Here is a 288358-nt window from a genome sequence, read left to right as displayed (position 1 = left end):
GGCAAATCTAGTCGATGATTACCTTCATAGCCACCAGAATTTCAAGGCGTTTACCGTAAGAAATATTAAAACCAAACGGTTCCATATCACATCGAAAGCGCGTGCTCCGAGTCGGTGCTCTGTGGGGAGAATGACAGTCTCCACGTGAATCAAGTCAGTTTTCACGGCTCAGGGACGGCAAACGACCGACGATGAGGTACACTCTACGGAGCTGAAGGAAGATCCCTGCAATGTACCACCGACCCCAACCTCGAGCGGTGAAAATGACGCGCCACATGGTCGAACTCTGAACGTGACTCTATACGATAGGAATACAGTATATCATGCATCCTTTGATTGTCTGTAGCTCTTTATCTTTGCATGTATAAACTCGAAATGCATCCAACAGTTGGGCAAGTGGTTTCTGTTTGCCTATCTGTCTGGCTGTTTCCTTATGTGCACCCTATAGGCCTATTATTGTATAGATGGATCCCCTTCCCTCTGTTTCCCGCAGGGTTAATTTTTGCAAGTTCGCAAGTCCATGATACAGAAATACATAAGTTCATTTATTTATTGCATTTGTTTTCGCTGATGCTCATATCCCCAATGGACAGACAAAACTCCAAAAGATGTTGGACCGAGGCTAATACAGTCATAAAACAGCAACAGATCAGTCATGCGCACCCCTTACCCCGCGGTCGGGTGTACAATACATTCTTCATGTAATCCTTCCTTTTCCCTGATGGGAAAAGCATGAAATGCAACCATCAATATTCCATGAAGTGATGGTCTCGTTCTTGATCAACATCATTTGAAGTCATTCTGTTGGAACTGTTCATGGTGATATTTGTAATTATCTTGGTCATATCTGGATGAACTTACTCTGAAGGCAACACATATACGTACAGACGTACAAACAACTTTGCCACCAAGTCTGCATAGGAGCGCTGATGCCGTATGCTTGTCGCAATTGCGTGTCATTTCGACGACATCGGGATACTTGGGTGCATATATATATATATATATATATATATATATATATATATATATATATATATATATATATATATATATATATATATATATATACACGCACGCCGACCGACACACATAAAGAATATACACGTACATCATGTGACGCCCGTGGCACACATATACAAGCATTAAAACATATAAGCACAGAGACATATGTACTGCCATGATATATTAATTGTAGAGTTTGAAACATTGATGACTTGAGAGGAAAGGCAAAACAGGGACCCTGTTGTCAGAACTCCATTCAAAGGATATACAACAATCACAAGACCATTTACAGATAATAAAAATGGATAATATTAGACAGCAACTGTTGTAAGTTTTATATCAGCTATTTATTTCATTCTTTAATAAGACATCCAAAATTACTCTCTAAATTTAATGCTGTCTGCATTTTACAGGGCAACCGACGATGGAAATTCCCTTTTCACACGTTCACCATAGGTTATTGAATCTAATCACAATGCGAGCAAATACCCTCAAAAATAAAACACTATCCAATTACACCTAATTCATGACCCTATAATAACTTCTATTAGATCTTCCTAGGGTCGTAAAATCGAGCTCACGTGACGCACAGCCGGGTCAGTGAGGACACATAAAGAAGATCAGTTGTCAGTGCATGTATGTAGCGATTCACCAGAGGAATGTGAGCGGTCTCTCTCATTCGTTCATCAGATCCATTTCAAAGACTACCTTAGGGTACCTGAAGTTCTGTGTTCGTCGAAATTGCTGCCTTGCGACCGATTATATCCAGCTGTGTTGGAGACCTCATTAAATTTTAATATTCATCGGTTGCCGACTGCGTCAAACGATTCAAGCTTTATTGATGAAAATATCTGAATCGATATAGTTTAACTAAACTTAGTGGCTTCCGTGCATTTGCCAGTGCTATATCTATAGCTTATGGGCCATGTGTCCTACGTTACGAAACAATGTGCTGTTCATGTAACGCCATAATATGTAAGGTCTCGCAAAGTCTCGTGAATCACAACAAACGGTGTGTTAAGTACTGCTACATTAATATTGATGATTTTTTTACTTTATTAATTTTCTTGGCTCGGGGAAAATATCGGACTAAACTCAATAAAATGGCCGCCGCAAAATTATTGATCATAGTGTTTTAATCATTAGCATTAGGTTCCTTTATTAACTTCCGGTTGCTTGACAACCAAGAGTTGATATATGGCAGATGAATTACTCGTGGCATATCTAGGTGATAGAAAGTTCACTTAAACGCGACGGGCATTTAATCAGCACGGTTGCATTGCATACCCTCAGAGCTTCATATCTTCAGGCGGTGTGTATCAACAATGCGTGACCTTCCTTGTCGATGAGTAAACCAAAATAAATTGGATTTCGTTCCACGTAAACGGAACTGTGCCAGGCTCGCTGCGTGATGATGATCGCATCGGGCGTCACGAAATAGAATGTTTGAGCACAGTCCGGGTGAAAGCAGCTGGGATTGTAGGCTGAACAAACGGGTAAATGCGCCTTTTCCAGTGTCAATATACTTTATACAGGTGCTTTGAGATCCGTCTTTCTCATCTTTGTAATCGATGTCGTCGTAGTCATCATCATCACCATTATCATCATCATCATCATCATCATCCCTTTATGTCTTATTATATGCTCCTCTGTGTATGTCGTGTGTCTTTCTTTCTTTCTTTATGTGTATGTCTGCACATGATCTCTCCCTCTCGTTTATTCGATTGCTCGAGCAGTAAACGTATACTGTGCACAAGTAATGTTTAATGCGATAATTAAATGTAATTGGCTTTGAGGTACTTAACTTTGAAAGTACGTACAGCAATTAATGAAATTCAACGTGGGATATATTCCAAAAGGGCAGTATTTCATCAGATTTTATTAGTCCTGAAATGTGATGTTAATACTCAGTTTTGCCAGTATTATAGGTGAAAAAAAATGATATTTTAGACCGCGTTTTTTCCCCCGAACCGCAAAATTCACCTAGATAGGCCTACCCGAGCTGCAACAATCACCTATACAACATCAGTATGCATATTCTCTACAACACACAACTCTGTTTTGGCAATTTGTTTTGTATGTATTGGATATATCAGATCAGTGTATCCACAAAGACATTGATGTATTTTGACGTGGGAATAATTTACAACCCCGAGGTTTGAACTTGGTCAGCTTCGTCGTTGCGTGCAGCCATCACTCACGATCAATGCCACTTCTGTCACGCCGGGTCGTTAATCTCACAGACCACCTGGGAAATCTAAGGGGGAATACATGGAAATCGAGGGAATTCAGAATCGGAGAAGGAAAGCTTACCGAGAATAAATAACCACAGGGTAAAATATTACACTGCTTCGGTAGCTGCGCTCCTGTAATTTAATTCCTTCTCAAGATGACTTACAAGAGTTTATTAGATTTTTGTTACACGTCTCGGTTCTTTGTAGATCTTCTGCAGTTGAATATTATGCTTCGCCGCAAATATACTGACAATATGTGGGCGTTCAGAAAGGAGTTCCTACAAATTCAAGTTTTACACCAAGACTAGCTATTGTCAACGGTCGCTTAATTTGTCTTCTATAATAGACACGCCAATAATAAACAGTCGTACAGGCTTGTCGACGTCTGGCAATACAAAGATAAGGAGTCGGTTTCGCCAAGTATAAATGTAACCGTATCGGAAAAAGGAATTTGTTTCTCGAGTGTATGATCACAAAGAGGAAAGAGTCCCTGACCTTAAGTGTCATACAGAATTTATGAATTATTACATATATCTAAAAAAGATTAGGAGATAAATATGTAATTTACAAATACTGTTATTCAACTTTGATATCATAAGATCATGTAGAAATAGTAAATGAATATTAATGGATGCACTTTTTACACAGTATCTAATCTGTGCATTTTTACGCATCCCGTCAAAGATTCTATCTGTAAGGTCAAATATGCAGACGATAAAAGAGTCAACCCTTCGCTCACAATGACACTGAGAAATTCTTCGTTGTTTTTCTTGTATCCGGCCTTTTCCTCAAATTTCTGACTGACATTAATCCTCGTAACGATATCACAATGTTGCCTTGATATCGCGCTATCTCATAAGGAGTCGCGTTTGATAAATGCGATTGTTGGCTTAGCGAAATACGAGTTCCCAGTTCCCGTTGTTACCGGTTAAGGTGAACGTACCAACCTGTGCGTATCGGGGAAGTCTAATGCCTTACATGATAAGGCAGCGAAGGGAATAAAATTGGTCCTGTGTAACGTAATCCGCCTTCTTTATCAAAGGACGTATACATTTTGTATCCTTTAGATAAGCTGGCTAAGATAGTTTCGTTGGCGTCTAATAGGAAAACCTAAGCGCTGGCCGGTTGTCTGACTGTGCATATCCTATATACAATGGACGGATTTACTTTTATATGCTGGGTCGACTCAGTTGAAAGTGCCGCGCTCTGAAAACGAAGGCCAGGCACTGTAGGAGGTAAAAACTGACAACCATTAAAACCCTCGAAAATCCCCATTACCTGCTACTGTTGTGTCTTTTTTTATCAATTTTTTGCTTTGCTTGTAACGTACATTTTCTTGTACGTGTTCTACTCCGAAAGTCATGCTGAAATACAAAATATTCAGCTTGTCTATACAGTCTCTGCGTGCATAACCTGTGAGAGAATTTAGTCCGAAGGAAAATTCAAGAACATCGCAAAATTTACGTCATGCGCCGTGTTTTTAAAGTTAATACTTTGAATTACAGTATTCTTCTTGAAGGAAGAGTAGGGAAGCATATTTTTATAATGGAACTAAAATTATGAAAATATTATCAAAAGTTACAATCCTTGTCCCTTGAAGGTTTAAGTGTTACTTAAAAATAACATGTGTTAGCTTCTGGTCTTACGAGTGTGTATTTGCTATTAGAAGATAAACAGAATTTATCATTGCAAGCTGTCAATGCTTTGGAGAGAAGATTACTGAAGGAATTAACTTTTTTTAATGGAAATAAAATAATTGAAATATTATAAAATGGCACTGTTATTGTCTCTCGAACAGCTGGTCGTAATGCATACGTTTGTGTTTCTTGTCGCACGTACACTGTAAAGTTAAGTGTTAAAGGATAGAACACCATTTAAACGCTTTTTGTAACACTTTTTGAACGCGTCTAGACGTTCAGAAATTTAACACTAGGTGTTCAACCAACGTTCAATTTTTTAACACACGTGTGCAGATTTTGAACGCTACGTGTTCATCAGACATTATATTGAACACCATGGTGTTCCATATCTGAACACACGTTGCACATGAAATGTATCAAAAAATTGAACGCATTTACGCGTTCAAAGGGCTGTAACACTTTTTTGAACGCATGGACGCCGTTCAACGATAAGTGTGTTAAAGGCTAGAACACATAATGCGCGCTTGTTGAACACCTTTAATTTTGGGCGTTCAGGGGGTGTTCAAGCCTTGAAATAACATTACAGACCACTGATATACAGTAAATTGATTTTATTCTAAAAATACACAAAACATTTCTAGAGTAAATACAATAATTTACTGTAAAGTGGGCAAATAAACATTGCCAATTTGTATGTAAAGTTTGTCATAGGAAACTACCAACGGTGTTAACACCCTCCTATCAAAAGCATAAGCAATAAAAATCCCCATGAACACTGTAGATCGTTTTAAAAAATATGAACAATGTAATGACAAATCAGGTTTTACTTAAATATTGTGGATTACGTTTTTAGGTTCATACTTGTCTGAAAAAGCTCAAAATTTGGCTTACTTATTGTGTTGAAAACACATATATGTATGGAATGCATACTTCATTGTTGTAAGATGGTTTCTTAAAGACATTTCCTCTTGTATAGACAATTGTAAATTTTGAAGAAAAAAAGTCAGTCAAGGCTTCTCTAGTGCACATGGTATATAGTTGTCCACATTAAAGTAAACACAACATGTCAAGTTGTCAAAGTATCACAGTAAGGCACAACATGCAGAAAGTGGGGAAAATTGGTCCTTGGCAGGGTAAAACCTTTTTCCTTGTCCAACAAAGTCCTTCATAAACAAAAAGGTTTGTTTGTTTGCAATATCTTTAAATAAACAATGAAATAAATCGTCATTTCAAAAATCTACTTCTCAGAAATTAAAAACATATTCGTAAAGACCTTTCAAATTCTGATGTACCTTGCTATTAATTTTTATACAAATGTTTTTATCAAAAATTGTAAATTCACCCTTAAAATAAAAAAATGTAGATTTCATCATAACGTATATATATATCACATCCTGGTAATCCCTCATATCTTAAAAATGTCTGAAATGTCTTTAAATTCTCAAAATACAAAGTTCCAAATTTCTGCATAATTTGAACAATCTGAAAAAGGCTATCAGTAGAGATCTATGTCTCAAATATCAAAGCTGTTCAATTAGTAGTTTTGAAGAAGATTTTTAAAGATTCTTAGACCAAAAATGACGAAAATTGCCATGAAATATACAAATTTGAATATTTCATCACAACTAGCAAAAATTTGACTAGGGTCATTCTTAGGGACATGTTTACCAAATATTGAAGACGTCAGTAAAAGAGAAGAAGATTTTTGCCAAAAATAGCAAAATTAGCATCAAAAATATAAATTTGCATAGTTCATCATAATTTGAACATATGTGATTAGGGTAATCCCTGGGGACCTGTAATCCAAATATTAAAGAATTCGTACAGGCTGTTTTGAAGAAAAACCTTGGGCTGTACAAATTTGAGGACAATGCTACACATCCACCTATTTAGCTGACGGCAAATCTAAAAACCAGTTGCCAAGAACAAGAGACGTGTTGAGCTACAGTACAAAATTCTCTAAGGTTTGGTAGCAGGCTATGATCAACTAAATTTTAGAAGGGCATAAGCTTCCAAAGACGTGAAGGCTCCTTTATCAGATGCAAGGGGCAATGAAAAATTGAACAAGAAAGTGACAGAAAATTCAGAGTGAAAATTTCAGAAAAATCAGTAATTCTGTCAGAGTGGACATTTTATTACTCTGAATTTTCTGTCGCTTTCAGCTATATTTTTCATTCCACCCTTGCATCTGATAAAGGAGACTACACGTCTGTAAAAGCTTATTCTCCGGCAACATTTAGTTGATCATAGCATGCTACCAAAGATTAGATTAATTCAGAAAAAATTCAGAAACTTATCAAAATTCAGTTACTGACCCTCGGAAGTTTAAATCTACATTAGAGATGAACTGAGGTTCTCAAGCTTGTTTCTAGACAGCTACCTGTACACTAAGCTTCTTCATTATCTGTGCCGCCAGCTTCTGTAACAACTCTTCGATTTTCATTATATCCAACTTTTTACATCCTGAAAAAATGCAACATATGGCGAGATGAGACTTTAAATGAAAGACAAGGAGCTGATTAGGTTAAGGAAAAGGGATACTTTCATATACAGTGCCTCTTTTCAATACTGTTACAAAATATTGGCTTCTTCTTGTCATCAATTGATTAAAATAAAAAGCCAATCTCTCCTATGCTGAAACAATACATTGTCTACTCTACAATGTTTAATTGATTTTTTACATGCGATTGTCTCTACTAAAAGACATGTGTCAGCTGTGATTACGCAGCGGTACTATGCAAGGCGTATCGATCGCGCTCAGGTCAAGGGTTATCGCTACAGTTGTGTTGCAATGACCCTTGACCCGAGTGAGATCGATCGATAGGCCATGGCAAAGTACCACTGCGTATTCACAGCTTGTTGTTGGTATACCAGCCACTAAAAGAAAAAGGTTTCTTCACGTAGTTAAGCCATTTCAAAGTGCAAAACGATTAATTTCGAAGGATATTAATACAGATGCTTCAAAATCTAATACCTTTAACTATTTTGGAGAGAAAACTTACCCTTTCTGATCTTGCTTCAGCACGATCACGACTTCAGGGTGCGCTTACAAGAAAAATGTCGCAACTTCCGTTTTGATGCATCATGGATAGGAAAAAGCACCAAACTTGAACACCAAGTGTTTAGAAATAGAACGCCTCTTGCACGCCGATGTTAAAATTAAAACGTTCATGATGGTTTTCTGATTTTCTTTTCAAATTTTCAAAATTTCAACACGTAATAAACGTATAAAATTATTTTGTATACTTTCTTTTTTAGAAAAAACATGCTTTCAGCATTTTAGACCGGAAATATTTTTTCATTTAGTGAAATTCGTTACACAAAAATCCGTGTACGTTTGCCGGACAGCGAGGCAGTAGTAAATTTAATATAGCCATTGTAAAGTAAAAAACACAAAAGATTGTTAATTGTTTCACAGTATTGTAAAATTTCTGTGATGCTGAGTTTTTGAACACTTGAAGGAGATGGTTGTTAACACTACGTGTTCAGGTTTAGAACACCATTGTTAATAATATGAACACTAGTGTTAACAATATGAACACTAGCCGTTCAAATTTGAACACCGACACGTACATTTTGAACGCGTAAAGACGCATCTAGCGTCCGCTATTTTTACAGTGTATGCTTGTAAAACAGTACTTACTGCACGTACATGAGATGATCTATAGGTGGACCATATATCAATGGTACAATTCTTCTATTACATTTATACTGAGGGTAATTTTTATTCGCAATCTATCTTGGTTCATTTATTGATCCTGCGTGCCAATATTTTTTCTCTGCAGTTTCAGTCGATAAGATTTGAAAATAAATCACATTCTGTCTTTCCACGTGCTTTGAAGTAAAACCCACAGAAATTGAAACGGCTGATTGAAGGTACATAGGCTTATTGAGAAATGCAGCTCGATAGGAGTGTGTAATAAAAGACGATAATAAGCATTTTTGAAGATGGCAGGTCCCGTAAGCTTACTACAGCGGCCGTAAGTCTTAAATGACATTCGATTTTTAGAATTTCCACAGCTCTCGTCATCTGATTGATTAATTTTATTTTACACAAACACAGTATTATTTATAATTTGCAGACAGAGGTTGTTACTATATCTTTTATACAGAAATAGCTGGCCCCAATCTCGTTTTATTGCCATATACTAGATCATAATTCTAGAACGTGAAGCTCATATATTGACGTCGAAATGACGTGGACGACACCAAAACAACATTGAAGAGATCGACTTTCCCTGAGCTCCTCTCAACAACGACATTCAGGCAATAGAGCCATCATGTTCAGCTTATTGTTCGCCGAAGGGTCACCACAATAAGCTGCTTCTACAGACAAAAACTCCATTACAGTTACCATGCATACAGAGAGAGAGAGAGAGAGAGAGAGAGAGAGAGAGAGAGAGAGAGAGAGAGAGGGAGGGAGAGAGAGAGAGAGAGAGAGAGAGAGAGAGAGAGAGAGAGAGAGAGAGACGGACGGACGGACGGACGGACAGACAGACAGACAGACAGACAGGATAGACAGACAGACAGACAGAGACACAGACAGAGACAGAGACAGAGACAGACAGACAGAGACAGACAGACTTGATTTCAAGGTCATCTCATGGGTGGCCTCTATTAAAGCTAGCCAGACTGATTCTGTATTGTTGCTGATGCAGGACGAATCGAACTAATGTCATCTCAAAGTGAAACGCGATGTTTGCTCACAAATACAGAAATATCTCTACATTTCTTTGATATTTGATACTTTCAATGCAATTCGTATATTAAGAAACATCCCCATGTGCAAAGTTCAGGGGAGGGGATATTAAACGATTAAGTATTAAAGAGAAGTGACTTGATACTATAGGTTGCTAGGAAGAAAAGGGCAAATTTTAATGAAATGTAAAGAGATTTTCTATCAATAGCTCAGACAGCCGATGCGAAACTGCGACCTGAAAGTTTGTTTCAATAAGGTTACACGATCTCAGGTGACCGTGTTTCTCCAGCGTAGCAGAATAGGTGGGTTGTTTTTTAATAGAAAAACGAACACCTAAAAAGGTTATGTCGCGGAAAGTGATTACAACACAAGCTCTCGCGAGATTACATCAAACTATATCAAATACCAAATATGTGAGCTTTTTGTTGAGTAAATGTCACTGAATCATTATAACACGTTTAGTAGATAAAATGATGTCACCAGCTTAATAAAACATTTTTGAAGGAGGAAGACATCAGTCGTTTCGTTCAATTTCCGGTTCTGCTTGGGAGAGACTCAATTAAGCTCTACCATCCCTTGGAAGCTCGATTGTTACATTTTAGTGCAGTATTTGCGTCAATGAAACACAACCGCTGACATATCTATCACCTAGGAGCCAGAACTGTACTTAATTAATTTTTGGGAAAAGCGATGCGATTAATTTTCAAAGCTATGTTTGAAGAAAATTGATAATTTTGCTTTCATGGAGGGGGCGGGAATTTGTCAAACATGCACTTTCCATACAGTGCCATATTTTTACTAAAACTGTCCGTTCTCCCGGGATTGCGCGCACATGGGACCCTTCGAAATTATCTCGTGTTGAATCATTTATCAGGTAGGCGAAATACGTTCTTCTTGACTAAAATTAATCGAACCATAATCATTGACCTTCGTAAACAATGTTCTTTCATGACTAGCGGAAGTTGCGCCGCAAGGGAAAGTGTACGCAACGTTACAAATTCAAATTCGAAAGTTCTCGTCAGGGTCACGTGATATTTTGTCCGTGGGCGAGGTAATCAGGTCAATGACATCACTGAACATGAAAGTAGAGGACATGTAGTGTCGACGATTTTTCTTTTCTCGAAAGACTTTCGAGGATAGGGAAGGTTAGTAAAATTTAAAACAGTAATCTTGTCAATTTATCATGTTTTAGTAGTCCCATTTACCCAGACTTCTCCGCTGGGCTCTCATCTGGGCACCCATACACCAACCCAGATTAGAGCCCCGCAGAGCAGTCTGGGTAAACGAGACGAAATGTTTTAGTATAAATCGTTCATATTGCAAATCAAAGTTAAGATTCATATTAATAGTCAAATCATCTTATTTTCCAAGCCACTCATTCTGGCATGTTCATCGCATGTACATCGACAAACACAACTGGAACCTGCATTTGCCACCTAAATTAATACAAATGTGGCCTAAAGAAAGAAAAGCAACATCTCCGGGAATCGCAGTGACTGTAATATTCTGCTTCACTCACGCCTTCAGGCATTTTCCCCTAGTTGTGCTGGCGCCAAGGAAATCTCTCCTCGTTTCGCTTACTCGCGACGATCTTAGTAATTACCGCAGCGTCAGCGATTGCGTGCATGCATCATAGAACAATAGGCGTCACCAACTCTAGCTGTGGAAACGCAGCTATCTGTTGGCGGGGTTGCGTGCGTCGTTATATGGGTCAAAGGTCAACCCCGCCACGGATAGCTGCGGGCCAACTGCCAGCGAAAGTGGGTCTATTACGACGACACAACATGTATCGGAACTTTGAACGGCAAAATAAACCAAAGTGAGCGTAATTCAATAAAATGACCTATACCTGCCTGAATTCTGACTATTGCTCATTCCCTAACTCCATTTGTGAACAAAATTTCTGGTTCGTTTACGTAATTTCGGCTGATTTTCCAAGGAGTACTCAAGATTTTCACTCCAGCAGCGAACTTTGACTTCTATTGATATGCTAATAAGGATCTGACCGAACGAGCGACGTCTTTATTAGCATATCAATAGAAGTCAAAGTTCGCTGCTGGAGTGAAAATCTTGAGTACTCCTTGGAAAATCAGCCGAAATTACGTAAACGAACCAGAAATTTTGTTCACAAAAGGAGTTAGGGAATGAGCAATAATCAGAGTTCAGGCAGGTATAGGTCATTTTATTGAATTACGCTCACTTTGGTTTATTTTGCCGTTCAAAGTTCCGATACATGTTGTGTCGTCGTAATAGACCCACTTTCGCTGGCAGTTGGCCCGCAGCTATCCGTGGCGGGGTTAACCTTTGACCCACATAACGACGCACGCAACCCCGCCAACAGATAGCTGCGTTTCCACAGCTACACCAACTCCATCGAGACAAACACTCAGCGAAATCAAAGGACGGGTGTACTCCGTATAGCGTCCTCTTACAAAACTAACGATACATAAATGTAATTCCTAGCAGACAGAGAATATAAGACAGTTTTGTCACCTTACTTTCATTGAAAACTACATTTCAGGTATTCACGATAAACCAGAACTTAAAGGCAGCGATCGATGCGATAGGCGCCACGCGAAGTAACATCTACCCGACTCATAAATCAAATTTAATGTCGACATTTATTGAGTAAGTATTCAAGAACTTGAGCGATAAATGTTGCTGTATCACGCAAGAAAACAATTTTCATACAATTTCTTTGATAAAACGAAAAACACGAAATTCCCCAAAAAGAGAAGACGGACGTATAACCAAAATATAATATGAATTTTTGGAGAGTCTGTTGACATTGCTATGTGAGCGCTCTTTCTCGATTAAAACAAGAATTGGGGAAGGGTACGATAGGCAAGTACTGGATCAACGTTGTGTCCCCGACGTACTAGTCCGAAAGGCCTCAATTGATGCAAACTGAGGCAAAATCCAAGTGGCGCGGTATCATTAGTAATGTCAGCACATCTATGGCTACAACTGAAAAAGATTCTCACATACTTTAAAACTTAGGGAAATAACCATCCGTACTTTGAACCATTTTCAATATAGAGATATTGAACAAATTCAGTCTCAACGCCACATATGCTGTAAAGATACCTCAGATATAGGAATGAATGAATACGAAGGGAATTGTTTGTTTTGCAATCCCAGCAACTTGTCTATGCAAGGAAGGGGTTACACATAAATTTTACCTATTCGATCTGCAATGGGGTCGCCATCAATTTCCTTCTCTGTTATGATCAGAATAAATATAACAAAACCTTGTTCACCTTGAAGTTCCGTGATTTGACACTAACCTTTGCAGTAAAGCATACATTTTCAGCATTCCGAAAATTTTCCATTTTCTAGTTTGTGGAATTTTCATGCAGCAAACCTTACATTTTTTTCAACAAAGATTCCTTTGCATATTTTCAACACTTTTATCAAGAAAAGTCACAAGATAATAGTCAATCCCAAGTGCGCAGCTACGGCGCGCCAAATGTTTCAAAAATATTTATCGATTCAGTGCAAAAATAAACTGTCTTTCTCAATTGAAATAAAAATTCGGTCTCATTAGGAAGGAAATAAGTAAGAAAAGTATAATTAAAAAACAAAAGACAGAAATGTCATTTAATACTTCATTTTAACTTAAAAAAATCTTTTAAGTGTAATTAGGAAAAAACAATTTTCAACGATTTGAAAAAGTCATACATCCATACTTATCGACATACATACACGTGTAATAGTTGGCGTAAAAGGTGCAATTAGTGCTGATTTTACAAAAAAAAAGAAAAATATGTTATACAGTGGTACGTCCACAAGAAAATCACTAAAAATCACTACTACCACTCGGAAAAAATAGTACAAAAAATAAAAACGTGAACCACATACAGAAAATAATTATAAAGAACCAGACAAAAAAAGCCATGCATACATAAAATTATTTATGTACTTAAGAAAATTAAAAAGCACTACGTCTCATAATAAACGTATTATAGATAATCAAAAATACAATATGAATCACCAGCCGCTTTGACAGTAAAGAGAGAAAATCGGTGAAAAAATTCGGCAGTGATGGCTCTAAACAAAAGTGGATCTCATCTACAATAAAATAAAATAAAATTAAAAAAAACGAAAAAAATAAAAAAATGCCATGAACAGAGATACAAAAAAACGCGTGGGCCTGTGGAAAGAAAAAACAAAGGACTCGCCACAGCAAAAAAAAAAAAGAAAAAAAAACCGAAAAAAAAACGAGCACTCGCCACAAAAAAAACAACAAGCCTGAAATTACAATTATTTTATTCAAAAAACTCATGGTTCATGTTTCCTTCAATCAATGAATCCCCAACAGCGGGGAATCCGATCACCACATACTCCAATGTTTGACGAAATATTAATTGAGCATTTCAGTGATAACCTGACATCTTGAAACCTAGCTCTGTTTGGCTGGGCCGTGCTCTACTTGAACCATACTTGATGAAATGAAGTGGGCAATGTCACCTAAAGAACGTCCAAGTTAACAGTGAATAGTTCCAGAGAGTCAAGTTAACAAAGCCAATTTCAGGCAGTCCACAGGTCAGATCACGAGCGAGACGTACAACCCATGACCCTTCATAGCAACATTGCGAACGCAGTATGCCAGGAGCTCACTGCAGGCCTTCCACCGAGCCGCACTGTCATCGCCTTTTGGCCTACATGATTTCTACACAGTTTTATACGTGTGGTTCGATACATCGGGTTCAAATACCATGATAATAAACCACCTCGTTGTTTGCTAATTCCTCGTCTATCCTCAAAGATCACCCAAATCATGATAAAATGAATAGTTTTGAAGAAATCTGCCGCGTGTTGAGAGAACGTCCATCGTTTCCGTGTTCGATGAGACGAGCGACGCAACTGTAAAAGCCTTACGACTACGAGTATGGCGAGAGTGTCCGGCCTTCGCAACGCCAGACACTCTCACTATACTCGCAGGGCTAGACCGGCACATACAGGACATGTCGATCCCCATTGCAGAAATCTTTATATCCACACAGTCCAAAATATGGAGCTACGATATTTGTGCAGTAGCCTATACATAGCTCTTGGTGGCAGGGCAGGGCTGTGAGTTACCGGCGTTATACGGCCTGGCCGTATAACGCCAGTGTTATATGGCCTGGCCGTATCCGGTAAATCACAGCCCGGCCTTGCTGCGGATCCGTAGCCCTACCACTCCCTTTACTGGTTATGTTGGTAGGGCTACGGATCCGCAGCAAAGCCCGGCCCTGCCACCCAGAGCTACAGTATACAGTGAAATAGCGGCTGCTTGATCAGTGTTTGTCAAGTCGGGCGAGTTCGCGTTCTACATGTAGGCCCTACTAGTGGAAACTAAACGTTGCCTCGAATTTAAACGGAGTGTTTCAGCCCGAGTATTTTTGCCTTTGCCACACTCCGTTCAGAGGCTAAACCCACGGGATACGTGTGTGGTTCGATACATAGCAGCCGCTGCTAGCTCTGCATGGCAAGGCTGTGTGTTACCGGCGTTATACGGGAGGCCGTGTCACGCCGGTAACACACAGCCCTGCCATGCAGAACTAGAGCGCTGCGCGGTATCATGGATGTAAACATCCATGGTGGTATGCAATTTTACTATGCATACCCACACGGCGGCCGCTGTGTATCGAACCACACGTAACCGTGGGCTAGCGGCAAGCCATCGTTTTGTTGGGGTTTGGGCACAGACTGTCTATGGTTTGGGAGAGGCGGCCCTACACTTTACAGCGAGGGGATCGCTGGTTGCCGGCGTGTAGGCCTACTGTACTAGCGGTCCCGCCGGCCGCTGGCTTACCACCTCGAGTGGACATTGGAGCGAGGGGACCGCTGGCAGCCGACGAACCACCACGAGTGTTTTGTCCACTTTTAACCAAAACTGGTAACTGTTTAATATAGAATGGGACGTGTCGGTAACTTGGACGTCCATGAGATGATATTGAAGACTAGAAGCTGAGAGTTATCGCTGAAATACCCCAAATATCTTGTCCAACATCTGAGTGTGATGATCCATAACCCTCTGGCATTAAACTCTAACAATCATGACGTTGACAATTATTCAATTTTCATGTTGTGCTTTTTCTGCGGGGTATCCCACTCTGTTTTCTTTTCTCGAACGGGCCTCTTTTTTTTTCTACTGTTTTTTTTTTTGTTTTTGTTTTTTTTTTTGTTTTTTTGTTTTTTTGGTAACCTTCTTTTTTTTTGTAACCTCGCTTTGTTTTTTTTCCCAAGCTGACCTCGTTTTGGTTTCTTTACAGCCTCAACGCCGGCGCGATCTCGGTCGACTTTTCAATTGTGATTCTCTTTCTTTTTTAGTCTGACCTAATGGTGGTTCGTTTTTTTTTTTGGTAGTAGTACAAGTACTATTTGTGATTTTGTTTTTAATCATTTCAATATTTTTTGTGTGTGTGCTTGATTGTTTTTCTTGTTTTCCCTTATAATCAGCATTCATTGCACCTTTATATCAAATACACGTGTATAAGTATGGGAGTGTGGTATTTCCAAATTTTTGAAAAGTTTATCTTCTCATTACGGTTTAAAGAATATTTTACTATTAAGCATTACATAACATTCTGCCCTTTTTTGCAATAATACTTTTCTCGTTTATTTTCTTCCGTAATTCCATCGAATTTTTATTTCAATCAAGAAAGACGGTTGCACGTCATCTTTATCTGTACAGACACATTCAAATATTGAATGACACGTAGGCTATTTCAAATGAATGCTATTTTTATGAAAAGGTACATTAATAAAATGCAATGATATGGACGAAAGAACTTTTTTCTTTATTATTCATACACGTTTAAGACTTTTTTAGAAAGAAAATTTGACAGTTTATTTTTACTCTATGACGATAAATAATTTTGAAACATTTGGCGCGCCGTAGCGCAGCTCTCGTCTATCTTGCTCTGGCAGTAACTGTGCAGAGAAACCGGCTCAATTGATTGTCCGATGAGTTAGTACAACATAACTTGTCTGAAAATCTGCAGTATATTTCTTAAAGGAGCAAAGGAATGAAAATAGCCATTAAGCTTACAACCTTTGACATGTTTTCAGTTATAAAATCTGCGATCGTGAAGTCTTCAGGTAGAATACGCCACAGGGGCAGATATTCTAACTTTCAAACGTTTACAATGCTGTTTTGCTCTACCACTTGTAGGGGCTCATTTTGAAGCTCTTGGATCACAGAAAGTGTTCACCAGAGCTTTGCGAAATCGAAAAATTAAGTTCAATTTTCTTCCTTACAGTTTACAAAGGAATGGTAGCCATTTTTGAATTTCAAATATCAGTAAATAAATCATAGTTGATTCGTTTCCATAGTGCCAAAATATATAATGGTTCAGAGTTTCCTTAAGGAAAGTTTGAGCAAAAGTTTAAGTCTTTCACTTTCACTTTTAATACTTCCTCAATTTCAAAAGCAGGAATATACATTGCAGTGAGCCAAGAAGACTCTGCCAAATTGTTTGCTGAGAAAGGTACCGTCTTTGATCATTGACTGAGGAATGAGAACTTTAATGCTACCCATGAAGATGTAGGCTAGATTAGCAATCAAGCATAACAACTAGCAGGTTATTTTCTTTATTCTATTGGTGCCGCAGATAATTAAATGATTATCACATTGTGCAGTTTGTCCATTCAGATATAATGTATGACTTTTTATCCCTTATTTTTTTTTCATGGACCCTTAAAGTCATTCTCCGAGCACAACGCTCTTCTGCAAATCCCGATCTACGCGCATTAATTTTGCTACTGGACAGTAAGAATCTTCAGACGTGAAGTTTATGGAATTGTACGTGGACTTTCCATTGTTGAAAAGTGGATGAAAATCAAGCATCTATGCCTGGACTGGAACCCCTAAGAAAAGTGAAATTTTGCTTGCGCTTCACTCGGTATCGTTTGTAATTCTAGGAAATTACAAAAACTGCAGTCGAAACGACGGCACGTCTGTCCCCTGTATGCGAATCTATTTCAAAAGTAATTTCTGAGGTTATCTGAAGCCCGGGGCTGTGCATAAGTTTCTACGGTAATCTGATCCCGGCATCAAATTTATGTGCATCATATCAAGATTGCGGGTTCTCGCATCTCTGAAACAAGAAAGATAAGTGGTTATTTCAGAGCAGACTGAAGTATTTCCCGCGACGTGCCATGCCTGGAATGTTTACAGCAATTTTAACAAAGGGGGTCTAAGGTATCTCTTTAATAACAACAACATTGACCACACTGTGAACTTTCCATTAGCGGAAGACACGTGCCTCCTTAGAATGGTCGCTAAATATCATCGCGATTATTCTTATCGGAAATGACCAGCAGCTAAGAAAATGGAATGGGTGCCTGAGAGTTCTGAGCTATGGCTGGAGATGGTAATGGTTCTATCTGGTCTCGTGATTAATGAACAAATTGTTTTGTAAATTGCAAACCCAAATTAGAAAGTCTTATAGCTATAGTGACATTTACCGTCGATGTAGAGTATAATATCTCCGTCTGTAAATGACACTTTGTAAATTCTTATAACCACAATCGCTTTACAAGTGTACATAATTTAGATGAAAATCCGAAAATATGAGAGATGTAAGAGGAAAAATTGTTGATTTTATGAAAATAAAACAATTTTGCAAACATCTTAGCTATATTATCAGGTACCAGAGTAAAAATGGAGGGCTAGCGGTGGCAGTAAAATGTTGTAAGTGAGTTGAGACTGTAATGACGATCTTACAATTTAAATTTCGGCAAAGATGATCCAGGAGATATAAATGAACCATTTCAATTTGTACAGCCGCTTAGCCATCAACTTCAGCGAGCTCGTTGTCACTTAAGATCGTGCCAAACCCTTGTGAAATATCGTGGGGCGTATTATTGTGCTAAAAAGTGAAGCGAAAAAACGGGAAATAAGAATATCTGATCTGTATTAGAAATTGCAGAGAAAACTTTCCAGAGAACTGTGGTGCAAATATCTTGAACATATCAGCATACCAAAGTATTCTAGTATCTTGCCACTGACATGACTCTGGTGTTATAATGCACAAAGGATTTCTTTATTTTTGTGTTCGTGTTGCCGAGGTTACTAGCGTAAGATTGTTAAGAGTTCACATGTAACATGTAACAGCGAGACTGTTATAAATATGACGTCCAAATTAAGTTACAGCTGAGAAGCATTTGTCCCTCGTTTGAGTTCATGGCCGACAGTAAATTTAAAAGGACATGAAACCAACAGTCTCAATAACGAATAAATATTCAGAGAGTTATTCACAAAGCACCGGGATTAATGCCGGAGTAATGTCCGACACGCGTAGCGCCGACAACATAACAAAGTGTACGATGTTCACGACAAAAGGACAAAACTCCCAGTATTTTGTGAATCAACTTATTATTTTACACCTTTTAAGTCGAATCTTACAAGTAAAGTCGAACAAGTGTTGCGTTTTCAGGACGTACCATACACTGTCTGTGTTGCGCGATCGCTTGCAGACTGGGATCGCGTCACCTTAGCGAGTCTGCTAAAGAACAAATTCAACCCGCGCAGTGCAGTTCGTCTATGATGGAATTCAAATATATGGTTGCAAGTTGTATATTAAATCGTAAAAAATAATAAGAAAATTATATAGGAGGTATAACTAAAACATTATAGCTCCCAAAGGGACAGTGTACCTTCCAACAGCTTGTATGTCACTTTAATGAAGCATTACAGTGATAACTCATCGTGTCTGTGGGGTCACGGTCATTGAACGTGAAGAAATATTCCCCACCATTTGCTCTCAGTTTTGGTGACGAAAAATTTTTCTTCAGTATGCGGGCATTGCAGATGTTGCTGATTTATCAGTTGACAAGAATACTTATTAAAGTTGATGAACAACATACTTTATCAGGGAGGAGGGTGTATTTTAATCAAATACAATAAATGTAAGTCTTAGTATTAATATTTAGTTTGACATGTTCGGGTGACAATTTGTCAAGTATGACCAACTTAGAGGGCGCTTTAACATCAGTTCCTCGGAGCACCACTGCCGATCGCTACTTATCTGGAGCGTGCGCAAAAATTAGGGTAACTGGTGGTATGTTTGTGATGCTAAATCGAATTACCGCATGGCGGACTCGCTCGATTTATCACGATTTGCATTATAACGTGCCGTACTGAGTTATGGCAAAAGACAATCCAATGATCAATTTCAGATCAAAGTGAATCTCAAAATCGAGGGGTTTATTTTCAATTCAAGTTTCATCATTTTAACTTGTTGAGATGGTCTGATGGATTTCTGTTATCATGCTTGTTGTCGCCGGATTTTTGTCCTCCAGGAAGCCGGGATGTCAAAGAAAAACGTTTATTTAGCTTTAGGAAGTTAATTTCCCGTAGACAATTGTTCTTAGAGTATCATACATCTGAAATGTACAAAGTAACACATGTACATGCATTTGGTCACAGAGAAACATAGACAGAGTCGCAACGCTTGCATGCCTTTTGTTCCATGGTCGTCTCGGTAGACTATCGGCTTTTCATATTAAAATGAGCTTCAAAGGTGTTAAACTTTTTGGAGGCTTTGTTTGTGGTTGATAATTACACGAGATTATGCAAAAAATACGACGATGGCATCGTACTGCCAGTCGCGTAGCAACCATAGTTACTTTGTGAGCTCTCAGGCCAGAAACACTGCTTCACGCCAATCAAAACATAACACGCCAGCAGTTTCATAAACATGTCCTTCCTTGACGCACGTGTAAAAGACGGTATGACTGACCGTAAACCATTGAGTAAAACCAGACAGTATCGATAAAAGACTTTCAAATTTGGTTCAAACACACTCATTATATATTCATAAAAGTATGAGAGGAATTTTTAAAACGGTAAAACTCACTTTCCTGAAGCTCAAAACACTCCCGTTTTCGCCAGCACGTCAATTCTGCTCAGCACCACACGACAACAACAACACAAACTTTGCCGAACATACTTTCGCTTAACAATTGGCGAAAATCCGAAAATTACCGAAGGATTCATGGTCGGCACTCTTCGGAAAAGAGAGGCGAGAGCAACCTGAGGCGAGGCGAACATGGATGGGTTACGTAACCGCTTCACGCCTTAAACAATACCCGTTGCCACTCTATCTGTGTTTCTCTATTATTTGGTATAAGTGGATCAGGAAATCTGAGCTGTCACTCAACCTTCCAAACTTTTCGATATACAAAATGAACATCCTCTTCTATATAAGAGATTCCACAGGCCTGCCTGACTCAATGTCTGTGCATTTCTCGCCGATTGTTGGCATGGTTGACTATTTCATATCGCTATTTGGCGATATTTGGTGAATGATATATTGTTTCAATGACACTGGGGATAGTAGTATAGCCCTAGAGAAAACATCACTCGGAAACTACAACTGTCTGCGCAGTTCATGGCAGGTTCATGTTCGGTAGACAGGTTGCTCAGAATAAAGCAAGAGCAATCACAACATCGGGTCGCATTTTAACACTAGGGGGCGCTAACGATGTTTGATCTGATACGGTGAAGTGAAACAACACATGGGGATGGCACTGTAAGATAGCTAGATCTCTCATGTGTAAAGGGTTTGAGGTCGGTGACCGGGAAGATTTCAGGCTATATAACACGCGAACAACTGGTTTAGGAAACAGCAATGTGCTTCCCCGTGGCCGTGATGGTATCCTCACCGACAAAGAGGCATAGTACAAAAGCGACTTCATGAAACAGAAAGACGAGAAAGTTTTAGAGCTAGAATATTTCTGATGAAAAATACGTGGAAAGGTACATTGAATGAGAAATGTGTTACAGCATCGTAATGGGTTTACTTCAACTGCATCTGCCAGGTTATCTTATAGCGTTTGTGTTTGTGTCTATTGCGTTCTTGGGGACCAGACACGAGTCAAAAACAGAATTGTCATGACAGTGGTGGAGGAGCTTTAGCGTTGAATTGCGTTTCTTGAACGGCAGTCGACATTGAATGTGATTGTAGAAGAAGGCTAAAACATAATTATGAAAGATGCCGAGATACAGACACGTACGAAAATAGAGTTGGATATGACCGTCACTGCTTAACTGTACTTGCAGTACTTGCCATCTAGCAGAATTGTTTAAATTAAGGGCACGTAGAACAATACCAAGAGTGGTATAACACACTTTGATATGAGAGCTGTATAATTTGCTCTGCCGAGGAGTGAATACGTCTACCCTAACCCTAACCCTAACCTAACTTAATCCTAACCCTAACCCTAACCTAATCCTAACCCTAACCCTAACTTAACCCTAACCCCATCCCTAACCATCGGAAATACATATCAACAAACAAACAAACAAATAATTAAATAAACTATTCTTTATTGACAAATATTAACAAAACAGCTTTTCGCTGTTATTTTATTGAAAATAACAAATAAACAAACACAAACACATAAACACAAACAAACACAGACACAAATAAATAAGGAGCAAGAGATCCCTGTGGCTGTACTAGCAGTTTTACTTGATAAAAAATACAAATCGAAAACACCTCTTAGATTGCACAAGACTGCACCATTACACACATCAATTTCTCAAAATTGTCCACGCAAGAGAGGGGACAAGGCCCTCTGATGTTTTTCCCTCAGCCTCCAGAGTGTTCTCCCCAGTACTCTCAAATTCTGCCCTGTCAGATACCATAGTGAAAACCTTGTCATGATGCCCATCCAAAGTAAACGATACAATATTGTTGGATACTGGTTATAGCGTTACTGGTTATTAGCAATGTGGTTATTGTAAAGTTTTACCAGTCAGTTCAACTTCAAGACTTATCCATGTCCTTACAAGTCCCGTATGCCGAATTTATCATCTTAGAAAGGAATTTGATAGTGTATTAGGGGAAACTTTAAGTGTGTACAGCTTCGTAACTCGTTCATTGTAATAAATATATTGTCTACATCATATACATTTTGTTGCAGTACGAATAAAACATTTCAAGGCTTAGGCATTTACTTTGTCCGCATGGTGTATGGTGTATGCATGGTACTTCTCTGTCGTGTATTTCCAGTGGTGTAGTCGGATTTTTGTCTCTCATTTATGGCTATATTCGATATAATTCAGTATGTCGATATTAAACCCCGCCAACAAGAAACTTGTTTTGTAGCGGTTAATTCATAAATCATGATGCAGTCGACCAGACCACGTACTCTTCAGGACGACATGAAAGCACCGTACGGGACCGTGAACGATGAAAGGTGCCTCGATGTCGGTCGCAATGCATGCAAATTTTCAACGCGTTCGTTTGCTTGTTTTATCCCACAGCCTCATTACTGGTATACGTTTTTACTCAATTATCAGCATGTAATCCTGACTTTTAAACCATTTATTTACCAAGACTGACAGCAAAATCGCCTCCCTAAACTGGGCAAAAAATTACCTTTAGGTCAAATACTGGGTCAACAAGGCACCCCAAAGCTAGTAGAAACAAAAATCATTAAATATAGCTTACACGTAAAGTTCAGTTAAGGTTAATGCACTATCTTTGAACAAGATTTGGAAGTTAAGCTTTTATAAAAATCAGCTGCCTAAGGTTCGACAAATGTATGCAAGATATCTCCAGCGAATCTGGGACGGTAGAGACTTCAATAAAGGCGGGCATGCTCACCATTGTACTAAGTTTCGACGCCAAGCTTCGTGTAACCTTTGACTAAGCTTTGACCAAGGTACTGCACAATCGCGTGTGTAGAACCTGTTGAGCGCCCGGGTTGAGCAAAGAGACTCTAAAACAGCCTGATTTTCCATTCCAACAGTATAGGAACTTGAAGAGCTCATTGGCTTCATAGATTCAAGTGCAACTTAGAACGTCACGTTATATGCTTAGGAAATTTTGCTTTTTTTGGGAGGAAATTGGCACTACTGTTACCGATATGGAGAATTCACCAAGTTAACTTATTGCAATACATACATATCAAAGTACAGTAAAAAATAAGATATAATAACATTAGCCTAAGGTGTGTTATAGAACACCTGTAATCTGGCATTTCTTCGGGCTACAGCATCCGTTCAATTCCCCTCTTGGCCGTGTCTTTAACTAGAAACCCATCGCTTTACCCCTCAACCCATTTCTGATGACGCATGGCTCCTCATGGCAGGCCTAATAAACATGCCCTTCAGCCCGCATAGGTGTTCATTATAGACTCTATTTCTGAGTCTATACACAAACTGCGTGAATTTGGCATAAATACCGATTACCATTTTGGATTCCAATGCGGTTGGGTACTTTTGTAAGGATACGATAATGACTGAAATATTACATTTTTATCAACAATTTTCATAATCAAAACTTTATGAGTAACATATTTTTTACACTTTTGTCATGACAAATAATACCTTCCTGTCTTGCTTGCAATCTCTGTCTTTGCTCAACTGGTTCGGGAACATATTGAATTTCGGTATTAGAGTTGTATTATTTGAAATTTGACTTCCGCTATCTCCGTCGAGTTCAGTTTCACGACCAGTTACAATTCCACTATCACTGTCTAGGAAAACATGCTCAAGGGCTTGGTCAGTGTTAAACTGTGCCCGCGTCGCCATTTTTAAATACCCCTGACAGAAAAATAACAACTGCACTGATCACACGATCCTTACAAATTACGGCGGAGAAATGACAGAGTATGGTGGCATTTGTTTACAAATTTTGCGCGCATGCTCATTTAGGTTTGACCTCTACCTCGTACGCTACACTTGGCTTGAGGAAATGGTCAACAAACATGATGTAGATCAGACAAAGCCAACGTATATTCAAAGCCGCATCACGTAGTGAAAGTAATCCGCCATATGCAAATTTATAAGGTATAAATAGAAAAGGTGTCATCCGGACTATCTCTCCTCATTGCACACGGGACCAGCGACACAGCATGGCATCGTCTCAACCAGTTGCTAGCGCCAGCCAAGCCTTTGTTGCTGCACACGGAGGCCCGTCTAGGGCGACTGCTGCTTCTCAACCACCCGAGAATGCTGAGAATTCCCGTGCCCGTACTGCTTTGCAAACACCACTGGGAGCCAATGACAAACAACCACGACCAGAAACGCCTAGACCCCAGATAGGGCCACAGGAGAGCCAACCTTCACAGGTGAGCATATCGTATCGTAGAGCTGGTTTGTTAGACTGTTTGATACGTTGCTTGTGTGTATGTCGCCGTCATTTCATTACTAGATAATTGCGAATTATGCAAGGAATAGCACGAGTCAGTTTTCGTTTGGCACGCTACCACCTGTTGGTACGAGTCATTCACCTGGTCTCTCCAGGGGCGCTAGCATGCCGCAAGTTTGTGTGCGCACGTGTCTAGATGCTTTCAAGTTGGAATTTCTTCGCTGATTACGTTTTCCGCTTCCTTTCCCCCTGTTTTTCATTTCTGTCACTTGGCTTGTTTGTTCATGTTCACTGCTCTTTTGCTTGCGCACGTGTAGTATTCACGTTAGCCAGCTGTCTGTGGTTTCCATGTGATACTACAGTCTCATTTCTCTCTCTTTTGTCTTCTTTTGTGTTCATTCTACGTCATACTTGTGTTTAGTTTCTCTTTCTGTACCCTCTTTTCACCGTCCTGTTATCTTCTTTTACTTGAAGTCGCTAAGTCTGGCCAGGTAGTTAACTCGATGAGGAGTTGCTGCGAGGGTGCCGGGAGAATTGGCCAGGCAGATAACTCGATGAGGAGTTACTGCGAGGGTGCCGGGAGAATTGGCCAGGTAGATAACTCGATGAGGAGTTGCTGCGAGGGTGCCGGGAGAATTGGCCAGGTAGATAACTCTATGAGGAGTTACTGCGAGGGTGCCATCAGTGTTTTAGCCTGTAGGGGAATACAAGCCCTTGGTGATCGAGTTCTAGTAACATATAGATGGATGGTATTGTATGTGGGGAATACAGCAATAACAGATGAGAAGTTGCTGTGGGAATAACGTACAGACCTCAAGAGTGGTACTTGAGGACGTTATAGTAAGGCTAGTGCATACATTGTGGAGAAGTGGCATAAATGATAAAAAACGACAAAAAAAAACAAAAACAAAAAAAAAACAAAAAACAAAAAACAAAACAAAAAACGTATATGATAGTGATGCCAGCGGCGGGCATAGTGGGGGGCTGTGATTATGCCAAAGAAATGTGCGAGTATGCAGATGTAGAGGATACGACCATCTCGCTATGTTGTTGCGATAGTAGGGAATGTTGTCTACTATAATATTGAAATGATGTTGACGGCTGGTATTTCTTGGTTGAATTTATAGGCTGACGAGATGAAGAATTTGAAGACTCAAATTTAGAAGGTTCAAGATATGGCGGAAACTGCATCCGTTGAGGACGCCCTGTCGAAAGTCATGGAATTGGCGCACGCACCATTGTTGGCCTCCAGGGTTCAACTCGTCAGCGCATTGAGGGCACTGGTCGACAGAGCGACGGTTGCAGCTCATCCAAAACTGCCTAGGTTTCGGGCGGTATTAGCCCAGTTCGAGTCTAATGATTTTGGGCAGGAAGCCGGCAGGTTGTTGATTCTTCTCCTGGGAAACAAGGAAGAGGAGGAAATAGCGTCCAAGGTGTCAAAATTTATGCGCCATTCTTCAAAGCCTCCCATGTAAAGTAATACCTCCTCCTCATCCCCTTCTACAGGGAGGGTCCATAGCACCCTCGTGTACTTACCTGCACACCTCGCATTTCGAGGTCCTGTCTAGGGGCGCCCTCACAGGTAATTTTGTTTGTTTTTTTTTCATGTTTCGGCCTTGATCTGTTCTGTTGCAGAATACAAATGTACCATATCCATGGGAAAAGTTTATGGTGGAAAAAATTCCGACGCCTAGAACTACCTACTCTTGGGTAACTTTTGAGGGTGCCCCTCGACAGGGCCTGGAGTGTAACCCCACCATCGGGGATGTAACGATGGGAAAGATGAGAGCTTCCCCAACGAATTAGCTTTTCGCTGCCCCGATGAATTCATCGCAGGAGAATTACATCGACACAGATGTAACTGGGAAACTATTATGTCTACTGGTAGTCACGATCCTGTCATGGAATGGATCACTAATGGAGTCGGAGTCTCGGAGTATTTTCAACATTATAAAGGTCCATTTAAAGGAAAACTATGATAGTTCCACCCCACCAGCTCGTATCTTTGCCAATAATCCTGCCTGTGTAAATTTTGTTGAGTTCATTTCTCAGTCAATCTCCTCTAGAATCCAAACTGGCGCTATTTCAGCTGTCGGGCAGGTCGGCATAGACCCCCCCCCCTTTTATTGTCATGCCTATTACTGTAGAACCAAAAAAACCTAGGATGTGTATTGATATGAGATATCTTAATCTATGGATCAGAGACATCCCATTTAAGTTAGACAAGCTGATTGAAGTCTCGCGATATCTTGAACAATATGATTATCACTTTAAGTGTGACGATAAAAGTGGCTATGACCACCTTCTTATTAAGGAAGTAGATCGCAAATATTTTGGTTTTCAATGGGCAGGGCAATGGTATCTTAATAACACGCTACCGTTTGGCTGGAAGCTATCTGCGTATATCTACCATACTGTCGGTACGCTATCACGAGTCACGCGCGTATCCTAGGTGTCCCCTGCCTACAGTACATCGACGATAGACACGGGGGACCACTGAGACCGGCCTATAATAGCGACACGCACAGTGATTGGTCGAATTTCGATCTCGCCGAGGCGGCAGCATACATCCTATTTAAGTTATGTATAGACACTGGCTACTTCATAGCACTAAAAAAGAGTGTACTTAGACCGCAGAAAGCCTTGGTTCTCTTAGGTATGATAGTAGATTCCGAGAGTAAAGCTTTCATCATTCCCCCGCAAAAAAGCTCCGCTTCTTAGAGTTAGTAGAATACGCCATGGGTGAGAGTGTGATACCAATTTCTTTGTTGCAAAAAATCATGGGGAAATGTATTTCTTTCAGTCTGGCAATTCCATGCGCTCGGATCTTTATCAGGCAAATGGCCTTTGCTCTATCGAAAGCGCAAAAATCCGCTAAGAACACTATCAACATTCGTATCGGTACCCCACTCAGGAAAGAACTAGACGAGTGGCGCAATTTGATTAAATGTGTAAGTCCATTTCCCTGGCGTGACGAGAAACATGCAATAATCACGGCATACACAGACGCGAGCTCTTACAAGTGGGGAGCGATTCTACAAACTAGCCCGGTTCAGTCGACGTCAATAGGAGATAGTTGGGAATTAGAATGGAGGAATAGACCAATAGTGGAAAAAGAAGCAGAAGCCCTTGTTAGAGCGCTAGTGGCATTCGGCCAGCAACTGAAAAATGCACGATTGAACGTTTGTTCAGACTCCGCTACCCTCATGTATGCGTGGAATTCTGGTTACCCGGGCTCCAAATCTCAACAACTAAATCAGATACTGAAAGAGATTTTTTACCTGTGCTTAGAACACAATATATCTCTCGATATATCTGGATGTGTGGGGCGAACAATACAAACCTTGAAAACTGCAAAGTCTGCAAAACCAAGACTCCACAGTTTCTTTGCCAAACAACTGACACTTGTGATAGTAGTAATACTGATCCCGGCGTCGAAGCTATAGACCAGCGATTGGAAGAAGTGTTAGGTACTCGTTCCGCTCATGAAATACAAAAAGACCGTTTTGTACAGCAATTTGAACTTTTTTTTTGTTAACCTTTACTGAACCGAAAACGGTTTTAACTGCCTCCCCCCATGATGTTTTGCGATTTCTAGTCTAAGGATGCCAAGTCACAGGTACATATAGTGACCTGCCCATACTTAGGGCGTACGGGTATGCAGCAGTGCTCCTGCCCCAAAAGGTTGCGTGTTAACACCATAAAAACATGGTTTCAAAATTAAAAACATTTTACCAGGCCCTAGCAAGTGGCGTTGACAAACGTACACCCAATCCAGCCGATTCGTACATAATTGATAGATATGTAAAGAAAATAGCCGAAGAGCAAGCAAAAGCCCTGGTCTCGCCAAAACAAGCTACGCCTTTATTTATTAATAAGATGAGACTTGTATTTGAACATATACTTCAAAAGATAATGCTTGCAAAATCGCCCACACAGTTATATATATTAGCCAGAGACATGGCCTTTTTCAAGATGTTGTCTTTTTCTGGAGACAGGGCACACGACCTAGGCCACGTGAAAACCCAAGAAATTTTGAGTTTTCCTGACGATTCTGGTTTACTCTTTAATCATACATTTGGAAAGACGCTAAGAGGCGACTCCACAAATTTATTTGCTATAAAAGATGTTCCGACTTAGTCATGTGCCCTGTCAATTCGTTGGAAGCGTATATCGCTTTAGCCAGCAGCCTGGGCATTAATATTCTCACTGGTTATCTCTTCCGGCCAACCGCCCCACAAGGAACTATAGAAATGAAACCAATGTCTTCCCAATTAATATATTATAGGCTGAAATCATATTTACAGGAGGTTGGTATTAATGCAGGAGAAACACCGCATGGCTGTCGAAGCGCATGCGCCATCTCACTTGCCATGACGGGTACAGACATATACGCCCTCATGGAGCATGTTGGCTGGAAGGCGGAAGAGACAGCTAGGTACCACATGAAGCTTTCAAAAGTTACACAACTCGGCGCACCAGCAGACAAACTCGTAAATTTAGTAGAAACATCAGGCAGTATTACAGACGCATATAAGCATATGGATGAACTTGTCGGTTTCCATAAGGCTTTCGAGTAAAGGGCCTATATTATAATCTATACAGAGGATGTTACTAATGAATATACAGATATTAGTTAGGTTGGTAAAGCGAAGTGTGTACTCCATATCATATAGATGAATAATAAACATCTTGAAACATGCGTATCGGATCTCGCTGTTTTTCTTCCCGGTACGTTGTTAATGATTGGGATTGGGATTCTTTTAAGGTATGGGTATTAACGGGAGCAGAATAATATGATGCGTAGAGCATCAGGGAGCAAACCAGAATTTCGACCCAATCCTAACAATGGCTATATCCCTGAGCGAAGTGATAAGGCTTTAAATATATAGTTATTCAAAGCCGCATCACGTAGTGAAAGTAATCCGCCATATGCAAATTTATAAGGTATAAATAGAAAAGGTGTCATCCGGACTATCTCTCCTCATTGCAAACGGGGAGAAGGCGACACAGAAGTAGGCTAAGACCCGATGGTGTAGAGGAGATACGGAGAGGGGCGGCGGTCTCCCGCCCACCCACCCCATGTATATATTGCTTCGCCACGGATAAGCCCACCAGAATTTCGACCCAATCCTAACAATGGCTATATCCCTGAGCGAAGTGATAAGGCTTTAAATATATAGTTATCGAACGCATATAAACGCGTACGTTCTTGGCGCGTTTACGCGCCTCCCGCAGTCTCGCCGTTGGCGCAGAATGCGCCCTCCCGCGGTGAAAGTGTTAAATACCGGTCATTGTAACGTATGCAACAGGATATAAAATGAAGGCAGCTAAAGATGCTTTTTAGATGTCAAAACAAACAAACAAGACAAATGTCATTGAACGTTTGAACCTGACGCACCCTGAAAGAAACCATCATATATGCCAGTAAGGAACAACCAAAAGTCTTAGAGCACATAGTGATTGCAATTGTTATCTCGATTTCCCAGGATGCTTTTGCTTCCATCGCCCACGTATATTTAAATGAAAATGGACGATTTACTAGTTTTCATTCAACGCGTGAACTATTCAAGGCTCACTATAAAATCTCTGCTCATCCTGACAAACATTCCAGTTCACCTGGTTTCACCACTGTGGCCGGTCAAGTCGAGATTCGTCATTTTGAGGGGTGTTTTTTGCACGAAGATTCAAGCACTACGGACCAGTACTGTCGATTGAGAAAGTTGCCTCCAAAGTAGAAAGGATAATGTTTACACGGTAAGTACGGTGGTGTAGTTTTCATGCAATGAACATCACAGTTTTCGACTTTTGTTACGTTGTCAGGACTTTATTCTCAATCCCTTGTTCTAAACCGTTTGACTGCGGAAAAGATAGACGTTCCTGTAGGTTTTTTTGGAACTAATGTACTCTACTTCAATGAACAACACGTTTGAATGCCTAGGAGTTGAGATAGCGAGGAAACTGCATTTTACTTGGTAAATGAAGGCCTCTTAAAATCCTCAAAGATGGGGATGATTGTCGGCCTAACTGTGTTCTAAATGATTGCCGAACAAGGTATCAAATGTATAGTCAAAACGTCTTGTTTACCCTTGGGATTTGGTTAACATTTTACGTTTATGACCCAACAATGTGATTCTGAATCTTTTAAAGGGTTAACGAGACACGACAAGTATTTTTAAGAGCGAAGGAAATGCTTCAATGCAAGCAGGAAAAGTGATGGCCTTACGAAAATATTGAAATAAAGACAACGTGAAAAACAATAAATGTGGCATTTTGTAACAAACGCCCGCTCATGTAATTTGGGTTGCCCTCATTTAGTTTTGCTGGGTCATTTATGTTCAAGCTTGATTGAAAGAAAAAAGTATAAAATAACGTTTAAACGGTATGTCTGCTTAACTTATCGGTAGCTGCACCCGTGCTGCAATATATTGTTATTCTTTTCCTCTAACGAACGAATATGTATTAAATACTATGCGCAAAAGCGATACCCTTCTTAAGTTTTCGAAACGTGATGCTAGCAAACTTGCCGATTGCAAACTGGAAAGGAACAAAGTTGTTCATCTAATAACAAAACAAAATAGGCTTATTTTATCCAAGAACTTTAAAGCAGAGGCTCAAACCCAACGGTAGTTTGGAATGTTTACAATAATATAATGACACCGGTGATTCATAAAAATATCCCTATAGTTGTTAACTGTGCTATGATTATAGACCCTTCTGCTACAGCTAATGCCTTCAATTTCCATTTTGTGAATATTTCAAAAACCCTAAACGTTTCAAATGACAAGAATATTGACTGTAGCTAATAATCCTGGAGATAAAGTCAATGAAGATTCATTTCGTATTCCACATATGTCTCAAGGCTTAGTCACAGAAATGTTGTAATGTTGGATGCTAAATCAACAGGTACTGATAATATCAACGCAAAGTTATTGCGTTTAATACTGTGCTAATATTATTTTCCCGTCGCTTATAAATGTGTTGAAAATTAGTATTGACAGTGTAGTATTTCCATCCACTTTTAAATGTGCCGGGTAACTCCTATACCGGTAGTGCAAAGAGGATGTCAAATTATAGGCCAGTGTTCATTTTACCAGCTATATCAAAAGTGACTGAAAACCATGCACAAAATAAGTTATATGAATTTTTGTCTGATAGAGGCCTTCTTTACGACAAGCATTCAGGAGTTAGAAAGAACCATTCTTGTCAAACTGCATGCCCTTCTCCGTATTTGTGACGAATTATTAGAAAATACAGACGCGGGACACGTCTCTGGTATAGTGTTCCTGGATATTTCCAAAGCTTTAGATCTTGTAGATCACGATATCTTAATTTAGAAATGATCTATCATGGTTTACATGGAGAGGTAATAAATTGGTTCGAATCATATCTGTTTGATCGCTCCAAAATTGTTTGCCACATGGATAAACTATCAGATATGGATAAGATAAATTTTGGTGTTCCACAAGGATCTATTTTAGATCCTCTTCTCTTCACAATCTTTATGAATGACTCACCATTCTCTTCACATAATCTAAATCTTGACATGCATGCTGACGATCAGATCCTTTTAACACTGGGAACTTCAATCGCCAATGTTAATCGTTCACTTCAAAATGAAGTTATCCATATTTCCAGTTGGGTAAAAGACAATGGCGTGGTTATCAGCAAAGGTAAAACAAACGTAATATGTTAGTTGGCTCTCGCCAAAACCTATACAATGCTGGAACATTGGAGAAAAGTCTTTACATCTCGATTAATGAACATCAAATTTCTTGTGTTTCTTTTTAAAAATATCTTGGGAGTAACTTGAGACAGTATGGTGACTTGGGATAACCACATTGATAATGTCTGCGTTTCACTGAGTACGAGAATTGGCCTACTTCGACGTTTGCACAAATTCATTCCGCTCCGCCTCAGAGAAACATGTACTTCGGTTTGATACAATTAGCCGAGACAATTGCTGTGTAATACTACACGGCTGCCAAGAATATTGATAGAATGTATAAATTACAGAAGACAGCGCTTAGAGTTCTTCTTGATGCTGAACTGATCATCTTTTAGAATTGGCTGATGTTTTATCTGTCAAGCAACGTATTTTTTACTTTACCTGTATTTTATAATAGAAATGTCTCATGAATTTAGCACCACCTTATCTCACAGAAGCAACGTTCTACTCAGAAATGTTCATGATTATCAAATACGTGGAGCTTCGACATTGAAGTAATCTTCCGAAATTCCGTACAACAAGTGGACAGAGATCGTTTGCTATGCTAGCTGCAGAACACTGGAATTAATTTACCAGACACTATAAGATGTAGCACTAATCTTAATGTTTTTAAAAGTCAATTGAAACCTATTATGGTGGCAAATGTAGAAAAATAACCTGTTTGTGTTGCTTCTACTCACATTTGTATTGTTTTTAGTCCTTACAGTTTTTTATAGTTTAACTTTTATATTTTGCTTTTATTGTTTAGAGGACCCAGTGGAAGATTACACTCTTATTGGGTTATTTTCCGGATTTGTGCATGTAAATGGGAAATACTTCATAAATAAATAAATAAATAAATAATCGAATTTTGACTGTGCATCCTCAGCAAAAATTAAATGAGCGAAACCCAAAATACATGAGCGGGTTTTAACAGGAGTAGAGAGGAACTAATCTGATTCAATTTAAAATCTCTATAAAAAGATCTCTATAAAAAGATTTTATTGTGTAACATATGTTTACCTCTCATTCTTAACATAAGAGGAGGCACCGTATGGCAGTGGTTAGGGTACACTATCAGAGGATGGTGAGTTCGAGACCAGTTAAGTCCAGAGTAAAGGACTAACTGTCAGATGATCAAAAGTTTGAGATCCAACACGGTGGTGCCGTGCCCTTCAGCAAGTCAGTTTACCCTCATTCCCCATTGGGTAGTGAGTTATGGTTACCTCATCCTATAATTGGGCGTTCGCCTATTGGATCATGGCTTAAATAAAATTTTAAAAAGTAAAAAAATTAAGGTTCATAATTTTAATTTTTTCTCGCTTCTTCTTACAAAGGAATAGTTTTATAAGTATTTTTATTAGAATGTACACGTATCTTATAAACTTTGGCATCACTTGATCGACATGCACACAAAAAAGAGAGATTAAATATTTGCAAGATCAATGACACGTGACTGTGTTTGTCATCCACAGCAGTATCTTTAAGCGGTTGATTGTTCTGTGCTTCATTGTGACCTTTGCTGGTAATTCTATGGCAAAGCGTAAGTTTACATTGTTATTTACTGTCTATTGTCCACACTGTTTACCTTAACCACTATAAAGTCAGTCTTTTAAGTTAAGGTAGAATGCGCCTGAGGGACAAAAATTCGGACTCTGAAACTTTACTCGTAGGAGCTATTTTGAAATACCCTGGAAGAAATATTTTTGCCATCTTAGTTTTTTTAGTAAATCGAAAATTGTATTGTTTCCCGTAGAGTTAATACAGAGATGGCGACCATTTTGAATTTCAAATATCGGCAAATTTTAGGTAATCTGTTTTTCTAGTACCACTATTTGCACGGTGATCCCAGATTTTTATCTTTGGTTTGGTGAGAGAGTGGTTGAAAGTTTCATTTTGGAAAGTTTAAACAAAAGTTTAAGTCTTTCATTTTCAAGGCGCATGCTACCTTAATATTAAATGTGTCAGACAGACCTTCTCGCAAAAGGACACCTGATCTTAGAGTTTCGAATTTTAGCATTTTCAATTGTCTAGTCGCGTCATGTAAAGTGCTAAGACATGAGGAAATAGGAGTGAAGACTTGAATTATACAATACACTTACTTTAATTTTACGCTGAACCAACACTGCTTGAGGAGGGCCGTTCCACATATGAGAAGTTTGAGTCGAATACCTGCTTCAATCACAGATAGTAGTTTGAAAATCGGTTCTACTTCAGAGAAACAATTTTTGACTGTAATAACTTTGCACAGCTTCCCAAATATTTGAGGGAAATATTTTCTCAATGCCAAACATATTTTTTCACACCCTCTATTTTAGCGCCATCACAAAGTTGTCTCAGCGGAACATGGCAAAACGAACTCGGGTCAAACGTGACTCTAAACCACAACTGCGATGGTAAATTAAGTGGAGAGTATTGGTCCTCAGTAGGAACGCCAGGTAACACCCTTATTTATTCTTAGCAGAAATTACACAGTCGTGTGAACATTAACTACAAATGTGAAATTTCAAACGTGTTTGATATAAAGTAAACCGTAAATTTAAAATTTTGTAGTTATGTTGACGTGCCGATTTTGATATTGTGCATGAAATACATGTTTGTACAACAAGAAAGGCGCACAGGGGCAGTTCCGTCGGGCCCCTCCCTCTATGATCAAAACGATTAGACATGATATAAGGAATACTTATTTTCATGGCTAACAAATACAATGGATGCCATATATTCGGCGGTTTTCCTTCAAGTCGGCCAACAAATTCTACCCAATGTCGACTGATTCACTGTCATGCTTCTAGTCGTGAAAGTAACAAAGTCCCGTGCGTTCATCTCGTCAACCGAGGCAGATGATATGGCGGCGGAGATGTGGAAAGAAGCTTGGACCGGTGAAAGTGGCAAATTTCAGTGAATATGGGTATTTTTGGCACGATCAGTTGATATCGTGATATGGCATTGCTATAATGCGTACGTTGTGGCCAAATGCCCGTTTCATAAAACGTTTAGGAGATGAGAGTTACGACAACATCAGAAACAGTTTGGATACTTCATAATAATATTGCCTGTGGTCAAGTTTTTTGGCATTTATGCTCAATAGTATTCGTCATTTTCAAAGGATACTCCGATTTTTGTACTGATTAGTCGGTCAATAGCAATGACCGAATCTTATAGAATCGCACATTCCTCAAAGTGTTACGGATCACATGCCCCCGATTACCTCAACTTTAATTAAAAGGATTCATATTTCTTAAAACATTGAATGGCCGCGAAATGTACCACACATGCTGTAAATTCTAAAATATAAGGACTAGACATTTACCTGCCTAAACGTGGCACATAACATTAAGATTTTGTAAACATATTAAAAAAAAACCCACCCACACACACACACACACACACACACACACACACACACACACACACATATATATATATATATATATATATATATATATATATATTATTTGTGTGTGTGTGTGTGTGTGTGTGTGTGTGTGTGTGTGTGTGTACATATGTATATATACATATCGATTTGTAGAACGAATGATTGACAAAGTGGTTGAAAATAATCCCTTGTATAAATTCTTGGATTGATTCTTCGATTTTTCTTGTTTTCACGTCCTCTCACAAAGGCAAGGAGCCATCGCCTTTGTCTGGATTTTCAGATCCAAACAGTAAGAGTAACACACTTGGATTTATTGTCTCTTGGAATGACGGCACTTCCCTTACTACATGGGCAGGGGAGTACTTTTGTGATGATAAACCGACTATTATGACAATGTGGATTCTATCTTCATCCACTGGCAACCCAGAGGATTACTGGGGGTCAAATCGGTAAGATGCGTTCTTAATTTTTTATTTATGTGAAGTGTTTGTTGTCTTAGTAACATTGCATAATCTCTCACTGCGCCTTGATTTAAAGCTAAATATGCCCCGATGGATTTAATTCAAACTTGGCATTAAATAGAGAAATGTGCCATAGAGTATATAATTATGCATTTCGCTTTTCTTCTTGATATGATCTCATATTTTCTTTAGCAGGCCATTTTGGTTATAAGCTCTTCTACTCAAGAACTGATTAGTTTTTGGTGGGTGTGGCTTGCATACTTTTTGCTCATTTGTATAATTAATGATTTCAGAAAAAAACCCTGATATACGTTGAGAACGACTGCACACAATTTGATGAGATTTGCTACAGATGTTGATCACACAGGATATATCAGCCGTAAAAAGCTATAAATGAGTGACATGAAAGATAATCGCTAATTTGCATATTTAATGAACTTTCCTAATTAGGGATATATATCTGAATTGTCTGGATCAAAATTAACGACACTTGATATGTACATTAAAGGTACTATGATACAACATTATTGAAAGTCATTAAGCAGTTTTACTTCGGCCAATTCCTAATTTTCATATTTAATGATTTTTCCTAGTTAAAGATATATATCTTGATTGACTTGACCAAAGTTTATGAAACTTGCTGTGTGTATTGAAGATACTATGATACAACATTATAGAAAGGTGTGAACATTTTTACTTCGACCAATTCCTAATTTGCATATTTAATGAACTTTCCTTATTGGAGATATGTACCTGCATTGACTTGACCAAAAAGTTGACGAAACTTGCTATGTACATTGAAGATACTATGATATAACATTATTGAAAACCGTTAAGCGTTTTTACTTCAGCCAATACCTAATTTGCATATTTAATGAACTTTAATTAGGGATATATATTTCGATTGACTCCAACAAAATTGACTAAACTTGCTATGTACATTAAAGATATAATGATACAAAATTATTGAAAGTCATTAAGCATTTTTAATTCAGCAGATTCCTAATTTGCATATTTAATGAACTTTCCTAGTTAAGGATATATATCTTGATTGACTAGACCAAAGTTTACGAAACTTGCAATGTACATTGAAGATACTTCCATACAACATTATTCAAGGTCATTAGGCATTTTTACTTCAGACAATTTCTAATATGCATATTTAATGAACTTTCCTTACTAGGGATATAAGCTTATACTCGGATTTACTTGCTCAAAGTTGGCGAATCATGATGATACCATGTTAAAACAATATTGAAACAATATTGAAAGTCATTTACATTTTCATATCAGCTAATTTATAATTTGCATATCTAATGAGCTTTCACATGTTTGGCATATATAGCTTGAAGAATTTGACCAAAGGCAATCACATTTGCTATATAAAGTGGTGAGAAAATGACAGCAGTCAAAGAAATTTCATATTTTTATTTCAGCTAATTACATATTTGTATACTAATGACCTTAAGAATTAATCTGTGGTGAATATTGTTCATGATGTTGATCATAACAGTTTCCATGAAGTTGTAATTGCAAATATGTGGCAAAAGTTTAAATTTACACACAACTGTAATATATAATGATACACGTGAGCATTTTAGTTCATATCTGGTTTCATGATGCGGTGAAATAGGGCCACAAATGCTAGGGGTGACAATTATCATACCCTGTAGATTTAAACGTCCTTAACCGCCTTCATTTAAAGCGTGTATATTGCACAATGCTGTAGAGACTGACTGTTTAGTTTGTCGACAATGTATGATTCGATTTTAAAGTTGTTGTTCCATAATTATATTATGTCCAAACCAAATTCGTAAAAAATTATTTAATTACTTTAAATTCGATATTCTCAACTGACAGCAGCTGTGTCATAAACGATGAGTTTTCTAACAGGATTTTACGCTGTATCATGAAACAAAACGTGTATTGAGGATAAGGAACAAATTAATGATGTACCAATAACCAAAATGGATTACACTAAAATGATCATAAGCAGTCCGGGTCATTTCGAAAATTGGCAACGCTATACCATTATACTTTTTTTTCTATCATTTAGCCAATCAGCGGCCAGCGCGCCTTTAGTAAATCTTGTTTTTCCTGGCAACCTCCACATGCGTCCATGGTTACGCGCGCCATAGTGTGTTGAACTCTATCTGGCTATAAACTCATTTGCTGCGCCATTCACATAACTTTTTCGTGTATTATCGTAGATCCGAGTCAAACATATTGTAAGTTGTGAAAGAGGGGTTTACCAAAACACTTGACGTTGCACATTTCATAGGAATACGGATGTCATTTGTCAAGTAAACAATTAATCGCCCCGTATTCTTTCATTTCTCGAACAGTTGTGCAGCCACTCTGTCAACACACATATTAAAAATCGCGCACCATTTTTAATCTGGCTCAGACAACCAAACTCCGTATATTGCTGTGATCCCCGTACTCTGGCATGAAGCCCTGCAAAATATAAATCGCGTACCTTCACAGACCATTCAGAAAACTTCATTTGTATGGGAGGTGGCAACTATCAAAAATACTACCGTATTCTGTCATAATCTCGAAAAGTTGTGTGGACACTCTGTCAACACACAATTTTAAATCTGGCTCAGACAACCGAACTCCAAACATTTTTGTGGTCCCTGACTCTGGCCTGAAGTCCTGCGAAATATGAATCGTGTACCCACACAGATTGTTCAGAAAACCCCACTTGTATGGGAAATGGTAGCTGCAATAATCGTAGCCTTGGTAGGCTGGGCCGTGCGACTTGGGCTTCTGCCGTGCGCGCGACAGAAGCCCAAGCCGCACGGCCCAGCCTACCAACGCAACGATTATTGCAGCTAGGGAGATTGCAGCTATGAAAAATTCTACTGTATTCTGTCATAATCTCGAACAGTTGTGCAGCCACTCTGTCAACACACATTCTTAAAGCCGCCGTTCTCAATCCCAGGTTCGCGCATTAGTGGGTACTCCACTCTGTCAACATAGTATCGTTTTCATTGTTTTGCGTCAAATGCCGCTATATTGGTAGAATTACAAACATAAATTCACGTTGAACGTCGATGAGCATGTCGGAGTGCGTACATTTGGCATGAGGTATTTTTACCATACTTGGTGCGTTCGAGTTACAGATTTCACCGATTCAAGCAGTGTCGCTTGGCGCCGGATGCGGACAGTGTCCTCGACCATCTTCCCCCTCTACTGTCCATGCCTCGATCCACAAAATTACAAGTCAATATACTGGTACGCAAAAAAGCACGATCTGCATCGTTCGAATCTCTCAAATTCTTAGAACTAATGTTTTATTAAATTTGGAAACATCGGTGTAGAAATAATATAAAATAGTATTTTCTGAAGATTGAACCGTGATCCCGACATACTCAACCAGCCAACGTAAAACTTTTATGAGGCCAAGATGGCGGTCGGAAGTCAGAAAACAAGTCCAGATCATCGTGTATTACATTATTTGCCAATTTGTGTTGTGAGACTTCGTTTGCATTGGAACAAAAAAGTACAAAAATCAGATGCATTTCGAAAACTTGGACAGGAAATCTCGTAAATTTCTCAGACGGAATGAACTTTGATCGATATGCACCGGAACTGCATCGCGTCGGTTATCGATAAGATGGCACTTGCTCACGTGGATACGTACGCTCGGAGTGACGGCAGAACGAAACAGAAGATTGGTCAAATCACTTTTGTGGAGGGACCGTGGTCAAATCATACATTTTTAGCTCCATAGTCGAATAAACATTTGGTTTATTAGTAGACTCACGGAGGTACAAACTACACTCCATGGGAAACTATACACGGATACCATACCGCTTCACACCTCTGTGCCAGGGTATTGAACATTTCTTGATTTGTCATTCATTCTGACTATAGCATCATTAGTTTGGCGATGACAACGCGTCTATCTGACTCCGACTCTGTCGGAAGTATTGGGATATCCTTGACCGGACACATGCTTGGCGTGATGAGCGATTTTTGGCCCGAAACCAGCATCTGATGCAGGCCGATGAAGTACTCGTCACGAGAAGGAAATTGATATGCCATTTTGCGTGACTTTTGTTGTCCGATCGTGGAATCCAAATTTGCCCGGCGTACCATTTTTAGTCTGGCTAAGGCAACCAAACCCCATACATGGGAATAAGAAAAATATAAAATAGGAGAACAAGAAGAACTTTACGTGAAAAAAAGAGGAGCTAAAGGGAAAAGAGATTTAATTTTTTTAGTTATAACAGGTTGCTACTTTTATCCGGTCGTTATATTCTGAAATTTTCATTGTGCCTATTCTTCGTTTTGAATATCAATTTCAATTATCAATGTCTGCCAATTTTTAATATTTCTGCTTCGTGTTTTAAAAGAAAAGCTAAAAGCGTTTGTTTTTGATGTTTTACTAGTTTGTCCTCGTTGTGCATGTCATTTGTTTTAACTAGCCTTCTTGTCCTGTAACATCATGTAATTTGTTATTTTACTAAAGTCCTCCTGTAGGTGCGAATGTATATGGTTTTTAACTGTATCATATCTGTGTTGGAGTTCGAAATAAATAAATAAATAAATAAATAAATAAATAAGTAAATAAATAAATAAATAGATAAATATTATATTGCAATTGGATGCTTTCTCGTAATGTTGCTAAATCGTCTTTGACTATTTACTCCACCTCATACACTGCAATGTTTCACAAGGTAAACCGGATCGCATCTTGAAAAGGCAATTTGTGATGAGCGTGGTTATATTTCGATGTCAGACTTCCGGATTGAAAAAATAAGCTTTACCTCACAGCGCAGTGTGATGTTAATAGGTTAATAGGTTAAAGACAAATACGTGATATTTCAAATAAGCTGCATGCAAGCTCAGACTGTGAAGTTACCATACATGCACTTATGCCTATTCCACCGTTGAGCTTTCACTGTACTAAAGAGGATACCTTTATTGAAATGCCATTCATCATTCATCAAAATCAATTTAAACCATGACCATGCGTTAGAATAAAAATTAACAAGAAATATCAATATGATGATATTTACTACCAAAGAGGCTTTATTAATCCTAATACTTTATTTTTTTTCCAGAATCGGTCAAGACATTTTCCACCGCGTGACTACTTGATCAATAAGATTCAGCAATGTCGAAAAGTTGAAAACTTATAGGCATATTGTAGGACTGGTAGAAATTTAGAAATATAATGGAAATGTTACGTTGAATTTATCTAAAGCGTATTTTGCTCAAAATGACCTGTATGCAAAGGTTCATTCAACTTTCATGAATTCGTTACATGTAACCTAAAGCTAAAACATTTGTTAGGTCCTCCATTTAGCATGACAAGCAGTAGTAAGTGGGTGAGGAGAAAGTAAATTTATGCAAATTTGTGCAAATTACCTAATTTCCTGGCATCTTTCTCCAGTGTTCGATATTTCAAACAAGAAAATTTAACTCCACTGTGGTTGGGTCGAGCCATTTCGATTTGGTTTATCATGATTTTAATCACTTCTTTGAATATCAGTCTCTCAACCCTGCTATTTAGGAATAAGAATAGATAATGCAAAACAAAATTGTCGTTTTTTCTACAAAATACACTTGTTTCAAATGAGATATTAAATTTCATAAAGTAGTGTCAAGTTTTTGACTTAATGTTAATCATTGACACCAAAATTTAGGTTTTCAACCAAAATACTACAGATTTCGATTGAGTGTAACATTTCAGGAAGATACGAACAACGTCGTTTTGTGTAAATTTAATCTTGATAACAGGGGTCGTATTTTACCCTAAGTTTTACTCATGCTAGACAGGAAGACCATTCACCAACTCATCAGTGGACAACACAGTCAAATCCTGCATAATACTTTATTTTCTAAATATTCAAATAAAACCAAAGCGTTCATGTTCTGACTATTTGTGATGTTGAAATGTAAAATCAGCAGTGTTTACGGAGTGGTTAAATGCCTGTAAGTTCACTCGTAAAGGATTATTAACAGACACCCTTGCACTGAGTTTCGGTGTTGGCGTTTTGTCTCAGCCAAGATCAGAGTCTCTGTCATGTCTTTCTAGCAAATTAGTGAGACATCTTTTAGTGGCAGTCTTTCCAGACTGGTGCGCTTGTCCTGTTTTGTCTGAACAATGCTTAAATGAGTCGAAATTACAGCATGTCCAGGTTATCAACACATTATGTCTGGATTATGTCATGCACATTTGTGTCAACATATTGTCTGTCTTGTTTGATGTTTCACAACTTTATTGATCAACATAAAATATGTTAATGTTGTCGTTAGATTTTTATTCACTTTCAACGTTGCCGTATTTCAGTACCTTGAACTACATGTAAAATGTCACAGTGGAATGAATGTACTGTATTGTCGACAGTTGAAAGTTTACTCCTAGAAGTAATGGTGTAATAAACGACCCCCTTCTACTTCCACAGACACTGATAGCGCCTAGTTAATTACTTAAGTGGCACTTCAATCCAATGTTAATGTTATCGTTATGAAATGGACACCAAACAATGTTGTTCCTATCGTCTCGAAATGTTACACTCAATCGAAATCTGTAATATGTACCCCTTCATCCTGCAAACTTCGAGCAAACTATTGCCTCCATGCTGAACTTTAGATGCCCTGTCTTTAGTATAGGAGGTTTTCATGTCATCTTTGATTATATTCTTTGAAAAAAAGTTTAAGTGCACGATACTTCACATACCCCATGTCATGGAAAGAGAAAACCTGCATGATGGGAAAATAGCACAGAAAGTCTCTGTTTTCTTTCTTTGTATTGAATGTAAGTATTGTAATTTACATTTCCCTTTGTATCAGCAGGGTTAGAAATTTGTGGAAAATATAAGAACTAGCCATCTTGGCAGGTAGCTGTGGCAAATAGTAATTTTTTGGATAACATTACCTGTCCTGAAAATTATCATTTTTCTGTTACAATATAAAAATATACCTCCGCATCGATCTCGGTTAACCAAAAAATCGCTAGTTTAACTTTCATCTGCCCGGCCAAAAACAAGTACCTACCATGCAAGGTGGTTGAAAGAGACTTCAATATATGGAATGCTGACAAAACTTGCTGTCAGCAATAAAGGGAACTTTACTTTGCCGTCCCACATGCTCAAACTTGAGAAAGTCCATCGCTCAATTAAAACAACATTTGGGATTCCATCACGACATGGGTGTTTCTCTGACAATGTTATATAAAATTAAGTAATAATGTACCCCCTCCCGGCCCACAATGGGCAAACTTTGCACGGCATGTACGAGGTGAAGCCGAGCACATGACAGAGTGCAAAGTTCGCTTGAGTTTCCTATGGGCCGGGGGAGGGAGGGTACATTATTGCTATTATTCTATAGTTTTGGCAATGCCAGTGAATTTGTAAATGTAGAAACATCTAGGGACACAATGATGGATAATAGGATACACTATCAATAATAATCTGAGGGTATATCGTCATACAATTCACTGGTATTGACAAAGCTGTAATATAATACGTCATACCATTATATCGTGACAATCGCATGAGAGGTACGACCTTATTTTAATACTTTAGAGCGCATGGGACTGAGAAATTTATGGTATAATTCATACTTACTGGTGTTTGTAATTTTCGAATATTATTAGGAAATAAAACAAGGGAAAGGTAAACCTACATTGTGTCCAGAAGTCTTTAAGGTAGTAAGTGCCTCGAAATGAAATACTTAAACTTTTGCTCTCACTTTCCTCAAGAAATCTTCCAACCATTGTCTTTCGAAATCAAGAATAAAAATTGTGTGTGTGTGGGGGGGGGGGGTCACCTTGCAAATTTTGGTACTGGGGAAATAAAATACCCAAGATTTCCATATATTAGAAATTAAAAGTAGCCGCCATCCCTGTGTTAACTCCGTTGCGAAAAATAACATTTTTGATTTTCGAAAAAATAAGACGGTGACACGTTTTCTTGCACCATGAGCTTTAAAATGAACCCCCAAAAGTGGTAGATCATAAAAGATGTGTAAAAATTTGACAGTACGAATATCTGTTCCCCAGGCGCGTACTACTTTTATATCCTTAGTGGCTTTACTATATCTCCACACTGTGTAACACATAGATGCCGTATAATATAAAAATATGAAGTGAACTTTTCTTGTGGTGGTATCTGAATCAAAGTTCTGATGACATGCCGCTCTCAGCAGCATTTTAACAGATTGCGCAAGACGCGTAATCAGTTAATGTTGCAATCTAACGATATACTCAAAGAGCAAAAGTTATCATGAGTTGCAAGCTTATTGTTTCTTTTGTGAGACAAAGTATCTCGGGGATAGATTTTATTGTGAAAATTCAAAAGAATGCCAACATTTTGCCTTACCATATCTTGTGTTGATTCATTCTGAAGGCATAAGGTAGAAGTGGGGCCTCGAGAAGAGAGAGTGAGGCATGATCATTTACTTTTCATGACAAGAAAAAATTTCTTCTCATAGAGGTAATGGGTGAATGGCCACGATTATGAATACCAATGACATCTCAATTTGACGACATTCCCTTTCTAAATAAAACTGACATTGATTAAAATTTTTTCTACCATTATTATTCCAAAACTAATCGCTCATATTTCTCAATTTAAAGCTCCTTTCATTCCTTGCCTGGAAGCAACATTTACTGTAGCTTGTTGATCGCACTATACTTTCAGAGCAACGATGTGGTATCCTAACGTGTGTACCAGGCAGAGAGCTGAAATGTCGGGGTCCGAAACTGATCATGCCTTTCTTTTGCATCGGAGGACGTCGAATACGAAATTTTACGCAATGCATTCATCGAGACATGGTGACCATAAATAGAGACAAGCTTCACTTTTACCACTCCACATTATGCTTCCACTTGGTTTTCTTGGCAGATTCCTACGGTTGTATTTCATTCAAGAGTTGAAGTTTAGACCCTTGAGAAATATAATGAGCAATACTAACAGCATTCGGTACAAAGGTGATTAAACTACAGAAAGTGTTTTATTTCCAAAATATCTAAGACTATGGATAAACATAGAGGTGTTATGACAGAGATATAATACCACAAAAATTGGTTGCACGATTGGATTTTGGTTTATGTTGACTGGTTTAAAATGATTAGATTATCTTACTACGATTTAATTCCATCAAATCAACTGAAAGTTAATAAGGGTAACCTGTAAATTCCGGACTCTACGTAATTCCGGCATAATAGGTCATGTCTGTTAGTCCGCTGGAATCAATCCCACAACTGTGGAGAAGAGAAATAACACACCAAAAAAGACTGAAGCCGATCGTTGGTTCGTCAATCACAGGTGAGAAAAAGTTAACAGAAGCACGATCCTTTCACAGTCGACCGTGGCAGCGATGGGTATTGCCGACCTGACGCACAACGCAAGATGACACTTGCCCCCCCCCCAGCCGCCATCTCTCAGTAATCTTTAGGGTAACCGTTTTTTCTCATATATTTGTCATAGTGAGCCCTAGAAAAATTTCGGGTCTGCAAAAAATAAAAAAGAAAATTTCAAAATTTGCCCAATTCCCTAATTCTGAATGTAAATCAAAACATAATCAAGTATTTCCAGCATTCTTACACAAATTAAAGAGTTGATCTGAAAGACAAAAAAGAAGCGTCAATGACACTTGGCTCAAATTGGATTCGATGTGGCAGGCTAGAGTGAGTATACTTAGGTATGATTACCAAGGGGAACATGCGTGCCAAATTTCAAAGCAATCGGATGAGCGATTTCGGAGAAAATGATTTTTTGACCAAAATTGGGAAAAATTGCCCCAAAACAACAAGTATGAAAATTCCACCACAATTTTAAGATAATCAACTCAGGTTGCCTCTAGGTACATGCATACCAGGTTTCAAAGCAATCTGAATATTTAATTCTGAGAAAATTATTTTTTGACCAAAAATGAGAAAAATTGTCCCAAAATTACAGATATGAAAATTTCACCATAATTTTAAGAAATCCAACAGAAGACAACCTTACAATCAAGACTATTAAGTTTCAAAGCAAGCTTACAAGAACTTTGGGAGAAAATGATTGATTTTTTGACCAAAAATGGGGAAAATTGTCCCAAAATTACAAATATGAAAATTTCACCACAATTTTAAGAAATCCAACAGAAGACAACCTTACGATCAAGACTATTAGTTTCAAAGCAAGCTTACAAGAACTTTGGGAGAAAATGATTGATTTTTTGACTAAAAATGGGGAAAATTGCCCCGAAAATACAACCATCAAATTTTCACCACAATTTTCGTAAATCCAACTAAAGTCACATACCAAATTTCAATCAAATCTGGCCTGTGGTTACAGAGTTTTAGCGATTTCCTGGATTTTCTCTTTTTACCCTCAATATTTTACACTGACATGTTCATTTGAATAAAGTCACATTTCCGCCCCTGGGTGCACCTATACACCAAATACTAAGATGGTAGATGCTGCGGCTTTTGAGATTTTGATGTAGGCGAACATACATCTGCACATACATACATACATACATACATACATACATACAGACATACATACATACGTACATACACACATACACACATACAGACGCCACTGACGTACCATATCATATAAGCTATTTTCGGTATATATATACATATACAAAATGTGAGCTAAAAACATAGGGCCAATGTCCCTGAAACTACTGTAGTCATGGATACAAAATCAAGTATTTCCTGACTGTATGAAATTATCTCACTGAGGTTATCCTAAGGGACCTGTATACCAAATATCAAAGCTGTCTGACCAGTGGTTTTGAAGAAACAAGCGACCTAACAGCCTATACAGCTCCACTGTGTTATGTAGAGAATAATTATTTGTAAAACGTGTTGATGAAGAAGGTGGATATTTTTGATAGCTCATCTCAGGATGGCCTGACCAAAAATGGCAAAATTAGGTGCAAAAATACAAATCTGAAGATTTCCTCATGATGTCAATATATCACATTCAGATCAACCCTCCCAACCTGAATACCAATTATCAAAGCTATCAGATGAGAAACTTTTTGATCAAAAATTGACCTAAAATACAAAATTGAAAATTTCATCACAATTTCAATATATCACATTAACTTCATCTGTAGGAACATGTATACCAAATATCAAAGCTAACAGACACATATTTTTGATAAACAAATTTTTAACCAAAAATGGCAAAAATTTCCCCCAAAATACAAAATTTTAGATTTCATCATAATTTGAATATATCACATTTAGATCATCCCTATGAAGCTGTATACCAAATATCAAAGCTATAAGACAAATGGTTTTGTAAAAAATTGACCAAAATGACAAAAATTGCCTTAAGAATACAAATTTGCATATTTCTACACAATGTGAACAAATCTGAAATGGTCATACCTAGGGACATATATCCCAAATATCAAAGCTGTATGACCAGCAGTTGTTAAGATTTTTAACGATTTTTTGACCAAAAATGATGGTAATTGCCTTAAAAATAACAATTGGCATATTTCATCACAATTTGAATAAATCTAAGTTAGGTCATCCCTTGAGACCTGTGACCCAAATATTAATGCTGTCTGTGTGACCAACAGTTATGAAGATGATTTTTACCAAAAACGGCTTTTTTGAGTTAATTTGCATGTTTTCAATAATATCAAAAAACGAAAAACAGATTGTTTATCATAACCTTATTTTGCATCTACACAACAAATATCACGTCTGTAAGTACTGTAGTTCTGAAAATATTTGAGTGGACGGACATCCTCACAAACAGACACACATACATACAGACTGACGACGGGCGGATACCCATCCCAATAGCTTCTACTGACTATAGTCTATAGTAGCTAAAAACTGAATTTTCAATTATGGTTGGTCGGGCAAGTGGCCAACATGTAGTATAAAATGCAATCTCGTAGACAGGTTTTCTTTGTGCAATCATGCACATGACGAGTGTTTTTTGTAGACTTCTTAGTTCACAATGTCTAAGACTTACTAAATTGAGTTGTTTCCAACACTGCCAAGTGTAGCTATCGTTTAGTTGTTATATCAGTTGACCATAAAGAAATCAACTTTGCGAAAGTTGAAACGTTTTATGGAAGGATGTCAGACGTATTCAAAACAACACCACCAGATCTGCAAAAACCAACACTAAATGGAGTTGTTTTGACTAAGAGTCACTTCCTACCAGACAATATTTCAACTTTCTCAGAATTGATTTCTTTGTTATTGACTGATATTACCACTAGATGATAATTATGCCTGACAGTGTTGGCAATTACTTAATTTAGACAGTATGTCTAGTTCCTGTATTGCCAACAATTCAATGCAAACCAATGTAAGAAAAAATAGACATAATACTTAATCCGGCAGTTTTGGTTTGCTTAGGTGTTTATTACCTGATATTGCACTGTAGACCCACAATACAACACAAGAATGCAATGAACAGCTGATCAAAGTCAAATCAAGGTACTGTGGCGACCCTAAACATGAAATATTACATGAAAACTGTTCCATCAAAACAAAAATGATTGACCTTTTTGTTTCCTACCCTTAAATACTACAAATAAATACTATTTACACTGATGTTCTCTGTAAAACAATTTCTATACAATGTCTAATTTACAAAGTGTTCGAGAAAATGGTAGAATTGAACCACATACATAGTGTCGTGACTCCGTTAGAAGTAATTGCTAAACAGCAAAACAGTTCATTCTGAGAGATTCTCAGAGCCTGACCTTAGCGCAAACAGCAGAAACCATGTTTCATCATTTACTTGGCATAGGACACAGGCGCTCCTTAGCTGGGTAGTCTGCTAAGTAGATCGATTTTCGGATCGATCTATTGATCCCGTAGTCGATATGCCCGCCACTGCAACCTGAGTATTTAGGTTGCAGTGGCGGGCATATCGACTACGGGATCAATAGATCGATCCGAAAATCGATCTACTTAGCAGACTACCCAGCTAAGGAGCGCCTGTGGCATAGGAAGGGTCAAAGGTCACAGTCACCAGAAAATCCATCTATAACGACATCATGGGCGTTACTTGTCTGAACTTTAGTTTGTTTGCATAATTACCACGGTAACTATTTTATTTCAGTATTTGCATCGTAACAGGACATTCTATCTTATCTCTGCAGTTTGTGTTGGCATTACGGTCAAGCTCAGAATCCTACTCTGGTTCAGATCCAAGAATTACATCACAGACAAAATCCTTAAATACAGACTGCAAGTATACACGAATTTATTAGATGAACTGGCATTATCTGGACACAAGGTTGACTATACATTATATATTGAACAAATTTCTGGAATCAAGATGGGATCGTGTAATGTCGTAAATATGTGCAAATCAATGTGAAAAGGTTAAAGCAGTTGTACTCAATCCATGTTGCCTTATTTCTCAGTGGTACAAGGGTTTCATATTGAAAACAATGGACATGGGAATGCTAAAAGTCATTTCAATGCATGAATATTACAGCTTTTTGTATATACAGAAATGTTGCAAATTCTTGGAACCCAGGTTATCCAAATTCTCTGATTCTGCACTGCAAGGAGGGGGGGGGGGTGTCTGCAAAGATAAACTATAAGATACATGTGCAGGAATTGAACAGCAATGCCTTGTCAGACAAATGTCTCAATACTTGCATTCTTTACCTGCACACTCAGCAATTTGATACCTGTACATTTGATACAGAGAGGATTGTCAGTCAATACATTAACCAATAAAATATTAATTTTGGAACATTAAACAATAAAATATTAATGTTGGAACACTAACCAATAAAATATTAATGTTGGAACATCGCCATGTGCCAGTTTCTGAACAGAAATGGTACAACCCTTTTCATCCAAATGGCATGGCAACACTGATCTAAAGCAGAAATGAAATTGACGCCAGTCATGTTGTTTTAGATACAATGAGTTCTACAAATCAACATGTCGTTACCAAGTAAATGATCACCATGGCAACACATATATATTGTACATAAAACCGGTGAATATATCGTGTACTTAGCCCTTGGATCATTCCAAGTGATACATCGCGCCTAAAAAAATCCCAACTAAAAACACTGTATCTAAAAATATTGATTGGACTGCTATTCTGATCAGTGTTTTCATGCCGTTTGGATTAAAAGAGCCTTAGTGTTACTATAAGAACATAAAGGCATGCCATTAATTAAGAAAGGTTGAACAATTGTAAGAGACGTTATAGTAGTGACAGAGGTCCAATGCTGAGCTCAGGGTAATTAAGTAATTAAGGACATAAGTAATTAAGGTAGTTTGCGCCTCGAAAATGAAAGAAAAAACTTTTGCTCAAACTTTCCTCAAGTGAAAGTTCAACTATTCTCTTTGAAAATCAAGCATAAAAATTTGGGGCACAATGCATATTTTTGGACTAGAGAAAAAAAATGGCCAAATGAATATTGTGAAAGTTTGAGAGTCTGAATATCTGTCCCAAAGGCGCATTCTACCTTAATCAAACTATGGTGACAAAGAATTTAGGAACAGAATTACAGCTCTTCAACAAACACTACATGATGGCAGTGTCAATGTATGTTTCATAGCATTATACATTTGATACTTTAACTCAAACGTTATCATTTGACTGAAAAGATAATTTTTACAACATTTGATGAACTCATACCAAGTCTGATTGCACCACACCCAAATATCATCATACACAGAAATCTGTGACTTAAAGCTTCAATGAATGATATGATTAGTAAATCAGGAAATAATATTACATCGGTCCTTGAAATTTCCATCATAAAATATTTAAAATGTTAAGAACTCCCCTAACATTGAGCTACTGGTGGAAAGTAAAGAAATTGGTATAATTTACTGAATGAAAACTTTGATTTGGTTTAATGAAATTGGCTTTGATTGGAATCTGATTATCTAAAAACAAGATTGTTAAAAGATATGATACAAAAGACTGTGATAAAACAAAAGAAACAGTTTTGTAAAATAGCATCTTGCAAGTGATTTCCCGAACAAAATACCTGAAGCAAATAATGCTGGTAATTGTATAGTTTGTATGGCAGTGTATACACAAAACAGACTGAAGTCTTCGTTGTCTGATATCACACCCATATAAGCTATAAGTTTATTTTGTCCCATTTTTAAGCATTACTTAAGTTGGACATGCAGATTTGGCATCAGGGTGAAAAGATTCAGATATGCCTTATTTTCTACATGCATGCAAAATATATGCTACTGGCATTTCATTGTTGAGAGTACATGACAGTTTGGCTAGTTTTTAGGAATATTAATAGCCCATTTTGCCTTTGCCTAAGACAACTACTGCGACAAAAGATCCCTTTTAACATAACAGGCGAGTACTTCCCATTAAAAGAAAATCACTAAAACAGAATTTTAATGTAAGCTTTACTCCACAACCCTGTATCTAATTCAGTTTCTGAAATGAATACACACGTACCCTGCAAGTTACCCCATGCAGAAAATGTTTGAAACAAATAGAAGGTCACATTTAACTTACAGGCTCATGTCAATTACGCTTTATATTTTGTAGATTTCCTACCGAACTATTCAATATCATTACACACGTACATTATAGGGGAGAAAATTAAAATGCTAAGCAATTATACACTTATTTTTGGTCTCCATCACAGAAAGCAGAACAAGATTTAAGACTAGAATTGTTTTCTTTTTTTTTTTCTCTCAGAGACGAGATGAAAAGTCACACAACCAGCAATTGTTTACATTTAATTGACGATGTGTGGTCAGACTCAAATATTTGAATTTGAATGGATGGTAGTCTGGAGATGGAGGGTAGGAGAATGGGGAATGGAAGAAATGTCTAAATCATGTAAACTATACACCAGCATTCCTTCAAGCAAATTAATGTTGTGTTACACACAATCTTTCCTAGACTTCAATTATGTCAAGATAGTGAAAATATATGACAATCTCGCTCCATTAAAAATTATCATACTTCTCTCTTTGTATTCCTCTTTTGTGTTTCCATGTGTTTACACACCTTTGTTGTGGAAATTTACATCCCCTTTGAAATGCGTCTCCTCACGTAAAAATGCAAAATGTGTAAATCAAGTGAGACTGGCACTTGAACCAGTGCTTCAGAGCAAAATATTCAATAGCACTGATGTCATTTTTTCTCTCATTAATATGCACTTATAAATATTTGTCCGCATTTTCCACATAAACGACGAAAATAAAACCTGCTCATGTTACAATTGCTAGTAAAGGTCACACCTATTAGTATGATTTTATGGCTCAGACTACAAACTGCAACATCAGGTTCGCATACAACAACAATTTTAGGCAGCGTTATCTGAAGTCGCGTCAGCTATATTTAGTAACAACCCTGGAATCGGGATCAAAGCTATTGTTATTATTAGTAAGCATCTTGCTATAGTTGACACTTGCACAGTGTTAGTGACAAAGTAGGCCAGGGAAGTTACTTGTCGTTTCTAAGTATCTTCCACCCTCATCTCACTTAGTTATAACCACAGTATTGAAAAAAAACAAAAACAAACAAAGTTGTATTGTATGTACGTGTGGTGGAGTAGAGGATAACTGCAAATTGCATCTTGAATGCTCTCTCTTCCAAGTGGCAGTGGGAAACACATGGAATTTCGACAGGGTTCAAAGAGGAATACTTGGGAACACAAATCACTGTCAGCTAAAATACCATGCTATCACAGTTACATAACTGTACTCAATGTTCTGAAATAATACAAATACAATCACAATATTGGCACGTAGTATATCAACAATAAATACAGACTAAAAACAACTTTTTTAAAGTTTGTAAACAGAAAATCTCAATTGGAAGTCCTTGGTCTTGGTCAAGAAGTAGGTCAAGGTCATCATCACTGTCTTTCAGATCATCTCCTGTCTTGGAATGATGGTAACTGTACTTGCTATCATCCCTTGTTGTCTCACAACCATGGTCCAGGCTTAGAATGCATCCTTGATGTTGTGGAACTGGCGTATTGCCAAGTCGCTCGGTAAATAGAAGTTCAACGGTGTCAGCTTATCCAGAATGTGGATGGCCCTTTCAAAGCCTGTGGAAATATAACACGGAAACAATGGATAGTAGATAAGTTGATTGGGAGTTAAAAAATTCACTGAAGTTAAAGTTTCAATAGAGAGGCTGATTAAAATGCACATAGTGTGGGAAAGAGCTTGTCTGTTTTTTTACAATGGCTGAAATCATAGAACTGCTTATACTCTGTAACATTCCTTCTCTTTATGTCTGATGTAACATTTCGCTTCACTCCAATTTGATATTACATTCCTTATCCAGATATTTGGTGATTATGATGGTAATTGACGATGGCGTGTGTGGTGAAGGAACAATTTCAAATATCAGAATCCATGAAAAACACTGTTCAGTAGAAATCACAAGTCATAGGAAAACAAATCATTTGAAAACTGCCGAGTTTGGCATATTGAAACTGTACTAAGGTGAGATTCAAAGAAAGTTTGCACCCATTTGACCTGCAAGCCAGAGACAAAAAAGATGACAAGATCTAAAGGAAGCAGACTACATATACATTTTATGGTAAACTGATGGGTTTTCGTGAGCAACTGCTGGTCATAAAAGTATAATTTACAAAACAACAAACTACAAGCAATATTAAATCTATGACATAATATTGTACACTTTTTAGCTAGATTTAGCAGCACTGGATTCTATTTTCTGCAAAAAAAAAACATACCTGTCTTCTGCATAAAACTCCATGACGTATAGTACGTGTCGATAAGTGATGGAGTCCTTGCTAAGAGTCGACACCATGTAGCTAACTTGTGTTCACTGTCAAAGATGAATTTATTAAAAAGGCTGAGTGTTGACATATCATGAGAAGTATTACATGCAGAAGGTGAACACAATAGCTTAAATATACTGACGTATCTTGTGTGTAAAGCTTCATTTACCTATCTCATCTTCCAGATTTATTGATATAAAACCATGGAATACATTACTCTAACACAACAAGAAATATTCATTGGAACTCTCCAAGACAAAATATACATCAAAATGGAATAATTCAAGAATTTCTTTCCATTTCCTGGTAAGTGAATTTTTTAACTCGCGCATCACATAAATAATACAGCCCTGCCAATATTTGCGATCAATCACTGACAAATTGATGCAGAAACACAACTGCCATGGTTCACTGACTTACTTGAGACCTTCACAGACGAATGCTTTGAACTGCGAGTCAAAGCTCCTTTTCAGCGGCTGATGTGAGGATCTGACGCTGTCAATGGCTGCTATCAAGGTCTGTTTTCCAGTGACGGCTGCACCTCCTATAATGTCAAGTTTGAAGGACTGCGATAGCTTTCTTGCAGGTGACGAAGTGTACCGCCTTCCATTCTGAGTAATAAAGGACAAAGTGAAAAAAAATTATAATCACTATTTTTTGGGTATAATATTGCATTTATATTTTTAGTAATTTTAGCTTTCAGCTTATGACAGCCTCCTGATGACCAAGTTGACAAATCGATGATGTATGGACATCCATATTGACAAAATCACTAAGCCTGAGTTTGTTCAGCTGCCTTTGCACTTCATTTGCGCCCTCAAGAATCCACGTGGAGAAAGTGAAATCTTGAACACTGAGGGCGCTGTATATAGCTGGGTATATTTATGCTAACACAAATTCTACGACACTGAACTTCAAATTGAATGGCTCATATCAAATTAAGTCTCTGTGTATGTTTCAATGACAATTAAACATGTCCATTTAAAATGTCCATGTAGTATTTTACTAGCAATATAACACTAGCGTTGTATCAAGAACTTTGCCCTCTCACGAAATCCTTACTAATTCTGGACATTTTCCTCCACCCTACTCACCTTCATTTCGTAGTAATCGATAAACATCTGCCACGGGTGCACACTTGTGCTGACCTGTGATGATCTGGGAACAAAGCAAGCTAACGGCAAAACTACACTCCTGCTGGGACTCAGCTGTCAAGAAAATGGAAAAATATTGTCATTACTCCATCATTTGACAACAACAGTTTGCAAGCTGCTCAAACATATATTTTAAACTTTCATTTGGTTTTGTTTTTTGATATGATATTGTTTATTCAAATGTTTATTATACATTAACTGTAGATTCTTCCACTCTTTTATTCACTGGACAAAGAAATTCAGTCTCTGTCTTCTGATGGTACAAGTATTATATCTGCGAGCTTTATTACAGTGTACGTTGGCACACAGGAGTCACGCCACTTGAAGCAATATATTTTTTGAGGGGGAGGGGTAGATATATGGCACAAGTATCCAGCTAAAATGCTGAAGGAAATTTTTGATAATTAGTTTTCAAGCACAGCTAGGTATTTAAGACTGCCAGTTTGTGACTTGTATAACTTCGGCCATTGCTTACTTTCATCATTCCGTGCTGGAATAAATCTCTCAACGCCGGAGCTAGTTTCTTCCTCACAGCAATCATCACTTCATCCACAGGCCTCGTCCATGGTGTCTGCAAAGAATGACCAAAAATATCTTATCTCCGTATCAGAAAGATGGAATTTCCCATATGGCTTTTTTATGGGAAAGCAACATCTGGTGTGACTTTATAAAAGTTATCTTCATCTTCCTAACATATGTGAATATCATGGTGAGCATATGGAACTTTTATGAGTGAAAAACTAGATGAACTGGTTCTATATTTCTATGTGTTCATAAATTTGTTGATGGGAGTTCACAGATTTTCACAAATACATCTACATGCCTTGATACTACAAGTACATGTATGTCTGCAGTTACGAGAGAATGTGCCCTGGGGACAGATATTTGGACTAGTCTCTTATGTACAATGCTTTACTTATCTAGAGCTTGTGTAGGCTCATTTTGAAGCTCTTGGAATACAGAAAATTCTCATCATATCAATTTTGTGAAAATAGATAATTTAATTTTTTCCCATTTTCACTAGGATGTCGGCCATTTTGAATTTCAAATAGTGGTAAATTCAAGGTAATTTGTTTCTCTGGTACCAGAATTTGCAAGGTGAACCCTGATTTTATTCTTGTTTTTAAAAGAGAATTGTTGAAAGTTTCCTTGAGGATAGTATAGGCAGAAGTTTAAGTCTTTCACTTTAGATGCACATAAAACCTTAAACAGAACTGTGTGTTCAATACGTACAGCTGTGAATAAACTGAATCAAATTCCTATGAGCTTGGAACAAGACACAACATAAATAACTAAACTGTAATTTTCTCCCGCCAAAATTTTTGTGCAAAATTTTACCAATTTTTATGAATTTTTCTGTAATTTTTTTGATAGTTTTGGACCAAATAGACATCACATTTCATTTGCTACACGATTTTTCTCAAAATTTTAGCAAAAATCTGAGAGAAATTGACTGGGATTTATTTTATAAATGGGACAAAAATAGACTTTGGTGCTCAAAGGGTTAAACAAAACATGTACGGCAGAAATACTGTACTGCTCATTGTGGAATTGTGTTTGTCCATACCTCTTCTGAATCTGAAGTATAATCTGTTTCTGAAGGTGGTGCTTCTTGTGAGTGTTTCTTGGCCAGACGGGCCACCTCATCCACTGTCTTCTCAAGTCTCTTCAGCATTTCTCTGCAAACAGATATAGCAAATATGTTTTCATGCTGCTTAAATAAGTCTCTGAGGGATAAAAACAGTAACTAGCCACATTGCAACTATTTTGACATATCAAATCTTATGCAGCCAATAAAATTTATTTGGAAACACACGGACATATTGTCATATGGTTTTCATTTCTACAGGTAACAACCAGTTTGCATACTGAAAATAGACTTCACAGTTATTCACTGGAAAGAATCAACCTTTCGTTTGGTGCCCGCTTAGAAGAGTGGACCAAGGAGAAAGCTAAATGCACATGTCTATTCAGGGATTTCAAGTAAAAACCCAATTCTGATAATACTCCTGTACAGTGTTCAGACAAACCCACTTCATCAATGATGTCAGACACCGTCAACTGCTACCGATGCAGCCCTTGCTCTTGTGATATTTTTTATGTTATGAAGATATTTCATTCCCTGTACCCATCTTTTTAAAGATGGTTCAGGACTTTGTAGATTGCAACATCCATGGTACAGGGGAACTCTCACAGTTGTGTGACTAAGAGGAAGACAATGCCTAACCTTGAGAGACACATTGTTTAGCTTATAGGGGTCTTGCAATCAGTGAAATTTGCCATTGTGTATAGTTATGGCATTATTCCCAAAGCTATTGTCCACATAACAGTATAATACATGAACTCTGAATTACTTCTTTGAAATTAAAATGACCAGAAAATTATGTGGATGTACGATACATGAGCAACAACTTGTGTTCTGACTGGCACAGACCACGAGGACATGAGTTAACCTGAAATGTGACGTGTACACCATTACGGTCTCCATGGACACAGCAGTTTTCTCATCAAGAGCTCTGAGTGATGCCAAAACATTCTGTTGTCCTTGTAAACACAGCGCCAATGCAAAATGCATATGAAGTTAGAATGTCATGTTTAACCACTTATGATTCTAAATATATGATATTTTGAAATCAATTTATTTTGATTCAAAGTGGGCTGATCTACTTGTATCTAACAAATTGATGAATGCATGTCAGCACTATCAAAGTTGCATTCATTAATTGTTCAAAAAAAGTCCTAAACTTACTCATAGCCTCTTTCTGTATTTTTATCCGGCGGTGGTTTTTCCCGGAGTTTGGAAGTTCCACATCCAAACTGTGTGATTGCCACGAGCTGTAGCACTGCCAGGGCCCTCTTCAACACTTTGACATTCTTCTCCCTGGACTGTTATGGAGAATTGAAAAAGTGATCAGAAATCCCATTGGGTCACTTCTGAACTTACAGAAGTATGTACGATGAATTTCATACAAATTGATATTATGCTTCCCATTTTTAATTTGGGATAGAGGGAGACATGAAGTGTTGAAGAACTAAAAATATCCAAATCAGTATTTGCTGCAAAACCCAGGACTTAAATATAAAGTCAGAAAATGTCTGCTTTTCACCAGTCTGTGGACTAGGCACGGCTTGATTCTAAAATTTACTTGTAGACCCTTTTCCTTTGATAAAATACAGCAACATATTTTAGCTTGGATTGAATCTCACATTTTTTAAATCTTTTGCCCACATTTCCCTAAAGATAGGTCGTACAGCTTCATTGAAAAAGATAGGGATGTCCAGAAATGTGGTGGAGAAATAGTGGACACAACTGACACTCAGATATTTTTTCCCAAAACATTTGTTTGGGATAAATCTGATGATTTCAATAATAAATCATGCGGAGTGAATTAATTATGACAGATATGATGGATCAATGAGAGTAACTTACCTTGATTTCCTCCTGGGTATTCTCTTTTGGAGCGTTTGGAGAAATGCAACACTCAGGATTTTCACCATCGGCATCACCGTTTTCACCCTACAGCACAAAACACAATCAACATTACAGGAATAATATCTGGCACCTTTATCTTTACTATAGGCTATAAGTATCATCACCTGGTGGTAAAAAAAAATTCTCTGAACATCTCAATGTTTTTAGTCTGAAAAAATGTTGAGTTTGCTTGGTTTGCTAAATGTGGGCAATAAAATAAAGTTTTTGATTGTAGAAAATCATAAAAGAAAGCGTTAAAAGAAAGCAATGTTCTACTTTGCAGTTCAGTACATCTCTCTGTTCGCAATACCAATTATTGTATCAATGTAGAAACAGTATGATTACATGTCTGTGATCACACTGCCCGAAGCCTACCATGAAAAATAATTGAATTTCTGCAAAGAACCTTGTTAGCCTCCATGACTGATTAGTCTCGTGACCAAATACCCACAGGACTTCGAAAAACAACCATTTCTTTGCAGTACAAACTGCTTCAGGCTTCAAAGCATAATTAATCACCAAGAATAGAAAATAATTTTCCTCAATCATGAGATCAGGATACTTCAATTTGTGTGCTAGAGCTGGACTAGGGTGTCATTTTACACCCAAATCCTGAACCCCTAGCTCTCATATTGGTTTATGGTACACTCATATAGATTTTTCTCTTTTATTGAGGTACATGTACAAGCCTTGAAATAACTGTTGCTGCAACATTTCTGAGGGAAAATGTAAAGAAAGGAACCATTTTCTTTTATGACCAAGAATGAAAATCAGGGTCTTCCTGCAAAGTTTAGAATTTGAGAAACAACTTTTCTAAACATTATCATTATTTGAAATTAAAATGGCTCTATACTCTGTCTTAATTGTGAGCTGAAAAATGAAATTGTTTGATTTTCACAAACAAACATTGTGAAAACTTCATGTAATTCATGTGCTTCACAATAAGTCTACAGAAAATATTCATCCACATAAGCAGCAAGGATTGAGAAGTATTGAGTTTTCCATTAAGGTAGTATGCACTTTAAAAGTAAAAGACTTAATCTTAAATGCTCAAATTTTCCTCAAAAAAATCTTTCAACCATTTTCTTTCATTTCAAAGTCAAGAATAAAAATCAGGGCTATCTGTGTAAATTTTGGTACTAGATAAACAAATTAATCAAGATACACTGATATTTGAAATTCAGAATGGCCGCCATCCCTGTGTTAACTCTATGGAGAAAAACAAAATTTTGGATTTTCGAAAAATAAAGATAGTGAAAAGTTTTCTTCCATGGAGAGCTTTACAATGAGCTCCCACAAGTGGTAGATCAGAAGAGAATTGCAAAAGTTTGGTAGTACGAATATTTGTCCCTGAAGTGCAGACTACCTTAACTGTTCCTGAGGCCTATTCTGCTTGCTCAAAAGAGACAAAACTTTACCTGGGCACCATGGACTGGGCATCGACATTGATCATTTCCGAGTGGTCCCGGTGACACTGCCTCACCCTGCAAGAACTGTATGAACCTTTCCAAATCTCCAATCTGACTCTTCAGTTGCTCTATCACCATTCCTTTCACCTTGGCTGGATTTACAATCTGAAACCGCAGAAGTGTTCGATTATCAAGACGATTCTACAAACAGAGGAAACTGTGGGTTGGAGTAGTGTCTAGACTTTGATGGTTGAAACTGAGAAAATAACTATGTGGGAGGGATTTTGAAATCTGAAACTTTGATGTGAGAAATGCAATACCAGTACACTGCAGAATGCATTTACAAATTACTTTTTCATATAGATTTCAGCTCCCCGAAAACAGAAGGAAGGAAATTTTGAAGATGAAAAATAGTAACTACAACAATTCTTTCACAAATTTTTGGACATTTGCTAACATTTAGAAGACAGCTAAGTGGGAGTTTGAAATTTGAGAAGTGCCACATATCATGGAATGTACCTTCCACCTAGTCCAACTTACTAGATTTATAAAAGTTCTCTGAAAGTAGACAAGGAAAGAATGAAAATTCAAAATGATAAAGTCAAAATAAATTCTTTTTAAATCTTCCTTCAGATATTTTATAATAGTAGCATCTGTATTAAAATCAACACAATGTATGTAAATTAAAGCACATGTTATGTTCTATAACAAAAGCTTCCTTGTTTGCCTATCTTTAAAATTCTCTGCTTTTAATTCTTACAATATTTCTATCCAAAATCATGTATCCACAAACACCAACAAGCATACAAAATCATTCCATGCACTGAGACTCAGCAAAGACGATATACCTGGCCTATGGCTCCATCCACTTTCTTCTTAAGGTCATCTGGCACTCAGTTTATCAAAGTCATCCAGATTCAATCCCAGCTTGTCTTTCAGCTCGTCGATCACAACCCTCTGTTTTTCCATGACTTTTGTCTGGGGTAGATCACCTGCTCCTTCCTGCACAGACAGTGGAATAGTCCAGTATTAGAAGTAGAGACAATCACTGTACAAAGGAGACTGATGTGTCTTATTACACTACACAGTGTTGTCACACTTTGCGGAGACCTTCTATTTCCCCTTCTCTGTCCTGAGGAACATGGCTAACAGCAGAAATTTCCTCTCATTCCTGGCGGAATAGGAATTGTACTTTTTTACAAAAATTGAGGCAGTTAAATCGCTGAAAAAAATTAAAGCTGGACGAACAGTACCCAGATCATTCAAACTGGAATACTGACATTTTTCAAACACGTCGAACCATACACGTCAGAGAAAGCCTCTCCTGTTAGAAAAACATAACAGACCTCTTAACCTCACGGTCTGACAGAAATAATATTCAAGCTTACATTCACTAAGTCTACAACATTTACGTCACTAGATATGTCAATCTAAACACTTGATTTGAAAACCATACATGTCATCTCTATATTACAATTTCTGTATCAGAGGTTCCCCTTTGCCACGTGTACAAACAACATGGTTCTATCAAAATTTGTTGTGGTGGATGGGTGAAATTTATAAGCAAATGAGCAATGCTGAGCAGGTTGAATCTAAAGAAAGACGTGGGAACATATGTTATGGCATATCTCATGCTTCAATGGGTTGATCACAGATATTAGGGCATGAGAGTGTTATGTTAGGGGTTGAATGTTTCTGAAGAAAAACAAGTCATTGAAACATGTCTGTAATTTATATTTATTGGCAAAAAAATATGTCTGAGCTAGGTTTGTTTTTGATATATATTGCAGAAATAAGTATACGGAACAAATGCCACAGTGTCATCGAGGTTTGGTATCTATGATACTGAGTACATTTGCTACAACAATAATTTTATTGGAACACTGCAGTTGACAATCTATTCATGAATGTAGCCATAATATCCTGCTTGTGATCACCATAATATTTTCTGCAAATATTCTGAACATTTATCAGTGAATGCTCCATGTGTGAATGGCTTAACTGTGAGGTGATGATAAAATCGCCTGAACATACAAAGTGCCTGTGAAAGCAGTGTGTTGATGGCCGATTTATCAAAATACCAGGTGTTCTAATATTGATGTCATCACTCACCTCTCACTGAGGGCATGAATATAGTTTATATTAAAGCCCCGTTAGCTGTATCTTTTTGCATTTTCTTTTGATACAATGATTTGAAATCAAATGCAACTTAAATAAAAATGTTTACCGCAGTAGTTTGACCATTGGAAGTTTTCCAAACATTGGCATGAACACTCAACTTACTTTTAACTATATAATTTTTGATCTGCAACTCAAAATACGGCTACCGCAAATATACATGTAAGCACATAAATTTAATTGACCAAATTCATTACAAATGATTCAAATGGTGACATTTTAAAAGAAAATAGGGCCTAATAATGGGAATCAACAACCTCACTCCCAAGATTGGATTGTAATTTTTTTGATAAGACAAATAGGTGAAGTAGAAGTAAGCATTTTCCTTAGCTTGGCTTTGTCATGATAATGCCATATCATGCTTCCACATCATGTTAGCAATGAGACCAGCAAGCTGAGATGACATGTGTACAATGGATAAATTCAGAAAATGAATACTTAAATAATGGGATCGTTGATGACACAGTCCCCACTTGTTAATGGGTACTTTGATTACAGGTCCTCAGAGAGGATAGAGTCCTCTTCATTAGGTCTGTGATAAAAATACTTTTGAATAAATTCGCTTGATACATGTCTGAGTTGTAGTTCAGGACATGAAAAATCGTAATAAAATGGCCACATGTCAGCCATATTGGATCGTATCACAAAACAAATCGATGTGCATATGTATGACATAGGTCAATGTCCTTGTACCAAGTTTGAATAAAATCCGTTGAGATATGCCTGAGTTATGCCTCTGTACATGAAAAAATCGTAACAAAATGGCCGCACGGCAGCCATATTGGATCGTATCACATGAGAAATTCACGTGCATATCTATGACATTGGTCAATGTCCTTGTACCAACTTTGAATAAAATCAGTTGAAACATGCCTGAGTAATGGCTCTGTACATGAAAAATCATCATAAAATGGCCGCCTAGCGGCCATATTGAATCGTATCACAAAACAAATCGACGTGAATATGTATGACATTGGTCAATGTCCTTGTACTAAGTTTGAATAAAATCGGTTGAGATATGCCTGAGTTATGGCTCTGTACATGAAAAAAATCGTAACAAAATGGCCGCACGGCGGCCATATTAGATCGTATCACATGAAAAATTGACGTGCATATATATGACATTGGTCAATGTCCTTGTACCAACTTTGAATAAAATCAGTTAAAACATGCCTGAGTAATGGCTTTGTACATGAAAAAATCGTAATAAAATGGCCGCCTGGCGGCCATATTGATCGTATCACAAAAAATCAACGTGAATATGTATGACATAGGTCAATGTCCTTGTACAAAGTTTGAATAAAATCGGTTGAGATATGCCTGAATTATGGCTCTGTACATGAAAAAATCGTAACAAAATGGCCGCCTGGCGGCCATATTGGATCGTATCACAAAACAAATTGATGTGCATATCTATGACATTGGTCAATGTCCTTGTACCAGCTTTGAATAAAATCGGTTGAAACATGTCTGAGTTATGGCTCTGTACATGAAAAAATCATAATAAAATGGCTGCCTGGCAGCCATATTGGATCGTATCAAAAACAAATTGACGTGCATCTGTATGACATATGAAGTAATCCTTGTACCAAGTTTGAATGAAATCGCTCCAGGCATCTCTGAGATATCTGCGTGAACGGACGGACGGACGCACGGATGGACGCACGCACGCACGCACACACGCACGGACATGACCAAACCTATAAGTCCCCCCGGACGGTGTCCGTGGGACTAATAATGAGACAGTTGAAGAGGTACATGGGTGGTTTAAGTACATTTTTCATGGTGTACTGAAAACAAGCGGTCAATTGAGTGATTGTAGAGGCATGCTTACAATAGTGTATCTCTGCTGGTTGTATGTTGAAATCATAAATCAGTATACCGGTACATGTATTTCATGCTGAGCTGCACCTGACAGGGCTTCCACTGTCCAATAATGAGATTGTGTCCATCACTGAAATATGTGATGGAAATTTTTACCTATACCTCTACACTGTGGCTTCTGCAGTGCTCTCCAAACAGTGAGAACCTCGAAACACAGGAGTCTGAACAGTTTCACAACATTGCTACTCCATGAAATAATTGATCTGTGATAGTACCAGTGAAAGTTCAACGTAACCATGCACCTGAGTAATTTGAGTGTCAACGCTCTCCAAGGAATGTTATCCCCATCACAACCAAGGTAATATATGGTACGTCCCTGTAATTTCAACTGGGCAAAGTGGATCTGAAATGCTACAACAAAGAACTAAAAGCCAAGTTTAAAGCTCCAACGCTGCTTTTCAAACTATATTAACACATCAAATGCAAATAACAGCCGTTTCAAAGGAAACTAGGATGGTCTAATCTCCAAAGTTAGGTTTTATTCTTACCATTTAAATCTGATTCCATTAAGAAAAGGGATAAAACAACTTTATAGGGTACATTGCTGAATGTATTTTGGTCTCAGGCTTGGGTAATACTAGTATTGTATATTCAAGGAACCTTTGATGGCATTCTTGTGTGTAGCACACCTTAGCCTAGGCTACAACTTATCCCTTATGTAACTCAGCCATCTTACAGATTGTCAATCATTAGAGTACCAACCTCATATGCATATTCTTCCAAGTCATCAAGCTGTTTCTTAAGTTGACTGATCAGCTCAACCTGTTTCTCTCTCTGTTGAGTCATCTTAACCTCTCGCTCTTTCTCACTCTGAAAAAAAAATTATCACAATGAACAAGTTTTTAATTCAAACCTTATTACTTACTTTATTACTGTACCAGTCTAGGCACTTATAAGAGCATGCAGTTTGCTTGGGCAGTTGACAAAGCACTGGTTTGATTCAATGGCAGTGTACATTTGACAAAAGAGGGTTTCTCTGCGCATTGAGGTTCACTTGCAATACAGGGGTGAATGACTCCTTGTTGATAATAACATGTGACAACCAATCTAGGCAAGCCGTGACAGAGAACGACTCAAACCCGGCAATTTACAGACTTGTTTTTAAACTGTCTGGCACTCAATTATTGTACGAATACATGAATTAAAAAAAAATGTTCACATGATTCTACAATCATACTGGTTTGTTGTTGGTATAAATTTCTCCTGAATGTTCATATTTTTGTGATATCTTCAGTTTTAAGATTGAATTTGCTTTAACCAGATTAAAACACACTGTGTCACTTAATTTGTATATTATTTATTTGAATTTGTGAGATCTGTTTCGGGCTTTGTCATAAATGAATTATTAAATGACTCAATAAAGAAGTGAACGAATATGTAAATAAATAAATAACCAAATGCTGAACAAAACAAATAAATAAAATCTTTTGAACAAAAATTTAAATTTTTTAGAATTTACAGTGATATCAACAAGCCTGAACTGAAACTTTTATCTTATTGGTTGCTATTACCATGGTATTTTTTCCATATTACATCCTGTCAATACAGACAGATTAGTGTATTGAGGAAACCTTCTTGAAATCCATTTTATTATTGCGTCTTGACAGATCTTAGGAAATCCAATATCTGTCTTACGCACAAATATTGTCAGAACTAAATGTATGAATATTTTACGAATGGATGGATGCAGTATCAATCACAAACATATCAATCAAATCTTTTTACTTGATTTGAAGACAACCACTCAGGCAAATGCATCTACATTGTACACACAGTCATTCTATCAACAGCTGAAAACACTAGGATCTATCATTCTGACTGGTCCCTCTGCAATTTTGACTCAGAACACTTACGCAGTCTTCCAGCATCTGAGCGTCTTGCACCGTACAGCCTCTGACATCAGGACAGCCTTGGAAGGCAAACTGCTCTAGTTCTTGCAGCAATCCCTAGAAAAAAGATCAGAAAAATTAACAAAAAAGTATCACTAATGGTCACTGAAAAAACCATGCTCTGTATACTGAATCAGTAATAATGCAAATTAGATTTTATGTGACTTTTGCACTGCCATCAACTTTTTAGGCGCATTCATGATACATGTTTATGCACATGGAAATGGAGGAAAACACCATTGCCTAAACTGTCATTGGTAAATCTTCAACTCTATTGCTTACAATGTGTCCAGTAGATCCTTTTCCATTTCAGTTTGTATCTCTGAAGTGAAGTGTTTCTCATGACAAACTCGACAAAAAATATGGATGAGCATTTGAGCTGATGAATTAAGTTGCCAGGCATGTGATGGCCATGGGATGCTGCAGGGTGGTTGTCTCAAATTGAATCCTAGCTAGGCAGAGTTCGCGTAGAGTTCCACAGACAGGAAAATGTAAAAGTAACTTTTATCAAACCATAGCTCTGTGTGGGTATGTGTATACGAGTTTTTGCAACTCTAGCACACAATATACCAACCTCTTTGTCCTCAGCAGAGGCACTGACAATCTGTTTCAGTCGGAACTGGACCTGTGCAAAGTGTGTGGTGAGAGCTAGCAGTGACGAATTCAACTGTTCCTGCTCTTCTTCAAGTTTCTGTAGCTGACCCCATGCATCAATGTGACTGGATGATAAAATAAGACAAAGGTGGGAAACCTGGTCATAATGAGAAATTCATAAACTATGTACCTCATATATTAAATTGTCTTTGGCCAATAAACCAGCTCAGCCGTAATATTTTAAATACATTCAATCCTTCCTATAGCATTTACTGGTCACTTCAAAAGAGCAGAGCTGCATTAAAATATCATTTCTAGCTGACATAAGTGTTTTCAGCTTAGCTATATTTATGACAGTTACAAACATGCCACATCCATTGATATATTTGAATGCCCAAAATGGTGTAACAGAAAATGTGAAAATGAAAATCATATATCAACACTGGCTTTTGGATCTCATATTCTAGTCAAAATATCTTATGCATTGACTAATTAAGGTGCTGTAAAGAGTTGGCAAGTTTGATTCATTGTGTCCATTGGTCTTTTACAAGCCAATACAATCTGCTACCAAATATCAGTGCCAAGACAAGTTAAAAAACTTCAAAGGACACTAATAATACTGATACAATACATATTTTGTTCATTCAGTGCTTTGGCCACTGTGGAGTAGATTTAAGTCTGTAATCAATAGAATTTAAAAAATATTTTTGTTTTTTTTTCTCATAACCATTTGTTTGGTACGGTTGGTGAAAAGTTAAATTTTAGAGAACATCAAAAAATAGCATGAAATATAATGATCCTGAGTGTAGCAGGTATTAACATCAAACAACTTCACACAGCTTTGTCTTTACATAAAAACATATTTAGACTGCTCTGTCCAGCTGTTTGGTGACACGTTTTATTGATTTTATGTACATAACTACAGTAAATGCACATTGCTCCTCAAAAGCGCAGTATCAACACTATGAATGGTAAAATGTACTTTTGTTGTCATTTTTGTTGTGAAATGTTGCTCAAAAGTTAGCGACACCATATCACAGAAATAAAGTAAAGCATTGCCAATTAAATCTGCAAGTCTGTTGGCTTTGGACAGAGCAGATATCCACTGTGTCATCCCTCAGCATCTAATATCAATAATGTGTTCCGACTGACCTTAACACGAAATCCCTCTCAGTGACAGCCATACTAAATGCTGTACTACGGATAAAATTACAACATCTTGACAGCAGTCACTCTATATCATTAATAGATTAAGCAGGGCTTGGTTCTGACAGCAGATATCCAACATGGTGAAACCCATCACTGTCTGAGCTCCAAGTGTTTCCCATGATAACGCATATTTTGCAGCAGTTGTGAAGGATACAATTACCTTTGAATAAATACTGCATATTTATTTTATCGGCAACCTGCCTGGCTAGGAATATTTGAATAATTCTACGCAGGACTGAAATAATTTCCACAGGGAAAATCAATTTATGATTGAATTTTTACAGTATTGATATTGTAATGAAGGTTTTCTAATGATAAAAGTAGGGCATTAAAATATCAGGACGATAAAGTTAAAAATTGTCGCAGTACGACTTGGGGTAATATACACGTAGATCTTGCACCTCTGTATGGAATACTAAATTGGTGTATCCTTGAATATATTAATTCATGAACTCTTGGAGACTGAACTCTCAAACTTCTTTCTTGTATTACAATTGATCTCCTTGCATTTCAAATTTTTCAGGAAGTCCTGAAACTAAATATCCAACCTAACGCAGGGTTTGAGCGTCAATGATTGATTTCCGATTGCTTTTTGATCTATACCTGCTGACGTTGTTGTGCGTTATTCTCAACTTGATGTGAATGGAACCATAAATTCAACAAAACACAGGAAATATGATGTAATCATTCTACTAGCGGCATGAATTTATTTTTCACCAAACAGTAATATTGTTTGCATCTTTGAAGGTCAAAACCATTTTTTTCCTACATTCTCTTGGCATGAAAACCAACTAAGATACCATAAATAAATTCGATATGTTGGAGGCACATGAAGAATCCACTTTCAATATCTGTACATGTATACCGGTATACACTTTCTATCGATCGTGTACAGCCTCGCCCCACATTTCAAGTTCTGTGGACTCACAACTTGAAGAGCATGGCTAGGTTCTAGACTTTTCCCTATACAGTTAACCCTTTGAGAATTGTAATTTTTTCCCTCCAAAATTTTAGTGCAATACTTTACAAATTTTGATGATTTTTTCTGTAATTGATTTTGCTAATTTTGGACCAAATGGACATCATTTTTCATTGGCGCTTGTTTTTGTTCAAAATTTTGGGAAAAATCTTGAAAAAGATCGGCTGGGTTATATTCTTATTAAGGCGACAAAAATTGACTGCACTCACAGGGTTAAATCATTCACACAGGGACTTCTTTTTGGACTTAAAAGTTGGCATGCACCTGTTTTTGATGATTTTCGCTATTTTGTTGTGTACCAATGAACACTTGCCTATATGGTATCACCTCCGCCTATCATGTCGAAATGCCAGTCATTTGCCCTGTCAATGCTGCATGTAATGCATGCAGTCATTGGTGATAAAGTGACTTGGAATCCAGCTTGAAGCCATTTTGACATATTTACATGTAAAGTACAGAACAGAAGGGCACTCCATCACACTCTAAGACTAGTGAGTAAATTCGTACCACTATGTTGTGACACGTAGCATAAACAGTGGTAAACTTATCAAAGTACTAGTATGTAGCCATAGCCCCTGGCCATTACATCTCAAACGCAATTACATATAATTACTCCCTTATGAAGTTAAGTGAATCTCAAGGAATTATCAAGATCCCTTCAATGTTCAACAGCAATCATACGTCATCCATTTAAATAAGAATTATTCAAACATTTCTAGAATAATGATTAGGATATTTTCTTAAATGAGACTATCTTCAAAAGAGTTATGTGATACACTTTATGGAATTATAATTATTTTGAAAAGTGCTGAGAATTCACATTGACAAGTAAAGTATAATATATGCTATATACCATATACCACCTTAGGAGCAAGTGAGAATTAGTATTTGAGAAAACCATAAATGCTTTCTTTCATAGGTAAGATTGAATATTATTATGAATTTTTCTTGCGGCATTGAGGGAAGATAAACATTTGAGAAAGCATTAGAAAACTTTCAACTTTTTTACCTGTGGTCTAGTGTTGGTGGAGGGCTTGCTATGGCCCCTAGTGGTGCCCATCTCTCTCCTTTGGGTCGTTCCATCATCTGTTCATCTAGGCTGTCGTAGGAATCATCACCGGTGGCCGTTTCTTCCATCATTTTCTTTCCTAGTTAGGAAAACGAAGACACGACAGAGGTTCATCATTTATGATGCAGTGTGACCCCCTAGCGCACTATCAGATGTTCAGCAAGCAAAACAGGGTGCACTTTGTGTAGATTTCCTTGAGGATGCAAGCTCTCACCCCAGTGTGAGCAGACTCCCTAGGTTCATGATAAATAATGTGACACGTATGAATGTACAGTGTTCGTTTGGATCTGGTACCCTTGACACGGCATCTGAACAGCAACTTACATGTTGTGTGTTCTGTTTTGTTTTAATTATATGCCCTTGTCAATAGACACGGAAAGCTATCTTTGAATGTTGTGAATCCCAAATTAGTATCATCCTATGAAATTTTTAACCATAAATTAAAGACAAACACGAAAGACTGCTAATTGCGTTTAGCTGAATCCTAATTGCAGCAAGTGCAATATAGCTGCAGGGTACCCATTAGTGTCGAAACATTTTATGGATTAGATTTGACTGGCATGATTTGTGAATCAGTCAACTGGTTTAGTTCATAAAATCAGCAAAGGATTGCTGGTGTATGATTATCACTAATACCATAACGTGAGTGGAGGGACTATCCCCATAAATACTATGCACAGTAGCAAAATGTTCCATCACTGCCACTCTATTTTCATGTACTGTTTATGTTAGTATATTATGTTAGTACATGCATTTTTTCATATTTTTTATTAGTGGTATTATAGAGTCAAAACTGCAGGTGTCTTTTCCAAAACCTAAAACACCTGTAGTTGTCCCTCAAAGATCAGTGCGGATAGAGGAGAGCTGAGGACGTGGCCAAATTTTCATTGAATTTGACAAGCGTCTGTTTGAATGCTAGGACTTTGATCATTCAGGCGTTCAAATTTTATCACTTTTGAAATCAGGAACCACTTGAAATTCCTCTGCTGTGACTACATCTCCCTGTTATCCAAGAACTATGATGTACACGTACACAACTAAGTTGGGACCAAGTGTCATCACAGATACATGTTTCATCTTTAATTGCATTTATTATTTTATCAATTATTCTGGTACTGCTGATTAACAGAAATATGCAGTTCTGTTATTCGTCCTGACCAACGTCAAATGACTATGTGAAAAAAACCCATCTCATTCATATATAAATATCACTATTTGTCAATGCCATGTATGATTTGACTGTGGCGTGGACACATTTCATTTTATCAAGATTTCCACATGGGTACCTTGGATTACAAAACCTGATATACTGTATGCAGAATGTAATTTTACCATATTTGGCAATGACCTCATCCTACATTTGAAGAGAACTATGAGAAATTTATATCTCCATTACAATTATAAATCATCTTTTTCCTCATCTGATTTTTTGATGGACGGAAAATAAATTAGGGTCTAACTCCAATGGGCCCATTCCTCGTCTGAATGAAGGAACTGTATTTCACATGCAGAATCTTTATGACTATCAATTTTCCCATGTGATGATAAACCAATATCGCAGCGGTCTCATGTCCTCATTTATCCTGGGCTGTGTTTTTGTTGATTGCACTATTAATGACAGATTTTTCATTGAATTTGATTGCCATCTACAGATATCACCATCTGGTTGCCATGAGTCAAGCATGATGACATGTGTCTACATGCAATCCTCTATACTTAGATTGACTACGTGGGCGGACATGGACAGCTTCATTTCTTTGTCAAACATTAGACAGTAGAGCCATGAGTAACAGTGAAGCCGAACTGCTTAGCATGTACGAATGCTCTGGACTATTCTCCCATTAGTGCTAGTCTCATAATACACAAGTCTGTGTGGTGTATGAAGAAGCCTCAGACATATTATTGGAGAATGAATCCACAGAACACACATGATATATTAGTTCATCTAAGCATTTGTGTTTTTCAGTATACATGTCTTTGAGTTTCTCAGTGGAAAAGGGTTGTATTGTATAGGAAGCCTTTGTATTCAACAAATAATTTACTGGACACCACTTGTTTCACAGACCGAAAAAGAATATCCTACATGGCAATGATGTGTTATTAAAGCCATTGATTTCAATCTGAAGGGTGAATCTATTCCCAGAAAGAACTACGGAGACAGGTGTCTTACTCTTTCCTCTGAAATTATAAACCCACGTCATATGGGCAATATTACAGAGGGTCATTTTACTTACTGATGGAAATGTTCTCAAGCATTAAACTCTACATCACTATCAAGTTTGTTGTGTATATCTTCCAAGTATTGATACATAACTGAGGTTGTATCAGAACTGTACAAGATATGCCTGATTAAATGAACAGATTATTTTATTTTCAAGACTGGTTTTAAGGTGTTATCACATTCCTGTGAAGGCCTATACAAACTGCGATCTGTTAAGCTGTAAGAAATAGGATTAAACATTGATAATGTTTACCTAACTGACACTAAAAAGACTGGCAGGGACTGTACTCATACCAGGCGCCAAATGTAAAAAATTAATTTACACAATCAAGCTTTTTTTAGAGATAGAAAAGATGGAAAATGTATATATAGAGAGGAATTATATATATATATATATATATATATATATATATATATATATATATATATATATATATATATATATATATATATATATATATATATATATATGTATATACATATATATATATGTGTGCGTGTGTATACACATACGTACATACAGATACATTGCCCCACACGTTGCGTATGCATACATATACATAGTGAAAAATACGCGCACGCATATAGCGTATTCATTCATACATGTAGAATACATACATACATACATACATACATATACATACATACATACATACATACATACATACATACATACATACATACATACATACATACACAGACTATAGAGCCTGGACAGGGGTCGAGCCTCGACGCGAAAACATTTATATACATATAGAACCTCGTTCTGACTTACTGATACAGCTGGACCTCGTTCTGACTTACTGATACAGCTGCAAAATTTTACATACATAGAACCTCGTTCTGACTTACTGATAGAGCTGCAAAATTTTATATACATAGAACCTCGTTCTGACTTACTGATACAGCTGCAAAATTTTACATACATAGAACCTCGTTCTGACTTACTGATAGAGCTGCAAAATTTTATATACATAGAACCTCGTTCTGACTTACTGATAAAGCTGCAAAATTTTATACACGTAGAACCTCGTTCTGACTTACTGATAGAGCTGCAAAATTTTATATACATAGAACCTCGTCCTGACTTACTGATAGAGCTGCAAAATTTTATATACATAGAACCTCGTCCTGACTTACTGATAGAGCTGCAAAATTTTATATACATAGAACCTCGTCCTGACTTACTGATAAAGCTGCAAAATTTTATATACATAGAACCTCGTCCTGACTTACTGATAGAGCTGCAAAATTTTATATACATAGAACCTCGTTCTGACTTACTGATAGAGCTGCAAAATTTTATACACATAGGACCTCGTCCTGACTTACTGATAGCTGCAAAATTTTATATACATAGAACCTCGTCCTGACTTACTGATAGAGCTGCAAAATTTTATATACATAGAACCTCGTCCTGACTTACTGATAGAGCTGCAAAATTTTATACACATAGGACCTCGTCCTGACTTACTGATAGAGCTGCAAAATTTTATACACATAGGACCTCGCTCTAACTTACTGATACAGCCGCAAAATTATATATATGAACTTGTTCTGGCTGACTAATACAACCGCAAAACGATGCTGTGCGTTCCCGGCGTTGAAGGTGCTGGACTGGAGGCGGGGCCTCTCGCGCCGCGCTGGGAAAACACAGTATCGTACGCAGGGCCATGGAGCTAAGAATGATCCAGGCTAGGTGCAATTATTGTAGCCCATATGCCGTGCGCGTGGGCTGGCTTTTCTGACCTGTTTCCTTTGCAGCGCTGGTCTGTAGCGGCTGGTGCTTCACAGCAACACGTTAGGAAAAGACCGCGCACAGCCCGGCCGGCTGTGGGCTGCCTTTTTTGCGGCTAGATCCTGGCAAGACTAAAGCTGATACATACATAGTGCTAGCTCTGCATGGCAGGGCTGTGTGTTACCGGCGTTATACGGCCTCCCACCACAAGAGCCACCATGGGAGGCCGTATATAACGCCGGTAACACACAGCCCTGCCATGAAGAGCTAGCATAGTGCTAGCGCTTATGCTATTCAAGTGCATTTGAACTTTCCGGTTTATTTTGTGCTAGCACAACAATGACCGTGGTTTTGCTATCACGAGAGATCACCACTGATCTTGGCTGTTCGTAGAAGCACAGTCCCTCCACGGGACCGTGGTAGAAGAAAGGACATGCGCTAGACGTCGACCACACAGTGCTCGTTCACTGCAGGTCACTGCAGTCGGCTGTGCAACCTACTTTCGCGTCTACAGAGTTAAGAGAATAAAGACAAAAATTTAATTCGGAAATTTTGGTGCAATAAACCCATGCACTATGACGGATGAAGGCAAATTTGTGCAACAAGACAGCAATTCTTGGACTTTCCTCGGGGCATTCGACGCAAGGAGAATGGCAGTACACAGAGCATGGTGCTTGGTTGTGTTTACGAGAATTAGAAACGATCAGACATTCCAATTCACCAGTCAATCAGCGACACTCAGCCGATAGAGTATATGAGATTCATTGAACATGGCATGAAGGTAGAAAGAGATCTCTTGCGACCTCCATGCCGTCTTCAATGAATCTCATATACTCTGTTGGTTGAGCGTCGCTGATTCACCTTTTTTTTTGAGTGTCTGATCATTCTAATTCTCGTAAACACAACCGTTGTATTAGGGACTGGTCAGTTTCTTTAGCCTAGGGGGCGGTGGATTATTTTTTGCCGACGTCAAAATGTGGCTGAACCCCCCTTCCAACTTTCGAAAACAGGGTGACCCCCCAGTGTGAAACAAAGGTTAACGAAAGGTGGAATATAAATTGAATAATTCAGTATATATATATATATATATATATATATATATATATATATATATATATATATATATATATATATATATATATATATTATATATATATATATATATATATATATATATATATATATATATATGTGTGTAATTTTGAGTATATTTTCAACAATCAGTCATTCTGTGTTTTAATGAAATTGGTGTCATGTCAGTTGTAAGATATGAACTTAAAAGTGTCAATTCTAAAGTTTGAGTACAGTATTTTGAATGCGCTGTATGTATTCCAACTCTCTTTATGCATAAGCAGATGTCCAGAAACTATTGTAAGGAAAATGTGATTGAAATAATAGTGCATCTTGCTTCTTATAGAGAAAACAGAAAGTATCAGGAACTTGCCATGCTTTTCATATGAAGGGCATGCTGAAAAATATGTTTGATATTTTAAAGAAATGCGCCCAAGGGCGCGCCGAAAAATTTTAAACATACAGATATCTCAAATATATATATATATGTCAAATATATAAAGTTTTGCACTAGGACAGGGGTCTAAAAATATGTCTTATTATTGTTAAGTAACGTGCCCGAAGGGCGCCCTAAAATGCAACTCAATGCTGAAATTTGAGGCTGGCACAATGCATTTTATGCAATTATGAGCCCTCGTTGAACTTGAAAAACACACTGACCCCCCTATTGGCATTTCAAAAACATGGTGCCCCCATCACCAAAGTCAAAAACAGGGTGACCCAATGAATCCACCGCCCCTCTGGCTGAAGCAACTGACTAGTCCCTTAGCTCCATGCCCCATGCTCCTTCTGTCAGTGTCAAATGCCCCGAGCCCGAAGAAAGTCCAAGACCAAGCATTGCTGTCTTTTTACTCAAATTTATCTTCATCCATCATTGTGCATGGGTTTATTGCACCAAGATTTCAGTGTTAAATTTTGTCTTTATTCTCGTAACTGTGTAGACCGCGAAAGTTCGTTGCACAGCTGACGGACCAGCGGTCTCAGTGAACGATCTTTGTATGGTTGACGCCGTTGTATGGTTGACGAGTAGCCCTGCGTACAGGTCTCTGTGTGTTCCCGGCCGTATAACGCCGGGAACTCACAGACATGTACACAGGGCTAGGCTGCGAGCAGCCCAGATCAGTGGTGATCTCACCTGATAGCAATACCACGATCATTGTTGTGGCTACCTTACTAGATCAAATAAACCGGAAAGTTCAAATGCACGTGAATAGCACAAGCGCCAGCACTATGCGTGTATTGGCTTTCGTCTTGCCAGGGTCTAGCCGCGTACGATACCGGGCAGAGTTCAATCACGCTTTATGATCACCAGGTATTACACTCAATCCAAGACGAGTCTGTATGTAAAAGTTTCCCACGGAGTCTGTGTACAAACTTCCCAGCTAGCTGTATGTAAAATTTTCCCGCCGAGTCTGTGTATAAAACTTCCAGCTGGCTGTATGTAAAATTTTCCAACCGAGTCTGTGTATAAAACTTCCCAGCTAGCTGTATGTAAAATTTTCGCACCGAGTCTGTGTATAAAACTTCCCAGCTAGCTGTATGTAAAATTTTCGCACCGAGTCTGTGTATAAAACTTCCCAGCTAGCTGTATGTAAAAATTTTCCCACCGAGTCTGTGTATAAAACTTCCCAGCGTGTAAATTTCCGAGTCCCATCTATGTGAAAATAAATTTCCGAGTCCCATCTATGTGAAAACGTTAACGAGACTGTATATAAAGTTTTGCAGTTGGTATTACGTGTATAGAAAATTTTACAGCTGTATGTATGCAAAGTGAAAACGAGGTTGAATGTAAATATTTTCGAGACATACGCTTACAGTTGAAAAAATGTACATTCAACCTCGTTTTCAACTGTATGTCGAAAGCGAGGCTGAATGTAAATACTTTCGAGACAAGCTCACAGTTGAAAAAATGTACATTCAACCTCGTTTTCAACTGTATGTCGAAAGCGAGGCTGAATGTAAATATTTTCGAGACAAGCTCACAGTTGAAAAAAATTACATTCAACCTCGTTTTCAACTGTATGTCGAAAGCGAGGCTGATTGTAAATTTATCCAAGTCCAGGCTCTATGTATTTATGTAATGTATGTATGTATGTATGTATGTATGTATGTATGTATGTATGTATGTATGCATGTATGTATGTATGCATGTATGTATCTGTGTTTTTTCATATGTATGTATAGTGTGTGTGTTTATGCATGTTTTTGCGAATGTATGTGTGCACATACGTATGTATGTATGTATGTATGTATGTATGTATGTACGTATTTATGCATGTATTCTACATGTATAAATGCATACCCTATATGCGTATATGTATATGTATATATATATATATATATATATATATATATATAATTTCTCTCTATATATACATTTTCCATCTTTTCTATCTCTAAAAAAGCTTGATTGTGTAAATTATTTTTTTTACATTTGGCGCCTGGTATACTCACAAGGAACATGGGAAAATATGCAAGTGGCATATGCTTGTGGATTTTAGTCTTCCCCTATCACACCCCCCCCCCCCTTCATATGAGAGGTAAAAATGTACTACACAGTGACAGAGTACACACACCGATGGGGAAGCCATACAACTATTCTTTGACTTCGTAACGCGCTTAAAACTTTACTATAATACAACCATTCTTCACTTTTTAAAAGTATGCAAGTATGACCTCAAATTCAGGTTTCGAGTACAGCTTTGTTGTTGTTTTTGCAGTGCATTTATAAAACAACGAAGCGATGCTCATAGATTGCATCCCCTGGGCTTCGGAGAGAAGTCGATTGGGTCACATTCGGGCTACTGTTGCTTGGTATTATAAATTATAGCAAGTGTGGTAGCAATTATAATAAAACAAATGAAAAAACTGCCGAAGGACGAGCAGAAACTTGTATATTGCCGTTACGGCTGGCTCGTCGCTAACCCTGTGCTGTACAAGAGCTGTTTGATCTACATCGGGTGTATGGAGCCCGTGGCCCCCGATAGTACTACGAGGTATGAAACTAGATCGCTTCGTTATGTACCTCCAAGATTTGACCGACGCTGACAAACATTTGGCAGTTTCAGTTTCAAAATATAATCACAATCGTATTCCATTTTCTTTTATTGAGGGCAGATACGATCTTATCATTACGTCGGCAGGCAAGGAGAACATAAAATTACTCGCAGAAACACATCCTCCATGCCATGTATTTGTTTTGATGAATACATTTGAATTATTCAGTGTGAGTGACGTACGCCGGTACTGAGTATATGCGCGTGTGTAAAATGATGTATCCATATGGATGAAGTAGACTAGAAATGTAATGACAACTTACCTTTTTACTCTTCACAATTTTTGAAAAAAGCAGGTACACGTACCAAACATATATACCAATAAATCCGACGATTTTAAATGAACAAATTACAACGACAACGCTGCAGGTCACCCACTGGACACGTACACAGCGCGGCGTCACTTGCTCTGCTGAGCCGCCATGTTGGAGTCACCGCTCGACCAGCATCCGGGAATCCGGGACATCGTAATCTCTGACGTCACACAGCTTATTGAAAGATGATTGCGTTGTTGACACTGCTGAAGTTCATTGACTGTAAATAAATACTATACCACTACAGAAAAAAAGTATGCGGGCGCTTGCGGGCGCCAGTCTTTGAGTGGTCTGTCTTTGACTTCCGCACGATGGGCTTTGTTCCAAGGGAATAAGGTAGGCGTGTTCAAAAATTATGCTAATGTTCTTAGTTTTGGAAGTTTACGGAGAGGACTGATGAACTAGCCCTATTGATATCATGTAAAAAATAATTTTTTACATCCATGATGCTGTAAAGGTGAAAAAAATTAAATGAATAAACAAAAATACTAATTGTTGAGGAGCCAATTTTTTGGCCAGATGTAACCTTTATCAAAAAAGTGATTTAATTTTCAGTAATTTATTGACTCAAGATACATATGCTCTGTAGGCTTTACTTTTATGCAAGACAACCAGGAAGGAAGTTTGGTGAAAAAAAGTGTAATTTTATGCAAATGTATGCAAATTACCAGATCGCTGGTCTTCTTTTATTCACCTGTTCAGAACGTTTCAGAAAACAGAAGAATATAATTCTGCTCTGGCTTGTTCAAATTATGTGAAATTTTCAAATATTTTGTATTCTTGCAATACTACGGGTATATACAACAAAATAGCAATTTTATTTAACAACAAATGACTTACAGTCTACAGAGGAATAAGAATCATTTTCAATTTGGTTTATCTTGATGATGTTTTAGTTGTTGTTCAGACTGTAAAATGATGTTGCAAATTCAGTAATGTTTGCGATTGATGGGGTAAATTTAGGAACAAAGTACCAAACCTAGTAATTACTCAATATACATCTGTATCTGTTTGCAACTCTTTACTGAGAGCCACTCTGTAATGGTAAATTTCATGTACAGTCAAACCTATGTACAGTGGTCACTTAAATAATTAACAGCCCAAGAAAAAGTGACCACTATATGGAGGTGGCCTTTCTATAGAAGGTGTGTGAGGCATTTAATACTTTTGGGGAAGGGTGAGCCGAGTGGTGCATTAAGGCAAAGGTAATAGAAATAATATAAACAACATTATACATCCTTTTAAAAATCATGTATACATGCATTTAATTTCTGAAACAATTGTAATGAAAATATAAAATCAATGGAAATAGACTATATTTCTTGCTAACAATTTTTTGACAGAGATTGAGTCAGATATGTTGACCATTATACACAGGTTTTATACCAACTTTGGAGCAATTACATGTGGCCACTAATCATGAGGAGGCCGTTCTAAATAGGGCCTTAAAATGTTACTGGGTTCATAGTCACAAAGTGACCATTATAAAGAGGTGACCTTCCTGCAACGGTGAAAACTACGACAGGTTTGACTGCATTCTCCATCACTCCAGTCTGTCAGTGAATGATTGTCCAAGTGCATTGAACGTATCAAGTTTTAACAACAGAATCGACAGGGTAATGATTGAAGGAGATTTTCACTAAAATGACTTGTTCACACAAAAATGTCAACACAACCACACCTCAGAGTCCCTAACCCTTTGAGCGCCAAAGTCAATTTTTATCACCTTCATAAAATGTACCCCAGTCAATTTTTTTCAGATTTTTGCCAAAATTTTGATAAAAAACTGTAGCAAATTAAATTTTATGTCAATTTGGTCCAAAATTATCAAAAAATTACAGAAAACTTCATAAAAGTTGGCAAAATGTTGCACTAAAATTTTGGTGGGCAAAAATTACAGCACTCAAAGGGTTAATTCAAAGTGAAACAATTGCAAGAACAATAACCATGATGCACTCCCTGCACATATGGCATTCTTCCGATATACCTGTACTTACACTTTGGTGAGATTTTTATGGTAAGGCATTCATTCACCACCATGGTTTGAACCAATCCCTTTGTTTTCTATGGTAAAGTCAGACCTCTAGAGAGGACAATTGAGGTGAAAGGGTTAATACCACTCTTGGAGAAATATTAGACAGGAAACAAAACATGCAAATTTCAAAATGCAGATTGTCTATGCACAATATTTTTGGAAAGATATCTTGAATGGCAGAATTTTTTCCCATTAATTCTTGAGCTACATGAAAGTACAGTGTTGCAAAGTGTTATGGTGACACAATGTCTTGATTGTCTGTTGCTTCCCTTCAATGGTGTTTGTGGAGTCAACTTTTATTACAGAATGTCATTTCTTGGGTGTACCAGTAACCTGCAAGCTTGTTAATCCTTTCACCACCATGGTTTGTCTTGAACACATTGTTATCAATGGTGTATGGACCTGTTTACAGGGAACTGAGGGTGAACATCTTAAAGGGGACATTTTTTTTAATAACCTACACACATATGGGTCTCTTTTGTCTACATGAGTTTGTATCTAAAATCCACTTTGCAAGTCTTTCTTTCCCATTGAATCTTAGATTCATTGAATAATGTGCTTTCTCTGTAATATATCTCATCATGATGTGCCCCTTTAACCCTTTCATCAGCATACATGTAGTTCCATCAAAACCTCGGCAAGACCTATGCACAGGGAAATAGGGCAGTCTTAGAGCCTTGCCTTGGAGTTTTCATCATAAACAAAATGAATAGTCTTTAACTGTCAACGAGTACAAAACTTAATCATGTAATACACTTAAATTGAAATAAATGCACCACACGCTTTGGTTGTAGAAGTTAAGCATAAGTTTAATTTTCAAATTCATCTTTTCATTCATTCAAAGAAATAGCAAAGGTGTAATACATGTGCCCTAGCCACTATAAGCTTAAACTTCTTTACCTTTTACAGAATATTGATTACTACTGTTTAGTTGGTCCACCATAGAAAAGTATTAATGAGATAAAATAATTTCCACCCTTTGTGGAAATTTTTCTGAAGAAAGTATCCTCTTTGATAGGATTTAAGACTGGAATACTATGTACAACTTACTACTAAATTACTGCATTTCACCTTAAAATGGCTGTAAATGAAGTTGTCTTGTGATGAATGAAAAAGTCCTCCTTCATGCATTCCCACGTACCGGTTTGTTATTATTTGGCTATATCAGCCGTTTTTCTCAGAGTTGGAAAATTTCTCAGGCAAGATCATTTAAAAAGAAAAATACCTTTGGTGAAAAAAAATTCTTATTACTAAATTATGCTGGCATTATGAGGATTTTAAAGCAAGGTGAACTTAATTTCAATTTATTATTAAGTTTAAACCAATGAATTTTACTACTTTTATTCGCTGAACTGATTTTCCAAGTTGATATTGTTTGAAAGTTGTAGTTGAATAGCCTGCTGTTCATTGGAGAAGAAAAACAAATCATAAATTGTTGCAAGTGAACTTCTACTAGGTCTGTGTCAGTTTTCTTCAATTGCGTTCCCTATGCTGTTTGCCCTCATAGAAGAATCATTGGTATAAGAAAATATGAACATATCAAAGGACAGTCTGTAGGTACATATGGCAGAGCGAAAGGTTATGTCTTCATGAATCATGATCACTGAGACTAAACTGAATGCAAAGACAATCGGTCATCGTGACAACTGTGACAATTGCTTGACAATGTGTGACTTGTCACTCATTCATGATTGATATTGCAACAACCCCTTTTCCTTCTGAGAAATTACGCTCTCGATTCTGGCAGATGCTGTTCTTGGTTTTCTTTGAAACTAGCATCATCGTCATCAATGTAGAGTGGATTATCAACTGACAGGGGATCTTTGTAAGGCTGAAATGAAGAAGAAAAGAAACATAGATGATTTGTCAAGTCCTTTAGACTGACTATCATAAATTAATGCACAATTGAACATAAGATGATTACAATGGGTCATATATTTCAACATGCAATTTTGAAGGCTGGACCAATATGTAAACAATGGGAAGCAATATTTCCAGTACTTACAAATATCTAATATGGACTGCAATAAAAATTTCAAACTTATGGAAAAAGTTCCCGTTTCAAAGTAGAAAGACTCCGATACAGCTAACTACAAATACTCTAACGTCACAATTTTTGGCATTTACAAGATTAACGATTGTTTACATTCCAGAAAATATTGTTCAAGGTTTATTGTTGCCAAGGAATAGGTAATTCAAATGGTTACACTTACACTGAACATGCCTGAATCAGTCACATCATCAGTAAACTGTGAAAAAGAAAAACAAGAGGACTGCGTCAGAGGTTTAATAGAAATGTTCTATTCACTCTACAAAAAAAATGCAAAAACTATTGACTTTATAACATCCAAAAAGGATGAATTTCGAGCAGCTTTGGATATCTCAAAAGCAGAGGTTTCAGTGAAGCATGTCCTCAGTTGCAAGTTTCAATTTTCCAGTTAAAACTTGAACATCAATGCCAGTGAATGTTTAGTTTATTTTGCGGGCAAATAGTTTACTTTAAATGAAATTTATTTCTTAAAGTAGGATGCAAAAGATTTAAATTTAAGAAATCTGTGATATCACAGGCAGTGTGCTTTCCATGAGTCATAAGGTTGAGAGACTGAGAACAAGGAAGCTGTAATGAGAAGTTGAACAACTTCGGACATGTTTTCATGGCATTGCAATTTGCAATGATAATTAAATTAAACTGGAAAGGTTTGTGCAGATCTACAGCCAGTAATTTGAACAATTTTGAAAATGAATGGGGATCACTTCGTGGTAGTATAAGAACAAATTCTAACACAATGTAGTAAAACTGCTTTACCAAACACACTGTGAACACACGGAAAAGCAAGGAAAGGTTAATATATAGTTATTCATAGTTTTGCTGGAAGGTTCCAGCCACTCAAGGTAGTCAAGGAGTTAATAGTACATTGGAAAAGTGTGAGAAAAGACTTGAATGTAGAACAGATCTGAGAGAAGGAAATCAGTGCAGAAGGAGAGATAGGTCAGACAATTCTAGAGGGAGTTTTGTATTGGAACTCACATCAGCATCATCCATGTGATAAGTAAATGCTGGATTGTCCATGGTAGTGCTATGAACCCCATCAGTGAACAAGTATGAGGTGCCATTCCTAGATGTTGATGTGTAATAAAGTCAGGTCATAGGTCAATTGGTTGCCAAGGAGACAGAGTCAGCCATACACTGACTGGCAAGTAAGATCTACGCAAAGACTTGAATTTGTCGGTTCACTGAGTCAATAAATTGTAACGATTTCCACTAATAATTTTGAAGTTTAAACACTTTGTGGTTTTTAATCGAATCATAATAATTCAGAGTCTCTGCCTGGATCTTAAATGCTAAGGTAGGGCATCACTGGCTCTGTCATTTGAAAGCCTTTTAACATAATTCTTACATTTGTGGATGCCAAGCTATAGCTACCCATGTCGAGATGGTCACCCAATTCATCCATAGAATATGACACTGGCGAGTCATTGTAAGGTCTGTGCAAGGCAATGTAGAGACAGGTCTGGTTGAATTTCTGATTTCAAGTCAGCGTCAATTCAGACAAACTGGTATTTCACATTTTTATTTATTCCCTAGAGTACTGCTAAAGTTCATGTATAGATCAATCACAAGTGCAACAGGTACATGCTATAACTGTCAACATTCTTCAGTACATTACGGCCATCGCTCTTTTCTTTTGCATTTGTATCTCAGTCACTTCAAGTATATTGTACATTCTTAGAGCAGAACTTTCTTTTTGTAACAAATTTTAAACATGCTTTTTCACACAATTTTCAACACGATTTGAGAATCTAAAAAGATTGATGTTGCCTACAAAACTTGGTGAACAGAATTTCTTTCATTTACAAGCATAAGTACAAACTCATACTCACTTGAAAGATCTGTTCCTCTTATAGTAAACATAAGCAGCAATGATGGCAAAGATGAGGGCAATCACACCCAATATTACCAGCAGAATCCATCCAAGAGCTGCATCAGGCAGAGAAAAAAGAGATTGGTCGTTGGCATTTTGCAAACATGATGCAGTAATGAAAATTTTTTGCCTTTCATTTTTTGCTTAATGACCACTTTGACATGAGATAACCACAAGTCATTTACATGTAATTCAAACTGCAAAATATGTTTTTAGCATTTAATTGGTATAAAGAGGAGGCAGCTTGATCACACATAGAGTCTATCAGTACCTGTAGAATCTAATAGTATATTGCTTCTCTGATGTATTGTAAATCAGCTGTTTTGGGGAAAATAATGATTACCAATTTTTTACACAGTCACCCCAAAAACAGGAAGACTTCGTGTCATACTGAAGGCAGTTAGTACTCAAATTTGTCAATGATTGATTACTTGACAATGTAGTATGGTCAAGGGAAACATATTCTTCAATAGCTATACCAAATGCTAAATTGTACTTTCAGGCAGGCATCAACATATTGCACTTTTGAACTTTCGTTTAGAGGAAGGGGAGGGGGCTTTTGATGTAAATGAAGGAATTTTGTTTCATGAACTTAAGTGACAATCTGGGACAGTCACTAAAGAAATTAGAAAATCAACATTTTGTTCACAGAGCTTAACTCCAAGGTGATCAACAAGACTGTGGTATACTTGATAGCTGACATATGATGAAATTCGTAACACTCATTTTACAGATATTGCTTTGTTTTGGTCATTGCAAATTGGTGTACAATCAGTGAAATCTGCTTATTATTGACAGCCCTGGACCAGATAGTAGTGGTGTTCTGATAACAGACATGTCTATTATAACCACAGATTACACTGTACGTGTCACGGTTGAGTTAAATACAGTTTTAATGTCACAACTTTGCATTCATGACCTTTGAATTTATCATTTGACATTTAATGACCTTGCCATATTGGAGATGTGGATGTAGGGAACACTTTTTGTCACAATAAACTTGCTCGTGTGTAACGTTTTACTACTTGGTATCAGGGCAAGATTCCTCCAAGACTTTCTTGAGGAAGGTCGAAGCATACATTTTCCCAACAACTGAGATTATTCCATTGAGAAACATAAATTTACAAACCTTCACTTTCATCTGGTTCTGTTCCTGTCAAGCCCTCTGAAATGCAACAGAGAAAAAAAATCATCTTTGTGAAAGACTGTATGATGCAAAGCTTCCGTAAATTATTCGTAATTTTTAACTATGAAAATTACCATGTGAAAGTTATCACATGGTTACATTGGTAATATACTGGGAAACCCTTTCTGATCGCTCACTCACAAACAAACGAACAAACACACACACTATTGGTTGGTTTAGGTATGTTCATACCACAGGTGCCTCTAAGGAGGTCCTCATCATAGCAGTCAGAGGGACAGTCAACTTCACCGTCATTGACAAGTTCTTGACCGATACAGATACGATCGGCTGGACAGTAGAATTGATTTTCACCACACGGTCCTCCAGGTATCAATGCAGAACCTGTAACGTTACAGTCTCCGAGTTAATAATGTTGCAGTACACCATGCAAAGTAATATGAATTTTCAACCTAGAGTCAGTGAATGCTACCACTAATGGCACATTAGTGTCAAATGCTACTATAATTATAAAATAACACCTGGTACAGATAATTAAATAAAACAATATGATCATAGTATTAGCATGAAAATGACAAGATCATCAAATAAAATATAAAGGCCAATAAAGGCCAATATTAGTTAAAATTGTTACAAGTTCAACTATTTTGTCATCATGCACTGTTCATCATTAAAAACAATTTTGTTTTAGGTAAAGCTCCTGTCATTTTTTTTCACATATAACACTGAGCCTTGTTTTAGTTCCTAAAAGCCTTAACAAGTAGTTGTGCTGTTCAGTGATATGAACAAAAATAAAGCTGCTGCAAAATTAACATGAATTATTCAAATGTGGTTCTACATGTATGTGAAGTTGGAATACAGCAGCTTTAAAGTCGTTTTTCTGTGAGTTGCATTACAATTTTTCTGATAGACATGTATCTGACGGTCAGAGCAAACAACATCACCTGGATCAAGGCAACCATGTGTGAAAGTGACATCATCAATGGCAATGTCTGAACCATCGTCAGATCCAACTGTGGCTTCAAAGACGATGCTGTAGTTATACGGATTGCTAACGACAATACTGGCGTAATTCCACTGGTCACCATAATCCCCGGATCTTGCCAACATGAATAACGTTTGATGATGTTCTGTGTCAGACTGAGTGTACATCTGTGCGGGAAAACAAGAATTTTGCAAATGTTGGTTGATAACAGTGTACTCGCTAACTTTCAGTTTCATCACCTGTAATGTTTGATCTATTTCCTAGTATTTTTGTTGCATTTGTGAAATAGAGTTTCCTGTTCTCAAAACTTTATAAAAATAGCTGATATTCAAATCGTCAGTGCGGCCTGTATGTGTGTAATGTAAAATGTTCTTCTTGAAAACTGAATTTTAGCCCAGATGACAATTTATTTACCAACAAAAACATTGAATACTGTATACAATGCCTGTATTTGTGGGCTAATATTTCAGATTTCAACGCACTCTGGCAGATGAACAAGAATGTGTACTTGTTTCATGGGACAAACGTAATGAAACCATTATTGAAAATTATAGTTACACCAAAGTTATCATAAGCAAATTCTTTGTCTTTACATCAACTCAAAATACCAAAAGGCAGGCAATTAAGCAGTAAAAAACACACACAATTTAATTTAATACTAAATCAATTTGCCTTTGTTGTACAGTAGTTTTCTCACACAAGATGTATATTCCTGTAACTATATGCTTCTTACGGATTGTTTTAATACATCAACACATAGTTCGATGGTTATAATATGATTGCTGTAAGAACTGAATTAGTTCTATGTAAACAGTACTTTGACCTGAATAAGTATTAAACAGATAATCAAGCAAGGTAACTACTAACTGACCTTAAGTGTCCCCATACCATCAGTACCATACATATGGAACCAGAATCTAACCATACAGACACCAGTGCTGGCTGGGAATATGATATCAGTGGAAACTCTGGCTGTATCTCCAACAGTCCTTGGATAAGAACTGTCAATGTACAGGAACATTCCTGAAAACAAGAGAAGCATTGACATCCTTTGAACTTTGACCCCCTGGGGTTGAGAACCAAATATCATGAAATCTCCACAAGTATTACGGAAAATGGAGATGAACTGATTTCCACACTGCATTTATGGACCACCTTTAGAGAGAAGCATATATTTAGCATGGCGGTACAACATGAGTAACATTTTCTCTTCACTAATGGAAGGTCCAACTACCATACTGCAAGCATTAGGGTTGAATAAACTGTGGTTGGTGGTACATGTAGGTGGAACCCTTTCTCAGCCAGATTTTGGTACATTCTCATTATTTTTTATAAGATGGCAGGATCTACACCTCGGGCATGGGGGTGCAAGGGTATGAATTCGATAATCAGTCTTACCATCTGTGTTTGGGGTGTGATCTTGCTTTGGACCAGTGTAGAACTTGGGAGTGGTGCTGGCCAGTGTCCAGTCAAAGTCATCTGTGGTTAGCTGAATCCATCCACAGAACTCAAGGGATGTGTCAAATGTACAGTCACCTTGATGAAGTACTGTGTCACATTGTAGGAGATTAAAAAATGAGTAGTTAGGGCTGACATATTCTAGCTTCCCACTTGTATTGGATCTATGTGCTGTACATTATATACTTGGCAAATTTACAAAGCTCAAAATTTGAGCCTTGTAAATTGGCCATGCATATCATTTATAGGTATCTTGTATGTTAACTCATACGTTATGGCCAACAGAATCTAATATGATCTCTGTACTAAAAGCCAGGAAGTGGTAAAAGTTCTTGTCTAATAGCTAAGCTGTTTCTGGTTCAATAGTATGAAAGGCTTATTTACAGTTTTCAAAATGTGTTTCTGTGTTAGGTTACACAGCAAGAAAGCTGGCCATAGGGTCATGAATAATTAATCCAGTAACTTCAGTATTGAAACACAAAAACGTAAACTAAGAGATACGTACAGCATCCTTGTTCATCAGATTGGTCCACACAGTCATAGGCCATGTCACAGTGACGGTAGGCTGGAATACACTGACCATTCTGACACTTGAACTCTCTGTCGGGGTCACATGGAACATTGTGATTGGCTGCAAAGGAAAACAGATGATGTCAATGTATATGCACCGCAACTCTACAGTCTGCACTTCGAAAGTGAAAGACTTTTGCGGAAACTTTTCTCAATGAAGATTTCAACCATATTCCTACCAAATTAAAGCCCCAACAGCTGCTAAATTTATGCATTATTTTCATGATTTTATTTTCAAACCAAAGTTGGTTCGTTTAAATCTACTTACTTAAGGACGTGTATTGAAGTATCACTGCTCGCTGATTTGGACCATGCCTACATGTGTTAACAGGCTTAATAATAAACGGGTGCTGCACCCATAAAATGGCGCCCCCGCGGGAAAATACAAAAAACAGTATTTCCTGCACATACACATCATGATCATACCAGAAACAAGCATGATGCTATTTACCTGAATGCACAACACACGATGGCCAACATTTTGTTGTTGTAATCTTTATTTTCTCTGTCATATGATTAGTTTTTGAAAATGGCCGGAAATCTAAAATGATGTTAAAACCTTTGAATGTACATGCCACTTTTGACACTCGTGGCAGGATTATACACTTTTTTCAGTCTCCAATAGGTATTATTCAAAGAAAATTCTTGGAAAACTAAGGATATTTTGAGATCAGTTCAGTAAACATTCACAGCTATTGGGGCTTTAATCTCTTTCTACCAGGCTCCATAGACAAACCATAGAAATGACTACAACTTAGGAGAAAGAGGATTAAGAATCAGGGTTCAGTTTAGTACTTGAAAAACAAATTACCCAACATTTACCAATATTTACTGCCATCCCTGTGTTACCCTGCTCTATGTGGAAAAATAAAAATTTCGACTTCCTAAAAGCAAAGATGGTAAAAACTTTTCTTACTCCAAAAGCTTTAAAATGAGCCCACACAAGTGGTAGATTGGAAAATAAATATAAAACTTTGGGAGTACAAACATCTGTCCCTGTGGTGCATTCTACCTTTACTTAACAACTACATGTAGTATGTCAATGTGAAGTCTATGTTAAATTGCAATGACATGCATAAAGATTGCAACTGGATTCACTATGCTGTGGATGTTTTAATATTCAAACAATACCTCAAAGGATTCATCTCTAGTCTACTCTTGCATACAAATGTTAAAAAAATATGATCTTGACATCTACCTTCCCTCTTCCCCTCTTTTTCTGAACAATTTAGAGCCATGATGACATAAATGTATGTTGTAGTACAATGCTGTATTATATTGTATCATGCAAAAAAGGAACAGCAAAATTTGCATGTAGCAACTGGCATTGATAACTGCAGTAGGTCTTGTAAGACAATTAACACTCACCAACTTCACATTTGTCAAAGTGTATGTCATCCAGGGCTATGTCTCCAGCAAACAAAACACCTCGAGTAGCTTCAAATATTATGATGAAGTTCACCTGGTGGCCCAGACTGATCTCTCCATACAACCAATCATTGCCTTGTTCGCCGTTCCTCTCCCACAACACCGTGGACTGACCAGTTGTGGCCGACTTCAAGAAGACACGCAGGTCTCCGATGGATGAGCCTCGCATGTGATACCAGAATCCGAGGGTACACTGAGAGCTTGATTCGACATAAGGTAACGTCTGCAAGTGGGCTTTCTTCCCATTGCCGGTCAAATCTTCCATGGTTAAGGCATTAACATAGACGTAATAGCCTTTGAAAGTAACAAGAGCAATCAGAGGTCAGACAAGTGTCTTTATTATATTTGACATTAACAGCCCTTTTCATCTAAATAGTACAAAAGCACTATCATTTCCATGAGACTGTCTGATGAGAGAAGTGGTGAGTGTAAAAGTCTGCATGTGGTAACAGTGAGTAAACTCTAAAGGCCAATACCTGGTCAAACGATGAAAGTTCTGAGTATAATTATATTATAGACTATTATCCTCATGGAGTGCAATCTCTTTTTTGACTTACCAATGAACAACACAGCACTTGTAGACTGACAAAAATTAACACATTAACTAATACCAATACAAAGTTCACCTGCAAAAATTTTGAGAAATTACATAAAAGGGTAACCCCAGAGAATTTTCTAACATTATTTGAAATTAAAAAAAGAATGTTGACCGACATCTGGCTATTTCACTGTTGTTCTCCACTTTTACATTATTTGGATAAAAAAGTTGTTAGTGGTCTTTAGAAATCATATCCGCTGATTGTGGAATGTCTTTTTTCATGTTTTCATTACAAATAGTGATGCTGTTCACAAATTGATATATCTTATAATGATTACGGTTTCCTCTTATGGTGCACAGTGAACACAAGCAAAAGCTTACTATTGAAGTCAGGTTGAATGATAGATATTACTTTTAACGAAAAGTGATTTATGACTGAAACTGACCATATATTGTTCCTGTTGTTTTGTCAACTTCCGGTCCTGTGTTTGGTGTGACGGTCGCTCCCTGCCCTAATTCCCAGTCGAACTCCGATGAAGTACCAGCGTCATGCCAACCGCACATATCAGGTCCTTCAAACGTACATGATGTGCCTGTTTGCATACAAAATTACGATCGAAGCAATGTCAGTTCCAAACTTAAAGTACAAGAATCAATAATATTTTTAGGTACAGTTAACAGTTTACGACATTATTGATGAGCATCGAACAAATTTTAGTCAAAATAGCTGTGCGGGCATGGATATTTTTTAGATCTACATGTAGCATGAAGCGTCTACCTTGACGATGAAGGGCTTATCCATACCTATGGAAACCGGTCCGTACATCATTCACACGGCCCACACACTCCACAGATGTTCCGTCTCAAATCAATGCACTGATTTGTACTCACATCAAGGCATGTAATAACCCACAGTATCACATAGCACAGCAATTGTACAGGAAAGCATAACTTGTCACACAGTGTTGTTCCCCTTCAATCTGCCAATGTCTATATATTGTATGCTCACTGAACTTAGCCCTTACCACAATGCCTTTCATCGGTATTGTCATCACAATCTTGGATGAAGTCACAAAGTTCGTATGTCGTGAAGCAATCGACACCATTGTCGCAAGCGTAGAGCTGTCTCTCCATGTCGCACCAGCCGAGCAAGTCGTCATCTCCCTTTCCAGGAATGGAACCTCCCAAGAGACAGGTGTCAGTAAAAGACACATCATCGATGGAGATGTCACCCTTGTGACCGTCACCACGCACTCCTTCAACAACAATCTGGTGATGGAGATTGTCAAAACAAAATCAATAATACAGCAGAGATTTCACATCACTGTTTACCATGTCATACATGTACATCACTTTTCCTTCTTAAATACACTCAAAATATATCGATAACTAAGATATGAATGCTGCGGACTCATTTAATCATTGCTAAGAAATATTGTCAGTGTGTTTTGTGTGTGCCTGTCTGTTTACTTATACAAGAACATTGTCTGGCACCCTCTGTTTGGTAATAGTGATATAATGTTTGTCTCAACCAAGACTAGAGCCCTTCTGTGTTTTTCTGTCTATAGTAGTTAGTAAGTGATAGATATGTCTTATGCTAACACAACAAAGACTTTATACGCCTGACAGGGCCATGCTAGCAAGGTATGGGACTCTTATCATACATTACAGCACAAATATTACTTTCTGTGACACTTTTCAGGTACTTACTTCAAAATCTTGGCCACCAGTTTCAACCTGGACATAGATAGGAATCCAGGAGTTGGCTATTTGATTACTTCTACTGGCAAGTAGTATTAGGCCATTGTCTCCATCCTGATATGATGTTCTGGCATATATGTTGAGGGTGCCGACGTCTTCTCCGTACATGTGTACCCACACACGGAACTGACGGATGACACAAACATTTCGGTGACTACAGTGCTTATGGAAGTTGATGTTTTTAACTCTTAACATTAAGGTAGAATGTGCCTCAGGGACACATATTGTGACTCAACTTTTACAATTCATTTCTGATCTATCACTTGTGGGGGATCAGTTTAATGTTGGAGTGAGACCAATTTTCACCCTTTTTGTCTTTCGAAAATTGAAAATTTCATTTTTCCTCATAGTGTTAGCAGAGGGGTGTTGACCATTTTGAATTTCAAATATCGATAAATGTCGGGTAATATGTTTCTCTAGTGCCAAACTTTGCAGGATGACCTCTGATTTTTATTCTTGATTTGGCAAGAGAATGGTTGAAAGTTTAATTGAGGAAAGTTTGAGTGAAAGTTTAAGTTTTTCACTGTCGAGGTGCATACTACTGTACAAATTTTTATACAGATTTCATACATTTTCATCTCAAAGATGAACTATCATCATAGAGACACTCTAAATTCCTTGATAGAATTTCATAGTTTCTCACATAAATATCTGTCTTCAATTTTTTTTTGGAAGGGGCATACCGGTAATTTGCTCAATTGGATTTCACTAATGCTATCAATTACAGAAGTTCTGAAGACTTACAACACAGTCTCTGCTTATTCCAAGGAAGGAAGGACTTCCCAATCTCGCCCTGTCACCAGGCACCCTCGGTGCAGATGTTTCGATATACATGTAGTGACCTGAGAAAGACATTAAAGAACACCTTTAGATAGGAGATGCAGGAGGGGGTTAATTGTGGTCAGATGGTGTTCTCCTTTGGGATAGTATGTAAAATATTTATATCTATGTATGTATTATAGGGTTGTTTTATGGGTTTTTTCATGACATTGACTCACCATTAGCATCTCTTAAAGTGTGATCACTGGCAGGCCCTGTGCTATCAGAGTAGGAATGTCCTGTCTGTTGCCGCCATTCAAAGTCATCATCATGTTCTTGGTGCCAAGTGCACAGATCCACCTCGAAGTCACACCTGCCAGGGTAGTTTTCTAAAAGACAGAAGGACACAGATTATTGACAGAGCTAAAACTGGAGTAAAATTGTGTAAGGCTACTTACACTAAGTGACTCATGGTGAACACTGTACTCCCTTGCTGGCTAAAACACAGCCTCTTGGCAGAAGTGAGCACCTAAAGAAAGTGGATACACAGGTATATTGTCCCTCCCTGATTTGACTATTTAAAATACATTATTTGTTCACTGTCAGTGACTCACTCATTTTTTTTGGTGCCATTATTGCAATCATTATACATTAAATATGTTGCTAGATTTTTGGATTAGATTAGAACAGGGGTTTAATAGTCGCGCCAGCGGCTTACTGACTACGCATGCGCAGATTCATAATATACTATGCGAGTAACCGGATGTGTACCCTACCTTCATGGGCGCCGCCATGTTTTTTTGAGTACTCGCAAATCGTGCAAATTATTATTTTATAACATGCCATTATCTATATATCTCTTTTATTAGCCAGTAAGTGTTATTATCCACCTAGTCGCTGGTACAAAAGATTGTTAATATCACGCATAAAAATAGAAAAAGGGAGAAAACTGCCGTGCATATGAACGGGGGGCCATGCGCAAAGAATGCTGGAATTGAATTTTAGAAAAGCGCCCCTGTGTCAATAACTAGATTCAAAAATTGCCAGTTTTTAGACGGAACGCTATAGTTTTCAGCTTGCAAGTGGAAGGTGGGCAGTGAGGTTACCATTGCAATGATAATGATAGCATAATACGTCCCTTGTTTAACACAATAGGCTGTTAACATGGTATAAATTGCCAATTTTTGTCCAACATTTTTACACAATACAGAAAATCTATACCTGCACTGCTGCAGGGTTTGACGTTGTGTACGTACGTGAACTGCTTTCATCAGAGGGAAACTGGACATAGTTGTCATACAAACGTATAGCAAGTAACAATTAATTCTATTTTATCATGAATCAATACAAATAACATCACCAATCTTAACCCCTGGCGCGACACCAAGGGCTGAGCCCTCTATAATATTAAGGTACTGGTACATGTATGTTATTGGTGCTCAGAGAGGCAGTAATTGTAAACATCTCTGTAACGTATGACATGAGAACAGAATACGACCTACCACAATGTTCCTCATCCGAGTTATCTCCACAATCATTGTTGTAATCACACACCAAAGTCTTGCTGATGCAAAATGTGTTGGTGCAGCGGAACTGGTCATCGGTACATGGTTCTCCTGTTATCACTGCAATTTAACACATATGTATGACTTTTCCTTTACTTTGGCCATTAACTAATTAAATATAACTTGTAAGCTGTCATCCTCTAAGAAAAGAAAAAAAGCAACTAAAATCCTCCAGCATCACATTTCCAGGGTTTCATCTTACTTTTTCAAACATCAATGAATGTATGCTTTCTGGGATTTTAATCTTTTTTGCTATCGCACTGTGTTAGGTCGTAACATTTTCAATGGTGTGGTCAGACCATTGTGAAGTGCATGGGGGTGGAAGAGTCAATCATTGTTCATTTACTTTTATCAAGAGATTAATATTCCACATGATACAATATCTGTTCTCACATTGTTATCATGACGTCATTTCCTTTCCTAAATTTTCAGCAGTAGAATAGAACTGTGAAACTTTAATAGACAACAGCAGATTTTGTACTCACTTTCTCTATACGATAAGAGAATTTGAAGTTTTAATGAATATCATGCATTGGAACACTTAAAGTTATAAAGTATAATAAGAAATAATTTCATATGAAAACTATTATATTGCTCTGATAAATAGCAATTTACTGATAATTTCACCTTAAAATATTGACTTACATGGTGGTGCGCATAAAACAAATGAAATGTCATCCAAGGCGTAGTCACCCAGGAATGTGAGACCCCGTCTTGCTTCAAATTGAACCTTGAAATTAAATTTGAAAATGAAACAGAGAAATGAGTCGTTTTCAAAATTCAAAGTACACATAGAAGTGAAACAATTTTACTGTACAAGCAATCTAACAAATACTGGGCAGAATCAGGTGATATTTCTGCAATCCTGGATAAGATGATACAAGTTAGTACTGCCCGAAAGGTTGTGTTTGAAAATGCCTCTTGGTACAGGATCCAGGACGAACTTGAAAAGTGAATGTCTGATGTGTGTAATTTTTGCTTATGATATTGAAATGTGCAATGATAGTGTAAAAACTTCAATCCAGGTAAACACCAGTGTGCTGTGATTCCTTCTTCTGACATTTTTGAACTCTTTGAATCAATCAGGAAACTTCTGAGGGTTCTGTGTGCCACTCCAATAATCCAGAATTTTCTTGCATGGAAAAGAACCATAATGAATCTGAGGAGTACCATTTATAAGAGGTTCACTGCTGAACAGTGTAATGGAAACAAGACTGACATGGCATTACTGAATGTGCAGAACACGGGAAATGGGTGCTGTTTGAAATTATACCAATTCAAAAGTCATGCAGTACACACACAGTCCAAATAATGGTACCCTTGTATCATCTTATGAAAGTTTCTTGTGATACTTCTTGTGGCAATAGGATAGGCCAGCATGGAACTTTGTCAGCTTTAATGTTGTTCCTCGATGTAACCAAAGATCTACCAAAAGTTGCAATATTAACATGTAATGTTTTGAAATTATGAGGAAATGTTTAGTGATTTCCCCTACTTGTATGTATGGTTACTGGAAAGGCAAATCTTTTTTGATATGGTGATTGAACTGCAACTTTACGAGATACCTACCACTTCATTGGTACCTGCACCGACAAATATTGTATCCTTCTTCCAGACGTCTCCCTGTGCAAGGCTGATGTACCAGATGTTCTTTGTAGAGCCATCTTCTTGCACCAGCTGCAGAGCTAGTGAGCCAATCAAATCACCGTTTACGTGATGAAAGAAGCTGATGTGGCAGTTTTGGCCGAGTCGCGATATCTTGGGAGTTTTGAGAACAGTTGTGTCAGAGAATGACCCTGGAGAACTGTCACTGTACACATACCAACCTGAGAAAAGAGAGTTCCATTTTAAAAATGCTGTAAGAATCAGTATATTGCTGAAAATGTGTTGCCAAGGTCAATTCTTTCTTTACTGAGCCTCCACAAGGTATGTATGAATCATCATTATGAATTTTCAAACTGCAACAATGAGTCTCTTTATAAGTAATAAGATATGAAATTTGAATGATTTCAAAACGTCACCAACTTGAAGGTGGTTATTAACTCTTCATGCATGAAAAAACCCACATCTTGACAGTTCTCTACTAAAATTGAAAGATTTTGCCAAATTTTGCTCATATTTCATTTGGTCCACAGCCAAAAAATAAACAAAGAATAAGAATATTAATGTACAAAACATTCCTTTGGGCAATTATGACCAGAAAAACAAGTACGTAGAGTTAATGGTATGTATGGCTACATAATGTCATTGAAACATGGAAACATGAACTTCCACTTGTTCATCAACTTGGTACATGTATTTCTCACCTTCTCCCGTGCCAAGGGTGTTGTCTTCTTTTGGCCTGTAGTCTCCATCTTGCGCAGTCTTGGCTTGGTCGTGTTTCCACACAAAAGCAGGTACATCTCGACGCTTCCTTCCCGTTGAATAAACTTCTTCGATAATCCAGTTACACATGTCGTTTTCAAAGTCACATGATGATGCAACTGGGGAAAACAACCAAATAACCATTTATTTTTCATTTCATTTCTGTTACCTGTATCTTGCAGAAGTACACGTACATTGAACACTAACTTGTAATTAAGGCTGTGTAAGTTTTAAATTTCCTCATATACTAAATCTCATTCATAATAATATCTGTCACAGATACAGTGGTTTGCTTTAACCCATTGGCATTAGGCGAACTAGACAATATTGTCTAAATCTAGGTGTTGCCAACAGGTGCAATTATCAGCTAGGCGGTAAATATGAGTCGATCATATAGGAATCAACTCTAGAAAAGTTGAAACATTGTCTAGCAGGAGGTCAGGCATAGTCAAAACAACACCACCTGATCCACACCACGTCTGCTACAATCTCAGGCTACATATCAGCAATCCACGTTGTAAATTCCTTGATGGTGGTGTTTTGACTATGTCTGACCACCTGCTAAACAATGTTTCTACTTTTGCAGAGTTGCTTCTTTATAATTGACTGATAATACCGCCTAGCTGATAGTTACGCCTGACAATGTTGACAACACCACCATTTAGACAAGATGTCTAGTTTGTCTAATTCCAATGGGTCAATGCAAACCACTGTAACAATTAACATCACATTCATATATATTTAAATCTCTGTTACAAAGTTTAAAAATAGTCTTGGGTCAGTTTTGGTAAATGATGACTACATACTTACCATTGAATCCTATTTGGTACATCACATTCGATAAATGAGGCATCCAATAAATGATTTCGAGTTTTAACAATTTTTTATTTTGAAACAGTCAACATTCATTATCGATCTTCATCTTTCAACATTTACTCTGGACCTGTATAATACCCCTAACTATTAATTGAAAACAATTAGATGTGTACAAAATGTGTGAAATGGGTCAGGGGTGAAGAATAATGCCATATTATCATCCATTGTTATTCTATGGGGTATGATTGTTACAGTGTAGTTTCCTGTGAATGGCATCCTTAGACCAGTAGATTATTTCAAGGGGCAAGATTAGACTGACAGGCAAGTGGTCTTGTGTTGGTCAATGATAGCACCATGGTGCTGTTTCTCTGTTGCTTGGTCCAATCAGGTCGGCTCTTCCTGAAAGAAAAAATGCCATTCCAGACTGCAAGGAATTTGCTGAGACTTTCCAAAGTCACAAAGTTACAGGTAACTCACCACATCCATCCTCATCTGATCCATCAGCACAGTCGTATCGGAAATCACAGACTCTGTCAGATGGTATACACAGATCTTCCATCCGGCAGTAGAATTCGCCGACCTGGCAGCCAGGGTGTGGAGTTGGAGATGGCCGAATGGGAGGCCTGGTTGTCGCTGGTGGCAAGGGCAGGGCCTCTGAAAGCAGATTGTAGAATGCAAATTTTACTGTGTTACTTGCACTCACACACTGGTGCATGGTCCAATTGCAGAGTTCTGACATAGCTTTATTTTCTACCATTTCAGCAAAAGAGAATTGTGTCATTCAGCTACTTTATTTGTCATGTCAAAAAGTCAAAGTGAAGTTAACTGGAATGTGTCATAAAAATTAAAAATTAAAAAGGTCAATAATATGATCAAAATGCTAGATGGAGTATAAATCATTCCAAAACTCAAAATAGTATAAACCATTCGACTTCATAAAGATTGTCAGTCTGATCCTGAGTACTCATTATTTTCATGATTTGATGATTTTTGACCTCTTAGATAAACCTCTACACTTTGGAAATGTACTGTATTGATGAGGTAAGGAGGGACTTACCAGGTGTTGTAAGACACTCTGGGGTGAAAGTGATATCATCCAATCCTATGTCACCCATGAAAGAGTCACCAACACGACCTTCAATCAAAACCTGGAAGATGAGCAATACACAAAATACCTTTGAGCAACCGTGAGCCAGTTTAGCAGTGCAATATATAGCTCGATATACGTTTTGGAGAATCGATTATCAAAAATTCAGCAAAGACATGAATAATAGCAATGGAGGAGAACTCTGACATGGCTTTAATGTGTAAATCTCACTTAGGACTTACATTTGTAAATCCCATAATGTAAAATCTAGTAAGTTCCTAGCTCTGGATCGCAATCCAGTGGGAAGATACTGTATCAGTATTACCTTCAATTATTGGTTGATAGTGATATCACAAACTATATACTTTGACGTAATCATCTGTGATTCAAAGATGAAATCACCATATTTCTTGGACTATATTATCATTTCCCTACTTGATGATACTGCTGCATGTATACCTGGAAATTTTGTGCCGAGTTCAGCGTAACTTCAGCTCTGTCCCAGAAGTCACCACGGTTACCATAGAATGTCCAAACTATTGAGTCGCCTTGACGAGTGTTTCTATAGATACGCTGAATGACTGCCAATCTGTCGATGCTGATGCCAAACATGTGAAAGAAGAAACGGATCTGAAAAACAAAACAGAAGTACTCTACATCAATGAATAATGTTTCATACATATTATATTGAATTATCGAAAGCAAGATAATTTTTGCATGCACAAAAAGCCATACAGATCATGCTTTCCATAACATATAAAGTTTCCAGGTGCCCCTAGTGCTGTCTTCAGCAGATGCCTCTGCTTGTTCACTTGTTCACTCAAGGAACCCATTGGATGATTGCCAGAATGTGTCTTGAGATCCATGCACATAGTACGCTGCACAGGCTATTCCTAGCTAAAGAAGCAAAATGGCAATTTACCGGTACACTTGCATAATTAATCAGAAGCACAATATACAATCTATACTTGCATAATTAATCAGAAGCACAATATACAGTTGTGATATGGCACAAAAATGGACACTACTCGGCCACGTTTACGCCCGACTCAGTAATATCAAAAGTATAATAATAAGCATTATGAATATAGCACAAAGGATGCACTTGGATATTAGCACCATACATCCCCTTCTGCTTCACATTGGGCGATACCTGTGCTTGTGTCCTTTGTGCATCCTTTGCAGTATTTGTGTAATAATTAAGAAACTCATAATACATGTATATTACAGTGTAGGAATAAGCAGCACAGCAGAAATCAAATCATTGGCCACCACTGACCTGCAAAGAAAACGGGCAGCATTTGTACACTGAAGCTTTATCATGCAACGTGATTAAGTGTACACTTACCTTGCATTTACCGTCTGTAGTGGGTCTGAGTACATCGCTGTAGATAAGTTCAGCCCGTTCATGGTACCTTGGTAAGGGGCCAGTATCCAGGTATAGGTAATATCCTAGACACAAGAAACAATTAAGTTACAAATCAGTGACAACCTGATGACCTAAATTGAAAAGAAAAATGCATAAATCTACAGGAACATTATTTTGTATTTGTTACTTTCTTAAGCTTCGTAACGCTAACTATGAATTATGTCCGTCTGTTATTTAGTTGTTTGTGTTCTCATCTGTGTTGTGTGTTTCTGTGCATATTTGTAGAAAGCATAATATCAGTGCTTCCACCCTGCTCTGTACATTACTACTGAATTTTCACAGATGGTGCATTTCTGACGGAGCTTTTAAACTGAAAGGTTGAGTATGAGTTGTATAGTTATGCAAACACCTCAACAAATATTAAGTATGAGATTATGTAACCTTTGGGAGGATATCATATATATGAAAATAGGCAAACTGTGCATTTGTATAAAATCAATTAATGCACAGACAGGAAAAGTATTAGACAAATGTAAAGCAAAATGTACCTTCACTGTTACCAGTTGTGTGATCAAAGGAAGGCCCGGTATAAGGTGCAAGTGTACCGCCAGCATCTCTGGCCCAGTCCAGAGAGTCTGTCACGTCACCTTGGATCCACTGACAAAATCCATTCTCAAAGTCGCACTGCTTGTAGTTGGCTAACAAAGGTATCATGAGAATTACATGGTTTTAAAAAAATCATTTTGTGTTTTCAATGTCGTTTTCAAGAAATTTCGCATAAACATCTGTCAAGAAATAAAATTCAATGGTCAATGATAATTTTGCTATGATATCACTTGATTGTGAAGGAAACTTCATTTAACATTTGTGCCATTATGAAAGACTCTGAGAGAAAAATAAGCCATATCCTTTTTTATTCTCTATCTGCTTAATATATGCCTACAAACAGTAGTGTGCCATGGTTTGATATTGATCAAATTTGCAAATAATTAACTAAATATTCTTAATTTGAAGAAATGACTGTATATTTTCAACTTTACGGATTGTACATCTGTAACACACATTTTTACTTACCACACTCTGATACCATTTCATCTGCATTGTTGCCGCAGTCATCATTGATATCGCACAGCAAGTTACTTGTAATACAGGCTCCTAAGCTGTCGTCTTCCAAGGGACACCAATAATATTCACCAGAGAATGTATTACAGCTTGGTGACGGATCTGGCAGGCCACAATTCAAGAACTCGATGTCGTCAACAGCAATGGTCGTGCTGGTGGTATCGAAGCTCTGCCGTCTGAATATTAGCTGTGAAAAAGACATCAGTATGTCAAGTTCTTAATTTCAATCAAGATTTCAATTCATAATATACAGAATTGTGTTGATTTTGAATGATGTCCCAGTGCCCTCACTAGTGTGCAAAATTGAAACAATACGACCCAAAAGACTTTGAAATTACACACTCAAGACTCAAAAAAATTGTACTTTGCACTGATAACAGGAAGAAGACTATAGATATTTAATGCTGGAAGAGTCTGTCTTTCAATTGCAGTAATAAGCACAGGTTGAAAGTAGAAAAATGGAAAAAAAATTCTGTCATGGCATTTATTCCTTTGAACATGTTATGACATCTTTTGTGACAGAACAATATTATAATCAGCATTGTACTGTAACATTGAAATAGGAGAAACTGTTCATGGATTTTTGTGAATCAAGCAATTGGAAAGCCTATACATACATTGTAAACCAAAACGACTAATACAGTAAAAACAAATCTGTGAGTATCTCTTGGTAGTGTGGGACAATTGCCTAGATGTCACACCGCATGATCCATACACTGTATGAACGCAAGAGAATAACTGCCACCTTTGCCAAAACTCTCAGACAAGTTTGTAGTCCACCAACCTTGAAGGGCGCCCTCCTTCTGTGGAATCCAACAATATCCCAGTTCCATTGTGGGCCTCTTCCATTGTTGACCCGCCACATCTCGGTTTCTGTGCCATCTTCATCCAGCATATGCATTGTCATATAGTCGGACAGCTCAGCGCCATCATAGTAGTACCAGAATTCCACGGTGCAGTTATTGGCACTCTCTCCATACTCAGCACTCATCATCTCAGCTGTCAGATCATCTGCCTGTTCATCGAAGGCAGTGATGTACTTGTAGAAACCTGAGATACACAAGATGTGCAGACATCCGGCAGAATAAATACATGTATTTACTAAAGTGTGGCATGATAAGTATTGAACTTCCTACCCTTGCAAGCTGAGAATCACATCTCTATTTTTTGGTCATCAAAACTAACAGCATCAAGAAAATTCAACGCAATATAGAAGTTCATCTAGACTTGCTCCAAGTCTGTAGGTATACAAATATCAAATACAGAACAAATTGAAGGAATGTACCAGCAGACTGTCACGTTAGTGGTGGGCTATTGTGTAGATTGTGGAGTGAATGCAATGGCCCACAGACTTGTGAACCTTGCAGGGTTTGGGTTGCTATAAATAATTCATTATGACATCAGGTTATATATACGCATGAAGGGTAGGCAGTTTCCCCAGCAGTTTGCAGAATGACCATGTTACAACCATTGAATTATGTACCACTATTCTTTATTACACTGATTACAGAAGATTTATTTCAAGAATGTTCAATGCGGTAACTTTGTGACTCTTGTTTTTCAAATTGGATAAATTATCATCTTGACTGAGTGGACTGAACATGCATGAGAACATAGACACGGCTTGTGATGTAGGCCTATTCACCACTGCACTATGTAGTCAGGCCGAATTTCCTGAAAATTTGCTGCATGACCATGTTCATCTGAGATCATACAAGACAAGAGAACCTCCCTTATCAAGTCTTGAGAACTATCGGCTGTAAATCAAGATTCTTTCTTATGATAATCCCTTGTCAATCATTTGCTTATGCTTATGTCAACAAGTGACCAGACCACTGGTATCACCACAGGGCCTCATAAGTGCCTATTTAAGTCAATATTACAGCGTTTTTCTTTCTTTTCAATGTTACAAATAATCCAGCTGAAGAGCACAACACTTGTGTAGCTGTCTTTTGTGTAGCATGTATTGGCATGTATAGTGCGTCCTCGTAAATGTGACCTTTAGTTCCGTGACCTCTAGGCCCGGCTCTAGCCATGCCTACTTCCTGCCATGCCCTCGCTATGCTTACTGTACTAATTTCCCAAGGGAAGCAGCTCTTCGCAAGGGAAATATATACAGTAAACACAGCGACGTCTGTACACGTGGCCAGAAGGCATGGCCAGAGGAATTGGCTAGAGGTCACGGAACTAAAGGTCGTATTTACATATGGTCAAATTCCCCATTGAGGGCGCACTATACATGCCAATACAAGCTACACAAAAGACAGCTACACAAATGTGCTCTTCAGCTTTATTTGTAACATTGAAAAAGAAAGAAAAACGCTGTAATATTGACTTAAATAGGCACTTATGAGCCCCTGTTGTATCACTAGAGGGCATTGGTAAGGTATGCCAGTTGCTTGGCCAGTCGGTTACTGCTGTCGAGAAAAGCCAAGCGACTTGGGGCAGTCTGAAGTTCATCTTACAGGCAAGGGGTTTGAGGGAAATGTAGAACCTGGATGAAGGAAGTTCTCCATATAGTGTGGTCACTTTTGGCCAAACACAAGAGCTCCTGACCAGCAGTTAAGTAATTTTGGCCAGTAACTGCAAAATTTCTAGGCCATTTTGGGTAAACACCTGCTTCTCCTTCCCTGACCACTTGTCCACAATAATTTGCCACCTGCTGGTATTTGAAAGTTTAAACTCCTTAGCAGATAAAGCCTTTTAGTAATTCTCTTGCTAGCACATCTAGTAGGTTAAGATTCACGTATTAGCATTCATTTTAAATTTGTGACGTGCAAATTACGAAGTAACTGCTAGCTATATTAACATGTACCTCCACTTTTGCATCACACATGTTTGTATCCACCTACAGTGACAACACTAAGTTTTGCAATTATCGCACAGGTTCAACAAAAAGTGTACAGAAACAAAATCTTAAGAGACTTCTGTACATAAATGATAAGGAAACCTTTTGTTCTGGCAAGTACTTATTTTGAAAAATGCTCTTGAATAAGATAATATCCCCTTCTGTAACTTTTCAAACTAAAACCAAATCTAGATTTAGCCACACCCATACTCGGAATGTTTATGTTAAAGTAATCTGTGTTTTATCACAGATGTGTTTTGTGATTACACCTAGCTATCTGCCTTCCTTACATCTTCACTGTCATCCCCTTAGCCAATCGGCTCTTCTACCCATGACTGTTATCAATCCTCCTTCCCAGCCAATCAGCCACGTTTGCACACGACACTACATAATCAAGCCTTTGTCTCATCGCTCCATTCATTCATTCATTCATTCATTCAGCCGCTGGGTTCATGCCATACCAGCTCAGCCTATCCCACCACCATCCCCTGTCTCCTCTTCTCTTTTTTCCCTTTCTTTCAGGTGTCCGGGCTTTGGATTCCATCCTGACCCCCATTTCTCGGGAATTCCACTCCTTTCCCACATTGCGGCCTCTCAGGATGGATTCATCTAGGTCATTCAGACCTTGACCCCAAGGTCACCAATGACCGTTGCTCGGTTGCTTGACTGAAGGGGCCCTCTCCCATATATTTTGCTCATATTTTATTGTAGGTTAGTTTGCTACTTCTATTTTGACTGTTTTGTATTGTAAGTTTTGATAGTATTTAGTTTGAGATCTGCGAGGGCACTAGTTCTATGCCCTTTACTGCTTTATATTTGCCGTTTCATCTTGTGCTTTATTCTTTACTTTGTTGGCGTTTACATTCTCCTTTTGCAATAAACCCTCCTGTCTTTCCTCAACTTAGCGGTGGTGTGTTCACAAATTAAAGTAATACCGTATTGTTTCATCAAAAATGTACTCAACAACTTGTTCTACTTGTTTACATTCACATAGAAGGCCATAGTAACGATAAAAAATATAAAAAATATTAATATTGTGAGAATACATCACCTGTATAATCTCCAATGGTGTGATCATATTGTGGTGCGTTGCTACCAGGAAAAGCTGTCATGGCATTTGCTCTGGTCCAATCATAGCCATCCAAATTTTGTTCTCTCCAGTGACAGCTGTCAGTTTCAAAATCACAGAAGATTGCTGGAGGGGAAGAGACACAAATAGTATTATTATATCATGTTGTACTGGACTAACCTGTAGGCTGTACTGAATGTTAATCCCAGAGACGAATAGAATATTGATATGAAGTCCATTTGTAAGCTGTCAATGATGCTTCAACTAATAAGCTTTCACACTCTCTTCTTGTAATTTTCAACTGTGCAGGTCTACTTGAAGCAGTTGAGGTAGTATGTGCCTCAAACTTTTGCTCAAACTTTCCTCAAGGAATCTTTCAACCATTCTCTTTCAAAATCAAAAATTAAAATCGGGGGGGTCACCATGCAAATTTTGGTACTAGACAAAAAAATACCCTAAGATTTACCGATATTTAAAATTCAAAATGGCCATCATCCCTGTGTTAACTCTATGGAGAAAACAAAATTTTCGAATTTTGAATAACTATTAAAGCTGGTGAAAAGTTTTCTTACACCAAGAGCTTTAAAATGAACCCCAACAAGTGGTATATCAGAAAAGAATTGTAAAAAGTTTGAGAGTCTGAATATCTGTCCCTGAGGCACATTCTACCATAAATTGAATAGGTTCAACCGATATGAGGTGTCGATAGGTTTACAAGAACACAAATACATTGTTACATAATTTTCAGGGGCAAAACCATCTAAACACTTTCAAGCTATGCTCCTATGCATCCTGTGAGTACCTCATTGTGAATTACATTAAACTATTCTTTCACTAAAGAGCCACAGGCAAGCTTTTCATGAATTTCAGACTCATCTTACTGTTACTTTTTTGAAAACTACACCACTTGGAAATCGATTTTGTGATATTGTTCAAAATCAAGTACACTCAATTAATTGAAACTTCTTATTAATTTACAATGTACACATTTCAAGAGTGCTGAAATGAGCGAGAAAGAAAAGATTTTAAAATAAGAATACACATCGTTGAAGATGCTATCGTTGAAGCCGTAATAATATCTGTTTGACTGATTGACGACCAAGTCTCAGTGAAACTGCAATTATTCTTGGATGAAGGAGTGTTCTGTGTGCTGGACTTGAAAGTGCATGCCAGTGGCTGTTGCACTACAACGCACTGCACTGCATATTGATTGATCTTGCTGAGGGAAGTGATCAGTGTTCACGTGCGTAAAAATAATGATGACTTACGACATGATTCTTCATCTGAGCCATCGGGACACTGGTATTTGTAATCACAAAAGTTGCTATCTGGGATACATGTAATTCCATCTTGACAGAGGGATTCTCCAGGTGGGCATGTTGTGATGTCTGATAGAACAAGTACCAAAATATCAAGGTTTGTGCGAAAGAAGAACTTGTAGAATAGCCTGGCACTGAACAGATGAAGACTTTAGAAGTCTCCTTTGTCACTGCAACTTTCTTTTGATAATGTTATGACATTCTCAAAGAATCAAGCATTTGAATCTTTTTTATTTACTTTTCAAAACTAACTATATTTTTGTAAAGTTTGAGGATCAGAATCAAAAGCTTTCCTTTCTTTGACCTTACCTGGACACACATCGGGTATTAGGAATATGTCATCCAATGCCATGTAACCAAGTGAACTTTGGAAACCAGTATGTGCTTCAAAGACAATCTGATGAAAAAAGAAACAAGAGAGCCATCCATTGTTTATCTACAGTCACAAGTCCAGAGATGACAATAGTTCGGCCATCTTGGAAAGTACATGTATCGTATGTAGCTTTCAAAACACAAGTGTCAAGTCATATGTATAGAATCGCATGCAGATTTTTGTTCATGTATACATTTAACAGAAATTTTGCCGTTGTCAATTCAGTATGCGAATGTACGTAACCTTCATGTATTCTGAAGAAGTTTCAAATTATGATAAACAAAATATTTCTCAGAACTGAAAAATGACCTATGATTATCTGTGGAAATGGATAAAAAAATATAAAACTTCTCTTGGCCTCCATAGCAATAAATGTGACCTACATAACCATTAAAACTCAGTTCAATTATATTATACTATTTATGACATTTATCGTAAACCCTTTGACTATGTTGAATGCCGGAATTTTCTGGTGCCATAATGAATAACTATATACAAACATGAACCTGGAATTCCAGAAAATTCAAGCTAGATCGTCTACATTATCACAGATTTGGTAAACAGGATAAAGCATTGGTGCTGGTAGTAAAGGGTTTACAGTTGAAATACTAATAGGACACTACGAGGGACAAGATTCAGTGACCAGTCGTCCTATACCTGATACTCCACATTACTGGAGATAGGAACTGCTGCCCTGATCCAGCTGGGGCCTTGAGGACCTTCTAATCGGTACAGCTCAACTCTGTTTTCTGGGTTTTCACTCTCAATGAGGAACACATATAAGATGCCGGTGTCTATAAAAAAATGGCGATTTAAATCTGTAACAAGTGGTTTGTGATTTCTATTCATAACAATGGTGTTTTTTTCATGTGATGTATTTCTTATGATTTCTCCCTTTTTTGTTAACATAGATTTTAAGGACTCTGAGGACACTGAAATTACCAACCACATGACAAAAAAGGACAAATATATCTTATCAAACTGAATAAAATATTTAGAGGTTATAAATGGCAAGCGAGGGTATTTGGTTGCGGATTAAGACCTCTGGGGTGAAAATTAGCATATTTGGCGGAAATAATCACCGAGCGAAGCGAGGTGATTATTTCACCCAAATATGTTAATTTTCTCCCCAGAGGTCTTATATCCGCAACCAAATACCCGAGCGCACCGTTTATAACCTCATTATAATATGTTGAAGTTAAAAACAAGTGGACAATTTCGTTATTTAGGGCCGAAGTTGGAACAACAGTTCAGGAGCGCCCAGCCTCATACAAACTCTAAAAAAGAACGTTTCAGAACGCGCGCGCGTGCACAGTTGCATTCATAAACTACGGTTACGCAACGCATCGATATCGCGATTAGACATCGAACTTGAAGAATTTTTACTTTCTAAAAAACGCTCATAAAAAAATTGTGGTGTTGTTACACAGACTCCGCTGCTTACAGAAACTCTTCATATTTTGGTTCGTCAAGCTGCACTAGCCTAAAATTTAACGATCAAACTGAAGCCATAGACTTGTTCGACATTACGGCGCGTTGAACTCTCAAGTTGGCGTTCAAAATTTGCGCGAGCTCAAAAATGTTACGCGGCGCAGGTCTCTTGTTGAGAATATAAACCCGGCTCCAGCCAATCAGATTGCCGGATTCCAGCTAAGCATATTATAATTATATTAATAAAACTAATTGAAACACTAGGTGTAAAATATCCTGTTTGTTAACAGAGGCGGTTTTCTCCAGTCATGAGTAGAGCACTGAACACTAGATGGCAGATAAAATGAAATTTTGTCAGGTGTTTGGAAAATGGAACAAGACCAAGTGACAAAAACATTTTTTTACATTTTGCAGATACATGTAACATTGTTTTCTGTCAAAGTATGGCAATACGAATATGACAAGCACTACTTCTGTGTTCTGGTAAATGTATGAAACAATGTTTTCAGTATGCCAACATTATTTTGCAGTCAAAAGCAAACTTTTTATCATGTATAATAATTGCGGTTTGTTTTCCTTGCATTTAAAACTTGGTTCTGTGATATTAAAGGCTTACTATGCTGTAAATTTTGATGGTTTTTCCACAATTAAATATTTTTTGTTTTAATCCCAACTGCATTTTCTTGTTCTTCTCCGTGGATCAAGTAAAATACAGAGAGTTGAGCTTGTCAAACTCAGCCTATACATATGTAAACTGCTTTTTATTGTTGACAAGTTAATTCTGGTCTGGACTAGAGTTAAAAATGTCAACAATGATACATTTTACTCACTGGCAAATGGACGCTGCATTGACATGCCAAATAGTTGGTGATTCAATATGCTTTTGGAAGTAAAACAAGAACTTGCAGTGGACACAAAAAACAAAAAGAGCTATGGCTACTAGCCCTATCATTTACCCGATCAATAACCTATCCCTAACCCTAGCCTTGACTTTGGGTAGAATGTGTCCTAGGGTTTACTGCCCTGATACCCACAATTTGTACGTAGCATATCTTGCACTCACCTTCCACGTCATTTCCTTGTATCTGATAGTAGAACTCAAGACAGGCTGCATCCGTTGCTTCAAAATGCTCACTTACGAGATCACCCCGATTACCAATAAGAGCAGAATGACCAGTGTCAGCAAACACATACCAACCTGAATGTGTAAAAATACGTGGAATTCAAAAAAATATCAAACATGTGCAAGTTTTAGAATATTACTGTAATATGTGCCTTGAACAGAAAGTTTTGGACATTCAATTTCTGCTTCGAAGAAACCATTCTCTTTCATGATCAGGAATAGAAATGGTGACTGAGCAAAGTTTGGGATTACAGCAACAAATTATCAAAAATATCACTGTTCAAAGTTTAATATAGGTTTGTTCCTAAATATAGCTGCATAAGCGCAACATTAGACACTGCTGCTTGAAATTGGGACAAATATTTCGTCAGTGTTGCATTTGTGGCTCGTGTTGTAGTTCATAGACTGAGCTGTTAACATATCTTTTCTAGAGTTCATGGTAACATCGGCAGTCACCTTTACAGTTGCATTTTTGTCATTCTTGCATGTTTGTTTCCAAAAATGTAATTAAAATTTGCACACAAATAGTTATTTTTGCATATTGATGCGAGAACACTGACATTATTCGCAAACAGCCCTATTCATGCACTGATACTTAACAATCAAAATGGACGTTTATTGAGTTTATACCCTGTCTTACATCTATGGGGAAAATTGTTTCACAAAAACGACACAGGTAAAGTTAAGTTACTTCACAGGCTTCAAAAAGAGTCCACAAGCAGGACCAGAACAGTATTGTAAACATTTGAGCCCAAATACTGGTATCTGCCCCCAAAAGGAGCACTACACCTTTAAAGCCCCAACAGCTGCCAATGCGTAAAAATCTGATCTAAAAATATCCTCAGTTTTCCGAGAGTTCTTTGAAAAAGAACCGCTAAAGACTAAAAATGTGTATAACGCTGTCATAAAAGTCAAAAGTGGCATGTAAATTCAAGCATTTTAACATAATTTTAGATTTCCCGCCATTTTCAAAAACTAAGCATGTGACAAAGAAAATAAAGATTACAACAACAAAATGTTGGACATGTGTTGTCCATTCATCTAGATGGCATCATACGTTTCTTTTACGATCACGATGTGTATGTGCAGGAAATAATAATGTGTTTTTTGTACTTTTCCATGGGGGCATTTTATGAGTGGGGCACCCATTTATTATTTAACCTGTTCAAACATGTAGGCATGGTCCAAATCAGCAAGTAGTGATACTTCTATACTCGTCCTTCAGTTAGCACATTCACATGAGCCAACTTTGGTTTGAAAATGAAATCATGAAAATAATGCATAAAATTCGCAGCTATTGGGGCTCTAACATTGGTGAATGTTCCAAAGTGGTTATTGATGGGGGCTGATTCTGTAGATACTTACCATCCTCGCTGCCGGTTGTGTGGTCTGTGAGAGGTCCATGGAATGCACTTGGCATACCACCAGTATTCCACATCCAGTCAAAGTCATCGCGGGTGTCGGGCACGTTCTGCCAACCGCACATGTTGGTTTCAAAATCGCAAGAACCTGAAAATCATACAACCAATATGGAGCACAGGTACTCATTGCAGTATGTGAAGTGGTGATGGATCAGACTGACAGTCTAACTTCAGTCCATATGTCAGTGGTGAAACTTTGGGAGTATGAAATATAATGAGATGCACTGCAAATACTCATTCATTTTGTGATCAATGAAAGAATAGCATGAGTTACTAAATATTCATATATATGCTGTATAAGTCGTTTTTTATCAAAATTCTGAAGTGGAAAAATTGTGGGGGACACCCTATAAAAGGATGAACAGCTCTGATGAAGAGAATAACGACAAACTTCAGCTGCAAATGACTCAAAAAAATGTAAACTTGATAAAATCAAGCAATGAAATAACACATTCAATTTGATTTGTGATAATGATTACAACATGTCAAACTCTAGATCACTGCTACACTGAGCACAGAAGTGGCCTGCCAATGCTAAAGATAGGAATCATATTTTTTGCTATGCACAGAGGATGTAACACCCTTCTCTGTAGCAGCACACAGAAATTGAACACTATAGTTACCTTGATGAGGACATGCTCCTGGTATGAAATTAACATCATCAATTGCTATGTCACCCTTGGAATCTGACCCCACCATGCCTTCTATGGATATTCTATAGTCTTCATAATGGTAGACAGTCTCTTGTCCAAAATGCCAGCGATTGCCCTGATCAGCTAGAATCAAAGTTACATTGTAAATGTCTGCGGTCCTTCATGCAAATTATCTTACAGTACCAGTACAGGCCACTGTTGAAAACGTATTCATTGTCACTTTTGAGGAATGCTATGGATACATATAGTTCTGCTCTTGTTCCTTTCACCCTTACCATGTTCATCCCCAATTCCTTGTAATTGGGTCCACTATGACCATCAGTAACCTACTGGCGTTGGACCAAACCACAGTGGTGAAGGGGTTATTTTAAAACTGCATTATAGTAGCACACACAAGTAGACGGTTCTGCCAAGGTCCTACTTGTCTCTCAGCATGTGGCTGTGACAGCTGATGAGGTGCTTGGGAAATGCAGATACATTGAGACTCAGGAATTCAATAATGATGGACCTGGGTTTTCGTGTAATTTAGAATATTTGCAATAGCAAGTTCAAATTTCTACGTATCAGCAAGACAGTCTTTACAGAACGGCACCTCTTCTCAAGACATCAGACTTTTGGCAAGAATCCTACTTACTCTGTCGCTTCCATATTTCCTCTAGCCGCCCTGTTGATTCTGTCAAGATGTAAATAGTCAGTGTGCCGATATCAACACCGTACATGTGATACCAGAACTGAAAACAGTCAGTGGTTCCTCCTGGTAACACCATGCTGTTAATTCTTGCCTTGTCTTCTTCACGTGTTGGTAATATATTTGACGTCTCGATGAATGCAAAGAAACCTGGTTTTTCAAGACAAAACATTCATCGATGAAAATTTAAGATGCGGCTCAAGTACACTGAGCCCATCGAAGGTGCAGTACAACATCCTCAAGGTACATTATATAATGTTCATTTATAATGAAAGACACCCAAAGAAATACACTTATTTCTGAGGAATGTTCTTGATTAAAATACCGCAAACACAACTTATTGTGTCTAGACACAAACCTTCTCCCACTCCCTGGAATATGAAACGCTTGGAAACGAAAAAGTCTCATGGCAAAAGATTTTTTAACAATAAAGAGTTCAATACAAAAAGCTGAATGGTGACTGATCCATAGTACCATGGCATAACTGTGATATGAAGTTTGTATGACTTTGGATACAACAACTGAAATATTGCTAAACCCTCCCTCCCTCCTGAATGCAATGAAATTTCTCAGTCATGCCTGTGTTTTTATTTCCCACAGCCCTCTCACTTTAGGAGAATATGGCCCAGTTTTCTTTCAGTGGCATTACATTACTTATGATGCACGACAGCCTCGTATTGTTACTGGGCCATTGTAATTCTGCGCTGTGGGGACTTACATTCCGACTCTCAAATTGTTTTAATACTTTTCTAGTCTGCTGCTTGTGGGGGCTCATTTTTAAGCTCTGGAGAAGAAACAGACTCTGAGTGTCTTAGTTTTTCAAAAGTCGAAAAATCTAACTTCCCCATAGAGTTAACACAGGAATGGCTGCCATTTTGAATTTCAAATATTAGGAAAACTTTGCACAGTGACCCCTGATGTTTATCTTTGATTTGGTATGAGAATTGTTGAAAGTGTCATTGAAGAAAATTATCTTTCACTTTCGCAGACACATACTACCATAAGCTCAATGCCAGTGTTAACATTGAGTTGGGGACTGAAGGTGAAGATTAAGCTATCAAGTATATGTAAGAATATAGCATTTATACACCTTGATCTGTGCCTGTTGTATGATCTACCTCTGGTCCTGTGCCACTAGAGGGCGTGCCGTCACTTCCACGGAGCCAATTAAAGTCATCATCTTCAGCCTGCTCCCAGTAGCAGAAATCAGTTTCAAAGTCACATTCCACTGTAAAGGTGGAAACAAAACAGAAATCTCCAGATCAAAAGCAAATCCAAAACAACTTTTAAGAATTGTAATGGGCATATACCTACACTGATGATGTAAGCCTTCTTATCATATACCTACATTCACGTGCCTGTGTAAAGCTATGGGAGAAAGCGCCCTCAGATCCATGCATTTTTTTACGTCTCACGCCCCAGCCCGGTTCCCAAATATGGGCAATCGCGTGCATTTCTGAACTATCTCGATCCTGGTTACTACACGCGTTGCTATCCGCAAACGTTCCATTCATACACAAAGCAAGCGCAAGATTAGCTAAACGTCTGCTCGCTCAGATCATAGTGGCACGTGGCGACAGTGGAGCTAAACCGGTGACATCGGCTTATATTTCTAAATTCTAGTGAAATCATGTGTATACTAAGTGCATGCCTGTTCAGAATAAATTACAATAAATTGACATCACGCTTTTGTCCTTCTTATACCTCAATTTCAGCCTAGATCTTTGTTGGGCATGTACCAGTATGCATGTTGCTCGGCGCGTTCTAGAATTCTGCTGTAAACAAATGACGTTATTATGTATGTCAGTTCGCGACGGGAAGCGGCCATGGCTTTTCTGAAAAACTGACACAAATGGCGATGAATTTTTTATATCGCACGCATTTTTATCGCCGAAACAAAGTTGAATATTATGTGAACCACATATTTATCATTCCATAAGGTATATGATAAAAACTTTACGGCCCTGATACGGCTTTTGCGGCCCTTGGTCGTACAGCACACGGGCCCTCGCACGCTCGGGCCCTTCCACCATACGACCTTGGGCCGCAAAAGCCGTATCAGGGCCGTAAAGATTATAAATGTTAGGGTACCAACAATAATTAATGGAACAGAAGTTTAGTTATTTCACCATAACATTTGCCTCTTTGCTATTGTACGTAAAATTGATTTTTTTTTAATTGATGTGTGAGTTTTATGCAACAGAATGACAAAGAAGACTAACAACAGCCGTATTGGTTGTCCTGTGTTTTGGTTCGATCTGCAGGTCAGCGTAATTTAGTGCATTAACTCTACTTTTATGTCAAACTTTCAAAAAGAAAATTTTTCGCAATTCTGCTTCAGGGAAGTACTTGTGTCAGTTTAGAAACTTGCACCTTCAGATCATTGTGGAGAACATCCTGATGAACAATGATGGTCAATAGCAAACACAATGTCAATCTCACAAAAAGATTGAAAGTAGTACATTTATAACAGATGAGACACAGAATTTGAAAGTATGGTGTCACAGATATCTTCTCGTGTACAATGCCTAAAGCTCTTATGGCCAGTGTATGATGGGTTTAAGGTAGCAACTCAGGTTCATTGTCACTTATTTTCAATCCTCATTTTCACAAAGAAGACGTGGTCACACATTCGACATGTGGTACTTTTTTTATCTGCTCGGTCACCGAAGAGTTCAGAAAATTTGTTAGTTTTTTAAAAACAGTGTGCATACGGCTGTTTTACTCAAAAACACGTGTTTTTTAGTTTTTTTACTCAAAAAAGTGTAAGTACAAATCTCCAATCGGCCTTGGTGATCTGTTTGCGGCAATCGACGGCTGGGTATACTGGGCAAAAAACAGTGTCCCGGATTTTTGAAATTCGCTTTTGTTTTCGCACAATGCACCTTCAAAGTGTCAACTTGACTTTTTTGCATAAATTATCGGCCTTTGTTCACGTTTGTCAGGATATCTTCACTTCCAGGCCCTTTATCGGAAATCTGAGACACGTTCTTTCAGATATATTCATTCACTCTCCACAGGTGAAAAATCAGGCTAGTCTGTCCAGGCGCCGCCGACTTATACTTATTTGAATAATGTACGCACTGCCAAAAACGGAACTGAGAAAATCGACGATTTGTGTAAACGACCTATGCGTCACACATTGTGACCAAGAAGTCCGACTCGCGCACTATTTTCTGCGAATTTTCTTACACCAGGACTGAGTTGAAATATTTAGAGTCAGTTTTGGGAATTTTGAATATGTTTAGGATTGCAGATCGTGTGAAAATGGAAAGAAATTATACACTGAACTGGCAAATGCTTAGTGCCAGCAGTGGGTGGTATTTACACAACAAACACAGAGGGGTACTTAGCGATTTAATCCATTTTTGGAACGTTTAACTAGTAGATTAACTGTATACTGTTGTCTCAACGGTTACAATCTGGTTACCAGAGTTCACAGTCAAGACGAAGACGTCGAAACTTGCGTAAAAAAGTCTATCCGATCGAGACTTATTGTGCTGTCGTCGCGCGATCGCGTCGGGCATTCACTCGTTCTTGACTCAAGTTGTCTACTTCCTGTCTCGCGATCGGCAATTTATGCATGTTCTTTGTGAAAAGTGATTGTCAAGTTCATGTTAGCGCCGACACTGTGCGAACGGGACGTCACTTGCTAGTTTTCCTACCTCAAGATGAGACGAACACACGTAACTCTTGACAACATAAAATGTCTGTCGTATTTTCTTAGCTTTTGCATTGCACTGCAAACTTGTCGCCCTTCGTTACGACGGGAGAGATTGACTCGTGTTATTTTTTCAAACTTTATTTATATGTGTTCTTGTACCGATTTTATCAAACTAATAATAATCACGCCGTAGCGTAGAACAGTGCAGGCTGTCATCGACAGCGTGTTCCGAGAGACAGAGTATCGACTAGTCTACAGTGGAGTCACTCGACTTGCGCAATACCAGCGCACACATAATTATTTCGGAGATTTTTACTTTTAGTCAAACTTTCGATGACTGACCTCATATAGCAAAAATTGCTAGTTTCAGCACTTCTAGAAGTTGAGCCGGGTTTGTTTTACGTTCAGTGTTGAGGTCCAGCTAGCAGCTGTGGAGTCTGCGGGTAATAGATAAGTTTAGACAACACGCACACAAGAATCATTTGTGAACCCTCGCAATTCACGTTTGACGTAATTTAATTTTTTGGTTATATTTAAAGAAAGAAAAGGTATGAAATAAAAAAATATTTGCATTTCGTTTCGAAAAATTAGCAGATCGGTGAACTTGCTCTTGTGAATCTACATTATGTGTGTATGAACTCCTGCACTGGCTTGGGTAACTCCTTGACATAAATGTCGCGTGATGTCGGGTACGGTGTTGTTCAAGGTTTCTCAGCAGACACGAAAAGACTGCACGATAGAAAACTCGAGTTTAAAAATATAAAAGAACACGATACTAACACCAAGCATGTACAGCAAGAGTGATAAAATTATCGCAACTAACAAGTTTCATCTCGCTCAGGCTAATTTTTGGACTCGGGTATGTAATCAGCATAGCCTAATATGTTCGAAAAGCAGCGTGTCAAATACTTTCATAGTTGTTGAACTGAGCACGTCTCCGTTATCATCTGCGTCCTCGGCCACATCTAGCATCTGACTCTTCACTGCATTCTTGATCGTTATTGCAGGGAGTATGAGCCAAAGTCGGACTGTCTTACATTTAAATTGACCTTTGCGCACGTTGCCGTCTTTTTCAGGTCCGCTTTTGTGGACCTCGCTTGCTTTTTCGACGGTACGGAGCGCGAGCGCCGGCTTTGGTCTGCTCGACGTGTTTGCCGTATAGTACCGATACATGCGGAGTTCAAAACGCTGAGCCTAACGTTGAAGCTAGCGCATGCGCACTATACCGCAAAGCCTATACATAATCTCTGCGTGTTTATAAAAGATATCGTGGTCGGTAATCCGCGACCGTTAAGACAAAAGGGAAATAATGGCACGCGGTGTAGCGGATAGTTTGCCATTTTAGTAATATTTCAGGAATTTCCCGGTACGATGTGCCCAACACCTTTCCTCAAAAGAAAGACCACGTGTCAGTGGTTCGAAATTTGAAATAAAAAAAAAATAGCTAAAATTGACCTTTGAACCTGAGTCGCATCGTTAATATAAGAATGCATATGTGGTCACTAGTTTTTGTTGGGAGATATATTTGGGGCCTGGATTTACAACGGCAGATTGCGGTTTGATATCACTTTTATAGTTGAAATCATAAAAAGAGGTAACAAAGGACCATTAAACCACTCTTGAAAGTTTACTTGTAATATTCCAAATCACCGACAATTTAGGGCTAATATTTCTTTTATATATTAATGATAGAGCAATGACATCAAGGAATCAGCCTATTGACTTTTGTAATGCTGAATTACAACACTTACTTGTTGGTGAATCACAAGCCCCCTCTGTGACACTGATATCATCCACTGCAAGTGTGCCTCCATTGGTTTCACCCATCACAGCCTCAAAGTGGATCTAAGCATTCAAGTTAATAAAGAACAGGGACTCAATTTCAGACAGAAGAATTTGGACATAGCAAGTACCGGTACATCACCTACTTAACCAATACATACGGACCCTACAGTTCCAAAAACCTTCGGTCGTAAAAAAAAATTTGAAAAACATTGTTACGCGTCAGTGTTGCATCAACATCAGTTTGAGACCTGTGTGCCATGCCGATATTTCTTCTTTGATGTGTTGATGAAATTGTCACACTAATAATCCCAAACAAAGCTGTATCATTAAACCTTAACAATAACAATTAACAATTAACAATACTGTACAAATACGATGAACATATTTAGTTGCCCTTCTTTTACTTTTATCAAAATGCCGAACTAGGAAGAAAAAGTACTCTGGAGACGAAGAAAAAAAACCAAAACTGTTTCAGTAATCTTATTTCAAAGTGATAAGGAGGAAAAATAAAATAAAAACAAGGAAATCGCATTCACTGGGCTCTCCTACCAAATTTCAAGAACTTGAAACAAACTTTTGTTTTTCTTTGGCATTTACATGACGATGTCACATTATCATAAATAACATTCAACCATTAGATGATCAAATGTAAAGTGACAAAAATATTGAATCTCATTGCAAGGTTTGTTTCTCACCTGCCACTGTCCCTCAAATGCAAAGGTATGGTGTGCCTCTAACCACATGTTTCTCTGAGTGTAAAATCGAGTCCACTGCAGTGTCTCCGGGAAACCCAATCTCTGTGTGTACATGTTGAGTCTGTACAAGTCTGGTCCCAGCATATGGTACCAGAACCTGACACAGTATTCCTGCTCTCCAGTGTGCGTCTGTGGGTAGGTGGTGATTCTGGCCCTTTCGTCTGGATTGGCGGCCGCTGTGTTGATGAAGATGTAGAAACCTGCAGCAAAGAATATAGATTTTGATGAGTATATGAATAATTTCGTAGACCCTGATTCAGCCCATGTTGGAGAAGTCAGCTCTGAGTTTCTGATCTACATTTCATGTACAATTACTGTATAGAGTATACCAAACTGTCCTCAGTGCCCAGTGAAATTTTTCTCATATTTTCATTGAAAAGAAAATATATTTTGAAACCATCCTGTCGTGAGTCAATTTTTACAACATCAATACAAAAATTAACTGACAAATATAATACAAAACAGTAGGCACTTTGTATTCAGCAAAAGAGAATGTACAGCAAATAGATGTATGGCCAATGCATCACCACGCAAAATTACAAAACTGGCCATACACAATATTTCATCATTTGAGTTGAACACAATAAGATCAATAAAAAGTTAGGCAGAAGTTCATGGCCAAAAAATTTGAGTGCAGCATGAAATTCATGAGGCTAAAAACATTCGTTTCAGCATGAAACTGCCTAGAATGTCACAATAAATGCTATTTGCAGCAGAAACCGTGGAGTTACCATCAAATTTGGTGTTATCATATCCTGGACCAGTTTCTGGAGATGCACCACTGCGGGAGTCGCCTAGCAGCCAATCGAATTCATCGTATCCGACACCTGCCTGCATCCAGCCACACCAACCATCTTCAAAATCACAGGTCAGCTCTGAGAGGTTTATGAAAATAAACTTTAGACAGCTAGTAGCACATTCATATAAACTGTATTAATTCAGGACAAGGCAAGTACAAAAGGGCATCAAAGTGGGAAATGGGTAATTACTCTACATTTATTGTTACATTACAGTTACTGTTTTTTTGACAAAAAGACACTCACGGTCTGCATTGGGTGGTACATCACCGGGATGACAGTTGACAAACTCAATGTGATCAACGGCAGCATCATTAGCATCACCAGTAATGGTACCAAGGACTGGGTACGATTCTATGTCAATCTGGTGTCAGAAGAAAAAAAGAGATAAAAACAAGTTTATTGATTGAAGTGGTTTAGGTGAGATTTCAAGCAGCTCATTATTTGATGGTGTTCATTCAATAACAGAGTTGGAATGAGGCAGTTTCTGCAGGCTCTGTTGAAAGGATGTCTGAATAAATATGGCAGTCCTAAATCCCTGGTTCTCACATTAGAGTTTGGAAGCAAATTGTCCATATTGTGTTAGGACTTTGTAGCTTGAATCCAGTTCATTTAATTGACTATAGACACAGCTGATAAACACCACACTCTTTAAATTATCAATACACTAGACTAGTACCCTGTTAACTGTTTTTGATCAATGGAGCACAGCATATCCACAGACTGATTATTTTGTCAATCAGTTTGATTTTGAAATCTCTGTTTGGCTTACATTTTAACATCATTACACATACACCATAATAAAGGTATTTATATTTCAATACTTATATATCAAAGACATAACCAGTAACAGGTATACAATGAAATCTCTAGAGCAATGAACGTTAAAAAAGTTCTGCCAAAAAATAGAAACCATCCAGTGGGCCAAGTTGGATTGTATTACAAATTTAGTGGAAAAGAATATATATGTTGAAAGACAACTTTATCCATATTTTGAACCAGTATGTTGAAAAGACTCAGATGGATAGAAAGTGCTTGATCCTCTGTCTGCTGGGATGAAAAATGTTAGAAAAATGTCTGAACAAATAGTATAGTATGTGTGCTGATAATAATTATCACTGCAAGTATATATATACTAACCCTGTAGCCTGCTTGATGTCCACCAAGCATAATGCGTGCTTGATGCCATTGGTTACCCTGATCTCCAGTCACAGTAAACAGCAGAGCCAAGTCTTCAAAGGTGGTTCCGTTTTGCAGGTATACAAAGATAGAACCTGTGTCTTCACCGTGTAAGTGATACCAGAAGTCCATTTCACATGCCGCACCCATGGCACCAAGTATGGGGGATTCCAAGAAGGCTCCAAAATAGAACCTGGAATTGTCACTTTCAACCAACATGTAATGGCCTGGAACAAGACAAATGAATGCAGTGATTTCACGCCAATCAATGCTAAATTATAGGCTTCAAGGGACAAAAGGAGTAACTTTTGATACTATTTTTAATAATATGTGTGGGAGGAAACAAGCAATTTGCTTCATAATCTCCCTGAAATACGATGAAATATAGACTACCGGTAATGATAGACTTGCCAACATAACTGACATGTATTGTACAAGGGATGGCATGTTATTGGTGATAGATGAATTCTAGTCTTGACTGCAACTGAATTGTGAAAAATAACAATAGGGATAACACAGGCTGTGATGACAACTTGATTATGGTAACCGGGGCTTTTGATATGATATTTAGAGTAGGACAAGAAATCATTTCACAACCAGACCAAAAATAACACAAAATGCATTGAAAGTTGTAAAATAGCTGATTGAGATTAAATGTCATTTTAAAGAAAGTTATTGATGATATACCAGTAAGCTGAAATAAATTTGAGAGTGCTATGAAAATTATCAACAAGCAACACCCTATAGAAGAGAGGTAATGCAGTAAACAAAAAGATAACAATACATTCTTTTCGTAACTTTTTGTTCAAAAGTCTATCCCAACATGTATGAAAGATGTCTGAGATGAGATATCTATAAGATTAGATTTCACTGTGTAGGAAACATGGGAAGAGTCTGTGTGAGATTTGTTACAAGAATTTTCCTGTGGTTGAATTTAATACTTCACTTGTTCGATGTCTTTGCCTGGCTATCACACTCTTCTATATCATCACAGAAGCACATGTACTACAGTGAATTGGACTGAAATAATGACTTCAACATATGAAACCAAAGAGTTGAGTATCTTGCTTGTGGCAAAATATGAGTTACTTTTGTGTAGGTGCGTGTACGTTGGAGGGATTTTTGACCGTTATAAATTCAACTGGATTACATCAGGCCATATCAAATATGTCCTCTTTGTACCAAATGGTTGTAATGAGAGAAAACCAACCTTCATCATTGCCGGTGGCATCAGTTTCCGGTGCAAAGATGGATTCTGAACTTCCTGCCTGGAAGTGCTCCCAACTGTACTGACCGTTACTATTGTCAAACCATCCACACTGACCATCCTCAAAGTCACATGTACCTGCAAATGACCAATTAATAAACCAGTTGATTTGAAGTATTTGACTGAGGGAATGATTCAGTGCAATAGATAGACAAAGAACCATGTCTCAATGAATAACTATTGTCAAATATTGTGAACAAAGTAATAACGTAATACATCAACTGAGAGTATTTCATCATATTTAGTTGATGTGATTCCATGTGTGCAAATTGCATTGATTTCATTTCCTTGGGAGAGCGGATGCTGCCTCTTTTTGTGCGGAATAGCAAGGATATTCTAGAAAACAAACTGATGTGATCTTGCATTGATGTTAGATGTGTCCAGTTGAATTTTTTTACGAACTAAGCCAAGGACAAATAAAACAGCCATCTTATAGATTGTAGCCCTGAGGAATAGTACAATTAACAGTTTGCACCTGAAAGAGGTACGTGTTTGGGATCTCACAATTGGGTGTTCAGTGTAACACAACATATATCAGAAATGAGTGGAACAACAAACAAGAAATCATAGCACATCCATAAAACATAGAAAGCATTGGTCGGCTATGCTTTAGGGAACTTGTCCAAGTTCCATTCTCAATGCTGGTTGGAATCTAAAATTGGTGACCCAAGCGCCAGCAATGTACAGAATGTAAGCTATATTGCAGCAAAGCTAACCTCAAATATCTCGGCAACAAAGCTTCTTTTAAAGACGTTTTACTCACCACATACACTCTCATCTGAGTTGTCACCGCAGTCATCTTGGAAATCACAAACCAAAGACTGATCAATGCAGTTTGCATTATCACAAGTGAACTGTTCACCACAGGGGTTTGGTTCAGGAGATGGTGGTGTGACTACGGGTAGACCAACCAATGTTACAACACAGTCTGGAGTGAATGAGATGTCATCAATGGCAATGTATCCATCCATACCAGAACCAACGATGGCTTGGAACAAAATCTGTTCAGAAAAGAAGTAAATGTGTTTAATTAAAGTGTGAAACTACCTACTTATAAAACACATATCATCATAACAATATTCTGCTGACTCACAGGTCAGAGGTCAAACCCTCAAACCCTCAAACACACTTGAACGAAATTGTATGGCCCACTAGTCAGGAAGTCCATCACATTGGCATGGCAAGAATGAAGTTTTGTGGGTCCAGACAACATTTTGTATTCATCACTAGTAACACAAGGAGTTGTCAAGGTTAGGTCAGGGATACAGTACATACCTAAAGGCCCCTAACAACATCCCTATTAGATCACATCTGAATGTTAGTAACCACTAATTCTCACTTGTGCCGACTGGCATATGACAGATTTCTGACCACCTACCTGCCAGTTATCATTGCTGTTCACCTGCACCTCTACTCTGTGCCAATAGTCTCCACCATTGCCAGTGGCAGTAAAGACAATGTCATCAGGGTTGATGTAACCTTCATATGGACGCAGATACACATTAAGTGTTCCAGCACTGGTACCCAGCATATGATAGTAGAATCTTAACTGTGAAGGGAAAAAAATATCAAGATAAAAATATTGAAGAAAGATTGACAACTGCCCCAAATCACTTGCGCGTGACCATGAGATTGGTCTTCAAAACTAAGAAATGAACAAATCTTGTGTTCACCGTGTTGAGAAACCTTCTAAAGGAAGTACAGTTGCCCTCTCTAAAATATAAATGACCATGAAAATGATGACGCTGCATTATCAGAAGGGATGCATGACCACTAAAAAACCAAGCTGGAGGACGCCCTTTACCAGGATACTGGTCCTTTGGACTATGAAACATTAGACGGCTTTGCCGACCCTTACTCTGTGTATGATTTGGTGGTTGTAAAGTTAATGTTTGTGTTTGACCGCTACACAATCCCAAGCCAAATAAATGGTATGACTGCAAAACAATCTCTCTGAAGACTATGTTAAGACTTCTTAATACAGACTTGAATATATCAAATTTTGAGCAAAATAGTTTTTTTGGGATTGAAGCAACTTACATGGCAGTTGTCATTTTGTGTTGGCACGTAATTTTCACTTCTGAAGAGGGCCATATCACCAGCTCTACGTGGAAGACGAGTATCGGCGTAGACGTAGTGACCAGCCGCTGTACGAGTGGTGTGATCGCGCCCTGGTCCTGTGTAAGTTCCCAGCAAGCCTTGCTTTCCACTCTCACGCCACCAATCAAATGTAGCGTACTGTGAGTCAGGCTGGCCTCCATTGTGATAAATGCGTTTTAAATCACACCAGTATTCATTGCCAGGTTGTTCAAAGTTACAGCCTGTGTAGTCATCTGTCAAATATGCAAAGTACTAATGTTTAGATTTGAGTCATGAGTTTGCACATTTACAAAACCGTTACTTTTGATCAATGACATTATGGCTTTTCGTAGTTACTGTCTTCAAACAAAATCCTACGGATGTGTTTTTACCAACTGTTGCTATTGTACAAAACATACGGCAATTACAGTACCCACATTCATTTTATGTCTACTTCATACAAAAGTTTCATTTGTTTCAGCATTTTCTGATAGAGGCCGAACCATTGCTAAAACACACTGCTGATCCGCTGCTGCAGATTATGAGTCAATAGGAACAGCTTTTGGCTCTTGGAACACTGTTTAGAGAAACAGAGATGAGTTCTACGTATGATGTCGTGGGTCACGAGGGGATCAGAGTTCAAAGGGTTGACAGCACAATTTGACAGGTTATTATGTGTCTGTAAAACAGATACAGACGGTGCACATTTAATGTTTACCATTCCACACAAAAAACCTGAAAGCAGGATGTTTTCACTTAAGGTAGAATGCACCTCGGGACAGATATTTGGACTCTGGAACTTTTACAATGCTTTTCCGATTTACCACTTGAGAGAGTTCATTTTAAAGCTCTTCATATACGACAACTTTTCACCATCTTAGTTTCTTGAAAATCGAAAAACCTTATGTTTCTCCACAGAGTGAGCACAGAAATGGTGACCATTTTGAATTTTCAGTATCGGTAAATCTTGGGTAATTTGTTTCTGTAGTACCAAAATTTGCACGGTGACCCCCAATATTTATTCTTGAGTTTAAAAGAAATGGTTCAATTATTCCTAGAGGAAAGTTTGAGCAAAAGTTGAAGTCTTTCAATTGTGAGATGAATACTATATGTACCTTAATAAGAGTTATCTATTGCTAATAATAGAAAGAGCAATAGAGGGACTGTGATGCAACCTAGTCGTTTAAATCTCTTTAAGGTTTTCAACAATCACCCATTGATAACCATGGGTTTAGGCAAAACCATCTTTAAGTTAGTGAGAGTGTTAGAGAGTGTGGTAAAATCTAAAGCAAGATACATGTACATAAAATGAGCCATGCCCTACATGAAGTATAATTGCATTGAAATGTTCAAAAGGACATGCCATGAGCCACACAATGACAATACTGATGACAATAAGTCCATACCGCAGTCTCTTTCATCCGATCTGTCTCCACAATCATCAGCCTCATCACAGAGTTGGTTTTGTTCAACACAGCTTCCTCTATCACAGCGATACTGACCAGCCTCACACTGCTCCTTGATTTCTGAAAATGATGGAAAAAATGAATCACTCTGAATGAACCAAAATAAACTATTTTATGTTGTTCACAAAAAAAAAATTGATGTCAGTGAGCAATGGTTGATCATCAGCTGACAAAATATACACTAGCATGCTTACTTGCTATAGCAGATTGAGAAAAATATACAAAAATGCTGACTTGTTATGGTGCAGATTGAGATTGTGAATTTGTCACTAAATATATAGCAATGCACATATGACATCTGGTGTTACCAACAGAAATTTGGACATATTTTTTCTTTGTGTGCCCGTTGGTCTTTATGAAGTTTGGGGTTAGATACTCCAGTAGTTGACTTAGTACAATGCTAATCTTAACATTAATGGGTACCGTAACAAATTACAAACTTCCCCATACTTGTGAGATTACAGTCTTAAAAGTCTCATCGATATTGGGATTTAGCCGAGCGGTTTTGTCTGTAGCTTTCTCTGCTAGGTGATTGGGTACCGTACATTGTGAGTTCGAACCCGATTGAAACCATCGTATTTCATACAAATATTTATTTTTTCATGTTAGTGATAGAAGTGTAGTGTTTAGACTATGAATGACCCTTTTTAGCACTTTGTTATAACAAACTACTACCAGCTGTTTTTCTGACCTTGACATTGGGACCACAACGAGGGAACAGTGTCATCTTCTTGTAAAAGAGAAGTGGGCAAAATATCCAATACTTCCCAGCAATAAAATCTTTGATAAAATGTCTCATTAATTAATTACTTTACCTTTAAATATTAAAAAGAAGATTTAGATATATCAATAGGATTTTTTTCCTGATACCAGAAATTGGATATTGAAAAGCTTTGGACATGGGCTTGTCTGTCACCATTATCCATGAATGAAAACATCATCCCTAACACTATTAACAAACTTAGAAAAAATCATTGACCAGGGAAAATGTACAGACTTGCTTAAGGAGATTGACCGAATGTAGGCTATACAAGTGTTTCACAACATACAATTTTGCAACTTCGGCAGGTAAATTTTTACAAACCTGGCATCTGGCAGTATGCCATCTCAACATCATCAATGGCAATGTCACCATACACACCAAAGCTTCTAGAAGCCGAAAACATGACCTGAAATCAAAAGGCATAGCATTGTCATGTCTTACAATATTCACTGGGAAAACCCGTCATTTGTTGTTGTTGTCAAGTTAAAGCCCAAATAGCTGCGAATGTGTAATAAACCAATCCTAAAATATCCTCAGTTTTCCTAGAGTTTTCTGTGAATAAGACTGATAAAGCGTATAACACTGTCATAAGTGTCAAAAGTGGCATGTAAATTCAAATGTTTTAACATCATTTTAGATTTCTCGCCATTTTCAAAAACCAATCATGTGACAGAGAAAATAAAGATTACAACAACGAAATGTTGGCCATCAAGTGTTATACATTCAAGTAAATGGCATCATGCTTGTTTCTTTTATGATCACGATGTGTATGTGCAGAAAATACTGCATTTTTTGCACTTTATCTTGGGGGCCATTTTATGTGTGCAGCACCATTTATTATTTAAAGCCCCAGTAATGCTAACTTTTGATGATTTTTTCATTATTTTTATTTTATAAATCAATTGCAACTTCTTATTCTACTCCCCAAAGAATGTTGAAACACTCACTATTTAGCTTGTCAACTTAGCGTCTATATGTGTAAAATGCATGGTTATTGTTTACATTTGAATTCTAGTCCGGACAAGAAGTCAGTTTTCAACAATAACAATGCAGTTTACAACCATAGGGGCTGAGTTGACAAGCTGGATACTGTGTATGTCAACATTCTTTGGGGAGAAGAACAAGGAATTATGGTTCACATTCAAAATAAAAATGGTGAAATTATCATCAAAAGTTAGCATTACTGGGGCTTTAACCTGTTAAAATGCGTGGGCATGGTCCAAATCAGCAAGCCGAGATACTTCTATACATGTCCTTCAGCTAGCACATTTACGAGAACCAACTTTGTTTTGAAAATAAAATCATGAAAAAACTGCTGCATAAAATTTGCAGCTATTTGGGCTTTAAGTACATTTACATATACATTTTTTGTACTTAAGATGAATTTTTTCTATTACACTATTAATCAGCACAAATTTAAGAGAGAGAGCAATTTTAATGATTAAAACAGTGACACTATGTCAGTAATTGCAATCTACTATTCTTTAAATGTCAACTTTTTTTTTCATCAATTTGAAACTAAAGATCACATCAGTAGAACTTCCTGTACACGGTTCATCCTTGCCAAACTCATCTTGTTCAAATTGCATTTATCTCTGATGTTAAGACTCTGAAAGCTCATATGGTTTGTCAACATACAAAATACACCAAATGACAAGTCATCGTTGATGACACAGTCCCCGCTTGTCTGCTTGGTTATAATCTTTGGTGTCTTGGTTGCTGTGGAATGACCTTGATGCGTCCATTGACATTAAAAACTTGCGACAGAAAAATCTGTGTGAGCACGAACTGAATTCATTCTTATTCTGTTTTGCTCTTTATGTATAAAAAATGGTATTTTCTGTTCTGGTCTGTCTCTGTGACAAGTTTTTTTTTCCAAATTTGAACAAAATCAGTTCACAGATATTTGATTTATGGTTCAAAGACATGAAAAAATCGCAAAAAATGTGGCTGCCTCGCGGCCATATTTTAGCGTTTCGCAAAATAACTTGACGTGCATATCTAGGTCACAGTGCTTTGCCTTTGTGCCAAGTTTGAACAAAATCAGTACATGGATATTTGAGTTATGGTTCAAAGACATCAAAAATCGCAAAAAAAAATGGCCGCCTCGTGGCCATATTCGATCGTATCACTAAATAAATTGACATGCATATGTAGATCATAGTGCTTTCCTTTTGTCTCAAGTTTGAACAAAATCAATACACAGATATTTGAGTTAATATTCAAAGACATGAAAAATCGCAAAAATATGGCCACCATGCGGCCATATTGAATCGTATCGCAAAATAAATCGATGTGCATCTGTAGGTCATAGTGCTATGCCTTTGTGCCAAGTTTGAACAAAATTGGTTCAGCAGTGTCTGAGAAACTGTTGATGACGGACGGACAGACAGATGGACAGACGGACGCACGGATGGATGGATGGGACCCAATCTATAAGTCCCCGCCGGACTTCGTCCTCAAGGACTAAAAAGGAATCCAAATTGTCAAGTTTCTACATTTTTCATTACAACTACCAGCGCTATTTACTCACCATAAAGTTTGCATTAACTCGGCCGATCTGAACTACACCGAGTTGCCACTCATTGCCTTGGTTACCATTGAGATGCCAAAAACGGCTTGAGACAGTGTTTTTAACGATGAACACATCCAGGAATCCAATGTCTAGAAGGAAAATGTATAACAATTTGTGCTCTTTTTCCTCTGAAGTATATGTATTAGATTCCTGAATTTAGCTCAAAGTGAACAGAGGTTATTCATAGGGCAAAGGTGAAAGGCAAGCAGGTCAACTTTCTGTTTGTCCGGTTTGGTGTTGTGAGCAGATTCAACATACAATTAAATGGAAATATGCAAATCAAGCATTATCATAGGTACAATTCAACAATAGCATTGATCGCAATTTCAGGTTTGTTACTAAATATAGCTGCACGTGTGCAGCATCAGACAATGCTGCCTAAAATTCAGACAAATTTTATTGTTTGTTTCACGGCTGTTGCTGCAGCTTGTAGTCTGAGCCATAAATGACGTTTAGAAGCCACTGTAACACTAGCAGGTTTTATTTTCGTCATTTATGCGAAAATGTGGACAAATATTTATTCATGAATATTAATGAGAGAGAAAAAATGACGTCATTTGCGACCAGCGCTATTGAACAAAGTTTCAGAAGGATTTGATGAAAGGTTACCATTTCTATTTGGGACAACATCCAAAGCTTGTTTTTACTAATTTTCATTACTAAAGCACCAAGGAGTTCACGATTACATCTTTTGAAGCAGAGATTATCTTACAAAGGCTTGCAAATTATACAGCTCAAAAAATTTCCATCTGCTGGTGTTTACATGCTACAGTAGGTGCCCCTCAAACAGTAAATAATTTGAAGTCATGTTTTAAACTCACCCTGTCCATACATGTGATACCAGAATATCATCTGACAATCCGGACCAGTCTCTTTCAACAATCCACCTCTGAGTACAGCTGTACTCAGTGCATTGCCTTCTTGGGCTTCTACTGCCATGTACCAACCTGTTAGGAAAAACAATAGTGCCATGATTACGGAACAGATAGAAGGGTCTGTACCTATAGAGACCTGTGGCTGTCTGTAACTACCTATAACCACCTTTCATAACAATGTACCAACCTAAGTTGAGAAAGCAGTTTGACTATAACTGAAAGATATAAAGTACAGTGTATGTTATAGAAAAACTAACCACTGATAACAAATTGTAACCACTAGTGACAAACTGTAACTATTGTTTAAGAGAAAAGTGATATGTCATGCCATCATGATATACCAACATTTTTTTCGTTTCTCTTTCTTTCACGACAGCAGATGTCATCCATATCGTACCTTTTCACACCATTCCCCTGTACACAGGCCCAACCCCCATACAAACAGTAGGTGTGTAATAAGACTCTGATTTTGGAAGGACTGATACTACTATAATTGAACTGTAGAATGTAACACAGTTTGGTGGTCTACAAACTGTACTGACCATATTCAGTTCCCAGGGTGTGATCATACTGTGGTCCAGTCTGTGAGGTCTCTGTACCATTCCTGTCTCTGACCCAAACATAGGCGCTGTCCCGACTCATGTCCTCATAGCCACACTGACCATCTTCAAAGTCACATTCACCTGGTAAAATGATAACAGTCCAATTGAATTTATTCAGACCATCAAGTTTTCGTCTAACAGTATTCTGATATTTTCAACTTTGTGCTTGCTTCTATAATTCATCACAAAACAGTAGAATATCTGCTTTACAACAGCAGCAAGCATGCTGCAATAGATCAAGACCTGTTTTCACAGTGAAAGTTTCTAGGATAACTTTACAGGTATTAGCTACTGCAAAGGAAATTGCAATTTTTGAATTTACTATTTTCAATCACTCAGTCCGTGCAAAGGAACATCGCAACAGTTCATAAAAAAAAGACACTTAGTCTTACCGCATTCAAATTCATCAGATCCATCTTCACAATCTTCCTCCCAGTTACACACATACTGGAAATCTACCTCGGTCCCATCACCACACACATGTGGTGGGGGCATTGTGGGTGCTGGGCAGATACCAGGCACAGTGAAGGTGTCGTCAAGGGCGATGTCACCTTGTCCCAGAATTCCCTCGCCAATTGTTCCTCTCATTATGATCTAGTTTATGACAGGATGAATTCAGAATAGAAACAGGCAAATCAGATGGTACTTGGGCAGGAAGGCAAAGTAAAACAAACACAACAAAGAATCTCTAGCTGTTTAACTCTTTCATCCATAAAATCACATTTACAACCCTTTTCATTCAAACTCTGTGAAAGTGCATCAGAACGACAACGAAACCAATATCGGTCAACATTTTTTAGGCACCTTGTGTCAGAAAAGTCTGAATGAGGTTACAATTTTAATAATCCTGAAGCTAAGCACACAAGGTAAATATTATGACATTTGTATATTTATGTGTAGTCTAGCAATATCGCCAGAGTAATCATCTGAACGGAAACCACATATAGACTTTATGACACAGTGCAACTTAAAATATAGTTACCTACCTCAATTTCGTTGCAGTTCTGATCAGTACTTTTACATGATTTGGGTGAAAATGGTTGTATGGTATGTCTATCGACAGCATTTACACAATGTTTTCTATGAAAGAATTTCACCTCTTTCATCCCCAATTCCCTAATAGGGTCCATCCATTCTATTCTATATAATGGGGATGTACCACAGTGAAGGGTGAAAGGGGTAATACACCATACAGTTAAAAATGATCAAAACAATAATTTTAATTAGACACTGAGACAAACTGTCAAAACATATGTGTCTATATCATTCCTTCATTAACCCTTTGAGCGCCAATGTCAATTTTTGTCACCCTTATAAAAATATACCTCAGTCAATTTTTGTCAAATTTTTGCCAAAATGTTGATAAAAAACTGTGGCCAATGAAATGTTATGTTCATTTGGTCAAAAATTATCAGAAAAATTATAGAAAAGTTTGTAAAAATTGGCAATTTTGGTAGGAAAAAATACAGCACTCAAACGGTTAATTCATACTTTAACAAATCTCTGAGGGATAGAAACTAATGACCTGCTACAAAGTTATCCACACCCTTCTCCAGGCCAAAGTATGCAAAATCAGCATAAATATCAGCGCACCCAAAGAATTGCTGTGGCACACACTGGCTGTGACATACATACAGGTATTCATTATCGATCAAGTCAGCAAAAATTACTGTGTGTGTGTAAAGCTGTGTCCTGCTGACAAGAAAAGTCTGTGAAAATCATTTGAGGGGATTTCAAGTGTCATTCTGTTGAAGCACATCATATCGAAATGTGATGTTTTACTGGTTTTCATCAACTTGACAGATGAATCTGCTGGGAAACGTTTTGAAAGTTGACTTTTTGATGGTGGAAGTGTGAAGAATTTAGGAGAAAAATGTTTTGGAGGCTCTTCTTTGACGTATTGATCTGCAAGACTTATCAGTGAAGACACATTGCAGAGCATGATTTGTTTAGGTTTTGATTTTTGCTTTAATTTTATTACAAAAGAAAAATCACAACAAATAAAAATAATTTTGAGGTATATTATCCATCACTGGTTATCAACAAGAAGGTGAAAAATCTTGACAAGATTGGATAAAACAATTTTTAACCATGCACTAAAAGGGAATTTAAGATGAAAGTAACACTTACCACGAAATATGAACTTGAAGTGATGACTTCTGAATGGAACCTCCACACATCACCTTGGTTACCACTGATCTCCCATATCACATACTCAGGATTGGCGCCGTATTCTTCTTCTCTCTCTTCACGCACAATCACCTTCAAAGATAAAACAGAATTTTATATCCTTGTTAGCTTATGACAGAAACTACTGTAGGCTGGTTTTGGTACAAGATGATGTCAGAATATATCCAAGATTGACGGACAGATGGACATTTTCAGTCCTTCCATTCCTCTTTGAGTCATCTGTCTGTTCATCCTTTCATCAAGATATCCATCCATCCATTCCCCCTCCCTCTCCCATCTCCATCAATCTCTCCTTCCATCCAGTCCTCCCTCAATGCCCCCCTCAAACCCTCCATCAATCCAGGTATCCACCAACCTAACCAGTCACTTAACCATCTATCCATTCACACATTCATAATTTACCTGCTGACGCACCACATTCGCACTTACAGATATGGCATATGGAAACTATCAGAAATCATACACTTATCAAGTCAATACTTTCACTAATACTGACTTAACCCTTTGCCATAATTAATCTCATTTTGATCTTGATTCTTCACCGAAAGGAAAGGAAAGCCATGGTCTGTCATTAGACTTTGCCATCAAACAATACTGCAGACTGACGTAATAATTGGGGTTTTTTGGACTATACAAAACACATTATCCTGATCTCACCTCTAGTTTTCCTGTGTTACTTCCATACATGTGATACCAGAATCCAAAGCAACGAGTGCCGGGTTCAAAGGATTCCGAATAAAGCATTGCAGTGTGACCGGCCAAGTCAGTCAAACCCGTATCCAACAGCATGTAGAAGCCTGCAGATTAAGGAAAGACATGAACTACCTCATCTTGAAGGTATACAGTCACCTGTAATCTAAATATGCCCATATATGGTCAAAGGGGCGTTCCTTGGTATTCAAAAAGCCCATTTGAGGGCGCTGTTTTTAAAATACGGCCACCCGCTTAAAATCTGTGATTGGTTAGATTTTCTCTTTCCATGGTAACTGTGGCAAAATTGGAACAGGTGACAGTATACCTTTAACGAACAAGAATGAAATTGCAATGAATTTCTTGGATGAGAAAATCAATAATATACATAAGACTTTTTTGTTATTTTTTTTTAAATTAATAAAATGTGGTCTGCAGTTTTTACACTGACAAGAGCTAGGTCAGCTCCAAGTCATAGGACCAACTCTATAATATGTTTGATGTTGAAGGTCATGAGCAACTTCTTAGTTTTAATTCAGGACCTACAAAATGATGTGTTGCAATTACAATGGATCTTTTGGGTGCAAGTGTTCATTCGGATGTCAGTATGGATAAGTTAACATGCAAATGATTAGAGTTACATGTACATACCATCTTCTGTTCCCAGTGTGTGGTCCTTTGAGGGTCCACTCAGATCCAGGAAACCATAGAAACTGGTGCTGCCACTGTATCTGACCCAATCCATGTTATCCTCTCTCGGGGAGTTAGACCAGGTACATGTGCCGTACTCAAAGTTACAAGTTCCTGAACGACAACGCATTTTTTTATTAGTTGTCAATGAATCCACACATTTTGTTGAGAGTAGTAAGTGTTAGCATTCAAAAATAATCAAAACTTGATAAATCATCTTTACTTTACCATGACTGGAAATGAAATGGGCACAGCTGCATTAGAACATTAGCCCGACATTGAACATTCTATAAATATCATAATCGTTGGGGGTCAAGCTGCTTCACAAACTATGAATGGGCCAAATCAGCATGTAATGTCTTAATGACCAAGATTGCGTCTAGTATATTACAGCAGCACCTATACCGGTCAATGTAATGGAATTTCTAAACTTAAACAACCAGCCCTACAAAAATATGTGTGCTTTGTTCTATCATATTGTTTCATTGAGTGTGATAAGCCTTGCAATAGGGACAGTTGTGAGGTGATTCGTGTGAAAATGTAAACCGTGTTTGGTGATGATTTTCTACATTGTAACTTGTGTTTCTTTTGAGAAGTGACACTTTGTATGAAAGTATGGACCAACATTGCAACCTACCATCAATCATGCAAGGTCCATCGATCAGCTCAACATCATCAATGGCTATATCTGCTGTACCATCAGCCATTACTGCTTCAAAGACAACTTCATATTCTGCCGTGGTGGTAAAGTCAGCCGTTGCCGAATGCCAGAACTCTCCCGCATGACCGTTTTCACTCCAGAGAGCGTTTCCAAGTTCACCATTTTCCTTGATGTACACGGATAACGTGCCAACGTCTGAGCCTGATGGATGATGAGGAGTTGTACAGTGTGACAACACAGATTAATAATTTATATGTATTTCTCTCATCATTACAATGGATTCACATCATGGACACGTCTCTTTAAAGTTGTCCACACTGATTGGTCAACATACCCAAATTTGCACAATTTGGGCTAATTATCCAATTTGCATTAAATTTTCATTTTATTTCTGTGTCCTAGCTTTTTTCAACAGTCTTGTGGAATCTTGAGAATAAATTAATTATTCTTCTGCTTCATAATCAATTAATGCTGTGGTACGACTAACCTTTTCCAATCCTAATTTATACATGGCTAATGAATGTGACAGAACCAAAAACGACAGTAAATGGGAAAAAATCCATACCAACAAAAAGATTTATTCACACTCTTCACTCTGTATCAAGGTGTGAAATACTCCATTGTTTTCTTGAAGCGAGTAGATTGTATGAATTTTAATCTCACCTCTCATATGATACCAGAAATGAATACACTGGAAGTATGTTTGTGGATAAACTGGGCTCAATAGTCTAGTCGTATCTCCAACATTACGGTCAGTTCCGCTGGCATACATATAGTGACCTATGACAGACAATGCATGCGTGATTTATAAATCATATATTAAAGTGATGCCACAGCCATTCTTGTACATGTGGGTAGAAATACACCTTGGACATAGATACTTGAACTCTAAAATTTTCGCAAAACCTTTCTAGTCTCCACTTGTTGCAAGCTTCTCTTGAAGCTTGTTGAAAAACAAAGTTTTCTTTGTCTCATTTTCGTGAAGATCAGACATTTATTTTTTTCCGTAGATTAAAGACAGGGCCATTTTGTATTTCAAGTGTCTAAGTAAATGTTAGGCAACTTGATGTTTGGCTAGGGTCAAAATGTACATGCCGACCCCTGATTTTTATTCTTGATTTTGAAGTTTTCGCGAGGAAAGTTTGAGCAAAAGTTCAACTCTTTCAGTTTTAATGAGTGTATAAGGTTTCTGGCCAGCAGTAAGGCATTAGACTATCACTTCCACATTAATACACGGCATATTCTCAAAGATATCTAAAAAGCCTCACAGGCAAATAGATGGACATATTCAGACAATTCCTTTAGAAGTATGATACACTGTGCAAAGTTGCCATATACATTTACGTCCGACATTAACAAAATTGGGGAGAAAAGACTGAACACACACACACATATGCTACAACAAAGAATACACCCAATTTCAAACACTTACCATAAGCTGTGCCATATGTCTTGTCAAAATCTGGTCCAGTGCCTTCACCGTGTTCAGCAGAATTTCCGCTTCCACGTATCCAGTCAAAGTCCGGAGTGTCTTCCAAATCCTGACGGTAGCCACAAATATCCGTACTTTCAAAGTCACAGTAAGCTGTCATGGTGAGGAGTAGGAGAAACACAATCCATGATTAAACAAACAAAATACCGTAAAAATAAATTGATGAAAAAAAAAAGTGTATGGATCTACCCTGGAATTGGGAAACTTGATATCCCTACTAAATATTTATCAAGCAACAAAGCTACCGGTACTGACAAATGATCGGTTTGATCAATTACAATCAGGTATGATCAGTTTATGTTGTAACTTGTGCAAAACATTGCCAATATTTGAAATTCATATGATGAATATCCCTATACATATTTTGAAAAAATATCTTTCTTTTGATGCAATTGCAGAAGTTGTATAAATGCTCAACAGCAGTAAATACGTTTGGTTGCATACAACGATAGCAACTGGTATGAAATCCCCTTTATGACAAATTCAGGAAAGTTAGGTTGATTTTGCCCACTTTCAACTATATGGAAAGTCTTCAAAGGCAATGGCCTATTGATATTGTTACTCTGTCTTAGACTAGTATTAAGTTCAATCAACCTCCTACAATAAAAATTTTGTGAATTTTTCACAGAATTTAAATTCTGTGAATTTTCCAAAGAATTTAGAGCATCAAGTCAAGTTGCATTGCATAGTCAACACAAAGCATACAATACACATATACACTTGTCTTCATGTCACTGAGAATCAACACTGCATACATGTAGTTCATGCCTTTACTGTAAAAGTACACTCACAGAAAGAAATGCCACAACATTGACAAAGTCGGTTTCAAAGGAATTTATTAGGAACCGTGGCTTACCTAGAGGTGGGCATTCTCCATCTAACACTGCGATGTCATCAATAGCAATGTCACCCTGGAACTGTTGACCCGCAATCGCCTGGAACACCAGATTGATATTCAGGCTTTCATCCACATGAACTTGACCGTACTGCCACTCATGACCTTGGGTTCCTTCCTTGACCCAAATGGGATCACCTGTCATTAAAATATGTGAAAGAGGACGTAGGTAGAATTCAAATTTTTGGTAAAATCTTTTTCCACATACATGCATCAATGCGCATGAGACCATTGGACAATGCTACAATAAAAAGGTGTAATAATCCCGTAGGGGATTGTACTTGAACATGGACAAGTTATTGCTCATGGCATTATCATGATAGTATGTACTGATGGAAGGAACACATGGGTGTACCACTATAACTAAGTGTTGATGTCAGAATTAGCTCACTATGCACTGTGTTGCAAAAAAGTACTAAGTAAATCACACCAGGAAATACAACAGATACTACCGGTATAGAAATAACAGGCAACATGCTGACCATTAACGTTTATTTATGGGCAAGGGCGAGATGAAAGCCAAAAATTAACGGGCGAGGCTTGCCGAGGCTCGAGCCCGTTAATTTGGCTTTCCTCTCGCCCTCGCCCATAAATAAACGTTAATGGTCAGCGCGGAGTCTGTTATTTCAATTATATTATCAACGAACCCCCAAAAAACGTCAAAATTTACGAAAATTTCCCGTGCAAACGACAACGGGGGCCCCCCAGAACCTGTCAGTGAGTAGTACGCGCGCTGCAAAAATTTTGCAAATCCGGAGATTTTTTGAAAAAGCGTCTAAACTTGGCCCACAAGTGCTCCATTTTATTTTCTAATTGATTATGATCTTTGTACAAATCACAATTTTAGCTGTAAAGTTACTGTGTTTACGATATTATTCATATTCACGGGCATGAAGACAAACCATTACTGTGTATTTGTGGGCAGTCACGTGGTTCAGCTCGACCAATTAAAACGCAATGGACAGGGCATGGTAATATAATATGTGTTGAAGTGCCTTCAGAATGTTTTGGTTCTGTAGCGTAAAACTTTGAGTCAAGCCAGCCTTTTGCAAATGTAAAACCAACTTTCACAGTGGTGGTTGTGTGTGCACCTACTAAAGGGCAAAACAGGAAATTTGGGTCATGAGGTCAATGCGTGCACTTACTGAGAAGATTTGCCGGACCACTTCTGAATCTCACTCTCAGAGTGTGGACATGCTGACCGTACATGTGATACCAGAATGTGACGCATCGGCCACCAGCCAGAGAGGGTACATCAGAGCTCTGCAGATTGGCCGTCAGGTTATTACGCAGCGCCAGCGAATCAACATACACATACCATCCTGTTAACATAAGGAAATCCAAAAAAAATTATGCCTGAATCATCAATATTGAAGTTTACAAAATCACTTTGCATGATAATACTGTTACAGTAAGCTTTTTCATTTGATGAGTAACTTGACTCTCAGTATGTAATTGAGCTCATCTGAGGTGAGGTGTTACTTTGTGTCTTCAACAACATGACCATTATTTGTGAATTGTTAACCACAGTATTTGTACTGTATATGTAGGAAAATATTAAAATGTTCACAACTTAGTAGAATATTTGGAAAGCCGCTCCAAGTACGGTATAACATATTTTTTAACCACAAGATACTTTTTGCTTACTAGAGGATTGAACTTGTTCATATCTTGTAAGGGTTCACTTGTCATTGTATCAAAGTTCTTCTTAGTGTATGAAGGCGGTCATAACGGCAGATTATGTACAAACAACTAAACAACTGCATACCAGTATTCAACCAAGTTTAATCACAATCTGTGCACAGTTTGTGACTTGGAATATGGAAGCACTACATTTGCTTTGCGTGACTCAGGGAACAATTGTGTCACTTTTGGTTCAGCTTAAAGTAATTTAAGAGATATAATCTCTAATAAGACTTCCTCTAAGCCCTCACACCTGAAATCATTGAACTTGGGAGCAGATCAAATCTGAACTTGAGGGGGTTTCAATCAAGGCCAGTAGTAGGGTTAATTTTTAGGGTTAATGGAAAACATTACAGTCTATTAAAAGAGAAGGGGAGGGGGCTTTGAGGAGGTCACTCCTAATCTGTGAGAAAATCCTCACCATCTTTAGTTCCTGTGGTGTGGTCCGCAGGTGGCCCTGTGTTGGACCGTCCTTGATTGCCTTGTTGTCTGGACCAGTCAAGGTCATCACCAGTGATCAGACCATTCTCCTCATTGAACCAGGTACACAGACCATCTTCAAAGTCACAGTCCCATTCACTGGGTTGGAGTGATGGCTGAGGTGCTTCTGTTGCTGGTTGTGCGGTGGGGAGACCTGTTCACAAGTAAGTTATAAAACTCTGGTCGTTTGCATGATAAATAGTTCATGTATAGATATTATGTATAGTGACAGAATTTTCAAGTGTCGATAAAATGCCACTTACTGATTACCACTGCAGCAATGAAATGGTTAACAAAATGCTAGATCTGACTATGCACCACTCAGCCAGTTTTAAAATTCCATCAGTCCATTTGAATGAACTAACCTTATTCGGTCTTTTAATGAGGTCAAAAGGTCAAACAGGGGTGCTTTTGATATGTGCAACCATGATTTTGTGATTTCCATGATATGCCATTGTTGATATTGAGGCTGTCAACAAACCTGCCACACGTCATCATATTTACATCGTGCCAGGCAAGTCCTCCATAGCAGTGTGTGAAGGTTGCAATTTTGAAGCAATGTTCTGTTGCAACTTAAAGAAAATATCAAGAGCTTACTTTTTGGTTAAATGTACCACAGGGCATGAGATTGAGCGAGCGGATCGCTCCGCTCGCCTAGCGCTCGCGCAAATCAAAATCCACGCGAACGATTTTCCGCTCGCGTACGCGTGGCAACTTGGACGGGACTGCGACATGTTCACAGAATGAATGCACTACAAAAAAACTGGCGTCTGAGCACGTGTTCATCATCGGAATGACAGGCTACAGCCTGCAGACTTTCAGCTTCTTTTTTGTAAAAATTAATTAAATTGTAGCGAACATATGAACAAGAGAAACAAAGGCCATGCGTACGTGTGCCAATACCGTGTCTTCTATTTCTAAGCTTTGCTATACACGGTCCCTACAGGGGATTAGCCGTGGCCGTGGCTAGTAAAACTCATCAAATTGTGTTGCTTTATATGCGATGTCTGTACAGAGTACGCAACCAGGACTATATTGAACGTAAGCCTGGCATCTGTCCGGAGCGGGCGCTCCCATAGATCATTACAGGCAATTCATTCAACACGAATTTTGCGATCCTCCTGGATCCTCCCTCATTTGTTCGTACTTATTTTCTTGAAAAGCGTTTAGCTGACTTCATAATTAGGAAGAACCGTATTCTCGATGAATTAGGAGCACAGAGATTTCGACAAGAATTGAATATGCAGTTTGGAGAATATTTGAAGACGTTGATGCACGATCGCCGCTCTCATATTATGCGTACTATGAAAACCTCCTCGGAAATACGGCGCGCAGTTTCTCCGCCGAAAACAGCCGATTTTGAATCCAAAACTTGCACTGATCTTCGTTTTCGAGCACACCCACCTCGCCTAGGTACACGATGTGCTCAGCCGCGCTTATAAACTTAACCAAAGCCTAGTTTTTCTCTCTCTATGCAAGGGAAGCGTTCGTATCCGCGCGGCCATTGTTAATCTCATTCAACCCATGAGCACTCGGGCGAAAACCAGCCTTGCAACAAAAGAGCATCGCGATATCGAACTTCAAATAGAACGTTCTGAGAGGAGTGCAACAAGAGAAAATTGTGAAGTATGTAAAACTTCTGAAGCGATGAAAGAAAAAATTATTTTGTCAACAGAAAATGATCATCGTAGATTGTAATTAGCTAAGAGGTGGTTATAAATAATGTAATTACAGAGTGCTATATCGATAGTGTTACCGGTATATCATAGCACAGCAAGTTGTCTGTATTTTGTGACTTGTCCAGTGATCAGGACTGTATTGCCGATACTGGTTCTTACTATAATAATACTTACATTAAGTTCCTATAACAAACAAATATAACAAAAACAAAAAATAAGAAAAAAAAGTAAAAATAGATATTCTCAATTAGAATGCACAAGACACAATTAACGATTTCATAATTCTTTTTATTTGCTTCACTCTCCCTATGCATTTCAGGGGAGTAGTTTATCACTCCCGTAACACTCCCGCAGATAATTTTAGGAGAGTGATTTTCAGCTCACCAGCGCTTTTTAAATCTCATGCCCTGGTACCAGCGGACTGATGGAGGGTATGTAGGCAAGCTTGTGCAGATATTTAAAACATGTTGCTCAGTCTTTGATATACTGTCATTACACAAATTTCTCTCACGGGAATGACTGATGTAACAACTGGCAATCATGATTTTTAATTGGCATAACACCATGACAAATTTTGTTAGTAATTGGCCTGTCATAAATATAAGGGTGTGAACTGAAAATTCAAGTGAGTCGCCTCTCCATTTATTTAACCTCTTTCAAAAGAAACAGTTCATTTGCAGTTCATTCAAAGTGTCCTCGTTTATTAAACACAGATCTCTGCCATTGTTTTCAAGACCAAAAGAATACCAAATGAATCCATGCTGCCTCAGTTTTGAGGTGTTTCAATGCCAAACATACCATCCTCAGAATATAATGTGACAGTTACGATAATAAATGCAGTACATCAGGAATGGGCAAATCATTTCAGATCACTATTCCAGCCTCAGGATCCATAATGAAAATTTTAGTAAATGTAAATAATTGACGTCTGTTCAGCTACTCTAAACAAAATACTATTACCCATTCACGAAAATATTACAAGCTCAAGAGTTGGGGCTAGTTCATTTGCTCACCCCTGATGAGTGATAGTCTCCCTACTACTCAACTAGTAATCTAAGCTGAAAGATCCGTCGCCTGAGGGCGCTCTATACACTCAGACGGCTCTTTCAGTCTACAAGTAATCCTACCTGAACAAAAGTCAGGATGCAAGACAATGTCATCAACTGCAATGTACGCTGGTGAACCACCGGTGGGAATGTGAGCTTCAAAAGCAAGCTGTTAGATACATAAAAAAGACACTTTGACCAATTATACTATGTTCTCACTTTTATATTATTGCTACAGATTTGAGTTTCTGCATTTCTGAAAATTTTCTTTCAATAGTTTCCAGGAAGTTTCTTGTGAATGATCACGCAAGTTGTGGCAGTTATGAGGAGAAGTGCACTAAAATATCGCTGCAACAGGGTTTCTGAAAGAGCAGCAGCTAGGGTGTCCAAGAGGCCAACATTTCCTTCAAACGGTAATTAATACGTCACTTTGAGATATTTTGATCAGAGTATTTATTTGAAGTACACCAACAATGGAAAAAATTAAAGCTTTCAAAACAAACGTGAGCCATGAGTATTCATCATTGTTTGGGCTCACTCTGATACCTGATGGTATCAGAGGATGTAATTTACAAACCTCATCAATAAAAATGTTATGACAGCATGATATATCACATAAAGGCATAAATCTGGCAAACATGACAGAAATTCCAGCAAGATGTTGTTTTTACCTGGAACTCCACAGTACTGACAAGATTGAAAGCCCCTCTGATCCAGCCAGAACCCTGATTTCCAGACATAGTGAATCTTTCCTCCCTGGATGCAGGGTTTTCACTCTCTAGCCAGAAGACTTTCAGTGTACCAGCATCTAATCAGCATACAGTGACAAACAAGGGTTGCAGGAATGAATTATTTTAATCTGTGTTGCTAATTTGTCTGAGTTAACTTTGTAAAATCCCATACACATCATAATTAGAATCTAGACAATGACTAAAAACCTTCGGGTACTTCACTTGAAAAATTCTAACATGAACTAGGATAAATGAAGAAAATATAAGTTGGTTGGTTGGGAACCTTTTTTCCAGCTCATTGTCTTCGAAAGGAAATCGAAAAAAAAAATTGTTAATTGACAAACCGTTTAAAGATGTGATTTTAAATGTTTTAAGGTTATGGATATCAAATAGGATTGCATTTGGAATTTGGAAACACACCATTACCTGACTAATCAGTGAAGATAGACAATTGTAAAATTCAAGTCACATTTCTGCTTTTAGATTATCAGTCTAGCAGAACAGGCTGGGTATTGATTATTTCAGCATTTGAGAGTGTAGAACACACCAATCAAAGTTCTAGTGATGACAGAATTACTCAAACTATGAATATTGGAAACAACTGTACATTGTTTTTTATCCTTTTATCACTATGGTTTTGCTGAAACGTATTTGCTTCAACTGGTGAATGTGGCTGTGTTTATTGAGAAATAAGGCAACCAGGTGAAGTCTAGATACCTACCATCTCCATACATCTGATAGTAGAATTCAAGACAGGCCTCCTCTGTCTTGTTAAAGTGTTCACTGACGAGATCACCACGGTTACCTATCATGCCGGTCTCTGCAGAATCCACAAGCATATACCATCCTGCAAATACAGAACAAATATTGGTACTTCTTGAACTGTTATTTTTGACTTTCAGATATAAAAATATCTGCCGGTTATGATGATGAGTTCATCGTCCCTTGACGATCAGTCGAATTAGAATCTTCATACAAAGCTGTCTTTACAAGTAGTTCATATTTTTGCTGTAAGTTACACATTAACTGAGCACTGACTTTCCAGAATTGTTGTATAGTTTATACATACATGTATGTTACTTGAGAACTTTCTGGAATTGCTATGTAATTATGATAATGTACAATATAGCTCAAAATTTTCTACAAAGGATGTTTATAGCCATAAATACTATGGACAATGAATCATGAATCAGTTACACTTGCCAAGTGTAATCTTAGATCAATCCAATGGATTGATCTAAGATTTACAGGTAAGCTGCTGCCCAGAGGGACTTCCTGACCTTCCTGTGAGCATGCAACTTTGGACTCTCACCACTGTGTGCTTCAACTGGGATTATCTGGAGAGTTTACTTCACAGGAGGTGCTGTGTTCTGCTCGCTTCTATAAAGTATACTATATGCTTCACTCTGGGGTGTTTGTCTTAAGGTAGTTAGTGGCTCAAAAATGAAAAATTTAAACTTTCCCTCAGATTTTCTTCAAGCAAACTTTCAACTGAACTCTCAAAATCAAGAATCAAAAAGTGGGAGATCACTTTGCAAATTTTGGTACTAGAGAAACAAATTACCTGATATTTACCGATATTTTGAATTCAAAATTGCCGCCATCCCTATGTGGGAAATGAACTTCCAAATTTTCATATAACTAAGCCAGTGACAACTTTATTTACTTAAGAAGCTGCAAAATGAGACTTTGAAGTGATAGGTCAAAAGAACAATTATTATTGTAAAAGTTTGAGAGTTTGAATATCTGTCCCCGATGTGCATTCGACCTTAAATAAGGTTGTTCCTCTAGAAAATCTCTGACTTTCCTTTTTTGTCATAGCAAGGTACACGTAAACACTTTGACAACTACAGTTCAAAATGTCATGATGTACCAAGGCTTTGTAAAACATATTGCACGCTGCTTACCATCACTTCCACCAGTTGTATGATCTGTAGCGGGTCCAGCATATGCACTTGGCATGCCACCAGTGTTCCAAATCCAGTCAAAGTCATCATTGGGATCCAGCACATTCTGCCAGCCACATGTATTGGTTTCAAAGTCACAAAAACCTGAAAATCAGGACAAGAAATATGGTCTCATTATTTATGACAGTAACTGCCATAGATTGACATTTGGACGGTGATTCATTGTAAACTACGAATTCATGTTCACTTTTATAGCAAGTTCAAATTCAAATTCAAGTTGAAACAACTGACAAAATTTAATGCACTTTTATTAATTTGGGTAATATTTAGAATGGCACTGCATGGATGATTTAGTAAATTCAATTGAACTTGCTGGAGACAACCATTTCGGTAAAGAAATTCATCGGAAATTTGACACAAGTTTCTCCTGAATTCAACCTTGTTAATGAGCGATAGCCACTTGGATAAAAGAGGACATAATTGAACTGACATTTACCGTGGTTATTACAGATCTCAAGCTGAAATGAAACATTCTGGCTGGAATGTAAGAACTCTCAGGCCACACTTGCATGATTCGGTGCCATGTACTTCATACATGCAAAGAAGACTTCATGTTTAAAACCATTTCTTTTTGCCATGAGCAAACTTTGGAACGGTTACACTCAGATAATGGTTGAGTCTGCTGCTATAACTTGGTAATCTGGGGGTTGGAAAGACGCTTGGCCAACACGTTCATAATGTGAAAAAAAGAGGAGAACGTTCACGCACCTTCTGGAGGACATTCCCCTGGTATAAAGGTGACATCATCAATTGCTATATCCCCCTTGGAATCAGATCCCCTCTCCCCTTGAATGGATACTCGATAGTCAGTGGAGTGGGAGACAGTCACCTGTCCAAAGTGCCATCGGTTTCCTTGATTAGCTAAAATGCAGAGAAAGTTTCACATGCAGGTGAAACAATGTCAACATTCAAGTGACTTGTGAGAACTGTGTCATACTTTTTTTTAAATACTGAATGCATGGATGGAGGAACCTTGGACCTGAACAAAGGCTTTCTACTAGTACTAGACATTTTTCAGGCTCACAGTGACTTTCACAAAAATTCTGTGTCCAGCTAGGAGGTCAAGGCTGGAGTTAGTCCAATGGCTAAAGATTGGGCAAGGTCACCCTGCAGAATGCACCTCAATGGTCACATTAGTTGTTGAAGCTGTCAAAGGTTTTTAAATGGAGAATATTTGCTGCACTACCACTGCAGGCCAATTACAATCTATGCTGTCACAGATAATGTACCGGTAGTGTTCTTTGGGGGTATGTGGCATGGAAACAGTGGTTAACTGAACACAACTTGAATGTGGTACATACATTAGCACACTTATTGGTATTGGCAGACAGCAAACAGAATCTTATCTTAGCTAGGAAAATATTCATTGTCTCAACCATCCTATTCCAGTGGTTCAACTTTGCCCAAACCTATTGGTATCAATGACGATTAAGGACCTGTTTGCTGGGGATGGCCGGTGAATAGATTAGAAAGCCACATACTGTGTCTGGCCCACACTTGCTTAAGATCTCCAGTTGATTCTGTCAAGATGTTGATGCTCAGTGTACCGATGTCAACACCGTACATGTGATACCAGAACTGAAAACAGTCCGTCGTTCCTCCCGGTAACACCATGCTGTTAATTCTTGCCTTGTCTCCACGCAATGGCAATGGTAATACACTTGACGTTTCGATGAATGCAAAGAAACCTGGTTTGCAAGACAAAACATTGATTGATGAAGAATGCGTGTGTCAAATATACAACTAAGGAGCACTAAATTGTCTACACTACTTTTCTGTTTGTGTGGACTCATTTCCAAGCCTGTGGAGTGAAAGCAGTTTCAAACGTTTTGTTTTTGTGAGAATCCAACTTAACTTTTCATCTTGAATTGGAGTTAAAAAAGGGTATAGTATCTACCATTTGAATTTCATACATGGGGATAATCTTAGGCATTTGTTTCTTAACTTGATTACAAAAGAGAAGTGTTCAAAAATAAAGTTCGCACAAAAAGTTTGCACAAAAGTTTCAACTTTTCTATTTTGAGTGTGTATAACCATAACAATGACAACATTGTAAATGTCCGATACATATTTGTGGGTGATAAAAACACAAAACAAACCAATAAAGACAGGTAATAAATGAAAACACATTAGTAGCAAAATAACATGTACAAGCAACAGTCACAGAATATAATGATTGAAAACCTTGTATTTTTGCAGAGTCCCCGGTGCTGCCAACCATGGTTTAGTCCAATGTCAGTGTAACAATGACATACTGGTAGTTTGGCCTTCACACTGTGACATGGGGGTAGACGGTTAAGATTAAGTTTTATCAAATTTATATAAAGTGGTTGTACCAGGGGTGAAACCTGGGTCTACAGCATCTGGACTCAGCACAGTAGACATAGACAAGACCTGTAGGGAACCTTGACATCCCTACAGTAAGGATGATTTTATAACCAACCCACTGATATCCTACCCATGCCATGTAAGAATACATACCTTGATCTGTGCCTGTTGTATGATCTACCTCTGGTCCTGTACCACTAGAGGGCGTGCCGTCACTTCCACGGAGCCAATTGAAATCATCATCTTCTGCCTGCTCCCAGTAGCAGAAATCAGTTTCAAAGTCACAGTCCACTGTTTTTGTAGAGACAAGAATCATTGCAATGAATCATCACTCAACATTAATGCATTTTAAAAACAAATATTTCATTGCACACCATGCATAGTGTTTTTTTTTCCTTTTGAATAAGTTATATTTAAATGCCAGTGCACAGTAAAATAACTATGGCCACACATCTTGTGAAACCAAAGTGTTAAATTTATATTAAAATTAATAACACTATATGTTTTACCATACATGTATCTCTGTCAAAGATGATGCTACAAACCCACCTCCATTGTGTTGTAATGATAGCAATCATGGCCACTTACTTGTTGGCGACTCACAAGCGCCCTCTGTGACACTGATATCATCCACTGCAAGTGTACCTCCATTGGTTTCACCCATCACGGCCTCAAAGTGGATCTAAATATTTCAGATATTGGAAATATTGGTAAGTCAAACTAGACTGTAAAATCTATTTGAAGACAAACCCTGGTATTTGTAATTGTATATGGACAAATATCAGTATGTAGTCTGAAATAAACTATAATTTTATTCAGATAAAAGTTCAAGAACTTACGAAGCTGGTAGTTGTAACTTTTGATTATTTTTTTACAATAATTTTTGTTTTGTATGTTTGTCCCCAAAAGCATGGTGAAACACCAATTATTTGGCTTGTCCACATGGTGTCTACATGATTGTGTAAAATATCCAATTATTGTTTTACATTTGAATTCTGATCTCGACAAGAATTCATTCGTCAACAATGACAAAGTTATCTATACCCGGTACACATACAGCCTGAGTTGACAAGCTCAACTTAGCAAGTGTTTGGCAGTAGGACAAGAAACTGTAATTCACATACAAAAATGGTTACAGCTACTGGCCCTTTGCAACATGAATCAGCAATCAATAATTCTGACCTGCCATTGTCCCTCGAATGCAAAGGTATGGTGTGCCTCTAACCACATGTTTCTCTGAGTGTAAAATCGAGTCCACTGCAGTGTCTCCGGGAAACCCAATCTCTGTGTGTACATGTTGAGTCTGTACAAGTGTGGTCCCAGCATGTGGTACCAGAACCTGACACAGTATTCCTGCTCTCCAGTGTGCGTCTGTGGGTAGGTGGTGATCCTGGCCCTTTCATCTAGACTTGCTTCTGCCGTGTTGATATAAATGTAGGACCCTGCAGTACAAAGAATTCTTGGTATGAAAAATGTGAAGCAACTCTAATCAGGGGTTGATTTGATAAAAAATGAACTCTTTGAAGCCAGATTCAGTTGTTGACTTTTGGGCCAAAAAATATACTTTTGTTTCTCATCCTAGGGCTCTTAAGAAATACCATTACAAGGTTTTTCATATTTTTGAGCTCACAGGAGTCAGCTGCTGACATAAAAATAATTAAACAAAGATATTTATTTGTAACAATAATTCTTATACAGTAACTTGGCAAGATGATGACATTAAGTTCACTGTTCACAAATGAGCAGAGCGTAACAGTGATCCTTATAAATATTTACATTTTCTGCCCTCAGTAGTACACTGTCATTTTTATACGTAATATTTTCAAGCGAGGGCTTATGCACGTAATCTAGATCTAGCTGTTTTCAGAGTGTAGAGAACATTACAAGCTAATGGAGGCAGAGACACAGGTGTGGTGAAATAAAAATGTTTTACAAAACATATCTGTTTACCGTCAAATTTGGTGTGATCATATCCCGGACCAGTTTCAGGCGACGCACCGCGGCTTGAGTCGTCCAGCAGCCAATCAAACTCGTCGTATCCAACACCTGCCTGCATCCAGCCACACCAACCATCTTCAAAATCGCAGGTCAGCTCTGAAAAAGAGTGCCAATATCAGAAAGGAATGTGATTATCAGATCAAGAAATGATGAGCATGTCATCGGCAAGACTGAATTTTTGAGCTGTAGCACATTTGGCCAGTAAAATTTCCGCAATCAGACTGGTTAATATGAACACACCAGGAATAAATTACTGGTGTGATGTACTGACAGTAGTTTCTTATTGAAGAAAAAAATTACCGTCAATGACGCTGTACCTTCTCTAAGTGTGGCCAGGTCAGGTAATTGGTTGTTGGCATGGAGTTGTTTGTAAATAGTTGATGATGTAGGGGCATGAGGTGGGATATGGACCCAAAGAACCCAAAAGATGATTAAATACATCAATCAAAAAAATTCTAAGCTACAGTATAAATGCCTAAAGATAGTTCAATGTGGGAAAAAAGTTAAATAATTCAGAAATAAGAATTAACAGTCCAAATAGTAATGACGCACTTCCCTACTGACCTGAGTGCATGTGATATACACAACCTGGCATCTGTAAATTAAATGTATACCAAGTGATCATTTTAAGTCACTTTTAACTGTTTTTAATGGATTTTCCAAAGAGTCCTGTGGAAATGATGAAAAACGCTTATCTTATCTTATCTTATCTTCCTCATGGCTGATAATTGTCATAGTATTGAAAAAAAATTGAAAGTGAAGAAATTACTGTTTTTAATAGGCATATTTTCCTTGAAATACATGACCGTGTAAAGAATATATGCTAAAAATGTTTAAGAGTAAATTTCTTTTCAAAAAATAATTTAATCTGTGACCAAAGGATTTTTATTCTTTGAGTTTACAAATTCACACATTGCAATTTGTTCAATCATCTTGTGCAGTGCAAAATTTATAAAATGACTGAAAAACAAAAAAAATTGGCAGAATTACTGTCTTTGTGATGTAAAATTATGGGTTGACATCACGATAATTGTTAATCTGTTCGGAGTACTACTATACTTTAATTAAAAAAAGAAAAGTTCATGCAGAAACGGTAACATATATTGTCAGCAATGTAGTGTTAATTTTGACTTTACATCAAAATATGCCTTTGCCGGATACCAAATATATAGGGCGAAATATTAAAATCAGCCATGTTCAGCAAAATCCACACAACAGCATTGATCCTTTTCTAATTTGATTTGATTTGCTTATGTTATCCTTGTATGACAGTGAGTACAATATGGAACTTGAACACAACACAGTGAATAAGTGTGCTGTAAATGAAATGGTGTGGCTGCATCCACATGCAGCAATAGGAGTGCCTTTGTCTCTCACCCCTCATTCCAACCTGTCCCATCCCTGAAAAAATAGTTTGGTCTTATATTTATAATGTTAATAATTTCTGTATTTGTTAAAATGTGCGCATCTCAAAACTTTTGATCATAAACATCATTGTTTTTTATAGCTGACCAGTCAGTTAACCTGTTTATTTTGAATATTTGCGCATTTTTCCTCAGTATTTGACATTTTCAGAATACCTTCAATCTGTCATTTTCTAAATGTTTAAATGCTCCTTTGTGTGGTCAAGCTTTCCACAAGCATCAAATGTGGTACTTCATATAGGAAGGTCTGCCTCTAGAGGGCGGGCATCATGAACAGTGTTTGTTAGTTATTTCCTCCACATAAACTTCTAATTGTACTGTAAACCATGGAGGTAGTACTACCTCCATGTGTAAACATTGAACATGGCCGACGTCCGATTTTCCTGTCTAAAACGTTCACTCTATTTCGTTCATATGACTCTGAAACTCCAGGAAACGATTGGGAAGAAAGAGTTATCTTGAAATATTGAGGTACTCGCCGATATTTTGCAAAATCAAATGAGAAAAAATGCAAGGAAAATGCCGACAGGCTTACAGTTACACAATGACCGTTTTCAGACTCAGAGGCATATGATCATCTGCAGTTTATGCAACAGGCCATATCACGTGAGGCCATGAGGGGATATCCACGCAACTCAGTACCAAACACTAGTGCACACAGAGTGAGCAAACACAAAGTGAGTACCCCTAACGTCAGCTCAGTAGTCTGTAATAGATCGTAGTCAACTAAGAAACCTTGGAGAAAGGCTTAACACTGTGGCTATGCCGCGAAGTCCCTTTTGATTTTTGTCACAGCTCGAAATCGTTCTCCTACACCTCAACCTGAGCCATAAACACCCCCACCAGTTTATGATATGACCCATCACAATAGCATGACGTCAATGGATCTTGACAGACGGAAGTCTTGACAGACGGAAGAAGTTGACACCAGCATACTGGTTTTCAACTCTAATACCTTCTCTGTCTATAAATAGACACGAGAAGGTAAAAAATTACTGCTCAAAAATAGAATGTCCTCAGTTCTGTTTACAATCATTTTTCATCTGTCCACAGCCTGGGCTGGTGGTACACTCATTCTTGGTTTAAGACTACTTCACCGATGCCATGAGTATCAAGGCCCCAAAACGCAGAAAATTGGAGGAAATATTTCCTCTTGACAAACTGACACTCACGGTCTGCATTGGGCGGTACATCACCAGGATGACAGTTGACAAACTCAATGTGATCGACGGCAGCGTCATTAGCATCACCAGTAATGGTACCAAGGACAGGGTATGATTCTATGTCAATCTGGTGCCAGAAAAGAACAGTGATAAACATTTTACACATTCATTGTCAAGACTTGTCAAAGCACCAACACGTTATTGCAAGGAATCTATAAAGATTATAAACCTCATTCTACATGACTGTGAATCAAGATAGAAAATAAACAGGTTTACATTCAACAACAAGCCATTTCCCAGTCAAACAAAAACCAGGAAAATTTGCCGTAATTTTATCTTAATGTAATACCAATATCAATCAAAGTAAGACTTAAGTGGACACCATGAGCTGAAAAGAATGCTGCATACTAATGGTTCAGGTGAACACAGGTGATTCATGGCCGTTGTGCCTGTCCAAATTCAGTGCTTCAAGCTTTGATATTTGGCCTTATAACAGAAAGTAATTCATTAATATGCAATTAACACAATTACTATGATATGTCACACTCATCAAACTTCAACCATCATGACCAAATGTTAAAATTTGACGTAGCGTCTAATATACAGTAATTTTATTAAACATGCAAATGACTTGCAATCTGTAGGCCAAACCCACCCAATGTTTATCATAGTTAGACACTACAAGAGTTAGAGTGCCTGCATATTTACATCAAATTTGGTTCTAGTTCTCATTATAGCCCCTTGCACATAGTCATCAATTATGCAAATGACATGTAATTATGCAGGCCACACCTATCAAAACAAATTAGATATAGATCTTCCCATGATCATGCTATGCACCAAATTGTATGACATTTTGACCATTGGTTTTGGAGTTATAACTGGAACAAAGTCCATCTATGGATGGACAGAATGACACACACACACACACAAACAGACACTGTGTCTACATGGACACCATGTGGACCGGTGGCCAATGGTGTCCAAAAATAAAAGCGTTATACTTTTACTAATACTTTGCTCCACAAATCTATAATGTTCTGTGTTTAATCAAGAATGAAAAAAAATGTTTATAATTGTGTACATATTTCAACTACAAGAGAGAAGTACCTAAAATTTACTTGTGCTTGTAATTCAATTCTATGGGAAAAACTGAATTTTTGACTTTGAATAAAACAAGGTTTGTAAAAAGTAAATTTAAAATCTGTCCATCAGCTGAAAAAATGTTCAAGCAAGCTAGTGAACTGCAGAGAACTGTAATATTTCAAGTAAGCAAGACATCTGCCCCTGTGCAACAGTCTGCCATCAACTTGTTCACCCCCATTCCCTGTAAACAGGCTAAAAATCACCATTGATAACAACTGGTTTGGGTCAAACCACAGCAGTGAAAGGGTTAATGATTCCTCTCAACGGTCCAATGGGAGCAGGAGTCAGCTATATGCATTGGCAGTTAAACACTAACCCTGTAGCCTGCTTGATGTCCGCCAAGCATAATACGTGCTTGATGCCATTGGTTACCCTGATCTCCAGTCACAGTGAACAGCAGAGCCAAGTCTTCAAAGGTGGTTCCGTTTTGCAGGTATACAAAGATAGAACCCGTGTCTTCACCGTGTAAGTGATACCAGAAATCCATTTCACATGCCGCACCCATGGCACCAAGTATGGGGGATTCCAAGAAGGCTCCAAAATAGAACTGGGAATTGTCACTTTCAACCAACATGTAATGACCTGTGGAAGAGTGGTTCAGAGAATGAGTATTTGACTGAATCACAGTCACATCTCCTAACATTGCTACTACCCTGTGATAAAAGTTAAAAGACAATATCACTGTTTATTTTAAATGTTGGCTATAATTAAACTAATGCACATAAACTGACATTATGTCAGTAAGGGCGAAGGGCAGGAGGTAGGGGTTCAAGGTCAACTATTTATTTCAATGTCAATGAGCTATGAAGCCAAAGTCTGACAGTCAAGGCCCACAGAGGTGAATACAAAGAGGAAGCCTCATGCCCCAACACAGTCAACTCATGGACTTGAATCCAGCCCTGATGCTAAAATAACACAAGCATTATTGTTGACCTAAACTTTTTGAACAAGAAAATTGGACAGAGCATTGACGTCCAAATAATGCTTTCATGGCAGTCAGTTTATTGCATGTAAATCTGAATCACATGGGTGTTTTCCATTTTATCTCGGAAAGGAGAGTTCATCATTTCGACCGTGTTTCACAACACCAGATAAAACAAGTGTTGATTGACTCAGAAAATTCAACATCTTGATCTATGTAGAGAAAATGCTCTTAAGGCAATGTGACACAGCTGGCGGTATTGGAGAACACAATTTTATTGGTCATGATAGATTGCACTTGAAAACTAATCAAACTTTGTATAAACCTGCATCATTTTCTTGTGTTATGAGAAAACTAACCTCTATCATTTCCGGTTGCATCAGTTTCCGGTGCAAAGATGGATTCTGAACTTCCGGCCTGGAAGTGCTCCCAACTGTACTGACCGTTACTATTGTCAAACCATCCACACTGACCATCCTCAAAGTCACATGTCCCTGTGAATGAACAACACGAAGTACTTAGTATACACTTACTATACATGCATAGTATGCATTTTCGGAGTAATGAGTGACACAGCGTGCAGTTCAACTGGTCGCCAATCTTCAAGCGACCCTTATTAAACTTATGTATACACTCGGAAGGAGAAGAAAAAAAAGCCCTGGTCAACCTGCAGTGCTGGGTAGGAGTGTGAGTGTGCCAAAATATTGGGTTAATACAGATCACTTGAAGTTTGGAGAAGAGTTGAACTGCCTTGTATTTACTTGACACTATTGCTACAGTCTTGGCATGTTCCTGCCCTCCGTTTATGACTTCTAAATTGTTGTGGTTAGACTGACTCTCATTGCAACACTATTTAGTAACACAGTTTGGGAGAACAGGTATGGATGAACAAACTTGACCAACTATCAGGGACACCATAAGATTGTGCAAGGAGTTCACATTTGTTGAAGTAATCGTTTTGGTCTGCAGAATACACAGGAAAAGTTATCAGAATAAAATTCATTCAGAAAAGAGCGTAAATTATTTCCTGATTTCACAGAACAGATGTACAACACACTGAGGATGGCAGTTTACATCAGGGTAGAAAATCATATTAGATACCCCTGTACATTGAAATCTTGAAACTCTGTCAAATGGGCAGGTTAGAAAATTACTTTAACCCTTTCACCCCCATTTCCCTGTATGGAGGTCCAGATTTACCATAGAAAACAATGGGTTTGGACCATGGTGGTGAAAGGGTTAAATTTAATTGAACACCGACAGATATGTGAAGTTAATTTCCTGTGTGGGAAGCATTTACAATTTTACCATTAGAAGCAGTTTCTACCTCAAGCACATTTTAAAATGTAGTTTCTAAACACACATTTACCTGGTTATGCTTCTGTCAGGTGATACAACTAATTGGATTAATTAAACCTCAAAAATCGACAGCACTTATTTCACTCTTAAGACTGTGGCATGGACAGTTCTCAGACTATCTGCTACGCTACAACACATAGTAGATGATGTTCGCTGACTGTTCAATGAGACACATACTTGTTTCGACTAGATACTCAAAAGACTACTGAAAGCTTATATCTTTGCTCACCTTCCACATGTGTTAGACACCTGAGTGTATATTTTCCAGAAGTTTACTCACCGCATACGCCCTCATCTGAGTTGTCTCCGCAGTCGTCTTGGAAATCACAAACCAAAGACTGATCAATGCAGTTTGCATTATCACAAGTGAACTGTTCACCACAGGGGTTTGGTTCAGGAGATGGTGGTGTGACTACGGGCAGATCAACCAATGTTACAACACAGTCTGGAGTGAATGAGATGTCATCGATGGCAATGTATCCATCCATACCAGAACCAACAACAGCTTGGAACAAAATCTGTTCAAAAAAGAAGTAAAATGTCTTTAATTTAAGTGTGAAACTACCTGATAAAGTGCATGTAATCATAACAATATTAAACTGACCCTGTTCAACATACATGATGATAGGCTGTATATATAGCAGCAAAAATATTTGGGCAAGCAGCTGGGAATTTTGTTAAATTTCAATTAAATTCGCTATCAGTATTTCTGTACAAATTCAGCAAATTTGATTTGCAGTCCAGCATACCACATTTGATTTTGTGCAAACGAAAGCCTTGAATCCTAGGTGTTGGTTTTAAGTCTATATACTTCATATAAAGCTGAATGTAAGAACACCAGGAAACTCAAAAGCTGCTTGGTTAAATCTTCAGTGTACAATATGCCAATACCAATACTACCAATGCCAATACTGCTATACTAACACATACATAGAAAATATTGTCCCAATTAGTAATGAAAGTAAATATTGTAATGTATTGCTAACAACAGCTTACTCTTGATTGCATCCATTACAGACTACTAATATTTCAAATCTTTCCTATTATATTTTAAATATTTAAATAAAAATACTAACTTTTGGATCACCATACAATATGTACAGTATGTACGGTACTGTCTGCTAAATGTGTACATTGTATTTAATTTTTAGGTAAAACGTGCATCAGGGACAGATATTCAGACTCTCAAACTTTTACATTTTTGTTTCTGATATACCAGTTATGGGGGTAAACTTTTTACTGGCTTAGTTTTTCGAAATTTGAAAATTGTTTTTTTCTCAATAGAGTTAACACAGGAATGGTGGCCATTTTGAATTTCAAATATCAATAAATCTTGAGTAATTTGTTTCTCTAGTACCAAAATTTGCAAAGTGACCCCAAGTTTTATTTTTGATTTTGAAAAAAAACAGGTTGAAAGATTAATTGAGGAAAGCTTGAGTAAAAGTTTAAGTCTTTCACTTTCAAGGAGCATACCACCTTAATATCAGAAAGTTTTAAGGAAGAATTTACTATGACCTTAGCTCTGGCTGTCTACCGATGCAAATGAAAGATTCGTGCAAATCTACACCTACCTGCCAGTTATTATTGCTGTTCACCTGTACCTCTACTCTGTGCCAATAATCCCCACCATTGCCGGTGGCAGTAAAGACAATGTCATCAGGGTTGATGTAACCTTCGTACGGACGCAGATACACATTAAGTGTTCCCGCACTGCTACCAAGCATGTGATAGTAGAATCTCAACTGTGGAATGCAAAGTGGTAAAGACTGTTATTATACCTTTATATTAAAAATATAACCCAGTCAAATTTTTCAGATTTTCCCCAAAATTTTGATCAAAAACTGTAGCCATTAAACAGTGATGTCCGTTTGGTCCAAAATTATCCAAAACAATACAGAAAAATTCATAAAAATTGGTAAAATGTTACAATAAATTTTGGTGGGAAAAACTACAGCACTGAAAAGGTTAAAAAGAGTGGATCCAGGAGATAGTCGAATGTCTGCTAGGGCTTTACATCAAAAAACTACTCCAGTAACCGTAATCCCTTACCATAACCCTAACCCTACCTTAATCTTTACCTAATCCTGAAATGGACCCCCTCATTGATGTCATTGGACAACGGATCCTGTAACCGATGTTATTTGACAACTTGCTACCAATTTGCTGTGAGATTCTTTAATAATTTTAGTGTAACAGTAATAATTGGTTTAAAATTGGCATCATTTGGCCAAACACACTTCAAGGATTTTCCCCTTGAAAGAAATGCACTGATTTACATGCCAGTGTCAACAATACTCATCTCAATTCTGTGCCAATATAAAGGAACCATTTTATTTTGCACAGAATTATACAGTCAAAAACAATTGGACTGTCAAATTCATTAAAATGACTTCACATACTAAACAATAAATCTTCATGTAAAGAGACTTACATGGCAGTTGTTATTATGTGTCGGCAGGTAATTTTCACTTCTGAAGAGGGCCATATCACCAGCTCTACGTGGAATGCGAGTATCGGCATAGACGTAGTGACCAGCCGCTGTACGAGTGGTGTGATCGCGCCCTGGTCCTGTGTAAGTTCCCAGCAAGCCTTGCTTTCCACTCTCACGCCACCAATCAAATGTAGCGTACTGTGAGTCAGGCTGGCCTCCATTGTGATAAATACGTTTTAAATTACACCAGTACTCGTTGCCAGGTTGTTCAAAGTTACAGCCTGTGTAGTCATCTGTCATGCAGGTAAAGGAATTAATTAACCCTTTGAGCACCAAAATCAATTTTTGTTGCCTTTAAAAATATACCCTAGTCAAATTTTTTTCAGATTTTTGACAAAATTTTGATAAAAAAGTGAAGCCGATGAAATGTGATGACCATTTGGTTCAAAATTATCAAAAAAATACGGAAAAAATTCACAAAAATTTGTAAAATTTGGCACTAAAATTTTGGTGGGAAAAATTACAGCACTCAAAGGGTTAAGGTAGTGTGAGCCTTGAAAGTGAAAGACTTCAACTTTTGCTCAAACTTTCCTCAATGAAACCTTCAACCACTCTCTTACCAAAGCAAGAATAACGATCGGGGGTCATGGTGAAAAGTTTGGTATCAGAGAAACAAATCACCTGTCATTTACTGATATTCAAAATTCAAAATGGCCACCCTCCCTGTTCTGAACTCTATGGGGAGAGATACAATTTTTGATTTTCCACCACCCAAATCAGTGAAAATCTTTCTTATTCCAAGAGCTTTAAAATGAGCTCACATAAGTGGTAGATTAGAAAAGAGCTGCAACCATGTCTTCAGTTCCGATGTTTTGTTTTCAACTCCTTTTGTTGAAATTAAAGTCAATCATCAAAGTTTGCAATACATGGATGTACATCTGGAAAAGCATCTAGCACTGTGTTCACTTAAAATTAAACATGAACTGCAGATGTGAGTATTTTTATACAGTATCAATGGGCATTTTATGCAAGATGACATTATTGACATACCACAGTCTTTTTCATCCGATCTGTCTCCACAATCATCGGCCTCATCACAGAGTTGGTTTTGTTCTACACAGCTTCCTCTGTCACAGTGATACTGACCAGCGTCACACTGCTCCTTGATTTCTGAAAATCATGGAAAAGGGGAAGAAATATGTTGCCAGCAAAAATAATTTGAATCCTTTGCAATATTTTTGCCTCAGTACAGTATATAAAGCACAATAAGGCACTCAGCATGACAAAACTGTTTCTTTAAGTTTTATTTTTGTCTTTGAAGAACTGTGGAAAACTCTGTCTTGCTTTCTTTCCACGGCTCATCTGTCTGTGTTCTGTAATGTGCTGTACTGCTATGGTAGCCTGCTATATCAATCCCTTGCTGAATAACTTGGCGCCTCTATTGTACACAGAATCAAAAACATTAAATGACTTGCAGTTATGATTTTACGACATATCAATAAATCTTGTCCATCTTCAATGAGAAAATGCAATCCAAAATTACATTTTTAACGTGTAGGTGATTTTACATCCCATTAGACCATTTTTATTTAGACACATAGACGACAAATTACATGTATGTCATCTACCTGGCATCTCACAGTTGACCATTTCAATATCATCGATGGCGATGTCTCCGTACACACCAAAGCTCCTTGCAGCCGAGAACAAGACCTGTGTACAAAGCACAACCAAACTTGTAATGTCCCTTTTGCGTCAAGACATAATCTTGTTAAAATCTAAGTTTGAAACCTAGAGCTTGAGAAGCCATAATGACATATAGGACAACCACTTGAAATCAAGGAATGAATCAGTTCGGGAATCCTATCCCGAATTAGGTACAGCCGCCTGATTGGACCTTGACCAGACATAGTAGAGGGCTTGATAAAACCAAAGTCCCTCCACCACTGGATGGAGTGAATGTGATACAACCCTGGAGAGTGAGACACTTGACTGAGACCAATAGCATATAACAATACAAAACAAATACATACATATGTCCAGTAAATGTTCAAATTAATTGATAACAACAATGTTGATAGGAAAACTTCTTTACAAATATATCTGAAATACATTACTTGAACTAATGCAGCTGTTTATGTCTTGCCTTAGGAGACTTAGTACAACCTTGAAACACTAACATGATTCTGTATGCATTTCATTTCTGCATATATTAAAATATTGATGTCTACAAAGTGTTGGTATCCATCTTTCGACACAATATGGAAGATATCTCTCAAAGACACACTTCATATCCTCTTTTGACAGAGCGCCCTCAAGTGACAGATTCATCAGTCTACTCATAGTAGTCTAGTTTGGACATTTCTCTTACCATAAATGCTGAGTTTACTCTTCCGATAGCAACAGCACCTAGTTGCCACCTGTCACCTTGGTTACCAGCCAGATGCCAGAATCGACTCTCAAGGTTTGTTCGGAGAATGAACACATCCAGGAATCCAATGTCTATGCAGAATGTATACCACAATGGTTATTTATACTGCATATATCAATATTTTAGGTAAATACATACAAACAGATGTATTTGACCCCTGGAAGGTTAAATATAAGTTCAAACTATACCATTTTCAGGCAATGGCCTCAAAAACACTAAATAGAAAGTTCACCTGTCAAATATGAACGGAAATTCACAGTAATTCAAATTACACCATCTAAAGTAACTGATCACAAAGGATAACAAACTGATTACATGCTGCTTGTCTTTTCGATCAATGACATAAAAAACATCTTGTTTTACGATATGTTTTCCATATATGACTTTGAAACATATTTCTAGATTATAGTTTGAAGCTGTATTTGGTAATATTCTCAAAGATCACCAAAACCAGACCATAGCATTCATTGTACAGTGGTGATCCTTCATCTAGAACAAAGATAATACAAAGATATCTTTACTACTTCTTGGGCCTGACAAATGACTTTCTGTTAACGTAACAGAACCTTGTTTGCAAGACTTACGAGTAGTGGGAGGAGAAATTTTGTTTGAATTCTTAGTAACCTAGGGAGTCCACTCATACCATCAATTTTATTTAGAGTCCCCTAAGAAAATCCCTTTTAGTTCACAAGCAAAGGTGTGTCCACTGATCTTCAGTCGTCCAGCCTTATTCTGCTCCTTAGCTGGGTCAGTTTTAAGATTTCAAACTCACCCTGTCCATACATGTGATACCAGAACAACATCTCACAATTTGGACCGGTCTCTTTCAACAATCCACCTCTGAGTACAGCTGTACTCAGCGCATTGCCTTCTTGGGCTTCTACTGCCATGTACCAACCTGTTGGGAAGAAGCAGTTGCACCGTTACCGAACAGACGAGAGTTAGGTACGTCTATCTATCACAAACTGTAACCACCTACCACTAAACATAACTACCAATGAACCTATGATCAACAAATTTAGAATAGTCACCACTACTATGGAATCTGGTTAGCTATTTCTTCATTCACTGGCAATTCATTGAACCATGTGCAGATGGACTAAGTGACACTATTGTTGCTCAAGAAGCTGATACATCACAACACTGGTTCCTTTTAAACGCTAAGTGTTCTTAAGAAAATATCTGTGACATATAACCTGGAAACACAATGTGAATCTGATGTTAGAGATAATTAGATTTCTATTTTTTTGTTTGAACTGATTTGATTCACACAATATTTGATTGTTTGATTGTTTTCTTCTATGAGACTGAATAGAGGAAAGAAAACCATAGGATTACTGACCATATTCAGTTCCCAGGGTGTGATCATACTGTGGTCCCGTCTGTGAGGTCTCTGTACCATTTCTGTCTCTGACCCAAACGTAGGCGCTGTCCCGACTCATGTCCTCATAGCCACACTGACCATCTTCAAAGTCACAGTCACCTGTTAATTGTTACACATCAAAACTGAAACAGTACTGAAAAACATTACTAGTCTTGGTTGAAAGAAAGCTTTTCTGCAGACAACAAATTGAAATGCAGTTCTAAGCCTCAGATAAAAAGGAGTATTATATACCCATGCCCATATTGCTACATCCTAGTGACGTTCAACGTAAAATATCAGCCGTGATATTTCACGGTAAACGTCGAGATATGCACGATGAACGTCATCAGTTTTAGGGTTTTCCCGAACTACATTAGCAGTTTGTTGGTAAACAACGTAAACAACAAAATGGCTGCCGCTCCCCGCCTGCGAAGCGATGTCGCCGACGTAAAAACTTGAAGGGCTTCGAGGAACACGGGTATTTCTGGTTGCAAAATGCGGAAATATCACGTTGAGTCTTGAAATGTTTTCCCATGGTATTTTTTTGGTCAAGTTCTAGCAAACATTCTGCCGTTCGCACGGCGCCGGCACTGTGCACGGTCTCCACCGAACAGGTAGTGAGCGCGTGGCGTGACAGCGATGTCGCGCGCGCGACGACTGTTGACATGACAACTCTAAAGGTAAACTAACAAAATGGCGTCCCCTCTCCGCGCGAGCTCCGTGTCGTACGACGATCGAAATCAGGATAGATTTAAAGCTGAGCAGTTTTTGATCGGTTACAGTTGTACTAGCATATTGCACCTTAAAATGTTCCTTCTGTATGACGATTTTTGTATCCCGGTGTCTTTCTTCTTGGGTTTCATTGAGATATGGACGACTTGCAGCGATGTCGCGCGTGATGTTGACATCTTCGTCGTATACTTTATGAATGAAGCCTGTTCACATAAACATTCTGATATTTATGCGCAAGGCGTAATAAAGTAAAGCCTCAAAATTAAAGGTTTTTCGTTCTATTAGTAAAAATTCCCTAAAATTATGGGCATGGGTATATGATAAATCGGTTATTACCCAATATCGCCTGTTCCTTGTGTCGTATCAGCATTCGTGTCATTTGTGCTGCGTCAGACACTCGACTTCGTCTCTCGTGTCTGACGCAGCACAAATGACACTCATGCTGATACGACACAGGAAAAGGCGATATTGGGTAATAACCTCTAAGTATCATACCATTATCGCTAATATCTTGCTCAGATCTTGAAATACAAAAAAACTAAAAATAAATAATACATATTTATGGAATATCTGTGTACTTTTTAATGCGAAATCTCATATAAATAATAACTGATGCTTACCACATTCAAATTCATCAGATCCATCTTCACAATCTTCCTCCCAGTTACACACATACTGGAAATCTACCTCAGTCCCATCACCACATACATGTGGTGGGGGCGTTGTGGGTTCTGGGCAGATACCAGGCACAGTGTAGGTGTCGTCAAGGGCGATGTCACCTTGTCCCAGAATTCCTTCACCAATTGTTCCTTTCATGATAATCTGGGTATGAAAACAACTAAGTTAGACAGGGAATCCCAGATACATGTAGCTAACAGCTATTTCACATTGTTTGGCTGTTTTCATGACCCCTACACGACCTTAAAAAATGGCATTTTTGTCAGTATGCATCTGTAAGTTATGATTAAAATCATGTGACAGCCAATCATATTTACCGAACTATTAACTACTATGCAGTTAACATTGTCACTCTTATTCAAGCATAAATTTTCACTTTGTTTCATTATATAGCAAAGTGTTTTTAACATTCAATGTAACAATCACCCTAAATACTGGATTTAAGGTCATTTAGGGGTCAAGAGAGAGGCATATGTACGACACTGACAAACTTTCAATATACTATCTCCACATATAAAATCATTTTACACTGGTATGGATATTGAGTACACACATACTTTTGAAAAGTAGAAAAAATGTGTGGAAAGTTGATAGACAATAATGTTTTCACTTACAACAAAATAGGAACTTGAAGTGATGACTTCTGAATGGTATCTCCACACATCACCTTGGTTACCGCTGATCTCCCATATCACATACTCAGGATTGGTGCTATATTCCACTTCCCTCTCCTCACGGACAATCACCTTCAAAATGAACAAGACATTGGATTGAGGGCGCTGTTTTTTATGGTAAGAGATGCAGCTTGTTTGCAGAGTTGCGCTGATGACAAGCACTGTCATATATGCACTTAAGGTATATGAAAGAACTACCTAGCAGCTATCACGATTTTTATGAAACTCAAGATTTTATATTTACATGATCGAATTACCACACAATGCATCATCAGACAATGTGTATACCACAAATTCAGACTTCATCCAGAATTGTGTGGGACACCATTGAAAGAATTCAACATTCTTTTTTTTCAATCCTTGTTTTATTAGCTGCCTTTCTAGTTATGGTACATGTACATCTACTGGCAATACAGTCATATTAATAATGAGCAAATGTACCACTTATACAGTAAAGTGTTTAACTTCATTAACGCTATGGTACAATTCATTATAAGATTGAACATAATGTGTGATAAGCTTAGGGGATGGATTGAGTAATAAAATAGGACTTCTTTCCAAAAACTCAAAAACTGAATGCAAACAAGGAAATCAAACAGTTGACTTCCATAAAACTAACACCTTTACATGTCAAAAGACCGGTGGCAAACGAGGCCCCTGTTTTTTGTCTTGATTTATGATATGTACTTGATCTTCTTTGCAAGGTCTATCACTCCCCACTATACATAGTCAGTATAAAACAAGCAATTTTGAGCCCAATCTATTACCTGCTTACATGTAGCACTGTCTGTTATAGCAGCTTTGGTCAATAAAAATCATGTTTAATCTATCTATGTTTTGAGGGACCTTCAAATGTTCAAGTCTTTGCTAGAATGCAATAGATTGGGGGCATGTTATGCCTCACTACATGTTCACCAACTTGACCTGATGGTGAGATTACGTCCTTGGCAGAATAAAGGGTCAGATGATAACGGTTTTTACCTCTAGTTTTCCTGTGTTACTTCCGTACATGTGATACCAGAATCCAAAGCAACGAGTGCCGGTTCAAAGGATTCCGAATACAGCATTGCAGTGTGACCAGCCAAGTCAGTCAAACCCGTATCCAACAGCATGTAGAAGCCTGCAGACCAATGAGATCAAGGCAATCAGCGGACAGCAGATAGGTACCAAATAAAGCATATTTAAAGGTACCAGCAAACCATGAAAACATACATCATTTTTACAATTTTGTAATTTTTAAGCTTTCCAAACGGTGAGTTTTGATGAACAGAAAGTAGAACACCTTGAAATAACAATCCCCAATATGTTAAAGCCATTTTATCAAATAATGAGTTAAATGCCAGTACAACGTACCATCTTCTGTTCCCAGTGTGTGGTCCTTTGAGGGTCCACTCAGATCCAGGAAACCATAGAAACTGGTGCTGCCACTGTATCTGACCCAATCCATGTTATCCTCTCTCGGTGAGTTAGACCAGGTACATGTGCCGTACTCAAAGTTACACAGACCTAGTGGACATTGTAAAAAACATATTATCATGATCGTAGACCTTCAGCATAACCAATCAAAAATCTTCTTTTATGACGGTACAATCACTAACATCACTGTCGTAATTACCCTTTGCTGTGGTTGTACTCCATGGATCCTACATAAGGTTGGACATGACATGCATGGAACAAGAGGTGATGGGTTTATTGAGATTGCAGTATGAATAACATGGTGTGTTACAAATAGCAACGTTCACTCTCAGTCTCCTGGTAAGAGCTATTCTCTCACTTGTTTTGTTTCCATTTTCTTCCTGACAAAACTGTACCAGTAGCATGTTTACAATTTTTTTTTTAAATTGATGTCAAATTGGGATTAATATGCAGTCATTCCAGAGAAGGGACGGAATTTTCACACGGTTCCACCTCTTTTCATGGATGATGAAAATTTGAAGGGAAATAGCCAGTCAAAATAAGTAGAAATCCAGTCAACATGTATGGTGTTTGGTTACTAATAAAAAAAGAGCTGTCTTCATTTTGGGCAAAATTGGGCCAATCGATTTTTTTGGAATATTTTAACCCATTGAACACCAAAGTCAATTTTTGTCGCCTTTAAAATTAAACCCCAGTAACTGTCAATTTTTTCAGATTTTTGCCAAAATTTTGATAACAAACTATAGCTGATGAAATGTGATATCCATTTGGTTCAAAATTATCAAAAAATTACAGAAATATTCTTAAAAATTGGTTAACGCAAAGGAATGACACGGAGACAAGTGTTTGGCCGAAATCCGGGGTTATGCGTGCACTGCCATGGCAGGGGCGACAAGGCGTCATAGCGGCCTGGATGGCGGTACCGTGCTCTGGGTACCGTGCATCGGGCAAGTGTTACCGGCCGCCCACAGCAGACCCATGACAGTACCCCCCTGGAACTTTATTGTATAGAGTAAGCAGTATATAGACGTACAATATCTTTATTGTGAGCTGCTAGCCTGCAGCGAGGCTTTATTTATTTATTTATTTAGTTTTTCTTTTGCGGAGGGTGGGCGGGAATTTTGTGGTGTGAACTTGAGCGTGGCAGAAGTTGAAATGGACGAGCTATGGCTTTGCTCATACTGATATATGCGCATGGATAGTGACGTGGAGAGGGTGACGCAAATTGTTTAGATAACGGTAAAGGGGGCAGTTGGTAGATAAGGTTACGTCAAAAATGCATCCAGCCAGTGGTAGTAGGTGGCGCATGGTGACCCACCCTTTTCCCGTGTCCTCCCAGACGTTAACAATGATTATAGCAAAGCCATAATCACCCATTAACGCAAAGGAATGACACGGAGACAAGTGTTTGGCCGAAATCCGGGGTTATGCGTGCACTGCCATGGCAGGGGCGACGAGGCGTCATAGCGGCCTGGATGGCGGTACCGTGCTCTGGGTACCGTGCATCGGGCAGTGTTACCGGTCGCCCACAGCAGACCCATGACAGTACCCCAAATTATGGCCAAACCGTGGGCATGTATGGCTGCGGTGCGGCAGTAACACAGCCCCCCCCCCCCCCCCCCGGCCCCCCCCCCCCCCCTGGTGACCATGCGCCACTGGGAAATGTCTCATAGTATATGTTCATTGTTCTTAGTGTTTCATGTCTCTATAGTTCGTGTAGGGCCATTCCATCATTGGAATTGTCCAGCGAGAACAGAGTCCTGCGTCAAATGTTAGCCAGCCGCGAGTACCTTCGGTGTTACGTAGAGGGTCTCCCGTGGTGTCTTGATGTAGATCTGGTACGCGTCGCTCCTCCATCTGCTCAGTGTCTTTTGAGCCAGTCAGGTAAGCTGGCTTCGGCAGTGGTTGTGGCGGCGTCACTGCAGAAGCTATGCCCCCCAAATTAAACCGGCGACTAATACGGGTCGCGCAGGCCAGCTGAGAGTTTAGTGAGATTGATTGGCGTTGTCGGCTGTAGCATTGCGATTGTCACTGTGTGGCTGGTCGCTCCCTTGGAAGGGCTGAGGGGTCTCTTGATAGTCGCTTTGGTGGTGGTGCAGAGCATTATGGTCGGTCGCGTTACACACAGAGCACTTGTGTAGCCTGCCATAGTGGCAGGGGGTCTTGCATGAGCCTCGGTTGAAAGATCGACATACCTGAGGTTGGTCATACTGTTTCTTGTTCGCTGGGTTCTCCCAGTAGAATGGGTTGGTGTCGCTGCTGCGTAGGTTTGGGCAGTCAGTCTTCAAATGACCATGTTGGCCACAGGCGAAGCAGGAAGGACGCAGGAGGTGTGGCTGGTTTATGAAGTGCTGGAAATTGAGGTCTGGGTTTGGTTTGCTCCAGTTGGCCCTGTCTGGGTAGCGGGCAGCGTTCAGGCGGAAGAATTTGTCGTACGCGAGCCAGGCCTCCGGCTTGTAGGCGGCAGCTTTGGAGGCGAGGAAACGAAGGTAGGTGGCCATGGGGATCGCTAGATGTGGGTAGTAGGGGATCGCTAGATGTGGTAGTAGAATGTTCGATGAGAAAAAGACGAGGAAGCACTGTAGCCAGGTGTCAAAGTTGTCGATAATTTTCCGCTTCACCTCGGTTGTGAACGTGGCTACGCCGAGGTTGTCCGGATCGAAAGCTACTTGTGTCTTGGTAGCCTGGGTTGAGTTGGATCCGGGAGCTAGGGCATCAGGATGCAAGTCACCAAGTTCGATGAATTTACCGAGGTTAGCCAAGGCGTTGAGTGTTGATTGGTCGACATATGGCAGTAGTAGGTCGGCTGGGGGTATTGCTGCAGAAGATTTGCCCGTTGGCCCAGCTCTAGGAGGTGGGCGCCATGGCGGTGTGTTGAGGCCAGCTCGCTGGACGGGTTGAACGTAGGGCGCAGCCATATTGCCCGGATTGTTGTTATGAGGTGCGCCACCATCGGTAGGGTAGTCCCGGATGTGCGTAGCGCCAGCAGTGGTGGTCGAGTCGGGTGGAGCAGCTGTAATGGCGGGTTGATTGATATCCATTAGCGTGATTAGCGGGATGATTACCTGGGTGGACTTGGGTAACCATGGAGCAGGATGGAGCGGCGAGCGTCGTCGGTCCTGCGACGATGACTGAAGCGGGTGATAGTGCACCAACGGCTGTATCAGTTGGCTGGACTTGCAGGTCGGGCGGCGGGATAGTGTTTGTAGTTGGTTGCCGTAGTTCGCGTCGGATTGAGTCAATGGCGCTTGCAATGCTGGTTTCTATTAGTTTGGCGACGTGGTCTGGTATGCCTGGGTCGGCTGCCGCTGTGGCGGTAGTCGGCACGACGCCGGCAGGGTTGGTTGGTGTGGTTTCCATCGGTACTGGCTGGAGTAGCTGTTCGTCGAGGTGCGCTGGGCGTCTCTTCGACCTCGTCGGTGTACGGGTGGCCGCTCGGGCGCGGCCCCTGCTCTTCTTCATTTTTGGCATGGTGAATTTTGTGGTGTGAACTTGAGCGTGGCAGAAGTTGAAATGGACGAGCTATGGCTTTGCTCATACTGATATGCGCATGGATAGTGACGTGGAGAGGGTGACGCAAATTGTTTAGATAACGGTAAAGGGGGCAGTTGGTAGATAAGGTTACGTCACAAGTGCATCCAGCCAGTGGTAGTAGGTGGCGCATGGTGACCCACACATGTCAAGGTCTAAACCCTTTTCCCCGTGTCCTCCCAGACGTTAACAATGATTATAGCAAAGCCATAATCACCCATAAAATGTTGCACTAAAATTTTGGTGGGAAAAATTACAGCACTCAAAGGGTTAAGGAAGCTGCCGTTTTTAAACTTCACAGACTACAAACAGTACAACTTTAGAGAAACTGGAAACACATGAAAAGGGGAAAAAGAGTTACTCATTGACTCACCATCAATCATGCAGGGTCCTTTGATGAGACGGACATCATCAATGGCTATATCCGCTGTACCATCAGCCATTACTGCTTCAAAGACAACTTGGTAATCAGACATGGTGTAGAAATCAACTGTTCCGGAATGCCAGAACTCTCCCGCACGACCAGCACTGTACCAGACGGCACTTCCAAGCTCCCCATGTTCCATGATGTACACATGTAATCTGCCAACATCAGTTCCTGGCAGTGAATAAAAATAAAAATTGGATAGTTTCAAGGAAAAGTTCATATGTTAGCTCAACACCCAGGGAGGTGGTTGTGTTTGGAGTGCATTGAGGAATTTATAAAGCTTGCAAGACACTGGCAAGATAAATGTACAAGTTATTCATATCCGCAGTTATCCATAACTATGTATGCAAGGTTCATGCACACAAATTCCAGGACTTTGAAGGTATTTATACAGTCACTGTGGTTATCTGTAGAATTTGAGGTGTACATTGCTTTTTACAGGATAGAATACGGAGTAAATGCTTCCAAACATTTTCAAAACTGGCAACATTTTTCAGAAGCACATAATCTGATAGTTGATATGAATTTTTTAAGGACTTTCTATGAGCTTTCATAGGATTTTCATGGGGGGAGGGGAGTGGTTTAAAATTGTGAGAATGCACAAACCTTCCTAACATACTAACTGACTATCTTTATATTTTAGTCAGAATTGCACTAATCTCTTTAAGTTCTGCAAAACACATATGTCACTATGGCTTAAACCTGCTAAGTTGGGCCACAAAGATGCTAACAAATTATCAACTGAAAAATTTTGTGATTGAACATGTGTTAATCAGGATTAAAGACGTTTTCTTCAATCCCATAGACAGAGTTCTTTTTGGAAGAGAAGAACATTAAAGAGGTGTTGCTATGTCTTGGTTTAAATTGGAACTTGAACTTTGCTGACAGATAGATCAGAAACACATTCCTGTATGAATGACTTGTACCGGTATGGCATGTGGTGATACCTGTCTCTGTTGATAGAGAAAACTTACCGTTCATATGATACCAGAAGTGCAGACACTGCGACCATGCCTGCGGATACACAGGACTCAACAGTCTGGCCGTATCACCAGCCTGACGACCGTTACCACTGGCATACATATAATGACCTACAATCACAATAGAAAAATATAGAGCCATTTATGGACATGTGACTGTTATACCCAGTTAAACAGCAGACTTCTACTGTAGCTGATATGAGATGTCCCAAGGACCGGTCTGAATCAAAGGTACAAAAATATAGAGAACTTGTACGATAACAGCCCTGCCACCTGTAACCACTGTGTTAACTGAATATGAAATATTTTATCCAAATACAAAGACAAACGAATCATACAAACATATGTACAGTATATTTAGGCAAAGAATTCAGTTGGCTCTTCCCAGTTCCTTGTTGTAGGTGAGGCCACCCTATTGAAAACAACGAGACTGTTATATAAAAAGTACAGCGGCACTGAGGTTATAAGCCTTTTCATCAAGCGCCTTGGTACAATTTTCTTCAAAGAGATGGATCTTCATTGAATGAAATCGTGCTTGGGAGAATGTTGATCTCAAAGTCTTACCATAGACAGTGCCGTATGTTTTGTCAAAGTCTGGTCCAGTGCCTTCACCGTGCTCAGCGGAATTTCCACTTCCACGTATCCAGTCAAAGTCTGGAATGTTTTCGCAATCCTGGTGGTAGCCGCAAATATCCGTACTTTCAAAGTCACAGTAATCTGTCGGGCAACAAGATTGTTGACTTCAAAACTTATGAAATCATGAAAAGCAAATACTTACATGAATTTATTGGAGGTAAAATTGTATGAGATACTTCAAAGCAGATCCCAAAGGTTCTTTAATACACCTATAATTTACTTTGATGTTGATGCGACCGGGAAGGTTTGAATGGATTGTGCAGATACGTATTTTGATATTTTTGTGAGTACATGTACATTCAGTGTTTTAGTTAAGGGCAGTTAAGCAGAATACCAGGGTTCCAAAGTCATTTTACTGGGTTCCCATAGATATATCAATGCAATCAGATTAGTGGACAGCAGAAATGTTACCGGGGTTCCCAAATCATTTGCCAATGTATCAAAACCTTAGCAAAAACACCGACATTGCTAGTGAACATATTATATTATACATGTATCAGGTTGCCTCAACACAGCCCCAGTTGATTCAGCAATGGAACGCCAACATCTACAACCATGAGGCTAGCATCTGTGGCAGCTCTGTAAAATTTGGAATAAAACAATTACCATCTCCCTTTTTATTTCATTTCACAGCACGGAAACTGTGCGACTCGTTGTCATAACTCTTTTTTCACATTGAACCTTCATGCAAATGTAAAATAGACTTGCTTACCTAGAGGTGGGCATTCTCCGTCTAATACTGCAATGTCATCGATAGCAATGTCACCTTGGAACTGTTGACCTGCAATCGCCTGGAATACCAGATTGATATTCAGGGTTTCATCCACATGAACTTGACCATACTGCCACTCATGACCTTGGGTTCCTTCCTTCAGCCAAATGGGATCACCTAGTAAATAAAGTATTTATATAAAACATTTAGCACACACAATACATACATATAAAGGTGAGATGCAGTTTTTGTGTAAAAAAATTGTCAAAAGGTATCGGTAATGAATCACATTTACACAACAAAACTATAATGATGATGATGATGAAACTGCCAGTTTAAATATCTATTTAATTTGCCTAGCTATCTATTGATGTTATTGGTATCTCAGTAGCCAGTCCTTTGAAATGAAATTTTCTTGACAAACAACAGTAAGAAATAAAGATATACAAGATTTTACTGGTAGAGGGCAGTCATGTGATTTGCATGTGATCACTGAACTACGTGAATGATGCCAACCGTCAAGCCAGTGCTACTCATGCTGACGAACAGTTACCGGACGGGCCCAAAAGCTACAGACACAGTAGTAACTTTATTTCTTGAGTGCAACAGTTAAAACTACATCATGATGGTAGAGGGCAGCTTTCATCATAAATGGAGATTTGGATAACAGTATGATGCATGTAGCTACATGTATTTACATACAAATACACCAGCAATGTCTGGCATGACGTTGCATATTCTTGAACTTGAGAATGATCCATAGTAAACGTTCCTTTCAGCATGGGTCAGGCTATGCTGTGATATTCCCTTTAAAAAGCTCAATCTAATGATGTTATTTCAATTATTTTTGTCACAGTTGTACAATACATTTTCTTGTTCAACTCCCTCCCAAAACCATGTTGCAATGCCTACTGTAGTGTTAAACTTGTCAACACAACCTGTATATGTCACTAGTAATTACCAGTGATAGTGTTACCAACTGGATTGTAATCAGGACTTCAGTTCATTTGTCAGCAAATAACAGAGCACATATTGTCTTAGAGTTCATGAATTTTACAGTAATCTTCACAAAATATGGAAAGTGTTGCATTGGAAGAGTGTTGATTAGATGATCACACAGCTATAATAACACCCCTGAAATAGAACCAGGCTCTCTACTCTCACCCTGATGGTATATAAATTTTTTCTCATCAAAAGCAGAGGCAATTAATGAATATTGGCAGTAAAGATTTACATCTCAGTATGGGAAAATTCATCAATAAGTAAATATGTTCACATCTACCTATTGTCTTGTTTCAATAATCTTTAAAGATATACTGTCACCTGTTCCAATTTTGCCACAATTACCATGGAAAGAGAAAATTTACCCGATCACAGATTTTAAGCGGGTGACCGCTTTTTAAAAACAGCGCCCTCACATGGGCATTTTGAATACCAAGGAACGCCCCTTTGACCGTATATGGGCATATTTAGATTACAGGTGACTGTGTACCTTTAATATTGATGGCCACTTTCCTAATGAACTCACCATGAACCTAATCATCAGTGTGCCCTGGCACTGACTCACGGCATTTCTGAACTCTTTCGGTCAATTCCAAAATTTCTGAATTTTCTGGAAGTTTTTTTTGCATCAACCCTATACCAGTGCATGTAATATGTCAGAAGTTTGTTTCACCAGACAAAACTTTTCTAGAGTCAGTGGTGCATCAGTTTTGCTTTGACCCTTTGAGCGCCAAAATCAATTTTTGTTGCCTTTACAAAATATCACCCCAGTTAAATTTTTTTCTGATTTTTGCCAGTTTTGATAAATGTGATGTCTATTTACTCCAAAATTATAAAAAAAAATACAGAAAAATTCATAAAAATTGGTGAAATGTTGCTCTAAAATTTTGGTGGGAAAAATTACAGCACTCAAAGGGTTAAAGAAGACGCCGGTAACTCTCGGTAGGGCCCTACTGAGAAAAATCAATAAAAATGGGCGGAGCAAAACATAACTAATATGATTTCTTTGTGAACAAAAGTATCAAATTAAAACAGCTGGTTTAACACCTCCAAAAATAGAACGTGCACGCCACATAATGTAAACACTGACTGCACGGTGACTTTACGTATACTATTTTCACCCATTTTACGGTTTACTTTCCATACGATACATCCACTCATTTCCTCCATAGGTTTGTCTTGAACATAGACTTTTCGAAGTCTCACTGGAGCAGAGGTTCGGCGCAGCGTCGCCTCGGATTTGTACAAACCGTGATGACGTTGCCAGGCGATCGGTCGACACTCCTTAGATCTGATGCGTCATGGTCATGGTGATGGTTATTTATGTTTCTCGTCCGAAAACGAAGCGTTTGTCATTGTATTCTGCACGTTTTTGATTGATTCAACATAATGCATATCATGACAGTGGCAATAGCTATCCGCATCTTTGTATACAGGTAAACGACGAAGAAATCCAACCCAACGAGTAGTTTTTCTGCCACGGGATCTATTATCGGAGTTTTCCTCGGCTCAGTCAGTCATAGTGTACATCACTCTTGCAGGGAGTCTTGATTGCAGAGTCGTATTTGCCTTGATATAAATGAAGCACCGTTTTGTCCAAACGCCGTCCTAGAAATGCCGCATTTCAGGAAAGAACGGAAAAAATCAAAACAGTTCTGAAAGAACAGCAAATTCGCCTACTAGATGTCCAAATTTTCGAGTGTGGTTATTTCAATGGACGACGTTGGACATTTATGCTCAACGGCCGAGTCGTCTACCAAATTTTGTAGAGCTTTTGTCTTACAAACAATCCTTTCCTTATTCGACCTTAGTTTAGCGAGGCAGGGCTGTGTCTCCATTATAAAACGTAGTTTTCGACAGTTCTTGGATGGTAGTTGTAGTTTCCTTTTCAAAATTTCGTTGTCTCATGACCTCGGCGCTGTCGCGGATGGGAGGGTACCGACGACTATTCCCCCGGCTTCGATTACAAGTTTTATGGTGACCGAAATGAAATGTGGTGTCGATTTGTTGTCTTATGATTATTTCAAAAAGCTTCTGAAAAATACTTATTTTAGAAATCAAACCTGTTAATATTTAATCACCTGAAATAAAATCAGAATAAAGTGATCGCATGATCTCTCGGAGTATTCATTTCAATGTTCATCCCTCCTTATAAAATGGTGAGTTCTAGTATTTCGCTACTTTCAACGATCCCGCCAAAATCGAGTGCACTTGCACTTCTACACTCCCCACGCAGTCGCGATTCTAGTTCATTACAAATGCGTGGTATGGTAGTCAGTCAGACTGCTAATCACACTATGCCAGCTGGCTTTATGAAGATAGCGGTCACTGATGAGCAGGAGGTAGCCTCGGGAATTTTCTTTGCCAGGAATGAATTGGAGCTAGCTGTGATGGGGATCGAGCATGGACATTTGAGTGCAACTTATTGGACTGATTGGTACGGTGACCTCAGCTGCCGCCGGCGACGTTTGTCAACTCGACGTCTGATCAGCATAAGTGACCCAGCAGTGACGACCGAATATGCCGAAGGCGATAGCAGGCGTCAAAAAATCCCGGTTTTGTCAGCACATTGGATTCTGGAGGCTACTTGTTTTGTGTTACATAGGCATGCACGGCTTTAGATCGGGAAAGAAAATGTATATCACTTTTGGAAACAGCTAAGCGATAGTTACGCATATCGCATTGCGATGATTGCGCTTTCAACAGTACGTTGACTCGAGGGTAAAACTTGAAATTTGAAAAGAGACAGAAGATATACAGACAGTGTAGACAAAGTGAGAGATCATGCCAGAATTTATGCTGGTACTTGTCCGTGGTCTCAACCCGAACATACCAGACGTACTTTATGTCGGGCATAAATGACAGTATTCTTGACCGCGGAGTGACGTCACTTTCACCTCACGCACGCGAGTGAGGTGAAATGGGATTTGACTATACAAGACAGTGAACAATGCAGAAATTATGTGACAAAGTACAGAACTTAGTGTTTATCATTGACATAATGTTGAAAATTTGAATGCTGTAGTAAATGTTGAAAAATCCACACTTCAATATTTGTTCTCACGGCAGTGTGACGCAAAAATGACGTAAAAATCCGCAAGTTCCCGGATGTCCGCGGTCAAGAATAGGCCTTCCTGTCTGTAAAATGTACGGCTCAGGTAGGCCAACATAAATGAAAACGGTCCTTTTCAGGACCAACAAATTTTCCAAAAAGAGAACTACCTAATCAAATGTGTTTGCATGTATTTATTATACACAGTGTGTGTGCGTTTGTATCTTTCGGTACGCTCTGAGTATTTGGTGTTTTTTCCCCGCGTTGAACCATAAACCCTCGAGAAAACAATCAACGCTACGTACGTAAAAAGTAAACAACGTATCGCTAATGACTCATTTGCAATTTGCATATCATGTCAATCATGCAGATTCAAACTGAACATCGAACGTTATACCGGTGATATTACCGGCAAATATTTTATCCTTTTCCTGGTTCCAGACGTCATTTCAAATTAATTTCGTCAGAAACCAACTATATTGTGCTCCAAATACTTATACACATATCCCTCAATTTCCAAGAAAAAAATTAATCGGTAGATTTCTAAATTAACGGTTTTTTATTGACGACGTCCAGAGCGTACCGAGTACGTTTGAATATCCCACCATTATGACCATTCTCGTAGGTTCTCGCGCTTTTATACGGGAGTTGGGCTTTAAAGAAGACGCTGCTAACATCCTTGGAAAAAAAAAGAAAATCATGAGTATGCTGTCTTGCATCCATCAAGAATGGCGACAGCATCTGGTGAGATGTGAGTGGGAAAGCGGTGAAGTCTGGATGACAAGGTGGGTTGCACTTACTGAGACCACCCAACGGACCACTCCTGAATTTCACTGACAGAGTGTGGACATGCTGACCGTACATGTGATACCAGAATGTGACGCATCGGCCACCGGCCAGAGAGGGTACGTCAGAGCTTTGCAGATTGGCCGTCAGGTTATTACGCAGTGCCAGTGAATCAACATATGCATACCATCCTATTAATGCAAAAAAAGAAAAAAAATACATATTGTTTTGGCTGTGCTTAGGAAACACATTCATGGTATATAGTTCCACAAGTCCAATGGGATTCTATCGTTTACACATATGATTGCTTTTATATACACATGTCCAAAGGAGAATTCTATGTAAAATAACGGGGGAAAACCCGTAAAATTTACTAGCTTATCTCTTTTAACAGAAAAAGGAACAGTCAGAAAATAATACACAATGATTACATAAGTCAACATTGGATCTGAGTCAATTAATGCCACATGGTACAAATATACATCACAAGCTTAAAAAATATATCCCAGTCAATTTTTTCAAGATTTTTGCCAAAATTTTGGTAAGAAACTGCTGCAGTGCAGTAGATAAAATGCGACGACCGTTTGGTTCAAAATGATCAAAAAAATTAGTACAGAAAAATTCATAAAAATTGGTAAAATGTTGCACTAAAATTTTGGTGGGAAAAATTACAGCACTCAAACGGTTAATGCTGCAAACTGTAAACAACCATGAGTCTGAGACATTTTGTCACTCTCTGGCTCACCATTCTCACAGACTTGTTAATGTTTTGACTAAGACAAAGTGGCAAGACTTGAATATGTTATCGCAGACTTCACACTGGGTATTAAAACCAATTGACCACATAGTCATTCTACGGTATTTAATATGAAAACCAAGCCCTCTGCATGATTTTGATCATCTGTTTGAACAGATGATTGTGATATCATAGATACAGTGAGAAAAGTAGACCCCTTCTCCATCATGGTTTGGCCTAAACTCATTGTTTTCAATAGTGATTGCCGACCTATTCACTGGGAATTGGGGATGAACAGGTTGAGCGTTACGTTTTTTGATCCCAGGGTCTCATAATGCACTTTGAAATTATTGTCCAATTGTATAGTACACTTACATAGCAAACATCAAATATAAACCTTATGAATTTATTGTATCTTTACTTGTTCTGTTAGATTCAGAGTACCCAGGAATGTACAGGCAGTCAACACAAACTGTTCATCTAAAAATTGATCAAGACATATTTTCATTGGAAAAGTGCATGTTAACTCAAACGTGGATGGGTATATCACAAAACACAGAATTTCAGTTCATTCACTGTAAAAATGATGTACATGTAGGATTTGAGCAGTGTGACCACTGAGTTCTGTTCACCCCAAATCCCTGTAAACAGGGCCACAACCACTATAGCGCTGATCGCAAATGACGTCATTTTGTCTCTCATATATGCATAAATAAATATTTGCCGACATTTTCTGCTTAAACGATGAAAATAAAACCTGCTAGTGGTACAATGGCTACTAAAAGTCCCACTAATTTGTATGAATTTATGGTTCAGACTACAAGCTGCAACAACAGCCACACATGCAACAACAAAATTGGTCTGAATTTTAGGCAGCATTGTCCGATGCCACGCATGTCCAGCGATATTAAGTAACAAACTTGGAATCGCGATCAACGCTAAATCTATGGATTTGTGCTACACCACAGTGGTGAAATGGTTAAGTAAAGTCTGAATGTACAATGAGGACCAACACCATTGGTAGATTTTATACTCAATGTAGTCCTCTGTATGGATGAAAGACAACATATCCATGTTTTACCATCTTTTGTTCCTGTGGTGTGGTCAGCTGGCGGTCCTGTGTTGGACCGTCCTTGATTGCCTTGTTGTCTGGACCAGTCGAGGTCATCACCTGTGATCAGACCATTCTCCTCATTGAACCAGGTACACAGACCATCTTCAAAGTCACAGTCCCATTCGCTTGGAGGTTGAGTCGGCTGAGGCAGAGTTGTCGGTGCTGGTGTCTGCGTTGGTACCGCTAGTTGAATAAAAATCAAAGTTTGATGTTTGTCGAGTAACCCTATGCAGTCTTAATTAATGATGGAAATTTGCAGACAAAAAGAAAGATTTTTGATTTCCCTTTATCTGTGTTCTCAATTATCTGTTTTCAGTGACACATAAATATGGGTGAACTATTCAGTGAAGAAGATCTTCAAAAGAGCACTGTTGCTTACGGTACCTTTCCTTTCTCTACTTATTCATTTATTTTTTTATTTATTCCTTTCATAGCTGAATTCACATCTCAAGAAATTCCCTTCTTACAAACACAAACAAAAGGTACCATATGGACCAAGACAGCCTTTCGAGAGGGTCAGCATGGAGCTGGAACTCGGCAACGCCTAGAACTTGCCTGGTGGTGCCACAACCTGTCAATGCCAGGCTGGGAACTGATCAGTGCATAACCACATAAACAATATCATAGCAATGAAAGAATTAGCAGTAGCTGTGTTTCCTCTGGCTTCTGAAATTTTTTAGTAAATTTACGAATTGGGTATTGAAACTTTTCGTAAATTTTGAAATTTATAAGTAAACTTAACCGTTCCAATGTGGAATATCATTCAATCAAATTCAAATTAAGTACCACATGTGCTTAGACAGAACTATTTTGAGGTTTGGGGGCCTTCAGCTCTCAATCAACTAGCTGCTTCCTTGCATTCGTATATTTACGAATCAACAATGAAAAAAATTAGTAAATCTTCTAAAAAATTAGTAATTTTACGAATTTGAGAGTGGCAGTTAACACAGAGTAGCTGAGGAATATTAGCATGATAATTGTTCAATGATGAAAGAATGATAACCACTCCTATGTAAAACTGGGCTACCATTGTGTTATTAGCACTGGGGTTGCACCAGGTTTGCCCATGGTTAACAGTTAGTAACCTTACCTTGGTCTAGTACTTCAATAGTGACTCTGTACATTGAGTTGACTGCATTGAGTCAGTTAAGGTAGTTCACGCCTTGAAAGTGAAAGACTTAAACTTTTGCTCAAACTTTCCTTGAGGAATCTTTCAACCATTCTCTCTCAAAACCACGAATAAAAATTGGCAGTCACCGTGCAAATTTTGGTACTAGGAAACAAATACACTGTAACTCAAGATTTGCCAATATTTAAAATTCAATATGGCCAACATCGCTGTGTTAACTCTTTGGAGAAAAATAATATTTTCGATTTTCAAAAAACTAAGCCTGTGAACATTTTTCTTACACCAAGAGCTTTAAAATGAACCCCCACAAGTGGTATATAAGAAGAGAATTGTAAAAGTTTGAGAGTCCAAACTTGTGTCCCCAAGTCACATTCTACCTTAATGAGCTTGGATACAACGGACATCAGATGTGTTTCCAAGGTATCTGGCTGTCCAATAATATACCAGGTAAAAACTGTAATTAGGCTAAAAATGGCTGGGATGGATGTTACTCAGTTTTTTAAAGAAGCTGTTCAGGACTTTGTCTGGAGGAGACATAAATTTGGCTCATCCAAAAGTGTAGCACATCATGATGAGATGTCAAAGTTGAGCAGACTCACCATCACAAGATCCAGGATGTAGATCAGTGTCATCAATGGCCAAGTCACTGCCGCCATTACCGCCACTGATGCCTTCAAGTAAAATCTGATACTCTCCCACCTGATCGGAGATGGGGATCCGCGCCTGCCGCCAAATGTTGCCGTAGTTTCCAGAGTCACTCCAGAGCAGCTCTCTGGAATCAGGATCTTCCGGTTGCATGATGTAGACATTGAGTGTTCCCATGGCTGAAACAAGCAAAGTGAATGTGCTGAGCTATAATGTAAAAGTGACTTCTGACTTTGCAATAATCTTGAAGTGCCTGAATATCAAAATTCAACAGTTTCTCATCTGAATGTAAAATTTGTAGTTTTTCTCCACTGATTGTCAGCTTACATGGTTTGAAGTGGATCATTTTTTAATGACCTTGGCAATGAATGCCTTGTTGGTGTGATGAGCTGTCCAAATAAGGACTCCATTAAAGTCTTACATGTGAGTTCCATATGCCCAAGAACTACGGTAGTTGGAATTATTAATTAACAATAGAGATAAGATTGTTAGCTTTGAAAAAGTTCACAAACACTTCATAATCTTTTCCATGAAACTAACACATATCATTTCAGTGTCTTTATCAGTTGAAAGTGAATATGGCTCTTGTTCCTGCACTGGGCATGACCTTGCAGTTTCTGACACAGAAGGAAAAAATTGATAATATCATGGAATGCTGTCACATGACTGCAGTGCATCATGGGAGGAGCTTGAGAGGGCAAAGGTGATGCAGGCAAATTCATTATTATAGCAGGAAAATGACACCAATGCAGTTTCTATTCCAAGGGGTGGGGACAGGGGGGGGGGTAGAGGATGGGGTCATACTTACTGTTACCATTCATGTGGTAATAGAGCACAAAGCAAGACTCTGGAGTGCTGTAATGGTGTTCACTGACCAGCCAGGCTTTCCAACCTTCCTGTATAGGGTGTGCAGAATCTGTGAACATGTAGAAACCTGCGGAAAAAACACACAAGCCACACAATTCCAGTGATATCCTTGTATCAGTGCCATGACTTGACAAATTTCCAAATGACCGATGACAATTTTAGAGAACTTCAACAAATTACCAACACTTATTTGAATACAGGCATCAAATCAGACGAAAAAAAATTGTACTGTCTCATGTAAAAATTCCATGCAAACAACATTTGTCAGCATGGTTGAAAGAACATCGATTTCTTGAATATTTCACTGCAGCTTGGGATAATCGTATGCATACCATCAATGGTACCATATATAATAAATAAGAACAAAAGAGCATCACCTGAAACACAACATATTTATAACTTTCTTTTGGGACATAAAAGTTGGCAATTTAATGCCTGGATCAAACATGGATTTTTGTGAAAATTTGCATTGTCAACAAAAGCATTGCACTTCTTCATTATTCATATACATTTTTTTTGAGACTATGACTAACTCTTGGAGAGGAGATTTCATCAGTTAGTGAAGACTGTCACTTAAAAGTTGCACTCCTGTGAGGTGCCAAGTGCTTACAACAACTTTTCACACTTTCTATTTCATAATGTTTCACACATTACACGGATTGCTGTGATGATGCACACGTTTTCTGTACCTTGGTTGGTGTTTGTGGTATGGTCCACGTAGGGGCCTGTGTTGGTAGACGGGGTGGCACCTTTGCTACGCAACCAATCAAAATCATCGAGATCTCGAGCATTGGTCCAGCCGCAAACTCCGTTCTGAAAGTCACAGAGACCTACAAATGGGTGAGACATTAATTAATATACTGATTACTCTCACAGGTCTCTAAAACGTGACTGTGGTACTTAACAAATGCGCATCATTTATGCAAATATAGATCAGACAATTAATAAAAAATAAAGTTCATGTTAAAACATTGAAATATGTATTCCCTATGATAATGGGAACTTAAAAAGTTACTTGAAAACTGGATAAATTGTCAACATGAGCTGTCTCTCTGATTTAGCCATCTTACCTATTCACTCTCGATGTGATCATTTATTTGGTAAATAAAATCCTTTCACTATTTGAGTTCTTTCACATAAATTATCACCGGCACTTCAACGGTGTGCATAAAGAATCAATAGGAAATATGGCCTCTTGTCTAGTTCAGCCACACGCTTTGTACAAATTTCTGTTCCATTTGAATTAACTTAAATTATCAGAGAACAGAAATGAGTAATCAATGGCATCACAAAAATACTTTTCCTATGTGATTTACAACAGACAGATTTCATATATAGGACTGTCGGAGAGAAATGGCTACAAAATTTTCAAGATTCAGTTTTCAAGAAAATCACATCTATATCACAGAAAGAACTTGCAACGGCTATTCAACAGATATCAATAATTAGACTTCACCATGCTACTATTTATGTATACATGTAATCTATAGTTGACTCACCTTTCTGTCCACAAGTACCGTCTATTGGTTTCAGGTCATCAACGGCAATATCACCTTTGGAGTCATCCCCTCTACTGGCTTCAATCACAATCTGATAATCATTGTCACTGCTTGCTTCATACTGAGCGTATCTCCAAATATTACCTTGTTCACCTGTGTTACAGTTGACAAAACACTCTGAGTTAAAAGCTGAAACTGAGCCTATATTACCTTGTTCACCTGTGTTACAGTTAACGACATACTCCGGGTTAAAAGCTGAAACTGAGCCTATAATAAGAATCTCTATGGTTCAACTGGCTTTTGTATGGCCCATACAGGTTGTATTGCAAATTGTTTCCAACCTGGAGGTAAGGTTTTGATTAGTGAATTTAGGGTTATCCGATTGGTCCCGTAGAGAATACTTTACATAATGCTTCTGTAGCATTCTTGTAAGGGCAAGGGAATTCAGATAAATGGTTTGTGACTCCTAGTTACATTTCTGGTGCCTTGTTCCAGGTAATATGATGCTCTGGTACACTGAGGAAAACATGGTTGAATTACAGTGGAGCCATTGCAAAATTTACTGGCTTAGAATCAATAAAAATATAATTATAATTATAATCTTTCTATTCTGTGCGACTGTTGCGTAAATCGAACAAAGTCATTGCTGATGGTTCCATATCCAGCCCATTATACTTTCCAGCTTCTTCCTTCTGGGATACGTTACAGATTTTTAGTGTAGAACAAACTCTTTGAAAAACACTTTTCGTCCCGAAGCAGTTCAAAACTGTCATATCAGAATATAATTCTGTAGAAGCTATTCTTGGCTTCTGTTTATTTTTATTGGTTGTTATGTACTGTTGTTCCTTGTATTTGTGTTTTTAAAGCACATTCCTTTTCTATTTTTCTGAATTAGCAAATAAAGCATTATCATTATTATGAATATGTTGAAATAATTATTTTCCGATTGGATATGGAACGGAACAATGATGTGTCATAGGAAATACCTGGGAAGACTGATTGCTATTGTTGTGTATTTTTTGGGAAAGGTGACCAGTGTAAATTTAATATTGAGTTATCGCATTAACCCTTTGAGTGCCAAAATCAACTTTTGTTGCCTTTATAAAATATGACGTAGCCAGCAACTTTTTCAGATCTAGACAAGTTTTTTCAGATTTTCCCAAAATTTGGTCAAAAATTGCAGCCATGAAATGTTATGTCCATGTGGTCTTAAATAATCAAAAAATTACAAAAATATTCATAAAGATTGGTAAAATGCTACACTGAAATTTTGGTTGGAAAAATTACACCACTCAAAGGGTTGATTTAAGCAATTCCCTGTCAATACTAACTTGATTTACTCCATTTCAGTTGACTCTCCTCTCCTGTCACAACATCCCTGGCATAGACACTCAGCGTTGCTATGTCTTCACCGTGCATGTGGTACCAGAATTCCAGACATTCTACAGTGCCACCTGGGTAGACGTGGCTGACCATCTCGGCTTTCACGAAAGAGGGCCGTGGTATGGATGCTTCAATGAAGGCAAACCAACCTGGAAACGAGAAAAGACAAAACATTGCGACGTAATATGTTGTCCTGTCTTGCCGAATCTGTGATCAACGGATAACTAAAGAAGTTAAGTTTCACAACTACCATTGAGGAAATCTTACAGGTTTTGAAATGACTCCTTCAAAAAAAATTCTCGTATTATATTTTTCAGAATTTAGACACTGCTCAAATACCATTTAAACACCTCATTTTTTTTTCCTACAAAGAACAATATGAATAAACATATTGCTTTATTTCCCATATTTTTTAACATTTAGGTGGGTTGTATTAATATAATAATGCAAACACTAATATTTTCTCATGCTGCAATTCTTTCAACACATCCCTCCATTAAATAAAATGTATAAAGAACATTTTTGCACTTTGATACCTTCTGCTGTTCCTGTAGTGTGGTCTGTCTCAGGACCAGTTCTGCTGGACCCCGTGCCGCCTCGTGCTCTCAACCAATTGAAGTCCCCTTCGGTGGTCCAATCACAGAAGTCCGATTCAAAGTCGCATCCAGCTGTGTGGACAAAGTACAAGAATGTTTCTCAATAAAAATCAAACCTCAAGCGAATTTGTAAACCTGAGTAGAAAGTCCTTTTTAGTAGAGAATTCTGAAATATGTACATGAAGAGAGATTTGTAGAAATACTCTGGATGTACAAAAGTTGAGATGTCACAGATCAAATATGCACACGACAGCTGCTAAGACTTTATCCTGAATTACTGATTGTATATAAAGTGATAAAATCTTCAAAGTGTCTTGAAGAAAAAGAATCATACTCAGATGATTAAAACATTTCCTCTGGGCAAAGAATGAACTATAAACACAAGTAGAATGTACTGTAATGTAATGTAAAGTGAAAATAAAAGTTCATAATTCTCACCCAATGTTCGACATTCTCCTTCAGTGAATTCTATATCATCAATAGCAATCTCACTGGCACTGCCATCACCTTGTATTGCTTCAAAGTGGAGCTGTAATAGACATCAATTCATTGAGTCATATGTCAGGAAAGTTTGTATTATCATGAAAGTGACACCTTTACTGTACCTGGTATATTTGAGTATCACTGAGCCAAATCTTTCCCATGAAAATAATTGGGTTATCTCCAACGGGGTAGCCTATGACTTCATGGAATCACTGGAAACCCCACCCCCCACCCCCAACAGGTTATGTTCTTCTATGAAACTGTTCAGTGTGCATGGGCCCAGCATTCTTCAATCTTGCCCTGTTGCTTAACCTTTTCACCGCTGTGGTTTGAACCAATCCCATCCATTATTTTTTATGGTAAATTTGGACCTCTAGAGAGGTACATGGGGGTTGAAGGGTTACAGTAAACATCTAATGAAGTCCTTGTACTGCCGTTGTTACGTCCGCATGTTACAGTTCAACACACTTGATGTCAGAATAAACCTACAATACTGAGGCTTTACAATATTCTTGCTCCCTCTTGAGTGGCAAAAACTCACACATGTCTCCAGATGTTAAAAAGTTTTGCATTTACATTCTATGTTTGTTTATAAAACATTCTTAAATGCGCACGTGTCATACGGTAACTATACAGCTTTTTCAATTCTGTTATGATGCCACATACTTACTCGTTACTGATGCCTTGAAAACACAAAATTGCAGTTAAGTCACTGAGTAATAATAGTAGAAACACATTCACGTCTCAGAAGTCATACAAACAGAAGATTTTACCTGAAATTGTAGATCAAAGCTGATTGTCTTCTGAGCGTAGTGCCACTCATTTCCCCACGATCCCATTCTCATGAATATCTTAGTTCCAGTCGGGGTGCCCAGCTGTTGTTGGTAGACGTTCAGCGTCCCCATGGTGGCGCCGTACATGTGATACCAGAAACTGAAGCAAGAGTTGTTGGTTGCTGGTTGGGGGTACACTGTCAAAATGGTCTTTTCACCGGGTTTTCGGTTGTATGCATCCATGTAAATGAATCGACCTAAAACAGAAAAGAACACTGAGGTCTCTTGTATTTTGTTTGATGCCATACTGTACTTTCTATGAAAGATATATTTGGTCAAAATGTAACAGCCATGATCCCTTCATCAGGAGGTTGAATTTGTTCTTATCTCTCTTGAACTCATGTCATCTCCAAAATTATGGGAAATTCAGGTCCAATAACTACTCACAGGAAGGCTGTAATTTTGGTATTTCAGAAATACCCAGTACCGGTAAACAACATCATTCAGAATGAAAACCTGTCATGATAGTTAAACTGGCAACTTGTCAAAATCAAGTGCAATTCATGGAAGATTGCCAAATTTACTAAAGTTCACCGAAATTGACCATAATGTCAACTGAACTCAGTTCAGTAATTGTTCACTGTGATGTCCTCAGAGGATAAGTGTTGGAACGGACATACAGTAGTATGCTTTTCTGGACATGCAAAGCAGAAAATTTTACATGTACTTGCGCCTAAAGATACAGTGAGAAGGACAACTTTATCACTATTACAACTGCGTGATAACTTTAAAACAAGAGTTTAGCAGTCAATGTGATCATTTATTTCTTTACCTTGGTTGTTTTGACCTAGAGTGTGATCGTAGCTTGGTCCAGTCGTCGCCGGGTTTGTGGACGCCCCCTGTCTGCTCTTCCAATTGAAATCATCGCTGTCATCCTCGACTTGTAACCAACCACAGTACGTCTGACTTCCACCGGCCTCAAAGTTGCATGTCAAGTCTGTCAAAATAATACATGAAATGGTGAATGGGTGAAAACTTTTACTGAGAACCAATCTGGATTCCTCATTTAGCTTATCAATGTCTGTGCATGCATCATTCTTTGGTTTGACAAAGTAGTGAGACAAAACTTACTTAATTTGTGGACAGATAAACAAGACCAGTTTATTTTTCTGGATTCTAAAAGTTTACCATGACTCTTCATGATTCACTGTCAAAACTACTTCACCCTTTTCTCAAACTTTGCCTAAAATCTGCCCCTGGCATTAGAATTAGGCAGGTTGAGTTGAATTTTTGTGATGAAAACATTGAAGGTGGTCTGCAACACCAGTGATAGCATTTTAAACACTCAAAAACTTACAGTGCCCTTCTGTTATAGTGATTGTATGGACTCATTTTGAACTTGTGAAGAAAATGCATAACTCATTGAGTTAGCACCTGACATGATAGCCACTTTGATTTTCTCAGACTATACATATAAATGATGGTAAATTTAAGCTTATTTGCTCCTCTAATCACTAAAATTTGCCTGGTGACCCCTGATTTTGTTCAATTTTGAAAAAAATACTAGTGAAAGATTTAACTCAGCACTATATAAGCAAAATTTTACGATTTCACATTTTGAGATTACATTATAACAAAATCTCAAACTTCAAAGAAGCCTGACTTACCAGCCGTACCCTAATTCCCTACATACCTTGTGCATACTCTTTGACGTCATCTGGATGGCAATCAATCATCTCAATTTCATCAACAGCTATGTCATTGGTGTCACCGGTAAATGTACCATCTAGTGGATAGGATTCTATATCAAACTGAAAGAGAAACACACGGTGAAAACCTGTCTGCTAGCAAATACTATGAGAGAGTCAATAGCAAACACTTCACAAACTGTATAAATGTAAGAACACAGTTTTACAAGCTTAGCGTTTAATTTCAACTCAGGATGTCATGAGGAAACATAAACTTGGTAGACATTAGAGTGATGGTGTTATTGATCACTTGTTAGCATGTCAGGGTGGCAAGGCTTGTATTCCAACTTTAAAGGATTTATGAAAGACTCAACTGGAGACAGCAAGAACCTAATATGTAAGAGGCTATTGATCAATGTATGAGTGTTCTCGTGAAACACTGATGCATACACGGAAAGACATCTATACACTATAACAGCTTACACTGTATGATTACCCCAGGCTAGAAGAAAGAGTTTTGTGTGAATTTCTGTCTCTGTCTGCAGATGTCCTTACGCTTTTTCATCAGTGGATAAAATTTTTACAGGTAGAGATGAAGAGATGGTGAAATTTTGGAGTTATTGGAAACTTAATCCAGCAGTAAAGTTTATCGTTGAACAGACGGATATTGCTTGTCATCCCCAGATAGGGAGGGAAAAATTTCCAACCAAAGTTCTGAAACCTACCTGGCACATGGATGACACATACTTAAATCATGTCTTTATATACACTCTGGCTAAAACATTTACACTATTTCAAGCATTTCTCTCCTCGGGTACCATGAAGTTTAAGGAAATATATATCTCTTTGAATAGATAAAAGTTGCTGTATGTTTTCAGGTATTCAGTCAAAGAAACCTACTCGGCAGACACGCAAACTTTGGATACCTACCCTAAAATACCGACCATGAGCACCAACAAAGATATCTGCCCTGTGCCATTCTATTCCCTGATCGTCAATCCTCTGGAAGAGAATGTACAAACGGAGAGGATCGTCCGGATGTTGCAAATACACAAAAAGCGACCCCACGTAGTCTCCGGACATGTGGTAGTACATTCGCATCATGCAGCTGCGTCCTATGTCGCCATGGATCTGTGTTTCCATAAACGCTCCCAAATAAAATTGGGCCGTGTTGGCCTCCACCATCATGAAGTGGCCTAGAGACAAGAAAGACAAACAAAGAAGTTGTACTTTTTTCTTCAGATGGTTTTACAAAAAGGATGTGTTCTGTAAGGTCAAGCTGCTCAACGTGGCAAGTTTTACATGAAGGTAGTATGTGCCTCGAAAGTGAAAGACTTAACTTTTGCTGAAACTTTTCTCAATGAAACTTCCATCCATTCTCTTATCAAATTGAAAAACCAGGTGTCACTGTGCAAAGTTTAGTACAAGAGAAATAAATTAATGAACATTCACAAAGGTTTGAAATTCAAAAAGGCCCCATCCCTGTGTTAACTCAATGTAGAAAAATTACATTTATTTTCCGATTTTTGAAAAACTAAGACAGAGAAAATTGTCTTACTCTGAGAGCTTTGAAATGAGCCCCAAACACACGGTAGATCAGAAAATAATGGTAAAATTGAGTCTGAATATCTGTCCCAAAGGCAAATTCTACCTTCTTGCTAATAATATGACCACAGTTCAGCCATGTTGTTTTGGAAAATCAAGTTTAAAACTTGGAATTCAATGCCATGGTCAGAACAAACAAAACAATATGAAACTTGCCAAATGAATATTGCTTCCAACAGAAAATCACTACCATCTAGTTGTGCATAGGATGAAGTTATCAAAACTTCTTGTTCGGAATTCACATTTTATTTGGTTGATATTATAACAGTAAGGAACCTTTTGATGCTTTCTTTGATTGAACACTCAGATCAGTGTATTAAAATACCTGGAAATGAGTTGTGTTAAAACGGAAGGAAGAATTTACATTTTTATTTTCTTTTTATAAAAATATAAACCCATTCAAAATTTGATTTTTGGATACATCCTATTATTTTCATTGGCTGGTTGGACATACATACACTGAAATGGTGTGAAAATGTGAAATTTCAAGTTTTAATCAACAGGATTATCAAATTACCACAACCTGACACTTTCTTTGATGAGAAATTGTCATTCAAACATTACCGTCATCTCTTCCGGCACCATCTCTGTCAGGGGCTTGAAGAGAAGGTGATTCTCCAACTTGAAACCTATCCCAGTTATAATTTCCGGAACTGACATCTCTCCATCCACACTGGCCATCCTCAAAATCACATTCCGCTACAGGATCAAACAGCAAGTACTCAATGGTCATTGGAGTAGAGATACAGCAAACATAGTGTGGCTGACCTTTGACCTCAGACAATCAACCCTATGCGAGCCAAACCCATATTATACTTGTAATTGAGGTTCACCTCTCTCTGCATGTCCTATCTTCCTCCTTTATCACAATGTTGTAATAATATTCACAGGTCTTCTACATTTTTATCAACATATGAAGTAAACCCATTTTTTGAAACAAAATATTTCATAGTGACAGATATTAAATGTGGCATTCACTACTCACCCTTGGACAGCCTTGGAATTAAGAATGCATCCAACTATGTACATTTGTGTACTAGGCACTGATCAAATTTTTCGGAAAAATTGTACTTCTGAAGTGCAATAGTGTTTTTTTTTCTGTTGAAATTTCCGTAGATTTTCAATTGCATTTTCATTTGCAGTCAAAGAATTACATCACAAAGATACGTCATAAGATAAAAAACTTATATTTAATTTGAAAATGCTGTCCACTCTTAAGTTTTGTTTCTAACCTTGATAATAATCATTAATATTTTTCAGACGCAAAAATTCACAATTCTAAGTCATGTACTCTGCCCACACTGTAGTTTCTATTTTTTCCCTACAGTCCTGCCTGCTATGACATCACTGGATCATACCATTTGAGAGTAGGAGAGAATGAGTTGGTAACTCACCACAGACATCTTCATCAGACCCATCTGCACAGTCAGATCTGAAGTTACACACTTGTGATGATGGAACGCATGACTGATCTCCGCACACAAATTCACCGGGACATGGCGAGGGTGGAGTTGGTTCCGGTGTCACCACTGGCAACTCTCCCTCATAATGGATGCACTCCTTGGTGAAGGAAGTGTCGTCGATTGCAATGTCACCTTCAATGCCTGATCCAACAACTCCTTCAATAATGACCTGGTTAAAATACACAAGTGATGAAAATGTTCTGAATTAGACAGGAAAGCACAGACATCTCCTCCGTCCATGACAAAAATGCAGAACATCCCTACTGCACCTCTAAGACTGATATTCAGACTCTCAAATTTACTTTTCTAGTATAAAGCTTGTCAGGGTTCATTTTTAAGCTACTGGAGTAAGTCAACTTTTCACATTCTTATTTTTGTGAGAGTCAAAAATTACTTTTTTTACTGATAAACTTAACACAGGGATGGCCGCCCTTTTGAATTTCAGACAGATTTTTATTCTTGACTTTGAACGATAATGGTGGAAAGTTTCATTGAGGAAATTTTGAGCAAAACTTTTAAGTCTTTCAATTTTGAGGTGCACACTATCTTAACCATAAAGATGGACCACAATAGTATAAGGGGACGGTGAAAGGACTTAGACATTACACATGAATTTCAAATCTTATTTTAAAAGTTTAGTCTATGCTTCTGCGTGAACAAGGATGAACACAGCTTTCTTAAGCAAATACAAACCTGGAAGTTTGAGGTTTCAACTATCTGTATTGTCTCTCTGACATAGAAGTCCCCAACATGGTCTGCATGAGACCATATTTCAGTTAGATGGCCACCGACTGCTGTTCTAGTGTACACCCTCAAGGCACCAATACTGCCGCCAAACATATGATAGTAAAAATGAAACTGTTGGAGGGAAAAAGAGAAAAACACATACATGCTCTTTATGTGAAAATGCCAGGAACAGAATCATAATATTTTAAATTCCTGACTAAATTGTTTGTTCATCAGAGAAGAAAAACCATCAAATGTTGTGTGAAATTACTATAGAAGTCAGGTTACATTTTGGTCAGACCTCCCCTGGGTTCACATTAAACTCATTGGAAGTTTGTATGTGGACAAGTTTTCCACAGTTGGTGAGTAAAAGCATTGTCAGTTGTCACCATTGTCAATGTTGCCATTTTTCTATTACATGTACAATATCCATTGTTATCTAGTCCCATGATTCAATAAGTTCATCATTTAACATGTCTGTTCTAAAAACTATTTTTTCATAAAAAATCATCTTCTGCTTAAGAAATGACCATTTCAGCTTGTTACAAATTTCAACCAACCTAGATAGGGGCAATGCATTCATGGCAAATTTGGTCACGCATCTGATGAAGTTTGAAAGAAGTTTTTGTAAGAGTTCAAGCATGACTTATATTTTATGAAGGTACATCAGGAACTGCTGCGAAACGCTACAAAGTCACAAGAAAGTTGGCACTGGTTGGAGTACAGTTAACATCTGAAATCTATTACCACAACACTACACCTACCACACAGCTGCCTGAACCATCAGTAGCCCGGAAGTTCTGACTCATCAATCTGGCCTTGTCTCCGACCCGTCGGGGTAGCTGTGAGTCGATAAACATGTAGTGGCCAGCTGCGTTGTTGCGCGTATGATCTCTGCTGGGTCTGTTATTATTCACGATGTCACCAGAACGGCTCCTGTATCTCCTCCACTCAAAGTCTGCCTCTGTATCATGCGTCCATTCGCATGTACTGTACTCAAAGCTGCATCTGGTGTATTCATCTATGAATACAAAATAAATTTCGTTTCCTTAACAGTGTATAACAGTAAGTGAAATAAAGTTAACAGTCTGAGATTGAAACAAAAGAAATATACAAATTCATTCTACCTTAATTGGCTTTAAGTGGAGTTAAACACACAAAAATATAACAATATTTCAAATTAATATCGATATAATATATATATAACACATGTATGACCAACATCATCAGTATAGAGATTTTTCGAACAGACATTACTTCTCTTTAGATGAGAAATAAATATAATTGTAAAGATCTTGCACAAAGCAAACATGTACAAGGGAAAAGAAAGTGCCCAATATGTGACAAGTTCCTAAGTAAAAGATTTCTTCCCGTACATATAAGAAATCATACAAAAGATGTTGACGAGATAAGTTCATCTCAGTATCACCTTGCTGTAATAGTCCATGCTACACAGGGTATATATGCTGTTGCCAAAAATTTGAAGGGCCCATATCGCCCACTTCATGGCAAGACAGTATTGGCTGGAACGAACACAGGTGTGGTCTGTGAAAGTTCAAAATGCAAGGAAGTACAAGAAGCTGCATTTCGAGGGGGAAACTTTGCATTTGAATGCCAACACCTGAAGTCTGTCTCGTATGCAAAACAAGGGAAGGTAATTTCTCTGCGACAAGAAGCTTTGGCCTCACTTGTAACTGCAAATTACATAAAAGAGGAGAGAGCAACACAGATGTGCCAATTTTAGGAAGCCCTACAAACCATGCAGCTCCTTTCATGTCTACATCCCATAAGCACAAGCACTGTTGTTCCTTTTCAATCAGAAATTCATGTTAGCGTAGCTTGAGAGTTTCTTATTGTTTATCTCGTTGCTAGGAAACGTGAAGGGAAACAGCAAGGTATCACACAGATTCATTTCAGCGATTGTCACTGTGCACTTACTCCAAATGGATTCATTTTTTTGCCCTGGTAACTCTCAGTGTAGCTATGTTTCCTGAAATGTTTATTTGCTTAACGCTAATGACCCACTGGGAACAACTGTACTACCACCCTCACAATGATGTTGTCATCCAGTGCTTTAATCTTATCTGGAGTCCTGTCTGCGCCATGCTTGCTTTGGACATCTACATGTTAGTAAACTCACCCAGCATGTTACCACCCAACTGCGTCACTGCCTACAATCAAGCTTCACTAGGCACCCGAACAATTGAGTTTTATTTAACAGGAGTATGAGCTTGGCTACAATTTTCTGCAGTGTACATGTACAGTATGGCATGCAAGGGCAGTCACTCCACTGCCCATCCATTTCCCAAGACCTGCTTTATTTCGTTGTGCACTGTGCGACTTACTTCCACCAAAAGTTTACCTTGCCGGCATTTGTCATCATTACATCGTAGCTGTTCTAAGCAATCAACTCTTTCTTCGACCCTGGTACACAATACAGCTTACAAGGAGTTATGTCTGTAAGGACCATCATCACCCCATGGCTACAATTACATTGGTATTCTGTGTCAACTATGCTAATTGCTCGGGAGTGTCTGTGTGTTCATGACCGCAAGTATTTGGCTAACACTGCCCAGTCTCAACAAACCGTGGTTTCCTGGAGGTCCAACAGAAATGTGTGCTGGGAAATGCGTGCTTCACCCGATGAACTCCTTCCTATTCATGCTTCCAGAAAGAGTTCCCTAAACCGTGTGACTTTCACTGATCTGCTCCTTTCTTTGCTTTCAACACTTGGATTCCAACCTCACTTGTATGCCGGACATATTTCATTCTGCACTGCAGCAGCCAGCACAGCTGCACATGCCCACCTTCCTGACCACCTTATTCGAACTCTGGGTAGGTGGTCCAGCAACTGTTACCGGAGTTATAATCAGACACTGGAAAGCCTATTCCATAGGCACATTTGACAATCCACAATTCCTTTTTTCTGTCGTCTGGTAGTTACAATTTGAGCCACGCACATCTCCACCATGTATTAACCCTCCACACAGCACCATTTCACAATATTCCATGCTGGGGCTCTGCAGGGGCACCTGTCAAACCCATACACCACTATTTCACAGCATTCCATTGCTGGTGCTGTACAGGGGCACTCGTCACCCAAAATCACCAACTCCGGCCGGGCCGTGCATTGCTGCTGAATGCCACCCAGGCTGGAGCCACCCACCTTACACCAACATTCTCTCAACATTCCATCCTGGGGCTGTACAGGGGCACCTGTCACCCCAGATCACCACCTTAGTCAGGTTGTGCATTGCTGCCGCACGCCATCTTGGCCAGGGTCATCGCCTACACTGCAATCTTGCACAGGCACCACCCATCTTCACCATTTTGCAACACTCATGCTGGGGCCGTACAGGAGAACCTGTCACCTCAGATCATAACTCCACTCATGCTGTGCTGTCACCACTTGGGCTGTGAGTCCCATCTTTTCATCTCCAGCCGAGTGAGTCAACTCGGTCTGTTGAGCGTCACCAGTTTCATTGCACCAGCACCACCCATATTCACCATTTTGCAGTACCACTCATGCTGGGGCCGCATCTGTCACCTCAGATCATAACTCAACCCAAGCTGTGCTGCCACCACTCGAGCCTTGAGTCCCATCTTTTCATCTCCAGCCGAGCCAGTCAACTCAGTCTGTCACCAGCGTCACCAGTTCCATTCTCTCCAGCATAGCGAGTCATCTTTGGTTGTGAGCATAACCAGTGCATCTCCTCCAGCAGAGTGAGCCAACTTGGACGGTCAGCATCACCATCACTCATATTCCCTTACAAACACTATTTCCCTTCACTCTTTCATAGGGGTCTCACCATCAAGTCTGCTTGACCATCCTCTCCTTGGGCCATCCATTACATGTATCCTAATTCAAGGAGGTGGTCTGACCACCGGCCCGGTGGAACCACTTTCAGCTCTCCAAAGGTCTGCAAACCCAAGTTTGCAACCCAAACTTTTGCCCCGGAAGCAGACTGGCGGAGATCCCTCACCAAATTTTTGAGTTGTTTAGTTTACTTTATAATGATGTAGAACCTTATCTAGTTTTTAGCCTTTACCTAGTTTTTTGACATTGCACTTATTGGTAGTTACATGTAGGTTATCATTGCTAGTTTATTTCCTTGTAATTTGTTCATTAACTTCCTTACATATTAAACAACCTTGACTCCACATCCTGCGTAGTGGCGTCTACTTATAAATCTGAGATAAGGATGTCATCAGAATAGAATGACGAAGTTGAAAAAAATTGAAGGATTTGTAAGAGAAAGATGCTCCTGATATATAAGCAGTGTTTTCCCCAGGATTTTCTGGTAGAGTGACAGCTAATTTGCATAACAATAATATAATTGTTATGGTAATGAGTTTCTATTGTTAACCAAAAATTAAAGAGTGACGGCCACCACTCTATAATTGCTCAGAGGAGAACACTGTTAACAGTGCATCTCACAAAGCAGGTAGCTTTGGTGTGCCATCCACTCTTGTGGAACGACAATTGATAAAACTGACAGGAAACGTACCGCATAGTTCATTTGTTTCATCTGAATAGTCACCACAGTCATCAGTGAAATCACAGAGTCTGTCCTCTTCTACACAGGAACCTCTGTCACATTGGAATCTTGTGCCACAGTCTGCTTCAATTTCTATGAATGGACAGAAAAAAGGGTAGGCAACATACAAAATGATACACTGAGCTCTTACATGTACGCCAAAGATTGAATAGAGTAATACACCAATCTTAAAATGAACTTTGGTTTTCATCAGTAAAGATACGTTTTTTTAGCTATCGAATGTGCCACAGACACAGTTTTGAGGTCACTCAAAAATATTCCAATACTTTCTGTTCTTGTTTAGACACATCTTTAAGCCTGTGGAATAATTGATCTTTTCAAGAACTTGTTTTTGTGAAAATTAAAAATGTTACTTTTCCCCATAGAGTTCATACAGTGCATAGCGGCAGGTGTAAATTTCAAATATCAGTTAATTTTGAGCAATTTATTTTGCTAATCAAAATCGCTTTGCAGAATGACCCCGGATGTTTAATTCTTGATAGTGAAAGAGAATGGCCAAAAGTTTCCTGAAGGAAAGTTTGAACAAAACACTAAACATTTCTGTTGCAAAGCACATAGCACCAAACAGACTTTGTAACTGTACTATCAAATGTGTTGAAGCTTGTCTGAAGTCAAACTTTGTCTGGCAGATCTATTCATTAAATAATTCATAGGGTGCATAATTTTGTCTGAAAAACAACATAGAGTTGTGTCTAGGTTAGGGTTATGTGTAAGGTGGTGTACCATTTATTGAATTTGTGCTACCACAGCATATGGTGTTGCAAATACAACATCAATATGCATTTTTGTATTTGCTCTTTGTAGATTCATTCAATTATTCATATATTCATTTATATTCATCTATAATTTTCAATAGCTATAATGAGAGTAGACTAGTGAGGGTATATTTTACCTGGGAAATCACAGTTGAACAGACGTACATCATCAATGGCAATGTCACCAACGATGCCAGTTCCACGCTTTCCTCGGAATAAAAACTGTGCAAATGAACAAGATGATCCAAAGGTAACAATAATCAAAACAAATCAGAACACAATAGCCTTGCCCTAGTTATAGATAAATGTTTATCCCTCTAGAAACATATTCACTCATACAGTGCTTTGGTCAAGTAACATTACTTGACATGGTTTCTGAGGAACACAATCAACATAAACTCAAATCAAGCTTGCATTCTCTCTCATAAAATGCTTTGACTAAAAAATATAATCCTATTCTGACATTATATTGACCATCTAAGTGTACATACCTGGTGTAGTCTATTTACATTTGTACAGTGCTTCCTCCCAACTAAGACACCTTGTAGATTGGTAACTTAATTTGCAAACTACAGATTTCATCACAATGTCAAACAAAATCTTTATTACCGCAGGCACTTGATGATTCTTAATATAAGCATCTGAAACTGCATCTCAGTACAGTGTCTGTGGATAATTGTCGGCCTCCCAACTTGATACTTTACTGTGTGGATTCTCCTTCCTGCTTTGCAAGTATGTGATTTTACAAGAGCAAGTAATCTAATTTAGAAGGCAAATGCTTCATAATGAACAAAGAAACACCACTGAAAAAGGAAAAATTGTAACATTAGACAGATTGACTATAAACTACAGCATTGAAGGGTAGGTTTCAAAATACCTGCCAGTCAGTTGTGACACGCCCTATAACAACAATCGTCCTGTGCCAATTGTCTCCATGGTCACCATCCTGAAACCAGATGCGAGTCTCCAAACCGTTCTCTACAAAGAGCAGATCTAATCTTGCAGTATCTGAGAAACAGACCAGTATAATGGGTTTATATATTTGACAATATCTGAGGCAGTGCCTTTCAAATCAGAGAAATGTACTAGATTTAGTCAGCCAATCAGCTAGGAGCTCAAAACAGTTGACAAATCAAAGAAAACCTGATTGACCAATCAGACAGGAGCTGAAGACTGACTGGCCAATCAAAATTCAACTTGCTTACCTTCACCGTACATGTGATAACAGAACTCCACTTGACATGTTGAACTACACTCCTTCACCATTGGTCCATCAAGGAGAGCTGTACTGAGAATATTACCATCAATGGCTTCCACTGCCATGTAATAACCTGCACAAAAAAAACATTTACAATCATGAGTGACAGTTTTGAAATCAATTCCTTATCACACTGTAACAACGATGTAAACAAGAGACCAATATATATGACTCAAGAAGAAGAAAAAAATAATTTATTCTGTTCATGCCAGTGTACAATACCTGACAAAAAATGATAGACACTTTGGGAAGATAGAGTCTTGGAGTCAATGGTAAGGAAAACTACAACTGTTGATTTCTGTTTGATTTTTGAGTATTTCTGAATGAGGTTTTAACCCTTTGAGCGCCAAAGTCAATTTTTCCCACTTACCGGTATATCAAAATATAAACCAGCCAATTTTTATAATTTTTGCTAACATTTGATAAAAATCTGAAGCCAATAAAATGTGATGTTCATTTGGTCCAAAATTGTCCAAAAAAATTACAGAAAAATTCACAAAATTGGTAAAATGTCGCACTATAATTTGGGTGGGAAAATTTGCAGCACTCAAATGGTTAATCCCTGCAACCAACAGACTAAACCATGAAGCAATCACAAAACAGTTTCTGGAAATATACTTACCAAGGATATCCAAAACATCAAAAACAGTACAAGACTGCAGTCTAACATAAAGTGCAAAGCTGATTGATAAAGGCCCTGTTCTCTTACTACATAACAAAATAATCAATGCTATTTTATCAAAGCAAAGAGGATTTTATATACTGAAAGCCACGAAAATTCAAGAGATTTCCGATGTGTGTCTTTTGCAGGTTTTAAGGAGTATTTGCGTAGGAATCATGGAGATTTGTGGTGCAATACCAATTTGGAACAATTACTTACCATCTTGGGTTCCAACATTGCAATCTACTCTGGGACCCGTCGCAGGGGTTGCTGTGGCACCCTGCAAACGTTCCCAGTCATAAGAACCACGACTCACGTCGTAGTAACCACACCAGTCATCCTCAAAAGTGCATTCACCTGATACAATAGCAGAACAAAATGCATCATGTTTTACATGATTAGTTGAGATGTTGCTTTCCAATGGTTGTGCAAGACAGACAAACTTGATGTTAAGGTAATACGTGCCTCGAAAGTAAAAAGAATAAATTTTGCTCAAATTTTCCTCAATGAAACTTTCAACCATTCTCTTACCAAATTAGAATAAAAATCAGCGGCCATAGTGCCAAGTCAGGTACTGAAAAAAGACAAATACCTTAAATCTATGAGAAAAAATATAATTTTCGATCTTCAAAAACTACGAAGCTGAAATTTTTTCTTCATCCAAGAGCTTTGAACTCAAAGAGTGGTTGATCAAGAACTGTAAAAATTTTAAGAGTCCGAATATCTGTCCCAAAGGTGCATTCCACCTTAAAATCACTCTGTGGAAATGGCAATACTGAGTAAGAAGCATACCACAGCCTATTTCGTCTGATCCGTCAGAGCAATCAACTTTCCAGTCACACTTCAAGGAAGCATTGACTGATCCAAGTCCATCGGCACATTGGAATGGTTCTGGTGCCGGCCTTTCACTGCATGGCACGTCATAGACATGGGTGTCATCCACCGCAATGTCACCACCAATGGTAGAATCAATGTTACCTTCAAGGACAATCTAGAGAAATATACGCAACATATTATATTATGGTTATGAGACCATAAAAAGGAAAATTTAAGTGTTTTGCATATATTTGTACAGTTCAAAGGATTAATCACTTTCATAATCAACACATGAAATTAGGAATCCCCTTTGGTGAGTTTGGAGCTAGAGCTGGGGAAGCAAACTGCTTGCAATTTACCAATATTTAGAATTTGAAATGACCACCACGCTTTGTATTAACCTTATGGGCAAAAGTAATGTTTTCTCCATTACTGCGAAATCCCCTGTCAGTGATCAAATTAAAATCACCCTTCAAGTAATAACAAACATGCGACATGTCATACTTCTACAATAAGGTTTGAGATTATGATTTACACAGAGTATACAAGTAGTAATATTCCGCCTCATGATCACGGTCTGTAATGTAACATCATACAATTGATATCAGGGCTCAAAGTTAATATTTTCAGCTAGGAGCAATTTGCTCCTAAGTCCAAAATTTTAGGAGCAAACCCAAAAAACTAGGAGCATTTTTGAAACTGTTCAAACAATGTGGTACATATCAAATAAAGGTGAACAGTTGCCATTCATTATTTATCTCGTAGTACTTTTTTCTAAATCTGCGTTTATACATACAATTTGGTAACAGTAACAGTAGTTCAAGTCCGTTTCTTTGTCGTGCCGAAACCAATCCCAAAATTCTCGACTTGTCACGTATTTTGCAAGGGATCTTTTTACTGTTTCATCCCATACTTTTGTGTGGCATGTTTTTCCTGTATTTTGTGGCTGCTATCGACTTTCCGACTCGGTTTCTTGCTGTGCTGCGGATCCATTTGTCATGTGTACACGTCACAGACGGAACATCGTCATCGAATGATTGACCTGGTACACTGTCCGTGAACGGTATGATCGCTGGTGCCAGCAATATCCCTAGTGTTCTGCTGGGGATTTCGGTTTTTTTTTTTTTTTTTTTTTTTTTTTTTTTTTTTTTTTTTTGTTGCGTCTCCTTCACTGGCAGACCCAGTTTCAACATGATCGACCTTGAGTTTCCCTTGCTTTCCAAAATAACGATCTAGTGGGCCCGACATCTTGGACTGCACCCAATATAGGTAGTGTGCACGTGGGGGAAAGTTTTTGCTTGTGATTTTTTTCGGTAGTTTAACTGCTAATTCCTGTGATGGTTATTGGTCCAATTAAATTGATTATGACAGCATTGACATGATACTGATATTTGATTGGGTCGTGATTTAATTTGTGATTAAATTCATCGCATGTCTTGACAGCTGAAAAGAAAAGCTGATTCGAACACCGAGAGCAGACAGTTTGGCAACATGTAACCTCTGTCATATCAAAACAAAGTAGCGGTAGAGACGCACTCGCCTTTGTGTGGCTGGGCGACGTCAAATGTTTATTAAAATCTACTTTTGGCATGTCTGATTTCAGGGTCACGACCCTTGCAAACTATGTGAAATACGGTGGGAATTATTCCTTGCGTAGAATTAGTCGCAAAATGCGAGTAACCTACATTTTTTAGGCGCAACTTTGTCAAATTTGGTCGCATATGCGACTAAAATGGTCGCAACTTTGAGCCATTGATATAATCCACTATCTGCATCCAGAGTAAAGCGATACAAGCTTCCTATAAGCAGAAGGATGTCATTTTGATGAAGGTGAAAGATTGTCTTTCATTTGACATTTGATCAATGCTACCATATAACGGTTACCTTGCTTTGCTGATACCTTGAACAAATTCTTAATTTGCATAATTTAAATTTGCATAATTTATAATGTTCCCCCCCTCCCAATCCTCAATCAGAATCAAATCCCCCCTTAAATTTTCAGGCAGAGGGCGACATTCCGCCTTTTGAGAGAAACCAGGAGAAACCACAGCAAAAGTAAAGCCCACACTCAACGGTATGCATAAATGCAGTTCATAAACACTGCTACAAATTAGAAAATCATGATGTGTTGTGTGATACATACTCTGTAGGGAGAACTTAGATTGATGTCCACTGTTCCTTCATGCCACCTGTCTCCTTTGTTTCCAGTTTCATACCACACTCGTATTCTATCACCAAAATTTGCATATTCAAGGTACACCTGGTGAGATAAACCAATCACATGGTTGAAATATCAAAATTAAAAAAATTTACAATATATTTAAAAAGATATTTAGATGAAGTGTAGTGTTCTGATGAAATATAACAGATGTTTGTTTGGAAAAACTAAAAAAGCCATAATAAACCGACACTGAGATACTGTGCCTTAAAAGGCCATGATTGTTACAAGTCTTCACAGGAAAATATGCAAAACAATAGAGAGGTCACATTGTTGGATACCTGGATTTTGAATAGTACTGGATTTAACAGATGTGATACAAGGTGTCAATTAGGCAAGGGAGTAACCTGTCAGATTTTATGAACTGACAACCCTTAGAAAATCTGTATCCCTACCACATGTATATAAAATATCTCTGAAAAAATTTGCCTCTTATCTGTTTATACACAAACTCATGCACTATATCTTGTGAAGTTTACAGGCATTCTCCTTGCTATATCAACACAAAAACATTAGGGGACAACAGAACTGGTACTGGGATTTCAAATCTGTTTTATGTAAGGGGCCAAAACTTCACAAAACTTCTGACACGGGAAGGCCTAGGCATCTGTATTTGAAGACTGGGGGAAGCCAGGAAAAAAACTCACAGCAAGATCTCCAGGTGCAACTCCAGGTCCATAGATGTGGTAGTAGAACTCAAAACAACGGGGTACATCTGCACTGAAGACTTCTGTCACCATGCGAGCTTTGTCGTTTCTGTTTCTGGGTGGCCCACTCTCAATCAGCATGTACCAGCCTATGTCAATCAAACATAAAATGTTTAAAACAATGCTTGTTCCATGCCGATGATGATGATCACTATATCAATGGCCCAGTGCAAGAGGGGCATAACTCATGTTCCGGTCAACATTTAGGTTTTGATATATATTTGTTCAGGAATATGAAAATGGGCACCATTTTACAAGTGGTATAGCCACAAATTGATGACGTCAAATCGCCGTACAAAATGCACAGTGGCATAATTACAATGCGACTGTGTTTTGTGTATGGCGATTTGACGTCATCAGTTTGTGGCTATACCACTTGTAAAATGGTGCCTGAAAATGCATCTTTTGTGAAAATTTTGAGTAAAAAAAGTCTATATAACTCATGTTGCCATTCGGATGTAACTTGAGTTATGACCATTTTGCACGAGAAAGTCAGTGCAATTACGGCGTAACTCTGTACTTACGCCTGTTTTGCACAGGCAAAATGTAAAAACATTAAAATGTAAAAACATCTTATAATGAGGATGCTATTCATGAATATTTCATCAAAAACAAAATCAACCTGTGCATATAGGACGTAACATATGATGAGTTACACCCTATAACGGACGTAACTCATGATGAGGTACTTCCTTTTTTAGCTCAAAATTCTAGTGCAAGACAGACGTAACGCCATATTTTTTCAATTTACATAAAAATGATTTCATAATACATTTATTTATAACATTTTATATATCTATGACGTTACCCTATACAAACAACCTGAATTTTAGAGTTAGAGGCTTTTAAAACCTCTATTCCCCTTCTCAGTTTGTTGAAAAAGTGAGTCACGCCCTCTTGCACTGGGCTATCGATATATCAAATTCAATGTGACTGGTTTAATCCAATAGAAACTTATTGATAACAATGGATACTGCCAAACAAAATTTGACTTTTACTTGACAAACAATAATTTCCTCTTTTACCATCCGTATGTAACTTGACTTGACAATTATCAAAAAGAAGTACATTGCTATTGTGTTCATGCTGACAAAAGTCAGATTTCAGCATAACAATATCTAATGCACGTCCTTCAATTTGTAAAACATATCAGTCATCTAATGATTCAGTGATCTAACTCTATAAGTATCAAAGACTGTGCCTGTAACAGGACAACTTGAAGACTATCAATTTTTGGAACTGGACCTGTTATCTCTGCATCAGACCCAGAAACAAGTGCAACTCAAAGATGCCTTCACAAAATACCTACCCCCTGTTACCCAGTACCGGTAGGATTATAATGGAACTGATAACTGCCCAACAGGATTACTGTGAGATTTCTCTACAAAAAATACCTAAATAATCCTATAGTATTTTCATGGAACTAATAATTGCCTGACAGGATTTACTCTTGGATTTCACTGCAAAATAGTAGGACATACATACGACAACAGTTACAGTACATTCAAAATCACAGATTCCCACAAACATCCACTGAACATTGGATTTCTGTGAGACTGATTTTTCACTATGGATAAAAGTATAAACTGGTATACATATATACACTATGTATTGCGTTTTTAAAATATACCCTGGTCACTTTTTTCAGATTTTTTGCCAAAATTTTGATAAAAAAATTTTTGCCAATGAAATGTGATGTCCATTTGGTCCAAAATTACACAAATTTTGCACAAAAATTTTGGTTGGAAAAATTAAAGCACTCAAAATATTAATTAGGCTTAAAGGCATGGGTCAGGCATCTGATTGTCTTGCCAGGAAATTTACTTACTAGATTACAATTTCAATGGAAAACAAAAGGCTATGACACCTTCATAATCCTCTTACAGAGTAAAGCAAACTCGATCCCTGGAATTGAGTCCCCTACAATGTACCTTTAATACTATAATTTTTCTCATAAGATTTATCATGATTTATCATGATTTATCATTTATGTAATTCTTACCATCTGGTGTTCCCGTTGTATGGTCATATGCTGGCCCAGTGAGACCAAGGAGATTGGATGACGCACCACTAAAACGCACCCAATCAAAATCGTCATCTTGAACGTTGGTCCAGGTGCACATGTCATATTCAAAATTACATGACCCTGTTATTGAAGTAAACAAAATAGTTGTGATCTTTTATGAATACACAAAATGAGTGAACAGGAGGAGTTTTTCAAAATATGAAAACTATTGAAAACCTCACATCATTCACATGCTGATATCGAAAAAAGTGGACTGAAATATTACCTTCTAATTTTAAAAAATCAGTTTATGCATTTTCCATGTGTGTAAAAATTTTACACTGATAATTTTGTTTGTATATGAACATGGAAATCTGAATGTACGTGATCATGTTTTATGAGAGTTCAAAAGAAAGTGCAAGTCGACAACGGATATGTAACCAATGCAAATAAGATATGTAATACACAATACAGTGCATACAATATACTGGATGATTTGCATTTCTTATTCCTAAAAAATAGTGACTGTATATTACCAGTTAGAATTTGGGCAATGCCTTACATGTTCATAAATTTAGACCCACTAGGGTCAATGATGTTCTATGAATTTTTATTTTTCACAAAAAGGTCAGAAAACATTAGCAAATGAAAAGGGAAATAAATAATTGTCTACCAGAGTTTAAGATTTTTTACTGACAAAATATTGTACAAAAACAGATGTAACTGTTTTTTCATAACGCAAAAAACAAATGGTAAGGTTTGTGCAGTTATGTCCTATCACTGTACTACCCTACTACTGTACAAGACTATTGACCCACCTGCAAGACCGGTACAGCGTCCATCTTCCAAGCTGATTTCATCGATTGAGATGTCATAGTACCCAGTCCGCCCAATAACTCCTTCAAACACAAGCTTGAAAGGCCTAAACGGCTCAAACTCAGCAGCTCCTATATGCCAAAATACACTCTGACTGTGCATTGTTTGGTAGATCTTGTACCCTGGGGCTGGAAGGCTGTCTTCATGGGCGTAGACATTCAATATGGCACCATCAGATCCTGTGAAATGAATGTACATCGTGGATGTCTACTTTTTAACCATTTCTGCCACATTTCCCTATGCATGGCACACTGGTCCAATTCAAAACAACAAGAACGTTGCTCAGTCTGGTGATAAAAGAACTGCAAAACAGGATGGAGAACTTGTTCCTTACCTTCTATGTGATACCAGAACTTCATACATTTGAAACCATCAGGAAGATACTCCGGGCTTTCAAGTCTGGCATAGTCACTTTCTCTGTAGCCCTGGGCATCAATGTACATGTAATGACCTGAAATTCATAGCATTACAGTCATGCAATACGTAAATATATTGAATTTTTGGCATAATTGTGTGATAGCTACATATAATTAGTAAATTAAATCAATCGGATATGCACTATTTGTTTAGAAAATGAAAGCAATGAAAATATTAACCCAAAAATCCAAATCTGTCATCATAAATTCTGAAGATCCTGTGGAAGCTACCGTCCCGCATTAGACTACAGGGAACTGCAAGCAGCATATACAAGCATCTTTGAAAGTCAGCAAGCATTCTGCATGATCACACTTTGGATCTACAGCGTTTTGTGTGATGTTTTTGCAGGCAATATTTTTGTCTGCAGCTTTTAGCCCTTTGAGAGCTGTAATTGTTCTCACCAAAATTTTAGTGCGACATTTTTACCAATTTTTATGAATTTTTCTGTAATTTTTTGATAATTTTGGACCAAATGGCCATTACATTTCATCGGCTACAGTTTGTTATTAAAATTTTGACAAAAATCTGAGAAAAATTGACTGGAGCATATTTTCTGAAGGCGACAAAAATTGACTTTGGCACTCAGAGGGTTAACACAGTGAGAGAAATTCTGGGTATTAATAATACCTTTCATAATGGCATACGAGATTGTGCTACAGAACCACAAACAGTAGTGATCATGATTTATACTGCGGTGCACACACAAGAATGCTTGTAAAGAGAAAGTATGCATGCAACATCCAGACCCGAAACCCTACCCACCAGAACTCGTCTGTAAGGTTTGGTCATGTCCTGGTCCTGCCGTGTGATTCATTGCCTTGATCCTGTCCCACTGTATAGGCAGGGTTGGGTCATTGCTGTAACCACACCAGTAGTCATCTTCAAACCCGCAAGTATCTAAAAGGTAACATTTTTTTTTGTAGTAGCAAATACATGTATTTAAGATCACAAGAGTTTCATCAATCTTTTGGACCTTGTCAAGTATGCTGCCATGGAAGTACCTGGCAGAATGTACCATTATTTTTTAGGGTTGGTCGATGGTTGTGAGGGACTGAATACGCGTACTTATGGAAGGGGACTAGCAGTAGACAAAGTGCGCTTGTAGCAGTAGTTGTTATAATGGTATATCACTTTTTTGAGGATGGAAATAAAAGTCATAAGACAGCATACTTGACAAGGTCCAATCTTTTTGCAGTTACACTTTACACCAGAAAATTATGTGCATTAATGTCATTGGCAAAATCATTGACAGTAGATCTCAGTTCTACTGTCTATGGCTAAATGGTTGTCGGTGTAACCATGGAGCTAGAAACGTTGTAACATTGAAATATCTTCCTTGCCTTCTACAAGTGTACTCTTGATTGTTTCTTGTAGAGTGCACATGATCCTAAATACCAGTATTGTTAAATCCAATGGTATGAAATAGGTATAGGACTAACATTGATGTCCACCCTGGGAGATGAAAATAGGTGTTTGCCTTCTATTGTGCATCAAGGAGATTGCCATACCAATAGACCTTATATGTACATATGTTTGGTTCGTGCCTCAAAAATGAAAGACTTCAAACTTTTGCAGAAACTTTTCTCTGCAAACTTTCAACCATTCTCTTTCAAAATCAAGAATAAAAGTTGGGGATCATAGTGCAAATTAATATGGTACTAGAGAAACAGATTACCTAATATTTGAAATTCAATGATATATAAAAAGAACAGCACCGTGGACTTACTCAACGGTGGGCACCCGTCATAGTAGGCCACAATATCATCAACAGCCGTCACTCCTACATTGTTCAGAGCTGCCGTAGTCTGCAGCACTATGGAGTAGCTACGAATTCCACTGTGTTCGATGAGGACCTGTCCATAGTTCCAGTCACGGCCCTGGTCTCCTGCCCTGCTCCACACTGCCTCATCCGTTGCTGAAAAAGATATCAATAGAAGAACAAAATGTGTGTATTAAATAGCATATAAATACTAAGATTTGATTACTTACTGTCTTAGTATGGATACAATCTAGCTCTGCATGGCAGGACTGTGTGTTTTCGGCTATTGGCCTGTGGTGGGAGGCCTATAGCCGGTAACACAGAGCCCAGCCAGACAGAGCTAGGATAATCTTGTACTTCATAGTCAACTGACTCTGGCACAGGGCCCTCGATCTCTGATGATGATGATGATGAAGATGATAATGATTAAATATTTAAAAAATGAAGAAAAATAAAAACATATTTGGACTCAGTAAATTTGTTGTTGTTGTTGTTATTATTATTGTTTTTGTTGTTGATAGTGCTTGCAGAAAAGAACAAGTATGTGCTGCAAAACTCAATACAGCCTAATTATGAATTTTGCAGCACATACTTTGTTCTTTTCTGCAAATACTATCAACAACAACGACGACAGCAATAATAATAATGACAACAAGAACAACAAAAACAAAATTTACTAAGTCCAAATATATTTTTTTCCTTCATTTTTTTAAATATTTAAATCATCATCATCATCATCAGAGATCAAAGGCAAAAAAAAACAAATATACAAATAGCTGCAAACTTGTAGATGGTCGATGAGTTTTGGTGTTTGTGACCTCGCTCACCAGTAGTTTACTGGTGGGCGAGGTCGGTTTTTGCGACTTCGCTCACCAGTAAAAACCAAAAATCACCAACCGCCTCACCGTAGAGCTACGCTTTTGCAGCTAACATACAAACTACTGTGGATTGATTAATGTGAAAATAACTGTGGATGAAACACAGTGGACACCAAGAAATTTTGTTTGAATTGTTAGTAACATAGGGAGCCCCTACTCACACCATCAGTGCTATTTAGAGACTAAGAAAATACCGTTTAGTTAGCAACCAAAACTCTGTCCACTCATAGATTTTTTAAATCCATGTAGACAGCGGAGGGGGGAGATCTTCCCCTCTACTGTCTATGGTCCACTAATCTTCAGTCGTCCCCAGTGCAGTGCCGAACTCAAGGGAAACCCCGGGCATAGTGTCGGCGGCGCTTCACATGCCAAGGCGGCGAGTCCTCGCATATCGCCCGGTGGACGTCACAGTCACAGGCACTTCACCCGTCGCTTCGCGATCGGTACTGATTTTCTCTCTACTGTGAATCAGTACCGATCGCCAAGCGACGGGTCAGATACCTGTGGTCACAGTGATACTGACTAGACTCTCTCACGGCTGTATCGCGATCGAATGAGATACGAAAGTCGGAGACGAAAACATGTTCAAATGGACATACCAAAATCTGCTGGCTTCTACCGCGGTATGACCATTTAGTGAGACAATAGCCATGGTTCAGAGTTCTGCTATCTGTACGCCACTTCGAACTAGCCGCCATTCATACATTCAGAATAGACAGGAAGTGGCGCCCTAGGTAAGTAGCTATGAATACATGAAAACGACAGCTGGCCTAGGGCGACAGCTCCGCACAGGATCGTGTGTGCAATAATCCTGCTTACCATATAGTCATGAACAAGAATCTGTTATCTTGCTAATCATCTTTGAAACATGGGACATGCACAGTGACAAAAGACGGATTATATGCTGTCCCTGATCCTGTGCGGAGCTGTCGCCCTAGGCCAGCTGTCGTTTTCATGTGTTCATAGCTACTTACCTAGGGCGCCACTTCCTGTCTATTCTGAATGTATGAATGGCGGCTAGTTCGAAGTGGCGTACAGATACAGTCTGCACGATAACCCGGCTTTTGAGGTGTGGCCGGTACCAGCGATTTGATTGGGTATTGGAGGGTGATTGGCATGTGCGACATCATGTCAGAAACCATTTTCTTCATGGGTGGGTTCACCCACTAAGCTATACATAGCAATTAATATTCGTTATCATACGAAGATATTCTACAATAATTTGATATTTTTTTGTAATTTATTCAATAATAATAATTATTTTCTTGATGATTTGAAAACGTTGACAACCTCAATATGCACGTGTTCTATGACAGTTAAATTTCCCACCCTGTGCATAAATGGTTGACACTTCGACGAGAGTTGACCGATGTCGATGCTATAACATCAGAACAGAAGAACAGAAACTCACATGGTTCTTAAAGTTACGGATCAAATTTAAAGCTAATTATCTTTCTACGGTAGAAATGAAGATGGGTACAAAAATGGCTTTCCTAGAATAAACCTAGATTGAAAGGTCTAAATGTCGCGATCACATGAACTTCCCGACCGGTCCAACTACCCGTCGACTGCCGTACTGACTGTCAAGATTCGATGTCTAAACATCAAAGAGCTGCTGTGTACCAGACCCCAAAGAGTACTACCATATTTATAGAAAGCTACAAAATATGCGTCTGTTTTTACTCACTATGACTGAATCCTGTCTCAAAGCTGTTGTTATCAATATATATTTGGAGCGCAAATTTCCTGACGGGCAGTGTTTGGATGCCGGATACGATCATCGTTGTATGGACAATACCATCAATGATCGTTGACACTCGATGAAAAATCGACGGCTGGGACTATTATTTTGTTTGGTTTCATAGAGAGTAATGGGTCTGGTACAGAGAATCCGACTGATTACAGATATTAGAAAGTAAAGTTCCTGTCGGGCAGTGACGGGCAGCAGTATGACCCCTTCTCATCGAACGCTTGAAACACTGCCTGCGATCGCAGACCAGTTGCATCGACAGAAATTTTAGTTGTCAGGATTTTTTCAACAAATACGGGCTACCACAAGTTTACCTCTGAATGCAGTTGTAATTAGCAACCTCTACTACATTAATAAAGAAAATGAGCTCATACGCCGACGAGTTCTTCCGTATTGTGCAAGTTCCGTGCGTTTCGAGTGTCTCGCCAGTGAGTCAAGCATTCATGAGCGAATAATACACGACAGTACGTTATGCATGACCTCATTATGTCTAGACTCTAAACCAATAGGCACAGCTCTGAGATGTCATATGATACTATTCATGAGCATTTGTTTACAACATATGCGATTTTCGCGCCACGACGTTAGCCTTGTTTTCTTGATTATTTACGCCTATTTTACCTTATTAAGGCATAGCTGATGAGTCATACTTTGAGGGCAATAATAATCGGCTAATCTGCATTCAAGAAAGTGGTAAGGGATTGGCTAGTACCGCGCTTCGCGCCCTAATGACTGGAATTTGACGTGTGTCAATCAATAGTTTTCACTGAAAGTTACTCAAATCGGCAAGCCCCGATGACTAACATGAAGCTGTATGTTGCCAGGAGTAAACCATTGCCGATTGGAGAGGTTTGCATTCCTCTGACGGTACTTACGTTGGAACATAATCGGCTTGAAAAATTTAGGGTTTTTCATTGTTTCGCTCAAAAGTTTACAGTGCTGAGAACACATTTTAACGAACAACAGTAAAAATTATTCATTTTTAAATAATGAGTAATACCTCAAGGCCTTATTTTTCGTACTAATTGTCTACATGATTTTTAGACCAAAAATTACAAAGTTTCAAAGAGAGGTCCTGTCAACCCCACAGAAAATGTACCCTCCATATCTTCGTGCAGTGAGGTCACCAGCCGAGCGAGCGGGACTCTAGCACCCGTTTACAGTATTGTGGAAGCTATGCCAAAATTGACACTTGCAGCCTTTTTCAAGCAGCGTCGTCCTCAACAGCAGGATTATGCCACAAAATTGACAAAATTTTCATATTTTGCCCTATATTCACACACGTGAATTCGCTCCATTTCAGCCGACGATCGCGTGCCTAGTGGCCCAGATGATTTTATTTTACGTTTATATTGACAATGGGGTACGTTTAATCTGCATAGTTTGGCGATTGACTCTTTAGACCAAAAATTACAAGTTTTGAAAGTTGAGTTCGTTCAAAATAAAGTAATTTTAGCTACCCGATTGAAAAGTGATAAAGTTATATTTTAAAATATGTATATTGCCAAAAATTTGTCGACAATATTCTTCAGACCTATAGCCGACACTTACCATCTCAAAAACAGTAAAAATATACCTTACTTTATGAGAAAACCGCATCTTTATTTTGGGGATATTGCTGGCTTTGTTTTCTTTTAATGACGCCACTGAAAGACGCCATTTTTGCCGATATTACCCTTCATGCAATGGTACCGGAAAAGCCCGGTGCACGTGCGTGCTCTTCTGGCTTTCCTTTTACACTTAATGTTTTGTTTATTACTTTTTTTTCAAACAAACATACATCTGCATGTTTCAGGTATGGTGTTATACTCTATGCATCTTTTCGTAAACAAACAAACGTCGGAGACTGAGGTCCATGTAAATCGGCTTATCCATTTCCGAAAGTTCACTTCTACAAGGAACCTTCGGGTGTAGCTAGATATGCCATGCCGTTGTTAGCACTGTCATACTAGACGGTGGAGGTATAGGCCTAAGCAACCTTTTAGACTATCATAGACCATGGAAGTCTGATTCTACCTCCATACATAGGCCCTTTGGTCCTGGGTATATGCCCGAGGGGGGGGGCACCGCCATAGGACGGGTATAAACACATGTACTGAAGTTTTGTTGAATCCCCTCCCTTCCACCCCGTATGAACCATGCAGACGTTTGAACGACGAAATGTTGACAAAATGTAGACTTGTGACCCATGTTCTTGACTCCCACCACGATTTTGACTCATTTTTTTGTAAAAAATAGAGAGTTTTGACGCAAATTTGGACAAAATATCGACTTTTGACACACCCTCTCCACCCGCTAGACGGGAAATTATAGAGTTTGTAGTTCGAACTGTCAAGGGTGTACCCGTTCCCAAATAGGTGTGTGCACCCAGGGGTCCATGATACTAGGTCCTGCCCAGCGAAGGCTTTGATCGGCAAGCATTTGTTCAAAAAATAGTGTACCTGAACTCGCATAGAGAGAGACAGCGCACTTTATAGTCAGCGACCATAGATTTTACATCTTTATGTATATCCTGATCGCCTTCGTTGAACCCCGGTAGAGAAGCAAAATCGCTTTTGTAAAAAAAAAACACGAATAAGTTAAAGTGTGAGAAACTTACGTGGCAAAAGGCCTTCACTCTTATAGACTTCCAACATTCCTATTTGAGCGCCACTCATGTGATACCAGAACGACAGACAGACTGGTCTGCTTTGGTCAACGCTTTTTAGATCAACCTGTGTATTTAGAATCTGCGTGGTCATACGAACATACGAATACCAACCTGAGGAGAGGCGAATAACATTATAGTATAATTCCAGAGGTAATAAATTATCATAACAAAATTACTACTATAATTTTGAGTGAATGAAGAGTTGACAATGTGCGTTTCAATGTGGTTGAAACAATATTTTAACCAGCAAAAGCAATTTTGACCAATGTTTTACAGCATTGGTTTTTACCGCGTCTTTTCTATACGTAGATATTTTCGTATGGAACGGCAAGATTCGATGTAGTCAATTCAGGAAGATTAGAAAATGGTGAGCCAAATCATGTATCACATATTGAGAAGAATGGGGCCCACAACTTTCTGATCACTTTCTCACATGTGAAACTTAATGGTAAGGTGGACAATTAGACATGCGCTCATTGAAGCTGAAGATTACCGTAAACTACTCCGAAAATCAGTAAAATAAGTATTATAACAACTTCAGGTTACATGACAGAAAAGAAGGAGATGAAAAGAAGACAGAAAAGAAGGAGATATATATGATTCAAAGTATCTGCCCACAGCTTCAAAATTGGCGCAGATTTTCCTTCATGTCACTTTACAGAAAAATGGCAAACGATTGTTCAAAATATCAAATATTAAGTCCAAACTCGACGTTTAATATCCTCTCTCGATTTCTTGCGCAATACTGCCTCGAATTGCACTATATCATGTGTGTTTGGCGTACTTTGATTCCGTGTCGCGCCCTCAACGGACGGGTCAAACCGAATGTCAGAGAACATTAATTAGGTAATATGCAGACAAAACTGTGAAGTCTCTCCCCTCCAACCCCCATCCCCTCTGAGCGACCACTGTAGCTGCGAAAAGTGCGCATGGCACGGTTTCAACGAAACTGCACAAAAGGCGACCAGAAAATCTCAACTTGAAAAGATAACCTCGTTTTAATCTCAGGTTAATAGATAAAATAATATTACCATCTTGTGTTCCCGTAGTATGGTCAGCTGCCGGTCCAGATCTTGTGGTTACACCTGTCCTTCCTTGCTGTACCTCCCATTGGTAATCTAAAACCACAGACGGTTCTGCGGTCCAACTACACGTATCACCATTCTCGAAGTCACAGTCCAGTTCATAGTTCCTTCCCAGTGTTGGTATGGGTTGCACTTTGCGGGAAAAGAACGTTAAAATATAGGGTTTTACAAAACGATCTTGTCAAAATATAATAACAACAGTGTTCCCATAGGATGATTGCTTTGCGTTTAGTATTGTAGTCGTTGCAGTTGCCAGAACCATTCGTATGGCACTGTGACGGAGTCACAGTGCAGTCTTCCGACGTGTTGTGGGTACGCCCGTATCGCCGGGAACTACGCACAAGAAAACTTAAACACGGTTTCAACTAATTTATCAGTAATACTTAGCGTTTACATTTCGACATCTGCTGGTTTCAAAATTAAAAACGTGATAATCACTATTTATATAATTCTAGCAAAGTTATTTCAAAATTTAGAGATAGTTCAGACCCCGTGTCCCTGGTTGCCTTGTGCCGTGTTGTTGGTGTACGTGCGCTAAAGTAGTGGTGGTGGTTGTTGTGGTGGTGGTGGTGGTGGTGGTGGAACGATCTGTGAAAGGGTCTGAAACGACCTGTCTAAATCACAGCATTCTATAGTAATATTGTGGTAGTATAAGTACAAGAGTTTTAAAATCAGACGTTATTGTAAAGACGAAGGAAATTACAGCCAGCCATTTGATTATTGGATGGGTACAGACTTTATGTGACATGTAATCCAAGAACAGAAAGACATGAGCTTTCACGCATAAAACCTCATAATTAAGAATAAAAATCGAGTCAAAATATTTATAATATATAATAATATATAAAATATACGAGAGAGAGAGAGGGGGGAGGGCAGGGAGAGAGAGCGGACATCCTATCCTATTGCTTTTTGAAACCGTTCAGTAAGCTAAATGACTTGAAACCGGATATACCCGGATATATAGATATCCGATCAAGCGATATTTTCTAACCGGATATGCCATACATGAACACTCCGAAAACAGGCTGACTCTGTCGTTTTGTGTTGTGAATCTGTTTGTGTTTTGAAAGCCGACGTTTGACAGTGTGACCCTTCGTAATATTCAAAGCCATCGTTAAGAGACGGGCCCTAGTTTAGTATCTGTCGCTTGCACGTGACGACATTGTTATCATAGGATTGGCAAAGTGAAAATGATGCATGCGAGAAAGAAGTTTATAAATGTTTGAATAAAATCAGCTCATATAATATCTATAGAATACATAAATCACAACAATGACGGTTAACAAGTCAAACGGATTAACCAGAATCCAGATATGATGCAGTTTTGTCAAAAGATGGCATTATTTTATGGGTTTGATCTAATATCATTATTTGAAGATTAATCACTCTCAATCGGCCGTTAAGGTGTCACAAAAATTTGTGTGTTTCCGCCAACAAGCCCTCGGGAAATATGTCAGGTCGCGTGGGGAACTTTCTTTGTATTTTTTAATTTTCATTTGAGCATAAAACAGCAAAATTCGACAAAATCACGCGTGATTTTTGAAAACGCGAGGAAGGTCAGGGGTTTTAAATAGAGTAGGTTACTGGAAACACATAATAGATTTTACTTAGCCTCATCGGGATTATGAATAACGCGGACAAAAATGCACAGAAACAGAGATTCTCTGCCGCTGCTGCTTCGTCACAAAATGTGCGTTGAACCCAGCAGTTACAAAACGCGTTGAATATTAATCCGACGAAGGTCGTATCTTGTCATGATGACAATGCCGAACGAGATGTTAAATTACAGATGTCAGGGGACACGAGAACATACTCTCAGCGTACAAAGTCTGCAGTCCGCTGTTCAAATTTGAAGTCTGCCTGTATGGCTCGATCAGTCACACCGGCCTATGAAAAGTACCAACACTGTGAGCAACTAGGCTACTTCGCGAATAGTTGTTGTTGTTGTTGTTGTTGTTGTTGTTGTTGTTGTTGTGGTTGTTGTTGTTGTGGTTGTTAATAATGATGATGATGTGTTGGTCTAATGACAGTTGTTGCTCTTGAATTGTTCTACTTTAATCTTCATTAACGAAGAGTTGTTACTTTAAAACCATTAATTGAGCTCAAACAATTTTAAAAAGATCTGAATTCTGTTTTCTAGAATGCTTCTGGTCCAGAGATAACACACAAGTTCGAACGAAACTGCTTTTTAACAGAAAAAAGCATGTAAGCAATGCAAACATGACCACTAAACTACGTGAGACAGAGTATAAGAAGTGTTAGATATGTCTAGGAATACAAAACACCATATCAACAGAATTTTTCAAAACACAAATCTAACTACATCACGTTTGGAATTAATTTGGGAGAATGTCATATGTAGTAGTGTTTGTTTACTCAGCGAAATTAAGTTCACCTACTTTCCCCTTTTTTGCAATTTCTCTCATTTTTATGGGTATTTTGTAATATTGCAAGTTTCAGCTATAGGGCACCTAAAAGATCCTATTCTCCCAAATTATCGTGTTATACCGAAAAATGTCAATTGGGATGAATACGGTGTGGACACTGCCCGCCTTGGCGGCACGTGCCCTTTTGTGGACAGCACATGAGAGGAGGATGGGCAGTTGTGACGAGCACTATCTCGATAGATATGACGTGTCAAAGGTCGATTATAGTGTTCGTCAGTTCATGCAGTTGACAGGTACGATTCACAAGGGTATTTGAGGACATGGATGGAATTTCACCGGGCAGAGATTTTTCTTCAAATAAGGATCAAGGAAAAATGAAAATCGTATTTGCAGCCCCTTGACCGGGTAAAATTAATCAGTATCAATCTGTATACTTGTGTATTCAGGCGTAACGCCCTCTCATGTATAGATTGTATAACTACAAAGCAAGCCTGCTTGAGAATCATCCCGTCTGCGCCTCGAAAGTGAAAGACTTAAACTTTTGGTCAAACTTTCCTTGGGGAATCTTTCAACAATTCTCTTTCAAAAATCAAGAATGAAAATCGGGGGTCACCATGCAAATTTTGGTACTACAGAAACACATAATGAAAGATTTACCAATATTTAAAATTCAAAATGGCCGCCATCCCTGTGTTAACTCTACGGAGAAAAATAAAATTTTCGAATTCCAAAAAACTATACCGGTGAAAAGTTTTCTTACACCAAGAGCTTTAAAATGAATCCCCACAAGTGGTATATCAGAAAAGAATTGTAAAAGTTTGAGAGTCCGAATATCTGTCCCCGAGGCGCGATCTACCTCAATATGAACAATAGCATGTGGATACCACATAATTCAATCACGAGAACGGAAATTACAGTCTTTCCCGCGCTATTGAACTATATTATGTAGAGTCCCTCTGCATTATTTAGGACAAGTACTAACTGATGGCAATCGAAAGTCCCCCGTTGTTGTAAAAAGGGTCGGCCAAAGCGACGGCAAAACGTACCTCCAACTATCAGCTTTGTTTCGCAGTTGCACTGTTGGATGTCTCCGATTGGTAGAGCACAATTTTGGGCAAATGAATAAATTGATGATGAGTCATGGCATGACATGCATGTACCGAACTCATAAAAGCATACATTTATTCGGGAATTTCGGAGTCACACAGTAGATGGACTTCGGTCCCAGTCGTTATCAATGTCTTTTGGCAGATTTAATGTTTGGAGTTTGCGTTTTTAAAAGTTTTCTGATCTTTTTCCTTCGGTCATATCTGGTTATGTGTCGGCGATTGCTCAAACTTATCACTGTACGAATTGTGTGATTTTATCTATGGCTGTATACCAACAATTCAAATTAAACATACAAATTACAAAATCTATGAATGAATGAATGAATGAAACTAAAAGGCGTTTTAGTCCGTGGGATCGGGTTTTATGATGTTTACACTTCATGGCACAGACCTGAGCATGTTGCAGGACTCAAGCCATCTGCTTTTCGTTCACTTTCGCTAATTTTGCCGTCACTGATACTGGAAATTTGTACTATCAAGGTGCGACAAACATGTACACAAATGGGGCTCAATCTTGCACTGAACACTGTAAGCCCTCACCTGTGGTTGGCAATACTGAGCCATATGGTAAACATCCGGGCGTGAAGGTGACGTCATCTATTCCCAACGAAGGCCCTGTGGTATCGCCTTCAGTTCCTTCGATTATGACCTGGTAAAACGAGCAAAGATGTGAGCAAGACCTGCATTTATACCTTTTTCCATATACACAAAGCAGACGTACTTTTTTCAAATCAAAGTCTGTGTTGTCAAGCTTAGAATGAGCAAGAGGATCTGGGCAGGTTCCCGCCATGAACTTATCTTATCCGTCTATCAGCTTTCAAAGACGTCGATTCACTTGTACTTCAGTATACACTCATAGATTTTTATTTTGGGCCACGCAAAAAATGCGCAACTACACCGGCCTGTGTACTACTCTATTTACGTTCGATGAGAAAATACAGCCGACACGTATTTATCACCACACGCATGAATATTCAATTTTTCAATTGTGTCACTTAAAGGTGCTACGCGCCTCGACACTGGATGATTTAAACTTTTGCTCAAGCTTTCAACAAGGAAACTTGAAACCATTATCCTTAAAATTCGAGAGCAAAAAATCAGGAGTCACTGTGCAAATTTCGGTAAAATACAAATAAATCGCATATAATTTATCGACATTATATATTCAAAATGGCCGCCATCCCAGCGTTGACTCAAGAGGGAAAATAAATTTTCGATTGTCACAAAAAATGAGGACGTGGAAAAACGTTTTATACTCAACAAGCTTCCAAATGAATCAACACAAACGGTTGACTAGAAAAGTATCGAAAAACCTTTAGAGTTTGAGTATCCCCGAAGAAGCGGCCATTAGCTGTAACTTTTGATAATTTTTCACCATTTTTGTTTTCGATGTCAAGTCTCCAAGGCATGTTGAGATACACTGTGTAAAACTTGTCTATTCGGCCGGTACATGTTTAAGTTGCATAGTTGTTGTTTGCAAGTGAATTGTGGTCCGGTGTAGAATTCAAATGCGAACAATAAAAGTGCATTTAGGCTACACATATAGACATTGTGTTGACAAGCTAAATGGCAGGCGTTTCAACATGCTTTGGGAAGTAAAACAAGAACTTGCAATTGACATACAAAACAATTTTAGTGAAAAAAGGTCATCAAAAATCACAGCTAATGGCCTTTTAAATCGCTCTATAAATATGACCCTTCAAATGTAGTTTTTAAATGTTCATATGATGCAACGACTGCCTCCAGTATACTGACGTAGAAAACCACCTTGCTCTAAGACTTGTTTCAACCCCCTTTAGCTGTATTTTTTTTGCATTTTTTGGAGAAGATTGTGAAATGAAAGGGTGGATGACAACAGTTTATGAATCTGGTTATAGATAATGCCGTGTGTATAGTTTGCTCAGCTGCCAAAAAATTACAAAGTGCGCAGAAACCGCGAGAAAATTCCAGAAAGAATACGTTTATTGCCTTTACCTGAAAGGGACGATCCACTTCCAAGAGAATCTCGTCAGGTACCCAACGATCACCTGCCTCGTTTGTTATGTTCCTCAGGGAAATCATTTGACCGTAACTCTCGGTCCAGTAATAGATACGCAGCTCGCCGATGTCGCTACTCGAAAAGTGATAGTAGTATCTCATCTTTTCACAAAATATAAAAAAGTAAAACTTACAAATGAAAAGGAAACATATTGGAGTGTGACATGGTTTCCTAAAGTCTTTGAACAAGTACAAATAATGACAAACATATTTTTACGTAAAATCGATAATATAACACTTCGATAAACAGAGTAGGCGTAGCAAACGTTGCTGATATCAAGAATAAGGCCATTGATCACTGATATGAACATTGTTCCGAAGGGACGAAGAATTACCCAATTTTTTCTGTGGAATCACTTTGGCAGCTGCGATTTAATTTGCAGATTTATACGCATGCGCCACTTTAAGGGTCAAGTATTGCGTTTTATTGCCCCTCGAAAGTGGCAACTTTTGCTCAAAATTTTGCTCAAATTTTCCTGAATGAATCTTTCAACAATCCTTTTAAAAATCAACAATAAAAATCCCGGTGGGTCACCGTCCAAGTTTTTTTACAAGATAAATGACCTAAAATTTACCGATATTTGAAATTCAAAATGGCCGCCATATTTTCTGTTAACTCTATCGGGAAAAGTAAAATTTTCGATTTCCGAAAAATTAAGACGGTGAAATTTTTTCTCACTCCAAGAGCTTTAAAACGAGCCCCGGCAAGTGGTAGGTCAGAAAGAAATTGTAAAAATTTGAGAGTCCGAATATCTGTCCCCGAGGCGCATTCTACCTTAAAAATACAGGTTAAGTTGCCAGTACTAACCCAGCAGTTGGAAGATTGTGAACCATCTATGGAGTGACTGATCAGTCGCCCAACGGAGCCACTTGGGAACAAACCGGACGAATCCATGAAGATATAGTGACCTAGAGCATAATAAGGCAAAACATTTTAACGAGGTTTTCACCTCAAACATAAAATTCTTTAGGCCTACTCTCGCTTGCTTTTGCGCAAATATATGGAAACATGGAAAGCTGGTTATCGTTCACAGAATACAAGTATATTAATCTTTTCACTTATTTTTCAAAATAGCCGCAGCTGTATGTCTGACTCTAAGGCAAAATAAACTGGACATTTTTTCACAGTTACGATCGTTTATCCGCATATGATACTTTTAAAAGCATCCTATAATATCCCAATGGGTTTTAAAAAATAATGAATTAAAAGATTAGAAAGAATTCCATTCTCCCAAAATGTGGGAAAAGGCATAGATATTTAGTTCGCCTTCGTCAGTATATTTGCCTATGCCTGCGGTTCGGATACTAATGTATTTGTTTGGTGACTATATTTCAAATTCAAGACAAAATTATTGCAACGTAATTAAAGCGTATGACACTTGAAACTTTTTATTTCAAATGTCTACCCTCCTATGCTCTTACCGTACTGGGTTAGAGTGGTATGGTCATAACTAGGCGTTACAAGGAGTCCTGTACCGTCTTGTCTACCCCAGTCAAAATCATTGCCAGATGCGTGCTCCCATGTGCAGAAGTCGTCTTCAAAGTCACACATAGTGTAAGAAGCTGTCCAGACAAATGAAAGGCAGATCTTTAGAAAGAAGTTAATTCACGGTCACCGTCCTGAAAATCTGCAATAAGCTGTGAATTTTTCTGGCTTCAGACATGCTAACGACGTAGTAGCGTTTATGCCCCGTTAATTTTAATATGTTCTACAGCCGCCACCAAGCTATGCAGTGGAACTCTTAACAAACACGCTGACTTCAAATAGAAGTGTCCCATCTATTACATGCAATGTTCGGGCAATACAAGCTTGCATCGGTTAAATGAACGCATCCTGCTGTGTACCACACGGGTAATATTTGACTGAAACTCACACGTAGTCTAACTGGATCCGAAATATACCTCAATTATGACTTTTTCCCTCGATAATGAATAAGTACAACAAAAATACGTTTGCATCACAGCAGCGACAAAGAAATTACATAAAATGAATATGAGAACGGAAAAATTAGTTGTTTGACAAGTATAGTGAAGTTCGTGTACAGTGTTTCCTAAACCATTTGCCGTTGAGGCAAAGACCTTGATTAGGCTAAACTGAGGGACACTAGGCCCAACCTTCAATATGTGATCATTCAGGTTTACTTAGGAGGGGGGTCCTATTTCTATTAAAAAAGAACCCTATCAGATTACAAAGGTTCGTAAAATTGATCTCTATGGGTCAACTGTTCTTCAGTCTGCCCGTTAGGCTCACACTTTGCGAGACTCAGTCAAAACATCTGTCATAGAGCTGTACGGTCTGTCTTAGAAACAGCTCACACACATTTAATTATCCGCATATTACAGGTTTGAGATAAATTTTGCAGAAAACTTACCACACGTGTATGCATCTTCATCTATACCATCTAAACAACAGTCAATTTCATAGTTGCATTCTTGAGAGGGAGAGTAACAGTGCCCGCTCTGGCAAGTATTGTCCCGGCATTCATCTCTCGGTAACTCATCGTATGCGCAGTTCACAAACATGATATCGTCGACAGCTATATGACCATCATGACCGCCTATCCTTATTTGATCCAGCGCAGCCTCAAATATTATCTGTAATTACATACATGTAACACTTTATTGCATGCACATTTTTTTGCATATTTAAAGAATTTTATTGGGTATTATCCTTAAAAATGTTACAATTCTTTATGCTAGTGTACTGCTTTTTCTCTGTGAATACATCAATTATCGCACAAATAATAATATAGGAGACCACTTTTCCAAGTGCACTGTCATCTTGTTATTCTTTTTTGCAATGAAGTTATCTATCTGATATATCCGTCGTGTGAAAGACACCAATCCTGCAAAACTTGGCTTAACACCGTTCATTTTACAGTAATAGGTGTGTTTTCTCACTAGTAAACTAATAAAGTTAACTAACAGAGATTCATTCGGATCTGAAATAACCAAGCAGAGTTTGCTTGGTGGTGAGCTCAACTCTAGAGAGTCTCCCCAATAAAGTAATAGATTCCTCCAAAGGGACACTGAAAATGAGCATGCATAAAATAAATGTTCATAGATTTCAACTTCACTTATGCAGAATGTACACAGAGGGGTTGGAAATTTCTTTGGATTTAGTTTGTGAAGTTTTTCATTGGTATAAAGAATATTATGTAGTAATTTAAATTGGAATTCCCTCATTTTGCTGTCGATGGTCATCTTCAGCATTAATTTATACATTTTTTTTCCAATCCAGAGTACCTGAATTCAAAACTTCTTTTTGTCCATATCGAAGAGATCAGAGATTCTCAAAATTCCTTTTGAAGCAAATTCTCTGAAATAGACTGATTTACCCCCTAAGAGAATATTTTTGTTATACCACACAATCTGATTTTTTCCTTCACTTTGCATTTCAGTTTCCTCGGACCAAGCATCAAGACATTCTGTGACAAAATCTGTAAACCGCACCGGTAGCCTTTGGGTGTTAAAGTTACATTTAAATAAGAGATTTCCTCCCAAGTCTTCCAATTTCTTTTCTATTAAAAGCTTCCATGGGTGTGAAATCCATATGATTCTTTGTTGTTTTTTCATTAGATTTAGATTTGGCATGTTTAAGCCACCTTGGCCCACGGACCCTAACATTGTTTTCCTTGCAATCTTATCTTTTCCATTCCATAGAAAGTCATACATTATTTTGTGCACTTCATGAATGGTGTTTTCTCAACAGCAGTGGAATTTAGAATATATGTGAATTGTGAAATTCCAAACGTTTTTATCAGTTGGACTTTGCCAAATAATGAGAGCTTTCTGCTCTTCCATGAGTTGAGAATAGTTTTCAAAGTATCCACTGCTCTGCTTACATTTTTCTGTTTAACATCTTTATTGTATGAGAAATAAATTCCTACTATCTTGATAGGCTCCGCGGGCCAATTGACCCAAAACATCTTGTCTTTCCTGTCCCTCCACTTTCCAAGCCATACCCCTTGCGTTTTATCCATGTTGATTTTCAGGCCTGAGCATTCATGAAATTTGTTTAACAAATTGAATAGCACCCCGGCAGACTCAGTATCAGACACGAAACAAGTCATGTCATCTGCAAAAGCAGCATCCTTAATTTCTTCCCCCAGTATGGTGATGCCAGTGATATCTTTGTTTGACCGTATTGAAACCAGGAGAGTTTCCAAAACGAGAATAAAAAGCATAGGAGACAATGGATCTCCCTGCCTTACCCCCCTTCCTAATTTGAAATAGCCTGTGCTGAATCCTCCGTTCATTACACAGCTTTCACTGTTAGTGTACAACACACTTATCCAATGTTGGAAGTTTTGGCCAAAGTTAAACTTCTGCAAAACTTTGAATAAATAGGACCAGCTATTGCATGCACATTGCAGGTTGAAATATCCGAGCTGTACCGCCCTTGCGAGGAACACTTTCCGCTCATCGCTATCGTCTGCATATAAACGGCATACCATGCCGCTTTACGCTCCCTACCGAACTTAGCGCTCAGAGTGATCGAACATAATCAATAAGAGTTTCTTATACTAAGATTAACCAAAGTTTTATATCGTCTGAAATAAATCTTACGTAGAGTAACTTGAAAGTGATCTACAAACATGTTTCAAGTTGGTAAATGATGTTTTCAAATATTGACTTTCAATTTTACTTGTAGTCCCAGTAAGCATTTGCACAAATCCCTATTATCAGAATTAGGATATTTTCTCAAAGGGTAAAAGCAAGTCTCCATTAGATCGGTAAGATTGTCCAAAGATTTGACCTTTGACTTTCAAGGGCAAATTATAAATGAAATGTTGAATTCACTAGTGCATCCACGAGTCGTACTTGCGTTATCTAGCTTACTACCAACTTTATAGGCGAAATCACTTGCCTGGAAATTTTGAGCACAGCGGGGGATATCCAGGACTTGACGAACCCATCTTTTATCACTATCGGTGAGACTAAGCGACCACAAGGTCTCGGTAGTATCGCTCAACATTAATTGCACATTCAGGGTTCCAATGGTAATCGATTCGTAATGAAAGTGAAACTCGAACTGGCAACCAGTTCCTGCCAGGCTGTACGTCGGACTTATGTACCTAGCTGTGCGCTGTGTTCCGTCACTTATTACGTACAGATATTTTCCTAGAGAGAGAGAGAGAGAGAGAGAGAGAGAGAGAGAGAGAGAGAGAGAGAGAGAGAGAGAGAGAGAGAGAGAGAGAGAGAGATATGCATGTTTCATTTGATTAACCGTTTTGTTTGTGCCAAGAGGGGTAGTTCGCTAATGATAAAGTATAAATAGTACATGAAAAATTGCGACAAAATCTCTTATTGTTTGGCGAACTTCCTTCCACTTGAACACAGGCCAATTAATTTCTGGGTTTGATTTCCCATGGAAATGCATATATATATATATATATATATATATATATATATATATATATATATATGATCCGGGTTTTTTTCGCAGTTGGGCCCATCATCTATTCAAATAGGTCAGTAACCATTGGACTCTCCGTAGATTTCTGAACTTCCAATTAACTATTGACATCAAGTAATCACGTGTCTAACATACGTTTAAGTTTGCATACTGTAAGTGTGTCGCATTACTTCTCTGTACACCCACAACTTTATAAGGACCATTTATCTTTTGTTATTTCTCTCATGGATAGTTCAAGACATGATACATTCGAAGGAAGATTTTGGATATGCACACCTCCTGCAATTAGCTATATGAAATAACAAATGATAGAATATCCAAGATGCTACATTAATTGCCTCGCGTTATGTTCGCAAGGGCGCAGGGAAGAAGCTTTACACGTCTTGTAAAAATCAGTAATTATATTCAGAATCACCAAGCTGGTTACAATGGCCTCTTCCCATTTACCTTCAGCTGTTCCTAAGGTGGCGTCATGATCTGGTAAAGTTTGTTCGGGAGGCGGTGATCCACTCTTGATTTCCCACCTGAAGTCCGCTTCTCCGTCGTCAAGCCATGAGCATTCGCTTTCAAAGGAGCACGAGTCCTCTGTGAGGGCGAAAAAGTTGAAGGTGCAGCATGAAATATTGTGTGTGTTCAGCATTAATGCACCAGGAACTCCCGGGCAGGAACTGCACCATTCTTCCTGGTCTCGGAAGTATTCAAAAACATTGAGAAGCATAGAAAATTGAGAAAACAGAGAAAATCACAGTCTCTCGACCCACATTGGGTGGAGGGACTGTGGTAACGTCGGCGCCTTTATACCTACCGCATCGACTTTCGTCGCTGCCGTCCGGGCAGTCTTCCCTGAAGTCGCAGAACTGCCATGATTCGATACAAGTACCGTCCCCACATCTCCACTCATTGGCCTCACAGTCTGCGTCAGCTTTGAACATAAGAAAAAACATATAGACGTTTTGGTGCGGGCATATGTTGGCAAAACACAGCGCTAACAGTCATGTAATGAACCGCAGCAAACAACTTCAAACTAACCGTTGTTAAAACGATTATAGTTTTAGGCTGCTTGCTGTTATTCATCAACGAAAGAGTTCACCAGCGCGCAATAGATATGGTCAAGAACGCTTCTGTATAATCAGCGGTATCTCTCTAAAGTGATAAATCCATACATTGTACCGCAGAACTTTATCCAGAACAAACCATTAACATATACCAGACTTAGATTGTCGAAATGTCTTCATTTCTTCGGGTTACTTACTTTACCAGTTTTGAAAACGTCGGATTACAAGGCCCCCCCCCCCCTGTTAGTGCAATGGTGCCAAGTTCATTGCAATAGCTATAGAGTAGAAAAGTTGTATGTAAGACTAGCTAAGCTAAACGCGGATAGGACATTTAGAGTTAGATGTATTTAGATTGCAGCTCGACCACTATCATATCTACAAACAGTTTGATTTATCATTTTCTCGTCCCTAACAGGTTTGAAATGTTGTGACACAAGAGCAGGTCTTGTTTTGTTTTCACATAGTATCGTAACATTTGCGGAAGCTTTGATCATACATGGTTCTCGCAACCCACTTTATACGAATGTGAAATGAACGAAATAACTGTATTGATTGCAACTCTGTTAGCGGACAGGGAACTACGCGCAAGAATGCTGGCAAATGCTAAACAGACGATAGTCCTACGATGTGGGAGGGCTTATCTGGGCCTTCGCAACTCTCACATACCTAATTTGTGACAAGCAAGTGCGGGGCAATTACTTGTTTTCGTTTAGTGAGAGTAATGTTAATCGAGAAAGATTCAGGTTTCTGATGAATCTGTAACATTTTCAATTCCGAATGTCAGAACTACCCTTAGTTTTAGTTAGACCGCTACGCAGGGAGATGGTGTGAAAGGATATGTTGCGTCCTGTTCTCTTCCAATGGGAATGCGCTTTGTACCCAGAAAAAGGGCCGTCTTCTCGTGTTGAATTTTACTTGATATTACAACCATTCATACACCAATCTAACACGTTAGCCTCAGCGTGAAAGAACTGACAGAAGTTAAACACGTGCAAATGGCTTGTTGCGAAATTGGGACAGACATTTTCTTGAACACACAATTATACTCCTCACACACAGCAGAGGGCTTCGTAATTCGTCTCTGCCGCGTTCGAACACTTTACCTCGGAATCACACAGCTGTCTTCATTCAACGCACTCACCTCTTCCACAGGAAAATCTGTCAGTACAGTTTAGGGTTGAACCTTGATTTCCAGCGATGCATGACGTAATCAGCAAAACACCTATCAAGAAAAGTTAATTTCTGAAAGATTAATATTCATTTGATTAAAACAAATCATTCTCTGTGTAATCTTCATTTAATGAAATATTTATTTCTTAATGAAATATTTATTTATATTTGTTACTCTTACAAATGTTATATACTTTTATCATACAGAGAATTTTGAAGAACGTTCTGAAGGGTTTAATTTACCAGTTGAGAACTGACATTCAGCAAATCGACTCTCGACGTTATTATGTTTAAATGAAAGAAATGGGTTTCATTTTGAACGTACTGCTATTTAAAATTATTCCACAAATTAAACTAAAGGCAAAAATGAATGGTAGAACTTCTAAACAATGTGTAATTTAACACGTTCATATTTATTGCGGTGCTCCTTGACGATTGAAGTGTTTCAAAACATACCAGATAGAACTTAAACCAAATCCAAAAGTCACGATTATTGAACAGTGGTTGAATTGTACCGCAGAAACATAAAAACTGGGCATGTCCTCGGCCTCGTGAGTTGTCCGATTGAAAATCTCTCCGCACCGTTTACTCTTTTATCGCGAACTGTGCAAGATATTAGATATTCAAGAATTGCACTTTTCCTGACAGGCACAGTGCTTATCAGTCATAATGCATCAACTTGGCGTCGATGTGTGAAAAGGCCTTGAAAATTTTGAGAAGTGACAGTGACGGACGTTGAAAACAATGATGTTGTTATTGTTTCACACGTTTCTTTTAAGGGAGAATATGCCGCGGGGACAAATATTCGGACTCTCAAACTTTTAACGACCTTGACTTTAAAACGACCATGAAAAATGCTGTTTGGTGTACCATTTGGGGGGCTTATTTTGAGGCCCATGAAGTAAATAAAGATTTCACCTGTGTGAAAATTGAAAATTTCATTTCCCCCATAGAGTTTACGGGGGACTGCGGCCATTTTGAATTCCAAGTGTCTGTTAATATTAGGTAATTTGTTTCTTTTGTACCAAATTTTGCACAGCTTCCCCTGATTTTTTATTGTTGATTTGGAAAGAAACTGGAATAAAGCTTCCTTGAGGAAAGCTTGTGTAAAACTTTAATTCTTTAAGTTTAAGGCGCAAACTACCTTATGGAAGGCAGTCCGCTTTAATACAATGCGTTCCTACGTACAATATGTCTCCCGATCTCCATTGTAATGTGTCCCGAATGCTCCTCTCTGATTTCATGTTGATTTCGAAAAACATGATATTCTAGTCTTCTCTGTGTGTTGGCACGACTAGAAAATGCCAGCATTATTCTAAAGGTCGTTTGACCTTAATGTTCTTTACCATCACACAACATGCCTGAAAACAATGTCCAGCTTTTGGCGGAAACTTCTTCTATACCAGACATAAAATGACAATACAGTTTCGATGAATGTCTCTTTGAGGACCTGTTGAGGAATGTTCATTCCGCGTCATTTTCTCCGAGTTCTCAAAATTCTTGAAAGTCCATGACCTGACCGCACATTTCCTCAATGATCTTGCTACATTTTGGCGCAAAATTGTCCACAGTCAAGTTGGAGCGTGTGCACACTGTTTCGTGCAGTGCTGTCTGTAGTAGCATTACGTAAACGCTTTTGTAGTAGTTTTTACTAATTTCTCTATAATACTGAACTGGTCTAAGGCCTGTGTGGAGTCATTTTAAAGCCTGTCATCTCATATCGTGGAAATCAAAATTGTAATTTCCCCCATGGAATTAACAAGGCGTAGCATCCATTTTAAATTTCAAATAACGCTAAGTCTTAGGTAATTCGTTTCTCTAATCCCATTGGCTCGATGTCACCTGATTCTTACTTTTTATTAAGAGAAAGGTTTAAAAGTGTCCTCGAGGAAAGATTGATCAAGAGTTTAACAACTTTCCGTTTCGTTGCGAGTTGTGTTTTGCTATAAGAAGTTGTTCTGGTAGAAGGTACACTTTTACAATAGATGTACACACCATTTAACAAATTTACCATGACCAGTGGACGTCTGTTAACTCAGTCAAGACAACACATCTGTGCGGTAGCAGAGTGTAATTATGCACGATGCGATGCCTCGGCATTATCATGTCATAGCGGCCATTTTGAGTTGAGGGTTAAGTAAACTCGTTCAAGTTGTTGAACAATGAAGGCTTTGGGAATGGTGATGCATGTGATATTCGTTGGTGGCTTTACAACAAGGTCAATTCAGGAGCGATGTCACAGCCCGCTGATATAGCCGACAAGAGACCGAAAAGAAGTAAAAGATTTACTGCTTTGAGTTACAGAGTACTGCGTCAGAAACGGGAGCTAATGAGAAGATTGCGATGCTAACGCTGTATTTTAAGTCATCAAAATTATGCCAAGTTAATCCTTACCCTGCCCAGAACACTCACCTGCTAGTAGCTGGATGAACTTCGCCCAGTGTCCTCCCTCCATCTTGATGGGGAGGGAAGCCAAGGGAAGGACGGAATCGGTGCCAATTTCTTTAAAATGAGTCTTAATCGGAGGTTAAGACGAACTGCTAGAATATCTCCAACAGGTCACGTGAGTCTGCTCTCCTCCGACACCCGTGTTACACTTTGACAAATCTCAGTAAAATTTACCAAAGCATCTTCAAGCCGCTGTGCGATGTGGGTGTGTATTGCTACGTCCACGTTTCGTACCTCGACCGGTGTGGTGCGGGGCAATCAGTGTTTCAAGTCAAAATAAGTGGGAGCGCACGGATGCCATCCGTGTCATGGCAACTTGTTCAATGTGTAACGTAGTTGCCGATCAAAGTTTTCGGCCCGGGTCAGTTGTTCGAATTGTGATGAAATGAGAATGCCCAGGTGATGTCGCAAGTTTTTTTGAATGGTTCAAAGTACTACTGATGAACAGATAAAAAAGTGCGAATCGAGCGAAAAAGAAAATACTTTTACAACAAACTTTTACGCGATCGTCACTCATTTACATTGAATACCTAACTCGATCTGCCATGGGACAATTTGTCGGAAGGAACAAAACCAGAGCACACATGACGAAATTGGGAGTAATCTGCCAGAGTGTATGCTCGATGAGATGTGTGCTTGCTCAGACGCCAATTGTATGTAAATCACTAGAGTAAAAAAAGCCTTGAGAGTGTTGTAAGCGTACCATGGTTTTGCCCAACACTGGCATTAAATAGCTCGGCTTTGCAAAATCAACATTTCACGTATTCTTAGTCGTATTGCGACATAAATGAACAAGTCAATTATCAGTATTTAAAGCAGTTTCATATGATATATCAACATTTCTCAGTACCGCGACATTTAAAGGCCATCATTAACCTACTAAACTAAAAACGCTGACACAATTAAGGAGACCTATTTCGGGCTGGACAGGCACAAAACAGACGGCACGTCCACATTTAATCAAAGCTTTCATAGGCTGTAGACGTGTTTTCCATCGTTTTTACTTGTTTTTAGTAGAACGCTGTTTCTCCCCCCCCCCCCCCCAATAACGCTGAAATACAAATGTTCAACCTGTTTACCGAGAGAGACTATCGTGTAATACGCATATGCGAATGAAGTGTTCTGCCGGCGTACTGATTCTACAGGGGTGAATTTTCTCGACGTTTCATTTTGAGGAAAGTAACATTCTATCTCAGTGAGAAGATTTAGTTGACAAGCAACTGCCATATAATGAAGTATCGTACAATGTGCGCCATAGTTCAACAACTCATCCTTGAAAGTAGGATGTGCGCGTGCGTGGTAGCGTACTTTACGGCCAGTCATCTTGAGCGTTTTATATTTGTGCAACAATACAATACATCGACGTGGTGTCATCAGAGTCTGTGATAACTGTTCAGTCAAAAACTGTAGCCCATTAGAACTGATATGGTTGTCTGGTAAGTTGTTTGGCCCACCAATTGAATGTCAGAACATTGTTTCGTCAGCATGGTTTATCAATTTTCGGTAGCTGAGCGGCTGGCTGGTGTCCACAAGATCGATTACTTTTACCCGTCCAGGCTAGCGCTGTGAAAATGCATTCAGCTACATTCAGTTTGATAAATTTTTCCTTAGCAGATGACTCATAATACTTATCGTGGATGTTTCATCAACATAGTGATGGAATCCGAATCCTTGACAACGCTCCTCTTCTCTATGTATTACTGTCGACTACAGTTATTTCCACGGCCCCCTGATTTGCTGCCATCGACCACAGTTCTTCAGATGTAATTCCTGTATCCATCCATTCATCCATTTTCCCTCTCTCTCTCCGATCTGTACGCCCTCTATCGGGTGGATGTCTCTCTATATCTCTCTGAATATGTCTGTCTCCATCTTTCTATCCCCACCCTTCCGTCTATAGTTTCCGTGTTTGTGTTAGTTTGTCTCTCTGCCTTTATCTCAGTTTCTCTGTCTTTCTGTCTCTCTGTCTCGGTCTCTGTCTATCTGTCTGTCTGTCTGTCTGTCTGTCTCTCTCCTCTCTCTCTCTCTCTCTCTCTCTCTCTCTCTCTCTCTCTCTCTCTCTCTCTCTCTCTCTCTCTCTCTCTCTCTCTCTCTCTCTCTCTCTCTCTCTCTATCTCTCTCTCTCTCTCTCTATCTCTCTCTTCTAGTCTATTTCTAATTTTAGTATGTTTACTGAATCTGCGAGCACCAACAGACTGAACCATAAGCCTATACATTGCGTTGTACATTGTTTAAATTGTCGAACTTTCCGCAATATTGTCATCCGTGATAATTACTCGCATTGATGTTAATAATTTATCGTACAAAACTTCTGTCAATACTTTCTGTTAAATATAAAGAAACAATAGTAAACATCACTGTATGATAAGTGGAAATCGGCGAATTGCCTATAGTTGCAGTCCCATCGGTTGTCCGGAACGGCCAAAAAACCGACATTGCTCAGTATTGTTTAATCAATTAAATTGGTCACTTGCTGACAAGACTGTAATTTAAGAGTATCAATTCTTTCAAATGTTCGCAATATATGACCGTGAAATCAGCAACGGTAGAGTAGAAAACTGACACTGAAATGGCCGTTGTTTGGTTGAGTCTTTGCATGCACCTACGCTGATATGTGCCGGGGCAAGCTATATGATGATGCTTCTGTGTACCTGTATCCTAACACGTTTGTGTGGCTCGTTGTTTCTTGCGTTTCACTTTAGACAAATTTTGGTAGATGTCCTGGTTTGATCTTTCAGATAAGAACTGTTCGAAATACATCGTGTAAAGTATCGGGTCACATTCGCTTCAATTTAGCATCTGGTATTTTGATGCTCATTAATGCAGTCAATATACCTCTATCGTAATTTTCGAAAAATGTAAATAAACTACGTTTGCAGTATAATAGATTCATTTGATATAAAAGTATATTTTGCATATAAATTACATTCTCTACGTATGCTTATTGGACTAGACATAATGATAGCAAACATGATCTATTTGGAACCTGGTGATCAGTGGAGTTCTTTTCATATTTGCGTTGCTCATATGCTTCACAAATAAGGTCATTTAGGGTCAACGTGTTTGACAACTGCCATGGTGGGCGTTACCACCGTACAAAAGTTAACGAATAAGTTGCCGATGGTTGAAAATGCTTTAGTCTCCCATAAAAGCCTGTTACTCTTCAAAATTTCAAGCATTAAAATAACATCATGAGTTAAGTTAGTAATGGCATAAAATTTGATTTTTTCAACAACTGTTTTATCTTGTATTACGATCAAGGCTTGTTATCTTATCTGCTGTTGCAAGCGCTTCTGAACAGAATTCTTTTGTCTCCTTATCATATCATCTTTTGCCTTGTTTATCAAAATGCGCCGTATGTCTCATTTGGATGACTTGTAACTTCAAAGTCCAAAAAGTGGTGTTTTGTAACTCACAAAAAGTAGGACAACATTTTCATATCAAGGACTTATTGTATTGTGCATATCCAGGTCACACCGACTGTTTGTGTTCAGCTTTAATCCACGTTGACAAAATCCTCTTGTACGTCTATGCGTACACAATGTATGTATGTATGTATGTATGTATGTATGTATGTATGTATGTATGTATGTATGTATGTATGTATGTATGTAATGTATGTATGTATGTATGTATGTATGTATGTATGTATGTATGTATGTATGTATGTATGTGTTGGAATGCACATGCATAGTAAACGTCATATATTTTATATGTAACTTTTTGTATACTTGTCGTACATCGCTGAATCAAGGTTTCACTTCATTGTTCATTGGTCTTCTCATAGATAGTACTGTCTATGAGAAGTATGGTTTTATTCGGGTAAAATGTCTAAAACTGAATAGTATCTTCTTGAAACCTTACCATAATGGTACATGAAAGTGAATAAAATGAAAGTTCTATTTTCTCCCTCCCATGCTGTACGCTCTTACCCTTCAACCTCCCCATTGGCTTTGTTCGGAGTTCAAGGTGAACCAATTAATAACGGAGGAAGTTTACCACCATTTTCTGAGTGACACAATGAAGTGGATTTCATGTTAATGTGGTTGAAAGTAACCTTGAACAAGAATGGGGGCTGATAATAATAATATAAACCAAACTTTTTGATAATTTTATGTTGCTATAAAACGTTTTAAGAGTGCAGGTTTCCTTTGCCTTTGGGGACCCAGTACTTGCTAATAAAATAATTTTTTTGTGTATATCGTACAGAATTTAGCGTTGGTTTTGCTCTCCACAAACCTTTTCGCTTGATAGTACAGGCTCTTTAACTAGCCGTAATCAGGCGTGTATAGAAATTCGACCGAACAATGAGTGTACACACCGTCGAATGTCTCGGCACCTATTTTATCTGTACACTTCTATATATACGTATAAGGTTCGATTAACCCTAACCGATGGACACACGGCCGGTACAAACACAACAAGCTGCATGCGAAATGTTCCGTTATACTGACCGTGATCAGGACGTCTGTTGCTATAGCAAACAGTGTCATAGCACGCCGCAGTGTGTGTATTGCCATGTTTCAGACGTGTATTACAGTAGAAGTAAGTTATTGCGATAATACAGACGTGTATTACAGTAGCAATATTAGTATTAGCACGTCGCAGGGTGTCGTATTTGTTTTGAGTCCATCGTGTTATGGGATTTAATGCCATGTCAAGCTTGCCTTGTGTCTAGCGCCGACTACAGAGGAATGCTGGACATGCCCTAAAGATACACTGATGACACTCAATTGACCATTATCTTATCTGTGCTCAAAGGCCAGTCACTCTCGTCCTTGGTGTCACATTCCATAATCCTGCAATGGTGAAATATCGCATGTTATATAAGCGTCATGGCAATGACATTGTAAATCACTGATGGATGGTAACCTTCAAATCTATGCATCTTCAAATCTGGTAATTTTAAATAGTGTGATAATTTGAAATAGTCGCTGTGCTTGTAAGACAGTATGTATGACATCACCAACATTTTAAGCACGGTGCATTTGATTTGTCCCAAGGTGAACTTTGGGTTCTGCCTTATATACGAATTAACATTATCTCTGTCCTTATATGCCGTTACCATGGTGTGCCACCCACCCTATCCCATTAGCCACTGCGTGTCTCACAACGTTTTGGAGGCGGTGCCGACGGGTACCTATCACTAAAGACGGCTCGGTGGCTTCTTTTAGCTGGCAAGAATTTCCGAGGATATAGTGGAAATACAGCGATAACCACTTTGCCTCGCCATGGCAAAGCCTGTCCTTACGCTATTCTTCTTTTGCGCCGGTAAGTAAGTTATTCACTCGACTATCCAGACCTTTTTGCAGCTTTGTCCCCTTTCTGTCGCAGAACTATGATTTTCAGTAGCTTTAGTAGTAATGGGGTATAAATGTCCCGGCAAGGGGAGGCTGTGACCCGGTGAAAGAAATGTGTAGTCACAATCGACGAACATTTTCGGAGTTTAAGGGGAGACACAGTAATATTTTGTCGTCATTGACCTAGCACTTCAATATGTTGCATGTTGCATATTCTACTTGTTCAGAAAAAATTGCCTCCGAGGACAGAAAGGGTGTCAAAATACAATGTGCTAGCAAATACATCTTTACGAGTGTAGAAGCATGCCAGTTAGTCTGAAACAACGTAAAAATCACCAAAACATGATGACGATGCTATGAATTATGTTTTTGTTTCAAAATTGAAAAGTTCAACGGAGGCGAATTTTAGTGTGTGAGTTTAATTTTTAAATGTCCTTTAACCTTTCTTTTAGTTTCTAGTGATTATAACACAGACTTTCAGTCAAGCAGAATATTCAGGGATGCCTTAAAGGTTCAATTTGTTTCATAAATAATTTTATTTAAACAACACCAATGCACTTGAAATTGATGCGGTCGAAAAGGGGCGTGTGTAAATTGAAACATCACACGCCGCACAAACTGACAAGGTATGGAAATGAGGATGAGCTCGGGTCACTGTCAGGACGCCATGATGACCACTTTTCTTGCATAAATTATCGCTGACGCCTATTTTGTCAACATGTGTACGAAGTGCTGTGAAGATAAACCCCTGCAAAATGAAGAAACTTTGTATTGTGCTATGCTATCGCCCACCGGACACAAATAGTGACGTGTTTAACAACATGTTCGAAGAAACTCTTGAAAAATGTAGCCATGACTATACAGACATAATTGCTTTGGGTGACTTTAACTATCCCATCAACAATCCTTTAGATGATGTAAGTGACAACTTTTCTTTATCACAAATTGTCAACCAACCAACTCACAAGAAAGGTAAAATATTGGATTTAATTTTTGTTAAAGAACCAGAACTTTGTTCTGTACCAACGGTTACCTTTGAGCTGTTTGACAGCGATCATGCTGTCATTGAATTTGTGTTTAAAACACATATTACTAGATTAAGCAAAGTTCCACGCATAGCTTTTAATTTCAAAAAGGCGGATTTTGATGGCCTGCGTTCATTACTAGATAAAGTCCCTCTCCATAGTGCACTACTTGACTCTGACATTAATGTTAATTGGCAATGTTGGAAAGATCTAGTATTCTTAGCAGTAAAGGAGTTTGTACCAACCACTGTAATTAAGGATGTCAACAGACCTCCCTGGGTCGACAGTGAAATCAAACACTTTAGCAAAAAGGTTCAAACAGCACGGAGAAAGGCACACCGCTCTGACTCAACATCAGCTTGGTCTAACTTCCGCAAATTAAGAAATAAACTTAAAAATATGTGTACTCACAAATATAATGATTACCTCCAAGTCCTCAGTGACTCAGTTCAAGAAAACCCCAAGAGATTTTGGGGTTTCTTCAAAAGTAAAACGAAATCAAAAAATATTCCGAATCAAGTTAAACTCAATGCCAAGACAGCCACCCAGCCAAACGAGAAAGCAGAACTTTTCAATGATCACTTCAAGTCCATTTTTACTTCTCAACCCATGAACCGGACTTATCCTGTAACTTCAGTTTTCCAACATGCTGGTCTTGGCAGTATTAGCATTTCGATCGGTGAGGTCGAACATATTTTAAAACACCTGGATACAAACAAAGCCAGTGGGCCTGATGAATTGCCAGCCCGAATTCTCAAAGAGTGCTCACATGAATTAGCACCTTCATTGTGTTCACTATACAACAAATCGATAGAAACAGGTGCACTACCCGATGAATGGTTGTCAGCTAATGTTATTCCGGTGCACAAAAGTCTGACAAATCAAACGTCATTAACTACAGGCCTGTTTCCTTATTGTGTATTTGTAGCAAAGTTTTCGAGAGATGTATTTTTAACTCCATTTATCCACATATTGAACCATTTCTCCATCATATGCAACATGGTTTTACTAAAAGACGTTCCACGACTACACAACTTGTACAAATATTTCATCATGTAGGGAAAATCCTCGATCGGTCAGGGCAAGTCGATATAATATATCTCGACTTTTCAAAGGCCTTCGATTCCGTTCCACATGACCTTCTTATCCACAAAATCAAATCTTTCGGCTTTCATGGCACTTTACTGCGGTGGTTCACTGCATATTTGTCAAACAGAAAACAAAGAGTTGTTGTAGAGGGCTCAAATTCACAGTGGTGTAATGTATCGTCCGGAGTACCCCAGGGATCAATACTGGGGCCTATGTTGTTCCTGTTATATATTAACGATTTACCAGACCATGTTAGTTCAAACACAATGGTTGCACTTTTTGCAGACGACTCCAAATGTATCAATGAAATCAACGACATTTCTGATTGTCTAAAACTGCAAAGAGATATCAACAATTTAGTATCATGGAGTGAGAAATGGAGCATGCTTTTCAATGCTGAAAAATGCAAGCTCCTTACCATTAGTAGAAAACGCAACCCCATTACCTATACTTATTCAATGCGTGGTGTTTCCCTAGAAAAAGTTGACAGCATCCGTGATCTTGGAGTCGAAGTTTCTTCAAATATGTCTTGGATAAGCATATCAATATATCTGTTACAAAAGCAAACCGCATGCTGGGACTGATTAAACGAACATGTGGCCACACCTGTTCCACTAAAATGAAACTCCAACTGTATTTATCCCTTGTCCGTAGTATTCTTGATTATTCATCCCAGTCATGGGCTGTCACGACTAAGCAATCAATGCTTCATCTTGAAGGTGTCCAAAGGAGAGCCACAAAATACATTCTTGGATATCCCCAGGAGATGGATTACAAAGAGCGTATGATTAAATTGAATTTGCTCCCATTGAGCTACAGGAGAGAATTAAATGACTGTGTCTTTTTAGCTAAATGTTTTACTGGTATATATGACTTAAATTTAAGCCAGTTTGTCAAATTTAAATCTCCTGATGACACTTCCATGAAGATGCCATTTTTTAAAACTGAATGTTTTCGTTACTCGTTTTTTAACAGAGCTTTTACTCGACTAGTGTTATGCCCTTTCATGGCAAATCTTCAACAAGTGTTAGGTCATACAAGTCTATTTTATTAAAACATTACACGGTTTGTTAAACAATAATTTTTATCCTGATAACACTTGTACTTGGGTGGGAAAGTGCCACTGTAAAAATTGCCGTCTCTGTTAATTTCTCTGTTTTGTTTTGTTTTGTTCTGTTTTGACATTTCTTGTGTTTTTTTATGACTGTTTTATTCTGCGTTTGTCTTTTCTGTTTTTAATTTTGTATGTGTAACTTGTTTCATGTGTTTTCTGTGGAGGGTTGCTTTTGTATAGGTGTTAGTCACCTGTGCGACTCATCCTGACTTTATGTCAAAGCTGAATAAAAAATAAATAAAATAAATAAATAAATAGATCGAGTTTGAAAGACTTCTGACATGCGCAATACATGTATACTTTGAGCTCATTGCCTACTTGTATGTGAACTCCAAGTCCACGCGGTCCATCCAGTAAACTTTACATACCGGTGCCATGTCGCACTGCATTTTGTCAAGGGAGGCTGCCTTTTACATGTATTTACATGTCGGTCTCCGATCAAAGTTTACAAGCAGACAGATTTATCTCTATTAGTGGATATTTAGAGTATTCTAAAATTACATTGGTATACATTCATCACGCTAGAATCTTCAGGGGAGTTACAAATGTACGAGGAGGCCTGATAACGTTTGCGCAACGTAAGCAAATTATCTTGTCCTATCTGCAGTCGGAAAATGCAATAAATACCCATCCAAATAATAGAGGAATATAAATCATGCGCTTGAAAGACACAAAAACAACATATTTAAATATAATGTCATTTCAGACAGTAACGTTTTTTGAAGCTCGTTGATTGAGTGCACGTATTGTACTGCAAGGCATCTTCGAGTGAAGCGCCTCGGGAACAGATATTCAGAAACCAAAATGTTTACAATTTTTTTCTGATCTACCACTTGTAAGGGCTCATTTTAAAGCTCTTTGAGTAAGCAAACTTTTCAAACTTTTCCAGCAAACTTTTCGAGATTGCACTATTGATTATGTCAGTGTTTTTTGTTGTTGTTTGTTGTTTTGTTTGTTGTTTCTTGGACCTGGTGATTTACTTGCCTTGAATGATAACGACTGCTGGAATTGATTTGATGTCATATTTCACCGTCATAGTTTTTCGAAAATCGAAAATTTTATTTTTTCCCGTAGAGTTAACACAGGGATGGCGGCCATTTTGAATTTCAAATATCGGTAAATGTAAGGTACTAGTAATTTGTTCCCCTAATACCAAACTTTGCACGGTGACCCCTGAATTTTATTTTTGACTTAGTAAGAGTATGGTTGAAAGATTCATTGAGAAAAGTTTGAGCAAGAGTTTAAGTTTTCCACTCTCGAGGCGCATATTACTTTAAAAAACGTCTCACCGTTTCCAGTGATCATTGCTGAGTCAAGCGTACATATTTTAAATATCGGATGCTCCTGTGCTCATCTCTTCATCTATTTTTTAACCCCAACACGATCTTATCATCTCCATACCTTGATTATCCCGTGTTTTCAATTGCTTAGTTTGACCTCAACGTGGGCAAATGAACGCACAACTGGTGAAGGGTCATTTGAAACCAGAACAGGCACAACCTGTTTGTCGCACAACATCGTAGCTACAGAACTTATGTTTCAGGGAAAGTGATGTACGTACAACAAGTGAGAATGTTGCCGAGCCAATCTGAGAGAGAGATTCGCTTGCAATGCGCATGCGCCACCAATAAAACACATTTAAATGATTTAAAAAGTAGTCTGCAGTAATCTTGCAATGCTATATAGGTGAGGGGTATCTTGTCAACGCCCAAACATCGTTGAAAAATTCCCCTTCAAATGGCTCAGACGAGACAACTTGAAAAGTTGTATCGGATATTGACAAAGCAAGTCTGTCGCATCACGTGATTCTGTATCCGCTTTTATGTATCTCCAGATACCCCTTCTAACTATCTTCTGTTAACCAGTTTCTTTTCCCTCAGTCTATTTCTTCAATTTTTCACTTTTAGAGACTCTGAATAATGGAAACTATTACAAATAGCATGGATTTGGTGGTACGAAGGCACGTAGAGGTATCCGCAAGATATACGTACATTTAGCTTGAACTCTGGATCGGCATAAGTCTGAACAGGGTACTATTAATGCTGATTAGATACCAGTAAATAGGCATCACTGGCGATGAATATCTAGCGTGTCTTTGTAGGATTATACATCGTCTGTGCGATTGGACGTATTTCTATAGAAGTCTTAATCCCCAACAAGTTAAATTACCCTGTGTCTTACACTATGTAAATATCCATAGGGTGATCTGAACACATCCGCATACCCGATCTGGGCCACTGGAAAATTAATGCACATCGGTTGATAATGGCAAAACCGTGCCATAACACACGTAAACACAGTGAAATGTCAATGCATTTGTTAACTTATAAATTATGCAATTTTCATACGGAACAAATTTCAGAGCATGAATAAGGCAACAGCCCAGATTCTGTTTTGTGTTGTGAAAGTCAAATCTAACACATGCGAGTGTAAAATATATGACCTAGCAAACAGCCATTTGCCTACAGAATACAAACTTCACTTTGATAATTGACAAAGTGTAAGCTTACTGTCTCATTCCTAACATGTGGATTAATCCCATTTCATCCCATACAAGATATATACAAATGTCATGATTTAATATTAAATATATTACGGCATTAAATCTTTTGGGGCGCTGACGTCCTTACTATATTAAGGCGTGGTGCTTCGTCTCTCGCTGACACTTGTTACGCGAAATTCTTCAAGATTCTTGTTAGAAGGGCGTGACTGACAATCGAATGGAAGACTTTAGCATTTGACTGTATTCTGGAATTCGGCATCCAATATAAATGCCAAATCTTCATAACACAGCACCCTCTGAAAATGTGTTAATATATCATGTAACATAAATTTCATGGGTAGAACAATGCAATGCTTAGCGATTGCCTGTAATTTCAACCATAAACCGTGCTATGCTGTCTATGGTTCAACAAACTTAGGGATGAGATGCTATATGCAAAGTTGAAGAATGCGACAGGACATGCAAAATACGTACTTTGTACTCAGTCAAGTGTGCTTGGCATATAATGATATTCACGAAGACCAAATCCGCCGTCGGAAAATGTGACGCAAGCGCCTTCATTCGTGTCGTCAAAACTTTGAAACCAAACTGTCCTTGGTTTTTAAGACAACGACTGTTCAGAAAGTATGTGCTCTGTAACACAATGCCATCGAATGAAAGTCTGAGAAATTACAAGAGCCCGCTAGCTCCATATGTTTAACTTTTCCAAAATTTCATGCGAGATATTTGATATCTTTGTTGTGGAACGTGACAGTTTTTGTTCGCAACAATAATAATGAGAAAGTGAAGTTTGGTCTTAAATATGGGACGTTTGGCGGCAAGGAAAGAATGAGGACTGTTTTTGCATGTGAGACGGGAGTAGGGTTCATTCTGGAATGTGCAAGGTACGGAGGACAATTTGTGAACCACGGCGATGAGTAAGCCAACAAGATCAGAATTTCGCCACACTTTACAGAGCGTGCGCTGTAGAAACTTTAGGCTCCCGTCGTAAGTGCGCCTGCGTAGATTTCCTGTTCACCAACTTCCATTTCAGGGGCAAGCAGGTACAACTTATGATATTTTTCATTATTTTGCTTTTTTCATGTCAACTGCAAGTTAGTTTCTACCCCTGAAGCATGTTTAAAATACCCAATATAAAGCAATATTATTGCTTACACTATAATTCTAGTCCGGACCAGAATTCACTTCTTGCTAACAATAACAATACTATTTAAAGTGCACAGGTTGAGTTAGCGGATTGAATACTGTCTATCTCGACTTGCTTCAGAGGGGAGAACAAAAACTATAGTTTACATGAAAAACGAAAACAGTGAAACAAACAGAAGTTACAGATCCTGGCCCGTTAAAGTAAATCAAGATATAGCCATTTAATGACTTGAAGTGACAATCACATCTTTCTAAATGTGCGTAATTTTCCCAGATATGTCTTCCTTTCTTTGCTTAGTCGGTTTACTGCCATTTCATCATAACAGAGTATTGAAATTCTTGCATGAAAAGGCAAGGAATTTTTCTCCAGTTGAGAGCTCAGGCGTGTCCCAACCGTGCTATATCTAAAATATAACACGTTCATTTCGACGTTTTGTTCGACGTTTGTCTCGACAAATCAGATCACTGTATTTGCGCCGTAATTATACTGATATAAATACAATAACATTTATATCGCTCTTGGACATTCTTGTTTATATCTTGACAATGGCTGTCCTAAATTTGATGAAAAAAGGTTTATAATCAATAATAATTACAGTAGGATTTGTTAGAGTGATCATCAAATTTGCGCATTTTTTATTTTTTTATATTCCCCCTCCCAGTTTTGGTCAAGACATCTTACTTGGAATCCCACGTCCGCTGGTTTTTAATTTGACGAACAGTTGCCTTATGATTACTTTTATCAGATTTGTTCAAATGATGGATGCATTTGCAGATGTAAAGTTTTGGAGAAATGTTCTCATTTCGTGGGGCGGGGGGGGGGGGTTCAGAATATCATTTTATGCATAACGCTGGTCTGATAGCTTTCTAAATCGGTACATGTGCTTCTGGAGATTATCACTTCACTCACGCGCCAGTGGCAGTGCAAATGTTAAAGAAAAATTGCCCGCGTAAATTTTAGGGCAAATTCTGGACGTACAAAACACCCGTAAATCTATACAGGTCCACCCTTTTCACACTGACGTCAAGCTGAAACATGAAACATGACGTATCTCTTTGTTTCACTGCGCAGGTACAGTGCTATGGGCACAGTAGGTGTTAAAAACTAGATTCCAATCTAAAGTTCAATCGATGTTTGGCGAGGTCGTCTCAGTGCGAACCTTGGACGTTACTAAGATGTAGCGCATGTCCAGTAAGGTGACCCACTTAGTTGAAATCAGTTGAAATAAACATGCCATTTGCTTCATGCGCACTGTGAAATGAATTCAACCTTCCTGAAAGAGTGATGGAAACAAAATTTTGTGCATTAAATTTTACTTAACATATGCAAATAGTAGGACGAGCGATACTTTTGTCTCCAATATTAAGAAATGAATGGGTTTTTTTTGAGCGCTTTTCCTTCCCATCCTGAAACATATGGAATGTTGACCAAGGAGAAACTCCAAAATGGCCATTTGTAAAGAAGCTATACTGGCATCGAGTAATATTTTTACACGTGAATGCCATCTGTACCTGAAAATTTGAACTGCATGTTAGGGAAACAAGGGACGATTTCACTGAAAAGTGTGGTGTACCCGCGCATCTTTTTTGTATCCCGCCCAATTTTTCACTCTTTGCAGCAAAGCTAATTGGCAGATTTCTGGCACAGGATGGTACACAATCGCATCCAAGATCCTTTGCCTCGACCTTATCATTAGCGCATCAGCGTGTGTGCACTTGACTTGTAGACAAACAGATGTGCTATCGCCAAACAGGACACACGACGGGTACGATTGAAACGCTGCCAATACGGATGTATAAATGTCTGTCGAGATCGCAAAGGCGTGTTGAGATATTTTCGCACACCTTTATCCTGCAGAAACAGAGTCCTAGGTATTAATGTTCTTCCAAACTGACGCAGTGTCCTCTTTTCTGTCGTTAATCCTTTGCTCATTAGATGGGATTATTGGATCTTTTAGATGAGCCGAGCTTGGTCGTCCTACGATAAATATACAAACACGTTACGTCTGACGCAATATTCCCCCACAGAGAATTCACAGAATATAAATCTAATGCATGCATGCTCGGCATACAGTTCGTCACTGTATCTATAAAAGGCCAGTTATTAAATACGAGGAAAGTCTGAAACATTAGCTTGGATATGTTTATTTCAGAATAATTACATGTTTATCATAATAAAACTGCCCTAAAATAACGATGAAATAAACTCGACTCCATATGAACACAGCCAACAATGTGCAGAGATAGCGAGCAGTGAACGTGTACTTCATTGAGGGGACAGTTCATAAATACTCCGTGCTCTTCCCTTTTATCGTATGTGGTAATATTTTTATGATATCGAAGTACCGAAGTCATCAAACTAGGCGAATTATCATCTGTTATATTTCTTGTCCAGTTTCCTACAAGTTGTTAACGTAAAACCTCCATACATTTGTCAAGAGAACAGCAACGAGAGTTGATATTGGTCCCTAAACTTACCAAAAAAAGATGACACAGTTTCATTTCCAAGCAGGATATAGGAGATATCCGGACAATACTTTTGAAAAAAGGAGAAAACCTCCCGGGCCAAAAAGTATAGTTGATGATACCATACAATGACAATGCTTGTAAGAGAGCAGACAAAGCAGATGCACTGATCGTGCTAGATTTCAAAAATAAAGATTTCATCGTAATCAAAAGTTTTCAATGTCTTGGTTTCAGCCCTTCAGTTGACCGCTGCCCAACACGCGTGCGATTGTGACTTCGAAAACGGCTGGTGTTGTTGGACCAACCTTCCCAGCAACGACAGAGACTGGGATCGAGAGCAAGGTGCTACTGGAATAGTGACGCATACAGGACCACCGGCAGATAAGACTACTGGAACGGGGGAAGGTATACGGCTACACAATATAATGGAGAGAGAGAGAGAGAGAGAGAGAGAGAGAGAGAGAGAGAGAGAGAGAGAGAGAGAGAGAGAGAGAGAGAGAGAGAGAGAGAGAGAGAGACAGACAGACAGACAGACAGACAGACAGACACAGATACAGACAGACAGACATAAAAAGATAGACAAACAGATAGACAGAGGAAGACGGACGGATAGACAGAAAGACAGAATGACACACAGACAGACAGTCAAGGAAGATGGACAGTCAGACCGGGTCAAAAGGGAGAGTTGACAGTGGAGTTACTAGGCTTCAGTGTCTGCACCTCCTTCACTCTCTATTTATCTAAACATCATACTTACAAGAGAGTAGTCCCTTCTTGCACATGTATTTATACCAAACGTTTCGAAACTAACGTTTCTCTCTCATTGCCCCCGAATCCCGAATGGGATCGGACTAGCTGCCTGGTTGATTGTCCCGACCTGAATTGTGTATATTATTTGCCATCCTTTATCAGCATTATGTAAGTTTTTTTATTTTGTTATTTTCCCAACAGGGTGGTATATGTATGTCTCTCAGATAACGCAGTTGTTACCTGGCGCTAAAGCAGCGCTCACCAGCACACCGATAAATGGCCACAAATGCATTAGTTTCTGGTACCATATGTACGGCAGTAACCTCGGTGAATTGGAGGTCATAATCCAATCGGGATCAAGTAAGTTGAGCTTTCATTGAGTGTACTAATTGTGTAATGTTTCGAAATATAGTGCCGGGGTATATTAGAATTGGAGGTACCCAGAATTTCTTCTCTCAGCTTATGACTTTTGTTCTAAAACACAGACAGAAACGCAAATGTCTATTGCTGCATGCAGACCACACACTGTATAGACGTAAGGATGATTTTAAGCACGTGCCTTCTTATTCAAATGATCCATGGTTAAAAGTACGCTGTGATCTCAAATCACGGTAGGGTTAGGAATATAATCTGCCTCGTGAGAGTAACAAATTTAAGAGCTGCACAAACGCTCCGAGGAGGTAATACAGTTCAACCTTCCCGATTAAAGTAACTCTCTTCCCCGACTAAAAATAATTCATTATTGCTGTTGTAGGAACGAATAGGGCTTGGCACAGAGAAGGAGGCCAGTCATCTGATTGGCTGTATGCGCAGTTCATGTCAGAAGAAGATCTCGACTACACCATCATTTTCGAAGTGACCGGTGGATTGTTGAATATCGGTGCCGTGGCATTGGATGACATCATTCTCTACGATGACGAATGCCCTCCACTTGGTTAGTTTTGAGAACCACATGTTTCGCGATAGCATTCTGTTAAAAAAAGTTTGAAAAGCTTTTGTTCTTGTTTTACAATTCATATTATTTTTCTTTAATTGCTTTCTTTTATTGAATGTCTAGGACATAACTAGCAGACGTGCTCTCGTCTGGAGAACGGTCTATCTGTCTCATGATCGTGTGTAAGTGTGCACAATTGATCAAAGATATTCTTTCATCACAGAACTTTTTGTTGCGTATGGTAATGAAGGAATATTTGGTTCATTTTGAAAGATAAATGCGACTTTGAATCGGCGGATATATGTGGCTACAACAACGACCCGCTCGCTGACTTCGAATGGGGACGTACAAGAGCTTCAAGCCACGCACTTGGACCTGGCTACGATGTCAGTACAGGAACGGCATCAGGTATGTGTAAATGAATTATTTTAAGGATCACTATGTATGTATGTATGTATGTATGTATGTATGTATGTATGTATGTATGTATGTATGTATGTATGTATGTATGTATGTATGTATGTATGTATGTATGTATGTATGTATGTATGTATGTATGTATGTATGTATGTATGTACGTATGAATGCGTCTGTTTGTCTGTATGTCTGTCTGTCTTTCTATCTGTCTGTCTGTCTGTCTATCTATCTATCTATCTATCTATCTATCTATCTATCTATCTATCTATCTATCTATCTATCTATCTGTCTATCTATCTATCTATCTATCTATCGATCTATCTATCTATCTATCTATCTATCTATCTATCTATCTATCTATCTATCTATCTATCTATCTACTTATCTAATTATGCATGCACACGTACGTACATAGATAGATAGATAGATAGATAGATAGATAGATAGATAGATAGATAGAGAGAGAGAGATAGATAGATAGATAGATAGATAGATAGATAGATAGATAAATATATAGATAGAGAGAGAGAGAGATAGATAGAGATAGAGAGATAATGACTTTAAATTCATAATCAGTCCCACATTCCATCCGTTAGGTCACTATATGTTCGTTGATGGGGACAAACATGAACAAGGGCAGACTGGTAGGTTGGTTTCGCCCGTGTACAGGGGATCTCTCTCAACCGTTCGATGCGTGAAATTCTGGTACCACATTTCAGGTAAGTAATACGCCACAGCGGGCAGACGATTATTGACAGAGAAACGATACACACTTACTAGCGATTCACATTGACATATCGAGGAAATCTCACGACTAAGTTTGCACTGATCTGAGTCATGTCGACTCATTGATTTTAGATTTATTAGTTTTGTTTACCAACCTGCTATCTCATAAAACATTGATGAGTTAAACAAAGAAACACATCGTTTTCATTAATTGTTACCGAGTACGCGTCTGGAAACTGAAAGACTTCTTTAAACTCTTGCTGAACTTTCCTCCAGGAAACTGTACACAATTCTCTTTCAAATCATGAATACATATCAGGGTCACTGTGCAAACTTTGGTGTCCAGAAAACTAATTATCAAAATACACCGATGTTATAACTTCAAGATGGCAGCCATCCCCATGTTAACTCTATGGTAAACTAATTTTCGATTTTCAGAAAAAACTAGGTATTCTAGTGAAAACTTAATCCACGCTACAAGCTTCAAAACGACACAAGCAGTTTACAAGCGAAGGATTGGAAATAATCGACAGTCTTACTTTCTGTCCCCGATGTATTCTACATTACAGAATAAACACAAATGATCTACTCCAAAATGTGCAACCTTCATTTTTAGCTATTGGGGTTAACATTGGGATGGCAGCCATCTGAATTCACATCATAGGTGAATCCTGCTGATTTGTTTTCTTGGAACCAAAATTTGCGCGGCGATTCTGAGTTTAGCGAGCACTTCATCAAGCCTCTTCGCGACCATAGCAGGAAGAAAATGATGGAAAATCTATGCCATGAAACACAAACAAATATTAAGTCTCTGTCAAGAGAAAACAAGAGGTTCAGTACAGAAAAAAAACTTTACATGAGTAACTTCTTGAAATGTTCTTTGTTCAGCCTCGAATCTCTTCGAGGCGCTTTCAGACCCCTTTAGAGCATAATGTGATCTTGATCTTGAATTGGACTTCTGTTACATTTCAGGAAGCAATGGTGGTACTTTGAAACTCGAGATACAGGAAGTAGACTCTGGCGAAGTTCACGTCATATGGGAGACGACCTATGATCAAGGAACATTCTGGCATGTGGCCGCCCACGATTACGAGATCACGGTGGACCATTACGTCGTCTTTGAGGCCGTGATCGGTAGTGTGGGACGGTATGACATTGCCGTAGACGATGTCCTGGTTACGGATGGCAGGTGCACTGGTTATGCAGGTTAGTGGAATTAGTAAGACGGATGAAATCTGCAGACGACAATTTTTGTCCTTGTTTCAACCAAAGAAAAAAAGGCGAAATTTTCACTTTACACGCGCTTTAAGACTTAAATTTGACGGATAAGGAAATGAAGAGAGTGATGCCATATCTCAGAGAAAACTGAAATTTTGATAGCTTCAATAAAAAAAATCAATTTTGAAATGTTACACCTTTAATAAATTATTAAGGCCGCCCGTGCTACAGTTCTACATGATTTCCAAGAACAAAGTACCCCCTAAATCCGAAAGTCTGTATAATATCGGTAATGATATATTCACCGACTCAAACCCTCAGAGATTTTAAATTGTGCATAAACGTTGAACAAACATCCACTTTTAGACCGAAGTCCGCAATATCAACATTCGTTGCTCTATTCCAGTTACTCTTGCGCTCTGATATTCTAAAAAAGCGTTGAAGCACTTTCAAGTATCCAAATTTCCAAACATTTTACACTATATCTCAAACCTGTCGTGGCCAAGACTTTAAACCCAAGAGATACAAGACTCAGGTGCACGTCATTCATTTCGCCGGTTCATCTCGCGTGCCCTGCGAAGGATGGACCGAGCACTTTGCATCTAATTCTTGTTCAAACTTACTTCAGCTTCCTGCAACTTTGACATTGATCAGTGCACGTGGCTGAACGTTCGGGATGGCCGCGACGACTTTGATTGGATACGGTATACCGGCGCCGCCAGTGCCTTGACTGAGGTGAACGGGCCCCAGAAAGATCACACCACCAATTCCAAATACGGTGAGTTGTCATCTGTAATTGGGTCAAGAAAAAAGAGATTTCTCCCTCTTCATTTAAATTTAACAAAAGTGGTGTGGTGATGGGATTGGCAAGTATTGTGTGTTTTGATGAGAATTTCCACTTTTCCTTTCACACAGGATATTCCGTTCTTCTTGCTTTCCCAAATCGCATTTATGACTTTGTATTGGTAATAACAGTGGACAACAATACAACCGCAGAAGAGGTAGTATGCGCCTCGACATTGAAGGCTTTGAGGAAATTTTTAACCATTCTCTTCCAAATTCAAACAACAAGTAAATAACAAAATCAAATTTTGGTACCAAGGAAACAAATTACCCAATATTTACTGACGCTTGAAATTCAAAATGGCCGCATGTAATCCTGTGTCACCTTTGTGGGAAAACTGAATTTCCGATTTTCACAAAAAGAAGCCGGCAAAAAACTTTATATACTCAATGAATTCCAAAATGTATCCCACCAGTGGTGTTGTAATTAGGCGTCCGAATATCTTTCCCCAAGGCTCATTCTACGAAAATATCGCAGTCAACTCAAAACTTGTCAGGCTGGTATGATAATGTTTTTACATGATAAATAAAGATGGCATCTATTATACGATAGTCAACAAACTTTGTTATCATTTGACCTTTGTCTTGGTCGTTTTCATCCCTATCAGGTTGGTATATGTTTATTGAAAGTGCGCCCCCTGGCAGCAGTGGGGACCGAGCTCGACTTGTGTCCGATGTGTTCATGCCTTCACCTGACGGTTACTGTTTCCAGATGTTCTATCACATGTTCGGTCCGTTTGATGCACCTGGCATCATCCGGGTAAGACTTAAAGGGCCATTTATGCAAACTTTTGATGATTTTTTCATTAATTTTATTTTGCATGGCAATTGCAACTTCTTATAGTACTCCCGAAAGAATGTGCAAACACTCACTATTTCTCTTGTCATCATGGTGTCTATATGTGTAAAATGCGCTGTTATTGTTTACATTTTAATTATATTCCGGATCAGAATTCACAGTTTACACATGTACGGGCCGAGATGAAAAGCTGGATATTATGTATCAAAATATGCTTTTGGGGAATAGAACAAGAAATTATGGTTGAAATTCAGAACAAAAATAGTGAAAAAATTATCGAAAGTTAGCATTACTGGCCCTTTAATTGCCTCAAAAATACTAGAAGTAGACTTGCAAAGGAACTCATGAGAATGATTGAAGGACTGTTGAGTAACATCGACACTGTCTTGCACCTTTCTTCCTGTACATGATTAGTTTCAGTTACCCAGACTGCACTTTGGGCACTCACCCGACAGGACGAGAGCCATGAATTATGATACCATAGACAATAGACGCTACCGTGTGTATGCGGGTGATACACAGTAACCTGGTATCTCAAAGCGTTTTACTGTGGCGGCGTCGCCAGGTGTTACACGATTCCAGGGTCTAAACCATGTATCACCGTCTGTTTAATGGATTACAGGTTGACGGCTGATTTCTATAGGGAGTGGTAAAAATAAAAAAAAACACCCGCATCGCGAAATGATAAAAAATCAGCTCCATTACTTTTACAATAATAACACGAAAAGAGTAATTCTTTGGGAAAAGTGTGCATTTTCCGCCTGCTCTGGAAACACTTGGACTCACACGAGAAGAATATTTTGTCATCTCATCACTTTGACCTAGCTACCCATGACTGTAGTAGAACCTCCCGAGTTTCAATCATTTTACAGGTGTTGGTTGAATACATCGGTGGCGGAGAGGAGGAATTCTGGAGCATATCCGGTAACCAGGGCGACCAGTGGTTAGAAGCCGTAGTTGAAATGCCAACAAACATGGGTTTTAGAGTAAGTTAACTCTTCATGTTCATCTGTGCCGGGTTAGCTAGTCATATATAAGGATCATTTTCGATGCATTCATGTTTTCAGTGAAAGCATCAATGCAATACAAATAAACCAGTAGACCAAAAAACAAAAAAATGCGTGGTTACATTTGTACATGCGTCCCGTTCTCACAAAAAAGCAGTGGCAATTTCGCGGTTACTTGTTTGCAACATTACCTATTTTTTTAAAAAAAAAGAAACCGCCGTTCGATGAAAAGAACTTTATCATTAATCTGTAATATGAGTTCTAAAAATCGAGGGCGAACCCTGTACATTTGCAGAGGTCTTAGACGACTGGGAACTCTCAAATTGTTCAGATCGGAATCAATCAGTATGAAAGAATGGACTGACAAACAGCCTTGACAATACTGTAAAGTTCTGGCTGGTTTTTATTGAATTTTTTTCAGCCCAGTGGGCGGAGATTTGCTACTCACTGGTGGCAGCATTGTCCCGATCTCAGGCTGTACCGTAGTCGTGATTGGATGAACTTAATATCACTTTCTCTCGCGAGACAAGTATATCTTAAGTAGTTAGAGCATTAATTTGTGTTTATCACGCGTCTCACATGTATTTCAAGCGGCGTAGAAACCACTAAAAACAAAATAATTGAGATTTAGTTGCTTTATCTGCATGATCGGCGGAAAACATAAAAGTATACAATTCTGTACAATATGTCTGAAACATAAGCAAATTTACACGTCTACTCGACAACTCTATAATATGACGATCCCACACTTACAATTCTATTCGTAGGTTGCCATCGAAGGTGAACTTGATGCCATCATTTTCGGAGACCTGGCAATAGATGACACTCACATGTACTACGGCTCATGCGCACAGATGCCACTACCTGAAGACTTCATTTGTCTAGATGGCACCGGCAACGTCACGCACGATAAAAGGTGTGACTGGGTGATGGATTGTCCGGATGGCTCTGACGAAGTAGAATGCGGTAAAAAACCACAACTTTCCAGTAAACACATCTTTACACATTCAGACACTTTGGGCATTTCTCATGAACGACATCTGGCAAATATCTCTATAGGGCTTAAAGGAGCCACACAAGTCCACATGTGTGTTGTCGGTCAGTCTCGTGGAGTTGTTCAGAATTTCAAACCAATGTTCCCGGATGTGTTCGTGTTAAAACCTCTGTCTGCTGAAAAAAGGTGGATTAAACGCATTGATTCTGTCACAGGGACTGTAATTCTGTATACTTAACACGCTGATATCGATGACATTCGCGAATATTGAGACCTTGTCAAGGTGATATTGATTACGTTTACTTGGCCATATCGGCAGCGACTTAAAATTGTTCAGGCCGAATAAAAAAGAAAAGAAATGTTTCTGGTCAAGCCTTTCTTTAAAAAATGGTGCGGCGACGCGAATTTTTATTTTTTTTTATTTTTTTTCCCTCAAGGGAGGGAGGAGGGTCAGTTTTATAGTTTTATCAATATAGTCATATATATACTATTCATGTAGTCACTGATCATGCGGCCCAAAGAATTTTCTCTTTCTCTTCAACCGTTTTGGTTTGTTGTCATAGCGATCAGTACATGTTGGGTAAATGTCAGCCGGCCACAAAACAGGAAAAAAAGGATGACGCGCTGTTGTTCAAGTGACGCGCGCGCTGACCAGAAACATTTCTTCCTTTTTTTTTGGCCTTATGTCAGACTAATTTTTCGAATTCCCGGATGGAAAAACTCATTTTCGCCGGACATGCTAGTATAGCATCGTAATTTCCAGTCTTGACCTCGAGGCCTTAAGTGTCGAAGACTTGTTCTCGGACAAAATATCTGAAAATTTCAACATATTTGCTGTACCCAAGTTGTGTGACTACTATTTTGAGTTTTACCAATAATTTCGAAGGTGTAATTCCGGCGTTTTTAATATTCAATACAGATGAATGTTTGTCAATTTAGTTCAATCTTTAAACCTGCAATACAGCAATTAACTCATCATAACGCTTCATTCGGGTCGATTGCATTCGTAAAGCTACAGAGTTTTGGTATAAAAGTCGCAGGACTATCAGATTTGTTATGGCCCCTCGATAACTACAACATTTTGAAGCTTAAATTTCTACGGGAAGTATTCGGAACGGACTGCTTTGACAACTAAGATGCCCTAGCGCCTACGAGAAATCCTGAAAATGCTAAATGACAAAATAGACGGTTACGAAAAGTAGTAAAAATCTCTATGTGTATAAATTACCTATGTTTTCCGTCAAACTGATTTACAGTTCCGTCACTTTGCAGAAACAGAACTATTCAAAACGTGCAAAATACATAGAACGGTACAAAGACGATCAAAAATCAAAGCACGTCTTCAGAAGAGCTATGGATAAGGAGTGAGATCTGCATCAGAATCTGAGTCTTGGTCGTACGATATGAAAATCAACCCTACATTGATAGAGGACGCTCTAACTTGAAGAATTGGAATTCTTCAAGTTAGTGTCCTATCCGTGCCAATATTACTACTTTCTATTTTACTGTTCTTAATTCAATTCTGCAACTCAACATACTATATAGACGATAGTAATACACAAAGTCGAGAGAAGTGTTGAGTTGTAAAGTGGAATTCAGAATAGAATGCTGAGCTGTAAAATTAAATTCAGAATAGGATGTGAGTTGCAAAATTGAATCCGAACAGTAAAATAGAAAGCAGTAATTTTGGCATGGATTAGACACAATATAGCATGTAGGTTCGACATTTTGTAATACCAGCAGACCTTATATTCAAGAACAACCCCCGTATTCTTGCTTTATTCAAAACGCGACATGCTAACAGACTCTAATTTTGATTTTTGATTTTTTAGAGGGATCTAGTCATTTTTTCCTCAAGCAAAGAATGGTCAAACCTTCCGTGTTGAGAACAAATTTACAGATGTATGTTTGATACCTCTTTGTGCATTGCCTGTAGCAGAAGAACTGCCGAGAGTTTGACACACTTCATAGCTGCATTGCAGCCCAGGACACAGGGCCATAAGACATTATCAGTCACAGCAAGAGTGTGAAAAAATTAATGGATTTATGATTATGAATAGTGTTGACAAAAATTAAACATTTCTGTCATTGATGTGTATTGTACTTACAAAAGACCCTACTGCACTAGAATGATGATCAGTTTCCATGCTAAATTCGCGCAGTTGTAGTACATACCCTGTTATTAATAAACTTATGATTATGAATATTCTTGATAAAAAAAGTAATATTTCTTTCATTATTGTATACTTACAAAAAGGACTCTACAGCACTGGATTCCTGCATGATGATCAGTATTTATGCCAAACTCACACAGTTGCAGCGCAGACCCTCAGAAATATGGTCAATATAGTTACACTACAGCAGCATTGCTCAGTAACTTGATGCTCGGTCACAGTACTGCCTCGGTAGACTCTCAAAAAAGTAAATAATAGTATTCATAATCATAAATTTATTAATTTTTTACACACTTGCCTTTTGGCCCTGGGCCAAGGGTAGAATCCGCCCCAGACAGTTTCAGGACACCCATGGTTTTACAGTAGTTTCTAGTCCACTGTATACCCACATTCATTATGAAGCCCATGGAGTACATGATAGCAAACAACAATGGATTTATTATTAACAAGGCAGTATTGCTGAAGGCAATGGAGTACTTGGGCCGTGATAGAGTAATTTTGAGGACAATATATACTACTATTCAATATGGTCTTGAATTTCCTCCTGTCAATTAGGCATTTGATTAACTGGTTATTAAACGAAGCAATGGCATGACAACGGCAAAATATGTCTACCAACTTTTGTGAAGTTTGAGGCAGGGGTTCTTTATTTATAGGGGATATCGCTTAAACTCCTCAAATATTCAAATTACAGCAAATTTCTTTTGTTCTCGATGGTAGATGTCTAATATTTAGATGGGCATATTTAGATTTCTACCCTATAGTTATACCTATATACCAAAAATCGGACATCCAGCTCTATTGGCTTGCTCAGAATTAGATATGCGCATAATTAATGAGGTACAATATGTGGTCTCATAAGGTGTCTATCATACCAAATATGAAGGATGTAGCACTTGTGGTTACTGAGTTGTGGACAAATATATATATTTGAGGTCAAAGGTCATTGAGGTCACGTCACATTTTGTCATAATAATTGTATTGCTAAGTTATTCCTATATACCAAAAATCAGACCTCTAGCTCTATTGGCTCGCTCAAAATAAGATATGCGCATAATTAATGAGGTACAATATATGGTGTCATAAGGTGTCCTATCATACCAAATATGAAGGGTGTAGCACTTGTGGTTACTGAGTTGTGGACAAATATATATATTTGAGGTCAAAGGTCATTGAGGTCACGTCACATTTTGTCATAATAATTGTATTGCTAAGTTATTCCTATATACCAAAAATCAGACCTCTAGCTCTATTGGCTCGCTCAAAATAAGATATGCGCATAATTAATGAGGTACAATATATGGTGTCATAAGGTGTCCTATCATACCAAATATGAAGGGTGTAGCACTTGTGGTTACTGAGTTGTGGACAAATATATATATTTGAGGTCAAAGGTCATTGAGGTCACGTCACATTTTGTCATAATAATTGTATTGCTAAGTTATTCCTATATACCAAAAATCAGACCTCTAGCTCTATTGGCTCGCTCAAAATAAGATATGCGCATAATTAATGAGGTACAATATATGGTGTCATAAGGTGTCCTATCATACCAAATATGAAGGGTGTAGCACTTGTGGTTACTGAGTTGTGGACAAATATGTATATTTGAGGTCAAAGGTCATTGAGGTCACGTGACGTTTTGTCAAACAATTATATTGTTAACTTATCCCTATATACCAAAAATCAGACCTCTAGCTCTATTGGCTCGCTCAAAATTAGATATGCACATAATTAATGGGGTACAATATGTGGCGTCATAAGGTGTCCCATCATACCAAATATGAAAGGTTTAGCACTTGTGGTTACTGAGTTATGGACAAAATGTATATTTGAGGTCAAAGGTCACCAAGGTCACATGATATTTTGTCAAAATGTCTGAGATATCTGCGTGAACCGATGGACTCACTGATGGACTCACGGACGGATATGACCCAATCTATAAGCCCCCTGGACTTTATCCGTGGGGACAAAAAACTGTGTCACTGCATCCTTTAGGCAATATGAATACGATGAGAAACTAATTTTTATTTTTCTTGGCCTTATACATGGGAGTCTATGGAGAACTGCCTTATACATGGGAGTCTATGGAGGTGTAAACTAAAAAGTCCTCTAACACGGCAAAATTCGATCGCATTGTGAAACAAATCGACGTGCATCTGTATGGGGTTGGGTACTATTCTTGTGCAAAGTTTGAAAGAAATTGACCAGGGCATGTCTGAGATATCTGCGTGAACGGACGGACGGACGGACTGACATGACCAACCTATAACTCCCCCAGGACTTCGTCCGTGGGCACTAAAAACAACGCAACAGTTATTACAGCTACACCGGCGGTAGGTTCATATCCAGAGCCCCGTACGGTCTGCCGCCGTCGCTTGAAAACAATCTCATAAACCTGGCCATATGGGCAACTGTGTATGGGCAGCTGGATGCTTGACTTCCCGGAGAAGGCGAGCTGTCACGTTCAAGCTCAGGATTATTTGTCGATCAAATTTCAGTAAATTTACCTTACCTAGATGAAATTTTGTCTATAGGCTGAAATTTCGCCGAAGTTTGACAAAATTGCATCGATTTTTCAGGTTCATATCCGACATTTTTGAGTTTTGAGTGCAGACAGAAATAAGTTTTGAGGCAACATGGCTGCGACCCCATGTTGACCCCTAGCCCTGCGTACGATGCTATGTGCTACAGCTAACACACAGCATCGTACGCAGGGCTAGCGAGAGAGTTGCCGACATCGACGGTTATTTACGAGAAGTGAATAAAAGACTGTCATTTTTGGAAGCGATCGAGTAGCTGAGGTAGGCTGGGATACGACTTGGGCCCAAGAACGCTGAATTTCGGCAGTAATTTGGCTTTTTACGTCAAGTTTCAAATGGATTTGAAGTCACCGACCCAACGTACGGGTCTTTGCAGGGCTGTGGTGAGTGGGGCGATTAGCTGTAGCGGAACACACGGCATCGTACGCAGCTAGTTGACCCCAAGTGAAAATGTGTTCGCGATCAAATCTTCCTATATTTTTTTCAGAATTTTCGACAAAATCATTGCTTCTTAATCTTTTGTAAAATATAAAATACTATGCGATGTGCCATGTCTCCAGATTTCTAAAATATCGTTCGTTGACCGTTCGACGAAATACTCATTTCGCAAACTTGTGACGCAGTTGAAATTCAATACTGACCGCCAAATAATCTTAATGAGACGAGATCATTCTAGACATCCTCCAAATTATCCAACCATTCGCGTTAGAGTTCAGCTCGCTTAGAGTATCATAACATTCTTCGGCCTTCGTTTAGATCGACCCTAATCTCTCCCATTTAGGAAATAAATACACAAGCTACCTTGACAAAACTTCGTGCACCATCCAGGACCAAACGCACTACAAATCTGTCTTGACGTCATCATCTCCTTACATGGTAATCGGCATACCGTATTTTTTAGCAAAGGAGACACAGAATACGTCGGAGTATTCAGTTTCAAAACGTATTACATTGTGTGATGTTGTCAAAAAAAGGTAATGTTACTGCAGTGGTATAAATTACAAAACACAAAAGTTCAAATCAGTTTATTTTGGACTGGCTTTACCCAACATTTCATATTGTTTCTTATGCCAGATTTGACCACGTGCTTACTGGCGACCCCTTTACATGCAAATTTTGTGTCAAATGGTGTGTTCTCCTGGAAAAACAAACGTACGATTTCTATATGAAGGAGGCGAAATTTGCCCTCAAAACTCGAAACCACCCCTTTACGGGGTGTACCTAGCTATTTTGAACGAGCTTCTCGAATCTGCAGCTCTATTTCGAAATGATGGTCTGGTTTTCTCAGCTCAAGGATAAGTGTTCTCCATCGCTGTGGGCATTACTATTCTCAACTGGGGGTACAGTTTCCAGTCGTAATGTTTTTCATTGTGTCCGGGATATAAAACCTTTCCTTTTCACACTTTTACTTTGATTAACACTAGTCCACATCTTGTCAGCGATTAAACATGTTTCAAGTTTAAATGTTAAATTCTGGTCTCGAGCCCTCTTGTTCGACCGAACTGAAATTACCCCTCCCACTTTGGCTCGTCCAGTGGGTGTAGCAAGGGTCGTGCCATCGCCTAGGAAACGGAGGGTGCATTAATTGTTGCATTTCGATGCACATTTTGATTATATTCAGAAGATTTTGTGGCAAAAACTCAGATAGAGAAGCATTAATATTCACATCTCACTTATTCAAGACTGGCTGAGAGCAGCACTTCCATTCAGTTAACATCATTACGCCATTTATCATGCCAAGAAAGATGAAGCCAAGACATTTTGCCCTCCCTGGTCTCAGCTAGAAATGGTTATACCTTACAGAGTTTTTTCCCACGGAATGAAAACAAATGTACTTGGGCTGAGGCCCAAGTACAAAAGTGAATTTCACAACGATTGATATTGTATTAACACTGTATTATTTCAATGTAATACCTCTCTCACGACGATGTGTGCCCAATTAATACAAATACAGGGGAATGCACGTTTGAAGGAGGTGAATGCCGGTACAGGGACACCAGCCGAGGAGATTACGAGTGGAAGAGGCACCAGGGAGCAACAACGACTCCAGGAACAGGCCCTGATCGAGATCACACCACAGGAACACCCCAAGGTATACCGCGTGTTATACGATCGCGAGTGCATCTACCCGTATAGTTATAGTTGAAGTAAACTTGAGAACAAAACATTATTGATGGATATGTAAGGCCCACTATTCACATCTTTTGTCGATTTGACTCCACAAATCAACTTAATTTTTTCTTTTTTTTCACCGTAAAAACCTTGATCAAATCCGAGTACTTGGCTCGTTGAAAGAGAAAATGGTTGTTCATGTGTAACCGGTATGTGTAGTGTTGCCATTAAAATCAAAGCTAGATATAAATTATATACCCCTCCCAATAAAACGGTGGAGTTTAATGAAGTTTAACGCATAAGCAGCCGGTGTTTATATGCCGGATTCCAACTTTCTTATATACATACGACAGTAAACAGACCAAACAGTTGATATCCGAATGGACAATGACGTTAAGAAAATAGGGGATTCCAATATTGCTTGTTGTACACGTAACCCGGTGTTTCTCTGCCGTATAGATGTTTGTGTCATTTGGACTGCGTATTGCATGGTTTACGAAATACAACATATTTTATGTAATCTGTACGCTATCGCGTCGTTCAGGCAACAAACTCAACCCATTCTTCCTGATCTCAGGCGTACCTGATCATTTGAATTGCTAATCGTTTAAATTTGGTCTTCTAAGATCTTGTTCTTGTGCAAAATTCCGCCCAAAGTCTCTCTGCTCGGAGGGCGATATCTTTCGGTTTTAATTCTCAAATTTTTCTGGTTTGGACACCTAGGTTACTACGTACTTGTGGAGGCGCATACTGGCAACGTTCTGTCTGGTGCAACTTACACCAGTCCTGTGGTCAAAGAAACCTTCACAAGCTGTCAGCTCTCCTTTGCATATCATATGTATGGCAGCTGTAAGTATACGAGAATTAAGACTTGCTATTTTGTTTAACTACAATTCTGTTTCGAGAGAATGATTTTAAAAGTGACATGCTGTGATCACTCCTTAAAGCCCCTGTAGCTGTGACTCTTGAAATTTGTCGACCTGAAAAAGGCTTTCTATTTTCTGTGGTTTTCTTTAAATTCTACAAATTTAAAGGATATAGTCCTTTACTATTGAAAAACTGGACAATTAAATTTGAACTTTAACCGTTATTTTGATTTCCCACCATTTTTAAAATCTGGTAATATTAGAAAGAAAACAAAGCATATGATGTCCCAGTGAAAAATATTCAGCTCTATGCATTATATTTGACTACTCTGTCGTTTCAGTAAAGATTCCAATAATTATATGCATGACGTACAGTGTTTTTGCTTTATTTGCATGCAGTCCCAGTGGACAGTTTATTCTAATTGTATAAACACCCCTCAATGAGTACATTCCCATGAACTTGTTTTAGTTTGGGAGTAAAAACACAAAAAAATGCTAAAAGATACAGCTTTTGGGCCTTTAATATAAATATGTCCTATATTTGGAAGCACATATACGGTCTTGCTAGTCTCCCAGTTTATGCCACTTGAGTCCCAAACCAGCATAATAAAATAATCGACATATACTAAGTGGTTTAAGTACTTCAGATCATATATTAACGGGCTGTGGAACATTACTTAAGGCCATAGCCTCATACCGCCACATACATTGAGCCATACTGAGTACTTTGCTGGCCTTGCGAAATACGAAAGTTTCGGGATTTTATTTTCTACACTGACACGGGGTAACGTCCTTCCAAATGAACTTACCTTAACCCCACGTTGCTCATAAGCTTTAACTTTGCCTATTAACTATCATCAGCAAAAAACACATTAATTATCACTGCTACGGTATGCATTTTCTTCATTATGGATTTGCAAACAACCGAATAAGGAAAAATCAGTCCCCTTGCAAACCCAATTTTAAAGGTATACAGTCATCTGTAATCTAAATATGCCCAGATATGGTCAAAGGGGCGTTCCTTGGTATTCAAAATTCCTATGTGAGGGCGCTGTTTTAAAAAAGCGGCCATTCGCTTAAAATCTTTTATTGGTTAGATTTTCTCTTTCCATGGTAACTGTGGCAAAATTGGAACAGGTGACAATATACCTTTAAAGACGCAAAATGAATTAACATTGCTCACTTTTGCTCACCCTTTCGTCTTCTTAAGCGAGCGGAAAGCTGGATGTATTTTTCGACCAGAACAACGAACTGACGAGGGTATTTTTGGCTCGTGGCGACAAAGGCGACCGGTGGCACGTAGCAACTCTGCCTCTCGGTCGAATACGGACGGATTGGAAGGTAAATATTGTTGACCCGTTGCAGCAATGATCCATGCTGTGCATTAAAGGGTGCAGTCACCGTTTTCTGTGAGTGTGAGTTTTGTCAATGTTATGAAAACCTCAAAATTAAATTACGGACACCAATAAAAAGAACGTTGATCATGGGAGATATGAATGAAGCAGTTATATACACACGATTGAGCATGTCCGCTTGTTTATTAAATGCCTCAAATTACGCTGATTGGATTGAAATGAAATCCGTGAAAACAGGTGAATGTTTACAATATCCACAACCGGTCCGATTTTTGTATCTGTTGCTCAATAAGCAGAAAGATTAAGATCTCAATATGCCAAACCTAGCTGTGTCCCGGCCGGGTGGGTTTTCCCGTGTTTTGTCAAATTTATATATAAGCCGCGGCAGCTTGTAGGCGCCCTGACAACTGAAGAGCCCATACCCGACCAAACTTTTAGTGTATAGAGTTGCGGTAGTAATTGTAAAATTATTGGAGAAGATTTTTTTACAATAGAAGCCTATGGGAGCAGAATATGTGTCCACTTGTAAGTGGAGGGAACATAATGTTTAGGGCAAACTACATGTATAGTACACTTTGGTTCAGTTTGTAACCTCCACAAATGTAATAATCTCCATAAATATAATATCAACCATAATTGAAATAAAGTGCACCCATAAATGTAATATCACCCATAAATGTAACACAAATCAACCATAAATGTAATAAAAACGTGGTTGCAGGTTGTTACATTAATGGTTGACAGTTTTATTACATTTGCGGTTGATTTTATTACAATTGTGGTTGATATTACATTTGTGGAGATTATTTCATTTGTGGAGGTTACACAGTTAAGTCAAGACGTACGATAGCTATACTCATAAAAACTTCTTTGTCCACAGTTGCGTTTCCACGCCACACCGCTGATCAACAATGCTGGTGATATTGCCATCGATTCGATCGTACTGTCCCAATGTGATTTTCCAAGTAAGTTTCCAGGGCTTATTGCTACACAGTTGCTATAGCTTTAGGAAGTAATATGTATGTATGTATGTATGTATGTATGTATGTATGTATGTATGTATGTATGTTGTATGTATGTATTTTTGAATGGATGTATGGAAACTACAATTATATTTTTGTAGTGGTTGTGAGTGTTCATAGATCGTGTGTATAAGGATGGACAATATACATGTATACTAGCTACATGTATCTGTGCAAATCTGCAAAAGTTGAGTTGATAATAGAATAGAATAGAATATACTTTACTGTCCTTTAGCGGAAATATTTCTTTCGCTTCACCTACATATATACAATAAGACACACAAAGAAAATCACAAAGAAAACACAATAAAAGCTTACAAACGTAAACGTTGTTAAAAATTGATACAGGCTTATAAAATATAGACATCATGTAATGTGTAATCTAAAATGGGTGGAAGCTTACAAATTACAGAGTGGAATTTAGTATGCTTATTGCACTTGGTATGAAAGATTTCTTTAAAATATTCTTGCGAGTGATGGGCAATCGATAGCGTCTCCCTGAAGGCAACAGATCAAACTGAGAATACAATAGATGTGAGGCGTCACTTACATTAGCCTTGGCTTTCCTATATACAGATTGTCTGTACAAATTACAGAGCTGGCATTGTTTCTTGCCAATCGTTTTTCCGGCCATATTCACTACTCTTTCCAACTTATTCCTGATGATAACACTCAAGTTACCATACCACACTGTAATACTAAAAGGTATCACACTTTCTATGAGACTCCTGTACACCTTTTCTAAAACATCTTGTTAACATATGTTAACATATGTTACGAAAGAATGTGATAAGTCTGACCTTTTTATAAATTTAATTGGACAGTACAGTCATTCAACATTTGACGTGGTATAGGAATACAGCAAACGACTGAAAAACCCAAGAAGTTCATGACTTCGTTCTTTCTTAAACTATCAAGTCGTTCACAGTGTGAATGCGTCAATGACAGTGCCTAAATATGGTTAAATATCGCAATTCAGAGTCTGTTGATATTTCTAGTATGGTATGGAAGGATGTTGTTCACTGACATTTCGTACCGTTCTTTTGACCTCTGTAGCCCCGTCGGTTAACTGTATAGAGTTCCAATGCGACAACGGTGCATGTGCCAACTACGACGTACTCTGTGACTTTGAGGACAACTGTGGCGACGATTCCGATGAACGAGACTGCGGTAAGCTTGCGTCTTTTATGTCAAAAAGTGCACTCCGTCAAGAAAACCCATGTATTCGACCTGATGGTTACAGTTGACTTATTTCATATAAATTTTACAAATCCCTTTGAACGGGTTCTCAGTAAGATTGTTGGGTGGTAGCTGCAGCAAGCGAATTCGCTCATTGAACTTGTCGTAAGGGCAACATTATTGTACACTTTTTACTAATGCAACTGTCCTTACGTATAGGGAAGAGTACTTTAAGTAAAGGTTGGCGAACCTTGGTATGAATTTTTGCTGCATGATGACGATGACGACGATGGTGATAATAATTATTATTTTCATATTTTTATGAAAGTTAATAATAAATTCACATTTTTATCAAAATTAATAAAATTAATTCCCCGTGGTTTAACGCAAGCATTGCATTGTTCTGTCCTAGAGAATAAACCTGAACGTCATGCACCTTTGCTCTGTGTTTCGAGCAGGTAACTACCACATGTGCGATTTCGAATACGAAGAAAGCTGCGGCTACCAGAACGATGACTACCATGACATTAGCTGGTGGAGACACCAAGGACTGGCGTCGGAAATCAGCGGAGAGACGGGGCCTTCCAGAGACCACACTCGAAACACGGGGCTTGGTTGGTACATGTACGTCGACACCCGTTTTCCGAGGAGGCAGGGAGACGTCGCCCGGTTCTTGACGACAAATTTCCGACCGGGAACTTGCGAGGTAAACCACTAAACATTGACAGCGTTAATTCTTCTTGAGTACCCGCCCTGGAACCCGATTTTGTTTCGGGGGTGGTTTACAATCTAGCGATGTGGTTTACAATCTAGCGATGCATATACACGACGCATTCGGTGTTGATAATGATACTGCGACGTCAAGTCTGTAAATTTCCGTACGATTATCGTCTTTTAGTCTCTGAATATGCTCTTAGTTGCTCTATCACATGATAAGAATTATCAGAACCCGATAACTATTGCTGGTTAAGTGGCGCTTGCACCCCACACGGGGTTCAAAATCACTTTTTGGGCAAATATTCGTTCAATTTTAATTAATTTGTTAACTGAAGATTACAATATTGGTTGGGTTCACCTTTCAGCTTGTCAAGTAGTCGTAAGTTGCGTTATAAAAAGAGTTAATTTATGCAAGTGAATGCAAATCACCTGATTTCCTGGCTTCTCATTTCTCCCAATTTCAAAATTTCCAAAGGAAAAACGATTGTTCTTAAGGGCGTAGAGAATTTCGCGCGACATGTATGCTTTTGAGACTCCACCGTGTGTCACATCTCAGAGAACATGGATTGGGATGTAACACTGCATATTGATGTCACTATGGCAGTCAGTGTTAATTCATCGCCAGCATGATATCGTCAAACATTCTATGAAATGTCACATCACAGGTCCGTTACATGTTTCGTACAATGGAGTAATAACGATTATATATATATAACAATAATTGTGTTTCCTCAGAATTATCTTCTTAGACCACTCTGCAGCGAATTTAACTTTTATTCCTTTTTTTTTTCAACAGTTGCGATTCTATTACCATATTTGGGGAGATCACGTGGGAAGCTTTGAAGTTTACACGAGGACTGAAATCAACGGGCCGAAGAACTCCTTGTTCTATAGGGACACTAGCTCCGGTGATTGGTGGATAAGACACGCGACAGTTATTTCCGAATCAGCAAATTTCCAGGTAAAACAGATTTAAAAGCGATATCTTTTAAAAGAAATACCGTACGTATTTTAGTATCCTCTTATCTTTCCTCCCGTCCTATCCCATCCAATCAAATCCCCTCTCATCCCGTCAACTAACTTGTCGCATTACGTCACTCACAGTCCCACACACATCCCCTCGGATCACATAAAGTGAGATCACGTAAAGATCAGAGCTCACGACACTACACAATACTACATGACACGAAAGGACATCATGCAATGCCATATCATATCATATCATATCATATCATATCATATCATATCATATCATATCATATCATATCATATCATATCATAGCATATCATAGCATATCATATCATATCATATCATATCACATGTCTCGTCTTCTTTAGTCATGTCATGTCACATCAAAGCCATATCATGGATATATACACCACCGACAAACTCGTCAGAATACATAATTAAAGCTAAAAATTTCGTGTTTTTGAACACAGCTTCCCCCATAGACTGATAAAATTTGAAGGATATATCGGTAGATAATAATCAGATAGATTGGCAGAAAGACAAGAATTCAGGGACACATTATAGATAATAAGTTGGATGGATGGATGGATTGTAGAATACGTGTAAGATAGGAGAGCCTTCACTGTTATAAAACAATAAGTGTAATTCTTATTATTAGACCAAAAAAAAGATTTGTTTCTGGTCAGCGCGTGCGTCATTTCAGGACCTGTGCGCCATGTCCTTTTTTTTTTGGGGGGGGGGGGGTTACATGCTCACCAGCTATACTCGATATCCCTGTTTTGCATGTCCAAAAATACTGAAAAGAAGACGGAAATATTTTGTAGCCAGTAATAAAAGACAGTAAATGTTGCATCGATATTGCTAAATCAACATTGATGGGAATAAAAAAAAATGAAAAAAAGAAGGGAAAATCACTTTTGCTGAATGTCAAGGACCAGAAACAAATCGTTTTTTGGGTCTTACATTCCTCATTGAACGTTGGGTGCCCCATGGGATTCAAGTAACTTGTTGATGATGTAGTAGTCCGCAAAGTAATCATTTGACGGAAAGTCATCCAGAACTGTTTTGAACTTAACAATTTCGGCATTTAACGTTGACCATATTACAAATTTTACTTAGGAAATCTGAAAAAATCGATAGACCACATAACGGTGATTTAAATATGTCAGTGCACCGTTCAATGATGGAAATCGTTCTATATTTAATGGATTTTCGTCTGTCATGGGAATAAAGCATATTATTGGCATTTGCAAATATATCAAAAGTTGGAGTGAGAACTGTGTAATAAAAAGTTAAAACCTTGACAAGAAATTATGTACCAATGAGGCAGGAGACAATTTGCTCTCCTGACGTTGGGCTAACCATCAAATGGTCACCTGCCCTCATGCACACAGTCCCTTGTTTGGGAAATAATGTATAGTGCTGCTGATATCTATGCCAATGAATATCACGTTCACGTGGAGAGTAAAGTGTGCACGGAATCTATGCTCCCGCAGTTTTCGTACTAAGGGGGCTCTTAAGATGAATTATTTGATCAAAGCTTACTCGGCAGACTTATGTAGAATTGCAATGTGCCTCAGTGAGGGCCAAGTATTTTCAGCCTTAATTGAGGTAGTATTAGCCTCGAAATGAAAAGACTTAAACTTTTGCTCAAACTATCCTCTATTAAACTTTCGCCCATTCTCTTGCAAAGTCAATAGAAAAAAATCTGGGGTCACCGTGCAAAGTTTGGTACTAGAGAAACAAATAACCTAATATTACCTTATGGCCGCCATCCCTATGTTAACTCTATGGAGGAAAATAAAAATTGTCGTTTTTCGGAAAACGAAGATGGTGAATTTTTTCCTTATTCCGAGAGCTTAAAATGAGCCCACACAAATTGTTGTAAAATTTGTGTCCGGATATCTGTCCCCGAGGCTCAATCAACCTTAAAGGTATACAGTCACCTGTAATCGAAATATGCCAAAATATGGTCAAAGGGGCGTTCCTTAGTATTCAAAATGCCCATGTGAGGGCGCTCTTTAAAAAGCGGTCACCCGCTTAAAATCTGTGATAGTTTAGATTTTCTCTTTCCATGGTAACTGTGGCAAAATTGGAACAGGTGACAGTATACCTTTAATCGGAGTTAAACCCCCAAGTCTCCATTGTGACAGGTCGTCTTTGAGGTCATCGTCGGAGAGGGTAACTTTGGAGATGTTGCCATTGACGACATCGTTTTGACGCCTGAGTGCCAAGAGTACAGTGGCGCCTTGCCGATCGTAGAGCCCGACCCGACACCTCCTCCTCGCTGTCCACCCGGTCAGTTCGACTGTGACGATCCAATCATCACGTGCATTCCCGACACCCAGAGATGTGATTTCCAAGTAAACTGTCCGAACGCATATGACGAGGCCGTTTGTGGTAGGTAGTATACTGAATGTCATTCAGATGTTAATGGCAAATTCAATTTCACGAAAACAAGCACGTGTCGGGACCCGCCCATTGGTCGGTGAAATACCGAGATAGTGTTAGACAGCGGGTTGCTTAACTCTTTGATTTGATTTGATTTATTTAGCACTTTAAAACTTAAAAAAACATACAATACAAACGAAAAAGGACAAACACAAAAGTGCTGGGATATAACACAGAAAAGTTGAAAACTTATTTCCACCGTGGTGTCGAACTCGTGAATAACGTGTCCTTTTTCAACTTTATATACTGAATGAGCGAGGTAATAAGAACACAAGTAAATATTTCAAATTCGAAGTTCAGCAGCTGCAACAGCTTCGATATTTCTACTTTGGTTGCTAGAGCCGCTACCTTCATCTTATCAACTTTCTTGTGCGCCCTTGCTTTAGGGTACTGTGCGACTGGTTCCTCACAAAATAAACCGGATTGGTAAATACATGTACTTCTAAAGCCCAGGGTAGTCCTTTACAAGGTACACTGGACTGCGGCTAGAAGGACACGCCTTTCCTGTGAACGCACAGACTCTGGTAAACGGTTTAATCTAATCCCCTGCTTTCCTTTTGATTGGTCACAGCTACGTGCGATTTTGAAGAAGGTCAGTGCGGCTGGAAGGATGCCAGTGGTGGCGCTTACTACTGGGAGAGGTACCACGTAGGTGACAGTCCAACGACCCAAGCCCCAGAGCGAGACGGTGCAGGCAACACCGATGGTGAGTACACATAAAGGGGTTTGTCTCCAGAAAAGAAAACGCGCTCTTTCTCTCGTGTGCGAGTTTCCGACAATTCGACCTGTCATGTGCACACCCCGATCAAAAGATTGTCTTCCTTCGTTTGAAAATAATGCCCGATATCAACACTTTTTCTGTTTCCTCCTTTCGGTAACATTGAGCTTAATTTTTTAAATGAAATAAAATAAAAAATAAAATAAAACAAAAAATCAAACAGAGAGAAAACTTAAGAGTTAGAGTTATAATGGTTGCATAGTAGTGGTGGTATATTTAAGCAATAAAGCACACCCAGCGACAGTATACCACGAGATTTTGACCAGTTCACGACATGTATGCACGAGCGATAGCGAGTGCAAATGAGCTGGTCAAAATCGAGTGGTATACAGTCGCCGGGTGTGATTTATTGCTATTATATCAAGTATATTGAAATCCTGGCAAGGAAAGACAAAAACAGATTTTTGCTCAAGCTGAGAGCTCGCGCGTATGCCAGCCGCGGTATATCGCCAGTATACCACGGTTCTTTTCGAGTATCAACCAATCAGATCGCTGTATTTGCGCCATCAATATACTGGTAATGATATAATTACATATATCTGTGCGTGGATATATATGTTGTTGTAGCACAGGAGATATCATAATTTCCAAATTACGGTCTATTGTCTGTGCCACTATTTTGGATTTGGCAATACCATCGCTATTAAGATCCATTGCCGATTGGTTCGGTGATTAATGTCCATTGTTGATTGGTTGATAAATGTATATATCGATTGATGACCGATTTACTGATTGGTGATGGCATATCTTCGTACACAGGACACTATATGATGGTAAAGGGAGACAGTTCGCTGTTTTACTTCGCGGCCTTCCTAATCACTGAGACCAAGGGAAGGCTCGGCCAGAGTTGCAAGATGACCTTTATGTACCACCTTAGCGGTAAGGACACCGGCGCATTGGCCGTCCAGCTTCAGGACCCGGATGACTTCATCACGCTTTACATCCTTTGGATCAAAAGGAACGACCAGGGCGATGAATGGAAGAGGGCAGAACTGTTCATCGGCGAGCACGGAGCGGGGTGGGCAGTAGAGTTCGAGTCGTACCCACTTCTCGGCACATTTGTCGGCGAGGCTACCGACGTGTGTGTTGATGAGATCGAGCTCTTTGACTGCCACCCAAGTGACAACAAACCGTATGCAAGTGGTAATTACGTAATTTATGTTACAGTCACTTTCACATTTCATTTACAGATCATTTAATCACAAATAAATACTTCATTAACAAGTTAGCAACGTTATCATGTGAAACACATTTTGAAAAACTCAAGAGGCGAGAGAGTTCGCTCGGTATCGGTTATCGTCACCTTTACTGTTCATTCGCACTTTTCCCCAAATCTGCAATGCAGTGCTTTACATGATTAATTTTTGTGAACTTTCACCCGAAGGCCATTACATATTTCAAGGCATGATACTGAAAAAAGGAATGTTTATACTGAGCTGAAATAATGTGACACTCCCTCAAGCAAATGCCGTATAGGCCTTCCAAAAATGGCGGTTGTTGTTGCTTTTCGTTCAGAATTAACTTGTGACTTTGAGAGTGGAACTTGCGGATGGATTCAAGAACCAAATGATATTGACGTGGACCACTTTGACTGGGAGCGTAGGTCAGGGTCGACTCCAGGAAAAGCCACTGGCCCCGATGAAGATCGCACCAGAGGCACTAGAGACGGTCAGTAATATAGATAAATACTGAAAAAAAAACATATTTAGATGGTTGACGCGTTTGGTTGGGGCTACATTAAGTTTACTATCAATGCAGTTACCACTGCAAAGTACTTGCTTATTGCCTGGTCATGAGGGCTATAGCGCACGTCTATTACCCCGAGGGGCCGTGTGTTACCAGAAACACATCGCTATTCGGCCTCGGGGTATAGCGATGTGTTTCTGGTAACACACGGCCACGAGGGGTAATAGACGAGCGCTATAGCCCGAATAAAGACCACGCTATAGGTGTTTTATAACACACCACATGCTCATGTTGTATTGTTATAGTTTTAATGTGTTTTGATATTTTGCACCGCAACAATCCATTGTGACAAGTTCACTGAGCGATGTACAGCGGTTTCAGTTGTACGTGGTACTACTTTCTTTCAAAAAATATTCGAAGCATACCTAGCGACATCCTTAGTTGCACTTTAATCTTTTCCGTCGATGAGCTGTTCAAGTTCCTACGCTGTTGGAATGTTGGAAAATGTTGGAAAATCTGTTTTAGAGAATGTGTCGTCACCTATCCCGGACGCACATCACATTCCAGTCACCCGCCATTGTTGCAAAGCTGCAGACGACACTTCGCCCGTGACGGTCACGTGACCGGGCACTTTTCCAAATTTGGTCAGAACTATTTCCCTAGGGAAATAGCTTTTCAAAAAATACCCTCTGACGTCACTTTTTTCGATCCGGTGGGGACTAGACGTATCTATTTTCTCGTCACGTGACGTATTCTGGCGAATGGCGACACGGAATGAGCATGTGGCGAGTTATAATACTTGCTATACTTGCCTCAAGTCTGTGGACATATAGATATCAAAACAGAGTAAATTAAAGGAATAAACTTCAGCAGACTCTCGCGGTGATGGTGAAGTGATCGCGAAATTGGAGCAATCTACTTTGGCATAATTTATTTATTTATTTATTTCTCTTTAAATCGGACATCAATTGTCCATAGAAACACTATTACAAAAATGAAAGAATAAACTTAAAGACACGTGGAATAAAGCACCGGTGAGGGTGCTGACAGCCAACCTTATCTCACTAGAAAAGAGAATCAATCCAAAACTTGCGTAATTCAGATGAGAAATTCAAGCACTGATTCACTTGCTGAATAATTACATTATCACATATAGATATTCGTACCATAAAGCCATACATTTTTTTTCCTGAGTAAACTGTCAAATTATACAGATCGTTTGAAACAAACATGGAACTTGCACTACTGAACTTTCTGTATCCCAGAAAAATACGGGCAGCATTATTATAAGCAACTCTCAGTTTCATCATAGCCCCAAGAGAATATCTAAACCAAAGGTGAGATCCGTACAATTGGTAACAATAGGCTTTAAAATCATACATTTTACCCTTAAAGAACATAGCGAAAATTTCCTCAGAAGCATATTAGCTGAAACATAGAATGATCTCTTTTGACGATCAATATCTGCATCGTCTAAAAAGTGAGACGTTAGAAGACATCCCAGATACTTCTTAGTTTCTACAAATGCGATTTGTATACCATTTATGTAAACTTTAGGAAAATGTACAACTCTAGATTTGTTAGAGATGACACACAGGCATTCGGTTTTCTTTGTATTGAAAACAATGTCATGAGTGGTACCATAAGAACTACAAATATCTATCAATTTCTGCGTCCCTTTGACAGAAGGACATATCAAGCAAATGTCGTCGGCATACATTAAATGGTTTATAAACGTTCCACCGATATTACAGCCTACTTGAGATTTTACAAGCAAAGCACTCAAGTTATCACTATATACATTAAACAGTTTGGGGATAGGACACCGCCCTGTCTTACACCATTAGTAACTGTGAATCCAGATGAAATGCAATCACCCCAACGAATAATAATAGATTGCGTCCGATACCAAATGAGTAAAAATCTTACAATATAAATTGGAACCTTGCGAGAAATCAACTTCTTAAACAATGTCCAATGGTTCACACGATCGAATGCTTTTGAAGCATCCAAAAAAGTAATTATGACATTACTACCATTTTTTCTGTAATAATTGACAATTTCCTTTAAAACAAATAGGCACATGTCAGTAGAGTGACCCTTCTTAAAACCAAACTGGTAGTGAGACGTGTCAAGATACAACTCCATACTGTTCAAAAGAACAAATTCTAGAATTTTTGAAGCAATAGTCGACAGTGCAATAGGACGATAGTTGTTCTTATTACTGATATCACCATTCTTATAATGTCGCTTTTGATAGATGGTCAGGTGAACGCGATGGTTTTGGCCAGCCAGAAACTAAACCCGCCAAGCGACAACATACGTTGCATTGCGATCTAAGTGTTGGCAATCTCTGTCCAAACATTATTATCGCCCATCATGTCGATATTACCTGTATCATCTGAATAGGGCAATCGTTCTTACACACTCCCGACAGGTTTCTACATGGTGGCCCTTGGACAAGGCCGCATGAATCAGCGAGCAATAATGACCGTTTACCCACAGCCGAGGACCTCCAGCGAGGGAAGCTGTCTCAGCTTTTGGTATCACATGTACGGTGCCACCGTCGGCACGTTGAATGTCTGGCAACAGCGTCTGGGCTGGCCCGGCACCAGGCTGTGGACCAGGACGGGTACACAGGGTAACGAGTGGCATCAAGTCTTCGTCACTGTGATTCAAGATGGAATCCAGTTTCAGGTATTGAAAAATATCTTTCGCTTCTGTCGCGTAAATGACGTTTATGGCATAACGAAGATCAGGAAGATGCGTTGATGGTCCATTCAATGAATGATGTTGATGGAGCTTATTTGCACCATACAGAAACATATTTTGGTAAACCGGTAAAACAAACACGACTTGAAAGGAAAGACCATGATTGTCGACTTGAAAAATTGGATAACAATAAACCATCGTCACTGCCAATTCATAAGTCACAGTCATGAAATCTCCTGTACTGGACTTTTGTGACAGAGGACAATCAACAGCAAATATGACTGACTGTCTGCTCCTTTATTTTGTTTTTTATCGAGAAACCAGATCTCATCTGTGACCTCCGGGCTTAAGTTTGTACCTATGTTAATCGATCTGAATCAACTCTGATAATTGCAGATACACTTTGAAGCGGACATCAATAATGGCGAAGCGAGCGACATCGCTGTCGACGATATTACCTGGGACCCATACCCCTGCGAACCTACTGGTAAGCAAACACCACTGTGACGGTCAACAGACATAGAGCATTGTGACATATTAGTCGACATTTAATTCTTTCATGTTCAGGGTGGGTTGAGGCAATTGTGAGAAGTGAAAGAAGTGATGCCTTACGCAAGGACATGACGTCACTCAAAGTAATTACTCACATTTCCATACATTACTCAGAATTCTATTTGGTTTTATACCAGTATCGATTACTTTTCTAATAACCCTTTCTGCTCTACATATAAGCAGCATTCTGAAGCATCTGAACAATAGTTCAATCACATTTTTAGTAAAAAGGAGTTTAGATATTCAGTGAATATCACAAAATTTACGATAAAAATCGTAAAACTCACGGTCTGCAGGTACTGCAAATGTCGTACTTTTGGGACGCAAGTTATGATAAACTGATTCAGAAAGGGCCGTACAGTTAATATGTATATTTCTTTCGTTCTGTCCGTTCGGGGAAAAATTATATTCTTTTGTTTTAAAAAACAGGTGAAACTAATCTCTGCTTTCCACCTGGCTATTCTGTATGGCTAGGGATATAATCAGTGAAATATTTTACAAAAATGCTATCTCCTCTCTCATCACAGCATAATTTTTCCAATAATTTAAAATTTATCTGTACGTTTCAGAACTTACAAAACCTAGTCCATACTAGACTGCACTCAGGAATCTTAAATGGTACCACTGAATAACCACGGGATATCTTAAGTACTATAGAAATCGTATAAGCTTATATAGCAATATTTCCAATCAACTCAAATGCAGAGAGAGGTGTCATCAATATTTCAAAGCTGAATTGGTGAAAATGACGTTGTAGTTAGCAATATCTCTATCAGACATTCGCGTGTGTTGAAAGCCAAAGTTTGGGCAAAATTGACCTCTTCTGGTATACAATTCCTGTGTTTGTCTGATAGTGCCACAATTTGTCACTTTGCATGTCAAAACTCCAACTCCGATCATCAAGTGATTCGCCCAGGTTTTTTTGGGTGTAAGAAATCTAGATAATGCCAAGATGTACACTATAAACGAAGTGGATGAGTGTATACGGTATGTATGATGCACGCAGTGAACCAAGTTTAGCGTAACGAACAGATAAATGCTTTGGTGAATTAAGTCAACCAGTCTCCCAGCTTCAATCGACAATTGACTGATTGATTAGCTCTACGTGTAATGTCTTGAAGTGCAAGAACGAGTCGGACAAATGAATAATTTTACTTTGAAGATTTAAAAAGGTCTCTTGAAAGATTTCCTTTTGTGACGACGGCATCGATGAAAAGGGTGTGCCTGTTTCAGTCGACAGGTCATTTCGCACTTTTCGCACATTTAGTCTGCGAGAAACGTCGTCAAATTTTGTTACAGTCACACGCCTCCTTGGGTTTGGGTGTAACCGAAGCTTTCCGCAAAGGGAAATAATTTCGATCTCACTTAGACATTCTATTTTGCCTCTTCAGCCGTCTGTGATTTCGAGACTGGTTTCTGCGATTGGACGCACGACCCTGACAACGACATGAATTGGCGACGTGGTCGTGACGGTTCTCCGTCGAGCAGTACCGGTCCTGAGTATGATCACACCCTCGGTACATCGGAAGGTACGCTATCGTTTTTCATTCCAATAACAGATCGGATGCTTAGGATTGCAGTACATCAGAACTGGCCAAAGCCGGTTTGAAGTGGTATCTTGACGCCATACCTACTAGCCACCAACTTCAGCTGTATCTCTTCATCTTTCAGTTCTGAATTTTTGAAGGTTACAGGCACTATACATATCATGCTGTTTCTCATATACTTTTACTTGGCCAGTTTGCTTTTTAAACAACAGAGTGCCGCTTTTACTTCAAGTAGTGTGCGCCTCAAAAATGAAATACTTAAAAGAATAAAAGTCAGGGGTCACCTTGGATACATGTACTTGAGAAACGAGTTAACTAAATTTTACTGATATTTGGCATTTAAAATGGAAGCCCTCCCAATGTTTAACTCTTTGGGTAAAGTTTTCAATTTTCACAAAAACAAGACGACGAAAACTTGTATTCCATTAACAGCATACCAGCAAGCCACCGAGAAATAGAATCTCAATATCTGTCCCCGAGTCTCGTTCTAAAAGGGAAAATCGTGGATACAGTCCAAAAAGGTTATGGGAGGACACTTTACATCCCCTTGCAAATTTCATTAGGTCCAAAAATCTCTTAAATCGTATGTTTACACTTTCTTACACTGAAAAAACACCTTTGGCTATACAATTTCGTGGAAAGGACCGAGACATTGAGGGATTGAAATTAACGTATTTTTATACTATTTTAGGTTGGTTCTCTTACATTGAGACATCGTTTCCGAGACGGCCTGGTTTTAAAGCTATGCTGGTCAGTCACGTTTATCCGGCCGACTCTGTCCAGTGCTTCTCATTCTGGTATCACATGCACGGACGCCATATTGGAACGCTTTCTGTCTACGCCCGTGATGTGGAGACCGGTGGAGCCCGCCCTGAAATGTGGACGAAGTCAGGTGAGTGACGTCACTCATAGTGTAGACTTCAGGGGATCAGTGACATCACACCCAGCATAATGTTCGCCTGAAATTAGTTTTATGAATATTTGGCAAAATTATTGTAGACGAGGATCATGTAAATGTATGGTAAGATCCAAATAGAAATCCTTATTTGCATATTTGTAGTCACGTATTAAAGTTTAGACCATCGAAAACCTCGCGTCAGTGTTGTGTTTTGATTCTACATGAGAGAGAGAGAGAGAGAGAGAGAGAGAGAGAGAGAGAGAGAGAGAGAGAGAGAGAGAGAGAGAGAGAGAGAGAGAGAGAGAGAGAGAGAGATGAATGTTGTGCTTTTGAGTGCAAAATGAATCAATGGCAATTTCTACCTTTATCACATTTTCACAGTGCGTGTATATCAATAATTTTCGACAACGGTACATGTACATTGCAGTAAGAAAGTAAAGATTTATATTTGAGTGAGTGGCATTATTTAAAAAAGTTTGCCTATCCCAAAGACATAAGTCTGTTCATAAGTCTGTTGTTTGTTTTCTCCAGATGAACAAGGTAACATGTGGCGATACGGACATTTCGAAGCAACGAGCAACAACGATTATCAGATTGTCATTGAAGGCATCAAGGGCGAAGACACCAAAGGAGATATTGCCATCGATGACTTGCTACCAATACCAGGGTCATGTGGTATTCCAGGTAGGACAAACATATCAGACTTCACTCGTGACTGCAATCGGTATTCGGCGAACTATTGTTCGGGAATTCAATCGCAAACTGCTTATAGAGAGCATCGAATCCTTGTTCGACATTTTGAAAGTCTGTAGTAATAGCCGTAACTTTAAGAAGTTGAATTGTCCAGCACTATAGAAATGTAATGGGATGTAATGCATGTTTCTTGTTCTTTAATACAGCTTGAGCCAGCCCGGAATTTGCCGAATGGCTTTTGCTACAGGCCAAACAAATCTTTGCTTGCGCCGGGGGGAGGGGGCGCTAATTACGGGTTAATTACTGATTATATATTATCGCCGATAGATGAAAAACCTGCAGGATATGTTTTCGTTAAATTCGGAGAGGTTCATTGTGATGTTACATGTTTTAACAGAAAACGTTATATACTGATTTCAAACAATACTACAACTGACCGGAAAAATTAATGAATTTCATCGTATTCCGAGAACCACATAAGGTCACTCATTCGAAGAAAAGTACTGGTGAAATTATTGTGGTCCGAGGAGTTTTGATTTGTAATTTTGACTTTGCTCAAGAAATTTGACATTTGTATCAAAAATAAGTTGAGAAACGAAACTAGAGTGATACATCACAGAATGATGGATTCATCTCCTTGGAAATTATCGTTATATTCCCGACCGTTAATCAAATACTTTTCTGCCACACGCAGGTCACTGCACATTCGACGACGGCCACATGTGTGGTTGGACGAATGAGCGAGAACTCGACGACTTCGACTGGCAGAGGGACAAAGCAGGAACACCGACCGGAGGAACGGGGCCAGACAGAGATCACACGACGAATTCAGACTCCGGTAAGCGTTTACTGATCCCCGAATCGTGTAGCATCTCCTCATACTTGTGACTTTGACCACAGACAAATAAGAAAGTGCGTCGACATCTCACGGGCTATGGTCGATCAGCTCACAGTGTTCTTTATACAAACTACACAAAGACACAATTCTGCTGAGTATCCGACAATGCTCTAGTTTTAAAAATTTTATTGAAGGCAAAACGTGAGACCCTGATTTTTTAAATTTATTTTTATCGTGTTTTTTTTTGGGGGGGGGTTGTTTGTGAAATTTTTTCTTGTTCTTTTCCCAAATTACGTCAAAATGCTGGGTGTTCAACAATATGGGTCAACTCGCTAGCACAGCATGTATGTGTGTAACGTTAGGTATTATTGTTGATAAATGGATTTTCATCAGGACCAAAATTCGCGTGCAATAGTAAATTGAGTATTGCACAAACTGTCTTGTATTTGCAGGGCTACAACGTACTAGTGAAAGGAACTGGAAGATGAACTTTTCTGGAAAAAGTGATAGAAATATTATCAAAAGTTACAGGTATTACTGCTACGAAAATTCGAAAAAAATATCAAAATATTGAGTATATAGTTTTTGCTTGACAAGTCTGCCATTTATTCTCTCAAAGGTTTCTACATGTACACCGAATCGAGCCCTCCACAAACCATAGGAAACCAGGCCTGGTTGGTTAGTGAACACCTGGATCCAACGGTGACGGGTTGCTTCATATTCTACTATCACATGAACGGGAATCGTAAGTTTATCGGCATCGTATCGAAGTTACAACCAGAATACATCGACAGCAAACTCCTTTTGCCATGCGTCAGCGATGCATATTTTATTCGACTGAAATCAAACTTGTTTTAACGCTCATCGACTGTTCAATATTCAGATCACGGACGAGAAATTTTTGTTCAACGTTGTTTGTAGCCTACATTAAAGGTATACTGTCACCTTTCCAATTTTGCCACAGTTACCATGGAAAGAGAAAATCTAACCAATCACAGATTTTAAGCGGTACCCGCTTTTTAAAAACAGCGCCCTCACATGGGCATTTTGAATACCAAGGAACGCCCCTTTGACCATATATGAGCATATTTAGATTACAGGTGACTGTATACCTTTAATTAAGCTTTGAAAACGGGAAATTCGAAATTACTCTTTGCATATTCTTTTAAATTTTCGCCGCTCATTTTGTGTCATAATGTTTAGAGGCGATTGGATGCAACCAACCGTGATAGTTGTAGTATTTGAATGTGCCTCTAAAGGTTCGCTGTTATGTAGTTAAGCCTAACGCTAGCACACAAAACACGCTAACCTGGAGGTTAGCCCACTGTCAACATTCTCAATGGATTCAATCAGGCCTCTCAATACGCGTAAATAAAAATATGATGGTCATGCCACAAATATCATTTTATTTGTGAAAACTACTGTGAAAATCAGCCGTGGCGACTGATTTCTTTCTTGGCAATTGTCTGTAGAAATGGGAACGCTTAGAGTTTACACCATGGAAGCCGAAAATCCCGGCAGCAGGGTGGAAAGATGGTCCCTGACGGGTGACCAAGGCAACCAGTGGCGGGAAGTCAGACTTCCTATCAGTTTGAATATGGAGTTCCAGATCTTATTCGAGGGCATCGTGGGTAACGGCGAGCGCAGCAACATGGCGATAGACGACACTGAAATGTTTTACGGGCTATGTGAAGGTGAGTACCGTGCTCAACCTGCTGTGGATCTCCACCAGTTGTTGTTTTCACCTGTCGGGTATACGAATCTCACACCCAAATGGACTGGGATGGAATATGTCATACGAGTTGGGGATCTTATGTCTCCGGCGTGACAGAAATTCCCCACCGAGTGTCAGACATTCCATCTCAGCCCAATATTTTTCCCACGTCCCTTCAATATTTGAGAAAATTGCATTTTATTGTGGAAAGCGCCACTGTATCATTCCCCATCGAAAAACATAGTCCATACATAGTCCATATCTAATGCCATACTTATGCCCATAAGGTACATTTTTTGTGAGAAAAAAAAATTATCTCGTGCGCAAAAAATGTCCCTTATGGACTTTCATACATACTACATATGCTTTTACTGATGAAAGTGTTTTTTTTTCTCGCTGCTCAAACAGCATTTAGAATTAATAATTTGGCGATGTATTAGTCAAAAGATAGACCCTCGAGAAAAACCACATGGTATCGTGCTTTGCTCAATCTTCATATAAATTTGTGCCATAGGGGAAGTACACGAAGTATGTCGTCTACCTGCGCTAAAGTTCCGACTTATAAGTACGCGACTGTCCATTCGTAATCCGCCCTGCTTTGGGCAGGGACAACAAAAATCATTCGTCAAACGAAAATATATTTTGCTCGCACGGCAATACAGAGTGTGAAAACAAATCGATCCGACACAGTGGTGTTTTCACACTCCCAGCGTAGTTGGGACGTGAGAACAGCAAAATCATAAAATTGATAAACTAGTTACAGCGCTATAAGCTGTAGCTTGAATTTTTCGATATTTTTCTTCCAGTTTCTAGTTCTACTTCGAAAGGTGTGTTGAATTATCAAGTGTTCAAAATGACAATTCCAATATACAACGCTTTGGAGTGCAATGTCCACTATGATTGTTGACAACTGAATTTAAGTCCACAAAAAGCGTTCACTTTCAACAATAACGTCGCATTTTTAATCACCACGCACTGTGTTGTCAATGATTATACTTTATATCTCGACACACTTTAAAGGTATACTGTCACCTGTTCCAATTTTGCCACAGTTACCATTGAAAAGAAAATATAACCAATCACAGATTTTAAGCGGGTGGCCGCTTTTTAAAAACAGCGCCCTCAAATGGGCATTTTGTACGGTGGCCCCTACACGCCACGGAACTCTACTACTTTTGAATATAAACTCTAATTTTTCTTGACAATATCTTAATATTTGTAAGAGATTTTATTTCTCCACCGCAAACTTTTAATTTTGTACGGGCAACTTTATCTTAACATTATCTTAACTTTAACTTCTCAAAAGTAGCTTTAGTTTTAACAATAAAGAAAATATGTTTCTCAAAAGTATTTTTTATTTTGTAAAACAAACGTAAAATTTTTTCAAGATAACAGACTCCCCTACACGTCATGGAAATTTATTACTTTTGAACATAAACTCATATTTCTTGGCAATATATTTAATATTTGTAAGAAATTTTATTTCTCCACAACAAACTTTTATTTCTGAACGGGGAAACTTTATTTTTGGGGTAAACTGTTTTTAAAAACTTTTAACAAAAAAAACTTTAACTTTTAAAAAATAACTTTAACTTTGAACAAAATATTTGTTTCTCAAAAGCGTTTTTTATTCGAAAATAAGTAAAAATTGTTCACAGCAAGAGTTTAAGATTTTTGCTGAGCGCGAACTGAGTTACTTAAATGACATAACCTTATGTCTTTAGAGCAGAAAACTTAAATTCTTAAAGAAAAGTTTTATTTTTCCAAGAGTAAAATTAATTTCTTTATGGAAAAAAGATTTTCTCAGAGCAGCAAATTGAAATATAGTGAATAAAACTTTTTTCTCAATGGAAAGAAATTATTTTCTGAAGACAACAAAACTAATTCCTTCAAGATATATTTTCTACATATGAGTGTGGTTTAAGAATTTGGTAAAACTGAACTGAGAAAGAACGAAAAAGGGATGAAAAAGTCAAACTTACTTTTCTTCAGAGCGAAATTTATTTCTCAGAGGAGAAATATTTCATGTGAGGGCGCAATTACCTATAATGCATAGCAAACTCTTTCTTGCGAGAGTAAACATATTTTTGGGAAGAGTAAAACAATTTTTCCGACGAGCAAAACTATTTTAACGGCGGCGGAAGTTAAAGTATCCCACCATGCAACATCCAAGTTTGATGACCCAGAGTCTCAGAGTTGGTAGCCGGTATCAGACAGTTCGTGTTCATTTCGGCTACATGGACGATCTGCTCTCCGAGACAACCATGACTGACTTCATCGGCGATACGGGCACGCCAGCCCGGCCCTATCCTGCCTGCGTACGATGCTGTGTGTTGGGGCCGTATAACGCCGGGAACTCACAACATCGTACACAGGGCTACGGGCACGCGGGTCAGTTGCCACTTGTCTGAGTCCCCGAAGAACGGTTTTATGTTTGAGTGATTCGTCCTGACGGCAGACGGTGTGCGACGGGGGTACCAGTTAACTCGCACTTTTTCCAACCCGCCCAGAACCAACTCGCCCGATTCCAACTCGCCCGATACCAACTCGCCCGATTCCAACTCGCCCGATGCCAACTCGCCCGATACCAACTCGCCCGATTATTATTTGCAATTTTATGAGTACCTGGTATGCTAGGTCCACTCCAATGACCAAGCTACCCGAGTGGCAAAGGCTACCGATTCGCAGCAAGCGTACCAGTAGCTCTGCATGGCAGGGCTGTGTGTTTACCGGCGTTATTATACGTTTTATTATACGCCGGGAACACACAGACCTGTACGCAGGGCTATGCATGGCAGGGCTGTGTGTTACCGGCGTTATACAGTCTCCCACCACATAACACCGGTAACACACAGCCAATGTGTGTGATATTCATCTTTTCTAAGAGGAGAAGCCAGATTCGTAATTTATAGAAACTGAAACTGAACCGAGCCCGCCAGATTTGACCACAGTCGCGGACTGGTTTTGACTTTCACGTACGTGTGGTTTGCGGGGTCAAAAACGTGAAAGTCAACCAGCCCGTAAAAGGCATATCCCGTCCGAAAACACCACAGCTGTGGACCCACACCTACTGTATTGAACCACGCTCGACTGTGGTCAAATCTGGCGGGCCAGGTTCAGTTTCAGTCGAAGACTCTATCAAATACGAATCTGGCTTATAGAAAAGATGACTATCACACAACATAACATTTAACAACACAGCAACTGATGAAGGAATAGCTCTGCATGGCAGGGCTGTGTGTTACCGGCGTTATGTGGTGGGAGGCCGTATAACGCCGGTAACACACAGCCCATGCAGAGCTAATGAAGGAATCCAATGCGGTCCATCCCGTCGCACAACGTCTTTGGACGAATCACTCAAACACAAAACCGTTCTTCAGGGACTCAGACAAGTGGCAACTGTTGAACTGACTCGTTTGCGTGCCCGTGCCCATAGCCCTGCGTACGATGCTGTGTGTTCCCGGCGTTATACGGCCCCAACACACAGCATCGTAGGGCTAGGCTAGCTGCAGTACAGTACGGCAAACCGTCCGACCCAAATACCCAGGTAAAACCTCGAGGTACTGTACTGCAGCTAGGGCCGGGCTAGCGTGCCTGTATCGCCGATGAAGTCAGTCATGGTTGTCTCGGAGACTCTGGGTCATCAAACTTGGGTGTTGCATGGTGGGATACTTTAACTTCCGCCGCCGTTAAAATAAAGTTTTGCTCGTCGGAAAAATGTTTTACTCTTCCCAAAAATATGTTTACTCTCGCTAGAAAGAGTTTGCTATGCATTATAGGTAATTGCGCCCTCACATGAAATATTTCTCCTCTCAGAAATAAATTTCGCTCTGAAGAAAAGTAAGTTTGACTTTTTCATCCTTCCTTTTTCGTTCTTTCTCAGTTCAGTTTTACCAAATTCTTAAACAACACTCATATGTAGAAAATATATCTTGAAAGAATTAGTTTTGCTGTCTTCAGAAAATAATTTCTCGCCATTGAGAAAAAAGTTTTATTCTCTGTATTTCAATTTGCTGCTCTGAGAAAATCTTTTTTCCATAAAGAAATTAATTTTACTCTTGGAAAAATAAAACTTTTCTTTAAGAATTTAAGTTTTCTGCTCTAAAGACATAAGGTTATGTCATTTAAGTAACTCAGTTCGCGCTCAGCAAAAATCTTAAACTCTTGCTGTGAACAATTTTTACTTATTTTCGAATAAAAAACGCTTTTGAGAAACAAATATTTTGTTCAAAGTTAAAGTTATTTTTTAAAAGTTAAAGTTTTTTTTTGTTAAAAGTTTTTAAAAACAATTTACCCCAAAAATAAAGTTTCCCCGTTCAGAAATAAAAGTTTGTTGTGGAGAAATAAAATTTCTTACAAATATTAAATATATTGCCAAGAAATATGAGTTTATGTTCAAAAGTAATAAATTTCCATGACGTGTAGGGGAGTTTGTCATCTTGAAAAATTTTTACTTTTGTTTTACAAAATAAAAAATACTTTTGAGAAACATTTTGTTTATGGTTAAAACTAAAACTACTTTCGAGAAGTTAAAGTTAAGATAATGTTAAGATAAAGTTGCCCGTACAAAATTAAAAGTTTGCGGTGGAGAAATAAAATCTCTTACAAATATTAAAGATATTGTCAAGAAAATTAGAGTTTATATTCAAAAGTAATAGAGTTCCGTGGCGTGTAGGGGCCACCGTAATTTTGAATACCAAGAAACGCCCCTTTGACCATAAATGGGCACATTTAGATTACAGGTGACAGTATACCTTTAAAGGTATACTGTCACCTGTTCCAATTTTGCCACAGTTACCATGGAAAAAGAAAATCTAACCAATCACAGATTTAAGCGGGTGGCCACTTTTTAAAAACAGCGCCCTCAAATGGGCATTTTGAATACCAAGGAACGCTCCTTTGATCTTGACCATATATGGGCATATTTAGATTAAAGGTGACTGTATACCTTTATAAAGAAGAATAAGAAAGAATTTGTTTAACAGAATAAAAGTAAAGAACCATTTTCAAAAGTTACTGTTGTTTCTTTCATATGAAATCATGACGCTGGACGATAATTCAATGTTTGAACTGCAAAATATACGCACTGCAAAATCTTCTTCAACAATGTCTCCATAGCTATGTATTTCCCTACATTTTAATTGTGTTTTTCTTTCAACAAGTTTTAGTTTTCTTTTAATGTCTCCGAGAGAGTGGAGGGCAAAGTCGTTCATTCTCTGCTCCAATTGTATACAGGGGTCTTATTTAAGTGTCATGTCGACACTACAGAAAATGAAACAAAAATAAAAGTGAAAACCATTTTCGTAATGTAAAAAAACGCTGAAAAAATTAACATTGCCCCTATTTATTTCGAAACGTACTAAGAGAATACACTCATACATCTCAGAAAGTATGTCTGATATGATGGAAATATAAACAATATATCAGAAATATGTAGCCCGTCAGACAACTCGCCTAGTCCGGCGAGTCCTACCAATTTCTGCCGAACAAAATGTAACTTCAATCGCGATGAACGCTCGCCATGAAATCGAGAACTGTTTTGTACGCACTTCCACAATATTGGTAAAATCTTTCTCACTTCAAACGTACAACTGCTCAATTATATCGGTCTGAAGTGCCATAAGCTGCGATTTATACTTGTGTAAACTTTGGTTTAGCACAAGTTGACTATTATCTCACCTAATCAAAGAAATAGACAATCTGTTACACCGAACTGTTCATGGTTAAAAATCAGTTAAGAAAACCCATTAATCTGCTGTCCCGATGTGTATTGACTGAGTGTGTAATACCATTCAAATATGTAATACCACCTAACCCGATATATAATACTAACTTAATGTACATAGTTAACATTACATATCGGTTTATAGGCGCAACACGAAATTCGAATCGCGTTACTATTACATATATGCGATGTCAGACATTTAGCTGTCGTTATATATTTCATCAATTATTGTGTAAATATTTTTTTAGATTACATACCACCGCCATACCCAGGAGGATCGGGATCAAGTAAGTGTGATCAATTGCGCTCTCTATCATGTGATCTGATTTACATATTGTAGAACTATATGGTTCCGTCTGATTCGTGAGGCTTTCGTTTTTCATCTTTTTCTTCTTTCTTTCAAAGACTCGTGTACGCACACAGCGTACTTGAAAGTGGCCGCTAGGGAAAAGAGGCACCTTGAACTTTTCAATTGGCTGGACTTTCATGCAGAATAATAAATTCCTCCGAAGTGTGATTAAAGCATAAACATATCAGTATTTACTTGCAGAAAGTGTAAAAACGAATGTTGTTCACGCATTCAAATCTTGTCGTCATGACTAATTGTGAATGTTGCATATTCATATACCTCAACTCGTGCACTGTATGATTTTTTTATATGAAAATATTATGACATTAATATTATGACAATATACCTGTGTCCATTCATGTACCGGTAATGAAAAGTACCAAGGGACTTGGGATCATAAAACTTCAACACAAACAATATAGGAGTGAAACCTTAACAGTGAAATCACCTTCTAATCAAGCAGAAAATTCATTTTCCTATTGACCAAGAAGTAAGGAAATTTTTCTTGCCGCTTCGCTGAGAAAGGCATTATTTGGGAAAGTGTAAAATACAGGATAAGCTGATAACATTTTATAACGTTTGGATCTGCCGCCAACTATGAATGAATACTTTTTCAAACGTTATGTGACATTGTCATATATCTAAAAGGTTCAGTCTTTTCCTTGTAGAAATTATTGAACGAATGCTCTTGGTGTTCCATTTTACATCCAAGACAACTTTTGATCGGTTTTGCTTTCAGACACTGGTGCCATTGTCTTCACGGCCGTTGTGGTGACGTTGCTGGTTCTTGGCGGCCTCTGCGCGGTCTGGTATTATTACAGAAGAAAACAGGCCAAGCCAATGATGCCTAGTATGCCATCTATGAACACAATGACTGCGTGGTGAGTTAGTCCATCGGCCATTTCATCTCATGATCTTTGACCGTTTATCTTTGCCCGACGAATTACATTTTTTCCTTTATATCTCTATCCCCGTGTGTATCTCTATGTGTCGCTATGTTTTCATCCATCTTAATTTTTCCCATCTCATGGTCTTTGTATGTCCGTTTGTCTGTCTGCGCTTGTCAGCATGTCTTTCTCCTTGTCTTTTGTACGCGTAAGAGTCAAGTGTGAACGCCAGTATCTGTATGTCGCTCTCGTTGTAAGCCCGTCCTATGGTCTCGGTCTGTTTGCTTCTGTCTCATTGTCTTTACATTCAATGGTATCCCGTGGTGAGTCTGTCTTTGTTCTAATCTACCACACTCTCTCTCTGTATTTCTGTCAATCTTTGTCTCTCTGTCACTTTTTCTCCTTCTCCAAGATGTAATTCACAGGTGCCGCCAACTAAGCTGTTAGTGCAAAAAGGTGTTCGTAGGCAGTTTTTCAGCGGGCGGGTAAATTACAAAACTGATCAGCGGGTGGGGAGAAAAAAATCAATATTTACTGCGGACGGGAAAGAAATTCATTATTTTCATTGGGCGGGGAGAAAACTTTTTACAGTGGATACCGGAAAATACGTAGAGTGAGGGGAAAGCCATGGTTGATGATAGAACTTGAGGGGAGATTTAGCGCCTAACGTAGAGGGAGGCAACGCCAAGGTATACTGCAAGCTGCTGGCACGGTTTTGTGTCGATCTGGGTTGCCTAGTGGGCATCAAGTGGGCAAGGGGAATTTCCGTGGTGGGGAGAGGGCAGTGGGGAGCTTGAATTGTTGTGGGGAGTGGGGAGCGGGCAGACCTTAGATACTGGAGGGCAGTGGGCATCAAAATTCAGAGGGAGGCACATTTTCCTTGTTTGCCAGTGGGAGGGCAGTTACGAACAGCTTTACCTTCCCCTCCAAATTTTAGATCAAGGTCAAAAATTGGTAAAATTGGTATATCAGCCTTCAAAACATGTTTTGTGATGATTTTGCGAAATTGATGAAATTTACCAGTTGGCGGCACCTGAATTCAAGTTCGAACTTTTAATTAGGTTTACATCCTGCTCGTTTATCTGTTCGAACGGATGTTCAGGCAGGCAGTATAACAATATGATACCCTTATACCTTTTGTCAGGTTCCAGAAATCGTCTTCATCCGCACCAAGTTCAATGGAAAACCCGACCTACGATGATGCGCCAAGTGTGAGTATTGTGTGTTCTTACCCGAATGATGCCATTATCAACATAACGTTGCTCCATACTTTACTTTAGCAAACGAGTGACATTGAACATCGAGTTATTCTTACTACATATATTATCGCAGCTCTCCGTGTAGTCGGCTTGGACGTTTTAATGCTGGCTTGAAATTGTTGAACGCTCGAAATTGGCGCAAGTATAATGAAGTAACTGTCACCGGGACCGGAACTCAGGTAGACAAACGGGGGCAATTTAATAAAAATTGAGAACCTCCCGTGATTAATGGGTGGACTTCACGCATAAAGCACAGGGTACTACAGGCATTATTCGTCTAAAAGTTATGAATATGATCAGTTAATGTCATGTATTAAACTTTTGTTAATTATACAAGCCTTACCTGTGTCGGGTGTGTGTCTATAACTTTACCTTCGCTATCTCTGTATACCCCCTCCCTCCCCGCGTTGGTGATCGGTAGAACAAATTAATGAAGGTGATTAGGGAGGACAGTTAACAGGTATAGCTTGAACACAGTGCGTGGAGGGACTATGGCTTGAAAAAAGGTTTAATACTTGGCATTTATTGACCATATTCATAACTTTTAGACGAATGATGCCTGCAGTACCCTGTCTTTGTCAGACTGAACTTGAGCGCCATTTGTTTATTACAGTAAATATTCTTACCAACTTGTTAATTGATATATTCCTCGTTCACTTTTTTCGGTGCAGTGTACGTAAGTGTTAAATAAGTGTGAATGATAGCAGCAAAAACACAAACATACCGCATCGTACTGTACATTTTCTTTTACCGATTATGAAGTTCTGGTCTGTTAACCACAAACCAACTTTCCAATTCCGCCATCCCTGTAGGTCACGTCAAAGGACACAGCAGGATTATATGAGGTTAAGTCTACTGTCTGATTCAGATTCTCAAAAATTTCATGTTGACACTTCAGATTAAATACATAATAAGTAACATCAATATGCCATCCAAGTAGTTTGCTCAAGTAATATTCTCATTGCGTTCATGCCATACTATCCCACAAGTAACGCCTGTTCTCGTTCAGCACGTTAATAGAACGTGAACATATTAATCAATGTCGTCAAGTTTTCATACCATCTTCCTAAATGCCACTTTTATGCCTTTAAATTTCATTCATGGCCGTATTAATTTAATGAAAAAATATTACATGCACATCCAGTACTTATTTTGATGAAAAAAAACACAAAAACCAAAACAAACTATATAAGCTTATGTATTCATTTACGTAACGTATATCGATGGATATAGTTTGACTATGTAAATAAATTGACTGCAAGTCGTTATCAATCGAAACTATTCATTGGCCTTAAATCGTGCATTACGTAGACATATTCTGTTATAAGTCATGTGCTACTCACTTATGCAACATTTTATTCCTGCTTATAAAGCTAAGAAAGCTAGGAAAGAACGGAGATCCATCTCTTACAAACAACAGCACAATATTCCGCATAGTATCACGAACTCATTTCCATTTTGTGATCGATAAAGTTCAGTGTTCAATTGTTAGGTTTTATCAACAGATTTTTTCATGATAACGCTCCCACACCTACATGATGTTACCATGGTAATATTTTGGGCTCATCTCCCGCACAATAGACTACTTGTTCTGACGCCAATCTGTTTTCTCCGATTCACAGAAAGAAGGGTCCGTAGCATGACACGGCAAAGCGGACAAACGAGAAAACACCTGAACTTAGAAGAGGAGAAACCAACGTCAAAATTTGTGACACAGATGGCATCACGTGACTCAAAACATTTTATGCAGATTTGATAAAATTGGGCCATGTTTTTATCGAGAAATCGGAATTTTTTTCTTGTTTCGAAATTGGAATTATTTTTCCGTACTTCTGTCAACTACAATCACTTTGATGTTAGATGATTTGACGCTTTTGTTCTTCTGAAGTTCCGTTATCATTTTCTCCAGAACACAAATTCTTTATTAACGTTCTCATTTAAGAATATCGATGAAGCGTATGTTGTCGCCGTCACTTGCCTCAAACATTTACCTCTACAGGCTCTTTAAAGTAATTTTTGTAATAATTTCCCTTTCAAACTTTCATCGATTTTTTTATCCTTGGGGAAAGGGAACATTTCCAAATAAGTGTCAGTTTTTTCCTTTGTATGCTTCTATTAATTGCAACACTTGCTTTTTTATGAACTCATTAATTATCATATGAGACAGTTCTGTAAGTTGTTTTTTAAATCGTAACATTTGTTGATTTTAATGTGATGTAGTACTCTCAGATATAATGTAATTCCGAGAGAATTAAATAGAGAATGATTTCTTATATTCACTGTCCTGAGTCCGTTATGAGATTCCCGCAAGACAACACAATTTACTGCGGTACATTTTACACTGCATTTTTCGCATTTTTCTATCAACGTTTAAAATTAGAATGTCTCGGCTTCGTTCCAAAAGATAGCTCTTGTCGAAGAGGTCGGCGTGGCGCACGTTCAGTAGAACGTCAACGCAAACGCGGAATGCAGGCAATATAAATGGACAGAATGGGGAACACACTCTTTACCATCTTAGATTTTGAAAAACTATCTCTAGATCTGTTGGGATATTTTCCTCCTTGATGAAGTCAGTAGATCAGAAATACATCATTATAATAGAAAAAAATTCTGTTATCTCTTTAGTCGGGTCGATCGATATGTTTTAACCATCTCAGCTCTGTCAGGCCTTTGTTTTTTTCACCCTTGATGGTCTAAAGGTTATTGGTCCAGAGATAAAAAGTGATGGGACACAGTGTCATCAATAAATGAACAACCAGGTGACTGCGAAACTGCGAAGGACATAGGTTGTAAGGCGATAAACCTTGCCAGCACACTGGTCAGTGTCATCACGTACACTCCACATGCACTGTACACAATTACACAAAATTATCCGTATAGGCCTTAGTACAGCATTGCGACAGAAATCAAGGTTTCGTTTCAACGATTCCCAAATAGGGCACAGTGTTGGAACTTATCCACCTCCTCGCCAGATAAGAACACAATGGCGCTACTGTTCTTACACGTTATCTACATGGGTCAGCTGGTAATCGCAGGTATTGCAGTAGTGACAC

At 38.5% G+C, this 288358-nt stretch overlaps 6 protein-coding genes across 8 annotated transcripts; 2 read left to right on the top strand and 4 right to left on the bottom strand.

Annotated features, from left to right (window-relative positions):
• The first annotated feature begins 30012 nt into the window (after positions 1 to 30012).
• LOC139140240 (avidin-like) lies at positions 30013 to 43851 on the top strand. Of its 2 annotated transcripts, none has more exons than XM_070709341.1 (5): positions 30013 to 30424; positions 33851 to 33918; positions 34694 to 34813; positions 35999 to 36200; positions 41288 to 43851. In XM_070709341.1, the coding sequence occupies exons 1-5, from the start codon at positions 30414 to 30416 to the stop codon at positions 41322 to 41324; spliced, it is 438 nt and encodes a 145-aa protein (XP_070565442.1). In that variant the 5' UTR covers positions 30013 to 30413; the 3' UTR covers positions 41325 to 43851. The 2 variants fall into 2 exon arrangements, with proteins under 2 accessions (XP_070565442.1, XP_070565443.1); XM_070709342.1 differs by having other exon boundaries at positions 30280 to 30424; positions 33854 to 33918.
• An 8004-nt stretch (positions 43852 to 51855) lies between these two features.
• On the bottom strand, positions 51856 to 78296 carry LOC139140239 (RUN domain-containing protein 1-like). Its single transcript, XM_070709339.1, is given in 16 exon segments — positions 51856 to 53225; positions 53883 to 53977; positions 54351 to 54541; positions 55025 to 55138; positions 55560 to 55655; positions 56652 to 56763; positions 57834 to 57970; positions 58515 to 58601; positions 59975 to 60130; positions 60814 to 60852; positions 60854 to 60967; positions 64730 to 64837; positions 65881 to 65973; positions 66491 to 66635; positions 69708 to 69846; positions 78117 to 78296. Coding segments are annotated over 15 exon segments (1725 nt in total). The 5' UTR covers positions 69839 to 69846; positions 78117 to 78296; the 3' UTR covers positions 51856 to 53118.
• Positions 78297 to 80985: 2689 nt separating this feature from the next.
• On the bottom strand, positions 80986 to 100053 carry LOC139140238 (MAM and LDL-receptor class A domain-containing protein 1-like). The gene is made up of 24 exons (XM_070709338.1): positions 99949 to 100053; positions 99060 to 99230; positions 98571 to 98661; positions 97991 to 98167; positions 96640 to 96816; positions 95903 to 96159; positions 94979 to 95063; positions 94271 to 94393; positions 93008 to 93157; positions 92754 to 92851; positions 91959 to 92135; positions 91274 to 91517; positions 90695 to 90841; positions 89651 to 90004; positions 88218 to 88343; positions 87653 to 87802; positions 87126 to 87277; positions 86214 to 86421; positions 85504 to 85653; positions 85255 to 85290; positions 84085 to 84181; positions 83231 to 83318; positions 82416 to 82451; positions 80986 to 82033 (listed from the first exon to the last, which is right to left on the bottom strand). Exons 2-24 carry the CDS (start codon positions 99210 to 99212, stop codon positions 81929 to 81931), a joined length of 3381 nt encoding a protein of 1126 aa, XP_070565439.1. The 5' UTR covers positions 99213 to 99230; positions 99949 to 100053; the 3' UTR covers positions 80986 to 81928.
• Positions 100054 to 101779: 1726 nt separating this feature from the next.
• Positions 101780 to 164166, bottom strand: LOC139141195 (MAM and LDL-receptor class A domain-containing protein 1-like). Its single transcript, XM_070710819.1, has 59 exons — positions 164030 to 164166; positions 163658 to 163796; positions 162617 to 162748; positions 161945 to 162146; positions 160572 to 160712; positions 160002 to 160127; positions 159170 to 159300; positions 158427 to 158511; positions 157849 to 157968; positions 156799 to 157091; positions 155939 to 156109; positions 154648 to 154885; positions 153368 to 153502; positions 152403 to 152668; positions 150950 to 151067; positions 148306 to 148449; positions 147538 to 147797; positions 146944 to 147037; positions 146509 to 146646; positions 145509 to 145715; positions 144736 to 144888; positions 143968 to 144111; positions 142782 to 142907; positions 142001 to 142137; positions 141411 to 141498; positions 138546 to 138758; positions 137587 to 137763; positions 136403 to 136579; positions 135487 to 135639; positions 134718 to 134834; positions 134031 to 134255; positions 133355 to 133507; positions 132671 to 132810; positions 131954 to 132085; positions 130216 to 130417; positions 129764 to 129904; positions 129168 to 129293; positions 128305 to 128435; positions 126093 to 126177; positions 124949 to 125068; positions 123504 to 123796; positions 122842 to 123012; positions 122227 to 122464; positions 121407 to 121541; positions 120158 to 120423; positions 119264 to 119381; positions 118952 to 119095; positions 118161 to 118420; positions 117432 to 117525; positions 113107 to 113244; positions 111963 to 112166; positions 111299 to 111451; positions 110620 to 110763; positions 109195 to 109329; positions 107358 to 107494; positions 106637 to 106724; positions 106277 to 106396; positions 104991 to 105134; positions 101780 to 102141 (listed from the first exon to the last, which is right to left on the bottom strand). Exons 2-59 carry the CDS (start codon positions 163685 to 163687, stop codon positions 101780 to 101782), a joined length of 9315 nt encoding a protein of 3104 aa, XP_070566920.1. The 5' UTR covers positions 163688 to 163796; positions 164030 to 164166.
• Positions 164167 to 223972: 59806 nt separating this feature from the next.
• On the bottom strand, positions 223973 to 228176 carry LOC139141194 (low-density lipoprotein receptor-like). The gene is made up of 3 exons (XM_070710818.1): positions 227912 to 228176; positions 225471 to 225551; positions 223973 to 224196 (listed from the first exon to the last, which is right to left on the bottom strand). Exons 1-3 carry the CDS (start codon positions 227952 to 227954, stop codon positions 223973 to 223975), a joined length of 348 nt encoding a protein of 115 aa, XP_070566919.1. The 5' UTR covers positions 227955 to 228176.
• A 4870-nt stretch (positions 228177 to 233046) lies between these two features.
• LOC139140234 (MAM and LDL-receptor class A domain-containing protein 2-like) lies at positions 233047 to 287578 on the top strand. Of its 2 annotated transcripts, XM_070709333.1 has the most exons (35): positions 233058 to 233218; positions 242825 to 242995; positions 243542 to 243700; positions 244095 to 244274; positions 244548 to 244682; positions 245288 to 245410; positions 246390 to 246623; positions 247264 to 247413; positions 248087 to 248238; positions 249150 to 249263; positions 250052 to 250250; positions 256950 to 257087; positions 257831 to 257956; positions 259184 to 259314; positions 260209 to 260293; positions 261407 to 261520; positions 261988 to 262235; positions 263043 to 263207; positions 265370 to 265616; positions 266239 to 266373; positions 267205 to 267588; positions 267961 to 268113; positions 270569 to 270828; positions 271240 to 271330; positions 272787 to 272924; positions 273634 to 273834; positions 274372 to 274524; positions 275228 to 275371; positions 275991 to 276116; positions 276844 to 277065; positions 283059 to 283097; positions 283899 to 284040; positions 285191 to 285257; positions 286118 to 286150; positions 286928 to 287578. In XM_070709333.1, the coding sequence occupies exons 1-35, from the start codon at positions 233179 to 233181 to the stop codon at positions 286946 to 286948; spliced, it is 5220 nt and encodes a 1739-aa protein (XP_070565434.1). In that variant the 5' UTR covers positions 233058 to 233178; the 3' UTR covers positions 286949 to 287578. The 2 variants fall into 2 exon arrangements, with proteins under 2 accessions (XP_070565435.1, XP_070565434.1); XM_070709334.1 differs by lacking the exon at positions 286118 to 286150 and having other exon boundaries at positions 233047 to 233218.
• The last annotated feature ends 780 nt before the right edge of the window (positions 287579 to 288358 follow it).

This window comes from Ptychodera flava, chromosome 9 (assembly GCF_041260155.1).
Source record: "Ptychodera flava strain L36383 chromosome 9, AS_Pfla_20210202, whole genome shotgun sequence".
Lineage (NCBI taxonomy): Eukaryota > Metazoa > Hemichordata > Enteropneusta > Ptychoderidae > Ptychodera > Ptychodera flava.
Note: the sequence above shows the minus strand (reverse complement) of the source record. Positions and strands in the feature narration are given on the sequence as shown.

Coding starts and splice junctions, on each gene's coding strand:
- LOC139141195 (XM_070710819.1), bottom strand. CDS start 163,687: ATGTACGGAAGTAACACAGGAAAACTAGAG. Junction 158,512..159,169: donor GAGTAAACTCAGCATTTATG/GTAAGAGAAATG, acceptor CTTTGTACACAG/GTCTTGTTCTCGGCTGCAAG. Junction 132,811..133,354: donor CACACTGGGAACAGAAGATG/GTATGTACATGT, acceptor CTTAATCTGCAG/GCTTCTACATGCTGTTGGAT.
- LOC139141194 (XM_070710818.1), bottom strand. CDS start 227,954: ATGGAGGGAGGACACTGGGCGAAGTTCATCCAGCTACTAGCAG. Junction 225,552..227,911: donor GTTCATCCAGCTACTAGCAG/GTGAGTGTTCTG, acceptor TTTTCTTGATAG/GTGTTTTGCTGATTACGTCA. Junction 224,197..225,470: donor CAGATTTTCCTGTGGAAGAG/GTGAGTGCGTTG, acceptor TTATGTTCAAAG/CTGACGCAGACTGTGAGGCC.
- LOC139140238 (XM_070709338.1), bottom strand. CDS start 99,212: ATGTTTGGCATCAGCATCGACAGATTGGCAGTCATTCAGCGTATCTAT. Junction 91,518..91,958: donor CTGGTGGCCAAGATTTTGAA/GTAAGTACCTGA, acceptor CTCCATCACCAG/ATTGTTGTTGAAGGAGTGCG. Junction 87,278..87,652: donor TCACACCCCAAACACAGATG/GTAAGACTGATT, acceptor TCTTGTTTTCAG/GAATGTTCCTGTACATTGAC.
- LOC139140234 (XM_070709333.1), top strand. CDS start 233,179: ATGGCAAAGCCTGTCCTTACGCTATTCTTCTTTTGCGCCG. Junction 247,414..248,086: donor CACCACCAATTCCAAATACG/GTGAGTTGTCAT, acceptor CATCCCTATCAG/GTTGGTATATGTTTATTGAA. Junction 276,117..276,843: donor CTATCACATGAACGGGAATC/GTAAGTTTATCG, acceptor AATTGTCTGTAG/AAATGGGAACGCTTAGAGTT.
- LOC139140240 (XM_070709341.1), top strand. Junction 33,919..34,693: donor TGGTAATTCTATGGCAAAGC/GTAAGTTTACAT, acceptor CCTCTATTTTAG/CGCCATCACAAAGTTGTCTC. Junction 36,201..41,287: donor GATTACTGGGGGTCAAATCG/GTAAGATGCGTT, acceptor TTTTTTTTCCAG/AATCGGTCAAGACATTTTCC.